The sequence below is a fragment of the Capra hircus genome, chromosome 8 (assembly GCF_001704415.2).
Source record: "Capra hircus breed San Clemente chromosome 8, ASM170441v1, whole genome shotgun sequence".
In the NCBI taxonomy this organism is placed as follows: Eukaryota; Metazoa; Chordata; class Mammalia; order Artiodactyla; family Bovidae; genus Capra; species Capra hircus.
In genome coordinates this window covers 59,913,344-60,158,694 of record NC_030815.1, presented here as the reverse complement: position 1 = coordinate 60,158,694, position 245,351 = coordinate 59,913,344, and the positions used below count along the sequence as shown (strand labels likewise).

At 42.6% G+C, this 245,351-nt stretch overlaps 9 protein-coding genes and 3 pseudogenes across 12 annotated transcripts; 5 read left to right on the top strand and 7 right to left on the bottom strand.

Annotated features, from left to right (window-relative positions):
• Positions 20,361-22,336, bottom strand: CCIN (calicin). The gene has a single exon (XM_018052832.1). It carries the CDS (start codon positions 22,211-22,213, stop codon positions 20,447-20,449), a length of 1,767 nt encoding a protein of 588 aa, XP_017908321.1. The 5' UTR covers positions 22,214-22,336; the 3' UTR covers positions 20,361-20,446.
• Positions 26,822-46,295, bottom strand: GLIPR2 (GLI pathogenesis related 2). Its single transcript, XM_005683864.3, has 5 exons — positions 46,190-46,295; positions 36,534-36,642; positions 36,082-36,185; positions 34,168-34,245; positions 26,822-27,594 (listed from the first exon to the last, which is right to left on the bottom strand). Exons 1-5 carry the CDS (start codon positions 46,200-46,202, stop codon positions 27,434-27,436), a joined length of 465 nt encoding a protein of 154 aa, XP_005683921.1. The 5' UTR covers positions 46,203-46,295; the 3' UTR covers positions 26,822-27,433.
• On the bottom strand, positions 48,789-49,613 carry LOC102184526 (annotated as a pseudogene).
• Positions 60,470-144,109, bottom strand: RECK (reversion inducing cysteine rich protein with kazal motifs). 3 transcript variants are annotated; one of them, XM_018052160.1, is made up of 21 exons: positions 143,579-144,109; positions 128,137-128,195; positions 125,679-125,753; positions 124,745-124,781; positions 121,974-122,059; positions 120,257-120,304; positions 104,065-104,098; positions 101,850-102,047; positions 97,913-98,180; positions 95,155-95,334; positions 87,015-87,227; positions 82,453-82,589; positions 78,709-78,849; positions 77,689-77,877; positions 76,260-76,382; positions 73,762-73,933; positions 66,907-67,099; positions 65,148-65,358; positions 63,886-63,959; positions 62,896-63,051; positions 60,470-62,091 (listed from the first exon to the last, which is right to left on the bottom strand). In XM_018052160.1, exons 1-21 carry the CDS (start codon positions 143,676-143,678, stop codon positions 61,870-61,872), a joined length of 2,916 nt encoding a protein of 971 aa, XP_017907649.1. In that variant the 5' UTR covers positions 143,679-144,109; the 3' UTR covers positions 60,470-61,869. The 3 variants fall into 3 exon arrangements, with proteins under 3 accessions (XP_017907649.1, XP_017907650.1, XP_017907651.1); XM_018052161.1 differs by lacking the exons at positions 125,679-125,753; positions 128,137-128,195; positions 143,579-144,109 and having other exon boundaries at positions 104,065-104,147; positions 124,745-124,774; XM_018052162.1 differs by lacking the exons at positions 120,257-120,304; positions 121,974-122,059; positions 124,745-124,781; ... (1 more) ...; positions 128,137-128,195; positions 143,579-144,109 and adding an exon at positions 118,988-119,069.
• On the bottom strand, positions 93,087-93,439 carry LOC102184248 (annotated as a pseudogene).
• On the bottom strand, positions 146,422-159,393 carry LOC102181682 (annotated as a pseudogene).
• On the bottom strand, positions 165,715-166,674 carry LOC102183964 (olfactory receptor 13C7-like). Its single transcript, XM_005683862.2, has one exon. The coding sequence runs from the start codon at positions 166,672-166,674 to the stop codon at positions 165,715-165,717; it is 960 nt and encodes a 319-aa protein (XP_005683919.1).
• LOC102183691 (olfactory receptor 13C7-like) lies at positions 178,749-179,708 on the top strand. The gene has a single exon (XM_005683861.3). It carries the CDS (start codon positions 178,752-178,754, stop codon positions 179,706-179,708), a length of 957 nt encoding a protein of 318 aa, XP_005683918.2. The 5' UTR covers positions 178,749-178,751.
• Positions 185,979-186,935, top strand: LOC102181391 (olfactory receptor 13C7-like). The gene has a single exon (XM_005683941.2). The coding sequence runs from the start codon at positions 185,979-185,981 to the stop codon at positions 186,933-186,935; it is 957 nt and encodes a 318-aa protein (XP_005683998.2).
• On the top strand, positions 199,322-200,281 carry LOC102181122 (olfactory receptor 13C7). The gene has a single exon (XM_005683940.2). The coding sequence runs from the start codon at positions 199,322-199,324 to the stop codon at positions 200,279-200,281; it is 960 nt and encodes a 319-aa protein (XP_005683997.2).
• Positions 207,297-208,256, top strand: LOC102180852 (olfactory receptor 13C7-like). Its single transcript, XM_005683939.2, has one exon. It carries the CDS (start codon positions 207,297-207,299, stop codon positions 208,254-208,256), a length of 960 nt encoding a protein of 319 aa, XP_005683996.2.
• LOC102183418 (olfactory receptor 2S2) lies at positions 218,101-225,938 on the top strand. 2 transcript variants are annotated; one of them, XM_018052831.1, is made up of 2 exons: positions 218,101-219,170; positions 225,927-225,938. In XM_018052831.1, exons 1-2 carry the CDS (start codon positions 218,238-218,240, stop codon positions 225,936-225,938), a joined length of 945 nt encoding a protein of 314 aa, XP_017908320.1. In that variant the 5' UTR covers positions 218,101-218,237. The 2 variants fall into 2 exon arrangements, with proteins under 2 accessions (XP_017908320.1, XP_005683917.2); XM_005683860.2 differs by lacking the exon at positions 225,927-225,938 and having other exon boundaries at positions 218,101-219,221.

Here is a 245,351-nt window from a genome sequence, read left to right as displayed (position 1 = left end):
CCGCTCCCAATGTAGGAAGGAGTCAGTCCCACAGGAATTCAGTGGCCAAGAGGAAACCTAGGTCTCCTAGGCAATTCCAAATGGTGCTAGCCACAACATCTTGAATATGTACACACGTTTCCTACTTAAGGACAGCAGGAATTTTGTTTAAAAACAGTTCTGTATGTATGTTAACATGGATAGTTAATTTTGTCTATAATATAGAGAGAATGATCCAGTGATTTCCAGTTACTCATATTCATGTTGAGGTGGGTGCTTATGCACTGGTGAAAAGAAGGACCTTTCTCTTTCACCACCATCACGCCAAAAAATAAAAAGTTGAAAACAGAAACAAACCAAAAAACCCTCCAGAGGTCTAAGTTGCCTCCAGAGGTAGTCAGCAAAGGACAACCAAGTGGTTTCTAAAAATATACACTAATACTTATTGACACAAAAGGGTAATTGTTTCTTTAATACGTGTATTACCTTTAAAATCATTTAAAGTATGGAGTGTAGGAAAGTTTTGAAGAAAAACATTTAAGAACATAAAATTGTAGGACCTGAAATTTACTCAATTCCCTACCCCCTTTTTGTTTTAATGCTCATCCCTGAACATGAATTGGCTCCTCTCTAACAAATTTGCAACAATGCATGAAGCAGTTTCATATTCATCTTCTCTTTGAAACAATATATCCTGCCCCTGTTACGGGGATAAGGAAGAGGGACTACCCTGAGGGGGTCCAAGGAAGACAACCTTTGGCTGCTTACAGCAGTAGTAGCTGAGGGACAGACAGCATTCTTTCAGAGGCAAGGGCATAACTCTGGGGAAGCCATCCGGAGAATTACTCGCTAAAGGAGGAACCACTTCTCATCATGCAAAGCCAACAGGTGTTTATACAATCAAAATTGGGGAAATCAGCTGAGGGGTTTAGGGATGACTTCACAGGGGAGGTGGCTTGGAGCTCAGGTATGGAATTTGGTTAAGATTTAGAAGAGATTTAGAAGATTTTTAGAAGAGTTTTCCCAAAGAGAGGCAATGCCAAAGAATGCTCAAGCTACTGCACAGTTGCACTCATCTCAGTTCAGTCGCTCAATCATGTCCGACTCTGCGACCCCATGAATTGCAGCACGCCAGGCCTCCCTGTCCATCACCAACTCCCGGAGTTCACTCAAACTCACGTCCATTGAGTCGGTGAACTATCCAGCCTTCTCATCCTCTGTCGTCCCCTTCTCCTCCTGCCCCCAATCCCTCCCAGCATCAGAGTCTTTTCCAATGAATCAACTCTGCACGAGATGGGCAAAGTACTGGAGTTTCAGCTTTAGCATCGTTCCTTCTAAAGAACACCCAGGACTGATCTTTAGGATGGACTGGTTGGATCTCCTTGCAGTCCAAGGGACTCTCAAGAGTCTTCTCCAACACCACAGTTCAAAAGCATCAATTCTTCAGTGCTCAGCTTTCTTCACAGTCCAACTCTCACATCCATACAAAGGTCTGTCTGGTCAAGGGTATGGTTTTTCCAGTAGTCATGGATGTGAGAGTTGGACTATAAAGAAAGCTGAGCGCCGAAGAATTGATGCTTTTGAACTGTGGTGTTGGAGAAGACTCTTGAGAGTCCCTTGGACTGCAGGGAGGTCCAAGCAGTCCATCCTAAAGGAGATCAGTCCTGGGTGTTCGTTGGAAGGACTGATGTTGAAGCTGAAACTCCAATACTTTGGCCACCTTATGCAAAGAGCTGACTCATTTGAAAAGACCCTGATGCTGGGAACGATTGAGGGCAGGAGGAGAAGGGGACAACAGAGGATGAGATGGTTGTATGGCATCACCGACTCGATGGACATGAGTTTGGGTAAACTCCGGGAGTTGGTGATGGACGGAGAGGCCTGGCATGCTGTGGTCCGTGGGGTAGCAGAGTCAGACACAACTGAGCGACTGATCTGAACTGAACTAGAAGAGTTACTCCTTGGTGGCGTAATACTACACTTGTGTAAGGTTTCATAGCTTGGCATGTTTGGGGAACAGAGAGTAAGTTAATTTTGCTGGGCCTGAAGGGCTTAAGAAGAGGAATAATTGAAGGTAAATTTAGAGACATATGCTGGGGCCCTGAATGCTAATGAAACAAGGAGTCTTTTTAGCAACAGGGAATTCTGGAAGGTTCCAGAAAAAGGAATGCTTTGATCAACGTGCTACTTAGGAGATTAATCTTGTCCCTATGTGCAGGATGGATAGGGGCAGAGGCTGTGGGAAAGAAGTTGAGGAATGACATGGTGAAGGTCCAGGCCGGGCAATAGTACAGAGCTGGATGGGGGGCATTGATGGGAAGTCCCTACTACCACAGGAAGTAGGGACTGGGAGAGGTGCAAGGAGGAAAGAATGGTCATAAAGCATATCTGCAGTCACCAAAGCCACTAGTTTACTGCCTCTGGGGAGTTCCAGTGATTGACAGGAGACAGAGAAGACCTAGGAGACACACAGGAGGTAGCTACAGGTCTACACAAGGAGGGGAGCTCCTGGCCTGGGACGGGAGAGATGGGCAGAGGGAAGTCCTGGGTGACACAGCTGGGAAGAGCTCTTGGTTCTGGGGAGAGGCAGAGATGAGACTGCACAGGTCCTTCATCAGCACTCTGCCAAAGCCTGACCAAGGGCCACATGGTGACATCTGAAGGGTCTCTGTTGAGAGATTAACACTCAGAGCTCACTCTCAAAAGCCAGAAAGGATCTGATCCAGAAGAAGGGTGGTAAGAATTGCATGTGTGCTAAGTCGCTTCAGTTGTGTCTGACTCTTTGGAACCCTGTGGACTGCAGGCCACCATGCTTCTCTGTCTGGAAGCACTGGAGTGGGTTGCCGTTTCCTCCTCCAGGGGATCTTCCCAACTCAGGGATCGAACCTGCGTCTCTTACGTCTCATGCTCTGGCAGGCGGGTTCTTTACCACTAGTGCCACCTGGGAAGCTTTACAAATTACTACACGATCGGTGCAGATGATGGTGCAGGAGTGTGAAGAGATCAATGGTGAGCAAGCAAAGAGCTGAAAAGGCAGAAGGGAGGCAAGTCATATTTGAGAAGTCCTAGAAAAGTTTCATACAGGAGATAAGTTCAGTATCTGTTTCTCCCACTAGACCTTTAGGGGAGGGCAGGGGCCATGTATGCCTTACTTATCTTTGTATTCTCAGGGTCTTGCATTATGCCTGGCACATAGCAAGTGTTCAACAAATATTTGTTGCTGGACTTGAATGGCACTTGAGATGGGTCTCAAAGGAGACAGGTTGTGCAATATATATGATGGAGAGGAAGAAAGGCAGGCTATCCTCTGGGAATGATTCGGCTAGATGATGGAAGAGAAGGAAAGTAAATGGGTACAGCTGAAGAAAGTGTGTGGGAGTCAAATCATGGAGGGCTTGAGTGCCAGGTAAGAGTCACTAAATTTGCAGAAGCTGTGAGGAGCCTTTTAAGGATTTTCCCCAGCCAGGGACTCAGTCAGAACCCTCTTCTGGAAGCTTAGGCAGTTAGCTAGGAGAGGATTCTGAAAGCAGAGAAAACAGGAAAGACTGTTTCTGTGGCTCAGGAGGAGAGGCAGGGGGCCAAGGATGATAGGTAACAGATTCTAGGTAACAGAGCAGTGAGCTTAGGTGGAAGGAAAATAATGCAGATAATATACATAGTATTTGGTAAGTGGGAGGCAGAAGCAGAGATTAATATTTACAATGTATTAGAAATTATGTCCCTTGCAACTAAGTTTTGAAAAAATTTAGATGTCACTTTGAAAATTCATAAGAAGCATGTAGATTTTAAACAGTTCTTTTAGGGAGGGCACTTTTTATCTTGTTTGGATTTCATGGTGATTCTCTTGAATCTGTGGTTTGATTTCCTTTACCAATTTAGGAAATTCTCAGCCATTTTCTCTTCTGCCATTGCTCCATTCTTTCTTTATTCTCCTTGCTAAAATTACATTACATTACATCGTATCCCATTTCTTTTAATGCTCTTTTCTGTTTTTAGGAGGCAGAAAGAGAGAAAGGAGATTCACTGATAACTTTTATAGCTTGGAAAACCGTGAACAGAAATAGCCACAACAGGAAAAGCTGGTTGTGTGGAATGGGGAAGGAGATGAGACAAATGAAGAGGTCAGGTGTGGACGTATCTAGCACACGTGACCTGTGAGATATTCAAGAGACATTCCACAGGATGTTGGAAATCTAAGTCTGAGGTGTGGGAGAGAGGAGGATCTAATTGCAGCAATGGTGGGCAAGTTATTTAATAGTGGTTAGACATAGTTGAAAAGAGAATTAGTGAACCAGAAGATAGAGCAGAAAAATATCCATGCTGAAACAGAACTAAAAGGATGAAAAACACAAAAAAAGAGCATTTAAAAAAAAACGGTATGTGAGGGTAAAGGAAATCAAACCACGGATTCAAGAGAATCACCATGAACTCCAAGCAAGATAGAAAATACCCTCCCTGAAAGAATTGTTTAAAATCTACATGCCTCTTGTGCATTTTTTAATTAACATCTAAATTTTTTCAAAACTTGGTTGCAAGGGATATAATTTCTAATTATTGTAAACATTGATCCTTTCCAATAAAATTGTTGCATTGCTTTTTTAAATGTATCTGGTGGCATCTAAATACCATAGAAATTTTATACTCACCATAATCCATTTTAAAATGATAGCTTTTCATTAAGAAATTTCAGATTCTTACTTTTGCTCCATGAACACTTGCCCCATCTTCCTGATAACAAAAATATATAACATAATTAACTTTTAAAAATATCCCATTACTATAATAAAGCTCTGAATGTTAAAATTTAGTTTTGCATTGGCGTCGTTATTAGCAGTATACATTTAATCAAAGCAACAAAATAAACCAGAAAATTTTATAATTACTAAATATTACTAAATATAAAAAGTAAGACTTTATTAGAACTTCACATCTTAAAAGATCTTGATGGGCTTGTATTATCTATTGCAGTGTAATTAGAAATTAGTACCTTAAAATAACCAACATTATTTCTTACAATTTCAGAGGGTCAGGAATCTACAGGGGATCTCACATGGCTTCACATGGCTGTTGTCAGGAAGCCTCAGTTCCTTGCCACATGGGCCTCTCTAAAGAGTTTCCCATGACACAGAAGTTGACACCCTCCAGAGTGAGTAATCCAAGAAAGAAAGACTGACCAAGATGGAGGCATGGTATCTTAATAACTTTATTGAGATAAAATTCACATACCATATAATTCACCCACTTAAAGTATACAGTTCAGTGGCTTTTAGTAAATTCACAGAATTGTGCGTGTATCACCACTATAAATTTTAGAACATTATTGGTGGTGGTGGTGGTCTAGTTACTAAGTCATGTCCAACTCCTGTGACCACATGGAAAGTAGCCCACCAGGCTCCTCTGTCCATGGGATTTCTCAGGCAAGAATACTGGAATGGGTTGTCATTTTCTTCTCCAGGGGATCTTCCTGACCTAGGGATTGAACCAGGGTCTCCTGCATTGCAGGCGGATTCTTTACCGACCCAAAAAACTTTGAGCTTTTAGTTTCCACTTCTCAGTACTCTTAAATCCTCCAGCTCTAGACAACCACTAATTTTCTGTTTTCTGTCTCCGCAAAGTCGCCTATTATGTACACTTAATAAAAATGAAATTATAGAACGTGTGGTCCTTTGTGACTGACTTCTTTCATTTAGGAAATGTTTTCAAGATTCATTCATGTTGTAGCATGTCCCAGTACTTTATTCTTTTTATGGCTGAATAATATTCCATGGTATGGATATACCACTTTTACTTATGAGTTGATGAACACTTTTAAACTGTTATGTATGATACTGCTATGCACATTCATGTACAAGCTTTTGTGTGCATATATGTTTATTTCCCTTGAGTATGTGCACCTAGGAAAGAAATTAATGGGCATGAACTCAGCATTCAAAAAAGTAAGATCATGGCATCTGGTTCCATCATTTCATGGCAGATACATGGGGAAACAATGGAAACAGTGATAGACTTTATTTTCTTGGGCTCCCAAATCACAGCCATGAAATTAAAAGCACTTGCTCCTTGTAAGAAAAGCTATGACAAACCTAGATAGCATATTAAAAAGCAGAGACATTACTTTACTGACAAATGTCTATATAGTCCAAGCTATGGTTTTTTCAGTAATCATGTGTGGATGTGAGAGTTGGACCACAAAGAAGGCTGAGTGCCAAAGAATTGATGCTTTTGAACTGTGATATTGGAGAAGACTCTTGAGAGTCCCTTGGACTGCAAGGAGATCAAACCAGTCCATTTTAAAGGAAGTCAATTCTGAATATTCATTGGAAGGACTGATGCTGAAGCTGAAGCTCCAATACTTTGGCCACCTGATGTGAAGAGCTGACTCATTAGAAAAGACCCTGATGCTGGGAAAGATTGAAGGCAGGAGCAGAAGGGGATGACAGAGGATGAGATGGTTGGATGGCATCACTGACTCAATGCCAAGAGTTTGAACAAACTCCAGGAGATGGTAAAGGACAGGGAATCCTGGCATGCTGCAGTCCACGGGGTCACAAAGAGTTGGACATGACTGAGTGACTGAACAGCAACAATACCCAGTATATATATATATATAACTGGTCATATGGTAACTCCATGTTTAATCATTTGAGAAATTGCCAGACTTTTCCAAAGTGGTTGTACCATTTTACATTCCCACTAACATTGTTTGAGGGTTCCACATTCTCACTAATACTTATTATCTGTCTTTTTTTAAATGTAGCTGTCCTACTAGGTATGAAGTGGTGTCTCATTATAGTTTTGATTTGCATTTCACTGATGGCTAATGATATTAAACATCTTTTCATTCACATGTTGGCCATGTGTGTATCTTGAGGAAATGTATTCAGATCCTTTGCCCATCTTTAAATTGTTTTTTCTCTCATTATTGAGTTGTAAGACTTCTTTATGTATTCCTTGTCTTGTATGTGCTTTTCAATTATTTTCTCTATTTGTGTCTTTTCACCTTCTTGATGGTGTCCTTTGAGGCACAAAAGTTTTTAATTTTTCTGATGGTTATTTATGGTTTTGGAGTAATATCTATGAAACTATTGACTATCCAAAGTCATAGAAGCACCTATATGAGACTCATAAAGGTTTTTTAAAAATTCAAAATCAGGAATAAAAACAGGATCACTGGAGAGTCTCAAGACATTATAAAGATCATAAAAGGATATACAGACAAATGTATGTTAATAGACTTGAAAATGTAAACGAAATAGGGAAATTTCTAGAAAATACAACTTAAAAATAACATAAGGAGAAATAGAACTGTATATTCCTATAACTAGTAAAAATATTTTAATAAATTAAAACCCTTCAAAGAAAATTCCATTTGGCCTCATTAGTGAAAATTTCAGTCTTCACAAAATTCTTCCAGAGAATTTTGAAAAGGGGAATATACTTCTCAACTCATTTTATGGGAAGCATAATCTTGACACAAAACACAACAAAGACAGTAAGAGAAAGGAAAATTATAGGCAAAGTCATTCATGAATATAGCTGAAAAAACCCTGAGCTGGGAGTAAGATGAAGTCAGCACGTTCCCCCTGGTCTTTCCCACTGAATGCAGATACAAAACCTAGCTGCATGCACAGAGCAGAAGCTATGAGGACTCTGAAAAGTAAACAGTGGCAGGCAAATCAAGGAAGACCAAAATATGAAGCCCTGAACTGGCAATGAGTTCATCATTTTTATCCTCTGGTCTTCTCCCACTTGATCTCAGATGTGTGGATGGCTATGAGAAAGTACATGGACGAGTGGGCTAAATATAGCTCTAGCTTTTATTTTCTCTGGCTGGAGAACCAAAAAGAGTAACCACAGGGAACTGAAGAGTATAAGGGAGATCATGGAGAGTGAGGAGCTTGGGAGAATTTACAAATTCCTGGGCTCAGCCCTTAGCTGTAGTTTGATTGATCTGGTCTTCATCCACACGTAAAAGACTTAGAGAACTGAATTTACCTTCAGTCATGTCCAAGGACAGAGAAGCCCCAGTGAGATGGTAGGCGCTGGAGCCACTTTGAAGAGATACCTCATGTCCAAGGGCAAAGGAGAAGCCCCAGCAAGATGTAGGAGGGGCGAAATCACGTTTAGAATCACACCCCATACCAGCTAGAGGTGCTCAGAGGGCTCAAACATACCTTGTGTGCACCAGCACACAGAGACCCCACAGAGACCCACAGGGACTGAGTCAGAACTGTGTTTGGTGAGCAGTGGACTGCTGCAGGGGCAGGGGCTCTGGGTGCAGCAGACCTGGGTACAGCATAAACCCCCTTGGAGGAGGTCACCATTAATCCACCATAGAGCCGCCAGAACTTATACAGGACTGGGGAAACACTCTTAGAGGGCACAAACAAAACCTTGTGTGCACTAGGACCCAGGAGAAAAGGGCAGTGACCCCACAAGAGACTGACCCAGACTTGCCCATGCATGTCCAGGAGTCTCTGGCGGAGGTGTGGGTCGGTGGTGGCCTGATGCAGAGTTGGGGGCTCTGAGTGTATGGGACCTTTTGAAGGAGGTCACTATTATCTTCATTACCTCCACTATAGCTTGGCCTCAGGTCAAATAACAGGGAGGGAACACAGCTCCACCCATCAACAGAAAACTCTATTAAAGATTTACTGAGCATGGCCCCATCCATCAGAACAAGACCTAGTTTCCCCCTCAGTCAGTCTCTCCCATCAGGAGGCTTCCATAAGCCTCTTATCCTTCTCCATCAGAGGGCAGACAGATTGAAAACCACAATCACAGAAAACTAACCAATCTGATCAAATGGACCACAGCCTTGTCTAACTCAATGAAACTATGAGCCGTGCCGTGTAGGGCCACCCAACACAGATGGGTCATGGTGGAGAGTTCTGACAAAACGTGGTCCACTGGAGAAGGGAATGGCAAACCACTTCAGCATTCTTGCCTGGAGAGCCCTGTGAACAGTATGAAAAGGCAAAAAAATAGGACACTGAAAGATGAACTCCCCAGGTCAGTAGGTGCCCAACATGCTACTAGAGATCAGTGGAGAACTAACTCCAGAAAGAATGAAGAGACAGAGCCAAAGCAAAAACAACATTCAGTCGTGGATGTAACTGGTGATGGAAGTAAAGTCCAATACTGTAAAGAGCAATATTGCATAGGAACCTGGAATGTTAGGTCCATGAATCAAGGCAAATTGGAAGTGGTCAAATAGGAGATGGCAAGAGTGAACACTGACATTTTAGGAATCAGCAAACTAAAATGGACTGGAATGGGTGAATTTAACTCAGATGACGGTTATATCTACTACTGTGGGCAAGAATCCCTTAGAAGAAATGGAGTAGCCTTCATAGTCAACAAGAGTTCAAAATGCAGTACTTGGATGCAATCTCAAAATGGCAGAATAATCTATGTTTGTTTCCAAGGCAAACTATTCAATATCACAGTAATCCAAGCCTAAAGAAAGAAAGTGAAGTTGCTCAGTTGTGTCCAGCTCTTTGAGACCCCATGGACTATAGCCTACCAAAATCTTCTGTCCATGAGATTTTCCAGGCAAGGGTACTGGAGTGGGTTGCCATTTCCTTCTCCAGGGGATCTTCCCAATCCAGGGATCGAACCTGGGTGTCTAGCACTGCAGGCAGACGCTTTACCATCTGAGCCACCAGGGAATGCACCAACCAATAATGCTGAAGAAGCTGAAGTTGAATGATTCTATGAAGACCTACAAGACCTTCTAGAACTAACACACAAAAAAGATGTCCTTTTCATTATAGGGGACTGGAATGCAAAAGTAGGAAGTCAAGAAATACCTGGAGTAACAGGCAAATTTGGCCTTGGAGTACAGAATGAAGCAGGGCAAAGGCTAACAGAGTTTTGCCAAGAGAACGAACTGGTCATAGCAAATTCCCTCTTCCAACAACACAAGAGAAGACTCTACACATGGACATCACCAGATGGCCAATACTGAAGTCAGATTGATTATATTCTTTGCAGCCAAAGATGGAGAAGCTCTATACAGTCAGCAAAAACAAGACCGTGAGCTGACTGTGGCTCAGATCATGAACTCCTTATTGCTGAATTCAGACTGAAATTGAAGAAAGTAGGGAAAATCACTAGACCATTCAGGTATGACCTAAATCAAATCTCTTATGATTATCCAGTGGAAGTGACAAATAGAGTCAAGGAATTAGATCTGATAGAGTGCCTGAAGAACTATGGACAGAGGTTCGTGACGTTGCACAGGAGGCAGGGATCCCAGACCATCCCCAAGAAAAAGAAATGCAAAAAGGCAAAATGGTTGTCTGAGGAGGCCCTACAAACAGCTATGAAAAGAAGAGAAGTGAAAAGCAAAGGAGAAAAGGAAAGATATATCCATTTGAATGCAGAGTTCCAAAGAATAGCAAGGAGAGATAAGAAAGCCTTCCTCAGTGATCAGTGCAAAGAAATAGAGGAAAACAATAGAATGGGAAAGACTAGAAATTTCTCAAGAAAATTAGAGATACCAAGGAAACATTTCATGCAAAGATGGGCTCAATAAAGGACAGAAATGGTATGGACTTAACAGAAGCAGAAGATATTAAGAAGAGGTGGCAAGAATACACAGAACTATAAAAAAAAGATCTTCATGACCCAGATAATCATAATGGTATGATCACCAACCTAGAGCCAGACATCCTGGAATGTGAAGTCAGATGGGCCTTAGGAAGCAGCACTACAAAGAAAGCTAGTGGAGGTGATGGAATTCCAGTTGAGCTATTTCAAATCCTGAAAGATGATGCTGTGAAGGTGCTGCACTCAACATGCCAGCATTTGGAAAACTCAGCAGTGGCCACAGGACTGGAAAAGGTCAGTTTCCATTCCAATTCCAAAGAAAGGCAATGCCAAAGAATGCTCAAACTACCGCATAATTGCACTCATCTCACAAGTTAGTAAAGTAATGCTTAAAGTTGTCCAAGTCAGGCTTCAGCAATACGTGAACCATGAACTTCCAGATGTTCAAGCTGGATTTAGAAAAGGCAAATGAACCAGAGATCAAATTGCCAACATCTGTTAGATCATCAAAAAAGCAAGAGAGTTCCAGAAAAATATCTACTTCTGCTTTATTGACTATGCCAAAACCTTTGATTGCGTGGATCACCACAAACTGTGGAATATTCTTAAAGAGATGGGAATACCAGACCACCTGAGCTGCTTCTTGAGAAATCTGTATTCAGGTCAAGAAGCAACAGTTAGAACTGGACATGGAACAATAGACTGGTTCCAAATTGGGAAAGGAGTACGTCAAGGCTGTACATTGTCACCCTGTTTATCTAACTTATATGCAGAGTACATCATGAGAAATGCTGGACTGGAAGAAGCACAAGCTGGAATCAAGATTGCTGGGAGAAATATCAATAACCTCAGATATGCAGATGACACCACCCTTATGGCAAAAAGTGAAGAAGAACTAAAGAGCCTCTTGAAAGTGAAAGAGGAGAGTGAAAAAGTTGGCTTAAAACTCAACATTCAGAAAACTAAGATCATGGCATCTGGTCCCATCACTTCATGGCAAATAGACGGGGAAACAATGTACACAGTGGCTGACTTTATTTTGGGGGGCTTCAAAATTACTGCAGATGGTGACTGCAGCCATGAAAGTAAAAGACACTTACTCCTTGGAAGAAATGTTAGGACCAACAGACAGCTTATTAAAAAGCAGAGACATTACTTTGCCAACAAAGGTCTGTCTAGTCAAAGCTATGATTTTTCCAGTAGTCATGTATGGATATGAGAGTTGGACTATAAAGAAAACTGAATGCTGAAGAATTGATGCTTTTGAACTGTGGGTTTGGAGAACACACTTGAGAGTCCCTTGGACTACAAGGAGATCCAACCAGTCCATCCTAAAGGAAATCAGTCCTGATATTCATTGGAAGGACAGATGCTGAAGCTGAAACTCCAATACTTTGGCCAGCTGATGCCAAGAACTGACTCATTTGAAAAGACCATGATACAGAGAAAGATTGAAGGTGGAGGAGAAGGGGACGACAGAGGATGAGATGGTTGGATGGCATCACTAACTCAATGGACATGAGTCTGAGTAAACTCTGGGAGTTGGTGATGGACAGAGAGGCCTGGCGTGCTGCAGTCCATGGGGTCGCAAAGAGTCAGACATGACTGAGTGACTGAACTGAACTGATGTTCCAGATTGGTCACTAGGTGGCCCAAACATGGGGCAGATTCAAATACTGGTACAAAATCTTGGAAGATTGGAATCAAATTCTAACCACAGCCCATAGGTCAGTTAGAACTTATATCCTGAAACGAGTTTGGTCAACTATATACTAGTACAAAAATATCCACATTCTTTATAGGATTTTATAAGACCCAAAGTCTCATGTCATAGTATTCAAAATATTTAAGATACAATCTAGAATTACCTAGCATATGAATAACCAGGAAAATCTCAACTCACACACACACACAAAAGACAATCCACACATATCAATACCAAGATGGTTTAGATATTGGAGTTATCTGACAAAGACTTTACATCAGCTATTATAAAAGTGCTCTTACCAATAAGTGTAAACATCCTTGGAACAACTGAAAAATTAGAAAGCTTCAGCAAAGAAATTATAAAGAATAACAAAATGGAAATGTTTGAACTGGAAACTTTTAAAAGCAAAAATTTACAAACTCAGATAGATCCCAAAGCAAAATGGAGATGACAGAGGTAAGAGTTACTGAATATGAAGACTGATCAGTAGATATTAGTCTGAACAGTGAGGAGAAAAGCTGAAAAGAGCCCCAGGGACCTGCGGAACAAGAACAACAAAAAGTGTAACATTTGTTGCATCAGACTTCCAGAAAGAAAATAGTGTACAAAGCTGGAAAAAATATTTGAAATAATAACAGCCAAAAACTTGCCAAATTTGCCAAAGATATAAATCTACAGATTCAAAAACCCAATGAAGATCACGGCAACCGGTCCCAGCACTTCAGGACAAATATATGGGGAAACAATGGAAACAGTGACAGACTTTATTTTCTTGGGCTCCAAAATCACTGCAGATGATTATTGCAGCCATGAAATTAAAAGACGCTTGCTCCTTGGAAGAAAAGCTATGACAAACCTAGACAGCATATTAAAAAGCAGGGACATTACTTTGTTGACAAAGATCCATCCAGTCAAAGCTACGGTTTTTCCAGTCATGTATGGATGTGAGAGTTGGACTACAAAGAAGGCTGAGCACCAAAGAATTGATGCTTTTGAATTGTGATGTTGGAGAAGACTCTTGAGAGTCCCTTGGATTGCAAGGAGATGCAACCAGTCCATTTTAAAGGAAATCAGTCCTGAATATTCCTTGGAAGGACTGATGCTGAAGCTGAAACTACAATACTTTGGCCACCTGATACAAAGAACTGACTCATTTGAAAAGACCCTGATGCTGGGCAAGATTGAAGGCAGGAGGAGAAGGGGATGACAGAAGATGAGATGGTTGGAAGGCATGACTGACTCAATGGACATGAGTTTGAGCAAGCTCCGGGAGTTAGTGATGGACAGGGAATCCTGGAGTGCTGCAGTCCACGGGGTCACAAAGAGTTGGACATGACTGAGCAACTGAACTGAACTGAAATGGATCATGCTTTTTGCATGTCATATCTAAAAAATCTTAGCTTAACCCCCCCGTTACAAAGATTTGGTCCATGTTTCTTTCTAAAAGTTCTGTAGTTTTACATTTAGAGCTATGATTCATATTGAGTGGAGAGAAGATATTTCCCACATGTACAACTGAAAAAGCTCACATCTGGAATATATAAAGATACCCTACAATCTGCTAAGTACAAAATCAATATACAGAAATCAATGTATTTCTATAGACTAAAAAGAGGAAATGAATTTTTCAAAGAATGCTATATATTTTAAAAGAATATTATATCTAATATACATGACTATATATATTTTAATAATATATATTAATTTTAAAATGTCCAGTACTTAGGAATAAATCTAACAAACATTGTGTGAGACCTCTACAAAGTATAAAACATTAAGAAGAATTACAGAAGACTCCCTAAAATGGAAATATACCATGTCCATGAATTTTAAAAACTGATATTGTAAGTATATGAAATTTCCCTAAATTGATCTGTATATTCAGCACAATCACAATCAAAATCTCAACAGTTTTGTGGATCTTGACAAGCAAATTCTAAACCACATTGGATATGACAAAGCTATAGAACTGGAGGTGGTACTATTCGTGTAAGGCCAGATGAATAGACCAGTGGAATAAGAGAGCTCACAAGCACATCCACCCATGTATGGACATGTGATTTACAACAAAGGTGGCGCTGCAGAGAAGTGGGAAAATTGGTTCTGGGACAATTACATATCTATATTGGATATTTGTGACCTCAGGGTAAAGAATGATTTCCTCAAGTATCAAGAGCAGTAACCAAAAATGAAAAGACAAGTCAGACTAATTAAAATTAAAATATACCATTATGAGTGGAAGGGCAAGCCACAGAATGGGAGAAGATATTTACCACATTTGAAACTGGTAGACGACTCATATCTAGTCTATATTAAGAATTCCAGGGACTTCCCTGGTGGTCCAGTGGTTAAGAGTTCACTTTCCAGTGCAGGGGGTGTGGGTTTGATGGTTCCTTGGTTGGGGAGCTAAGATCCCACATGCCTCCCAGCCAGAAAACCAGAACATAAACAACAGAAGCAATATTGTAAACAAATTCAATAAACTCTAAAAACTTAAAAAATGGTCCAAATCAAACTTTAAAACTTTAAAAATGGTCTAACTCAAAAAAATTGAAAAAAAAAAAAAAAAAAAGAATTCCAACAAGTCAAAAAGAGAAAATAGTCAACCAAATAGAAAAAAAGATTTCACAACAGAGGAAATCCCAATGTCCAATAAACATTAAAAGGTGCTTAACTTTTAATTATCAATCAAGAGAATGCAAATTAAAACTGCATTGAGAGAATACTTCATATCTGATTGGCAATAATAAAAGTCTGCCAATACTAAGTATTGGCAAGAATGTAGAAACAACATGAGTCCTCAAGTACTGCTGATGGCAATGTAAAACTGGCACAGTCACTTTGCGAAATAGTTTGGCATTATCTAGAAATGAAGACAGCAATTCTACTTATGTTCTAGATTAAGCTGAGTACACATGTATCAAGATACATTCATAAGAATAGCATTGCCAGTAATTGTCCAAACTGGAAACCACCCAGATATCCATGAACAGGAGACTGGATAAATAAAAGGATACACTCATATGACAGAATACTATACAGATGATGAATGGGAAGAACTATACCTACGTACAACAACATGGATCAATTGTGAAAACAACTTGAGTGAAAGAAGCCAGACACAAAATAATTCATACAGTACAAGTCTCTTATGTAAAGTTCAAAGGCAGGCTGAACTAATCTATGTATTAGAAATGCCTACTTAGATGGTAAAGCTATGTGCTATGCTTAGTCATTCAGTCGTGTCAGACTTTGTGCAACCCCATGAACTGTAGCTGGCCAGGCACCTCTGTCCACAAGGATTCTCCAGGCAGGAATAATGAGCAAGAAACAGGGAATTCCCTGACGGTCGAGTGGTAAGAAGCCTGTGCTTTCATTGCCGAGGGCTTGAGTTAGATCCCTGGTCAGGAAGATGAAAGAAAAGCAAAGAAGGCATTATAAAGCTCAGAGAGCAGAGAAGGGATGTAATCAGGAAGGGGCCACACTGGAGACTTTTGAGGTATTAGCAATAATCTATTGCTTGAACTCAGTAATGGTTACATGGATATTTACAATAGTTATAACTCATTAAGCTATACAATTATGTATTGTTGCTTTTCTATGTGGGTTATATATTCGTAATAAAAAATGTTTTAAATGTTTCTTACAACTCTGAATAAAGCATTCTAATAATAAGCATCCTAACGCGATATATTTACTTTTGTTCAAAGATGTAACATTGTTCTTTTGAACATAAGTGTAGAATGTTTTATGTCATCTTTTAAATGCTACCAAATAGATCCAGGAGAATGGGAGCATTTTTCTCATTACTGAGAATGGTGAAAATGCAGAGAGGATGTGGTTGGTAGTGGATATTTTCTCACATACTTTAAAAAATCTTTAACATTCTAAGACAGATGGCATGGTAGGAAGGAATAGAGACTTGTTATGATTCTGTGGCCTGAATGAAATAATGGCACAAAGACTGTCGTGTTTCTGAGTCCCACTACCTTTGTACCTTGAGAACTCTTCCTCAAGAATAATACTTTCTCTGATAACAACAGTCATCAAAAATAAGCCCCTGAAAAGATATCCAGCATCACTAGGCATCAGGGCAATGCAAATCAAAACCACAATGACATGCTGCTTTCTCACTAGGGTGACTGTTTGTGGAAAGACAGATAATAAGAAGTGCTGATGAGGGGGCAGAAAGTTGGATCCCTCAGACATTGCTGGTGGGAATGCCAAATGATTCAGCTGCTTTGGGAAACAGTCTGGCAGTTCCTCAAGTGGTTAAACAAAGAGTTAAAATTTGATCTAACAATTCTATTCCTAGGTGTATACCCAAGAGAAATGAAAACCTGCATGAACACAAATCCTTGTACACAAATGTTCATTGAGCACTATTCGTAATAGCCAAGAAGTGGAAGCAAACCAAATGTCAGTCTATTAACTGATAAACAGATACATAAAATGTGGTATAAACTCACAATGGAATAGTATCCAGCCATAAAAAGGAGTGAATTACATGCTACAACATGGATGAAACTTGAAAACATTATGCTAAGTGAAAGCCAGAAAAAAAGGTCACATTTTATATGAAATGTCTAGAATAGAGGAATCCATAGAGTCAGAAACTAAATTATTGGCTGCCTGGGGCTGGGGAATTGAGGGGGCTAGAGAGTTACAGCTATGGGGTAGATTTCTTTTTGGAGTGATGAAAATGTCCTAAAATTGATTGTTGCAATGATTGGAGAACTCTGTGAATATATAAAAAACCATTGAATTCTATACTTTAAATGGGTGAATTACCAGTCAGTAATGATTTTTTAAAATATGTCCTCATAGCACTGTGCTACTTAACATTTTTAAAGACCTATCTTGGACCAAAATACCCTAGTTTAAAATACCAGGCTTCACATGTCAACACAGACACTGTCTGGAAAAGTCAAAAAAGTATTAATACCACAAACTCTTCTTTGGATATTGGTGTCTTGATTAAAGGAATCTTCCCCAGACACTTCACTGACGCTACTAGTTTATATCCTCACATGGCATCCGGGGCGGTGCAGCCTGGGAAGATTTGGAGAGGTTAAATGTTGCTCTCTGTGTGTACGTAAAATGTTTGACATATTATTTTGAAAAGGAAGATGGGAAAAGAGAACTGGAATGAAATCTCCACCACAGTTTTATTCTCAGGTCAATTTTGGGAAAAATGTTGAGGGTCTGAAAACTGATTCCCTTCAAACTATGCTTGTCTGAATTTCCCTTGGAAAGATTTCATGGATTCCAGTTTGAAGACTTGGATTATGGTACAAAAGTCATGCCTTTCAAGACCATAATCTCTGCTATGAATTGCTGAAGCTCTTCTAGCAACAGAAGCCAAGAGTTGAGCTCTGATTCCTGCATTCAGCTGTGCCAACCTCCTCAGGGCAATAAACCCTGAAGCTTCAGCTTCATGGTCTAACTTTGAAGGAGCAAGGAAGGACCACATTGGTTAATATATCAAATTATAATCTCACTATTCTAAAAGGAAAGGAAGGAAGGAAATCCCACTGCAAGGAAAAGAAAGAATATTGAGAAAAAGACAACAGTGTCATCAGGAGACAGTTTGGTGGTGTGGTGGGAACAGAAGCCAGACTGAGTAGTTTAGAGTTTGGTCTGGAACCGGAGAGCAGAGGCAACATTCAGGAAGCTCAGCTGAGGAAAGCGATGGGCCGATAGCAAGAGCTGGACCTCAAAACCGAGGAAGGTTTGTCTTCAGGTTAGCAGAACCTTGAGAATATTGCTGGAATGAAGAGAAGACATCAGGAAGGGAATGTGGAGAGGGAGGGAACTGGGGAGCCTGGCAAGTTGTAAGGAAACAGAACAAGACAGGAGATTGCTTTGAATCATGGAAGGACACCTCTTCCTCAAAGGGGCAGAAAAGCAGTGGAAGCTCTGGAGAGATTTTGGGGGGACAACAGATTACTTAAGGTGCTAGATTGTCTGACCTCTATTTCTCTGGAGTTCTGGCAGCAAAATGAGAGGTAAGTGGCTGAGAAGAAACAGAAAGAAGGGCAGGGCCCCAGGACACCAGAGAAGGTTGGAGAATCAGCAGTAGGGAATGGCCATCTGGTGTCATAAGAGGTGACTGGGTTAGCCAAGCCTGGTGGGGTGGGGCGGGGCAGCTGGGCTTAGCTGTGTGGGTCCATTAGGACCCTCTTCTTCCAGCTGGGAGATGCACTGAGGTGAGCAGAGGCGGGGGCTGCCCAGGATTGGAGAAGAGAAATGTGGGGTAAGTTCCCAGGGGAGAGAGACTCAGCTGTGAAGTCCAAGGTCCTGGACTGGAGGGAGCGAAGTTAAGACCTGGGCAGAGGGGTAGGCTTTGAAGAGAGAGGCCACCCTTCAGGGAAGTCAAGAAGCTGCAGCTGAGTGGGTGAAGCAGGATTGAGTGGGGAAATGAAGGGGATGGAGCAGATGTGAACCATAAGGATATGTAAAGTATCCCACATGCATAGTATAGTAGCCATTAGCTTCGTGGGCCTTGAGGTATGTAGTCAGTCCAAAATGAGCCCTGCTGTAAGTGTAATACACGCTGGGTTCTAAAGACTCAATATGCAAAAAGAATGTTAAATACCTCACTAATAAATGTTTCCATTGATTGTTTGTTTAAATGTTAATTTTTAGGTATATTGCATTAAATGAAATATATTATTAATTTTACTCATTTCTTTTTACCTTGTTAATATGGCTACCAGAAAAGTTGAAATTCCATATGTGGCTTGTGTACTACTCCTGCTGCCTGGCACTGGTGGACACTCTCTCCCAGGGACAGGGACTGTCTGTGTCATCGCCCGAGCACCCAGCACAGGGACCTGCGCAGAGAGGCCCCAGTGAGTGTGCGTGTGTCTGTGTGTGAACTGATGAGCAGATGAGTAAGTGAATTCATGAAGGGACAAGTGAATGGATGAATGAGGGTTATATATGGTGTTCAAGGACTTGGGCAGTTTCTTCTAAATTGTTTAGGATTATATGGAAACACACAAATGAAACGGAAACAGGTAGTTAGAATTGAGGAGAGCTCACTAGGCTTTGAGGTAGGGAGTCCCAAAGAACATTTTATGGAACCTAACTCAATATCAGGGTCCAAGAACCTAGACCCTTGCCTCATCCCTCTTCCTTTTTTTTTTCTTTTATAGAAGTGCTCCTGCAGCACTTTAATATGTGCCAGGGATTGTCCTAGGCACTTTGCACATCACATCAGCCAGTGAGGCAGGTGCTCTTATTGTCCCCCCCTTTACACATCAGGGAACTAAGGCACAGAGATGTTAATAACTTTCTCAGGATTACTCAGTAAGTGGTGGAACTGGCATTTGAACCAGGCCATCTGTCCCCAGTAGTCAGGCCCCTAACTACTAAACCGTCCTGACTCTCATCCCATCATCTCCCTTATGTCTCCAATAGAGATGTAGGTTTCTTTTTTCTCCCTTTACTCACCTCTCTTCCACCCCCAGTTCCTCAGACCTTGTATTCCTGGAGAAGGTTCCCAGTGAACCTTGCTTACTGGAAACATGTAAGTAACCCTCCAACTTGCCCACAAATGAGACACACCATAGCTGCATGGTCCAGCCCAATAGCCAAGCAACCCTGCCTCCTCTCCTGTCCCAACCCCACACCCTCTGCCCGCATCCCTGAGCCTGGCTCACCACCTTCTCCCTCCCTAACCCAGAGGCTCCTCTCCCAGACCTGGGATTGGCCCTCCCCTGCCTTCCTGGGCAGACTCAGAAATGAGTGTTGGAGGAGCCTGAGGCTTCACAACTCTAAGCAGGTGCTTTACCTGTCAGTCTAGCATGTGTCTTCAAGGTGACTTCAAGGGTATAGGATAAGGGGCCTCTCCTTGGCCAGGGCCTGGGAGATGCCTTGATCTCACCCACCCAGGATCCCCTTCCAGCCTCTCCTTGGATCCCTTCAATGATGGAGTAGCCCTGAATCTTCACCCACTGGGAGCCAGTGCCCGAGATACGCCTCAATCCCACCCACCAGGGACTCTCTCAGCCTCAGCCTGGATCCCTTCAGTAACAGGGCAGCCCTGAATCTCCCCCCACTGGGAGTAGCCAGAGCCCAGGATCTCCACCTTCAGGGCCAAACAGAGACTAAAAAGGAACCAACGCCTTCCTCTCTATTTCTCTCTCACTAAATTGTGAATAATAATGCATTTACTTATTCTCCCACTTAAAAAGTTGTTTAAATCCTTTGAAGAATCTTGCAAGGTAGCTTGGCTAGACAGCAGGCAGGACAGTCCAGTGCCTCCGGTGGGGGGGCCAGGGTCTTCCACTCGCCTGCCTTTTGGTCCAGCAGGTAGGCGTTTGGATTGATGGTATAGTCCTTTGCCTGGACATCGCTGGTTGTGGTGACACCTCCGCACACAAACACTCTGTTGTCTCCAACAGAGCATATAGCATGGGACACATCCAAGGGGCAGTTGTTGGGCAGAAGAGGCACTGAGGTGGTTGTCTTGTTGGCCTTTACCTTCTGCAGGTTGATCTCCACACTCTGCCGGTGGCTATACACGCAGAGGATGTTGTCCTGATGAAAAGAGAGCAGGGGCCGGTGGTTGAACTCAATAGGAAAGGTGATACACTGGACCACCTCCCCAGTGTTGGTATCGAAGCAGTCCACCACCCCAACCCGGGAGATGTAACCCTTCACCAAGCACCGCCCGGTGACAATATACAGGTTCCGGTCACCCTTGGTGATCACGGCTGTGCCGTCCATAGGAATGCTCATCTTCCCTGCCAGGCACCAGGTCTCCTTGCGCTCATCATAGCGATAGATGTTAGAGACATAGCGCCTTGGGGCAATGCTGCCTCCCACTGAGTATACTGTCCCCCCGCAGGTCACCATGGTGTGGAAGACAAGCCCAATTGGCAGGTCGGGCAACTTGGTCCAGGAGTTGTCATCCATGTCATACCGCCAAGCCGTCTTCAGCCCTGAAATCTGCTCAGTGGTTCCACCAGAGATGTAGATGTAGCGACCAGCAGAGGTGGCACTCAGTGCTGCTGCCCGGTAGGGCATCTCTGAGAGCTTCAACCACAGGTTCTCCTGGATGATATAAGCAAACACTCCATCGTTGAACTTGCCATGGGCCTTCTGGCCACCTAGGATGACCACTGAATCAAGCAGGGCCCCTTTCCGCTGGTAGCTCAGCAGACTGGTTGGCCTCTCCTGTTTGCGGTCCACAAGGACACTCTCAATCAGGGTTGAGTGGGCTGAGCTGTTCTCCATGCCCATCAGCTTGTTGCTGGCATACATTAGCGTCTTGTTGGAGACAGCATTGAGGTTGATGTAATTGAAGAACTTCTTGAAATACTTCTCCCGCTCATCCTTCCGGAAGCATACCCAATTGATGAGTGCATTGAGAGCCTGGTCTTCGTTGAGTACATGCAAGTTTTCATCTCGGAGCAGGCGGCCGAAGATGACAGGTGGACAGCGCATGAAGTGCATGCTGCCCTCAGGACTGGCCCAGTAGTGGAAGTTGTCACGAATGCCAGAGTAGGCCAAGTCTGACACCTCTTTGAGCTCAAACAACTCAGCCAAGAAGAGGTAGCGCAAGCAGTTGGCACGGCGGATGGACTTGATCAGGAAGTCATTGCAGTGAATTCGAAGGCGGGGTGTGTTGAAATACTGGGCCCCGCGAAGGAGCTCTTCCACGTTCTGTTCTGAGATCACCACCTTGCCACTGTAGAAGTAGTCTAGGAGCTGGTCCACTGTGGTCGGACTCAGGTAGTTGGGGTCAATGGTGATAAAGAGCTCATCGGTGGTCTTCATGTCATGGTTGGAGATGAGGTTCTTCACCAGCGGGGAGACTGCAGCCAGCACATTGCGATGTGCAAAGAAGACATGGTGGTCCACAGTCAGGGCTATGTCCCAGTACTCTTTGCGTTTTCTCTGTTTGTTCAGGTTCTGCAGTACGAAGCTGTTGTAGTTTTTCTCGGTGAATTCCAATTTCATAGTGCTTCTTGCTGGGTGAGACAGAAGATCAGCAGTAGGTACTGGAGAACAGACTTTCTCAGGCCTTTGGGATTCAGACTGATGGTTGTTTGCAGAGCAGTTGATCAGGGAGGAGTGGGAATAAGAGAGAGGATGATGTCATAGAATGGATGAGGTCATCACAATGCAGGCCCCCCTCCCTGAGGCCTTTCTCAGAGGCACAGGGCTTTTCTCCCCTCTGATGGCTCTGATCTGCCAAGGCCAGATACCCTGCCAGGACCTAGTCCAGGGCCCAGAACTCAGGAGGAAACTCAGAGATGGGTCACAGCTCCCACCTGGGACCTTCAACCTCACTTCAGGGAGGCTTCTGGAATGTCAGGGCCAGTCTGGGCGGGGCTAGTATGGGGAAGGCTATTAGGAAGGCTGGGGTAAGGATTTTTACATCATCTAGAGGAATGTACATTGCACAGGAGGGAAACCAAGGCCCATAGAAGAGCATGAACTTGCCCAAGATCACGTAGCTAGTTGGAAGCAGAGCAGGGCCTGAAACCCAGTCCTTCTGAAACCCACCCTTCCGGGATGCTCCTAACTACTCCTCTGTCTGTGATTCTCAAGCCCCAAAGCACCTTTCACTACCAAGGCTCCTGGATATTAGAGAAGAAAAAGCTGTGTTCTTTGGCTTCTGACCTTTGCGGCTACAGACATCATTCTTCACATTGGGTCGGCCAAAAAGAAACGACCTTTTTGGCCGACCCAATAAAACGGAGAGGTGGCGGCCCCTCAGGGAGCAAGGACGCAGGAGTTACTCTCGGACCGGGGGATGAGAGGGCCCTCGAAGCCCTGATTATTTCAGTTTCACGGAAAATCGGGCCATTCTGTCCACACTTCCAAGTCTCTAGCTTGTAAAATGTTGGAGGCTGGGATAGGTCAGCTTTCCCCATCAGCTGGGGACTTGGACAAGTTTCTCATTCTCTCTAAAACCTCAGTTTCCTCCGCTGTGAGATAGGAATAATAGCTGCATCCGCTTAAAAGATGATTAAGAGTTTACAAGACAAAAGGGCCGGAAAATGTTAAGCCCAGTGTTTGGTTCGCAACAATCGTTCAACAGATGCTAGCTGCCATTTCACTAGTTCGCCAGGCTTCGGTGTTCCTGGCTGGCTGCTCCTTTCCTAAACACTTGTGGTTCTCTGTGATCGTTGGCAAGTCTGGAAATCCCCATCTCCTAGGGCTGGGCTCCGTGCGCCGCCTCAGCCACGCGGTGGCGCTGAAGAGTCATCTCCCGCCTGGGAACGGCGAACTCATTATCGCCCCCGGTGCCACTCCCTCTTCTCTGACCCGATCGCCGCAAAACACCCTGTGCCCATTTTTCAGACACAGGTAAAGCCCCAGATCGCGGGCGCACGGCCGAGCGGCTAGAAAGGAGACATCCAGAACTCTAGGCGTCCCCCTTGGTGCCCCGCCGGGTGCCACGTCCACGGCCCACCCCGCCTCCGAGCCGGCGTGGGGGCTCCCCAAGTTCCCGTGGCGCTGCTGTGCCCAGGAGGGGATAAGGACCAGCCACAGCCTCCCACGGAAGAGGGCCGGCTCCTGCGGGTCCCACCCGGACCAGCCTTCGGGGCTCCCAGCACCCGGCTCAACAGCGTAGACCCTGGCGGCAACAGCAAGGTCGTACAGAGAAGACTTGGGCTCGGACCGCACCCTTGATCCCTGAGCCCCACTCCTGACCGTCAGGCCGTCTTTAGCGTCCTTACTAGGAAAACTGTCGCTGCAGCCTTGGGAATGTGAGCCTGCCAGCTCTTTCCCTCCCGGTGTAGTCAAGTTCTCATTATTAACTGCTGGTCTTTCCCTCCTCCCTTCATTCCAGATCTGGCTTTTCCTTAATTTGAAAATTATTTTAGAGTACTTACCTTTTAATGCTATATTTGTTCACCTTGACGTCTCCAGGGTGAGAAGCACTCAATCTCTTGAGATACGTGTCTGCACAAGGCTAGAACCTTCTGTTTTCCCCAAGGGAAGAAGGTTTGGCTTTCTGCCCTTCCACGGACTAGCTCTGTGGCTTAGGTGAGTTCCACCTGGTCCCTTCTCTCCCTGTGAAGATAATTAAGCTCTAATTGCTTCTCCAGCTCTGATCTCTGGAGAGGAGAGGCCACTGTGATTCAGGTGAAGGATGAGGCCTCTTGGTGCTGAGGCCAGACACTCATCACTTCCATTGGCTTCTAGGCCTGCCCACCCAGGGGTAGGGGATGAGTGGGTCATCATCACTCCTTTGCCCCCACCCCAACGTGGATGGTGGAGGAGGTGGCCATGCCCCTCTGTTTTTGTTTCAGGTCCCAGAAACCATGGCCAGAAGATCTCTCATCAGATGCTTCCTTCTGGTTTAAGAAAGTTAGGTTTACAGGGTGTCCTGGAGACCTTAGAGGATCCAATAGGCTTATTTCCATGTGTCAGACCTTGTACAGCTAGACAGATTGTGGCCCAGAGAGGGGAAGGGGCTCATTCAACTCAGTTCACAGAGCTAGGACTGGAAGCCAGAGTGCCTGACTCCCTCTACCCTCTGGCTGCAAAGGAGAGGTGGCAATCTGGCTTGTCTTCTGCTCACGTGGAATTTATGGTGGTGGTGATTTAGTTCCTAAGTCATGTCCAACTCTTGTGACCCCATGGACTGTAGTCTACCAGCTCCTCTGTCCATGGGATTTCCCAGGCAAGAATTCTGGAGTGGGGTGCCATTTCCTTCTCCAGAGGATCTGTGTGACCCAGGGATCGAACCCACATCTCCTGCATTGCAGGCAGATTCTTTACTGACTTAGCCATCAGAGAAGCCCTTGAACTTTTAGGAGCTGCCATCTTTACAAAATCCATTGTAAGAAATTAGATTTGTGCCCACTCACTCAGCCAGCTTTGTTATCTGGCTTATCTTCAGCTTTAGAAAGCTCCCCTGGTCAGCTTGTTCCTTACTCCAGCCAACTGAAGAAACAGACTCCAACCTAAAGGGGCAGGCTGCCTGCCAGGGTCCATCAGGTGGTTAGGTATACGTGTGTATTGGGTAGAGTATGTCCTTAGGAGCTACGGGATGTTCAATGACTGGTCGCTGAGTTTGTCTTGTTCGTGGTAGCTGCCCAGGTATGGCCAAGGCCCTCAGCTTCTTGCACAGGTCAGCATTTTCTGTTGCTGGAAACTCCCTGGAGGGTGGGGGTTCGGGGGGCCTCTATCTAATATTCTATCCTTCTGGGGACCATCAATTAATATATCAATTTGTTGGGAAGCCCTGAAGAAAATGAAGGGTATGTTTTAAATATAGATTTGGCCTGGAACTGGAAAGGATAAGAAGAGTCTTCCTGTCTTTCCACCTGTTTTATACCTCTTAACAACAGGCTTTCTCACTTCCATATATTTCCAACTCATAACTGGGCTTACACATAGCTTTGACTTGCCGTAGTCTTAATTCAAACTCATAGCATCCTTATTTTTTCAGCCCCACTGGTCAATTCTCTCTGTATTTCTTAGCTCAAATTCCTGGTCCATGGCCAGGCTAGAGATTGGCTGCCATGAATCACATGTCCACTCTAGTCCTGTCAGCTATGAGACGGTAGGTCACGTAATTCAAAACAAGTCTACAGGGGAGGGGTTGGAGGTATTCAGAATCTTGAGTTACCTAAGATGGAACTCAGAGTTATTGATTACCTTAGTTACTGGTTAAGAATCAGGCACGAGCAACTTCCCTGGTGGTAAGACTTCACCTTCCAATGCAGGGGATGCAGGTTTGATCCCTGGTCAGGGAACTAACATCCCATATGCCTTGGGGACAAAAACATAAAACAAAACAAAAAACCCAGAAGCAATATTGTAACAAACTTGATAAAAGATTTTTTTAAATGGTTCATACCAAAGAAAACCTTAAGAATCAGGCATGAATCACATGGGAGTAAGATATTACACTAAAAAAGATTTCATTACTGTCCCTGGGTGAGATGAAGGGCACAGCAGAAGCCTGTGTTCACAACAGAGACGTTCAGGAAGCACGTCTCAAAGACTGGCCCGCACAGACTCCCGGCCCTGCTATCTCACTACCTGGAGATGCCGTGGTTTCAGGGACACACAGCTTGGCCCTTCTCACCTGGACCATATGGAGTCCTGATTTTAGAGGACTTTGTATAGTTTGAGGCAAAACGCAGAACTAAGTTAGCGCCTCTAAGCCCCCGCATGGGATATCTCTTTGGAACGCTTGGGCCTGTGACACATTCCTGGAGGAGCAGCAGCACAGCTGCAGTCACAGCTGCCAGGAACAGGCTGGGGCTCCCACCCTGTGTTGGGGGAGGGCACAGGCTGGAGGGCTTCCTCTGGGGACTCTGAGTGAGCTCACCCTCACCCCCGCGCTCACTGACTTCATCATCCAAGGCTGCTTGGCCAAGAGCCCAGGCAGAGTGAGGGACTTTCTCCCAGAACAGGCCCCGGGCCACCAGGCAGAGTGGGGGATGGGTGAGTTGCAGGCCTAGCCCTGCTCCCTAGAAACCAAGGTGGTGGTGGAGGGGCGGCATAGTGAGCTCTGAAATGCCAGAGGATCTTTAGAAAAAGAGGGTGGGCCAAGGGTGGTGGAAGATAGAAAAATGCAAGGAAGTCAAGCTTTTTTCTCCATTTGTTCTTTGGCAATCCCACTAGAGAATTCCAGGAGGCGTGCAGATGACATCATGTCTTACAACTGAGAAATCTCAGTAATTCCATGAAATGGAGTCCCTGCCTACCCTGTATTTTGGATGGAAACCGCTTTGTATTTACATGTTTAAAGCTGTATTTTTGTCACATTTAAATGAGGATTTAATATTCTTAAATATCTACCAAAAGTAGATTACAATGCATGAAGGTCCCATAAGATGAACTTCACTTTCTCAGCATCACAAACAGTTGGAATACAGAAAGTCCAGGGATTAGGGATGGATATAAGTAAGAAGGTACAAAAAAAGTTTGCTTTAAAAAATTTTTTTAAAGTTTAAAAATTGAGTTTTTCCCCTCAAAGTCCAAATAATTGCAGCCCAGGGAATCACTGAGATAAAGGCTTTGTATGCTCATTTCTTTGATGAGAATGATTTCATGCACAACTGTCTAACCAAGTGCGTGTGCAAGAGACTCAGCATCACACACACAGCACACACACCCACAGGGACAGACACCCAGCTGAGTTTTGTTGTTCTAGGCACTTCATATCCAAGTTCTTAAGTCTGCCACCTTCCCATTCCACTGGACAAATTACTTCTTTGGAGGCAGGACATTTTCCTCAAAGAAGCCTTGGTTGACGACATTTCCTGCTGGGAAGTATCTGGCCACCACAAAAGAGGACCCGTCACTTGCAGACGCCTTCCCCACTCCCATCTTCTTTGTATTCTTCCATACCATGGCTGTGAAGTGTCCTGTAGGAACAGGCATGGGGAGAGGGAAACAGGCTAGTTAGCAAAGCCTGGAGAATGGTGTTCCAAGGGACTCTTGAACTCCTGTACCATTCTGCCATGCGGGGGGAAGCTTGATCTTCAACTGCCAATCAGAAGAAGGAGATACAAGACACTGACTAATTTTCAAACACATTGGGTCCTCTCAATCAGCCAAATAGACCCTACTCATCTCACTATCCAATGCTCAAAAGTTTCATGGTCTCCTAGAGATTATGGCAAAGCCCAGTGACCTCAACAATTAGAAGGTCACCCTACTTGGCACCTACTTCCACCCCTCACCCCAAACCACACTTTCAAGGTCACCAACGATCTCTGTGTTCCTTCCCAGTGGTCACTGGTTGTCCTCATTTTACTCATCTCAGGAACATTAATAGAATAGATTCCTGCCCCTTTCAAAGGACTCTCCTCTTTTGGTTTTCTCTCTTGGCATTCACCCTGCATCACTCTCTTCCTCCTCCTCTTGCATCTCACTTGTGAATATTGGAGGACCTGCATTTCCCAAGGTTCAATCCTGGGCTCTCTTTTCCTGTTGCCCTCTTCACACAATTTCATCTTTCCTTGGCTCCCAAATATCTTTGTCCAGCCCCAATCTCTCCTCTGTGTTCCAAACACAACTACTTACTTGACATTTCCACTGGGATGACTCACAGGCATCTCAAATTTAACCTACCCAAACCTCACTCTTAATTTTGGTCTCTCCCATTTCCATGACCAGTACCTCTGTGCACACAATCCTCAGGGTTGCTCTGCATTCCTCCTTCACCGTCATTTCCCCAAACACTCATTCAATCCTGAAGAGTCATAACTTCAAAATACATCTCTAGTCCTTTCATTCCCAAAACCATGGTCTCAAGCATGAACTTTTCTCTCTTGGATCACTGCAATAGCCTTCGCCTGACTCTCCAGCATCCACCCTTGCTTCCTCAATTTACTTTCCACTGATGTAGCCAGAGTGATCATTTTGAAACATAGATCATATCTGTTTACTTCTCCACTTAAAAATCCTTCCATTGCTTCTAGTTGTACCTAAAATGAAAATGAATGCTTTGGTCCAGTGGCCTCCTTTCCATCCCTTGAACACATCCAGTTATTTCTTACTATGGAGCCCTTGCACGCACTGGCCACTGTATGCAATGCTCATCTGATGACCAGTGTTTTCTTATCCCTTAGGTCTTGGCCCAGATGTCACTTGTTCAGAGAGGCCTTTCGCAATCACTCTCATTTCCTGAACACCTCCCTCTCAAGACGGCCTTACTGTACTGGTTCCCCCTCACAGCATTCTTACCATTTGCAGTGATATATTTGCTTGATTACTTGCTAAGCACTTGGCCCCTTCACTAGGCTATGAGCCCCATATGGGCAGGAACCAAACTGATTTATTTATCAAGGTATGTGCAGTACCTGGCACAGCCTGACACATGGAATGTGAAATAAAACTTTGTGGAATGAATGAATGAAAGGCATATGGAAGAACCAACTTGGAAAAAGTTCTGCCATCACGGGAAGTGCAGGCCTTGTATGTTTTGAGCTCTTTGAGACCCAGACAAGTTAGAGCCTCCTTCAGTTCCCTCTGCTCTGAGCCACATAGCTAAGTTCCTTCTCAAGCTATTGCTGGCCCCTCCAGATGCTTCTGTGGCTGCTGAAGCCTCCCGGCATCATTCTCCCACTGCTCAGGCTGCCTGCCCCGCACTCACTGGTCTTTTCCAGCTGCTAACATAGCTTAGCTTCTAACCCTGCTCTTGTTTTGGGGTCAAAGAACTGATGCTATAACGCACTCTCTGCTCAATGACCATAAATTCTCGTCTCCTGGGAGCAGAGATCAGGAGTTCATCCTTTTCACCTTTACTGCTGAAGATTCAGAGAGATCATTTGACAGGTCTGTGGGATATTTACTTCCATGTCACAGTATGGCATTCATTTTCTAAAAACAACCCTGAAGAGATTATGTTTCCTCTTTGAGAGCAGGCACCGTATTTGTCTTCTTGACCAGTGGGCTTGGTACACAGTAGATACTTAATTAATATCTGATGAAGAAAGAAGAGACAGAGGGAAGGAAGAAGGAGGAAAATTGTAATCAGAGTAGCTAAGCTTCCCACTGGGTGGTTAAGAAAGAGGGTAACCACTTTATACTCATTAAGATGGATATTATTAAAAAAAAATAACAAATGTTACTTGTTGATGGGGCTGATGGGGAGAAATTAGAACCCTTTTGCTTTGCTGATGAGAATGTAAAATGGTGCAGTGACCGCGGGAGACAATATGGCAGTTCCTAAAATAATTAAATATAGAATTACCATATGATCCAGTAATTCCACTTCTAGGCATACACCCAAAAGAACAAAAAGCAGGGATTCAAATACTTGCACACCAATGTTCATATTATTCGTAATAGCTAAAAGGGGGAAAGAAAACAACTGCCCATGGATAAACAAAATGTTGTTATATGAGTAGAATAGTCCAATTTGTGGAGAAAAGTAGAATAGTCGTTACCACGGCTTGGGCAGGGGGTGGTAGGAAGGGATAGGTGTTATTGTGTAATGGGTTCAGAGTGTCGCTCGGAATGATGGCAGTGTTCAGGAGGTGCACGGTGGTGGCAGCTGCACAACAGTATGCGTGCACTTCATTCCAGTGAACCGTGTGCTCAAAAATGGTTACAACGGGGCTTCCCTGGTGGCTCAGTGGTAAAGAATCCTCCTGCCAACGCAGGAGACGTGGGTTTGATCCCTGGTCAGGAAAGATCCCACATGCCTTGGAGCAACTAAGCCCGTGCACCACAAGCGTTGAGCCTGTGCTCCACAACAAGAGAAGCCACTGTAATGAGAAACCTGTGTATCACAGCTGGAGCGTAGCCCCCGCTCACTGCAACTAGAGAAAGGCCCGTGCAGCAAGGAAGACACACCACAGCCAAAAACAAAATAAATACAATTTTAAAAAATTATAAAACATGGTTAAAATGGTAAATTTATTTTAAGTGTATTTCACCACAAAATGAAATAAAGAAAGGAAGGAAGGAGACAGGGTGGTATCCACACTCTTCCAGTCAGGGAAGAGACAAAGTTTCCCACTGTGTCTTGTATTTGGTAAGGACTAAATAAACATTCATTGATTAAACTGTTTTTCTCCTATAGATGAACTCTATTTTTATAATTTAAAAAGTTTTATTTATTATTTTTATTTGGCTTCACTGGATCTTAGTTGGAACATGTGGGATCCAGTTGCCTGAACAGGGAACCTGGGCCCTTTGCATTGGGAGCTCAGAATCTTAGCCACTGGACCAGCAAGGAAGTCCCCATTTTTATAATTTTAAAATTTAGGCATTATTTCTTTGTCTACATCTCTAAAAGATTTGTGATTACTAAATTCTTTATGAAAACAACCAAACATAAACACTAACCTTCAGGGCTGCTGTGATCTAATCAAAGCAAGAATTAAAAGGAAACAAACATTAACTACAGTTATGCATCCTGACCATTTACCCTTAAGCTCATGTTAACTGTTGCTCAATACACCCTGAGTCTCACCTCAGAAAAGAGGAAGCACTATTTTCCAATTCATCCTTGGTCCTTAAACTTTTAATCACATTTCTTTCATCTCCAGCTCTTCAGCAGCTTTGCCAGGTGTCACTGCTTCTATGGACTGTCTTTTCATTAAGGCCCACACCCTTTTGCCCACAAGCCCTTTCTCCAAGAGACCACATGCTTTGGCCACTGACCTACCCACTGTCTCCATCACCCAGACAAGGAAGAGCTGTCATTTATCCGCTGGTTGCCAAGGAAATGATTACAGACGCCACATGCACACCAGCAGTATGAATGTCCGTGGAAGCCTTTTCCAAACAGATAAAACTCAGTTATCTTTCCTCTGACTTCAGAGGTTTCAGTCTGCACACGGATAATTAAGCCTGGGTATTTAGAGATGAATTAGAGGACACAACTTCCTTAGCAACCATCAGATACACACTGGTTTCTAACCCTAAATTACTAACAGCTTCCTTCTTCTTTTTTTTCCTAAAAGGATCACATCCTCTTTCCTGCTATGAACCCAAACTTTCCAGAATATACATCTGAAAAACACATTAAATAAGTTACAGTATATCCTTGTAAGAGAATAAAACAGAAAGCTCTTTCCCAATTGATATGATACAATCTCTGTCAATCTGCTGTGTGAAGAAAGCAAGTGTGAAAGAGATCATCTACCTGACACCAGAGAATAAAAAAAGGAAAAACCACAAATGTTGGTTTGAATGACTCTATAGGATACACAGAATCTGGTATTACTGGTTGGGAGGTAAAGCACTGGAAGTCAGGGATGGAAGGAAGACTTTCCACCTTATACAGCTTGCAAATCTCATGTCATATATACGTATTACTTATTCAGAATAAGTCAACAAGCCTATGCATTAAAAAAAAAAAAAAAAGGCCCAAAATAAAGGAACTGCAAGAAGCTATTTCTCTCAGTAGAAACAGAATTGTGTCCTTCATCACAAGACTTTGACCTGGGTAGGGGTGGGGTGGGGTCAGGGATATTTTGAAGGCTCTTTCACCTACAACATGGGCCCAGGTCAGGGACTCCCTGAGCCATGATGCAGTGAGAAGCAGCTCTAGGGGTGGCTGACGCAAGGGGGACAGGCCTGCGCATTTTTAAGAGTCTTGCAAAACCCCTGCTTCTATCACCAGCCAAAGCTGTGCTCCTGTCCAAGGGTCAGGCTCTGTGTGACCCCAGGCACTGCCCACTGGTGCCTGGGATGGAGTAGGGGCTGTTGGCTCTAGGCTTTTCCTCTTGAGGGGTGGGAGATGTAGGATAACAGACAAGACAGAGAGTCAGTGATCATGGAAAGTTGAGACCAATCCCCAGCTCTGACACTTGAGAGATTCCTACCTTGCAGCAGGGACCATGGAAAAAGCATCAGATTGAAGATAGAAGGTAAAAAGTCTTTTCCTCTTTCTGGGCCTCAGCTTCCTCCTCTGCAAAATGGGTGGAATAAAGCTCCAGCTCCAAAAGGTATTGCAGGTTACGTGGCCGTGGAGGTGGAGACGCTTTTTACTATCAAGTGGCGTGTACACACGAGCAACACCAGTAACTTGCTCTGACACATGTGTGATTGCTCATGAATCTTGTTCACAGGATGAAATAAAACATCTTCTGGACATTGATCTTTATGAAAAGAAGGCCAGGTTCTGCCTACACATTGTTAATCACTGGTAGGAGGTTGTCATTGTTTCTGCTTCACCTCTCAAATCTAATTACCACAGAACCATCAGTTCTCTCCCAGGGCCTGGCTGCAGCCTCCTGGTCCTGCCCCACAGGACTGATAGGAAATGCCTCGGTTCAGATGCTGCTACCTCTACCCACACGATTGCAAGAACCGCTGCCCCAAAGGGTGAGCACAAACCACAGGAAATGGTGACTGGCTCTGAGAACATGTCACTTCCTGCTTCTGAAGAGTCCTGCAGAGGGTGGGAGGCTGTAAGTGTCTCCACCCATGGGTGGGATGGGGTGGGGTAGAGGAATAGTGGGATGGACAGAGAATCCTCTGTTCAGTTCCTCTGGTGCCTTCTGATCAGAGGAACTCCCAGCTCCTTTGAAACCATCCTGGGCCCTGGGTGGACGTGAGTCAGTTCTGAGGAAAGACGAGCCTGGTGAGGCCTGTGAGGGGTAGGGGGAACCCAGAGCGGCTAACCAGGGCTTTGGTAAGCTAACCATTCGCTGCTCACATGGGAGGTCCATGGGAAAGTCTGGATGGTCCCATGGCTGGCTCCCTGAATCTAAATCCCGGCTCTCAGAATGTCCCATAGAGGCCACCACCTTGTGTCTCTCCCTTGGGGACAGGGAAGGACGGCGCTGACCCAAGTTCATGCAACTCATATTGCCAGAGCTGAGACTAGATCCAAAAATCTCTGCATTCCAAGCTCACCTGAACCACAAACTAGTGTGTAAAGGAGAAGGGAGAATACTTGGGAGGTTGTGAGGAGCGGGTATGGGGCGGGGGGAGGATTTGAGGGCAGGAGGGAGGAGGGTGTTAAGACCAGGGGAAGAGTCAGTGGCTCAGTTTTCCTGATGGCCCCAGGAAGCCACTAAAATCAGAAGAGTAGCATGGACAGAGAAGGTCTTAGAATACTCTGGCTCCTGGAGAGCAGGCCCAGAAGTGGGATGACTGATGACAAGTGCTGAGGCACCACTCCTGAAAAGACACACTCAGCAGCTTTTACAGTCCACAGCCTCTTCATGCCACACCCAGTCACCTGAAGAGCGCCGAGCTGCTGGGGCAGGAACCGGCAGCTTGGGTGCTCTTGGATGGAGGGGTGTGTGTATATGTACGTATGCACGTGTGTGTGTGTGTGTGTGTGTGTGTGTGGGTCTGTTTTCAAAGAGGTGTGGATGGTTTTGCCCTCTGGGCAAAGTCAAACCAGAGAAATATGGAAGAAGTAAAACAGAAGGAAAGTGATTGATTTTTAGGGGGTTAGTTCCTCTGAAGTCAGACCCAGACTGCAACCCTACTCCGGGCCAGGTCACTGATGTGTCCACATCACTCACCTGTCCCAGAGGTGAAGCCTGGCTGCTGAAAGTTGTAGTTCTTGATCTCACTGTACCATCTATCAGCCACCTCCTTTCCTGTAAGGAAAAGACACTGCTGACAACTCAGCAGCATAATTAACCGACTCCCTATTCCTTCCATCTCCCATTAGCTCCAAAGCACTCATCCCTCAGTTAGACATTTCATGAAGCACCAATGGGCTGACATGGGGACTCTTGCCCGTGAGCACATCCAGGCTGAAGGGAGGGCCTTCTTGGGGGTTGGGAACCAGCCCTGACCTGAGGTCAGGGGGCCTGCATCTGTGTCCCTGTCCTGCCACTAATTCGCTGTGCAATCCTGGGCAAGGCCTGCCCAGTTCTGGGCCTCTATACAACAGGGCTGAATGCAACATACTCCAAGGGCTTCTAACAATGCTGTGAGCTTTCGGGAGACTCTGCCCTCATCCCACCGCAACTCTTGCTCCTGAAACATCCACAGGAGGAAGTGTAATTGGGCTGGTGGGTCAGGGTCTCTGCTGCAGGCAGAAGGGCCCTCTCCTGGAGCATCCACTGGTCATAGCATTCCCCTGGGAGCAGTTGAACTCAGGGCCAGAGGGCTAGGAGCCTTGGGCCTCAGGGCAGTAAGTCTTGAACTTTAACAAGTGCATGAATCACTCTTGTTAAAATGCAGCTTCGGACTCTGGCAGATCTAGGTAGAGCCTTGAGTCTGTCTGCACTGCTAACACATTTCCAGGTGCTGTGGCTGATCCATGGACCACACCTGGAGTGGCAGGGCCTCTGAGAGCAGTGGGAAGATTTTCAAAATTACTGATGCCTGATACTGATTGTATCAGTGTCTTTGGAGGAGAGATCAGGCACTATACTTTTTAAAAGCACCACAGAAGATCCCAGGGTGCAGCCAGGATGGGGAACTGCTGCCCTAGAGACCACCCACCTAACCCCTCTCTGTAGGGATGGGGACACTGGGGCCAGGGAGGGTAGCAGACTTGCTCAAGGCTCCACAGGGAGCCATCGTGAGGCTGGGAGGGAGTCTCATCTCCTGCTGGCTCTTTCCCGCCCCCTTCCCTTCTTCCCATCCAGGCCCACAGCCTGAGCCTGGGGAGGGTCTGTGGGCCTCGGGCTCCACCCTCCTCAGGGACAGGCCCACGCTTCGCTTCTCGCTTCTCGCTTCTTGCTTCTCATGGAGAGCTCTGCCTGGAAACATAGAGGCTGTCCAGGGCCTCCCTGGGGAACCCCCAGGAATGTGAGGCCAGGGAGGGAACAGTCATTCTCCTGCAGGGGAGGGAGGCGGTCAGAGCGCGAGGTGGCTCTCTCCAGCATTTTTCCTAAAAAGCCACGCCAGCCCTATCAGAGCCAGGAAGCTCCACAATGTTTGGTCAGTGTGGTGGGATCACCATTCAGGCTGTGACCTTGGGTGAGGAATTGCCTTTCCCATTATTATTACTTTGTCCAACATGGAAAAAAGCTCTATTGCACTTTTCTCATGAAAACAGTTAATACACAAGCACTGAAAAGACTTTTAGAAGAACGTGAGGAAAGTAAAATTCTTCCGTAACTGGGGATGCTGCAGTGCCCACAGGGTCAGGCTGAGGCGCAGCACACAAACGGTCCTTCCCCCGCCCCCACTCTCAGCAGCGAGTTCTTCTGAAGAAGGTGCGGGGGCAGGCAGTCTGACTCATCTCTGTGTCCCTGGCACTCCGCACAAGCCTGGCCCTGAGCTGGCCACTGGAGCCCTTGTGGTGAACTGCAGTCAGCCCCTGGTGGCAGACAGAGAGCTCTGGGGTTCTTTTCCCTTTCTGGGCAGGTAGTGGCATCATGGTGGCACTGTGAGGGCACTGGGGCCAGGAGGAGCCTGAACACTGGATGTCCCAGGCCCATCTCAGGCAGTGGGTGGGGGGCTGAGGAATGACCCACCTGTCTGATCGTAGGATGCCCATGCCAAGTTCTCTCCACACTGGCCACGACTGGACTCTGGGCTGTGCTTGAGGATCCTCGTGCTGGCCAGGGCCTCTGAATACCTGCAGGAGTCCACGGTGCTTCCTTAGAGCGCGTACAGCCTGGGGAAGCCTCAAAAGTAGGAGCCCTAACCTAGTGTGGCTGAGCTTCCGTCCCTGCCCTGGGCTCGTGGAGGCAATCAGGAACATCACACCTGCATCGCTTCTAAGCCCCTGCTCCAGTTCCACTCTACAGAGGAGCAAACTAAGGCTCAGAGGAACAATGGGACCCGCCTAGGTAAATGGCAGAGGGGCTAGTCAAGCATGGCTGTGTTTGCCCCCCAAGCCCACATCTCTCCTGCATCCTAGCGCCCATCCATGACTGCAGCAGCAGCAGCACCATGAAGGGCCTTGGGCACTGGGGACACTCACTGCTGAGCCTCCCGGTTGAGCTTCTTGCAGAGCTTCAGTGGGGGGACACCATGCTGCTTCCGGTAGTCATTGTGGGCCTTCAGGACCTCGTCGTTAAACTGCTTGGAGGCTGCAACGAGTTCAAGATGGAGACCATCTCAGTGAGGAGAAAAGAGCCACGGGAAGTAGGAAAGTACCCTGCAGGCTTCAGAGCACGGCCCAGCTCAGACCTGAGGCCACAGGGCCAGGCTTGCTGCCCCAATCTCTGCACACCAACACCCCCAGGACTATGTAGGGCCCCATGGGGCATGTAAGGAATCTGGGTCTCTATTCATGGCAATGGGAAGTGACTGACTGGGGGAAAGGGGGTGAGCTAAGGAGACCTCTGTTTCTGGAAGACCCTGCTGGCTGCTGAGTGGAGGATGGGCTGGAGGCACAGAGCAGATGGAGAGAGGGGTACTGGACATGGAAGAGCAGGACATCTGAAAGAAAATGTGTGAAGGAGACTGGATATCTCAGATGGGACCTATGGTGCATACTACGGGAGGACTGGGAAGGGCTGGAGATGTGAGCTCAGAGAGAACAGGCCTAGGCCTGGCTGGAGTGCAGGGGTACCTGCACTGCCCCAAGACAGAGGGACAGATGGAGAGAGGCGGACTGACCAGGGCAGGACAGCATCAGGAAGTGGAGAGAGGGGGGAGTGTGGGGAAAGAATGCTGTGGTGTGATCAGCTGGCCTCAGCAGGTGAAGGCAGGTGTGCCCAGCTGGGTCACAGCCTCAGAAGGGGCAAAGCCAAGGGGGCTGGAACTGGGAGAAGAGAAGTGGTGAAGTCAAAGGTAGGCCAGGTCAGTAGTGGACAGAGGTCATATCAATTTGAATCTCAAATGGAACTTTATCTATCCCACATTCTCCATCCATCACTCATCTATCCACCTATGGATTCATGATGTAAGCAGCAGCATCCAATCACCCATCTATCATCCATCCAACCCCAACTCATCTATCTGTTCATCTGCTCTCTGAGTATGTCCTCTGTGCCAAGTCCCATACCATATGCCAGAGGTTTGGACAAGTTAGCTATGTCCTTCCCTCGAAAAGCTCATACCCAGAAGGGAGAGAGTCTTGAAAACAACAGCCAACAGTGTGGCAGAGTCAAGGTGCAGGTGAGCACAGTTCAAGAGGAACTAGGAGAAAAGCAGCCTAACATGGTTAGGGCTGATTTGAGGCCCCACAGATGTCTGAACAGGAGCTGGCCAGGCTAAGACTCTGAAGGTGCTGACCTCCGCCTTAGGAATCTGGGAGGACCCCCTGCCATCACCATAGAAATGGTTGAGTTATGTGTGAGGGCCACAGGGGCTCCACAGAACTGAGCTAGTCCCCTCTGGCAGGAGCCTGTCCCTGAAGCCTGCTGTGGGCAGAGGGTGTAAACCAGAGGATGAGAGAAGCACCTCTCCATCCACTGGCCCGAGTCACCATCACCAGCCACCTTTCTTCCCTGCGGTCTTGTCCCCTACAGGCCGTGGAGATGAACCAGCAGGGGTCCTCTTCCCCTCCCTCAGGTCTCCTGGGCCTTCAGATTGAATCCCATTGGGTCGCTAGGGGACTTGAGGGAAGAAGACCCAGGGCTTGCCCTCCGGAGCTTTGGGCTAGACACTGACCAGAAGAGGGAAGGAAACTGCAGGCCATGCCAGTGGTGGGCAAGTGGTCACAACCTCCACACTCTGGGGACTGGTGGGGCAGTCTGGTGGGGTCCAGTCATAGTAATGGGGAGTGGGACAGGGCGGGAAAAGGGTGCCAAACGCCAGGATCTGGGCGGTCTGGATTGACAGGCAGAGATGGGGAGATGCTGTGACAAAGGCATGGAGGGGAAAACCGTGGCCATGGTAACAGGTCAGAAGGCAGAGGGAGGAGCTACCACCTGAAGTCCTCAGGCCTCTGCGGCCGAGAGACCCGCCGAGAGGGAAGGTGCTGTTGAATGAGTACAGGGTTTCAGATCTGCAAGATGAAAAAGTCCTGGAGATCTGCTTTACAACACTGTGAACACACTTTACTAAAAAGTGGTTAAGACGGTGAATTCTGTGTCATGTGATTTTTACCAGAATTAAAAAAAAAGATTTTGGGGGACTTCCCTAGTGGCTAAGACTCGGCACTCCCAATGTGCAGTGGTCAGGGAACTAGAACCCACATGTCACAACTAAAGATCTCATGTGTCACAACTAAGACTCAGCACAGCCAAATAAATAAATATTTAAAAAAAATTGGGGTTTCACATGTTACTCTGGATAATGGAGTCACAGAGGCTTTTAAAGAATATCTCAGGTGGAAGTGGCAAGAATCATAGCAACTCATGGGGACCACACTGGAGCCTCACTAACAGGACGCTAAGGAGTCAGCAGGGTGGCATGGTGGCCAGAAACCCATGGGCTCCTGGGCGATGTGCTGCTTGCCCTGCACGAGCCAGCGTCCAGCTGCAATTCTTCACCCAGCCCAGCCCCCACCTTCCATTAGGGTCAATGATAGTCTGAAGTGTGTACAGAGGTGGTGATGAGGTGAAGAAGGGGCTGGATATGTGGTCTCATAAGGGATGGTAGCAAGAACTGGAGAAGATCAGACTTTGGAAGATGTAGGACAGGACCCTGCTGAATTTGGGGCCCCACAGGGCAAAGTTGGGAACAGTGGGTGGAAAGTCAGGATGACAGATTTCAGCTCAGCCTAAGAAAGATCTCTGTCTCCAGCAAAGCTTTCTGAAGACTGAAAGTGCTGCCTCACATGGTAGTGAGCTCTCCAGCACTGGGGGCATACAATTCCTCTCAGGGGAATTCAGGCAATGGAGGCCCGGTCAGATGACTTTTAAGTCACTTCCAATCCTGGGGGTGAGGGTGAGGAGGCAAGATGACCGACTGACCCCAGACTTGCAGGAGTTCAGTGTGTGCGTGCATGCAAGGGCGAGTGTGGGTACATACAGAGTGGCAGAGGGGCTCTGAGTGACAGGCCTGGCTAGGCCCATCCTGAAGTCCCTTCCAGCTCCTGTGTACCAGGCAGGCCACGGTGACCACAGATGTATCAGGGAAGGCTCCCTGGAAGAGATGAGGAGGAGGCAAAGGTGCAGAAAGAGCCAGGATTGCAGGGGTCTGGTATAAACTGTGCTGTGAGAAAGAGGTGGAGTTAAGGGGAATGGGTGGGTCACTAAGGCAAAGCCAGTTTAAAGATAGCCCTGTGTGATACAATGGACCCTGGACTGCTCAGGCCCTGAAGTCTCCTTGGCAGAGAGGGACATATAAGGCTGCTAAAAACTAGGTCACAGCATTCCCAGAATGTGGGAAGTACTGAAACAAAAAGTGAAAGTTCCAGCACCAGGGTTTCTAGGAAGGGGTCAGCAGGGTCGCCCTCTCTCCCTGTCACTGACTGGAAAGCCTTGGGGCCCTATAAACATACCCCCGGCTGACACAGGGGTTCCCTCCCACCACAGCAGCCAGTCCCAGCTCAGGTGGCTCCTCTGAGCAGAACCCAGCCCCAGGGAGGCAAGATACCTCCCAGTGACCACACCCAGCAAGAGACTCACCCCCTTCTGTAGAAAGACCTGAGGACAGATAAACACCAGAAAAAAGAGGCGTCAAAGAAAACCCACCCAGCGCCGTATCAGGCAAGGAGAGACCTCAGAGTCACCCCACGATGGGGGAGGGAGGGTTATGGCTTCATTTTGTAGGAGGGCAAAAGAGCATTCTCAAGTGGCTTAGCAGTAAAAAAAAAAAAGCCCATGCACCAATGCAGGAACCGCAGGAGACGTGGGTTCAATCCCTGGGTTGGGAAGATCCCCTGGAGGAGGGCATGGCAACCCACTCCAGTATTCCTGCCTGGAGAATCCCATGGACAGAGGAGCCTGGTGGGCTACAGTCCAGGGAGTCACAAAGAGTCAGATGTGCCTGAGCACACACGCTCGCAAACTGAGGCTCAGAGAGGTCATGCAGCCTCAGGGTACCGGCCTGGAATGAGGGAAGGCCTTCCTTTTGCTTGTTGGCCAACCATTTCTGGGTGCCAGGCCTGGGCATCATCTGATTTACTTTTCACCACCTTTGCTGGAGCTTTCACCATTGTACCCATTTTTTGGATGAGGAAACAGGCTCAAGAACATACTCTGTCCACGTTCCCACAGATGGTCTACGGGTAGGCCCAAGAGGAGGGGAACCCTGCCCTGAACCCCAGCCCACTTCAAGGGTCACCAGACAGAGGAAATCACTGAGAAAAGGGGGCCACCAGACCCAGTGACGTTGACAGCTGCCTTCAAATCTGCCTTCCTCAAAGAGGAGGAAGAGAGAAGAGAAGAAAAGAACTAAGATTTCTCAAGAACCTCCTCTGTGCTAAGCCCTTTGTAGACAGACCTGCCCGAGTCGTCCCAGAGGAAAGCCAAGGGCTCTGGAGAAGAAGCTCCAGGGGGCACAACTGGGGCTTGAGGTCAGCGCTGCTGGAAGGGGCTGCCTGGGCCTGGCTCCTGCGGCCGAGGGGAGGGGGCAGGCCAGGGCGTCTCTGCTAGGTGGAAGACAAAGGCGTCTTGGGTAGGGCTGGACTAGGGGCTCTCAAAGGTCCTTAGGGCAGAGCTTCTAACTATGGAATACACTCTGAGGAGGTCTGTGCCCCTCCTCCCTCACAACTGTTGGCTGAAACAGGCCCCTCCCTCAGCATTCATCCTCTTCTGGCCTCCCAGAGCCCAGCTGACTCATTTCTCAGCCCTCTCCCAACTCTCCATCAAAGAGGCCCAGGACCGGCAGGGGCCAGAGCAGGAATTATGAACAGGCCCCTTCTGTCCCCTGGCAAGAGGCTAGAAAGCTTTTGGGGCAAAGCTGGTTTTGCTAGTTTATCAGGAAGGAAAGAATAAAAAGCTGATTAAAAAAAAATAAAAAGAATGAGTTCCAGATGGGTAGCTTTTTCAGCCTGGGTTCCAGGACATTCAAGAGGCAAATCCCAGCCCTGCCTTTTATTAGCTGTGTGATCTTGGTAAAGTTGCTAAATCATTCTGTACCTCATTTCTTCCATACACAAAATGGGGATAACAGTATCTACCTCACAGGGTTGTGAGAATTAAATAAATCAATCTTTGTAAATGCTTTAGATCAGATCTGGAACAAAGTGAACAAACTATAAGTCAACTAAATGTCACCTATAAATCATTACTGTTGGGCAGAGATCCATTAGCCTCCTGGCTTTGGGGGAAACTCCCCTCCCTGATTTTAATGGGAGCAGGGCTGCTGGTATTTAACTTGGTCTTTGATGACCTTTTTCAGTACCTCTGAGCTCAGGTACTTACTGAGTAAAAAAGTGAGTACAAGAACAGATGAAAAAAAAAAAAAAAGAACAGATGAATGAGATTCTCATACCAGCACTGAGGAAGCCTGAGGACAGATTTCTTCTCATTAAAACAAGGAAATTTTGGTCTTTGGGAGGACATGTGACTTGCCCGAGGTCCCACGGTGAGTCCACACTGGAGTCAGATCCAAGAATGTCCCTCCCTTGCCCTGGATCTCACACACTTTCCACCTTACATACTTCTTTCTGTCCCTAAGCAAGAATGACAGGGTATGCCTTGGGCTGCCCCTGTGTGGGCGGATGATGGTCCCGGAAGAACTGAAGGAGGCAGGGCAGGAACAGTGCTTGTTTTGCCAACAGAGAGGCGGTCTCTCTCCAGTCCTGCCCGCCGCCACCAGGCCTGCCTGCCAGCATGCTGCCCCGTTTCCTCATTTGTGTGAGAAGGAAGCCTGACATCTGTGGTTTTCAAAATAGCTTCAAAGCAGGGAAACCCTTTTTTGAAACTTTCTTTAGAATCAACAGATGAAAACAGAACTGTGGGGACTAACCTGCCCATGCAGCCTTCCCCTGGAGAGGTGTGAAAGCCCTGCTCTGTAGAAAATTCCTGGATAATTTGGTCCCTGGAGGTCTTTCTGCTCTGATGACCTTGGGCTGGGAGATGTGGATCGAGGGACAGTAAGATTCTTAGCGATAAAGAGTGTGTGGCTGTCCTTCAGGGCTGGAGTCCAGGCTGAGGAGCAGGGTGACAAATGATCAGTGTGGCAGACAGGTCAGCACCCAGCTGGGAAGTCAGAGAACCTGGTGCAAATCTGTTTGTTCAGGGTGTGAGCTTGGGCAAAGTACTCAACCTCTGTAAATCCATTCAGCTGATAATAAGGGCCTCACAGGCTGTTACAAAAGTTGATAACACATATGAAACACCCAGCTTCAAGCCTGGCACACAGTAGGAGCTGAATAATTGGCAATCACTGTTATTAGGGACCGTATTAGAGGCTTCCACTGAGCCCCAGGCTGTTGCCTTTCTCTGCTCAGCTGCAAACTGAAGCCCAGCAGGAAGATGTGGGCCAGGGGCTGGACCTAGGAGTCTCTGAACACTGGACTTCCAGAATTTAAGCTGTGTTGGTTATGAGACACTTTTCCAGCAATGCCTACTACCCCAGTAGTTCTGCTGTATATCTGAGGTTAAAGACTAAAAAGAGATGGGCTCCTGTGCAGTGATGAGGAAACTGAGGCCCAGAAGAGGCAAGCTCCTTACGAAGGTCTTTATGGAACCACAAAGAGCCCCTCTGTGGATGCACATCTGTGATGCTGCCTGTCCTTTGGGCACAGACAGTCTCAGGCTGGTGGCCTGGAATGACAAGTTTGGGCCCGTGTAACCCAGAAAAGCAATTTTCTCTTGGGGATCCTTAGGGGAGCAGGATACTATCCAGGGGGCTCAGAGTCTTTGGAAGGAGATGAGTAGAATGCCTGTGGCTAAGGGCCAGTATTCTGGAAGTTCCTCAGGTCTGTGGAGGTTAACGACGGGAAGGAGGCGGAAACTGCCTGAACTGGCTCTAACTTGCTTTCTGCCACCATCCTGGAGACTCTGCATCTCCAGTCCTAGAAGGTGTCATCACCTTCCTGCACCCAGACTCACACCACTGACCTTTCCTTCTTATTCACAAGTTAGTCACCAAGTCTGCTTGAGGCTACCATCTTGAAAATCCATCCCCTGGAGAAGGAAATGGCAACCTTCTCCAGTATTCCTGCCTGGAGAATCCCATGGATGGAGGAGCCTGATAGGCTACAGTCCACGGGGTCGCAAAGAGTCGGACATGACTAAGTGACTTCACTTTCACTTTCACCAAAAAGAAATATAGTCTCCTATTCACTTCCTGCAGGTCCTTCTTTAGGACATCTGCATGTATAGTCACTTTTTATGTAGTCATGTAGGACCTATAGCCTCATTTCCCAATTTTAGAAATAGAATTTTTTTATATGTAGGTTTCCTGTCTAAAATTTTAACATTCTATTCATTTTGTTTTTGCTAATTTGATACCACTACTGCTTCTAGAAATTTCATTTCTTTGTTGCTTATTTGTATAACTTTGAAATAAATCTCTCACTCCTTAGACTAAAAGAGTAGACCTCCGTGAATGTCATCTCCCCTTTCATAAGTGAATTCTAACTTGTCAGTAAAATATTTTATGTTCATTTAATGCTTAAGTGAAGCTGTTGAGTTGATGAAATCTTTACTACATTTGGAAAAAAAAAAAAATCCATCCCCGCTTCTTTTCCAGTCCCTTAGATGTTTCTGTTATCTCTTGCTTGAGTAACTGCAACAGTTTCTCCCTGACCCCTACCTCCACTCCCTCTCCATCTGATCCACCCTCCACCCTGGAACAATTCTGGTCCCGCAGCTTTTAGATCAACACCTTTCAGTGCCCCCCCAGGTCTCACGGAGAAAGTCCAAAGTTCCAAGACACTCGAGAGTCTGACCACCTCTTCCAAGAATCTTCACTGGATGCTTGGGAAAGAGATCCACTCCCCACCCCCACCGCACCACAAGCTCCCACTGCTCTTCACCTGCACCTGTCTTGTGGCGTGGATCACTTTCCACCTCTTGCTAGAGTGTAGTGCCTGTCTATCCCCCAACTAGCTTTCTGATGCATTTCATAATCCACCCAAACACTGCTAAAGGCAGGGGCCATGCCCTCTGCAGCACTAGGTCCACAGGTTGATACAGAGGTGACAAATGATGGAAGGGAAGAACAAGGGAGGGAAGGAAAGATGGAGGGAGGGAGAGACAGATGGATGAACAGAGAAAAATGGGCATTCAGCAGTTCTGGAAAACTGTTTCTTAGGAAAGAAGCCAGAAACAACTGATTAGAATGTAGCTTTAGATAATTTGTGGACTTTCTCCTAATCTGTAGAGAAAGGGACTAATTTCCCAAATAGGGATTTCAAAGGGCCCTCTCACATCTGCCATGCTTTCCCCCACACCCCACTAGCCTGTCCTTTAACTGCATAATAACTATGCTACCTTTCCAGTCTGCAAAAGACCCTGGGGATGATACTGGCCATTTTCTTTGTATAAATGAGGAAACAGGCACAGAGAAGGAAAGGGCTTTGCTCAAGATCACACAGCAAGTGGTTAGCAGGGCCGGGGCTGAAAGCCAGAGCTGCCACTACAGATAAGGCAGGCTAGGCCCAATGCCAGAGAAAGTCACTTACTCCAACATTGGTACCTCAGAAGTAGAGGACAGATTCAGGAAGAGATCCACCATCTGAGGCTGACAACCTCAACTTTCCATGAAGTGGGGCTTTTGAACTCTATTCAAAATCTGTTCGTTCAAAAGCCTCCTGTGAGGCACGAACTATACTGAGATAGACATGGCTCCTGGCTGTCAGAAGTGAGGAGTTGGTGGGAAGCAGGTATTTGGCTGGGTAAAGTCCCAACCTGATAGCTGGGATGGCTGCAAGGAAGAAGACACCAGGTCAGGAACTGGGGTGCAGTACTAGTCTAGGTGTTGAGCATGGAAGGATGCGGAGGATTTTCAATTTCACCGAAGTGGAAGAGCTGAAGTGGTGGTGGTGGTGAACGCTGGGGAGGGGAACTCAGGGGAAGGATCCAGTGCCAAAGCTGAGTGCAGAGGCAAGAAAGGGGTGATGGCAGCTCCCTGAGAGCCCCACGGTGGAGCTGAAGAGTGTGTACTCTTTCACCTGCACACTATGGGATGGAAGTTGTTTGGGAATAACAAGAGGAGATCTGGGTTTTAGAAAGTTCACGGTGGCAGCCACCGTGGTGAGGATGGGCAGCTGACAGGTCAGAGAAGGGGGAAGCCGTTGTGTGTACTCCTGTGTAGCCTGAGTCTGGCACGGGGTGGGAGGGGGTGCTTAGAGGAGAAGGCACAATGTCAGAAGAAAAGGATGCTCAGAGCTGTCTTTTGCAGGGTTGGTCCGGGCAAGCTGCTTTGCATCAAGAGATGCTGTCACAGTTCTGTGGCTTTTTCCAACTCTAACCCTGTCCTGAAACAAAGCAAAAGCCACGCCTTGGCCGGACTCAGCGCTAATCCCATCAGCGCCTGGAAGCCCTCCCTGACGCAATCTCTGGCTCGCAGACAGGAGGACCCTCCCTCTGTCTCGCCTTCGCTCCCTCTCTCCCGGTGGCCCGACGGCCACCTCGGCTTCCTGGCTGCCCCGGAAACTGCCAGCTCTGTGAGCCCCTCCATCCCGCACCCTGCGGTCCCACAGCGCGGCAGGAGCCGCGTCGCCCCGGCGGAGGTGGTCGACCCACTCCCCCTGGGGATCCAGCCAGCTTCGGGAAGAGGGACAGCGAGGACCTCGGAGCCCCAAACCATCACCGCACCCCAGTTCTACTGGCCCGGCGGGCTCACCTGATTTGCCCATGGCAGGCTCGGCGCGCTGCTCCGCTCCCGCTGCGCTGCGCTGCGCTCCCTCCCGGCCCGGCGCCGTTCAGAGCTGAGGAGGAGGAGGCCCGGCGGCTACAGCCCCTCCCCCGGCGCCGCCCGGCCCCCGCCTTATAAGGCAGCGGCAGCTGCAGGAGGAGTTGCCAGGGGCCATCCCGCCGGCTGCCTGGAGGAGGCACCGCCCCCCGGCACCGCGCGGGCCTCTCTCCGACTCCGGAGAAACTTGCCCGGCTGGGGCCGCTCAAAGCTCTCCAAGTGCGGACGGGAGCCCAGGCTACTGGCCCCGAGCTGCCCCTCTCCGGAAACCGAATGGGGGTGAGGAGGGAAGCCCGCGCCTTGTACACAGTTGGTAGATGCTCAGAGACAGATACGCTAAGGGTTCCGCAGGGCTATTGTCGGGGAGTGAGGGACGGTTCCGACCCGCATCACCAGGGGCTTGGTGCTCTCCCTGTAGCGGCCTGATCCCCACAAATCCCCTAAGGCCCCGGGCTCCGATGTACGTCTTGTCCTCTCCGCAGCACACACCCTCTGGTGCGGGTCTGGGTTGGAGCTGGGCACTTCCCAACACTCCCCTTCCCCGCGTGGCAGTCCCAGGGAGGCTTCTGCAGTCTGCTCTGTCCCCTGTCCTCTTGTTCCTCGTTGCCTGTCAGACCAAGTCAAATCCCCCACCCCTGAAGTCTGGCGGCAGACCTGTCTCCTCAGCTTCCTAACTTCATCCCATGCTCCAGTCAAATTAGACTTATGAGGTCGGGGGTTGGGGACCCTCGCCGAGTGGCTTGCAGATTCTTAGTTCCCAGACCAGGGATCAAACCCAGCCCATGGCAGGGTCCAAACCGCAGATTCCCAACTACTGGACTGCGAGGGAATTATTCAAACTAAAAAAAATTAAGATCATGGCATCCGGTCCTATTACTTCATGGCAAATAGATAGGGGAAAAGTGGAAATATTGGCAGATTTTATTTTCTTGGGCTCCAAAATCACTGCGGATGATGACTGCAGCCATGAAATTAAAAGACGCTTGCTCCTTGGAGGAAAAGCTATGACAAACCTGCTGCTGCTGCTGCTGCTAAGTCGCCTCAGTCGTGTCCGACTCTGCGCGACCCCAGAGACAGCAGCCCACCAGGCTCCCCCGTCCTTGGGATTCTCCAGGCAAGAACACTGGAGTGGGGTGCCATTTCCTTCTCCAATGCATGAAAGTGAAAGTGAAGTTGCTCAGTTGTGTCTGACTCTTAGTGACCCCATGGACTGCAGCCCACCAGGCTCCTCTGTCCATGGGATTTTGGAGGCAAGAGTAATGGAGTGGGGTGCCATTGCCTTCTCCATGACAAACCTAGACAGCATATTAAAAAGAAGAGACTTTATCTTACTGACAAAGGTCCGAGTAGCCAAAGCTATGGTTTTTCCAGTAGTCATGTATGGATGTGAGAGTTGGACTGTAAAGAAAGCTGAGCGCCGAAGAATTGATGCTTTTGAACTGTGGTGTTGGAGGAGACTCTTGAGAGTCCCTTGGACTACAAGGAGATCCAACCAGTCCATCCTAAAGGTGATCAGTCCTGAGTGTTCATTGGAAGGACTGATGTTGAAGCTGAAACTCCAATACTTTGGCCACCTGATGCGAAAAGCTGACTCATTTGAAAAGACCCTGATGCTGGGAAAGATTGAAGGCAGGAGAAGAAGGGAATGACAGGATGAGATTGTTGGATGGCATCACAACTCAATGGACATGAGTTTGGGTAAACTCTGGGAGTTGGTGATGAATAGGGAGGCCTGGCATGCTGCAGTCCATAGGGTCGCAAAGAGATGGACACCATTGAGCGACTGAACTGAGCTGAATTGGACAGCAAGGAGATCCAACCAGCCAATCCTAAAGGAAATTAACCCTGAATTTTCATTGGAAGGACTGATGCTGAAGCTGATATTCTAATACTTTGGCCACCTGATGCAAAGAGCTGACTCATTTGAAAAGACCCTGATGCTGGGAAAGATTGAGGGCAAGAAGAGAAGGGGGGACAGAAGATGAGATGGTTGAATGCCATCACCAACTCAACGGACGTGAGTTTGCACAAACTCCAGGAGATGGTGAAGGACAGGAAAGCCTGGTGTGTTGCAGTCCATGGGGTGGCAAAGAATCGGACATAACTTAGTGGCTGAACAACAACAGACTTTCTGATATTCCCCAAACATCTTCAGAGATTCCTCACCTTCTTGCCTTTCTTGGGCTATTTGTTCAGTCTGGTCTGCTGGCCCATCTCTGCCCATTCAAATCCTATTCTTCCCTTAGGGTGTATGGGTCCCTTCAACTGCCACAGGTCCTGACCTCTTCTGGCCTTGGGGCAGTGGTCAGTACACACCTGGCACTAAAGAGACTTGGTTTCACTCATGGCCCCACCCCTGTGTGAGACAAGCAGGGAAATAAAGATGCAGCCTGGGTGAGATTCCCCAGAGTAACTCCTTATGGGGGAAGGGATTCAGTAAACCCTAACTGAAAGAAGCTAATTTTAAGATCTTTTAACTGGGCACTGAAGCAGACTGACTTGTTAATAAGGGTTGATTTTTTGTGTGTGTGTGTCTGGTCTGCTTTATTTGTCACTCTCAGAACACCTCATTTTTGACTGGACTCAGACTTGGAAGTAGAAGCTCTCAGGGAGGACAGCCTCCGTCTCTTGGCGATCTGCTCCTGCCGTTTTTCTTTGGCCTCCTTCATTCTCTTGGCCAAAAGTTTAGCATATTCTGCAGCCTCTTCTTTATTTTTCTTAGTACGCTGTTTCTAAGAGCAATACGCCGGCGTTTGTGTTGCAGAACTCGGGGAGTCACCAGACGCTGAATCTTGGGTGCTTTAGTCCTAGGTTTCTTACCGTCTTTGTTTAGGGGCTTTCGCACAACATATTGGCGGACATCATCTTCTTTAGAGAGATTGAAAAGTTTGCGGATCCTGCTAGCTCTTTTGGGACCCAGGCGACGAGGCACTGTAGTATCAGTGAGTCCAGGAATATTCTTCTCCCCTTTTTTCACGATGACCAAATTGAGAACACTCAGATTGGCATCCACAATGCAACCCCGCACAGATTTGCGCTTTCTCTCTCCAGTCCTCCTTGGTCTGTAATAGGAATGCCCCTTACTCAGAAGCAGGCGAACTCGGCCATGGGTCAAGACACCCTACTTCATGGGGAAACCCTGCTTGTCGTTCCCGCCACTGATTCGGACCACATAACCCTTCCATTCTTCACCCAGAGCGTCAGCAGCAACTTCTGTGGCCATACGCTTCTTATAGAAGGTACAAAGTTTTCGTTCATCGTCCACTTCAATGAGTTTCTGGCAGCCAGTGGCCGGGAAAGAGATGTTCAGCTTCATTCTGAAGCGGCCAACAGCCTCCAAGGCGCCACGAGAGACCCCAAGGGTTGATTTTTAAGGAAGACTGGGCACTGTCCTCTTTACTTCCTCCCCTGTGCCAGGCAAATAAGACCATTTATATTTGATAACATTATTTTCAAATTTCTATGGAACAAATACAAAGGTTGACCAAATATTAGGCCCTAAAGTAAACCACAAGACATTCCCCAAAGTAGAAACTATCCAGTTAAATTTTCTGAACACAATGTAATAAAACTAAAATTTAACTAAAGATTAACTGATAATTTTTGAAATGAAAAAAGTCCCTCCCAGAGGACTGAAAGGCGAAGTCAAAGGAAGTGTTAAGAGATGAATGGCAATTAAGAATACTTGGTTAAGAGCCTGGGGCATGGCCTTGAAGTCACATGGCCCATGTCCATGTTCCAGCTCTGCTGTCCACTGACTGGGATTCTCATCCAGGTGCTTGAAATGACAGTAATACCTAACTCAGAGTTTTTTTTTTTTCTTTTTTTAATTAAATAAGATGATAACTAAAGCATCCTTTAAACATCACTTATTTGTGTGTGGGTAATATTTCACAGTAACAGTTTAGATATATAAAAAGGTCACTGTATAGATCTACCTCAAATTCCGCTGATGGTAGAAAACTTAAACTTGCAAATTGATGGAAACTGTCACATCTACTTTAGTCTCTTGGGGATAAATATTCAAGCAATCCAGAATCTTTCCTGATCCCTTGCTACGCCTCTGGGTCAACTCTTCTAGACTCAGATTCTTGGGCAGGAGCACCTGTTTAGCTGAACTGGGGTCACATGACTTTCCACAAGCTTTCAGAAAGAGAACAGAGGAATGTCTGCCCTCCTTCAGCTTCCATAGTTAGATACAGGATGTTATATACTCAAAGACCTCACCACCTGCTGAGCAGCCAGAACCCAGAAGATATCTACCTTATCCTCTCTTCAACAAAAGGAAATTTTGTTTCTGTCCTAAATGTCTCCCCAGAATGTGCTGCACTCCATGATTTGGTCCTTCTTAGTGTTTAAAGTCTTATATTATTATAAATTCTTCCCTAAACCATAATGTATTAAATACATTATATGTATTTAATATAATTATATGTATATTAAATACATATAATGCTTTAAGCCCTTCAGCCTTTGGGTCTTGATCTGCAGTTCTGGGGAATAAAAAATTCATTGTAATAGTTTGATGAGTAGAGATTATGGCAGCTAGAAAAGTGGAGTAAAGTAAAACCTTGGGAGAAAGTCTCATTTCATTGAGTTATGCTCTCTTTATTACTGTTGGTAGAAACTATATGGTGGGGGGGACTTCCCTGTTGGTCCAGTGGTCAAGACTTTGCCTTCCAATGCAAGGGGTATGGGTTTGAACCTTGGTTGGGGAGCTAGGACCTCCCATGCCTTGGGGTCAAAAAAGAAAACCCCCAAAACATAGGACAAAGCAATATTGTAACAAATTCAATAAAGATTTTAAAAATGGTTCACATAAAAAAAAAAAAGATTAGAAAGAAGGAAATATATGGGATTGCCAGTTGTTTAAAAAGAGAAAATAAATAACGCTGGGCCAAAGCAGTTAGACAAGTTATAAAAAATAAAGAATCATAAAAAAATATTGAATTCGAATTAATGAATAAATGCTGAAGTGTTTAGGGGTGAAATATATTAATGTTTGCAACTTACTTTGAAATGTATAAAGTATAAGATGGATGGTTAGATAGAAGAAGAGATGGTTAAATAGTGATAAAGCAATTAGCAAAATGTTCATTATAGAATCTGAACAGTGGTATATGGATTTTCACTTTTAAATTGTCTGCCAGTTTGAAATTTTCCATAATTAACTGAATAAAGAAATTAATATAGGTAAAACAGAAAAGCAGCAGAAGTGAAAACATATGTCCCAGAGCTGGAAGATATCAAATAGATAAATTTCTACAAAATCAATAAAAAAAAGTCTACAAAGAGAAAATTCAAATATACTACATTACTAATAAAAAGAGGAGGTAACCTCTTTTTTAGAAAAACAGTATAGACTCTCCACTAGTAGATTTTCTGAATTGGGCAATTTTCTAGGGAAAAAAATATGTAAGTATTTAAGAAGAGAAAAAAATCAAAATGAACCAATATGGTCATTAAAAAATTAAAATATGACTGCTTACCCAAATAAGAGCTGGACCCAGATAAGCCTGCAGGTAAATTCTATCAAAGCTTTGAGAGACAGATGATTCTGGTACTAAAACTGGAAAATTCTGAAAGAGATGGGAATACCAGACCACCTAACCTGCCTCTTGAGAAATCTGTATGCAGGTCAGGGAGCAACAGTTAGAACTGGACATGGAACAACAGACTGGTTCCAAATAGGAAAAGGAGTACGTCAAGGCTGTATATTGTCACCCTGCTTATTTAACTTCTATGCAGAGTACATCATGAGAAATGCTGGACTGGAAGAAACACAAGCTGGAATCAAGATTGCCGGGAGAAATATCAATAACCTCAGATATGCAGATGACACCACCCTTATGGCAGAAAGTGAAAAGGAACTAAAAAGCCTCTTGATGAAAGTGAAAGAGGAGAGTGAAAAAGTTGGCTTAAAGCTCAATATTCAGAAAACGAAGATCATGGCATCTGGTCCCATCACTTCATGGGAAATAGATGGGGAAACAGTGTCAGACTTTATTTTCTGGGCTCCAAAATCACTACAGATGGTGATTGCAGCCATGAAATTAAAAGACACTTACTCCTTGGAAGAAAAGTTATGACCAACCTAGATAGTATATTCGAAAGCAGAGACATTACTTTGCCGACTAAGGTCTGTCTAGTCAAGGCTATGGTTTTTTCTGTGATCATGTATGGATGTGAGAGTTGGACTGTGAAGAAGGCTGAGCACCGAAGATTTGATGCTTTTGAACTGTGGTGTTGGAGAAGACTCTTGAGAGTCCCTTGGACTGCAAGGAGATCCAACCAGTCCATTCTGAAGGAGATCAACCCTGGGATTTCTTTGGAAGGAATGACGCTAAAGCTGAAGCTCCAGTACTTTGGCCACCTGATGCGAAGAGTTGACTCATTAGAAAAGACTCTGATGCTGGCAGGAGGAGAAGGCGACGAGCGAGGATGAGATGGTTGGATGGCATCACGGACTCGATGGAAGTGAGTCTGAGTGAATTCCGGGAGATGGTGATGGACAGGGAGGCCTGGCGTGCTGTGATTCATGGGGTCGCAAAGAGTCGCACACAACTGAGCGACTGAACTGAACTGAACTGAAAGCACAGAAAACCTTCCCCTCTCATTTAATGAAGCTAAAATGATCCTGATTCCACAACCTGAAAAATATAGCAAATACAAAAACACATTATGAATATAAATATCAATGTCCTAAATAAAATGTCAGCAAAATGAATCTGGAAGCATATTATTAGAGTAAAATTTATTTCAAGGATATTAAGAAATATTTCATAATTTATAAGTCAAAGGAAAAATGTCATTTAAATGGATGCAGAAAATACCTTTGATACAACTCAATATCCACTAAGGAGATTAAAAAAAAAAAGTTTTCCCTTAGCAGAATCAAGAGAAACCTCCAGGACAAATACTTAAAACATCATGCTTAATAGTAAAACAATGGGACACTGCCATTAAAATAAAGACCATAAGGTTTCTTGCTATCACCACTGTTATTCAATACTGTTTGGGGAATTCTAGCCCATGCTAGGGCAACAAAATGATGTAAGAGGTATAAATATTGGTAAAGGAAGAGTGAAGTTTTAATTATGGCTTCTCCCTAGAAAAAACTAAGAAAATTCATTAAATTAATAAAAAACCTTCAAATGATAGCCAGATCCAAGAATAATATTTTTAAGAATCAGCTTTTTCACATGGCATTAATACCTAGTTAGAATGTTGTTGTTGAGTCACTAAGTTGTGTCCGATTCTTTGCGACCCCATGGACTGAAGCATACCAGGCTTCCTCGTCCTTTATCTTCGGGAGTTGCTCAAATTTATGTCCATTGAGTTGGTGATGTTATCTAACCATCTCATCCTCTGTTGCCCTCTTCTCATTTTGCCTTCAGTCTTTCCCAGCATCAGGGTCTTTTCCAATGAGATGGCTCTTTGCATCAGGTGGCTAAAGTATTGAAGCTTCAGCTTCAGCATCAGTCTTTCCAATGAATATTCAGGGTTGATTTCCTTTGGGATTAACTAGTTTGATCCCCTTGCAGTCCAAAGGACTCTCAAGAGTCTTCTCTAGTACCACAATTTGAAAGCGTCAGTTCTTTGGGGCTCAGCCTTCTTTATGGTCTAAATCTCACATGACTACTAGAAAAGCCATAGCTTTGACTAGATGGACCTTTGTTGGCCATGTGATGTCTCTGCTTTTTAATACACTGTCTAGGTTTTTCATAGTTTTCCTTCCAAGGAGTAAGAGTCTCTTAATTTTATGGCTGTAGTCACCATTCTCAGTGATTTTGGAGCCCAAGAAGAAAGAAAATCTGTCACTGCTTCCACTTTTCCCCCATCTATTTGTCATGAAGTGATGGGACCAGATGCCATGATATTCATTATTTGAATGTTGAATTCAAAAAAGCCAACTTTTTCACTCTCCTCTTTCACCCTTAAGAGGCTTTTTAGCTCCTCTTCACTTTCTGCCATTAGAGTGGTATTGTCTACACATCTGAAGTTGCTGGTATTTTTCCTGGCAATCTTGATTCCAGCTTGTGAATCATCTAGTGCAGTATTTCACATGATGGCATAGAAGTTAAATAAATAGGGTGATACATACAACCTTGTTGTACTCCTTTCCCAATTCTGAACCAGTTGTTCCATGCAAGGTTCTAATTGTTGCTTCTGATCCACATACAGGTTTCAGGAGATAGGCAAGGTGGTCTGGTAGTCTCATCTCTTTAAGAATTTTCCACAGTTTGCTGTGATCCACACAGTCAAAGGCTTTTGCGTAGTCAGTGAAGCAGAAGCAGATATTTTTCTGGAATTCTCGTGCTTTCTCTGTGATCCAACGGATGTTGGCAATTTGATCTCTGGTTTCTCTGCCTTTTCTAAAACCAGCTTATACATCTGGAAATTCTCTGTTCATGTACTGCTGAAGCCTAGCTTGAAGATTAAGAGAATAACCTTACTAGAACATATCATGGGCAAAACCTTGATTAACAGCAGTAATAGCAACTTACTTTTTTTAAAGATTTTTTAAAAAAATTTGGACTAGTTTTTAAAGTCTTTATTGAATTTGTTACCATATTGCTTCTGGTATGTTTTGGTTTTTTGGCCTCGAGGTATGCGGGATCTTAGCTTCCTGATCAGGAACTGAACCTGCACTCCCTGTGCTGGAAGGCGAAGTCTTAACCACTGGACTGTCGAGGAAGTCTTGACATCAACCCATTTTAAAAGTACCCAAGTATGGACTTGTTTCACTAGACACATGATCAAATTCATTTTATTACAAGGATTATGTTGCTTCTTTACTTGTGACAGCCTTGTCTGCTTTAGGAAGAAAATGATACGTTGAAGAGGGTGCTTGCTCTTGGGCAGCTCCATGCTGACAGGGAAGGTGAGCTGGATCCTGAGCCAGATGACCTTTCCAGGTCATTCTTGGGGAGTTGGGCAGAGACTCTGGGAAATGTGGCATGAAGAACGGCCACGAGAGGAGGATGGAGAGGAACTGTGGAGATTGCACTCAGTGGGACCCTTCCAAAAGTTTAAACCAAGAGGCCTTGCCATCTTGGGGTGTGCTGGAAGGAGGGGGCAGATACTGTCACATCTCCCCTCCTCTTGCAAGGTACGGCCCTGATCTGTTGTGCTGGTGTCTTCTTCTTCTCCACTTCCTTCCCTAAATCACTCTGTGCCCTGCGGGGAAGGTTGACTTGCATAGTTGCAACAGGACCCCTTGTCCTCTGGCTTCTGATGGGGTTCAGCAATGGGTGGACACTTGAGGGAGTGGGAGGAAACGCCTGCTCCATGCAGTAGTGCCCTTGGCTTCTGGAAACCACCTCACCACTTTGTGCCAAGGGGTGTTAACAGCCCTGTGTTACAGCTCGTGCTCTGTACTCTTCCTGTGGTTTCTTACATACTGCTTACACCTTTGTAAATAGTTCCTTTATGAAGCCTTCCTCAAATTATCCTGATTTGGGTGGGCCATCTGTTTTCCTGCTGGGTCTTGACCAATATGAATGCCTCCATGACTCCTCCCTAAAACTGCGGCTCACATCTCCAGTCGAAGCCAGCGGGAGATCGTCCAGGGAAGACAGTCCTCAGGAGGGGGACCTGGAGAGGTTCTGGCTGAGCTGAGGCCTCTACCTGTGAACCATCAGGCAGGGAAGTGTCAATCAGCAGGCAACCTCCCCAGTATGAAACCAAGGCCCTGAGGTAACCACCTGTGCCCCCAAGCACAAGGAGAAAGGACCCTGACCCAATTGGATGCAGAGACGGTTCTAGAAAGATTCCACTCTCACCAGTAGGGGCAGGGGGCAGATGGTGCACTGAGGGTTACTTTTTCCTGTGTATATTTCCAGGTTTTGGGGGAACACACTAAGTTATTTTTCACAATAAGAAAACAATAAATTTCATTTAGGAAAAATGAAAGAGTGGGTGGAGCTGGGGGCAGGGGTGTTAGGAAGCTTCCCCATGTGAAGGCTCCTGCCTTACCCTTGCCTTACCCTTACCAGCCTCACTTCCTGAGAACCTAACCTGACCTTGGACTTGGTATATGCCCTCTCTGCCTTTTGCTGTGGGCCAGTGAGAGAAGCAGGTGGAGGGTGCTGTGCAGACTGTCACACAAAGGGCAGGAGGGCTGTGTCCATGACTTTTATGATCCCTGTTGCTCCTTGGACCTGTCAGACCCCACCCAGGTGCCTGCCTTGTCAGTCTGATCTGACACCGAACCTAGTTCACTCGGGCCACACACGGTGTCCACCTTCACAGAGCCCTCCTACATGGCTGGCTCCATCCCTGAGGAGCACAAATCCTGCCCAGCTGCTTGGTGCCAGGGAAAGCCCAGACCTGGCCTCTGGCTTGGCTGTGACCTGACTTGCCGTGTGACCCTGGGCTTATATTGCTTTCCGGGCCCACTGCCCTCTGTGTACAAAATTAAAGTCTGCTGGACTGGGGAAAGGAATTTCCCTAGGAATGATTCTGCAGCTTTCCCTTTCCCTCATCTGGCAAAGCTCACAATGCAGCTGGGAGAAAGGGAGAGAGGACCAGGGCCTCTGGTCCCTTTGAGAAATACAGTGCCCTCTGTGGGAATGTGTGGGTTTGATTCCCACCAGCCAGGGCTAAAGGAAAACCATTCAATCAAATGAAAGAAAATAAAATGTCTTCTATGGATTTTGTGTGAAGGCCATCAGTGTTGCTGGCGGGTTTAACTTTCTTCCCAAGGTGCAGCTGAAACAGACCCAGGCTGAACCCTGAAGGAGGGGGCAAGTTCTAGGGAAAGCTGGCACCCAGCCTGGCTCAATTAATGTTTCCTCAGTAGAGTCCAGGATGTTCACAGGACAGAGGAAGGGAGCATGAGATAACAAGATCAGTGGGTGACCTTGAAGGTCTCTCCAGTCACTGAAGTTGGGTGGCCACGGTTCTATGCCTGGGAACTATGCCAGGCAGTATAGCTGGGAGGGCAAGGCCAACAGCTCTGGGTGCCATTCCAGCCTGGCAGCCTAGGCTCCAAACCTGACCTGCCTTGTGCTTCCCCTCACCACCCGTTTCCAAGTCATTAACGCCACTATACTACCACTGGGACAGACCCAGTGCTAATGAAGCCCTGCACAGCCTTCTGTCTGCTCCTTATTGGATTTTCTCTTCCATTCCTCACACTTCCCACGGCACACTGCCTTGGTCAACTAGGTGACCTACATCTATTTTGTATAGGCTAACCACAGCTGAGGGCAAGACTACTCACCTCTTGGTTGACAAACTTTCTTACTAGAAATGAATGTTCCAGAGTTTGTACTGAAGACACCCTAATGTCTGTGACTAACGCCACTAGTGACATCATGACAAGCTCACAGACTCTGAGATGTGAGCCTTGCATATGTTTGTGGCAAAAAGACCATCCCTTCCAACCACCCTGTTCTTGAGCAAACATTTAATCTAGGCTGGAGGAGGTGAATAGGCCTTTGCATTGGATATGGGATGGAAGTTTTAAAATAACCAGGTCAGAGGCCTGAGGAATGAAGTAGGGCTGTTTACGTAACTGGAAGAAAGCATTAAAGTTATGAAATCAGACAGTTGCTGTTATGGGGTTTCACTACCTTGTTAGTGAACTAGCTGCAGTTCATGGGATCACAACGAGTTGGATATGACTTAGCAACTGAACAATCACCTAGTTAGAAACACCTATCACAGCTGGAGGTAGTTAAACAAAATTTTTCATATCTATACCCTAACAAGTTAAGACTGCCAAAAACTGACTTTATCTTAAGGTGAACGCTGTTGGCGGCCTTGGCCGACTTACTCTTGCCCTCCTGCACCTCAAATTGGTTGGGGCAGCAGTGTGTTTGCCCCTGACTAGCCAACCAACTACGGCCATCCTGCTCCCCTCGGCCAACTGTCTAGTGTTGGCCAATACTACCCAGTCCTGGGCAAGGAGATACATGGGACAACTGTTGAGGGATTTCTGAGAATCATTTTTTTTATTCATAAGATACGATGGCAGCGAAGAAAGTACCATGACTCTAGTGCCCTTTCTTCTTCCTCAGAATGCTGTGCTTGAAGCTGGGCTTGTCGCCACCACCAGGAGACCATGATGGAACTGCGATCTCTTTACCATGGACATCCAACGAGGAATTGGTGGCATGAATGACACACATTTGCTGTCCCTGGTTTACAGTAAATGATGACTTACGAGAGACCAACAATTTAGTGTCACCCTGTGACAATCGAGCCTTAAGCCTGGATCCTCTGTCCTGGAGCCCTTGGGAAGACCCCTGACAGAGCTGGTTGTGGAGTGAGGACTCCAGGAGATAAGAAGAATCTTTCCCAAGTTCGCCTGCTTCTTTTTGCCCTGATTAAAAATGTTTACATTCATCACAGTCTCTCCTCTTCATTGCCATTTTTGCTCTGAAGATGATTTACTTTATTACCAGTCACTTTGGATAATTCCCTTGTTTAATAGGTCTCTCATACAAAGCACCCTGTTGGCTGTCCCACTCTGATGGTTTCACAGTTCCAGGTGCGCACCTGGCCCGAGGGTGAGGCACTGTTGTGTGCTCCCAGACTGAAATGGTCTGGGGACTAACGGCTATTTAGAGAGACACATACTCTCCAGAGGACACATCTAGCAGCAGGCTTCTCCTAGGAACTGAGTCATTTCCTGTGAGAAATCCATTCTGTCTGGTTTAAGTGGGGCTGAAGCTCCCCTGACTTTCCACCTCTGCCAGAGGTGGGCATGTGACCCAGGCCAGGCCTATGACCCTCTTAGGGTCCACTCCTGCCCAATTACTTCCTGTAGGCTGGACAGGAGGTTATTTCCTCTGTTTCCCTAATGTCTTAGTTTAATTACCCATGGCCTTATGGGAGCCTCTGAACCTTTCTCTGGAGTCTACTTTTCATGCAGTTATCTCATCTGCTAAGTTGCCCACCTTCCACAGAACCACTTTCTCCAGACTTCCAGGTCCTCCCTGCCTCTAGCCCCTGGAAGAATTACAGAAGGGCAGGGCCCACATTTCTCTCTTTTGCCTGTGCCCCGTCTCCTGCAGACCCTCTACTAGCCTGATACCCTTGGGCAGAGCCAACCAGCAGGAGCTCTGTCCTGCTCTGAGGCTGGGCAGCCACTGACAGACGGTCCCCAAGGCAGCCTGGCTGTGCTCATCACAGCCACTGGCTAGTGAGGAGTGCCATCTCCTGAACTGACTGGACCTGGGCTTGTTTTGCCTGTGACTACCTATGGTCAGAGTTCTCAAGACTGTGATTCTGTCCTTGGGGCAGGACCAACCTTTAGATCTTTTCCTCCCTTAACATTCCCCCCTCCATCAAACCCAAGCACCTCTCTCATTTCTCATTTCCTTCCCAGACCAAAAACTTCTACTGCTTTTTTAATAAGAAATTTAGTCATTCCTGGCTATTGCCCTATCCTGATGAGAAAGGGCCTCTGCAGTAGACTGTATCATTGTTCAAAATACTCATGGTCTGCCCCAGCTTCTTCCCTTCTTCCCCTCAACACACAGATACACACACATACACAAGAGGACGGTATGTTCCTCGCTACCTTTTGGAGTCAGGGGCGGCCACGTGACTTGCTTGGATGTTAGCCGTAGGCAGAAATGATAGCGTCACTTCTGAGCAGAGACCTAACCACCAGTTGTGGTTTCCTTCATCTCCTTCTTCCCTTTGTGAGGACATTGCGTGGGTCCTGGAGTGAAGCACAATGAGAAGAAGCACAGCAGACATGTGACGGGAGCAAGATGGAGGTTGGGGGCCTTAGCCTCAGCTGACTGGCAGAACCTCTCAGGCCCTGATTAGCTGGCTCTGTCTCCACAGTGCAAAGTTCACTCGGTTCTAGGATATACCATAGGGCTGAAATATCGGGATGAACCAGTGGGGAGAAGAACTGCCTAACCTACTCCTGGTCTTGGAGTGCCTGAAGCTCTCTCAGTCCTGAAGAAGCTGGGGCTGAACCAGTGGGGAAAAGGACTGCCTAATCTACTCCTGGTCTTAGAGTGCCTGAAGCTCTCTGTCCTGAAGAAGCCAGGGTCTTTGTCCTTGACCCTTCTGCCAAGAACATGCCAGGGTCTGTTCTCACCAGCTCTGTCCCAGCTGCTCTGTTTTCCCACTTTTGAAGTAATCACACTCCCATAACTTCTTATTCAGAGCAAAGGACATGGCTCACTGAAGAGTGATCAGTAGTTTCATTGTAAATGTGCACTTTGCTTAGAAATACACATAATCATATAAAATTATTTTATTAAAATAGAAAAGCTTTCCAGTATATTGCATTGAAGAGATTTATAGCAATTGCAACAAACATGCTACATCAGCACTGAGAAATTCTGAAAGCTTTAAGTGCCCACTTTTAAACAACATTTTGGTATAATAAGCATAACCCTATATCTTTCAGAGGGTACATATATATAACACTGAGAAAAACACTTCATGTAAATTCTAAGTTTAGGTGCATATAAACAAGAAGTATTACACTGAATAGCTTATTTAAAACTGTGAAACACATTCAAAGTATTCAATTTCTTAGACAACATGCAAACATTTTAATACTTAGATTGACACTTTTAAATATATAAACCACACTTCTTTATAAATCTGTATCAAAAAAGAAAAACAGAACACTTACCTACATTGTGCATATCACAAAAAACAAATGTATCTTCATGAACGGAAAGTACTGGGTTAACACACATGATTGTCATTTTACAAATATGGCTATTCACCTTCTTCATAATAAAATAGAAAAATCATGTATTATTTACATGAACTACTAATTATTTCACTTTTTGGCAATTACATAAGTAGCAGCAATTGGTTTAAAGGTTAATGTTTAAAAACTCAACATTTAACTTGGATGATACCAAAAGATATACATCTGTTAATATAAAAATGCATAATACAAGATGCTTTGATGCAATATAACTTCTCCCTTTCACAGAAGTCACAGACACACTTTAAGAACCACTGAGACTATCACTTAGGTACAATATATCATGTGAGTGCCATTTACTTAGCCTACTTTTGCTTACTTAACACATTAAATGGATTCTGAATTAGATTTCTATAAATTAAATTTGCCTGATGACTTATATGATAATTCCAAAGATGCCTTATCTTTTTCTCATACTCTAATACAGTGGCTCTTCACTGTGACTCCTCACTTCTAGACAGAGTAGGGAATTATCTGTAAACAAACACACACACACTAGGGGCACCTTAATACCGGAAGAACTCTGAAATGAAGTTTCTGTGATACGAAGTCCATAGTTAAAGTGAGCTGTCTTTCTAAAAAGTGATCATCTCATTTATCAATGATATATAATTTGTTTTGGGTGGGGGACCCATCTAACGAGCAAAATGTAAATTGTAAGGCAGTCAGTGATCCACCAGAAGGAAACATCCTCTTTTCCTTAGTATTTGGAAGAATATATTGTAACACTTGTAGAAACAAGGCAAAATCCTTACTAATACTGGTAATTAAGAAAAATACTGTATGGTGAACAGAGGTTAGAGGTAACAAGTGCTTTGCCTTGGCCACTATTCAACTACAAACCAGCAGTCCTATATGTTTTTTCCAAAGTAAGAAAATTAGATCAAGGACTATTTTGCAGTTTTCATGGGCATCAGTTTTGTCTCCAGACCCTGTGGAAGGTGAGGCCCAGGCTGAGGAGGAAGAGGCGGGAGTGATGGGGAGGCCAGGCCCTTGGGGCGGCTGAGGGCATGCTGCTGGAGATCTGCACCTGGGAGATGACCAGGGCAGACAGAGGGACGTGGGCCGCCAGAGTGGGGCTGTCAGAGTTGATAAGAGATTCGATCTTCTCTGCTTCCTTATTGCAGGCCTCAATCTGGGAGAGGATAATCAGATCCTTTTAATATAAGTCACAGAACCCACGAAAAAGGTCAAGTCAGACAAATTCCACATATATCCCAACACACGGAATACGTCTTCTCTTTATCCTTTTTTTTAGCAAAGTAATATTCTAATAAAGTCTTAATTTATTACACAAATAATAACAGCATCAATGGAAATCAAATTTTAAAAAAAAGCTATGACCCACACAGCCGCTGCCCTTTCTTTCCCCACAATCCTGTTCACCCCTTCTTCACGTTTAGACATTATCTTTTCATGCTTAAACACAGTCACAGGGACTGGCCTCTCCAGGGCCACCTACACATCAGGAGGAGAAGAGAGCGCTGAGACAGAATGAGCTTCCTCACTGTGGCAGCTTAGAAACCGCTGTATTCACTCCCGTCACTGGGACCTTCCTATGTTGATGCTGAAACTTGTGCCTCCTGAGTGAGGTTCACCTCTAGATTATGAGGAAGAAAACTCGGGGCCCATTAGATCAGTTCTGGTGGGCTCCTCCTCCCCAGTAGGAGCACAGCCCTTGGGAGACAGGCCTGGCCTTGTCACTGAGTGGCTGGCATCTGTCCCTGCCCTCCCTGGGCCTCAACCGTCTCATCTGCAAGATGAGCAGATACCTTTCCTGTCTGCACCTTCTGAGTCACAGCACATGCACCTCCCCCCCCCCCCCCCCCCCGCATTCTATTGGAAGCCCCTCCCCTGGAGCAGCTCTGTCCTCAGAGCTGCCAAGCTTTCCTCCCAATTCAATGTGACAGGATGGCTGCACGACGCATGCTGACCTCACCTGTAAAGCCTTTGGATGATGGTCCACAGGAATGATAAGGATCACAATTTCTGACTCAATGCTGAAGTACCCAAACACGTCACACTGTGGGACAGACACGTGCATGCGGATCTTCTGAAGTATTTCCAGAACTGTGATTGGCTTTTTGTTTGTAACCTAGAAAGAGAAAACAATTCTATTACCTGAAAGAAGAATTCCTTACTACTGCCTAAGCTTCCTTGTTACCTTGCCTAAAACAAGAAGGCTCTTTTAATCCTAAGTGTGGGGCAGGGTCTTGCTGGATGAATTCTAAAAATCCACAGAACCCATTCCAGTAGCGTTTTTTCTGACTGCTGAGTTTTCTGGCTGACATAAACACTCTCACCAGGAGCACTTTTTAAGGGACAGTTCTGAGTTGGACGCCATGGGGAAATAATTAAAGCCTTCCTGTAAAAATACAGTTGTTTTCATTGAAACGGGTGTAATTTTTTTAGGTAGTGGCAGGTGTTGGTTGCTACACTTCTGCAATCTCATCTTCACAAGAGTAAGCAGCAAAAGTAACGGTACAAAAAAGGAAAAGGGGCAAAACCATCACGGGAAGATGGTCGATTCTGGACATACCCCCAGAGGAATGGGGACCACCTGAGGGCGGGCAACCTTTAAACTATCTGGGAGTCTACCAGCTGCTGGCTGCCTGGCTCTGGCTCCAGCCCTCACTCTGCTCACTGTGCTGGCGGGAGACCTTTTTTAAGCAAGTGCAGGCTACCTGGTTGTAGAGCAAGGTCATTGCACAGCCAGGCTGTACAGGGAAGGAGCACAGGATGGGGAGGCAGATGCCCTGAGCTTAAAGCCCAGTCCTCCTGATTGGGAGCTACTGTATGGCCTTGGGCAAGATGTTCCTCTGCAAATTAGTTTCTTCATCTATGAAAGGGATGACACATTCTGTCTGTATGATTACTGACAAGTTCATTAATAAGGTTTCAATAGTACATGGCACATAAAGCAACTTACCTTAGCAATAGTATCCAGTTTTTCTTTGTCAAACAAAACTCTTAACATTCCAGCACATAATGGGCAACAAGCACCTGTATAACAGAAACCATTCTGTTTGTGTTCAGAATTAGAAATAAAGAAAATTCAAAATAGTTGGTGAAATTACCAGCCCTTCCTTTTGTGCTGGGAAAGTTACCAAAGTCCTTCCTGATGACTGCGCTTTCAGATATCTTCCCTGATCAACCTGGAGTCTAATGATCTACACATCTACCAAAATCCTTCCTCCACTCCTGCTTTCCTGCGCCACGTCTCAGGCGGGGCAGCTGCGGCTGCAGGCAGCACAGGGAGAGCTGGCCTTTCCAGAGACTCGGGGCCTAGACCCTGCCCTACCCAGAGCTCACTGTGTGGTCCCAGGCAACTGTTTCTTGTCGGCAAAACACAGGAGCAAGTGTTTCAGAGAGCCCATGGGTGTTTGATTCAAACTGAATTTTAAAAGTTATTTAACTGTTAAAAAAACAATAATAACATGCCAGACCATGGTCTCCAGGAGGAAAGAGGCTTTGTTCGCTCACTGCTGTGCCCCTAGCACCTAGACACTTGTCTAGGACATAGCAGATGCTCAAGAAACATTTGCTGAGTTTCTGGACAGAGGAATGAACTTGTTAGACTCCAGGTAGTCTGTTCTGTGCAGACTTGGGATAAAGCCTCTTCTGCTACCTCTGCTTAACCGAAGAGTATGAAACTGAAAGGTAAGCTGTTTGAAAACTGTTACTGCTTATAATAGCCTGTTTGAAACAAGACTTCTTGATTATATGCAACTGAAACAATTCAATTAGACGTTAAGGCCAGTCTAAGACAACAACTATCTTGTTTTTCTCAATTTAAAATGTTTGTGTTCATCAAAAATACTTCAATTGTTCATTAATGTCCAATCATTTATTCATTAAATTTATAACAGGCAAACATTATGCCTTTGAACTAATAACCATAATTCTAGCAGTTAAATATTGCTGTTTATCTATTGGTGCTTGAGGTAAGACTGAAATAAGTTTTCCATATTGTTTTAAAACCACTAGACCAGATGATGTCTAAGATAGATCCACTACTTATTACAGTCGGCCCAGAGAAATGCATCCAATTAGCATTAGGTGGAGTCAAGACTTTCTGAGAAGTTTAAACACACTTAAGTCAGCTTTATTTTTAGTGACTCACTCTCTGAAGACAGATAAGCAAATCCTCCCAATCCCACCCCTGCCCCACCCCCGGCACTGCCAGCCTACCAGGTGGGATGATGGGTTTGCACTCAGTCGCTGAGAGTGAAGGACACTTCACAGCAGCACACTCAGCCACAGAACCGTACTCGGAGAGGACCCCAACAGCCTGGCAGGGCCCATAGTAATCGACGGCCACCCGGTCCGAGTAGGCAGCACACACGCTGCTGTAGGTCTCCCCGTTGTGCCCACAGATGAGCTCCGGGGCCCTGCAAAAAGGCTGAGGGCAAGAAAGCATACTTAGCTGTAAACTTCTATGGGGCACTTTTCCTAACCAAGAATAGGTCTCCCTACTTTCAAGAAGGAGAAAAGACAGTATAAATTCTTGGACATTGAAAAGGCTGCTAAACAGGGCGTGGGGTTAGGGGCAACAGGACCATCCCAAGACTGACTGAAGAGACTACTTTTCTCAGCCTCTCAGGAACCTGGGTGTTCATTCTCTGAGAACTGATATGAGATAAAAAGCCTCCCTTCCTCCTGACTTCCACTATTCCAGAAGAGCCTGTTAGAAGAAAACAAGACCAATCTTGATGCAAATTCAGAGGCCTTATCATTTCACACTGCTTCATGGGGTTGCAGAGTCAGACACGGCTTAGCGACTGAACAATAGGATAGAGAGGGAAGAGAGGAGAGATGAGGAGAGCAGACGGACTCTGCATCCATGCAGAACATGTAAGAGAAAACCTGAAGCCAGGAAGAGGGACCAACAAGAGGGAATTCAGAGTAAAGGTATCAGTGCACTTAGAACATAAGCTCTAAGGGGAAACAAGCCCAGGGAGATGAGCTGAAGGGACTTTTCTTCAGTGAAAACCAGGAAAGGAGAAGCCAGCATGTCAGGTGTCAGCCGGCTGTGGGCAGGGATTGCTGGTCCAAGGCTGGGCTTCCTCCAGGCAGACGGCCCAGCACACAGATCACTGGTGTGTCAGTGGGGTTGTCCTCAGGGTTATTTTTTGACATGAATACCAATTTCATAACCCTCAAAGACTAAAGTAAACTGATGAAGACATAAAGTTTTAAAATAAAATAAATTATATATATTAGGTGGGAAGGGGTGGGAAGTGAGAGGGAAGGTCAAGAGACAGGACATATGTATACCCATGGCTGATTCATGTCGATGTGTGGCAGAAACCAATACAGCGGTGTAAAGCAATTATCCTTCAATTAAAAGTAAATACAGAAAGAATTATATAAGACAAAGCCTAATTTTGTAAATTATACTAAGTAAATATAAAATTCTAAATAAATCTAAAAAATATCTTAAAAAAAGACATTAAATTTTAGAGAAGTTTTCAGTCAGTTTTCAGGACCTTGGGTAGATCTTCAGTGGAAAGAGTGGGGGAAAAGCTCTTTTCTTGGTTGTTTTCCCTCACATTCTTCTTGGGCTGTTTTCTTTCTTTTTTATTAGTTTTGTTTGTGCGGTTTTCTAACGAAACAGCTCTGGGCCCACAGAACTAGGGGAAGTGAAGATGCTGCTGACTCATGCCAGGGGTGCAAGGCTTTAAATTCTTTTCTAGTGGTTGGTGTCAAGAAGCCTCTCTTTTTGCTCTGTACACTAGAGGTGCAAAGGGTCATGAGCAAGGGGGCCCTCCAGTGTTAGGAGGAAAAGCCAGCCTGAGATGGTTCATTTTTGATAGAGGACTGAGTGCTCTCGACTTGATGGGATTCACAGAAGACCCTCAATGGGGGTCTCACTGCTGATCCACATGTAAAAGATCATAAGCTGATTTCATGCTCAGTGTACTTGGGCTTGTCAGGCCAACAGTAGTACCTGGCACGGGCCTTTGTATAAGAGGCTTTTCCCTCTCTGGTACAAAGTGCAGAGATTGCTGTGCTCCATGTGGTTTGTATCACAAACAGGATCTCGGACCTGGTCACAGGTGAGCTGTCTTGGCAAACACTCATATTGGCTACATCCAAATTTATCAAATGTCGTCAGGCAGACTTGTGGTTTGGGTACGCATCTGAAAAACACAAATGCAGCACCATGAGTCAATGTTGTAAGAGACTATAGCGGGGCTGGCAGGCAGTGGTGGGGCACGGGAGGCTGAAGAGAAAGTAAGAAAGCAATCAGAAACAGTCCCTGTGCCTGAGAGCTTATGGAGACTGGGGAGTCGAGCATGCATGTAAAGCAGGCCCTCAGGTAGAAAACCACATGCCAAATGCTCATGAGAATGAGTCATTCTGATTGGGGAGCCTGGAGAAAGCTCATGGAGGAGGTGGAGCCCCGAGGAGGAAGGCCTGCCAGTCAGAGGGAGTAGCAGAGCAAGCATGTGATGCCCCAGACACTGTGGTGCTGGGGGAGAGGGCAGGGGGCCCTGAGGGCAGAAGCAAAGGGTGCTCGGGGTGGAAGAGGCATGATACGAGACCACCAGACAGGTCAGGGTCCAATGCTAGAGGCATTCTTATCAATAATAGATGAAGCATTTTTCAGGGACTTAATTATCAGCTTGGCTAATATGAGTCTATCTTAAGAGAAAACTTCACAGCATATGCTGAAAATTTCAGGCTTCTGTGTTTATAAGGCTGAGGACCTGATGCTGGCTGGTTGTGAATCACTGAGAGAATGCCACCCCATGAAGCTGGGTTTTCCTAGTAATACCCGGATCTGGCTTCATTCTCAATCTCTGAACTTCTTCAGAGGGGGTAGGGAGGATGGTTCTTTTCTTCTTTAGACTTCTTTGCCTGTCTCATTTCTATAAAGGGTATTTATAATTTTCTATAAGAAGACAAGACCTAAGAAAATGTTTAACTTTTACGGGGTATTTAAAATAATAGGATACACAAATATTCATCTATAACATAAAAGGGGAAGAATATATTAGCTAACATCATATAATTTCAAAGGAAATTACTTCTTTTTACACGCAATTACCACCACCACCTCCACTACTACTACCTATGGCTACCTTTTCTGATGAAATTTAAAATTAGTATGTATGTAAAGACAAATTAAGAAAACAATCCAATTTATAAGCACAAATAACTAAGGAAAACTATAATACACTGATAAAATAAACTGAAGACAACACAAACAGGTGGAAGGGTATATTATGCTCATGGATTAGAAGAACTATTGTTAAAAATGACAGTTACCCAAGGTAATCTATAGATCCAATGCACTCCCTATCAAATACAAATAGCATTTTTCATAGAACTAGAACAAATAATTATAAAATTTGTATGGAAAAACAAAAGTTCCTGAATAGCCAAAACAATCTTGAGAAAGAAGAAAAGAGCCCTCCCTGATTTCAAACTATACTACATAGCTATAGCCATCAAACCATATGGTACTAGCACAAAAACAGACACACAGATCAACGAACAAACCAGAGAGTCCAGAAGTAAACCCACATTTTTATGGGCAATTAATCTATGACAAAGGAGGCAAGAATATACAATGGGTAAGAGAGAGTCTGTTCAATAAATTGTGTTGGGAAAACTGGACAATTACATGTAAAAGAATCAAACTGGACCACTTTCTCACACCATACACAAATATAAATTCAAAATGGATTGATGACTTAAATGTAAAACCTGAAACCATAACACTTCTAGGAGAAAACACAGGCAGTATGCTCCCTGACATTAGTCTTAGTAATATTTTTTAGGTATGTCTCCTCAGGCAAGGGAAACAAGAGCAAATATAAACAAACGTTGACTACATCAAACTAAAAAGCTTTTGCACAGCAGAGAAAACCATCAACAAAATGAAAAGGCTGCCTACTGAATGGGAGAATATATTTGCAAAAGATATATGCGGTAAGGGGTTAATATCCTAAATATGCAAAGAACTCAAAGAACTCAACATCAAAACAAGCAAGCAAGCAAACAAACAAACAAAAAAACTCCTAACCCTAAACAACCAATCAAGCCATGGGCAGAGGATGTGAAGAGACATTTTCCCAAAGAAGACATACAGATGGCTAAAAGGCACAGGAAAAGATGTTCAACATCCTTAGTAACCAGGGAAATGCAAATCAGAATCACAATGAGACATCACCTCATACCTGTCAGAATGACTATTATCCAAAAGACAACAAATAAGTCTTGATGAAGATGTGGAGAAAAGGAAACCCTTCTGTGTGCATGTGATGGATGCCACCCATGTGCACACACAGGATGGAATATTATTCAGTTATAGAAAAGAATGAAATCTTGTTACAACATGGATGGACCTAGAGAGTGCTATGCTAAAGTGAAATAAGACAGAGAAAGACAGATTTCAGTTATATGTGGACTATAAAAAATGAAATGAACAAACATAGTAAAGGAATGTATCTATATGTAGATGCAGAGAACAAACAGGTGATTGCCAGAGGGGAGGAGAATGGGGAGAGGAGAGAAATTGGTGTGGAAGACCAAGACGTACAAAATTCCAGTTGCACAATAAATGAATCATAGGTATGAAATGTACAGTATGGAAAACAGAGTTGATAATTATGTAATATCCTTATATGGTGAAAGATAGTAACTAAACTTACTTCAAAATGTATAGAAATACTGAATCACTATGTTTATACCAGGAACTAACACAGAGTTGTAGGTCAATTATACTTTAAAACAGACAAACTCAAAGGAAAAGATCAGATATGTGGTTGTCAGAGACAAAGGGTGAGGGGAGGGAGACTTAGATGAAGGTAGTCAGAACCAGACATGGAACAACAGACTGGCTCCAAATTGGGAAAGGAGTACGTCAGGCTATATATTGTTACCCTGTGTATTTAACTTAAATGCAGAGTACATCATGAGAAATGCCGGACTATATGAAGCACAAGCTGGAATCAAGACTGAGGTTAAAGCATTTGCTTCCAATCCGGGAGACCTGGGTTCGATCCCTGGGTCGGGAAGATCCCCTGGCGAAGGAAATGGCAACCCACTCCAGTATCCTTGCCTGAAGAATCCCATGGACTGAGGAGCCTGGTGGGCTGCAGTCCACGGGGTCGCAAACAGTCGGACACAACTGAGTGACTTTACTTACTCAGATATACAGATGAAATCACCCTTAGGGAAGAAAGTAAAGAGAAACTAAAGAGCCTCCTGATGAAAGTGAAAGAGGAGTGGAAAAAGTTGGCTTAAAACTCAACATTCAGAAAACAAAGATCATGGCAACTGGCCGCATCACTTCATGGCAAATAGATGGGGAAACAATGTAAACAGTGACAGACTTTATTTTTTTGGCTCCAAAATCACTGCAGATGGTGAGTGCAGCCATGAAATTAAAAGACGCTTGCTCCTTAGAAGAAAACCTATGACCAACCACAGAATATTAAGCAGAGACATTACTTTGCCAACAAAAGTCTGTCTAGTCAAAGCTATGGTTTTTCCAGCAGTCATGTATGGATGTGGGATTTGGACCATAAAGAAAGCTAAGTGCTGAAGAATTGATGCTTTTGAACTGTGCTGTTGGAGGAGACTCTTGAAAGTCCCTTGGACTGCAAGGAGATCCAACCAGTCAATCCTAAAGAAAATCAGTCCTTAATATTCATTGAAAGAACTGATGTGATGAAACGACTCATTGGAAAAGACCCTGATTCCGGGGAAGATTGAAGACAGGAGGAGAAGGGGACAACAGAGGATGAGATGGTTGCATGGCATCACCAACTCAATGGACATGAGTTTGAGAAAGCTCCGGGAGTTGGTGACAATTGGACAGGGAAGCCTGGCGTGCTGGCAGTCCATGGGGTGGCAGAGTCGGACATGACTGAATGACTGAACTGAACTGAACTGAGTCGAAAGATAACAAACTTCTAGTTATAACATAGTGATGTAATGTACAACATGATAAATATAATTAACACTGCTGAGAGTTACATATGGAAGTTATTAAGAGACTAAATCCCAAGAGCTCTTAGCACCAAGAAGAAATTTTTTTTCTATTTCTTCAAGATGATAGATGTTCACTAAACTTACTGTGGTAGTTATTTCATGATGCATGTAAATCAAACCATTGTGCTGTACACCTTAAACTTATACAGGGCTACATGTCAAGTCTATCTCAAAAAAACTAGAAGAAAGAAATTGGAATGCATTAAGTTATAATTTTATAGAAATTTAAGGCATTTGAAGAGAAATGAAAAAGAAGATTAGAACTTCACTATCTATTAACATGAAGGAATGAGGACAAAGAATATCACGAGAAATTTGGTAATTTTGGAAGGAAAAACATTACTAATTTGAATACACAGAAATAAGAGGATCAACAGGAAAGGGGTGAGAATCAGGGAGGGGGCAACAAATTACAATAAACACTATCAGGGCAGGGACTTGGTCTTGTTGACTACTGTGTCTTAGTGTTTAGAAAGACCAGTACAACAGGAGATACTTGATGAATGAATATGACTTCATTTATTTTCAAATTTCTATTTTTTAAACAACTATTTTTTGAACAGATAATACAAGCCCATGGAGAAAATGAAAAGACAAAACTGTATATAATGAAAAGTAAGTCTCCTGCCTATTCTTTGTATCTCAGCCACCCTCCCTGGAGGTAATCACTTATTACCAACTTCTTATTCATTCTTCCAGAGATATTTTATATAAGAACAAGCATTTATACATGCTGATTCAAAGAGCATGTGCACTTAAAATTTTGATATGCTTGGCCAAACTGCCCTCCATAGAGGAGGTACCAGTCTTTGCCCCAATCCTCTCTTGTATGGGAGTGCCTATTTCCCTATATTTTGTTATCAAACTTTTTTATCTTTACCAATCTGGTAGATGGAAAATGGTACACAACTGTAGTTTTAATTTATATTTCTCTTAATATGAGAGAGGTTAAGCATTGTGGTAGATCGGCTAGAGCTCATTCATCAAATTCATTTAATTTTCTTCCTGGGCATACATCTGGATTATATTTCCCCAGTCTCCCTGGAAGTGTTGGCCAAATGAATAAGTTCTAGACAATGGAATGTGGCTAGAAGTAGAGATGAATTTTAACTTGGCCTATAAAAGCTTTTCAGGAGCAACCTCCATCATCTCCCTTCTCTTATTTGCCTGACAGAGGAGGACTAGAGGCTATAGGAACTGGCTGAGTTGCTAGATGGAAAGATCCTAAGTTTCTGAATCACATGTGGAAAGGCACCTGCTGACAATCCAAATGGACTGTATTTGAACTTCCACCACGTAGAAGTACTGATATTTGGGGGTTTGTATACAGTAGCTAGAGTTACTCCCCCCAACTAATAAAAGCATCTTTTTAAGTGTTTAAGAAGCATTTGTATTTCTTTTCCTATGTTTATGTCCTTGGTCCATTTTCCACTGGTTATAGATCTTTGTCTATTTTTATTAATATATTAAGTTGTTCATCTTTTTCATATTGATTTGTAGGGGTTCTTTATATTATCAGAGATTGTACTGAAATCCTTTTCTCTTAAGATTTCTCTTAGTTTTTCATTTGTTACCATGCAGAAAAACTTCATTTTCATGTAGTTGTATTTTTCAAACTGTTCTTTTATATTGATTTTGTATTATATCCAGCCAGGCCTTCCCATTTTTGAGATTTGTGGTTTTATTATAAAAGCAAGTCAATCTTATTCAGAAAGGTTACCAAATAGAAGGAAGCAAACAGATAAACAGATACCAAAACAACTTTCAATTCTATATCCCAACACAACTATATTATACTTTTGATTTATTTATCATGTTTTCTTATGCATAACACTCTATCTTCTTTGCAGAACAACTCTTTGGGCTTAGTTTTCATGACGTAAACTTTGCTAGACAGGGACCAATTCTCTTTGGTAAAAGAGAATTTAAATTTGTTAAAATAAATTTAACACAAGAGAAAATTTTTCTTTCTCTCCCTTCATACTGCACCAAGGTTTTCGGGATGGAGAAGCAATTGCTTATTCTCCACAAAACCTTCAAAAGGCAAGGACTGTGGTGCTGGGACGTGTCTTACTCAGCTCTCTGAGGCAGTCAGTGAAAACTTCAATTCCAGAAGCTTGAAACCTAAGAGAATCAGCAGTACCCTTCACCTGCGACCATCACAAGCAGAAATCCATCATTAAGGTGACGTCAACTGCACTCTGAGCTCCTGAGGAAGCAACAGAGAGAGGAGTCCCTAAACAAATAACTTCATAAAATACTGAAAGTGCACTTCCAGAGATTTCTCATGTTCGATCTGTACAGCGGAGGCAGGTTTTAAGTAGACTATTTTCTATTACTACCAGGCATCAGTAGCTAATAATAAGAATGCATCCATTTCTCTTGTCTTAGCTGCCGCTTCTCCTTGCCTCACACTTTGTTTCTGTCTTACAGAACTGGTCTAGCTTCTGGCATACACCATGCTCTCTCATTAGCAGCCAAGAGATTTGCTCTGGTTACTCCCTCTGCCTTCATGAATACCACTTTTCCTCTACCATAAACCTTGCTGGCAGTCTCCTCCTCGTTTTCCCAGCTAACTACCACATGCTCTAGAGGCTTTCTCAGGTTCCTCCAGGCTGTGTCAACTGCTTGACCTCTGGGCCCCCAATCACAGCATATCACCAAGCAGCTTTACCTGGATCTTTCCCTTGAGACTCTAACTTCTCAGGGGAGAGAGTATCTTAATTCATCTTTGTATTTTTACTGTCTGGTATAGAGAAACCTTCAGTTGAAAAAGACAAGGAGGCATTTGACTTACCTTTGGTTTTTTGGGCAGGGATTAGGAGTACATGGATCCTTTGAGATGCATGATCCAAACTCAAACTGATGGTCCTGGAGGCCCACACAGCGAGCAATGCAGGCGCTGGGGTAAGTGCGTCCATTCTGCCCACAAACGGGGACAAACTGATCTGCACAGTTGCAGGGCAGACCTGGAGGGGGAGAGCACCTCAGCGATTGCTCTTGTATGGCCCCTTCCTCTGTTTTCTAATTAAGGTAAACCACTGACAAGCAGCCAGAGGTCTCAGGTTAAAACAGAATTTAACATTAGGTCAGGGGGGTTGGGGGAGGAGCGGGAGCTGTATGCAAGGGGGGATATCCTCTCATCTCTGTTTTTAAAGGTGGGAAGGTTCTGAAAAGCCATTTGTCTGCACAACGACTTTCCTTTGTTCCATTTATTGCCTGCTAACTGAGGGCTTCCAGATCTTGATCCCAGAGGTAGAGATCCTTGCAAACTATACTATGGGTAGGAAAGGTAAAGAACATTTCTCCCAATCTGATATACAGAATCTGGGATTTAGATGTTTGATTCTGGTTTAGGGGATTTCCAGAATGTTCAAGGATAATACCAAAAGACAAGACAAAGAATGAAGGTTGTAAATGCCTCACATAGCTTCTTTCCCCTCCTTAGGGAGGCGGGAAGAACAAGAAGTTAGTAACTTGGGAAGTTATTGTAACTTAAAACTTAAGAATTTTTATGAACATCTCCTTCTGAGTCCTGTGTGGACTGGGGCCCTATCTGAGTCCCCGCAAATGCGTATACTTTGTGGCCAGTAAAATCTCCTTAGAATCTGCTAGCTAAATAGTCTTTTTTTTGTGTGTGTGCTGCATGCCTTATGGGATTTTAGTTCCTCGACCAGGGATAGAACCCAGGCCCTCAACAGTGAAAGTGTGGAGTCCTAACCACTGGACTACCAGGGAAATCCCATTAAATACTCATTAATGTAACTTATTCCAGGACATGAGGGGCTACACACTACAGGGAAAGAGGGTCCTGCTAGTTGTAAACTTCAACTTCTGAAAACATTGTGATGTAAATAAATAAGTAAAAGTCTTCCTTGTAAATCTTTAGTTCATTTCTCATCCCACATCATTTTTCAGTTTCTCTAGGCAGAATGAATTGTCTTCATCAGAGCACAGCAGATAAAGGATACAAACAAACAACAAGACAATAAAGTAGCAAACCCTGGTTCTCATTAGGGTGGATAGAGGATGGGTTGGAGCTGGTCCTGCCTCTACTTCCCCATCAGTGTGCGTTCACTTCTTGTTTCTGATCTCCCTTTTATTTCCAGTGTGCTGGAGATACAAGGTTGGTAAATCCTATTCTGTTCTCTTCCTACCCTATTCCACGTGTAATACCAACTCAAGAGTCAAGCTGCTGCTGCAACAGCAAGAAATGGTTTAAGGGCAACTACCTAACTCCTCTTTGCCCAGAACCAGATTTGGGAAAAAAGCAGATACCAGTGAATACTGGCAACTATGCTTCCCTGAGGGGCTTCCCTGAGGGCTCCCATGGTAAAGCGTTTGCCTGCAGTGCGGGAGACCGGGTTTTGATTCCTGGGTTGGGAAGATCCCCTGGAGAAGGAAATGGCAATCCACTCCAGCACTCTTGCCTGGAAAATCCCATGGACAGAGGAGCCTGATAGGCTACAGTCCATGGGGTCACAAAGAGTCGGACACGACTGAGCGACTTCACTTTCACTTTCAGTGAATACTGGCAACTATGCTCTTGTTGTTGACAACTGGAGTTTCTACTCAAGAAAAGAGCATCTCATCTCACTAACCTTGTCACTTACTGTGGCTGATGTGAGCGTAATACCAGAAGCATAACTGTTCATAAAAATTAAGTTTCAAAATTACAATAATTTCCCAAGTTACTTCCCTGTTTCCCCCCTCCCTAAGGAGATACGAATGGAAGGAATCTATGTAAGGTGTTTACAACCTTTGTCTTTGTCTTGCTATTGTTATCACCCTTCAACATTCCAGAAAACTCCCAGACTTGACATATCTAAATTCTAGATTTTATATCTAGATTGGGAGAAATAGTCTTTACTTTTTCTTCCAGTAGCTTTGTTTATAGAGGTCCCTGCCTATATGAATCCAGTAAGCCACGGTAGGACAAGGAAGAACATGGTTAAAAAAAACAAACACAGAAGCAAATTTACAAAATACATGGACACTTTAGACTATAATGGTAGGGGTAAATGGGTATTTCAGCAGGTGGAAAACTTCCATTTAACTAAAACTATACAATCACTGGCCCCGTTCTTTTTGACTTATGGAATTCCAAAAGGACCTTAAGAAACCACTTACTTTAATGCCTTCACTTTATAGAGGAGGAAGTGATCCAGAGAGCAAAGTACCTTGCTCTCAGGTTATGTATTTACTTTACTGTGCACATTTGCAGTTAATGAGATGCTGCCTTCAAGGGAGAATGGGTACAGAGGATGAGGAAAGCTGCTGGATGACCACGGTTACCTGTGAAGGTACGATGGTCATCTTCTGAGCTGTGCTCACTGAGACACAGGCGGGTAGAACACACCAAATTGCCAGCAAAACAAGAACAGATATTGCAGTCGACATTAAAGGAAGTTCCATGACCTAAGAGAAAGAGAAATAAAATACTGATCTGTGTCATAAATTTATAAATAAATCAAAAATAAAAATTACATAGTTTTAAAATAGAAATTCTTGAAAGATGACTTCTGAATATATAAACTAGGGAATTAAACTTGTAATACTGGTATTTTCATATTGACCTCCCACCATATCCCCTCCAAACCCCTAATATGCTCATCTCACTAGACTGCTCCAAATTCTCTCCCATCTTACCATGTAAAGCATGATTTCAATTCCTCATCCCAGGTTCTTTTGTACAGAAAAGGTATTTAGTCAGTGAAAGTTTATGGGAAGAATGAGTTTATCTTCCGATGTTTTCTGTGATTCAAGGTACCTATGTTACATTTTAGCTAATTAGCATATGGACTAAGCAATGAATACCTGACTTGCTGGTCTAAGCAGAAATTTGCAAGCTCTTTTTAGTCAAAAGTACTCTTCTTAAAGTAAGATCTCACACAGAAGAGTGGAACAAGAGGCATATAAAAGCTGAACTACTCTAGTTGATGGGTAGGAGGATGGATGTAGAGGTAGCAGAATGAGCAGGTGGGGTGGGGAGCACATTCTCAAAAGTGGTATTTTTTTTTCACAGTTTTTGAGGTTATATATTGATATGAAGAGTTATTAAAGGCTATAAGCAAAAGATGGTTTAAGGAAGCAATGAGAAAGCAAGACCCTCAGACTTTTAGAGAAGGTGATCAAACAGGGAAGTACTCTTAATGTGCTCTCTCCTAACCCCTAACCAACAGTGTAGTTCCCATCCCTTTGCTTTCCATGATATCAACCTCTGGGTTTTACTTCTGGGAAAGGGGCAAAGCAGAGAACAACTGTTGCAAAAGGGGTGGGAAGGAGCAGACCTGTGTCCTTGCCTGTGGAGGGCAAGGGCTTTGTTGTCAAATAGGCCTAGGACTGAATTCTGCTTTGGTCATTTACTAGCTGGGTGACCTCTCTAAGCATCAGCTTCCTTACATAGTACCTGTATCAAACAACTGGGAGGATTTAACGAGATAACACAGGCCAAGATTTAGCACAGTATTGGCACACAGTTAAGAGTTCAGTAAGTGTTAGTTACTATCAGCTGTTAGTAGTCCCTTCTTGATGAGGCTTCTAAGAGGGTTCCTTAGAAGTCCTTGTGTTCCATAGAGTTTGAAGTATTCTTCCCTAGAATATCTGATTTGTAGACTTTTACTCTCTGGTGAGAACCCATCCAATGTTCTCCCTACCAAGTTAATACAACTAATCTTGTGTTAAAAACAAAACAAAAAAACCCCCCAAACAGTTCAAGACTCACTTTTTCTTTTTCCTCCAACAATACAAGACTTCTGAAGGTCTATACAGTGCATCTCTATACAGTTTTCTAAGAGTCCACTTTGCCCACATGAGCAAATTTTATAACAACCAACTTCCCCTGCAGATGATGGCACCTGGATCAGTGTCCCTTGACGGACAATAAAATCAGATGCTTCTCCCAATTTGCAGCCTGTAGGGACAAAAATGAGCTGAGAGAGCTGGTACTGTTCCCTGATATTGTTTTGTGATATCAGATACACTTCACATAGTTTTATAGATACTGTGTGGCCACTAAAGATTACATAATAGAACTTTCACTAAACTAGGGAATTGCTTTGGTTCACTGGTCACTAACAAACAAAAATTCCATGTTCGGTCTGTGAAGTAGTGGTGATTAAAGGACACATACCCCAAAGTTAGCAACAGTTCTTACAAAAATGCTGTAAGTTAAGTAGTTCTTAAAAATTTTTAAGGCTTATCAAATATATTTTAAAATCACAGATTTTTTTAAAATGTAACATGGCAACTGAGAGTAATTTTAGAATAATCTGGTCAGAAAACTTTTAGTGATGGAATAAAGACACATCATAAATTCAAAGAAAAGTGAATACTTGATTGGACTTAAGGAAAACCCATTTATTTTTAATTTTAACAAGATTTATTGTGATGCTATAGTGGATGTAGTATTATACAAATATTACAAATGGCCCTTTGAGATATGCTTATTTAATACTTTTTTCCTTTTTACTTCCCATGTTTAAAAACTAGCCCAAGGTTCTTTTTTCCTTTGGTTGTCAAGAACCTTATGACTCATTATGAGAATCTGGTTTTGAAAGTGAAATAAGTTTACAATCTAAATGACTACTGAAAATTATTTTTTGTCTTCCTCTGCTTACATAAATAATACATGTTTATTTGAAAAAGATAATTTAGAAAATAATCTTATTCCAAAGATAACTGCTATAAAGAAACAATAGCAGCACATACCCTTGCCCATCCCACACCCTACCCCACCTCTTACCCTGAACACAAGAGTATGGAAGGCAGGGATCACCAGATGGACACCCTTTCCGGTTTACCTCACAGAGCTCATTAGCAGGGCAAGGGTTTGGGTTACAAGGATGAGTCACCTCTTCTACAATGTTACCTAAAGAACTTGGCCCTGAAAATACAAAAACAGATCAGTTTAAACACCCAAAAGAGTAGAAGAGGTCTGTAAATTGTCTGAATTAATGACATCTGAAACAAATGGACAGCTCATGAGGTCTGTATAGGCAAAGCTATAGTTTTTCTAGTAGTCATGCATTGATGTGAGAGCTGGACCACAAAGAAGGCTGAGCACCAAAGAATTGATGCTTTCAAACTGTGGTGCTGGACGAGACTCTTGAGGGTCCCTTGGTCAACAAGGAAATCCAATCAGTCAATCCTAAAGTAAATCAACCCTGAATATTCATTGGAAGGACTGATGCTGAAGCTGAAGCTCCAATGCTTTGGTCATCTGATGTGAAGAGCTGACTCAACAGAAAAGACCCTGATGCTGGGAAGATAGAGGGCAGGAGCAGAAGTGGGTGGCAGAGGATGAGATGGTTGGTTGGCATCATTGACTCAATAAACATGAGTTTAAGCAAACTCTGAGAGATAGTGAAGGACAGGGAAGCCTGGCATGCTGCAGTCCATGGGGTGGCAAAGAACTGGACACTACTGAGGGACTGAACAACAACATGAAGTATGGTTCAAGTGAGTTATTGAAATAGATTTCCTGATCAACTGTGCATTTAGCATAAACAAACATTCATTCATTTGTTTATTTACTGGGTGCCTAAGATAATGCCTGGCAAGGTTCTAGGTTCTGGAGATACAGAAGTGAACAAAAAAGGCAAGTCTCTATAGAGTTTACGTTTTGGTCAGGAAATAAACAATAAATAAAGACTCTGCGCGTGTGTGTGTATGAATATAAGTAAAAAGTCAGATAACAATAAGCAGTATAAAGGGATGGACTGTAACATGTATTTTGAATAAGGCGGTCAAATAGATGCTTATGTCTAAGAGGGATAATTTAGCACATTCACCATAAAAAATGATAATTTATTATGGTAAGATGGACCCAAAACCATGATCATATTGGTTAACTTATTAAATAACTACCAAGGAAAAATCTTACTTAATATATAGTCATCCCTCAGTATATGTGGGGGGTTGATTCCAACACTCCCATGGATATCAAATTCTGAGAATGCTCAAGTCCTTTATATAAAATGGTGTAGTATTTGCACATAACCTAAGCACACTCTCCTGCGTACTTTAAATTATCTCCAGATTATTTATAATACCTAATACAATGTAAATACTATGTAAATAGTTATAAATAAAATGTAAATGCTATGTAAGTAGTTGCCAGGTATACAACATTCAAATTTTGCTTTTTGGAACTTTCTGGAGTTTTTTTTTCCTGAATATTTTCAATTTGCAAATGCAGAACCTGTGGATATGGAGGGCAAACTCTGTGTGATATTTTAAGAGTATTGAAATGTTAACAAAAGCATTTCTTTAAGTTTCCTCCCACTGAAAACAGTCTCTGTCTACACATATATTTGACTACTCTAATGGCATCCAGGATTATGAATACATTCATTTTGCTTACTTGATTTTAGGCCAGACTTAGACTCTAAGGCTAACAGAGTATAGGGCTTATGGAATTTATCTCATCCAGCCCAATCAGTTTATAAATAGGGAAGCTGAGGCTCACAGAAGTCATCTGCTTAAAATCAGAGAGGCCTATGATTCTAGTCTAATGCTCTCTTTTTTTCTACAATTGTCACTAAGGTTAAGGACACAGTCTGTTTGTCTTGATTAAAATATAGTGGATACTGTGAACTGCAAATGTAGTACCCACTCTTTTCTTTTTACTTACTACCAAGTTGGCAATGGGCCCACAGATAAAAAAATCTTTCCCAGCTTCCCATACAATGAGGGGTGGTTTTCCCTTACACGAGGTAGCTAGAATTAAAATATTCATGTTGTGATGGTAAAGTACAAGAAGTAACCTTGATGATGGAAGCCAAGTACTAAGAATGGTGGAGAAAGAAAAGGGAACCTGGATTCCACTGTAACAGCCCTAGACTATTTATTTCTGGGCTTTCTTTTGCTTCCATCTGTTCTATTATTTGCAGTTGAACTTATTATTTTTTTTTAGTTAATTTAAATTTATTTATTTTAATTGGAGGCTAATTGCTTTACAATATTGTATTGGTTCTGCCATACATCAACATGAATCCGCCACGGGCATACATGTGTTCCCCATCCTGAACCCCCCTCCCACCTCCCTCCCCGTACCATTCCTCTGGGTCATCCCAGTGCACCAGCCCCAAGCATCCTGTATCGAACCTGGACTGGCGATTCGTTTCTTATATGATATTATGCATGTTTCAGTGCCATTCTCCCAAATCATCCCACCCTCGCCCTCTCCCACAGAGTCCAAAAGACTGTTCTATATATCTGTGTCTTTTTTGCTGTCTCACATACAGGGTTACCATTACCATCTTTATAAATTCCATATATATGCATTAGTATACTGTATTGGTGTTTTTCTTTCTGGCTTACTTCACTCTGTATAATAGGCTCCAGTTTCACCCACCTCATTAGAACTGATTCAAATGTATTCTTTTTAATGGCTGAGTAATACTCCACTGTGTATATGTACCACAGCTTTTTTATCCATTCATCTGCTGATGGACATCTAGGTTGCTTCCATGTCCTGGCTATTCTAAACAGTGCTGCGATGAACACTGGGGTACACGTCTCTTTCAATTCTGGTTTCCTCAGTGTGTATGCCCAGCGGTGGGATTGCTGGGTCATAAGGCAGTTTTATTTCACAGCTGAACTTAATTCTATCTTAACACAGGAAAATAAAGCTAGTTTGAGCCAGCTCACAGCACTAATGCCCCTTAGCGGTAGCCTAAACACTTCTCTTAACTACATGTACTTAGTCTCTCAGTTGTGTCTGACTCTCTGCGACCCCATGGACTTATAGCCCACCAGCCCACAGAGATTCTCCAGGCAAGAATACTGGAGTGGGTTGTTAGGCCCTTCTCTAGGAGATCTTCCCAACCCAGGGATCAAACCCTGGTCTCCAGCACTGCAGGCAGACTTTTTACTGAGCCACCAGGGAAGCCCCTTGACTATATAGTGTCTATGAATTTTATTCCCTGGTTTCCACCATACCTCCTGCTGGGAAGCTTAGCTCCAGAATCCATCAAGGAGATACAAATTTATTCTTCTAGCTTTTGGTAGGAGTATTTGGTACAGAGAAAAACTCCATTTTCCTGTGCTAACCCAGACCATCATTCCTTACTCCCTATTTGGTGGATAAGTCCAAGCCAACGCCTGGCTCAGTTTCCACTGATATTTAGATGACAAGAAGCTGAAGACTCCCTAGGGGAAATTCTACTTGATCAAATCATGGCAAGGAGACAGCAATGATAAAGAGCTGGTTATCTGAGAATGCTGACACATGACTCATCACTAAAAATTTCTGATTGACAACAGTTCACTACCCACTCAGACTGATAATGATAGTTGCTTCTGTGTACATATTTTAAGATGACAATTCTTTCCTGGGCTGAAAAGGGCAAGCAAATAAGATGAGAGTCTGCAGATGAGATATTATCATTAAACCACACGTTCTCAACAGATAGATGCTCATGCAAAGCAAACATCAAGGGCAGAGAGAGAAGGGAGAAGCCATTAAATTAAAAAAAGTACTTACTGAGGTATGTATCCAAAGGTATGCAATTCTCCAGGTCATCTGTGGGTGACAGAAGCTCACAAATACTTTCAGCTGTGTGGTCTTCAGGGAATTTGTTCTGGTCCCCACATTTCTTGAGAATCTCTACACAATCCGATCTTGAAAAGGAAAATACACACAAATTTAGGATTTGAGGAACCTCCTCACTCCTCAGGTTGCCTAGCCAATATCAATTCTGTTTCAGAAGCTTTTCAGAAAGTGAGTTTTTACAACTCAACAATGTTTCACACTTTGTTAGGTGCATGATAAAAGAACAAGAGTGACAGCAGACCTTAGGTTGAAGAGTAAGTAATGTATTACACTATCAAAGCATCCCTAACTCTCTCTGACCTGAGATCAAAAGCCTTGCTCAAATTTTACACTCATACCTACTGCCACTACTATCAATGTGGTTTTCTACTGTCATTGAAAGGAAATTAACCTAGGCTAGTCTGATGTGCTCTCTGTGAAATCATATTCCTTTCTTTCAGGGCCCATGCATGCTTGCTTCTTCCTTTCTTCTTCCCTCACTCCCCTTCCTGCCTTTCTCTTTTAAAATATCTGTTTATATCAACATTAAAGTGTTTGGCCTAAAACAGTTGGGAAATCCACTACTTTAAAATTTTCTGTCTTTAATAGAAATTTGACCCCTCTATAAAGTTTCTGTGCTAAGAGTCTATAAATTTCCCACTTGTTGCCTCTTGCCTTTCACACAGTAGTTATTTCTCAACTCTCCTCTACTCAGGCCACCCCCAAGTCATATCAGAGAATGGATCTGGACCCTATTCAAGATTGAAATAATCTGCAATCAGTTATCAAGTGCCCAGAAACTTAGGGGCTAGATAGTAAATTGGTTTTGGGAAAGGTTTTTGGAAAAAAAAAGATGCTTGAAGAGAAGCTGACAGAGGTTAGTATGTAGTTAATGTTTCTGGTTTCACACACCACAGCAACTTTCATCTTTATTTTATCCAGATCCCCCTTTTTTTGTCTTCCTATTTACTTAAAAATTTTTTAATTTTTTAATTGAAGTACAGTTGTTTTATAAATGCTACGTTTGTTTCAGATGTACAACAAACTGGTTTAGTTTTATATATATATATATATATATATATATATATATTCTTTTTCAGATTCTTCTCTCTTATAGGTTATTTCAAAATATTGAGTATAGTTCCCTGTGCTATTCAATAGGTCCTTAAACTTTATCCTATAATAGATCTTAGTAAGTAAATCATTCAGAAATGTTTATTAGGAACAGACCCTATTGACTATATTTACTAAGTCTTTTTCTCATCAAACATTTCTGGAATATCTATTGCACTTTAGGATTAAGCTCATTCCTGGAGAAGAAAAAGAAGAGAGAAAAGATAAGAAAAAAAGAGGTTCAAATAAGAGTGTTTATCTTCAAGGAGACCAAACCTAACAGGATATAAGACAAATACACAAATTAAAATAAATGAATAGAATAGTGCATTGAAGGTACTTACTGTTTCTTGAACTAAGTTCCATGAGAAAAGTACAAGTGAAGGTCTACAGAAATTTGTAGTTTGGATAAACTACTATCAGCTGGAGAAATCTGGGAAGATTCCATAGCAATGACTGGAATTTAAGAGGGGCTAAGAAGGACAGTCAACATTCTAGGAATCAGCGAAATAAAATGGACTGGAAAGGGTGATTTAAATCAGATGACCATTATATCTACTACTGTGGGTAGGAATCCCTTAGAAGAAATGGAGTAGCCATCATGGTCAACAAAACAGTCCGAAATGCAGTACTTGGATGCAATCTCAAAAATGACAGAATGACCTCTGTTCGTTTCCAAGGCAAACTATTCAATATCACGGTGATCCAAGCCTATGCCCCAACCAGTAATGCTGAAGAAGCTGAAGGTGAACCGTTCCATGAAGACCTACAAGACCTTTTAGAACTAACACCCAAAAAAGATGTCCTTTTCATTATAGGGGACTGGAATGCAAAAGTAGGAAGTCAAGAGATACCTGGAGTAACAGGCAAATTTGGCCTTGGAATATGGAATGAAGCAGGGCAAAGGCTAATAGAGTTTTGCCAAGAGAACACACTGGTCAAGGCAACCCCCTCTTCCAACAACACAAGAGAAGACTCTACACATGCACATCACCAGATGGTCAACACCGAAATCAGATTGATTATATTCTTTACAGCCAAAGAAGCTCTATACAGTCAGCAAACACAAGACTGGGAGCTGACTGTGGCTCAGATCATGAACTCCTTATTGCCAAATTCAGACTTAAATTGAAGAAAGTGGGGAATACCACTAGACCATTCAGGTATGACCTAAATCAAATCCCTTATGATTATACAGTAGAAGTGAGAAATAGATTTAAGGGACTAGATCTGATAGACAGAGTATCTGATGAAGTATGGACGGAGGTTCATGACATTGTACAGGAGACAGGGATCAAGACCATCTCCATGGAAAAGAAGTGCAAAAAAGCAAAATGGCTGTCTGGGGAGGTTACAAATAGCTGTGAAAAGAAGAGAAGGGAAAAGGAGAAAAGGAAAGATATAAGCATCTCAATGCAGAGTTCCAAAGAATAGCAAGGAGAGATAAGAAAACCTTCCTCAGCGATCAATGCAAAGAAATAGAGGAAAACAACAGAATGGGAAAGGCTAGAGATCTCTTCAAGAAAATTAGAGATACCAAGGGAACATTTCATGCAAAGATGGGCTCAATAAAGGACAGAAATGGTATGGACCAAACAGAAGCAGAAGATATTAAGAAGAGGTGGCAAGAATATACAGAAGAACTGTACAAAAAAGATCTTCACGACCCAGATAATCACAAGGGTGTGATCACTCACTTAGAGCCAGACATCCTGGAATGCCGAAGTCAAGTGGGCCTTAGGAAGCATCACTACGAACAAAGCTAGTGGAGGTGATGTAATTCCAGTTGAGCTATTCCAAATCCTGGAAGATGATGCTGTGAAAGTGTTGCACTCAATATGCCAGCAAATTTGGAAAACTCAGCAGTGGCCACAGGACTGGAAAAGGTCAGTTTTCATTCCAATCCCAAAGAAAGGCAATGCCAAAGAATGCTCAAACTACTGCACAATTGCACTCATCTCACATGCTAGTAAAGTAATGCTCAAAATTCTCCAAGCCAGGCTTCAGCAATACGTGAACTGTGAACTTCCAGATGTTCAAGCTGGTTTTAGAAAAGGCAGAGGAACCAGAGATCAAATTGCCAACATCTGCTGGATCATCAAAAAAGCAAGAGAGTTCCAGAAAAACATTGATTTCTGCTTTATTGACTATGCCAAAGCCTTTGACTGTGTGGATCACAATAAACTGTGGAAAATTCTGAAAGAGATGGGAATACCAGACCACCTTACCTGCCTCTTGAGAAACCTGTATGTAGGTCAGGAAGCAACAGTTAGAACTGGACATGGAACAACAGACTGATTTCACATAGGAAAAGGAGTACGTCAAGGCTGTACATTGTCACCCTGCTTATTTAATTTATATGCAGAGTACATTATGAGAAACGCTGGGCTGGGAGAAGCACAAACTGGAATCAAGATTGCCGGGAGAAATATCAATAACCTCAGATATGCAGATGACACCACCCTTATGGCAGAAAGTGAAGAGGAACTAAAAAGCCTCTTGATGAAAGTGAAAGAGGAGAGTGAAATAGCTGGCTTAGAGCTCAACATTCAGAAAACGAAGATCATGGCATCTGGTCCCATCACTTCATGGGAAATAGATGGGGAAACAGTGGAAACAGTGTCAGACTTTTTCGGGGCTCCAAAATCACTGCAGATGGTGACTGCAGCCATGAAATTAAAAGACGCTTACTCCTTGGAAGGAAAGTTATGACCAATCTGCACATTAAAGAGCAGAGATAGTACTTTGCCAACAAAGGTCCGTCTAGTCAAGGCTATGGTTTTTCCAGTGGTCATGTATGGATGTAAGAGTTGGACTGTGAAGAAAGCTGAGCGATGAAGAATTGATGCTTTTGAACCGTGGTGTTGGAGATGACTTTTGAGAGTCCCTTGGACTGCAAGGAGATCCAACCAGTCCATCCTAAAGGAGACCAGTTCTGGGTGTTCATTGGAAGGACTGATGCTGAGGCTGAAACTTCAGTACTTTGGCCACCTGATGCGAAGAGTTGACTCATTGGAAAAGACTCTGATGCTCGGAGCGATTGGGGGCAGGAGGAGAAGGGGACGACAGAGGATGAGATGGCTGGATGGCATCACTGACTCGATTGACATGAGTTTGTGTGAATTCCGGGAGTTGGTGATGGACAGGGAGGCCTGGCGTGCTGAGATTCATGGGGTCGCAAAGAGTCGGACATGACTGAGCGACTGAACTGAACTGAGCTGAAGAAGGACAGGCAGTGGGTGAGTAAAGATGCAGGTAGGAGGAAGATTATTTTAGGCAAAGACGGAAAAGTGGGAGAACATTTGACATGTGGGGGTGGTGACTCTACGGATAGGCTGTGGGTAGAGATCATAGAGGGTCCAAACCAAAACTGGAGAGTCATTATGATGAAAGAAACTTACTTGCAAATAATACTGCCCCGTGATTTACTATGACAAGGCTTAATCTGCAGCGAACAAGCTATTGCTTTCCACATTTCTGGTTGGCACTTTTTAATGTCAAGAACAGGTATGTTGATAAATGGCATCTTTATGCTTCCTTTTTCCCACAGCTTCATGTCATTCATGGCTCCTTGATCTGACTGAGCATTGCAACTCCTGAAAAGTTCTGTTGGCCTAAAGAGAAAAAAGGCCAGAAGGAATCAGAGGCAATTATATTCTAGAAAGAAGCAATCTGTAAAATCTTGACATGCCAATGTATCAGGAAAATATATTTTTTAAAAGAAGAAAGTGCATACAACCCATCAAAGAATGTTAACTTTGAATGTATGAAGATTCAAAGTAGACATCAGCACTAAGACTCTGATTGAAATTTTTCTTTATAATACAGATTTTTGTGAGGCACTTAAAAACTTCAAAACACTGTAGACTATCATCTCAGACCATACTATTTTTTTCATCTCATAAAATAAGTTCAAGTTTTAAAAATTGAGTTATAATTTATAAAAATAAAATTTATAGATCTTATGGTTAGTTCAATTTGACAAACATATACATTCACATGGGCATATCCAAATCAATGAGCAGCATTTCTATCCTGTTAAAAAGTTCCCTTGTGTCCCCATCTAGTCAATGCCCTTCCCTGCTACTGCACCCCAGAGGCCACCACCATTCATATTCAGATCACCAGAGATTAATTCTCAAATGGAATCATACTGTATGTAGTCTTCTGGGTCTAGTGTCTTGAGCTAAAGAATCTTGATATTTACTCATGTTGTGCATATAAATTGCTTATTCTTTTTATTGTTCAGTCGTATTTTATTAATAAATGTATCACAATTTGTTTATCCCAGTGGTTCCCAAACTTTTTGATCTCAGGACCCATTTACACTTTTGAAACTACTGAGTTCTCAAAAAGCTTTTGTTTATGTAGACTATATACACCAATACCCCATCATCATATTATAAATCAAAACAGAGATTTTTAAAGTACTTATTAATCCATTTAAAATGATAAACCCATTACACGTTAACAGAAAGAAGAGAAGGGTAGGTCTGTTTCACGGTTTTGAACATCTCTTTTAATGTCTGGCTTTATAGAAGACAGCTGCACTTTCATATGTGCCCCTGCATTCAATCTGTAGCTATATCACACCTTAAAGCAGCTGGAAAGCTTCACTGTTCACTCTTGTGAGTGAAAAAGGCAAATGTCTTGGTCATGTATGGATGTGAGAGTTGGACTGTGAAGAAGGCTGAGTGCTGAAGAATTGATGCTTTTGAACTGTGGTGTTGGAGAAGACTCTTGAGAGTCCCTTGGACTGCAAGGAGATCCAATCAGTCCATTCGGAAGGAGATCAGCCCTGGGATTTCTTTGGAAGGAATGATACTAAAGCTGAAACTCCAGTACTTTGGCCACCTCATGAGAAGAGTTGACTCATTGGAAAAGACTCTGATGCTGGGAGGGATTGGGGGCAGGAGGAGAAGGGGACGAGAGAGAATGAGATGGCTGAATGGCATCACTGACTCGATGGACATGAATCTGAGTGAACTCCGGGAGTTGGTGATGGACAGGGAGGCCTGGCGTGCTGTGGTTCATGGGGTCACAGAGTCAGACACGACTGAGCGAATGAACTGAACTATTATAAAAATAGTTTTAATCTCATGGGGTTTTGGGAAAACAGAACACACTTTGAGAAATGCCAGTTTATTCATTCATTCACTGGTTTAGTGACATTAAGGTTGCTTCTAGTTTTCATGTCTCTTTTCCCTGGCTATGAATGGCACTGTTGGGTTATAACTTTCTAAGAAACTGTCAAACTGTTTTCCGAAGTAGTTATATCATCTTCTGCTCTCACCAGCAAAGTATGAAAATTCTAGCTGATTTACATACTTGTCAGTCTTTGTAGTTAGTCACTCAGTTGTGTGTAGTGGTATATCACTGGTTTTAATTTGCATTTTGCTGATGACTAATTGCAATGAGCACCTTTTCATGCACTTATTGACCATTTTGATATCTTCATTTGTGAAGCATCTTTCCAGCCTTTTGACTTTTTAATTTGTCTTTTTACCATTGAGTTGTAAGAATTCTTTATATATTCTGGACATTAAGTTCTTTGTCAGATATACGTATTACAAATATTTTCTGTCAGCTTGTGGTTTGCCTTTTCATTTTCTCAATGGTGTCTTTCAATGAACAAATTTTTTTAACTTTAAAAATTTATTTGAGATACTATATTATTGGGGTATAATTTACATACAATATAATGTGAATAGCTTAAGAGTTCAGTTCAGTAAGTTTTGAAAATTATATTCATCTATATAATCAAACCCCCAAATAAATTATAGAACATTTCTATCACTCCATAAATTTCCCTTATACATTCTTCCAGGCAATTTCCCTTTCTGCCAGAGGCAAGGACTTTCTGATCTTAACCCTTAATGATACTTTTTTCTATTCTTGAACTCATACATGTGGATGTGCTTTGGGTTGGGCTTCTTTCACTCAATATAAGATTCATCTGTGTTTTGGGGTTTGTCAGTAGTTTGGCTTTTTTTTCTCTCCTGCTAGGTACTAGTTATTCTATTGTTTAAATACCACAATATGTTTTTTCATTCTCTTCTTGATAGATGTTTTATTTATCCGCCTCCACTCCCCATTGGAGAAGGAAATGGTAACCCACTCCAGTGTTCTTGCCTGGAGAATCCCGCAGACTGCGGAGCCTGGTGGGCTGCTGTCTATGGGGTAGCACAGAGTTAGACAAGACTGAAGTGACTTAGCAGCAGCAGCAGCAGCTCCCCATTTTGGAGTTCTTATGAATAAGGCTGCTATGTAAGCCTTTTGGGAGAACATATATTTTCATGTCTCTTGGATAAATGCTTCAGAATGAGATTGCTAGGGTACAGATTTAACTTTCTAAGAAACTGCAAGAAAGCTTTCCAAAGTGCTTGAACACATCTTATACTCCCAGCAGCAAATTATGAAAATTCCATTTCATGCACATGCTTGGCAGTCTTCTGATTTTAGCTATTTAGTGTGAGGGAGCATCTCATTGGGGTTTTAATTTGCATTTTTGCATGACTAATGGTAATGAACTTTTTCTATACTAAGTGTTTGGTTTGATGTCTTTTTTTTTTTAATGTCCTTTTTGATGAAGTGTCCTTGGAAGTTTTTTTGCCCATTTTTCAATTTGACTTTTACTATGCCATTATAGGAATTATCTATATATACTGGATATAATACCTTTGTCAAATGCATCTGTGTGTGATTGTGTGTGTGTGTGTGTGCATGTGTGATGTAGGAAATATTTTTTCTCAGACTGTGGCCTGTCTTTTCAAATTTTAAATGGTGCCTTTTAGTCAACAAAAATGTTTACTGTTGAACTCCAGTTCATTATTTTCTATTATAATTAGTATATTGTGTCCTGTCTACAAAATCTTTGTCATCATGGTTGTTTAGAGATTCTCTTATTTTTTTTTTCTAGAAGCTTTTATTTTTATTTCTATGACCTATCTTGAATTAATGTTTATGGTGCAAGATAGAAGTTAAGGTTCCTTTCTATTTTCATACAGATATTCAATTGTTCTACCATTATTTGTCAAAAAGCTGTTACTTTTGCATTGAGTTGCCTTGCTTTGTTGAAAATCAAGTATCAGCACAGTGTGGGTCTACTCTTGCTTCTCTGTCATTGACCTGTTTGTCTAAACTTATGCCAATATCATACTGATTTAATTTCTATTGCTTTATAATAAGTCTTGAAATCATGTACTATAAGGTCTCCAAATTTAGTCTTTAAAAATACTGTTTTAGTCATTCTAGGTTCTTTGTATTTCCATATGAATTTTAGAATTAGACTGCCACTTTCTATTTTAAAAAGTCATTTGGGATTTTGATTGAGATTGCACTGACTAGAGTTCACATTGGTTTCAGAAGAATTAACATCTTAACAATATTAAGATGTTCTAATCTATGAACATAGCACTTCTCTCCATGTATTTTCTGTCTTTAATTTCTTTTTGCAAAGTTTTCTGGTTTCTAGTATAGAGTTTTTGTACATCTTTTGTTGAATTTATCTCTAAGTATTTCATATTTTTTATGCAGTTGCATAGATTTCTTTATAAATTTCATTTTCTAATTGTTTGTTGCAAATAAACAGAAATACAATTTGCTTTTTTATGTTAACCTTATACCCTATGACTCTGTCAAATTCAAGGATTTAAGGGGAGTTTGTATGCAGATTTTACGTCATCTCCTTTTTCAGTTCCCTCCTTTCTGGGATTTTCTATTTCCACATCCAGCTACTCTGGCAGCCCCAAACTCTGATCTCTTAACTCCTCAGTCCAATACTGCTACTTTTTGCTTGAAATCTATATGCCATGCCAGGGGACTAAGAGTGCCTATGAAGGAAAAACTGGATAAAAGCAGCCCTCACTCAGTGCGGTCTAGATCTTTCATGAGATGTAGTTCTTCCTGCTTTAGGTCACTCTCAAAGGCCTTCAAAACAATTATGTTTTTGTAGTTTGTGTAGGGCTAATAATTGTTTTTTTTAATTTAAATTTATTTATTTTAGTTGGAGGCTAATTACTTTACAATATTGTATTGGTTCTGCTATACATCAACATGAATCCGCCACGGGCATACACGTGTTCCCCATCCTGAACCCCCCTCCCACTTCCCTCCCCATACCATCCCTCTGGGTCATCCCAGTGCACCAGCCCCAAGCATCCTGTATCGAACCTGGACTGGCAATTCATTTCTTATGTGATATTATACATGTTTCAGTGCCATTCTCCCAAATCATCCCACCCTCGCCCTCTCCCAGAGTCCAAAAGACTGTTCTATACATCTGTGTCTCTTTTGCTGTCTTGCATACAGGGTTATTGTTATCATCTTTCTAAATTTCATATATATGCATTAGTATACTGTATTAGTGTTTTTCTTTCTGGCTTACTTCACTCTGTATAATAGGCTCCAGTTTCATCCACCTCACTAGAACTGATTCAAATGTATTCTTTTTAATGGCTGAGTAATACTCCATTGTGTATATGTACCACGACTTTCTTATCCATTCATCTGCTGATGGACATTAGGTTGCTTCCATGTCCTGGCTATTCTAAACAGTGCTGCAATGAACATTGGGGTACATGTATCTCTTTCAATTCTGGTTTCCTCAGTGTGTATGCCTTGCAGTGGGATCACTGGGTCATACGCAGTTCTATTTCCAGTTTTTTAAGGAATCTCCACACTGTTCTCCATAGTGGCTATATTAGTTTGCATTCCCACCAACAGTGTAAGAAGGTTCCCTTTTCTCCACACCCTCTACAGCATTTATTGCTTGTAGACTTTTGGATCACAGCCATTCTGACTGGCGTGAAATGGTACCTCATTGTGGTTTTGAGTTGCATTTTTCTAATAATGAGTGATGTTGAGCATCTTTTCATGTGTTTGGTAGCCATCTGTGAAGCCCAGAGATAAATCCACACACCTACGGACACCTTATCTTCAACAAAGGAGGCAAGAATATACAATGGAGAAAAGACAATCTCTTTAACAAGTGGTGGTGAGAAAACTGGTCAACCACTTGTAAAAGAATGAAACTAGAACACTTTCTAACAGCATACACAAAAATAAACTCAAAACGGATTAAAGATCTAAACGTAAGACCAGAAACTATAAAACTCCTAGAGAAGAACATAGGCAAAACACTCTCTGACATAAATCACAGCAGGATCCTCTATGACCCACCTCCCAGGATACTAGAAATTAAAGCAAAAATAAACAAATGGGACCTAATTAAAATTAAAAGCTTCTGCACAACAAAGGAAACTATAAGCAAGGTGAAAAGACAGCCTTCAGAATGGGAGAAAATAATAGCAAATGAAGCAACTGACAAACAACTAATCTCAAAAATATACAAGCAACTCTGGCAGCTCAATTCCAGAAAAATAAATGACCCAATCAAAAAATGGTATTTTTTTAATATAAAAAATATTTAATTATATCAGTTTCCTATCAACATACAAGTCACTGAAGGCTGTTTATACTGGCCATTTCCATTGGTTGGCAGGAGGCTCTTTCACCAAAGGATCCCATGGTTTTCACTGAACTGTTTTTCTTGTCAGGCTTAGATCCTTTTCAGCTTGAAGAACCAATCACCTCTTCCACTTGGCCACCCTGAAGTTGCTCTCCTAGTTTTTTAACATCTGGTTCCGCTTTAACCATACTCAGCTTCTCATTTGTAATCTGTTCTATATACTTCCTATATGCTGCATTTTTTAGGTATCTGTCCAAGAACATCAAGAATCTTTGTATACAATATTTTTAGCGTCTCATGTGGAGTCTTACATACAGCTAATCCCACAAGGTCAGTGGTCTTCAGCAAGCCCGCCATGAGAGCCATAACTGGTATTGGTATTAGTTCTATACAAACTGCTCCACCATTACCGTAAGTTAGGAATATGTCCAAATTTAACTTTAAACATTTGATAGATTTCAAATTTTCTCAACCTCTAAGCTAGGTCCTTATTGGCTAATATTAGCTATAAAGATATCTCAATTTTCTTTCTTAAAATAATAATCTGAATACTTTAAACAGGATAGAACTAGCTTGAGGTAAACTCCTCAAGGTGTGTTAGCTTGAGGTAAACATCCTATGAACTTCCTTCTGGATCAACTGATTGATTCTCTTCCTTTTTGCCCTCTTGATCTCTGGGCTGTGCCTCAAACATCAACTAGCCCCCTTTTTTCAGAAATTCTCCCTCTCTGGCTTCTCTGATACAGCATTCTCTGTGCTTCTGGATGCCCCTTTCCTGGTTTTCTTCATTCCTTCTTCAGCCATTAATTCAGTTCTTGGCTCTTATTTTTCTTACCATAATGATTATCTCAGGAAAACACCTATTCAATTGCTTCTGTCAAGAAAGCTTTTGTATGTCATAGGGGACTCACTGAGTGTGAACTTCAATCAATCTGAAGGGCCTTCACAGCAAGTTGTCATAAGAGGGTATTTGGATGAGTAAATTGTTCACACTGCTTTATTCTACACTGAATTATTTTTTCACTGGTGATGCAGAGGAAGGGAGAGAGGAAGAATGGGAGATTGAAGGCAGAGGGACTCTGCATTCCAGAAGTTTGAAGCATCTTTAGATCAGAAGTGGCTTTGTTGCAGTGCTTCCTTTCCCAGTGGTGATTTACCAGATAGAATATAGCCTTTAAAGATGAAATGATAAAGATATACTACCTCCTTTTAACTTCAGTTCAGTTCAGTCGCTCAGTCGTGTCCGACTCTTTGCGACCCCATGAATCGCAGCATGCCGGGCCTCCCTGTCCATCACCAACTCCCGGAGTTCACTCAGATTCAAGTCCATCGAGTCAGTGATGCCATCCATCCATCTCATCCTCTGTCGTCCCCTTCTCCTCCTGCCCTCAATCCCTCCCAGCATGAGAGTCTTTTCCAGTGAGTTAACTCTTTGCATGAGGTGGCCAAAGTACTGGAGTTTCAGCTTCAGCATCATTCCTTCCAAAGAAATTCCAGGGCTGATCTCCTTTAGGATGGACTGGTTGGAGCTCCTTGCAGTCCAAGGGACTCTCAAGAGTCTTCTCCAACACCACAGTTCAAAAGCATCAATTCTTCGGTGCTCAGCTTTCTTCACAGTCCAACTCTTACACCCATACATGACCACAGGAAAAACCATAGCCTTGACTAGACGGACCTTTGTTGGCAAAGTAATGTCTCTGCTTTTCAATATGCTATCTAGGTTGGCCATAACTTTCCTTCCAAGGAGTAAGCGTCTTTTCATTTCATGGCTGCAATCACCATCTGCAGTGATTTTGGAGCCCCCCAAAATAAAGTCTGACACTGTTTCCACTGTTTCTCCATCTATTTCCCATGAAGTGATGGGACCAGATGCCATGATCTTCATTTTCTGAATGTTGAGCTTTAAGCCAACTTTTTCACTCTCCGCAGGAACAAAATCAGAGCTCTTAAGGAACTCCTGCTAAGGAACATTTTAGCAGAGTTCCTGCTAAAATGATCTTTTTTCACTTATTTAAAAATAAGACAATTAATGATAAAATACTTCCATTCCATTTATAGTAATTTGTTCTTACCTGTTGTTAAAATTAGTGCAGTAAGTAAGGTTTCTACAGCCCAACTGGCAAGGTTCCCGGACATCTGCTAAACAGGTCAACATGGACACTTCCACTGGATTATATTCACAAAAGCGATCAAACTCTTGCCAACTCTGTGTATTGCCCCAGCTCATGCTATAAAGTTTAGTACACAGTTCTCTGAAACAAAAGCACAAAGACAGAAACATACAGATGAGTCTCATGAATATTTGATTTGCATAAAACTTAAAACTCTATGAACTGTGCTTTAGAACATAAATGAAAAAAATATATACAGAGATCAAAAGACTAAGACCTATCTTCTAGAATTTAGAGCCCCTAAAAGTAACCTTTTACATGAAAAAGTTAGCTTTATCATCGATCTCTTTTCTTTGCCATGGTTGCTAGAAAGCTTGGTGCTCAATTTAATGTTTAATCATAATATTTGTACATCCTTATTCTTGGCACAAGTATTCCCCTCTATATTTCTGATCTCTCTTTTACCTTTAAATAACCTGCCTGCAAATGCAGGAGACATAAGAGATGCAGGTTTGATCCCTGGGTCAGGAAGATCCCCTGGAGGAGGGCATGGCAACCCACTCCAGTATTCTTGCCTGGAGAATCCCGTGGACAGAGGAGCCTGGCAGGCTATCGATCATAGGGTTGCAAAAAGTTGGACATGACTGAAGCTACTTTGCAGCAGCAGCAAATCAGCAAATGTAGAGCACATGGTTCTGCTTCTACCAAAACATAGTCCACTATATTTATGTTCCAGTCACATGAGGCAAAAATGTAACTTGATCCTCAGATTCCTTTTAAGAAGCATTATAGGCTTAGGGTTCACTAGCTTCTCCCTGAAAAAGTATCCCAAGCAGCTTATAGTCCCTAAGATATACCAAGACAGCCTATATATAAAGGCTTTAAGAATTTCAAAGCTGCTATAAACTATTATATGTAGCAATATATACTATATATATATATTATTGTAGTATGTATGTATTCTTATTTTAGTACTCGATTATTACAAAGGAACTTCGGTGCATATACATATATAGCTGAAACAAAATCAGGATCATTTCCAAAGTGATTTCACATGTTATACTCGGTAATTTTTAACATTGACAAATGTAATATGAGTATAAAAAAATTAATACATAATATAAAATTTTAATACTACCAGAATATGCAAAGTCACAAGTAAAAATTCTCTACCTCTGTCACATTTTGACTCTCATAATTCCCTCTATAAGGAGGGTATCTTTGCTTTTATAAGTTTGCTCATTCACTTTACCAACATTTATTGAGTGCCTATTTCATGTGAGGCCCTGTTTAAGGCACTGGCTATGCAGCAGTGAATAAAAGAAACAAAGTCCCTACTCTCAGTGGAGCTTACACATCATGGGGATGAGAAAGTTGAGGTACCTTGAGGTACCAAGATCCAACAGGCACCTTGATCTGGAAAATCAGTCCTTTCTCTAGTCCTAACTTTCTGTATGACCTTGGACCTTGTTTAATATCTCAAGTTAGTTTTCTATATATAAATAAGAATTACACAAATTGACATCAGTCATAAGATGATACCAGTCTTGTCAGATTTCAAGAATATGAACAAGATGAAAGTGAAAGCATCCAGTAAACCATAAAACCTTACATCAAGATAAGAGATGTAGTGTTTCTTACCAAAATTCTTCTTGGATGACACAATCTCCAGTTGACTACAGGGCACAACTCTTTAGTAGACACTCAAAGAATTATTCAGGATCCTTCCCAAATATATACATTTATAATTCCTATCAGTAACCCAATTTCCAATTACAGGACCAACTTAACTTCTCTTTTAGCCCTTCTGTTAATTTTCTTTGAATGTTTTCCAAGTTTTTCATATCTTTGGTAAAGTTTAATGAGCTATTCTAGGCACAATTTTTTGGTAAAGTCTATCCAATTTAGGAAACACAGAGGAATTTCCTGTTGGTCCAGTGTTTAGGACTCCATGCTTCGACTGCAGGGGGCCTGGGTTTGATCTCTGCTCGGCGAACTAAGATCTCGTAAGCTGTGTGGTGCGGCCAAAACAAACAGCCCCCCTTTCCCCCCCACAAAGGACTGCTTCACTCTTTGTATGTCTTATTTATTTCAGGATATTATAGTAACATGTGGTACATTTTCACTCAAAATATCTCTAATAAAGCAAACTTCTGTTTCATCTGTGTTCTACCATTACTTTATCTCCATTTATTCTTGTCTCTAGATTGTGTTTCCTCGAGCCTACACAAATAGTATTGTTAGTTTTTTATCCCTAAGTGTATCACCTAAATAAATGCCAATACACTGCTGTCTAACTCTGGATACAAGTGTCAACTCAGGTTATTCACCAATATACACAAAAAGTTGATTAAGTTCAAAGTTTCATAGTTTAACAAAAAGAAAATCTCTTAGATGTCAGGTCAAAACATCTACATTGTAGGCTTACTTGAGAATAACCTCGAGGGTAGAATTCATATTGCATCATCTTTAAATATTTAATGGCTGCCAATGCTACTCCTCTCATTCTAAAACAGTGCTTTTAGCTCAATGTACAAAAACAATGTTCTATACATACATGATGCTCAATAAACACCTGCTGGATGAAAGAATGAGGGGATTTTATATCTTCTGAACTTGTAACACTACACAGTACAAGAATATAACACATATTTCCTTAAATTCATTAATTAAAGTGCTATTTTCTACTGGTTTTAATAAAGGAAAATGAGATACTGACCTACATGTTGAAGTGTTTGCTTTAGAACAACAATGCAGTTTAGCACCATCAAGGCCTGTAGAGGGAGGAGGATGCAGAGTGACTCCAGGGTGAACAGACTGTGAGCTTTCAAGAAAACACTGCCAAAGTGGATCCTGAGGCAAAGGCTGGGTCTTACAACCCTCGATGAGGCCATCGACAATCTCCATTTCTGTTTTCTTAGACATCAGAATTCTCTTGCAGGCACTTTGGCAAGCATGATCTTCAGCTCTGTCACAGCAATACAAACCTACAGTTTCAGAACAGAAGCGGATTAATTAGCTGGTTTTATAGCAGGCATTGCTCAGGCAGAAGAATCAAGTAGTATACTGGAATCCATTACTACTCTGAGTCATGTCAATATCTCCAGGATATTGAGCCTACCAAATTCTCTTTCCACTGCTTTGCAGTGTAGCAAACAAGTGAAAAGCTAACGGTGGACTAGGTATCTATTATCAGATTCTCCACTGTGCTCATTTATGGGCTCTCCAGCATCATTCCTAGATAAATGAAAGATCCTCTTACACCGAAGAGGTCCTTACATGCAAGGTGTTTTATGTTCCTGGAAAGGATACAGTAGATCAAATTGGAATTATTTCATGCTAGAAACAACTACCCAAAAGGATCATGTTCTTGACATAATGAGAAAGATGACTAATTTTAATAGTAATAATCACAAATACTGTATTTCATCACATTTTGGGATAAAAAGATTTATAAATCTGTACAAATTAATCTAAGTAGCAAATGGGACCCCACTCCAGTACTCTTGCCTGGAAAATCCCATGGGTGGAGGAGCCTGGTAGGCTACAGCCCACGGGGTCGCGAAGATTCGGACACGACTGAGCGACTTCACTTTCACTTTTCATTTTCGTGTACTGGAGAAGGAAATGGCAACCCACTCCAGTGTTCTTGCCTGGAGAGTCCCAGTGACGGTGGAGCCTGGTGGGCTGCCATCTATGGGGTCGCACAGAGTTGGACACAACTGAAGCGACTTAGCAGCAGCAGCAGTAATTTAAATAATACAATAACAAACTCTGACAAGGTATCAGTTTGTTATACTTTTCTATAAAAAACTAGAAAGCAAGTGAACACTTTCAACCAGACTAGAGAATTCAAAGGGCTTCTTTGAAGTAGTTTTCTTAGGAGTTTGACTTCTTAAGCCTATTCAGGCATATCTGTTTGTGGCTTTCTTTTCCAGTTTTCCTATATATTAGCACAGACATATGAGATAGTTGTTCTTTTACCCTTAAAACATTTTCTGCCTTTTTTTTTTTTTTGACCTGCTATCTATCAACTTTGCTTCAGCAGCACCTCTTCATAGCCTAAATGTCAGTGAAGGCAGATCTCTCTTTAAAATAAATGAATTAATTTTCCTCATACAATCACAGAATGTCATAAGCCTTAGCTAGAATCTGGCCAAACAAGGCATAGAACTGCTTTTGAGTTTACAAAAACAAGTCTTTGAATATCCCAGTGTAAGTCAAAACACTGGCATCTGGCTTATAAGCCTTTTGCCAGTTTTGCTTAATTAGTCAGTTGCTTTAAGTCTGATCACCTCTAAATGAAGAAAATGATTTATAGGCTTTACAAAGCTGAGATTCTAAAGATCCCATAAGGTGCAAGTTCATCAGGAGGTCCTGACTTTTAAAAAGTATGAGAATCTCATTTATATTGACATATTTATTATAAAAGTAACAAATGTTCATTGGTAAAATTCAAATATTACACATCCAAACAATGCGGAACAAATAGGTATTAACTAAAAATGAATCTTACTGTATACATTTAGTTCTGCAACTTCCTTTCCTTGCTTAATACATCTTGGACTTCTATAATAAATATACATTTTTTTGGTATTGTAGTAGATTTACAGAATTGTGTTAGGTCCAGGTGTACAGCAGAGTGATTTGGTTATACATATATTTAAAAATTCTCTTCCATGTTAGTAAAAGATAAACAATATAGCTCCCTGTGCTATATAGTAAATCTTTGTTGCTTATCTATTTCATATATGGTAGTGTATATCTGTTAATCTCATACTCCTAATTTATCCTTCCCCACGCAACCTTTTCCTTTGATAACCACAATTTTGTTATCGGTCTGTGAGTCTGTTTTGTAAAATGTTGATTTGTATTATTTCTTATTAGATTCCAGATAAAAGTGATATACTATTTCTCTTTGACTTAGTATGAAAATCTCTAGCTCCATGCATGTTGCTGAAAATGGCATTATTTCATTATTTCATTCTCTTTTATGGCTAATATTACATTCTATGTTATCACATTTTCTTTATCCATTCATCTGTTGATGAACACCTGGGTTTTTTCCATGTCTTGGTTATTCTAAACAATGCTGCTTTGAACACTGGCATGCATGTTTCTTTTCTTTTCTTGTTTTATGTCAACATTAAAACTAACAACTAGATCAATACAGCTAATAATTTAAAACCTTAATATATGAGAGAAAAGTATCAGCACTATAGCCCTGGAAAAAATCTTTATGTTCACCAACAGACATCCATTATATCTGTTTTGTGTATCATGTTCCTTCTAATCTATAAAAATCTCATACAGAACAATGAGTTCTGGGTTGCAAAAGAGGATTTATTTTTGCACCTGTCTATATAAGTCTTTGTCTACAAATGAAACACAAGTGGTAGTATGTTTCTTTTCAAATTAGAGCTTTCATCTTTTCCACATATATATCCAGGAGTGGAATTGCTGTTCATATTTTTAGTTTTTTAAGGAACCTCCATACTATTCTGCATATTGGCTGTACCAATTTAAATTCCCAGCAACAGTGTAGGCGGGTTCCCTTTTTTTCACACCCTCTTCAGCATGTATTATATTATTTGCAGACTTTTTGATGATGGCCATTCTGATTGGTGTGAAGTGATACCTCACTGTAGGTTTTTTTTTTCTCTCGTTGTAGTTCTGATTTGTTTCTCTCTAATAATTAGCAATGCTGAGCATCTTTTCATGTGCCTGTTGGCCATCTGTATGTTTTCTTTAGAAAAATGTCTATTATGCCTTCTGTATATTTTTTGATTAGTTTATATTTTTTGATATTGAGTTGTATGAGCTGTCTATATATTTTAGAAATTAAACCCTTGTTGGTCACATTCTTTTGCAAATATTTTTCTCCCAGTCTGTAACTTGTCTTTTTATTTTGTTTATGGTTTTCTTGCAAAAGCTTATAAGTTTCATTAGGTCCCATTTGTTTATTTTGTTTTTATTTCTTTTGCCTTGGGAAACTTATCTAAGAAAATATTGCTATGATTTATGTCAAAGAATATTTTGCCTATATTCTCTTTTAGTTTTATGTCATCATGTCTTATAATTAAGTCTTTAAGCCATTTTGAGTTTATTTTTGTGTATGGTGGGAGGCAGTATTCTAACTTCATGGATTTACATAACATACATCTCCTTTTTTGCAGGTTGTATAATGTTGTTATTACAGAGATATGTAGTTTATTTAATCAATTTTAATCAACACCCTATCAGTGGACGTTTAGGTTATTTCTAGTTTTTCTCTATTAATAGCAATGTTGTAGTAAACATCCTTTATATGAATAGATGTGTTTTTACAAATTTGTAAGTTTTCTTAAAGGACAAATTCTGAGAAATAGAATTACTAGATTAGACCAAATTCCCCCTCCCACCCCAAAAACACCCATACCAATGAATTCTCCCTTCAGGATAGAGAGGGCCTGTTTCTTCATACCCTCAACAGCTCTGTCTTTCTTGGCATCTTTTAGCTAAGACAAAAATGACCAATCTGCCAAATCTAAAGACCAAAGGAGGTCTAGTGTTTCCCAAATGACCCAGACTATAGATATCTTCATGAATTTATTTCCTTTTTACAAATTATTTTACCAAAGATTGAAATGGGAGGAATACATATGGCTTTTACTTACTATCTGTTGGGTTCCTCATTGGATAAGACTGGGTGTAATTGTTCACACAGTGTATTAATCGTGGACTAATAGAGGCACAATAATTTTCCACTGCTTTGATCTGAGAAGGACCAGGAGAAGAATCTGTTCGGAAAATGGCTTGACAGTATTCTCGGCAGTTTGTGTGATGGCCTGCATAACTGCAACAAACTGATCCCACTAGAGGAAAAAAAAGATGGCAGTGAAATGAAATCAGCCATTCATTAACATTCAATCATCATAATAATGCTGAAACAATTTGTGCCTTTTTGAATTTGAGAAATAAAACCACACCATAGAAGACATGTACTTAAAGTCAGAACTACTGTAAGCATAGCCATGGGGATACTCAGGTGGTCACTGGTCTGAGAAAGTCATTTTTTGTCAATTTATAGCCTACAATGCAGTGGTCCTCAGCAGGAGCAGTACCAGCCCACGGGAGAACTTGAATGCATGTGGAAGTATTTCTGGTTTTCATAATAACTTGAGGATATCTGCTGGCATTTAATACATGGGGGTCTGGGCTGTTAAATGCTCTGCAATGTACAGGACAGTCTCATACAATCAAACTGTCTCCCAATAGCTAATAGCACCCAGGGTGAGAACCACCGGACAGTTTCTTTCCATGTCAGATTAGTAGAAATTCATAAGAAAAGCAAAAAAAAAAAAAGAACATACCAAACAACAAAACTCCAAATAGCTCCTTTATAAAATAGGACTGGTAAAAACTAAGAGATATCAGGACCATTTCATAAATTTGCAAATTATTTATGTCTATCTTGAAATAAAATCCCCAAAGTTCTATGCTGTTAAAACATCTCCAAGACTAGGACTAAATTGGAAGTTCTCAAGTTATAACTGATATGACCTGCTTCAATACTGAAAAGCAAAACCCACATTTGAAATAATTGATTATCGATTTACATATTTTTAAAAATCAAAGTAGACTGTTTATCTGGGAAGAGCACGATAAGTGGCTAGGGGTGAAGATGTGGGATTTATAATGAAGAGGAGCAAGAGGCCCTCACAGGAAAGGCTAAGGGGTCTGTGGGAGGCCAAAGGGAGCCAAAACGGTAGAGGGATGGCCATAAAAGGTTAAGAAAAAGGCAGGTGGGAAATCTCTGATAATTATTAGGGATGGTTATGGAGGAACCAGACTCAGGTTTTGGTGACTTCTATAGAACAGGGAATTCAGGTGGCTTCCAGAAATAATAATGATAAAATTATATACAAATGAACTAAACTAGTACCAAACTAACAGCAAGACAAGCCTGTTTTCATTCACAGCTACATTTATCACTGTCAACCTCAATGAGGCTAAAACTGAGGGTAGAGGTGATGGATGCTGAGGACAGAGAGACAAGAGAGAATGAGGCTGGCTTCCCTGCAGTGTGGGAGGACAGAAAATTATGTGTCAAAGACTATCTGGGAAATCTTGAACTAAATCCCAATAAAAAAAGGTAGCAAATAAAGTACAGACAGATAATGTTTCTGATATTTTAATACACCCACTACCAAGCTCATCTAAACAACTCTTTGTTCCTCGAATGCGTTTCCCCATCTCCAACTGGTCTCATTGTTTCCTTCACCTCATTCCTTCCTCCAGTCTCTACTGTTCATATCATGTCTGTCCTTCTAGGCCCAGCTCAGGTACCAACTCCACAAAGTTACTTTTAAGCACCCTTCAGGAGGTGACCTCTCCTTCCTCTGAACTCCCACAGCATGTTCTCAGTAACTTAAACCCATACCTACCACGTTCCAGGGTTCTTTGTGTACAGATTATGCCCTCCAAGATGTGTATCTGCCCTGCACAAAGCAGGGCAAGCAGTCAGTGAATATCTGGAAGGAACTGAGAGGTAGCCCTTAGCAACTGCTGCGTTATTTTACATAATATTATGTGTGCTCAACTTCTGAAAGTTATCCAAGTGGGGCATGATCTTCCTCTAAAACACCCAGCACTATAATCTGCTTTGTAAATCTCCAACTAAGACGTGGGAATTGTTAGAATTCATGAATGGCTTGAACGCTCTAGAGGAAGCAGCCTATCAGAATCCTGCTGTGCACATTCCTTCAGATGGTTTAGCAACAGTCTGTTATAACAGCAAAGTGTTGGCAATATTTATAATAGCTAAATCATGTTCTGTAAGCTGTGTTGTGCTCTTTGGATTGCTGGTATAACCACTGATAATATACTTACTTTCATTTCTGCTAATGCAACTGAAAAGAGCATTCTGTAAATTAAAGAAAAACAAATAAAAAATTAACAACCACACAGAATTTCTAATTTTATTCCACTTTATAGTTATACAGAAATCAGGATATCAAACTGCTTAATCTTTCTCTAAATCCAAGATTGACAACAAAGAGACTATGATATAGCATCCTGGTGAAAAGAGAAACCATCTTCAAACACATTTTGTGGATCAAGATTATCACCCAAGCCATAAGTTGACCACATTACAGCAAACCAAGTTTATGTAAAACTGTACCAACGAACATATGAGGGGGAAACTACCATGTAGTAATCTCAATTACTTCTTGCAGAATATAAAAAAGCTTTTAGAAAATAATAAAGGATATTTAGGGAAATACATTAATATATTTCATATAACCACAGTATTTTAAGAGTTGAAAGGACCTTACAGATCACTTCTAATTATACTCAAACATGGCCATACACTAGACTCACCTGGGCTTCCTAGACTTTACCCTAGACTACAGAATTGAAATCAGGAACGAAGCACAGAAATCTAAGTTTTAAACAAGCCCTCGAAGATGATTCCTGTATAGCCATACTAAGGACCAGAGTTGGGGGATCTCTCTACTACTTTACAGATAAATAAAACATTTCCTCAGCAAGGAAGAGACAGCCCCAAGTCACAGAGCAAGTCAAAACTAGAACCTGAGATGACAATTAACGTTTCTAGATCTCTTAGATCACTGTTTAGAAAACATCATCCTGGCTTAAAGTAAGGAAAATAAGAAACAAGACAAAAAAATTTCTTGTACAAAGTGAGTCGAATGATCAGGGCTTGTTGGCTAAGATTAATATCACACATTTGGAAGAGGATGAATTCTTAAAAGAATATGTTGTTGTTCAGTCCCTAAGTTGTGTCTTGACTCTTTGTGATCCCATGTACTGTAGCACGCCAGGATTCCCTGTCCTTCTCTATCTCCTGAAGTTTGCTCAGATTCACGTGAACTGAGTTGGTGATGCCATTCAACCATCTCATCCTCTGTTGCCCCTTCTCCTGCCTTCAATCCTTCCTAGAATCAGGGTCTTTTCCAATGATTTGGCTCTTTGCATCAGGTGGCCCAAGTATTGGAGCTTCTGTATCAGTCCTTCCAATGAATATTCAGGGTTGATCTTCTTTAGGATTGACTAGTTTGATCTCTTTGCTGTCCAAGAGTCTTTTCCAGCACCACAGTTTGAAAGCATATGGGTATAAATAGAAGGTAGATAGAAATCAAGGGCACCCTTATTAATGAATACAGATGATTTTGGCTTTTAATTGTAACTAACTTCCAAGCTGGCTATATGATCTGGACTTATTAAAGGATTAGCTTTACTGACATTTAAAACTTAGCTTCAAGGATCCATCTATGCAGTTGTATGAAGCTGTGATGCATTTTCTCTACTAAATAATATTCTACTATAGGAATAAACCACACTTTGACTTATCCAAAGCAAAACAAAATACTAGGACCCATAGATAAGGGTCAATAAATTCACTCAGTATGACTTCTTTCTGCTAGAGGCCTCATCAATAGTGAAAAGTAAGTATTCTTGGTATTCTTTAGTAGTGGTCTTTTTTATATTTCTCTTCATCCATGTTTCTGTGTTTTAGTTTAACTTTTCAGCTACCTATTATAGGTAGCCCTCTATTTTGGTTCAATGGTTTTAGGAACACCTTCAATAAAATGACCTAAATCAATATTAAAAAGTCATCTGTTACAAACTTTCCAGCCCCTCTTGATTGGATCAATAAAATTCTCATTGTCTTTCTCCTTCTAATATGCCAGTTGTTCCTCTAGGTTTTAGCTTTTTTGGTCTTGTTCCTAAGGAAGTATGGTTATTATCTTGGTGGCCACCCTGATTGCACGCAGGTTGCACGGCCTGATTTCCACTTTTGTTCTTCTTCCAGTTATTCTTAAATTCTCTAGAGCTGTAGTTCTGCAGTGGAGGTGACTGTGTTTCCCAGGGAACATCTGACAATGTCTAGAGACATTTTTGGTTGTCATAACTCATGGAGTTGGGGTGCACTACTGAACTGACATCTAGCAGGTAGAGGAGTCTAGAGGTGCTGGGAAACATCTGACAATGTGCAGGACAGCCCCCCTACAACAAAGGACTATCCAGCCCCAGATGTCAACTGTGTGAAGGTTGAGAAATCCTGCTCTAGAAACTTACAAACTTGTTCAAGCTTGATTTTTAAAAACCTCGATCTTAAAAGAAATACCACTCTGGGTCACTCTTGTGGATCATTTAGCTTCAGCAAGAGACACTAATCATCTAATCCAATTCCTTATTTGACAGAAGCCAACGACTGAAGTCTAGAAAGGAGAAATACTTATGAACCCTAGCTTTCACCCACAAACAGGTCAGCAAACTATGGCACATGGGCCAAATCTTGATCACTGCCTGTTTTTGTAAATAATTTTATTAGAACACAGCCACACTCACCATTTACATATTATATATGGCTACCTCACACAATAATGTCAGAGTTGAATGGACAGTAAGCCTACAATGGTCTATAAGCCTAAAATATTTGCTATCTGACTCTTTACAAAAAGTTTGCTAACCCCTGACATAGAAGGACTCAGATGTCTCTTGATGTCACATCCAGAGCTCAGAGATATTCCCTAAGCATTTCTCATTTCTCTTAATGTTCACTGAAAGACCCTTCATGCATACAGTTACTCTAACTTACTGAACTAAAGAAATATGAACTTTCATATTTCTGCAAGGCAGCACCTCTAGTGTTAATAACATATTTACATCTTTCTTTATCAATTTTAAGGTTTCAAAGAATGTTCCTTGCAGAGAATAGACTGGTGGCTGCCAAGAGGGAGAGTGTGGGAGAGGGCTGGATTGGGAGTTTGAGATTAGCAGATGCAAACTGGTATATACAGAACTGATAAACAAGGTCCTACTGTATAGCACAGTAAACTATATTCAATATTCAGTGATGAGCCATAATGGGAAAAAGAATGTATATATATGTATAACTGAGTCACTTTTGCTGTATAGCAGTAACACTGTAATTCAACTATACTTCCATAAAAATATAAAATTAAAAACTTAGAAAATAAAAGAATGGTCCTTCATTCAAGTATACTGGTATTTGATAACTTCATCAAATCTCTGTTGCTTACTTTATATACATCATGATTTTATCATATCCTTCTCTTTCATAAGATTCTTAACCGCATGTAACTACACCTAAAGTATAAACTATAGGTAACTTTTTCTTTGGCGGGGGGCACACAGCATGTGGGATCTTAGTTCCTTGGTCCGGGATCATATCTGTGTTTCCTGCATTGTAAGCATAGAGTCTTAACCACTGGACTGCCAGAGGAGTTCCAGTAACTCTACATTTTTACTGCTTATTGTTGTTCAGTTGCTAAGTCGTGTCTGACTCTTTGCAACCCCATGGACTGTAGCCTGCCAGGCTTCTTTGTCCATGGGATTTCCCAGGCAAGAATACTGAAGTGGGTTACTTTTCCTTCTCCAGGGGATCTACCTGACCCAGGGATTGAATCCCGGTCTCCAGCAGTAGCAGGTGGATTCTTTACCGCTGAGCTACCAGGGAAGCCCTTCACTGCTTAAACTACTGCTGGTTAGTTTGACAGGGCTTAGGACACACATGAGTTGCAGCACTGGCTTACAGTTTCTTAATTTCTTTAAACGGTCAATCTTGGAGGTCTTGGCTAAAGTCAAGTCTTAAGTCTGGTGATCGGATCAAATATCTGATCGCCATCTAGTGGCAAAAGCAGGCAGTAACTGAGGGTTTATACTTGGGTTTATATGGAGTCTCTGTTGACCTCCTGCCAAAAACACTATACCCATATAAACACCTCCCCCACCCCACTCATTTTACGCTAGATCAAAATTAAAGGGTAACTGAGGTGAGAACCTACCACAACCTCAGAGACCCAAAGAACAAGCCAGCATGTGGGAGTTGACAGTGTCCCGAAAGATCTTCAAGTCCCAAAGCCTTCATGGTATAGCTGGAGAGACAGATATATACAGTAAGCAAAGGGCAGAGCTGGGGCTAGCTCCGCTTGTGCTCTCCTATGACACTATCCTGTGAGAAGACTTTGGATTATTATTTTGAAAGTAGCCAATGCAAAGCTGAATTTATGTCCATAGAGTGATCTATTTTAACAGTCTCTGTTTTTAAAATCAACATCTTAAATTGTGAAAAAAATAATCTTCTTGGTTATTATATCCTTTAAAAATTTTTGAACATGAAGTCTTTCTTCAGGCAGCTGCTTTCATTAACTAGTTCCCTGCCCTACCTTCAGTGGTTTTTGAGAACTGCAATAAGCCCTTCCACCTAGTACTGGGAGCAGGTAACCTGTAGGCAAACCTAGCAGAAAAACTAAGATACATAGTGAAATCAACAAGAACCCTATGTAATCTTTCATGTCACATCAACCTTCCTTTTGGGGTCCAAGTGGGAGGCACATTCTGCAGCTTCAGCTTCTTGTTCATAAGTTAGCTCTGTAGATTTATTTTTGACCTGGTCACCTGCTTTTCCACTTCAGTGACCCCTTCTAACATTTCTCTATTTGTCCACTTGTCTCAATCCTGTCTCTGTCCCACTGCCCTTCTACTATAACTGGTCCCCCCAGCTCCCTTCCCCATTCTCACCAATGATGATGATAAAAAAGAAAAAACAACAAGGATCGTATGAATCTTATTAAAAACAAACAAAATCAAGTTTGAATCTTGGATATTTTAGTCACTTCCGGAGAAAGACCCTAAAGAACACATTCTATGAAATGTTAATGTTTCCTATTCCCAAAGCTACTAGTTAAAAGTAAAAGGGGCTGTTTTGTTCCTAAGGCCTCAATAAATAATATCAGTTTGCTTTGCACAGATGGACTGAGATTTCTCCCAGTTTGAAGTTTTGCATGAAAAATCTAGCTTATTAAATGTTAAATCAGAGATTAAATAATTGACCTTTTTTTGGGGTCGCACCACACAGCCTGTGGGATCTTAGTTCCCTGACCAGGGATTGAACCTGGACCACAGCAGTGAAAGCACTGAGTCCTGACCACCAGATAGCAGGGAATTCCCCAACAATGGAACTTTAAAAACATGTTTTTTTAAACCTCTACAAGATGTTTTCTCCTTATTGTGGACACCATGGCTTTTTAGTGAAAAAAAATCTAAGTGACTAGAACATGTAAAGGAGTTTAATATGACATTGTTGCTGTTTAGTCACTAAGTCATGGCTGACGCTTTTGTGACCTTATGGACTGTAACCCATCACGCTCCTCTGTCCATGGGATTTCCCAGGCAAGAATACTGGAGTGGGTTGCCATTTCCCCCGACAGGGGATCTTGCTGACCCAGGGATTGGACCTGTCTCTCCTGCATTGGATTCTTTACTGCTGAGACACCAGGAAAGCCCCTTAATGCAACATGGACATCACTAAACAAGTGATTCTTCAATTTCTTCAGCATTTCAAATAATGTCATTTCAATAGTGGGGAAAAAATGAGACCCTAAACTAAGATTAACGGGTCTAGACTGCTCAGAGAAGTTTGTTCATGATTACCACTGAGTAAGCAAATTCACTGGCAAGTACTATAACACCTGCAGAGTAACACAAGGTCTAGAAGAGAGCTTACACAGAGTATGTGTCTGTGGCAGACCGACTGCAGCAACGCTTTCAATTTGTCACACTTCTCTGTGTCTTTTTCTCTCACATTAACTCTGGACTTAATCATGTGATTTGCTTTAGTTAAGGGGACAGCAGTAAGTGTGAGGAAAGTAGCTGCTAAGTAGCTGAAAGTAGCAGCTGTCCGACTCTGTGCGACCCCATAGACGGCAACCCACCAGGCTCTCCCATCCCTGGGATTCTCCAGGCAAGAACACTGGAGTGGGTTGCCATTTCCTTCTCCAATGCATGAAAGTGAAAAGTGAAAGTGAAGTCACTCAGTCGTGCCGGACTCTTAGCGACCCCATGGACTGCAGCCTACCAGGCTCCTCCATCCATGGGATTTTCCAGGCAAGAGTGCTGGAGTGGGGTGCCATTGCCTTCTCCGAGAGGAAAGTAGAGGCCTGCACATATATCAATACTTGCAGGTTTCACTTCCTCTCTTGGGCTTGGGCCACCACCATGGGAACTTGTCTGAGCCAGGCTGTGAGAGGGCTGGGAGAGACTCGTGGAAGGGAGCTGAGCTGACTTAGCCAAGAGCATCCTAAACCAGCCAGGCCCTGGCTGATTTGCCAGGTGATGGCAGAAGCATAAGTGGGCCCAGCTTGCTCAAATCAGAACTGCCTAATGCATGAGAAATAATAAATTGTTATGGTTCTAGGCTATGGGGTTTAGGGATGGCTTGCTACACAACATTACTGTGATTACAGATACAGTATTCAGTGCTTTCTCTGCTCATTCAAAGAATGACTAATTCACAGACATTTACACAGGGTTTTCACATAAAACTGCTATTTACTCTGAAACAAAGAACCTTGTGTACTGTCCAGAGTGGGAAAATTTTCTATTAAAAATTCTATCTGCAAAAATACTAACTGTAGAACCTATTTACAGGCAACAAATTTCTGTTCATCCTTTAAGCCTTACCTGCTCTGTGAAGACTTCCTCATTACCCTGGGCAAGGTTTTTTTCCTCCAGGCTTCAAGGTGTCTTATACAGACTTTTAGCAATGTACTTGGATTTGTATTATAATGGACTATTTGAATTTCCCTCCTCCCATGGACTAGGCTATGGACTTCTTACTGTTCTCAGAGTACAATGATCCTTCCATCTTTGCACTCTGAGAACAGTGCCTGGTGCATATTAAATGTATCAACTCAATGAACATTGAAGGAATGAATGAATGACAGATGCAAAGAAAAGTGAGACATGGACTCTGCCCATAGGAACTCAAGCAATTAGCATTAAAAAGTGACACCCAAACAAAGAGCTACACTATAAGGTGACAAAATGCTACAATAAAGTATGCAAAGTGTTTATGCTGCTGCTGCTAAGTTGCTTCAGTCGTGTCCGACCCTGCGCGACCCCACAGATGGCAGCTCACCAGGCTCCTCCGTCCCTGGGATTCTCCAGGCAAGAACACTGGAGTGGGTTGCCACTTCCTTCTCCAATGCATGAAAGTGAAAAGTGAAAGTGAAGTCGCTCAGTTGTGTCTGACTCCTAGCGACCCCATGGACTGCAGCCTATGAGGCGCCTCCATCCATGGGATTTGCCAGGCAAGAGTACTGGAGTGGGTTGCCATTGCCTTCTCCGAAAGTGTTTATAAATAGCAACTAATATTTTTGAGTGTGGAGGGAAGAGGGCTGAGTAGATAAGATTTTAAAGAGGTACCATCTAAGCCAGAATTTGGATAGGGGTTTTGGTATTCTGCGGTGGGGTGGGATTTCACAGGTGTGCGGGTAAAAGGGAGTTCTGATTTGTAATCTTTGCTGATATGTGTGGCATAAATACCCCCAACATGGCTGCTTTTCAAATTAAAAACTGGCTTGCCAAATTCCTGAATATATAACAACTGACCAGTTCTCCTTAGCAGGTAGGAGTTGGCTCTAGCCTACTAATGGATGGGAATGATAAGATGGATTCAGGGAGCAGGAATTCCAGGACAATGGGTGGTACAACCACAACTAACTAACAAAACACACAGCCAATCTGGGAAGTATAAGCAGTAACCTGCAGAACTGTCAAGGAGGGAAGAGTTAGGACCAAGAAAAGCTTAAGTACACCAGGTTGAGGAACATGAACTGTATCTTATGGGTGAGCCACTGAAGAATTTCAAGGAAGGGAGTGATATGACCATATCTGGTATTTAAAGAGGTCACCCTAGAAGAAATGGAGATAGTAAAATAAAAAAAAAAGAGGAGAAAGTAGAGACAGGGAAGCTACCTGGGCAGCTATCGTAGTAGTTCCCCAAAGTGGTATAAAGGCCTAAAACAGGCTATAACTGAGGGTCTGGAAAGGAGGCCCATTTAAGACATATTCCACAGGCAAATCTTTAGGGTTTTATGGCTAGTTGTTGTTTTTGTGGGAAATGGTGAGAAAGAAGAAATAGTAGACAATACCTCTTAGGTTTTTAGTTTGTGTATCTGGGAGGACTGTAGTTGAACAAACAAGTGAGGAATATAAGAAAGATGGTAAGTTTTTGTCTGGGGATGAGTGTATGTGTGGTGTTGTGTAGCAGTAGGGTAGAGGGAAGAAGAGGTAGGGAAGATAAATAAGTTTGGCTGATTTATTGGGGCAGTCAAGGTAGATGAGATTCAGTTCAGTTCAGTTGCTCAGTTGTGTCCAACTCTTTGCAACCCCATGGACTGCAGCATGCCAGGCCTCCCTGTCCCATCACCGGAGTTTACTCAAACTCATGTCCACTGAATTGGTGATTCCATCCAACCATCTCATCCTCTGTCGTCCCTTTGCCTCCTGCTTTCAATCTTTCCCAGCATCAGGTTATTTTCCAATAAGTCAGTTCTTCACATCAGGTGGCCAAAATATTGGAGTTTCAGCTTCAACATTAGTGCTTCCAAGGAATATTCAGGACTGATTTCCTTTAGGATGGACTGGTTGGATCTCCTTGCAGTCCAAAGGACTCTCAAGAGTCTTCTCCAATACCACAGTTCAAAAGGATCAATTCTTCAACACTCAGCTTTCTTTATAGTCCAACTCTCAAATCCATATATGATTACTGGAAAAACCATAGCCTTGACTAGACGGACCTTTGTTGGCAAAGTAATGTCTCTGCTTTTTAATATGTTGTGTAGGTTGGTCATAACTTTTCTCCCAAGGAGTGTCTTTTAATTTCATGGCTGCAGTCACCATCTGCAGTGATTTTGAAGCCCAAAAAAATAAAGTTTGCACTGTTCCCACTGTTTCCCCATCTATCTCCCATGAAGTGATGGGACCAGATGCCATGATCTTCGTTTTCTGAATGTTGAGTTTTAAGCCAGTTTTTTCACTTTCCTCTTTCACTTTCAAGAGGCTCTTTAGTTCTTCGCTTTTTGCCATAAGGGTGGTGTCATCTGCGTATCTGAGGTTATTGATATTTCTCCCGGCAGTGCTGATTCCAGCTTGTGCTTCATCCGGCCCAGGGTTTCTCATGATGTACTCTGCATATAAGTTAAATAAGGAGGGTGACAGTATACAGCCTTGACGTACTCCTTACCCGATCTGGAACCAGTCTGTTTTTCCATGTCCAGTTCTAATTTGTTGCTTCCTGACCTGCATATAGATTTCTCAAGAGGCAGGTAAGGTGGTCTGGTATTCCCATCTCTTACAGAATTTTCCAGAGTTTGTGGTGATTCACAAAGTCAAAGGCTTTGGCATAGTCAATAAAGCAGAAATAGATGTTTTTCTGGAACTCTCTTGCTCTTTCGATAATCCAGCAGATGTTGGCAATTTGATCTCTGGTTCCTCTGCCTTTTCTAAATCCAGCTTGAACACCTGGAAGTCCATGGGTCACATACTGTTGAAGCCTGGCTTGGAGAATTTTGAGCATTACTTTACTAGCGTGTGAGATGAGTGCAACTGTGCAGTAGTTTGAGCATTCTTTGGCATTGCCTTTCTTTGGGATAGGAATGAAAACTGACTTTTTTCCAGTCCTGTGGCCATTGCTGAGTTTTCCAAATTTGCTGGGATATTGAGTGCAGCACTTTTACAGCAGTAGATGAGGTTGCCTAGATAGAAAAACCTGGCTATTTGGATTAGATGGGGTCATAATCTAATCAGACTTGAGCAGATTTCCCTTTGGGGATTGTCTCATTCAGTTCACTTCTGAGAAGAATGGACTAAAGAGGAAATATATAAGCTCAACAGACTAAATGGGAGCTATTCCCTTCCACAATACAAAATATGACAAAACCAAAGAGCATACAAATGGAGAATAATCAAGATTTTATACTGTCTTAAGCCAGTACTGCAGGACCTAATAGGTTTCGCTCTTTTTGGAGCTCATCAGCTGCAGGTAACGGCTCAAATCTAGTCCCATACAGCATACCTGTAGAGCATTTTACCATTACAAAGCCTCCCATCCACCATCTTCTATTTATTATATTCTGACAATCCTTGGAGTTTCCTTGGTACTAACTAAAAAAAGCTTTACATTTAGGTGCTGAAGGCTCTGCTGAGGCAAAGTAATCACATGACTCTTATTGTTAAAATTCCCCAAAGTCAACTGTCCACAGCCTAGGCTGTCATCTGCCATTCAAGAAGGCCTACTGTATTCTTGGAACTACTGCAGCACAGATCCAATCACACCGAGGCACAGAAGGCCTCAACCTGTCCAGAGAATACTGCTGGTCCCTGCCCTCCCAGCTCTAAATTTTGGGAGCTATTTTTTCATCCCTTTCCTTTATGCTTCTGGTAGTAAATCTAGAATCAAAGTTAATTTGAGAGAAAAGGAACAAAATAAAATTAAAATAGAAATATGTAAAGCAGAATATTTATTGTGACATTTCCTGATGATACACTATATACCATACAGACACACATAAATATGCACCAAACAGTGGCATCCAGGGGTACCATGAAGTGTGTGGTAAGCTACCATTTGTCTACAGAAGGGTGGAAAAGAACTACGTGTACATATTTACTTTCATGTGCATAAAGTGTCTCTGGTGACTTTAGGAACTGGGTGGCTGTGGTATAAGAGGTAAGAAAGAGACTTTATTGTATACTGTTTTGAATTCTGAATATGTGAATACTAAAACAAATAAAATGAAATTTAACACATGCCCGCACTCTTCTCTTATGCATTTAGCTGTGTGTTCATAGAACATTGTTGACAGAACTGAGCTTGGAACTCACAAGGCTGACCATCTTTGTTCTTGTGGTTCTTAGAGCCTCTTTTTAACATCCTCAGAGTCTTAAATTTACCTCAGTATTCCCACAGAACCAGAGTCCCAGGACATAGCATTATTTTAGTTTTCTTTAGCAAGAATTTAGTTTAAAACTTTAAATGGCTTAACTTAAAAAAAAAATCCTCACAAAAATATCTTCTTCTGGCTTTCCTTCATAGTTTCTTACCTTCCTTAATGAAATAACATCAAATAATGAGTAAAGGAAGCTAGGAAGAAAATAGAGAACTGAAAATTGTATTTCTAAAAAGAATATAAAGAAAAGCATAGAGAAGGATCTGTGAAAGAAGGAATAAACAAGTAAAAACATAAAAGTCTGATGATAAATTTGCAACACTGTATTTCAGTGGTTCATGCAGAAAATGGAAAGTTATATAGATTTATGGCCATTATGTTAAGAGAATGGCAGGCAAGGTCTGACATAAAGGCATGACACAGGTTTAAGAACCTAAAACTAAAATTTGTCTCATCATGTTAGAGACATCGCCAAGTCTCTGGAAATATATCAGCCTCACATCATCTTGATGTTTATTCTGACATTCAAGAAAATAACCACCAACAACCAATTTTTGTTTTTAACCACCATCTTGGTGGCTAGAAGAAAATGTTTTCAGCTAGCCTGTAGACAAAGACTATGCATAAAGTTTCACACCTCCTGGAAAATATGACTACGTTTTTACTTTAGTTCTAATCAGCCAATTTGCCCTAGTGTGGTTAAACTTGTATGGCTCTACTTTATATCCAGCATCTATTCTGATTATTAGTGCTTTCATTCTAGTTGTTGAATATTTTAAATGTCATCCCTGGTCTAACATCACACATGAATAGTTGTGGCCTGATCAATACTTCTAGGTGGGTTAAGACCAAGTTTGTGAAAACATATGGTGAACCTAGAACTGAGCATGCCTGTGACACTTGAACATGTCCATGACAGAGTTATCAAGCTACTGGTTGATCCTGGCAACTCTAACCAAATGGGTGTGATTCTGAAAGAAGTACTCTCAAATACTGAAGGAAGTATTCTTTCTCAGGTATTACTCAAAATAAAAGAACTGCAGAGACAAGTCTCTGCAGACTCTCTAGCCAAGTCTCCTGTCCCATTGCAGAAATCTCCACAATGTGTTTATCCAGGAAATCTTTGCTGAAACACTTACAGTAATAAGAATTTCTCTTTTTCTTGGAAATATCTCAATCCACTATTTTCAATGAACATAGAAAGGATCCTCCTACTGAAATGTCAGATCAGTATAAGGCTCCTCCTCTTTCCATTCTCTAAAAATGCAGTTTTCAAAATCAGCTCTCACTTTTTTCTACACTTCCTCTTTCACAGAGCTTTCCTTCACTCTTGAGATTCAAGAGTTACTTTGTGGTTGACTTTGGGCATGATCTCTCATTTTTAGTCTGGTATTCCTAACTACCTCTGTGTGTGTGAATGCTCAGTCACTAAGCTGTGTCCAACTCTTTGAGACCCTATGGACTGCAGTCTACCAGGCTCCTCTGTCCATGGAATTTCCCAGGCAAGAATACTGGAATAGGTTGCCATTTCTTTCTCCAGGGACTCTTTCTGACTCAGGGATCGAACCCACATCTCTTGCATTGCTGGCAGATTCTTTACCACTGAGCCACCTGGGAAGTCCAACTTAACCTCTGAGATAATGCGATTTTTACATTTAAAAAAGACCTAACACTCCATATACTTCTATTTCTTTAAAATCCCTTCCCATGCTATCTTTGCTGTGTATTTTCTCTCTTTTTTAAAAACTCAATATTACTATTGTTTTCATATAACTTGTGTGTTTTAATTTAGTCCCTTTGTATTTTTATTGTTCTCATTTTCCTTTGCATCTCAAATAATTATAGATATTTTAGAACTTCCTTTAGAGAAGGACTTTTAGAAACGGTCCAGTAACAGCAATTCTCTGTCTTTGTTGTCTAGAAACACCTTAATTTTGCCTTCTTTCTTGAAAAATATTTTTACTGGATATGACAGTTATTTTCTCTCAGAACATTTTAGGTATCATCCTACTGTCCCTGGCTTCCTCTGTTGCTTTGAAAAGTCAGCTGTTGAACTCCTTTGAAGACAATGTCTTTTTTTTTTCTGACTGTTTTTAAGATCTTTGGCTATGAAGTATGTCTGCAATGTATGGATATAAAAAAAAAAAAATCCTGCCAGATCCTTCTTGGGCCTGTGTTTTTTCTCCTTCCTCTAGTATTCCAATTAGAACACTCATATCCTCTATGTCTCTTACGTCTCTTTCAGCCTATCCCACTGTGCTGCTTTTTCATATAGCTTCTTTAGTCCTATCTCCCAGTTCATTAATTGTTTTTTATACTTTCCTGAACATCATCTCCTATACTCAGTTCATCATAACAAATCCTGAATGATGGACTCTTACCTTCAAACCTTTGATTTAGTCCCAAATATTTGACTCTATTGCTATCATCCTAGTTGTGGGCCATATTTGTTTTTAGCTAAGTTAGAGAAATTTGAGGGATCTAAAACTTAGCTTGCACATATCTATGACTTAAAGCTTTTTAAAAATTGGACTTATTTGTTATGCTGATCTCTTATCATAGAATCTTTATTATCTCCTTCTACTTAATAATGACTGAGCCCCCAAAATATAATTTTTCCAGGATCTGGTCCCACTTTACCTATCCAAGCAGATTCTCAGCCCTAAATAGGCCTATCTTCTTTTTAATCCCCTGTACAAGCCATGTGCACGTTTGCTAACATGCTTTTGATACAGTCTCCTAACCTAAACTATATAAATCCTTTCAGGACTCTGTTTTTGCAGTTTCTGCTGATAACTCCCAGCATGCTCAGTTTGCTTTCTCATTTCCTTGAGTCCCTGTGTGTTCAGTACATATTTTAATTATCTTGACTCAATTAGATATAATTCTTTAGTATTTGAAGTTGAGCTATATGTAGCTTAACCATAATTCTAACCTAGATCTGATCCAAAGTTTTTATATACTTTTATTTATTTTTGGCCAAGCCATGTGGCTATGTGGGATCTTAGTTCCCCAACCAGGGATGAAACCCATGCTCCCTGCAGGGGAAGCACAGAGTCCTAATCACTGGATGGCCAGGCAATTCCCAAAAGTTTGCTTTCTAATATAATAAAATTGCCTCTCACTATTCAATAAATATTTGTTGACTTGTGTAAAAAAGAAACCAGATGTTGCAAAATCATATATGAAAATGCTTTACATTTAACTAGTTTATCTTAGCTTAGCTGGAACAAAGTAATCTTAAATGGCATTAAAATTTTTAAACTTTATTCATTTAAATAAATTTCTCAGGAAATCTCCTCAAAGGGGATTCTGCAGCAGTTTATCAGTAAAGATAAACATTAGCTCCTTCAAAAATGACCAGTCATTCTCTGACTCACTAGTCAAATTATGCAACTTCATCCTTTAGAGTAAATGTTAACTCCTAAAATTGTAAACCTAAAGTAATAGCTTACATATTTGGGGAAGTTCACTTCCAGGGGCCACTCCAGTGTTAAGGAAAAGGTACTAAAAACCTAGTTTTATGTTTTATAAACTATTCTCATGTTGATAAACAACTGATCCAGTTAAAATAGGTTTCACTACACCAAAGTTACCCACTTCACTTTATAACAAATAGCCATTATGTCTACACTAGAGTTTATCAATCTAATGAGAGTGACTGTTATTTGGGGTTTATAATGCAGAACCTTCTTTCCATGTTTAAGTGCTCTTGCCTCTCCCTCTCTTTTTATTTCTAAATAACATACAAAATATCAAATTGAATCTCAAATTATCTTGATAATGCGTACAGTCAGTTTTTTACATATGTAAACATAATATTATATATATATAACATATATATACTTTACACATATATATTACATATATATTTTATTTTTATATATATGTGAAAGAATCATCTTGACATGTACATTTTTGGAAGATATTAATAGTTGCTTAATTCTAGGCCAAATAAGGGAGGAGAGACTGAAAAAGAGAAACTACTCTTAGTAGTTCTCTCATAGGACAGTGATTATCTCTCTTACCTTTCCTGTCCCGTCCTTCATCAACACATACTGGCAGACTTCCTAGGTCAATGCAGAAATCCAGACAAGAGAAGGAAGCACACTAAAACAGTGGAGGACAGGCTACAGGAGGTGGACAGTGTCAGTGTCATGGACATCATGTGGGAGAAAAGAAGGAATCGTCGCAGTTAGTCACTTTGTTCAAGAGAAACTAAAGCAGTTACTTCAGTGGTAGAGAGCAAAGAAAAAAAGATCTTTCACTTCTTTGTAGAAAGGCTGTTTTCAATAAGAACAGACAAGAACTGCAGTTAATTTGGAAATTCATCTTCAGAGAAACAGATAAAACTTAGCAATAGTATAAAGGAACAAAAGATAAATAAGACTTTTTTTTGATTAAAAAATATTGAGAGATTATTTATAGGCTTTGAGAAAAAAAAAAAATCAGAACCATAATCTAGAACCAGTGAAGAGGTTGTTCTATTTTTCTTCTCCAAGAGAATACAGACTATTAAAAGCAATAGGAATCCCAATGTTTATATATAAAAATGATGAATGAGCAATGTGGACTTGTATGCTTAATTATACAGCTTTGTACTATGAAAAAACATATTGTTACATTTAATAATGAAGTTCTAGAAACTGACCAAATTTTAGTATCAGTGAGGAGCTTTTATTTCACATCAGGGACAATCTTTTGTACATACTTACATGATGTGAAATACTTCTATACCTCTGCCCCTCCTCAACCTGTGTCCCCATGCCCCACCCAATCTATCAATAAGTACTACAGTGCTTGAAACACCACTGCTAGGAAGAGTCCCTCGAGATTTAATACAGCCTTTGAAATTTAGTATGTACCTCTTCCCTCCAATGTACGATGCTAGGAAAGTATGAAGTTACTCACGCTAGCAATGTGATTGTTTCTTCCAATTAGAAGTAGTTCATAAAGGTGGATACCTGGATGAATCAAGGTATAGGAAAAGGGGCAAAAGAAGATATGGAACCTAAGAAAAACTATTTTACAACCTAGGATACAACCAGTAGCTGTATTATGAAAACATAGGTTAAAGCCTCTGTATGTGTGATTTAGGCATTTCTTTCAAATTAATGCTTAACTGCAACAAGTTAAAGTCATAACATTTCTAAACAAAGTAAATGACATTTTTCTCAAGACTATCTTTTCTATAAAGTAAAAGGTAATTTATTTAACAATGAATTCATTTTTAAAATTTGATTCTATCAATTCTGATAACATCTGATTCATTTATCCAAATTTGTTAAAACGCATACCTCATATTCTTTTCTGCAAACTCTGGAAATATCATTTTTTGACGATGCCTAAAAGATAACAAATTTCTCAATTAATTTATTACACATGCTCTTCAGTATGAAACCAAAAAGAATACAAACATAAGTATATGTAATTGCTGGCACAGCAGTCTTTACTTCATCAGGGAAAACCTCATGCTCAAATATTATCCAAACAAATCTCATAATTTTTTAAACAAGCATTAGCTCCAGATATGCTAGAATTTCATTCTTCTATGGCTTTAATGTCACATAATGACACAGTCCTTTTGTTATTTCAAAAACTAGATAAGTTTGAAGGAAATGTAAATCAGAAGACTTTTTTAAAAAAGTCTAAATTCCATTCTGTAACAAATTTTCTTGGGAAGCTCTGCTGCAGTAACTTTTCTTATGAAGTTCTGCCAGGGCATTTATAGTTTGCTTTTTCTTTAACCCTTCATATTCTAAGTTCCCATATGAACCCATATCCTCAGAAAAAATCCATACCTAACAAAGGAGACAACTAAAGAGGGAAAGGCAATGCCAGGCAATTAATTAATAAAAGTTATTTTTATGTAATTTTCTTAACAAGTTTATGAAGAAGAAATTAACCCTTCTACAGATGAGGAAACGGACACATAGAGAAACAACATGACTTACTAAAGTATATACTTTTCATAAAAAACAAGCCAAAACACATCTGCTGAGGGGTGGCTATTCTTCCACCTGAATACAGTCCCCACTTAGAAATACAGTCCCAGAGCCATGGGCTCTGGTTCCTTTTTCTATTTCCTCCTCTTCTATTACCTAGGCTCACGCAATTCTTGATAGATCAGCTGACGAGGACAGGGAAAGCGAGAAGCAGAATGGACTGACAACTATTCTGTGTCTCACGAGATACACTACAGTTCAAATCCTCTACAACTCAGTTTCACCTCAATGCCTGTAGGAGAACAGCAGATAGTTAGGCTGCGTGCTGCCCAAAGAGTGTGGTTCAGAGGTCTGTATGAAAGTGAAGGTGTCTCATATACTTCTGTTCAAAGACCAGTCACTAGAAGAAGAAAATAAGACAAGGCTTTGCAGCTGCAGTTTCAGGGCCACTTAAGTTTCCCAGTTAAGAGTGCTCCCACCACTTGGAGTAAGAGGAGCCTGGAGACCAGTTTTACCACAGCACTCTGACAAATCACTATGAGCATATAGTGAGGAAGAGTTCAGGGGTCTAACTTGATTCAGACCTGAGATACATCAAATCAGAGAGAAGTCATAATTCACTGTAGGAGTCATGCTCACCTGAGGAGCAGAGAAGGAATAAAAAACACAGTCAGAGTAAATCCATGATGAAAGACAGAGGGAAGATAAAAGCAAAATAAGCCAACTGTGTCAACTGCTTTCATCCAAGCATGCCTGAAATTTATACCACTATTTGGAGTCATTTAGCACTGATTAAGCATGACCATAGGCAGAGTACAAAAGTCCTTGATTTCAATAACATTTTTTCTTTGTGTGGCAGAGAGAAGTTAAAGCACAAGAGAAGGCTAGCATCTTACATGCAGCAGATGTAACTGAAAAAGCAGCATGTCTAAAAGGAAATGGTCTATGCAAGGAACGCTAAATTTGCAGCTGCTATGGGTCACCTCTCCAGAAATAGGCAAGATCCAGGACACAGCTAAAACTCAAACTATACTGCACTCTGCTTAAGAGCCTCATTGCCAAGTGTTACCTGCTTGCATGCCTGTCGACATTCCAAGGTAATAGCCAGTTCACAGCAGCCTAAGCCAACCCAGCCATCAGACTTCTTAAACACACCTTAAAAACAAAATGTTCAAATATTTTGGTCATAAGAAGTGACAAAACAAACTGGTTCAAGGATACCACTCAAGTCAAAGCAAGTTTCCGTAAGAAAACTAGTTTAGATAGCAGGGTCTCAAAAATATGAAGCCTCTCCTCCCACCCTGACTCTCAATGCTATCAGTCTTCTCAGGGTCCCTCACAGCCTAATTACCAGGTCCTTTGTTTTTTCTCTCTTCTCCCTGCTCACCTTCTCTTTAGCTCATTCTCACTCTAAGGTGGACAGAATCTCTAGAGGGCATACAGGTTAAGGAAAGCAATGACTTTTTTCACTTCTGGACTGTGGGTTCACAGAGCCAGGACTCCTATTAATAACTTAATAAGCAAGCAAACAAAATAGGGCATGAGTATTATTGTATTCAAAATACCTAGAATAGCATAAAACCCACGATGCTGTTTAACAACTGATAGTAAACAGACAGGAACATCTCCTGTGAGCCATGAGTGATTTTGATAGGTACACTTTACTGTGGGGCAAAATGACTATACTGATGCAATTTATGCACAGTAGCTATTTCTCCAACCAAATTACAGTGATACCAAAAGGTGGTAAAATTATAAAAAGAGTTCTAAAGCAATTTTAAGATCCCTTTTTGCAATCATAAATGTCAATGAATAACTCCTAGATAAAATTAGGAGATATAAGTAATGATTACGATAAAAGAAAAGATTTACTTGTAGGAATGCTGTAAATTCCTTATCTCTTTTAAGAAATGCTTTATGCTGCTTCCATGTAATACACAGATCTGCAAATTCACATGTACATTAAATTATTTCCATTTGAAAAAAATGTCAGGGATTCAAGGCAATAGGTAACATAGTTCTCTATACGAAACTAAGACCTAATATAAAACACAGAAGCATTCCACTAAAAAAAAAAAAAACAAAAGCAAACAAATGGCCCATGGACAGACAAAGCTCTCAAAATATAATCATAAACCATCCCAACTGTTAAAACTGGCTAAGAATACTGCGTATCATAAGATTCTATATCCCTATATGTTTAAATGGTATTAAAGGGCAGCAGACTCTCATCTAGTCCCACTGCCTAGTATAGTTTCCTCTTGATCTTTGCTGCTTGCTACTCAGAATTGCACATATTCTATAAAGAATTTTGAATGGAATCAATGTAGGTCATAAACTCTGTGAACTTTTATACCATAATTCATTTTCACATATCCAGTACCTTTTGTGTTAGTCGCTTAGTTATGTCTGACTCTTTGCAACTCCATGGGCTGAAACCCTCCAGGCTCCTCTGTCCATAGAATTCTCCAGGCTTGAATACTGGAGTGGGTTGCCATTCCCTTCTCTAGGGGATCTTCCCAATCCAGAGATCAAACCTGGGTCTCCCATATTGCAGGCAGATTCTTTACCATCTGAGCCACAAAAGGAGTTCTTACCTCTTAGAAAATATTAAATTATTCAACAAGCAACTACATTCACTGAACCCTTACTATATACAAAGCCCTTTATCAGGTATTTTGTGGGCTAACGAATAGATAAAAATATATGATTTATCCCTTTATGGAGATTACAGTTTGGGAGGAACAATACACACACATATATAATTATAGACATTAGGTAGAGGGATAATTAGGAGAACAAGCAAGGATGGGAGCAATTCCAAGAGGGGAAATAGTTCAATTTGTTTGAAATGAAAACTTTCAACAGTGTGAAAACCTTTAGAATTGAGAGAAATGTAAGCTATACTCCCTTTTTTCAAGGCACTGGCTTTAACCAGGACTGGAAAACGAGCTCTCATCCTAGGAGATCAGGAATGCCAACAGGGAGTTTGGGCTTTATTCTGATTGAAGTGGATAGCCCCTGAGGGAGTTGTTTTGAAGAGGGTGGGGAAGACAGCTATGGTGTGTTGAAACATGAGTTATGAGGTTACTGCAAAAATCTACCCCAAAAGTGTAATAATAAAGGCTTGAACTAGGAATAGCAAGGATGGATACAAGATTTTACAAGAGGGTGAATGAAGCTAAAAAGAAAAAACATTCAGAGATAATGACTTGAGGGTTTCCAGTCTACTGTCATTCATAACAAAAAGCAATTATAAGATGAGTTTGGTTTTGAGTCATGCTACCTGGATGCAGAGATCCAAGTACAGAAGACCAGAAGTCATGAATAACAACTTGTATTTGAAAATTATCTTCTCAGAGCTGATTAGATAACAGTTCTGGGAAGGAATGTGGTTACCAGGGTGAGTGTGGAGAAAGAAGGGAAGAGGACCACACACAGGAATAGCCACGGTAGTTACAGGGGTGATGGTGTGTGTTGGGGGGGGGGGCGTGGGGATAAGAGAAGACAAAGTCACAAGGCCAAGGTGAAGTCACAAGGAGGTAGTGGTCAATATATCAACTGTCACATGGAAGTCAAAAAGAACAAGTACTGAGAAAAAGCTATAAGATCTAGGAACCAAGAGATCTTGGTGATCTTTCAAAGCCCAGTTTCAACAGAACAGTTGAAGTGGAAACAAGAGTACCAAAAAGGACTGAGTGAATGAGAATAAATTATACATTTGAAAATTTGGATGCCTCCAAGGAGAGGATAGAAATCCAAGGGTATATATTAGGTTACAGGACTATGACACAGATTTTACAATCACAAAATAAATTTTAATGTTACACTATTGCTTACCTGGCAAAGATGAATTCATACAACTCCAAATGTCAACCTAAAATTGTAATCACCAAAAGACTTTTATGTAGAAAACCAGTTTCAAAATACAATTTCTATAGAAATTACGTATAGCTAATTTGATTATGTCTGTCTCTATACAATCAATGATCTAGAAGCATCAACCAGCTATCTGGGGAAGAAAAAATAGAAATGAGATGTAAAAATACTGCTTGCTGTTTTCTTAACTTCCCATCTGGGATACCAAGGACAAGTATGGTTACTCAGGATGTTTATGGGAATAACTGTTTCTAAGCACAGAGATAAAAGTGCCCGTTGAGTGATTAAAGTAAAATATGTCAGTCAGAACTGTTTGATCATCAACTTTCGCATTTAACCCAACCTACCTTATCTAAACAGGCTTTCTAATGCCAGTTCAGACTTTCTTAGCTTGGCCATGAATATCCCAAACATGGGATGGTGCATGCATTAGAGACATTTTAAGTTACATGATTCAGACAGGCATGCAATGTATTTTTAGTACACCAGATACTGAGAAGACAGAAGTAATGAGAAATTACACATTTTCCCTTACCCTAAATCTGACTTTTTAAAACTTAAAATAAATATAAGATTTAGTTATGGTTTTCATAAAATTGTCAAAATAATAATAAGTAAAATTCTCAATTTCAGAGAAACTATTATTATGAAATTTAAAGACTAGAACATATTTTTATAATACTGTTTTTATACTTACATCATAAACAACAAAAGATGAAAGACAATATTCCATCCAGCAATTCATATGAAGATCTTTTTAAAGTATCCAGTTAAATCTAATATTTTACTTTGACCACAAACCCCAATCACACTGAAAAATTTGCTAAATCAAAAGTAACTCAATAGAGTGCTTCATTAGACAAAAACTTCCATAGTTAAGTCAAATAATACCTACCATTGTCTCAGGGCAATAATCTGGGGCTCGCTGCAACAGATGTTTTAGTCGCGATTCACTTTTTGAGGAAAATATCTACTTGACAAAGACAAAAAAGTTTTATGGCATTTTTTCAATAAAAAAATGGAAGAGGTAAATTTTTTTATCCTCTAGGTTTATCAGTTGTCTAGAATATTTCCCAATTTCCCTTCATAAATGTGCTTTATTGTAAAACATCAGTCACGACTTCTTATATAAATTCAAATTCTAAAAGTTTTAATTTCAAATCTCCAACTGCCTTCACACAGTGGTTTTCACTGACAATTCAGCAACTTACCCCACTATCATCTTCCTAACTTTCTACAGCCATCAAGTGCATTAGTATTCACTCCAAATTAAAACCTAAACATCAGTAGAATACCCTTTCTTCACTCCTTACTGGTTGAAGAATTAAAGACTCCTTATTCCTGGCAATTCTCACTGTCAGTGAGCTCTGCCAGCTTTAGCATTCTAGTCTCACTCCTTGGGTGACTGGGGCGACTGACTTACCTGATTGCTGAATCTGACCAGGGAAAGTGAATCCAATTCTTACCTCTCTTCCTCTGCAGGTAAGTCTATCTGGAGTTTAGTGCATACCTGGAGATAAATGCTATCTATGTTCAGCATTTGTGTAACTAGAAATAAAGTAATTTGGTCAGGGAAGAATTTTTTTTATTAGGATGACTATAGTATTCACTTACTTTGCTACATTATAGAATTTCAAACACTTTAGATTTTAAGAAATTAGTCCTTGCCTGCTGCAAGTACCTCATAAAAAATAATTTACCCTATGGAACATTAGTGGAAAAAACAAGAGGAAACAAGGCAAAAAGTCAGGAAAGAAATGCTTCCAAAAGTAGGAGAGTTACTTTAAAAGCTCTCTTATGGTGACACCATCAAGAGGCCATTTTTGCTTTTAAAAAGCTATTGTTCTGGCAGTAAATCTGCAGAAAACTTAATCTGCTATAGTGTTTTGACACGAATTCTCTAGCAGCTATTTAGGTAAGACATCTTGTTATACTTAGAGTATCTTGAAAAATCGTTTTAGTCTCTGTTAGGTAGTGCTCTCATTTTTAGGAAGTAACAAAATCCAGGTTATTACTTGAAAACTCCTCAAAAGATGATTAAGGCCATTAATTCTCAACTGGTAAGGCTACAACTACACAATCAAGATGATGAAAAAAAGGTAAGACATTATGAACAGCTATTGTTTCAGTGGAACTTGCCTTAAAAAGGTTCAAGCAGAACTACAAAAAAGTTTCAAAGGTGGGAAATCAGTCCTGAATATTCATTGGAAGGACTGATGCTGAAGCTGAAACTCCAATACTTTGGCCACCTGATGCAAAGAACTGACTCATCTGAAAAGACCCTGATGCTGGGAAAGACTGATGGCAGGAGGAGAAGGGGACAACAGAGGATGTGATCGTTGGATGGCATCACCGACTCAATGGACACGAGTTTGAGTAAACTCCGGGAGTTGGTGATGGACAGGGAGGCCTGGTGTGCTGCAGTTCATGGGCTCCCAAAGAGTCAGACATGACTGAGCAACTGAACTGAACTGAGTACAATGAACAACCACATAAGCCTTCATCTAAATTCACCCATTATTAACATTTGCTTTAACTTTCTCCTCATATGCACATTATTTTTATTACTTTGATGAAACATTTAGAATTCATTACAGACATGATCATTCATTCCTAAATTCCAGCATGTATCTTCTAAGAATAAGGACACCATCCTAACTAACCATAATACAATCATCAGATTCAGTTCACCGCACTGGTAGGTACAATATTATTATAGCTCATATTTAAATTTCACCAATTTATCTCAATCACATCCTCTATAGCAGTCTTTTTTTTTTTTTTTTTAATTCCAGGACCCAATACAGAATTATACACTGCATTTAGCTGTCATATCTCTTTAGTTTCCTTTAATCTGGAAGTTTCTTGTGTGTTCTTTGAGGCCTCAGGAACTGCAGCCTGCCAGGCTCCTCCGTCCATGGCACTTTCCAGGCAAGAATACTGGAGTGCACTGCCTTTTCCTACTCCAGGGGATCTTCCCAACCCAGGAATCAAACCCGTCTCTCTTGTGTCTCCTGCATTAGCAGGCGGGTTCTTTACCACTAGCACCACCTAGGAATTCCTGGGACATTTCTTGACCTTTGTTTTTGTAACACTGATATCTCTGAAGGGTACAGGCAGTTGTTTTGAGGAATACCCCTCAATCTGGGTTTGCCGTATTGTTTCCTCAGGATTCAGGTTATGTATTTTGGGTAGGAATTCCACTTCAGATACTGTGCCCCACCATGTTCGCAGACTCATGTTAACTTGTTCCATTACTGCTGATGTCAACTGACCATTTAAGTGCTGTCCAACGGATTTCTCTGAAACAATTACACTAAATAATATCCTCAATAATTATCATGCAAGCTTACCTGTTCACAAACATCACGGCACATCTGGTTATCCTTTGAGTGATTACAACACAGTGCACCTAGGGAGAAAAAATGAACACCTAATATTGCCTACTGTTAAAACACAATGATTAAGCTAAGTCAGATGGTTACACAAACCACTTATTCGACAGATTATTACTATTATTATCCATTTTAACTCAACAAACCTTTGTTGTGTACCTATTTCAAGTCAAAGCTGGTGCTATTTGACGACACAGTTTTTGCCTTTAAGAGCTTGTAATTTAACAGGAGAGACTGTCATTTAATAATAATTGCTACTATATACTTTTCATGGGCCAGAATTTTACTACTTGCTTTACGATTATCTCATTCAACCCTCAATAATTATCCTATGGACTATATTCTATTATTATTCCTATAAAGGAAGGTTAAATGATAAAAAGATAGTGAATTTTGTTTTGGACATGTTAAATGTAAGTCTCCATTATCTCAGTGAAATAAATAGAGATTAGGTTTGAAAACAAAAAGAGTTGAGGGCTCGAAGTGAGGTTGTATATGTCTCTGATAGCCACTGTGGAGAACAAAGGAAGCAACTATAAATGTTTCTCAAACTGTTTTCTATGAACACTGTTTCATGATGTGTTAATATCTATTCCTCAAGAGAAAATGTTTCATGTTCAAATAAATTAGGAAACAAAGGATTAAAAAGTTAAAAGAGAAATTTTGAAAATTATTTTATTTTTATCCCCTGGAGAAGGGAATGGCAACCCACTCCAGCATTCTTGTCTGGAGAATCCCATGGACAGAGGAGCCTGGCAGGGCTAGTCTATGGGGTCGCAAAGAATCAGACAGGACTGAGTGACTACACTTTAATGCCATTTTTAATTTATTTTTTAAACACCAAAAAAATTTTGCATTGGGGTATAGCCGATCTTAAATTCTTAAGAATTTGAGAAATTTCTTTCTCAAATCGGAGAATATTCTTAAAGAGATGGGAATACCTGACCTGACTCCTGAGAAATCTGTATGCATGTCAAGAAGCAACAGTTAGAATTGGACATGGAACAACAGACTGGTTCAAAATCAGGAAAGGAGTATGTCAAGGCTGTATACTGTCGCTCTGTTTATTTAACTTATATGCAGAGTACATCATGCGAAATGCTGGGCTGGATGAAGCACAAGCTGGAATCAAGATTGCTGGGAGAAATATCAATAATCTTAAATATGCAGATGATACCACCCTTATGGTGGAAAGCAAAGAAGAACTAAATAGCCTCTTGATGAAAGTGAAAGAGGAGAGTGAAAGTTGGCTTAAAGCTCAACATTCAGAAAACTAAGATCATGGCATCCGGTGTCATCAATTCATGGCAAATAGATGGGGACAATGGAAACAGTGACAGACTTTATTTTGGGGGGCTCCAAAATCACTGCAGATGGTGACTGCAGCCATGAAATTAAAAGACACTTACTCCTTGGAAGAAAAGCTATGACCAACCTAGACAGCACATTAAAAAGCAGAGACGTTACTTTGCCAACAAAGTCCGTCTAGTCAAAGCTATGGTTTTTCCCTTGGTCATGTATGGATTTGAGAGTTGGACTATAAAGAAAGCTGAGCACTGAAGAATTGATGGTTTTGAACTTTGGTGTTGGAGAAGACTGAGAGTCCCTTGGACTGCAAGGAGACCAAACCAGTCAATTCTAAACGAAATCAACCCTGAATATTCATTGGAAGGACTAATGCTGAAGCTGAAACTCCTATACTTTGGCCACTTGATGCAAAGAACTGACTCATTGGAAAAGACCCTGATGCTGGGAAAGACTGAAGGCAGGAGGAGAAGGTGACGACAGAAGATGAGATGGTTGGATGGCACCACCGACTCAATGGACATGAGTCTGAGTAAGCTCTGAGAGTTGGTGATGGACAGGGAAGCCTGGTGTGCTGCAGTCCATGGAGTCACAAAGAGTTGGACATGACTGAGCGACTGAACTGAACTGAATAGCCAATCAATAATGTTGTGACAGTTTCAGGTAAACAGTGAAGGGACTCAGTTATATATATACATGTATCCATTCCCCCCTCCCCCACCCCAACCCTGCTCCCATCCAGGCTGGCACATAACACTGGGTAGAGTTCCATGTGCTATGCAATTGATTTTTGTTGGTTATCCATTTAAAATATAGCAGGGTGTGCATAACTTCCCGAAGTCCTTAACTATCCCTTCACTCAACCCTCAACCATAAGTTTGTTTTCTAAGTCTGTGAGTCTCTGCTTTGTAAGTAAATTCATTTGTATCATTTCTTTTTAGATTCCACATATAAGGGATGTCATATATTTTTCCTTCTCTGACTTACTTCACTCATATAACAGTCTCTAGGTCCACCCATGTTGCTGCAAATGTCCTTATTTCATTCTTTTTAATGGCCGAGTAATATTCCAATGCTTACATATATGCATGTGTGTATACAGATATATATATATACACACACACACACACCACATCTTCTTTATCCAGTCCTCTGTCAATGGACATTTAAGTTCTTTCCATGTCTTGGTTATTGTAAACAATGCTGCCTTGAACACTGGGGTGCATGTATCTTTTCAGGCCATGTTTTTCTCTGGATACATGTCCCTGAGTGGGATTGCAGAGTGATATGATAGTTCTAGCTTTAGTTTTTTAAAGAACCCCCATACTGTTCTCCATAGTGGCTGTACCAACTTATATTTCCACCAACAATAGCAAGAGGGTTCCCTTTAAAGATAATTCTTTACTGGACTTTATGAAACCTTTAATATATTAATATGCATCATTAATCTCCTAAAAAGGATCTAAGTAGACAGATTTCTCAGAGCACAAGATATTTTTCTCATGCCACTTATTTTACATCTCAGCATGCCAATTTCAGAAACATCACAGAAAAGGAAAAATGTTGCCAAGCAGCATTATGAGCCTAGAAAAATTAATAAATTAGTGATATAGATAATCAGCAGGGGCATGTCATTATTCTAGAATGAAGCTAACTGGGAAAAAAGATAAAGCTGAATTGATCAGGGGCTGTTTATAAAGTGCTAAGTCAAAAGTGACAAGGACATGAAAATATCACATTTCAGGCAGCTAGATCCAATACAATGCCTACATATGTGTGCATGTATATATATATACATACACATCTATATCAATCTCTTTAAATGAAATCTATATAATTTCAGTATATAAAATAGATGACAGCAGAGCTTTTTTGATTGAAGGTAACATTGGTATTGGGAAGAAATGAATGAATAAAAAAGGTTCTCTTTAGCTCTTACCAATATCCTTTTAAGCTCAAAACTGATAGTTACTCCATAAAACAATAACAGGGCATATGATATTACTAACATATTGCCACAGTTTAGTTTCATAAAACACTACTGTGGGACAGGCTTTCTAATGCTATATGGAAAAAGGTGTCTTAAAGTTCTAACATTTGACTTAAAAATTCTGAAAAAGTGAAAGTGAAGTCGCTCAGTCCTATCTGACTCTTTGCAACTCTGTAGACTGTAGCCTGTCAGGCTCCTCCATCCATGGGATTTTCCAGGCAAGAATACTGGAGTGAGTTGCCATTTTCAGAATGTAGAAATTCCATTAAGTTTCAGAAATTAAAAAATTCCCTGTTTATAGGCTATAGCTACCTTCTTAGAAGCGCTGTATTCAAGGATGGGCCCAATCACTAATGAGACTTTCTCACAACATCCCTCTCTTCTCTGCCATGCCACACCATGCTGAACCGCACCCCCCCCCCTTTAAGATCCTGTTATGTCCCCAGCCTCATTAGAATGAAGAAGACAGGCAAGAAAAGAAAGGTGGGGCGGGGGATCTTCTGTGTGACATCGATGTGATCTTTTGAAATGCTCAAGTTGTTGCCACTTTCTACTATCTTCCAACACAAAGGTCACATGAGGACAGAAAATCCAGCTAATGGAGAGCAAAGATAACTCAGGATAATACATGATCCCCATTAAGCACAGGCTTAACAAAAAGAAAACAGGCAGGTAAGAGTCTGACTTGGGCCTAGGAATTTTTGGAAAAAAAGTTTCTTGGAGCAAAGGTCTATTTAGAACAGAAACATGAAATGTATCACAATTAAAACTCCAATAACAATGAAAGATTTGTTAAAAATATAAAGGTTTATTTTTTCCTATTTAATGGTGAAGGTCAAATTTATAGTGGGGTGACCCCCAAAGTTAAATTTTTAAAATGATTCACTTTTTCATTAAGAAATCCCAAAATCTGGAAAAGAAGAAAAATGATCTAATATCCCCACTGTCCTGTCAGAACGTGTATTGACATTTTTGACATATTTCTTTCTAGTCTTTCCAAAAGGCTTCTGAAATTTCTGACAAAATGGGATTAGAGAGCAGCCTGAAGTCTTCTAGTAGTAATGCCCTTCCCCCTCCTAACCAAGCATTCCTCTGTAATAATACATTTCCTCTCTTGAGAGGAACTGCCACCCTCCTAGAACAGGCTAGGGGACCTATACTAAATCATGTTCTCCACATTTTATTTTTAACATTAGTCATCATTATATTTGTACACATTTTTCTTTCTTTGAAACAACAAAAACTTACTAGACTCTTAAACACTGCATACTTTATGTCTACAAATAGACATTAAGTCATATGCCTTTATTAAGAATGAGGGCAAAGGATTCAAATGCAATTAATGTGGCAATTAAAGGTCTTTGTCTTTTCAGAGCTTTTAAAATGGATTAATTGGGTCATTCAACTATTAGAGTACAAACAACTCTCCAAGGCCTAATGTTTTATACAAAAGAAGACAGTGAATTCTAGAAATGCTTCATTTTAATAATTTGATTCTAACCTAATTTCTGGTTCTTTAAGAATAGTTTAAAACTCTGGTTATCTTCATAAAATGGAATTGAACAGATAAAGGTAAATTAGTTCAAAATAACACTTGCTATTGACAGGATGAAAATAAATAGCACAGATATCATCCTTATTAAAGACATAAGGATGAGTGTAATATTTTGCATTCTTTATTTCTAAACTCTGAAAATATAGAATTAATAAAAACCCCAAACTGATTACTAAAAGCCACATATATTGGATTTAAGAGAGTATTAGTGCAACCTAGAAATATTTGAGCAGAATTACCCAGTAATTAGAAACATCAAGGGTTGGCTGCTGGTTTGGGCCACGTGCCTACTAAAGACAGGCAAGCAAGCAGGAAGCACATGCTCCAGCCACAAGGGAAAAATGCAACTTCTGAGACCAACTAGCATTTAAAAAAACAATTACACACTCTAATCTAAAACTAAAATATTCATAGAATTATAGGATATTTGAAGTTAAAAGAGAGTTTGCTATAGAAGACTCCCAAAACCTCAATTTGGTTAATGAAAAGACAGTATTGTTTTCTTTTCTAAAGAAAATAAAGATTCTTTCTAATTAATGTATTTTTAGAGAATTACTAAAGCAGAATACATATATGCTGCACTACTGACAGGGAATAAACTAAATCTGAGCTGATACTGCAAAAAGACCATTCCAAATAAAAAAGGTATGTTAATTTTAAAAATCTTATTTTCAAATTTTTATTTTCCAAACAGTCTGGAAATTGACCATCCCTTAAAAACATTTAAATGACAACTGCAACTTTAGCTTATAAATGCATTCTTACAATTGTCACATTTATCCCTTGGAAGGTGGATGTGTGCCTGTGTATATACATAAAATATATCATCAGCCAAGAAAGAGCCAAAGAGTAAAATGATTATTTATATACCTACTACCTGGATTCAACACTGTACCTTTTTCTTGACTCATTTACAAGTTACAGATATCCTCCACTGCTTGCCTCAAACTATAATGCTACAACTGCCAATTAGGTTCATTCTCTTCTGTTATCAATATGACTGCCAGATTAATTTTTTAAATTACTTTTCATGATGTCACTCTTTTAATCAAGGGTCCACAATGGCCTCCTGCTATTTCAGTTCTAAATTTTCTTAAGTCTTCTTCTTACCTTCCCCTCCCTGATCTTCTACTATTTTTTTTAACAAGGAAAGCCTCTATTTATACAATAATACCTTGATCACAGCCTTCTGCCTGTAATGCTTAGTGCCCTCTTTCCAGCTGACAAAATCCCAAACATCTTTCAAGGCTTAAAATTAAGCCCCATCTCAACTCTAAGTAAGCCTTTCTTCTCTAACAACTCCAGGCCATGTTGTTCTTTTGGTTAATGTTCTACTATTCTAGTTAGAACTGAAAACTTTATCACTTAACTCTAATAATTTCATGTGTGTACTAATGGTATTTCCAGACTGAATGGGAACTTCTTGTATACAATTTAGCACAGTGCTCAGCTCAAAAATTTTTCTTATTCACTGGTTAATAAGTAATAATTTCCTACTTATGCAAAGTATTTTTAATCAGAAAAAAATGTACAAAAAGTTTATTTCTCTCACTGTATCACTGTCATACCACATTTCCCATGTGGTAAGGGTCCCATTATGGACCAAGCCATAATTTAGCAAACGTCATAAGAGTTATTGACCCAGGTCAAAAGATAGGCTGGACCCAATCATATGCACAGGCACAGAGGTATGTACCCAGAGGATGGTGGGCTCTACAGATATCAGGTCAAGATGAGCTGCAGCTGAGGAAGTTTTACGGTATAGAGAAACCATGAGTAAGAAAAGGAAGCTAGTGGTGGAGAATGGGGAAGGCAAGAGATGTAGAGAGACAAGCTATGAGAGACAGAGGGAGACTGTCTCTAAAAGTAGTCTTCGCCAGTCAGAATGGCTGCTATCCAAAAGTCTACAAGCAATAAATGCTGGAGAGGGTGTGGAGAAAAGGGAACCCTCTTACATTGTTGGTGGGAATGCAAATTAGTACAGCCACTATGGAGAACAGTGTGGAGATTCCCTAAAAAACTGGAAATAGAACTGCCTTATGACCCAGCAATCCCACTGCTGGGCATACACACCGAGCAAACCAGAATTGAAAGGGACACGTGTACCCCAGCATTCATCGCAGCACTGTTTATAGTAGCCAGGACATGGAAGCAACCTAGATGTCCATCAGCAGACAAATGGATAAGAAAGCTGTAGTACATATACACAATGGAGTATTACGCAGCTATTAAAAAGAATACATTTGAATCAGTTCTAATGAGGTGGATGAAACTGGAGCCAATTATACAGAGTGAAGTAAGCCAGAAAGAAAAACACCAATACAGTATCCTAACACATATATATGGAATTTAGAAAGATGGTACTATAACCCTGTATGAGAGACAGAAAAAAAAACACAGATGTATAGAACAGTCTTTTGGACTCTGTGGGAGAGGGTGACGGTGGGATGATTTGGGAGAATGGCAATGAAACATGTATAATATCATATGTGAAATGAATCGCCAGTCCAGGTTCAATGCATGATGCAGGATGCTTGGGGCTGGTGCACTGGGATGACCCAGAGGGATGGGATGGGGAGAGAGGTGGGAGGGGGGTTCAGGACGGGGAACACGTGTACACCCGTGGTGGATTCACGTTCATGTATGGCAAAATCAATACAATATTGTAAAGTAAGTAAAAAAAATGTAATAAAAAATGTAGTCTTGGTTCCTGGCGGCTTTCTAGTTCCCACAGCAGTCCCTGAGGTTGTGCTCAATTTCCTATCCTTGGATTTCCATGTTCCCGTTAGATGCTATCTAGCTAGCTCCCTACTCCTAAGCCACCTTGGTTTCTGCTCTTTTGGGGGTCAAAAGACCCTAAACACATTATTATACATCATTATGAAACAACTAAGCAAATGACTCCTCAGATCCGCCCCCACCCCACAGACGCTAATAGCCAGTATTCTCGGATAATTCCCTTCTCCATTCTATGCTATCTATTCCCATCTATAAAACAAGGCATCTCAAAGTATTTGTGTCTGGCTCCCAATGATATATTCCATGGTGAAAATGTTTCTCTTAATACTTATTACACTTTTCTTGAAGTCTTCTTCATGTAAGTTATGTGCTCTACATTATGTACTACATATTTGACTAAATCGTATGATTTTTCCTCAAATATATTCAGATTTAGAATATAAATGGATATCTACAAATATAACTACACAATACTAGTAATGCAGATATTACACACTTTTTGGTGATATTTAACTTCTATGCAGAGTACATCATGAGAAACGCTGGGCTGGACGAAGCACAAGCTGGAATCAAGATTGCCAGGAGAAATATCGATAACCTCAGATATGCAGATGACACCACCCTTATGGCAGAAAGTGAAGAGGGACTAAAAAGCCTCTTGACGAAAGTGAAAGAGGAGAGTGAAAAAGTTGGCTTAGAGCTCAACATTCAGAAAATGAAGATCATGGCATCTGGTCCCATCACTTGATGGGAAATAGATGGGGAAACAGTGGAAACAGTGTCAGACTTTATCTCTTTGGGCTCCAAAATCACTACAGATGGTGACTACAGCCATGAAATTAAAAGATGCTTACTCCTTGGAAGAAAAGTTATGACCAACCTAGACAGCATATTAAAAAGCAGAGACATTACTTTGCCAACAAAGGTCCGTTTAGTCAAGGCTATGGTTTTTCCTGTGGTCATGTATGGATGTGAGAGTTGGACTGTGAAGAAAGCTGAGTGCCAAAGAATTGATGCTTTTGAACTGTGGTGTTGGAGAAGACTCTTGAGAGTCCCTTGGACTGCAAGGAGATCCAACCAGTCCATTCTGAAGGAGGTCAGCCCTGGGATTTCTTTGGAAGGAATGATGCCATTAAGCTGAAACTCCAGTACTTTGGCCACCTCATGCGAAGAGCTGACTCACTGGAAAAGACTCTGATGCTGGGAGGGATTGCCGGCAGGAGGAGAAGGGGACGACAGAGGATGAGATGGATGGATGGCATCACTGACTCGATGGAAGTGAGTCTGAGTGAACTCCGGGAGTTGGTGATGGACAGGGAGGCCTGGTGTGCTGCAATTCTTGAGGTCGCAAAGAGTCGGACACAACTGAGCGACTGAACTGAACTGAATGTCTGATATTCTCGCTAAACCATAAACCCCATGAAAGCAGAGACCACGTCTGTTTTTGTTTACCAAATTATGTACCTAATGCTTGTCACAGTGTCTGGCACTATTAACCCCTCAATGAATATTTGCTGAATGGAATACTTACAGGTGTGACATTTAGTTTAGTAAGCAATGGACCAAGGGGAGTTAGTCCTAATATCCACCTTAAACATATATGAAAACAGAAATTTTGATTCTCTTCCTGACTCACCTGCCAAACCTCCAACTTACTTCTCCCCATCATCTTGACCTCAGTAAATAGCAACATTTTCCACAAAGTTGCTAAAGGTGAAAAGCTAGAAACAATCTTTAATTCTTGCTTCCCTCACTTTCCACATCCAATCCATTAGTGATATATTCTGAATTTGTCCTCTTTAATCCCCATCATCACTCTAAGAATTATCTCCTACCTTGACTACTACAGTGGCCTAATAGCTCTGCTTTGATTCGTACCCTCTTACAATAACTTTTTAAAATTCAGCAGTCAGTGTGATCTAAAACAGAAATGAAAGCATACATCTCTTAAAGGTCCACTGGTTTCTATTTGCACATACAATAATAACCACAATCCTTAAGTGGCCTTTTGCACAGCTCAGTACTATCTGCATGCGTGTGTGCTAAATCGCATCAGCTGTGTCTGACTCTCCTGAGTTCAGTTCAGTTCAGTTGCTGCTCAGTTGTGTCAGACTCTTTGCAACCCCATGGACTGCAGCACGCCAGGCCTCCCTGTCCATCACCAACTCCCGGAGCTTGCTCAGACTTATGTCCATCAAGTTGGTGAGGCCATCTAACCATCTCATCTTCTGTCGTCCCCTTCCCCTCCTGCCTTCAATCTTTTCCAGCACCAGTGTCTTTTCCAATGAGTCAGTTTTTCGCATCAAGTGGCCAAAGTATTGGAGTTTCAGCTTCAGCATCAGTCCTTCCAATGAACATTCAGGACTGATTTCCTTTAGGATTGACTGGTTGGATCTCCTTGCTGTCCAAGGACTCTCAAGAGTCTTCACCAACACCACAGTTCAAAAGCATCAATTCTTCAGCGCTCAGCATTCTTTATAGTCCAACTCTCAAATCCATACATGACCAAGGGAAAAACCATAGCTTTGACTAGACAGACCTTTGTCAGCAAAGTAACATCTCTGCTTTTTAATGCGCTGTCTAGGTTGGTCATAGCTTTTCTTCCAAGGAGCAACCATCTTTTAATTTCATGGCTGCAGTCACCATCTGCAGTGATTTTGGAACCCTCTAAAGTCTGTCACTGTTTCCATTGTTTCCCCATCTATATACCATGAATTGATGGGATCAGATGCCATGATCTTAGTTTTCTGAATGTTGAGTTTTAAGCCAACTATTTCACTCTCTTTCGCTTTCAACAAGAGGCTCTTTTGTTCTTATTCACTTTCTGCCATAAGGGTGGTATTGTCTGCGTATCTAAGATTATTGATATTTTTCCCAGCAATCTTGATTTCAGCTTGTACTTCATCCAGCCTTGGTATTTCACATGATGTACTCTGCCTATAAGCTAAATAAACAGGGTGACAGTATACAGCCTTGACGTACTCCTTTCCTGATTTGGAACCAGTCTGTTGTTTTGTGTACAGTTCTAACTGTTGCTTCTTGACCTGCATACAGATTTCTCAGGAGACAGGTCAGTTGGTCTGGTATTCCCATCTCTTTCAGAATTTTCCACAGTTTGTTGTGATCCACACAATCAAAGGCTTTGGCATAGTCAATAAAGCAGAAGTAGATGTTTTTTTGGAACTCTCTCACTTTTTCAATGATCCAATGGATGTTGGCAATTTGATCTCTGGTTCATTTGCCTTTTCTAAAACCAGCTTGAACATCTGGAAGTTCATGGTTCTTGCACTATTGAAGGCTGGCTTGGAGAATTTTGAACATTACATTGCGAGCGTGTGAGATGAGTTCAATTGTATGGTAGTGTGAACATTCTTTGGCATTGCCTTTCTTTGGGATTGGAATGAAAACTGACCTTTTCCAGTCCTGTGGCCACTGCTGAGTTTCCCAAATTTGCTGGCATATTGTAGCACTTTGACAGCATCATCGTTAAGGATTTGAAATAGCTCAACTGGAATCGTGTCACTAGTTTTTTTTGAAGTGATGCTTCCTAAGGCCCCCTTGACTTCACATCTCAGGATGTGGCTCTAGTCTAGTGATCACACCATCGTGGTTATCTGGGTCATGAAGATCTTTCTGTATAGTTCTGTGTATTCTTGCTACCTCTTCTTAATATCTTCTGCTTCTGTTAGGTCCATACCATTTCTGTCCTTTATTGCGCCCATCTTTGCATGAAACGTTCCCTTGGTATCTCTAATTTTCTTGAAGAGATCTCTAGTCTTTCCCATTCTATTGTTTTCTGACTCTCCTGCTGCTGCTGCTAAGTCGCTTTAGTCGTGTCCGACTCTGTGCGACCCCATAGACGGCAGCCCACCAGCCCTGGCTAATTCACCTGCTCACTATGTTGCAACCATACTGACCTTCAGTTTCTTCTTGCTTCAGGGCCTATGCACTTTCTGGTCCCCACCCTGATCTTTCCTAAGGACAGCACCTTTGGTCTTGGAACTTTACCCTCTCAAAGAAGCTTTTCTTGACATCATTATAGAAAGAACCACTCCTCACTACTCACACAATTCTCTATGCTACCCTCTAGTTTCCTTCACAGCATATTTATCACTACTAGAAATCATTTTATTTATCTGTTTATTGTCTATCACCGACTCAATCAACATGAATCTGAGCAATCTCCAGGAGATAGTGAAAGACAGGGAAGCTCCAGTCCATGGGGGCGCAAAGAGTTGGACATGACTTAGTTACTGAACAACAGTCTATTTCCCCTCTACTAGAAATCGAAGCCCCTTGAAAGCAGTAACCCTGAACCTAAAACAGTGCCTGATATATAGTAAGCGTGCAAATTTTTTGCAGTATCTCTTTTGCTCTTAAAAAAAAAAACACATTTATAATATATAAAAACCACCTGTTTGACATCATTCTACTTTCTTCAAAAAATGGCAAAGGATGAAAGGTATGATTAATGAAAGACTGTTTAAATCTAGGACTATAAGACAGGAACCTTTAGTAGCATACCAGAATAAACTGTTATATCTGGTTTCTCACTCCTTTTACAGTGTGGGCCAAGATGGTTCTATTTGAAAGGAAAGAGAATCTGTTTCTTATTACATTCCTCCAGATAGGCGGTCACTTTTTCTAACTTAAAATTCATTACATTCTTTTTCAGGATCCTAGGCTATTACATAATTTCTTAAATATCAACTTATTGAAACCTAGACCTTAATGTTACATCTTTCTCTCTTTAGTACAATTAGAAAATATCTTAGATAGAAACAGAGCTAGTATCAGGTGACATGACACACAGATTCTCAGACTGTAGCACAGGGTTCCAGCCTATCCTTCAAAGGAAACACTAGAGGTGCTGAGGAGGAGAGCTGGGGGTCAAGGAGACCAGAAAGTACACTGTGGAAGTGTGGCGTTACTCCAATGTACAGGGTGTGGCCAAACTGCACAAGAGATAATAACTAACAAGTCAAATCATTCCTTCCCTCTCCTCCAACAGGAATGAAATCTCCAAGTCAGAACAAATAAGACTTGTAAAATGCTTTATACCAGAGGAGACAGGATTACTCAACCTTGGATGGGGTAAGGAGATGAGAACGAAGACTGAGCAGGAATACAAGTCAGGCCTTTATTGAAACACAATTTAATATTGTTTTCTTAATTTTTGTCTAGGATTGAGGAACATTTTCCACACTTTATACAAATCCACAGTGGAATCCTTTGTTTATTATATTACTCAATGTCCTTTATGTAAGGAAGCAGGCAATATATGCCTAAGAATTTAGTACAAGAGACAATTCTCACTTTTACATCAAACTTGGGGGTTTTCCTTTTTTAGCAAACAATGCAAATTCTGTGTTGTCATGGAGGTTTTGAACTGGTAGGGCCTTTAGAAATCTGCTAGCCCAGAATTTCCTAAATTGGGATTGAGGTGCTATGAAGAAAAAAACAGTTCTTTAAGCAAAAAGGTTTCTTTCTTTCTTTGCATAACAATTTTACTGAGATAAAAGTCATGTTAAATTAATAAAACAAGGAGACCACTAGACTGAGTTGGCGTCAGTTCCTTAGCAGCCTACCTAAGTAAACCAAAACTTAAGCCTATAATGCCCCAAGGTTAAGAGATCAAAATCCTAAGGACAATCAATCAGGAACAGCTGGCCTTTCCCAAATAAGACACCTGCTCAAACTATAGCCAATCAAATATTTCCTTGCTTCGTCTCCACCTTTTCTATAAAAGTCCTTCCTGAGCTCCTGTTACTTCCCATTTGACACTGCCCAAATTCAAATCAATTTTTGCTCAAATAAACTTGCAATTTTAATATGACCCCGTCTATCTTTTAACAGTAACACATTATAAAATTCATACTTTTAAAGTGTACCATTCAGTTGTTTTTAGTATATTCACAGAATTGTGCTCACTATTTTTCAATTTCAAACATTTTCATCACCCTGAAAAGAAACCTCATACTCATCAGCAGTCATTTCCCCATTTCTCCATTCTCCCAGCAACAAGTTTCTTAACCACAGGAATCTTTGCAAACTATTGTGAACCTAACCTGTTTGTGAATTTATAAGAGAGGGGTACAGTGTACAGTGTTTCCCAAACGTACTTAATAGCTAATATGCATGTGAAGTGAAGTGAAGTCACTCAGTCGCGTCCGACTCTTTGCTACCCCATGGGCTGTAGCCTACCAGGCTCCTCTGTCCATGGGATTTTCCAGGCAATAGCCCTGGAGTGGATTGCCATTTCCTTCTCCAGGGGATCTTACCAACCCAGGGATGGAACCCGGGTCTCCCACATTGTAGAGAGACGCTTTACTGTCTGAGCCACCAGGGAGGTGTGTGTATTATCTCAATTATTGCGATAAAAATCTATGATAATCTTGAATCTTTATATACAATAAATGTGGATATTAAAGCACAAAGAATAAAGCTAAGTAAATTTGTTCAAATATTCTTAACTATATTCTACTCTACTATTTCCCACAGAACTGACCAGCTATGGGATCATAGGCAACTAGTTTTCTAATGAATCAAAACTTTGAAAGTGCTTTAATTCAATTTCTTTAACTTAAAGAGAAAAAATAGGACCCAGGAAAGTAAGCTGATTTAGCCCCAAATATACAACATTCTTTCTTTCTCCTTTGATTTGTCTAATTGACAGCTTTGTTAGAACTCAATTATAATTAACTATATAACCCCAGGCTCCTGACAATTCTCTCCCTTCTTGAAATACTCTTGGCTTAAACAAAATCCTTTAACTCTTGTAAGCTACCTTGAAACCTGTTGAGGCTGATTTTGCTCTTTCCAGGTGTGTCTCCCTGTGAGCAATGCACTTCTCCACTTTCGCATGTATAAATTCCAGCCATCTTTTAATATCTAGTGAAGCTGGGGCATCATTCAATTATCTTCCCAACCTGAGTGGACATCATCTCTCTCCCTGTGTGCACTCACAGCCCTCATCGCTTCATGTGGATACTTCAGCCTGGAATTGGAGCCGCTCCTGTCTTGTGGCACCCCACCCTCTAGCTAAAGCTGGTGGAGGGCAGGAGTTGGCAACAACTACTAAAACCCAGCACGTGGGAGACACTCAGTAAGCATTGAACAGCTTCCTATCCACTCGTGGTCTAATTCCTCCAGAGCAAGAACAAAACTCTCCTCAAGTCAGCCCCCAAAGAGAGAGTTCCCTGATTTCTAATCTCTCCTGCCAGAGCCCAGCGCTGTCTTGGACACACTGCATACCCACAGAGAAGAGCAGCAGAATCGGCTTTAGGAGACTTGGACCTAGTCTCTGCCTGAGACTTCAGAAGTCAATCAGGCTGTAGAGCACATAAGTGCTCGCTGCCCGAGGTCGGCCTTTCTGAACCGAGGGTCAAGTAACAAGCAACAGTAACTGGCCAGGGTGGAGGTAAGGCGGAGGCCCCTCCAAAATCCCGTCCCACCCTCGCGACGGTCCTGGGCGAAGGCATTTCGCGCTCTTCGGACAGAGACCCGAGCCGGATGAGAGGATACGGGCTGAACTGAGGGCTCCTGCTCGGTGGGTGACAGGGAAAGGCCTCGAACCCAGGTCACGGCTCCCAGTTCAGGGGATCTGGGCGGAAAGAGGGAGGGTGGAGAGGGGTCCTCCTCGTCCCGCCTCAGTCCCTCCTGCCGCCTGCTGGGACCTCCCGACCCTGGGTCACCAGACTTGGACCGGGTCTGGGGGTCGCCGGCACCCCCGCCCCCTGCTCCGCGCCATCTTGGAGGGCTGAGGCGACCGCTCTGGACCTCCTCGAACCGCTGCTCCAGAAGTTACTCACCCGCACTGCCCGGGGCCAGGCCCCCTGCCACCTCCGCGACCCCAGCCACCGTCAGGAGAAGCAGCAGCGCGCCTCGCGGGGAGGGCCGGACGGTCGCCATGTCCAGGCCTGGGGCTCCAGGGCAGCTTGATGCTCGGACCCAGCCTGCCCGCCGCGGCAACTCGCGGAGGCCCCGCCCCGGTGGCCCGGACCCTTGGTGATTGGCTGCGGCGCGAAACCCCGCCCCTCGGCCGCAAGGATTTTCCAAAACCTGCCGGGGGCGGGAACCTGCCCGAGACCCCGCTCTTTGTTAAGGCCCAGCTAGCTGTCCGCTTCTGCTGCTGAATCTGGCAGCCGGCGTTCTCCAAGAGGCGAGTCAGAGGATGTCAGGGTTGGGAGGGTCCTAAGGATGACTCGATCTCCCGAGGTTTGCAGATCCGGTCACTGAGGCACAGCGGAGAGACCATTAGCCCAAGGTCACGCCGCAAGTTCTCCTGAGAACTGGGTCACAGGCCAAGGCCGAACCAAAGGGACTTGTCCCTTTCAAGTACTTCGATGATCTTAACATCGTTTCTGCCGGACGCTCCCTCGCACCCCAAGAGGGCGTGTCATCCGGGACAACTCCGCCTCCCCTGAAATCGGAGGGGCTCTGCCTCTGACAATCTCCTGACAAGAGCCCGAGGCAAGAATTCGCCACCAAACCTCTTCGGCACGTGTAGCCTCACTGTGTCTTTGATGTTCTAAGGACACCTGATGTTGCCATCAGGAGAATGTGGAGAGGAGAATGCTTGTGTATCTAAATATGGAGAGCCTTGAAGGCCAGGCTGGGTTTAGACTTTAAGAGACAATTTAGAGGTGGGTCTGCTTATTATCAAAGCGTTCTCCAACCCCCACCCCGTTCCTGTGTCCCTCCTTCTCTCCCTCTCCTTTCCTTTTGTCAATTATGTAATACATTTTCCCCTTTCCTCTTCCTTAAAAAAACAAAAAGCAAACATAACCACTGTTACATTTTTTAATATGGAATATCATTAAATATCCAGTGTTTACATTTTCCTTATTGTCTCATAATTTCCTTTTACAGTTTTCAAGTTCCAACCAAAGTCCATGTATAGAAGTTAATTTGTATGTCTTTTAGGTCTCTGTCTATTCTCTCCTTTAGGAAAATGTGAATAAGTTACAATAATCTTTCTAAAACATTTGCTCTGGCAACAACCCTCTTGCTTCTCTGAGAGACCACCTCTTTACTTACAAGATGGAATGATGTACAATTATTCAACATGATATCAAAGGCTCTCAGCATTTAGACCCAATCACCTTTATCAGTTTCATCTCACCTTACATCCCACTCCTCCCTAGGAGAGAAGAGTAAAAAAACCTAGATTTGCACTGATATGGTAGCCACTAGCCACATGTGGCTGTTGAGTACTTGAAACATATCAATTCCAAACTGAAATATGCTGGAACCGGATTTGGAAGACTTAGTATGAAAACAAGAACCTTGCTTATTTAACTTATATGCAGAGCACATCATGCGAAATGCCAGACTGTACAAAGCACAAGCTGGAATCAAGATTGCCAGGAGAAATATCAATAACCTCAGATATGCAGATGACACCACCCTTATGGCAGAAAGTGAAGAGGAACTAAAGAGCCTCTTGATGAAAGTGAAAAAGGAGAGTGAAAAAGCTGACTTAAAACTCAACATTCAGAAAACTAAGATCATGGCATCTGGTCCCATCACTTCATGGCAAATAGATGGGGAAACAATGGAAACAGTGACAGACTATTTTCTTGGGTTCCAAAATCACTGCAGATGGTGACTGTAGCAATGAAATTAAAAGATGCTTGCTCCTTGAAAGAAAAGCTATGACAAACCTAGCATATTAAAAAGCAAAGACATTCCTTTACCGACAAAGGTCCATCTACTCAAAGCTATGGTTTTTCCAGTAGCCACGTATGGATACGAGAGTTGGACCGTAAAGAAAGCTGAGCACTGAAGAATTGATGCTTTTGAGCTGTGGTGTTGAGACTCTTGAGAGTCCCTTGGACTGCAAGAAGATCAAACCAGTCAATCCTAAAGGTAATCAGTCCTGAATATTCACTGGAAGGACTGATGCTGATGCTGAAACTCCAACACTTTGGCCACCTGATGCGAAGAACTGGCTTACTAGAAAAGACCCTGATGCTGGAAAAGATTGAAAGCAGGAGGAGAAGGGGATGACAGGAGATGAGATGGTTGGATGGCATCACCGACTCAATGGACATGAGTTTGAGCAAGCTCTGGGAGTTGGTGATGGACAGGGAAGCCTGGCGTGCTGCAGTCCATGGGGTCGCAAAGAGTCGGACTTGACTGAGCGACTAAACTGAAAATGTTATTAAAACTAATTTCACCTTTTTTTTAAAACTTGTTTTTGTTTTAAAATGACTTTATTTTTTAGAGTGGTTTTAGGCTTACAGAAAAACTAAGCACATTACAGAGATTTCTCATATACCCCCTGCTTCAACATACAATATACTCACAGACCCCTCCACTATCAACATCCCACACCTCAGTGGTGCATCTGTTACAATTGATGAAGCTGCACTGCCACATCATTATCACCTGAAGTCCCCAGTTTACCTTAGAGTTCATTCTTGGCTTTACACATTCTGTGGGTTTTGACAAATGTATAATGACATATAGCCACCATTATTATTTTACTTTTTTTAATGTGACTGTTAGAAAACTTAAAATTATGTATATGGTTCACTTTGGGGTTCATATAGTTCTGTTGTACAGTGCTGGTGTAATTACTTTTCATTTTAAACAAAGGTTAATGCTCAGAGATCATCTTTAAAGTGCCACTTTTAAAAAATGTTACCCATCAATGATTTTTTCCTGAGCTCAAAACATATTTCTATATTTCAGATAAATAAAACCCATCTAATCTTTTGATCCATTTTCGTGTATTATGATTTCCCCATCATTTTACTTTCATTTCTTTATAAAGTATTTCCAGTAAGCTTCCTGGAGAAATCATATAGTTGGTTGCTTTTTAAAAAAAAATTTAATATGATAATATTTGCCTTTTAATGCGAGTGTTTGGATTTAATGTAATTATTGATATATGGTTGAGTTTAAATCTGTCTTGCAATTTGTTTTCTATTTACTCCAGTTATTCTTTTTTCCTTTTTCCTACTTTTCCTACCTTCTCTCAGAACAATAAAAGTGTTTGGAGTGTTGTTTTTATTATTTCATTATATCTCTTCTGTTGGCTTATCAGCTCTACTTCTTTGTTTTATTTTTCAGTAGGTGCACTAGAGTTTAGTATACAGTTTAACTTATTACAGTTCACTTTCAAATAATAATTATCACTTCATGTCAAATGTAAGACGTGACACCAGTATACTTCCGTTTTCTCCTCCCATCTTTTGTGCTAACGTTATCATACATTTTGCTTCCATGCACTGTTATTATTTTGCTTTAAATAGTCAATTATTTAAGAGATTATAAAATGAGAAACTGTGTTTTATATTTACCCATATGTCAAGCATTTCTGATGCTCTTCATTCCTTTATGTAACTCCAGATTTCTCTTTGGTATCTAGAGGAAGATAAATATTTTGATTAAGAACATGGCAGGTTTTGCTGATTTTAATTAACTAGGACCCCATACCTTGGTTTTGGGAGTTTATGCATACTATTAATACATTCCTGAAATTAATTTTTAATAGAAATGATTTTTCTCGGTTTATTTAGTTTAAACACATTTTCTTACCAATCAGAGTCAGTCCCTCCACTCCCATCAGTCCCCAGCAACTTGACTCACTGGGATGGGGAAGGAAGCAAGCCCCTGGAAAAGGGAGGCTGTAGTGGGCTGGGACACAGAACCCCAGAGGGGCTTGAGATAAGAGGGGATCTGAGCCTTGTCTCCCATGGAGCTCAGAGAAGTGACATACCTCATAAAGTTCCCCTGCCCTTTGGTTGCAAATGTGTCCTGTTCCTTGCTCCCCATCGAGAATGACACAGAAGAGGAGCTAAGTGTTTTCTGTCTCTGGCTCAGATGGTAAAAAATCTGCCCAACAATGCAGGAGACTCGCGTTCGATACCTGGGTCAGGAAGATCCCCTGGAGAAGAGAACGGCAACCAGTATTCTTGCCTGGAGAATTCCATGGACAGAGGAGCCTGGCGGGCTACAGTCCATAGGGTTGCAAAGAGTTGGACATGACTGAGTGACTAACACAGGAGCTGAGAGAGCTGAGAGCCCAAAGAGGCCTCCAGATCAGAACAAGGAGGCTGTAACTGGATGCCAGATGAGAATGCAGGTATCAATGGGGATTGATTATGACGACTGAGGACCAGATGTCCTGCCTTCTTCCCCAGTCCCAGCTGGTGGGTTTGACTCTATATTTTTCCTCTCAAAACTATGGAGGGGGTTGGGGAGAGGCCTTGACTCAGCTGAGATCCTACTGAATTGACTGAGATTAAGTTTCAGTCGTTCGGCAGGAAGGGGACTTGCAGAGACAAGTAGCTGTTGATCAAAGATTTGTGCAGCCCTGCTACAAACTGTCGCTTAGAAGAAACTGCCCAGCCAGAGCAAACATTTTCTGAGTGCTATCATGTTCTCTGTTCAGTTTACTGCCTGTGACTATAACCTTGGAGAACAAAGGATCCCATGCCTTGGAGCAAAATCGGTATTTGACAGTCCCATTGCCCCTATATTGAGATCTCACAGGACAGAGAGAAGCCCTGACACTAAGTCATTCAATAAGAACACATTATAAAACTTAACATTGTGACCTCAGTCTGTGATGCTGGTACACTATCTTGCCAGCGTCCAGTAAGCCCTCTAAACATATGAGCCTGTGAGTATGAAATTGTCCCCATTCTCTACTTTCCTTGCCTTCTTACTTCAGCAATTTTCAAACTTAAAAAATATTATTTTTATTTTTTAGCAATGGAACCCTTTTCCCAACAAAATCTTACAGAGTCCTACCATATAAAATAGAATAAAAAAAGCTACATTTATTTCCTTAGTTCAAATATATAATTAATAATAATTAATTGGTTCAAAGACAATAAATGAGAATTCAGATAATAAATGAAATTTTGATGAACACAAAAACTTGAAATTGGGAATATGTATGATAACTGTGGGCTTCCCTGGTAGCTCAGCTGGTAAAGAATCTGCCTGCAATGCAGGAGACCCTGGTTCAATTCCTGGGTCAGGAAGATTCCCTGGAGAAGGAATAGGCCACCCATTCCAGTATTCTTTGGCTTCCCTGGTGGCTCAAATTGTAAAGAATCCGCCTGCGATGTGGGACACCTGGGTTCGATCCCTGGGTTGGGAAGATCCCCTGGAGGAGGGCATGGCAACCCACTCCAGTATTGTTGCCTGGAGAATCCCTGTGGACAGAGGAGTCTGGCAGGCTGTATTATAGTCCATGGCGTCCCAAAGAGTTGGACACGAATGAATGACTAAGCACAGCACAGCATAATAATTGTAGTCACACCAGTTTGGCTTCCATTTCTGTACTTTGTTTTGGTTGCCTGTTGTAGAGAAAATCCTGCTTCATACAGATGAGTAGTTTGTAAAGGGTCTTGGTGTTTGAATTAGCCCACCTTGCATTCTCTGACTACTCTTCGTTCAAATTAACATGGTATCTTGAAAAAGAAATATTGACAGATTTTTATTTCAATACTGACTCAGGAACACTTATGTCGATACCAAAATCTGCACGTGGATATTTGTAGCAGCTTTGTTCATAACTGCTAAAACTTGGAAGCAACCAAATGTCTTTTAGTAGGTAAGTGGTTAAATTAACTGTGATACCTCCACACAATGGAAGATTGTTGAGCAATAAAAAGAAATGAGCTAGTCAAGCCACAAAGAGTGTCGTATGGAAGGAGAGAAGGTTAGCACCCACCCTGACAAGGATGGAAGAGGCCCTTGGGCCTGACAACACACAGACGGTTAAGGCATTGATACCTATTTTGTGGCATCTAACCACTATTTTTAAAAGGGGATGGTGGCAGCAGAGGATGAGATGGTTAGACAGCATCATCAACTCAATAGACATGAGTCTGAGCAAACTCCGGGAGACAGTGAAGGACAGTGAAGCTTGGCATGCTGCAGTCCATGGGGTCGCAAAAAGTCAGGCACGACTTAGCAACTGAATAGAACAGAATAATAATCATGATGTTGGAAATTAAAAAAAAAAAAAAGAAAACCAATATCAACAGCAAAAAACCACCCCACAAAAAGACAGGGATGAAACTTAAAAAGGCACATTTTCTGAGTGAAAGAAGCCAATCTGAAAATATTACATACCTTCAGATTCCAACTCAATAACATTCTGGAAAAGGCAAAATTATGGAGACAATAAAAAGATTAGGGATTGCCAGGGGCTAAAGGGGGAGGCTGGAGAAGGCAATGGCACCCCACTCCAGTACTCTTGCATGGAAAATCCCATGGATGGAGGAGCCTGGTAGGCTGCAGTCCATGGGGTCGCTAAGAGTCGGACACGACTGAGCAACTTCACTTTCACTTTTCACTTTCATGCACTGGAGAAGGAAATGGCAACCCACTCAAGTGTTCTTGCCTGGAGACTCCCAGGGATGAGGGAGCCTGGTGGGCTAACATCAACGGGGTTGCACAGAGTCGGAGACAACTGAAGCGACTTAGCAGCAGCAAAGGGGGAGGGAGGGGTGTAGAGGCAGAGCACAGAGGATTTTCAGGTCAGTTAAAGTGTTCTGTTTAGAACTACAATGCTGGATACATGTTATTATACATTTGTCCAAACCTACACACCAGGAGTGAACTCTAAACTATGAATTCTGGGTGATGATGTGTCAATATAGATTCACTGATTGTAACAAAGATACCATTCTGCTGGTGGATGTTGACAGTAGGAGAGGATGTGGGCAGAGGGAGACCTGGCATATGGAAACTCTTAGTACTTCCTGTCCAGTTTTGCTGTGAACCTAAACTTGCTCTAAAAAACAAACTGTACTGATTTTTAAAATGCCAGTTTGACATTAAAAGTAAAAAGATATTGATTCACTAATAAAGTTTGGATAATTGCTCAAATTTCTTATCATAAATGTAGTCAGAGAAGTAACACTCCCAAAGGTCTGGTTAACTCCAATACTATATAAAATGTGATGTTATTACTGTGTGACCACTTACATGTTCCTTTGTCATTGTGCAGTTGGCTATGACACTATGATGAGAATATGCACCAGCAGATGATTCTGAGCTTTGCCCAATGCTTAACTGGAAACAGTGCACATTTGTATTCCTTAGTACTATTATATGTAAGCAGTTGAGCATAGGCTTGGATTTGAGAAATGATCAGTGCAGATTTACACTTTTTCTAATCAAGGACACATTCAAAGAAGATAAAAGAAATATGCAGAGATGGTAGGAAAAGATTTATTCTGAGGTCTATGAACAGCAATCAACTCAACAACACACATACTATTGTGATAGTGGTTTCTTGTGTGTCAAAAATCAAAATGCAAGTTTGTGTGTGTCCATGGTCTTACTTAAAAGTTATTTAGTTATTTAGTTTATACATTAAAGAAGCTCAAATCAAATATTTGTAGAGCCCATTTGGGAGCAGCTTGATTAGACTATATTATTCAAGAGTTTTGTATGTTGGAACATGTCTGTTTTAATTCTGATACCCTCTTTCTCTTCCAAAATAATGAATCATGCTCTCTTCCACAGCTGGAATAAATATGTCATTCTGTTGTCTTTTTTCGCTTTGTATAATCATGATGGTGTTTACGTTTAATTCTAATCCATCCTGTTTCTGGCAGCATGTGGTGTGATGTATGTATCAAAGGCAAACCTTCATTCAGTTGAACGTCACTGTTGTCCCACTGTTTATTAAAAACTGGTTCCTCTTCATGCTATTAATTTTGACCTGATGTGTATATGTATTAAATTCTTGTAGTTGGAATTAATTTTCTGGTATCTCGTAACCACTGATTTTACATACAAAAAAATATCAACACTTAAAAAAAAAAAAAAGCCAATGGTCTGGTGTTCAGTAATTGTTACATTTTAGTAAGTTCAAATCTGGCAGGAAGACTCCAACATCACTACCTTCAAAAGATCCTTGTTCAATTATACTTTACAAGCTCAGTAGAGTCTTCTGGGGAATTAAAAATACCAAACAACTTTGTTTCTAAGCCCAGTTTTCCTATTGGCCTTACCACAGACACAGTTAAATTTGAATTGTTGTAAGGTAGAGACCAGGAGAAGGCAATGGCAACTCACTCCGGTCCTGTTGCCTGGAAGGTCCCATGGGCGGGGGAGCCTGGTGGGCTGCAGTTTGTGGGGTCGCGAAGAGTCAGACACGACCGAGCGACTTCACTTTCACTTTTCACTTTCATGCATTGGAGAAGGAAATGGCAACCCACTCCAGTGTTCTTGCCTGGAGAATCCCAGGGAAGGTGGAGCCTGGTGGGCTGCCGTCTATGGGGTCGCACAGGGTCGGACACGACTGAAGCGACTTAGCAGTAACAGCTTCAGAGACCAGAAATGTGAATATTAAAGAAGTTCTTTCATTTGTTATAATTTGAGAGCTTCCACCTTAAAACATTAAGGTTATTGTCTTATATTTATACTCTCAAGCCCCTGGTCCATCACTCTGCCTTCCTTTATACTCCCAAAACACTCACCATTTTTCCCGACACAGTCTGTCATGTCTAGAATTATGTTTGTTCTCAAATATTTGGTACTTTTACTAGTGTAAATAAGATATTATTTCTGTTTTATTTTTGCTCTATATTGATGGAATGTAGGAATTACAATTGACATTTGAGAAGTTATTTCTATATCCTTAACTTTCCTGAACTCTTAGTACCGATAATATTTTTCTAGTTAATACTTAGAAATACAATCATTATGTTTTCTATAGAAATTGACATCTGTTTCTTCCTCTGCTATGTTAATACCTCTTATTTTGTACTTGACAACATTTTTATATCTATCTGCACTTGACTGCACTTTAGTGCTATTTGAAATGGGAATGGCTGGTTTCTGGTCTAGCATGGAAAAAGCTTGGGAGATGCCATACTGGACTAACAAGCAAAAATCTGAACAGGCTTATTGATAAACCAACAATTCTTCTTAGACCTGGAAGAGAAGTGAGGTCACAGGGCAAACTGCTACCCCCAAATTGGAGAGAGCAGCCTGGGTTGCTGATGCTGGAGGACTTGGTACCTGCAGGAGTTGCTTCCTTGCCTCTCTCCTCAGTCCTTTGTCCCTAGTCCCAAGTCTTGCAGGGCCTACTACTCAGAGGTACAGCATCACCTAGGAACTTGGCAGAGATCCAGAATCTCCAGCCTCACCTCTGACTCAATGAGTCTGGATCGGTATTTTCACAACCTCCCCAGGTGACTCAGGAACCTTTTCAGGTTTCACAAGTACTGACCTCAGGAGCTTGCAGAAATGTCCACCAGATGGCAGGTTTGCAGCAGGCACAGGTATCCAGAGACACCACCGGCCACCCAAGTTCATTGACATAAAGCAGCTATGATGTGATGTCACCGTGGTTATGCACAAAGTCAACCATTTCTAGCCAGCACTTCTAGAAATTTGAAGCTCTTTCCTTCTAGGTTCTTAGATAGAAGCTTCCGTTGCCTATGAAACAAAGGCATGATGGTCAATCTACTTTTTAGTTTTACTCACATGGTCCACAATGTGAACCTTGGGAGACTCCCTTCCGTTTGCTGGGTTCTCACTTCTCTACCAGGACAATGGGGAGTTTGGAGACCATGTGTTCTGGAGTCTGAAAATCTATGACAGTCACTCAGTTAGGTGTTTCTGACTCACCACAGCGGCCTTCACATCCTTGTTCCTCAGGCTGTAGATGACGGGGTTGAGCATGGGGGTCACCACCCCATAGAAGAGGGAGGTGAGCTTGTCTGCAAGGTCCTGTTTGTCTGCCCCAAGGGGGTCCTTGGATTTGGGCTTCCCATACATGAAGAGGATGGTCCCATAGAAGATGACCACAACTGTGAGGTGGGCAGAGCAGGTGGATACCTTTTTCTTCCCTACTGCTGAAGGGATCCTCAGGACAGTAGCAGTGATGAACACATGGCAGAAAAAAGATGAACAGAACCGAGATGCCCATGAAAATAACAGTTGTTATCCCCATGCTGATCACACTGATGGAGATGTTAGCACAGCCCATGGCACTTCAGGACAGCCAGGATCTCACAGGTGAAGTGGTTGATGATGTTGCCCCCACGGAAGGGCAGCCTCACAGCCTGGGTTGTCTGAACTACAGAGTTGGTGATACCAGCTGCTCAGGAGCCAACAGCCATGGGCACATAAGCAGCCTTGCTCACGATGACAGAGTACCTTAAGGAGTTGCAGATGGCTACATAGCGGTGAAGTGCCATCATGCTCAGGAGCACATACTCTGTTCCCACAATGGTGAAGAGAGGAACATCTGCATGGCACAGGCTGAGAAGGAGATGGTTTTCCTGGGGGTCAGGAAGCTGTCAAAGATGAGGGGGACTGAGGAGGTTGTGTAGCAGATGTCCAGGAAGGACAGGTTCCCCAGGAAGAAGTACATGGACGTGCGCAGGCAGGAGTCAAGGATGGTCACCAGGATGAGGACCCCATTGCCCAGCAGGATCACCAGGTACATAAGCAGGATGAGCACAAAGAGCTTTCTCCAGCTTTGGGTGGGCTGACAGGCCTAGGCAAATGAACTCCCCCAGAGGGGAGGTCTGATTGGACCTGTCCACAGCGCGTCTGCTCTGTCACCTGCAGGAACTCAGAAGCTCAACCTCAGCACTCTCTGACTGAAGTGCTGGCTTGCTAGTGAGGAATGCCCTCTCTGCTGAGCAAGAGGAAAACAACTTTAACGATGGTTTCTCTGAGGTTCTCAGTAAGATTCTGGGGACTAGAAAAGAATCTAGTTTGTCATCTTAAGCCACCCTCTATGCAAGAGACATCTGAGATGCCCCAGTGGGGATTTAATTCACCTGATCAGACATACTCATTTCTACTGAAATATCCTAGATGGTGGACTTCTCTTGTTAAATCTTGGTCAGAGAGGTAGCATTGAAACATAAATTGTTGTTCAGTCACCCAGTCGAGTCTAACTGTTTGCGACCCCATGGACTGCAGCATGCTAGGCCTCCCTATCCCTAACCATCTCCTGAAGTTTGCCCAAGTTCATGTTCATTGCACTGGTGATGCCATCCAGCCATCTCATGCTCTGATACCTTCTTCTCCTTCTGCCCTCCATCATTCCCAGAATCAGGGACTTTTGCAATGAGTCATCTGTTCGCATTAGGAGACCAAAATACTGGAGCTTCAGTTTCAGCATCAGTCCTTCCAATGAGTATTCAGGGTTGATTTCCCTAAAAGATTGACTGGCTTGATCTCCTTGCTGTCCAAGGGACTCTCAAGAGTCTTCTCCAGCACCACAGTTCAAAGGGGCATCAATTCTTTGGTGCTCTACCAACTCTCACAACCATACGTGACCACTGGGAAGACCATAGCCTTGACTATATGGACCTTTGTTGGCAGAGTAATGTCTCTGCTTTTCAACACACTGTCTAGGTTTGGCAAAGCTTTCCTGCCAAGAAGCAATCGTCTTCTGACTTCATGGCTGCAGTCATCATTTGAAGTGATTTTAGAGCCCAAGAAGAGGAAATCTGTCACTATTTCCACCTCTTCGCCTTCTATTTGCTATGAAGTAATGGGGCCGGATGCCATGATCTTAGTTTTTTTTAATATTTAGTGTTAAGCTGGCTTTTTCACTCTCCTTGTTCACTCTCATCAAGAGGTTATTTAGTTCCTCTTTGCTTTCTGCCATTAAGGTGGTATCATCCACATATCTGAGGTTGTTGATGTTTTTCCCACCTATCTTGATTCCAGCTTTTAACTCATCCAGGTTGGAATTTCTCATGATATACTCAGCATATAGGTTAAATAAACAGGATGACAACAGACAGCCTTGTCATACCCCTTTCTCAATCCCGAATCAATCAGTTGTTCCATACAGGGTTCTAACTGTTGCTTCTTGACCCACATACAGCTTTCTCAGGAGACAGGTGAGATGGTCTGTATTTCCATCTCTTTAAGAGCTTTCCACAGTTTGCTTCCACATGTTCATTACCACATGTAAAATAGACAGCCAGTGGGAATCTACTGTATGATGCAGGCAGCTCAATCTGGTGCTCTGTGACAACCTAGAGGGGTAGGATGGGGTGGCAGGTGGGAGTTGGAAGGGCGTTTCAAGAGGGAGGGGCTATATGTATACCTATGGCTGATTCATGTTCATGTATGGCAGAAACCAACACAACATTGTAAAGCAATTATTCTCCAGTTAAAAAAAAAAAAAAATCTTCGTCAGAAAAGTGAGACCAGGTTCACTTCATACTTTTCTCCCTTGGTGTCCAGGGATAGTGAAATGATCAGCCCTGAAGCCACAGCTCTTAGCAGGCTTTCTTTGCTTCGTAGTATCCCCATAGAAACATCTTTCGACCTCCCCCTTTCCTCCTGTAATAGACAACCAGGCCCCAGGCCATCCTCTCATCCGTCCCTTCACCCCATCCTGTTTTCCTGTCTCCATTCATCAGCCAACATGACTCACTCACACATGGCTCTGAAACCCCACAGTCTTTCAGGAATGATGCACTGGCTCTAAAAGAGACAACAGTTCCAGAGAGAGGGTACTGATGGGTCACTTTGAAAGGGCAGGCTGGACAGGAAGGTCACCTGGGGAAGGTAAGGAGGGTGAGGGCTGGACTTGGGCAGCTGTGATGCGGAGTATGGTTGCATTCTAAGGTGTTAATCATCCCCCTGGCTGCAGTGCCATCCTGGCCAGTTTGAACTGATGCTCCGGGAAACCAGGCTGCATTTAACAGCCACAATCTCAGCCTCTGGAGAGCCCCACTTCCCTGATTGATATCTCATTCCATTGCCACTGAAGTCAGGCTAATGCCTCATCCCTGACTCTGAAGACCTCAACCTTAGAAAAGGAAATTCCAAACATCTAGTCTCACTGAATTTTTCTTTGTACATCCAAGCTTCATCCAATAATCCAACAGGATCATTAAGCAATATTCCTGTCCACCAATGAAGATCTCATTACCTTTTTAGTAAGCCCATTCTAGCTTTATAAATCTTGTATTACCTGAAAATTTTGTCTCTTGGGTCAAATCTCTTAATATCTTCCTAGTTCTAATTCTAGTTCTGCTCTCTGGCATGTCACCCCTTTCTGCCCCATAATAGCTCATCAGAGATCTAAAGATAAAGATGATTCTCTTAATTCTCCTCTTTTCTTGGGTCACACCCTGTGCCAGGCAAATCCAAATGTCTATGATAGAATCCAGGCATCAGGTCTTGTTAAAGCTCCCCAGATGGCTTCAACGTTCGGCCAAAGTTGAGAACACTATCCTAACTTTGTATCCCAGGTATTCCATTCTGCCCTTAGGACTTTTTAAAAACAAACAGACACCAACAGACAAACAAATCAAAGTCTTTAGAGACTTTCGTGATTTCTTCCTGGACATTTGCTTGATCAAAAGACTTTCCTGGAATAAGCAATATCCAGTGACAGGTTTTGAAGACAAGCCATCTTCACCTTCCTTGGGCTTTTCTGAGACCCTATTACCAGTCACATTATACCCTCTGCCCCTAAATGCAAAGGTCAGAATGACTTAAATGACATAAATGACTGATTGCCTGTCTCCCCTGACTCTTTCCCACATAGGTGGGGTCTGCAGGAACTCTGTCAGGGGCCCCATACCTCCGAGGTCAGAGTCCCTCTCTGACCCAGGGTCTGGATGTTATGAATCCCCTTGAACAGCTCCTCTTCCACTGGAGGAAGGAAGACATATGGCTTATTCATGAGTGGAATCACGGTTCCAACCTCCTCCTTCCTGTCATAAGAATAAAGATGAGGAATGTTTCCCTTTGGCATCGCTTAAGCCCAGTAAATTTGATTTGGAAGTAATTCATGTTTGAAAAGATTTTCCGAAATACTTTCTTTAGTTCAGTTCAGTTCAGTTACTCAGTCGTGTCTGACTCTTTGTGACCCCATGGACTGCAGCACGCCAGGCCTCCCTGTCCGTCACCAACTCCCAGAGTTTACTCAAATTCATGTCCAACCATCTCATCCTCTGTCATCCCCTTCTCCTCCAGCTTTCAATCTTTCCCAGCATCAGCGTCTTTTAAAATGAGTTAGTTTTTCGCATCAGGTGGCCAAAGTATTGAAGTTTCAACTTCAACATCAGTCCTTCCAATGAATATTTAGGACTGATTTCCTTTAGGATGGACTGATTTGATCTCCTTGCACTCCAAGGGACTTACAGGAGTCTTCTCCAACACCACAGTTCAAAAGCATCAATTCTTTGGTTCTCAGCTTTCTTTATAGTCCAACTCTCACATCCATACATGATTACTGGAAAAACCATAGCTTTGACTAGATGGACATTTGTTGGTAAAGTAATGTCTCTGGTTTTTAATATGCTATCTAGGTTGGTCATAACTTTTCTTCCAAGGAGTAAATGTCTTTTAAATAGATGCACAAAAATAGTCATAGAAACAGTTATGGGGTGGAAGCTACCTGCTTATTCAGGGCTTCCTAAAACACACCATACTGGCCATCCTTCAATTCTGGCTTTCATTATTCTAACAGACAACTGTAGACCCAGGTGTGGCAGGGTCCTAAGGGTCTAAATAGACCAACCTCCCCATCCCACTCTCAAAGAATGCAGGTCCACTACTTCTTTGGTTATGGTGCTCTGGCCTCAGCTGGAATACTTGAGTGAAGAAGGCTCTCTGCTTGCTGAGGTTTATTTCATTTTAAAGTAGTTCCCATAGACAGACAGTTCTGCCTCCCTACAAATTCCATCTGGCTCTACCTTTTGCAGCCTCCAAAGAAAGTTGGTTCTTTTCCCATGCCCTCCAAATATTTAGAAATAAGTTGGTTTGGGCAATAAGATGATATAGAATCAACCTGGTTACTCTTACAGCATCCAAAAAAATGTCATATAGTTTAGAGGAATTGTCCACAGCTCCTGAATAATTGTGAGATATCTTTCTGGATATTATGTCCCACCAGGATGGATTGTGCTGGTTTCAGCACTTGCCATACCACTGAAATCATCTCTTTCCTCCCATTTTGAGACCTATTCCACTGAACAATCAAATCTATTCTTAGAGCTTCCCTAGTGGCTCAAGGGTAAAAAATCTGCCTGCCAATGCAGGACACACAGGTTGATCTGGGAAGATCCCACATGACACAAAGCAACTAATCTCATGCTCCACAACTATTGAGCCTGTGATCTAGGGCTTGGGAGCCACAACTACTGAGCCTACTACATGCTGCAGTTACTTAAGCCCACTCTCCCTAGAGCCCATGCTCTGCAACACGAGTAGCCACAACGAGAAGTCTATGCACTGCGACTAGAGAGTAGCCCCTACTTGCTGCAACTAGAGAAAAGCCCATGCAGAGACGAAGACCCAGCAAAGAAAAAAAAATACATAAAATATTTTTTAAAGATACAAGGAGAAAAAACAATCCCAAAAGGTTTTTTAAAAACAATCTATTCTTAGAAATGAGCTTGTGCTAATGAGAATCTCAGAGTCCTTTTATCAAAACCTTCACTTACCTTTATCAGAAACATGGTGTGAAAGGGTGATCACTCTCCTAAGGGTTGGGGACAGGCCAGTTGTCAGAAATTGCCACACTGGATCTCAGGTACCCAGTGCAGGAAGAATGGGAATGTGTCAGGCCCTGCAGCTTGTGAAGGTCCAGGCCTCCCCACTCCTCCTGACTTGGTGCTCCAGGAACAATCTCCAAAGAACTGGCCATCGCCTATAGAAAGGAAATTGAGTCTCAGTTTCCTTTTGGGGACCAGTTTAGTCCCGAAAGTCATTTATAGTTTGGAAAGTGAGTTGTACTCAGTTTAGAAACTTTGTATTCTTCTGGGATAAAACCCCAAAGATCCAGTTATACTGAAGGCCCTGGAGAAGGTTTTTTGCTTGCTGCCTCCCTCCCTCCTTTTCATGTCGTCTTCTGCTTTCTTTTGTCAATATATTCCTATAAAGACATCAGCCTTAGCCTGGAGCCTGATGGCAAATCATCCTGCAGTTCAACTCAGCCCCCAGGTCCTTTTCCCTCAGTTGCAGAAGCAATTCTGTCACCCTCAGCCTGGATTTGCAGCAGTTTTGGAAGGAGAGCTAGAGTTTGATTTTAGGATGACTACTCATCCCCAGAGTGGTTAGGTTCCATGAAGCATCATGCTGTGTTCTTTCTGGATCCTTCAGCTTCCTGTCCTCTGCACATCCTCAGTTCTTCATCTGAGTCACTGATAGCAGTATAGCACAGGCCAGGCATGGATACAGAGCCCTGAAGCTCCATGAGAGACCATCACTATGGACATTGTTATTCAGGGTGGAGTGCGAGGCAGCCACATGTAGAGGAGTAACACACTGGCTCAGTCTTCAGGGCATTCCCCCTCTGTATTGAGAAAAATGAGTTAAAAGTTAATTATGGCTCTTCTTGAGCTGGAACGTCATCTTCTTCCCTCAGACACTGGAGCTCCTGATTCTTGGGTCTTCAGATTCTCATTGAATCATACCTTGGTTTTTCTGGTGGTCTAGCGTGCAGATGGCAGACCATGGGACTTCTTGGTCTCTATATCTTTTATTAATACAATACTTCTACCTAAAAGTAGCAAAATATATGTTTTTGTTTTTTCAGGTATAACTGGAACTTTCTCCAGGATAGATCATATCTTAGGTCACAAAACAAGTCTTAACAAACTTAACAATGAAATTATGCCAAGTATCTTTTCTGATCACAATCAAATGAAACTAAAATCAATAGCAGAAGTAAAACTGGAAAATTTAAATGTGTGGAAATTAAACAACACACTCGTAAGCAACCATTGGGTCAAAAAAGAAATTTAAAAAAAAGGAAATTAGAAAATATCTCAAGACAAACAAAAATAAAACACAATATGCCAAAATTTATAGAGTGCAACAAAAACAGTACCAAGAGATGTGGGAAAATACTGGTTGTATTGGGCAACAACTGATCTCCAATGACACTAGAATCAAGTATTTCAGTTCACTCAAGAATAGCATAAGGAACTTGAATGCTTTTTCCAGCACATACTTCTAGAACTTCATGATATAAGTGATAAATTTAGACAAAGTAGTACAAGAGGAGAACTTCCTGGATGGGAAAGACCAAAGGAAAATATGGATGAACCCATGACTGTGATGTGAACTGTGCAGATTCTTCACTGAATGTAGAACCCAGGTACAGGAATCACATTCATCACTATGAAGTAGAGCCAAAGAAAAGATATCGCTGGGATTGTGAGTGCAAAATGATTACAAATCCATAATGAAGAATGGAGTATGACAGTTGCCCTTTTTATAACAATGTTTATGTAAGTGGAAGGAGGTTGGCATTGGCTGGGTGAGAACAAAGGGTGACCACAATGGCCTCTCATCAGAGACATCTTATTCTGACAGCTAAAACCGATGTGCTCATAATAGTAGCCTTGTTGTAATCTTTGGCAAATCGGAGCTGGATTGAAATGCTCTCAGATTACTTAGCTAAGGGATGTACAAATGTACTTTTTTTTTAAAGGGCAATTTATTGAATTGTAGATTTGCCTCGGGTAGTATTATTTATTTCCTCAGATTTTTTTCATGTCAATCTGTCATGAGTTTACTCCCATAAAGGGAAAAAAATGATCAACACAGATTTTCTTTTAGCAGGATAATATCTGTAGTATGGTTATTTTAACAAAATAAATTCTTCCAATCAAAGAACACAGTATATCTTCCTATCTACTTAATGTCATCTTCAATTTCTTTCAACAGTGTCTTATAGTTTTCTGAATACAGGTCTTTTACCTCCTTAGGCAAGCCTATTCCTAGGTATTTTATTCTTTTTGATGTGATTATAAGTGGACTGTTTCCTTAATTTTTCTTTCTGATAGTTCATTGTTAGTGTGTAGTAATGCAACAGATTTCTGTACAATAATTTTGTATCATGCAACTTTACTGGATTCATTGATAAGCTCTAGTAGTTTTTTGGTAGTGTCTTTATGTTTTTATGTATAATATCATGTCATCTGCAAACAGTGACAGCTGTATTCTTCCCTTCCAATTTGGATTTCTTTTATTTCTTCTTCTTGTCTGGTTGCCATGACTAGGTTTTCCAATACTGTGTTGAATAAAAATGGCAAGAGTGAGAACCCTTGTCTTGTTCCTGATACCAGAGGAAATGTTTTGAATTGAATCTACAGATTTAAAATAATCCTTTAAAAAGATGCACATGGCATTCTTCACAGATCAAAAATAAATAATTTCAAAATTTTTACTGAAGCACAAGAGACCCTGAAGAGCCAAAACAATCTTGTGAAAGAACAGAATTGGAAGTATCACACTCCTTGACTCAGACTATACTACAAAGCTACAGTAATCAAAATCGTATGGTACTGGAACAAAAACAGATACATAGATTAATGGAACAGAATAGAGAGCCTAGAAATAAACCCATGCACTTTGGGTCAATCTATGACAAAGGAGGCAAGAATATCCAACAGAGAAAAGATAGTCTCTTTAATAGTGGTGCTGGGAAAACTGGACAGCTACATATAAAAGAAGGAAATTAGAACATTTTCTCACACTGTATACAAAAATAAACTCAAAATGGATTAAAAACCTAAATGTAATACTGAAACCATAAAAGTCTTAGAAGAAAACACAAGCAGAACAACCTCTGACATAAATCATATCAATATATCCATGAGGCAAGCGTATTATGCTAGAGGCAGAACTAAAAGTCACTGGTGCTCTTGGTTGTATAGGCTGGGATATGGCTTCCTCTACAACAAAAAAGGGCAAGTGAATCAATCTGGTCTATGATGGTCTCTGTGGTCTGATAGACACCAAACCTATCTCATGTCTACCTTCCTGCACAGCCACCTGCCAATTTGAGAGGGGGCAATAGAAGTAGCTGTTGTAGTAATTTACTTGAGGATGGTTAATGGATCTCCCATTCTCTTCATCTCTTCCTTGTAATACTTAGAGTCTCCTCCCCATAATATTCAGGGGCCTCTAAGTTAATTCTCAAGGGAACACTGAACCAGCATTAACTGCAACCAAACAGATCAGCCCGAGTATCCCTATTGGGGGCCAGTATTGGTTGTAAGCAGCTGGTTCTTAATAACTCTCATCCTGACCTAGTTTTGCTTTTTTGGTTATAAGAAACTAAAATCCACTCAGGCTATCTCAGGGAAAGTTCTATTGTTGTAGTGGTTCTAAGTAAAGATGCATTTCGGGGCAATTATGGAACCTTATATAAATCAAAGAACAAGGTTCTTAACAGGCAAAAGTGAAAGGATTGAGAAATGGAGAATGTTCTTTTTAAAAAAATTATGTATTTATTTTTGGCTGCACTGAGACTTCGTTGCTTTTCACAGGCTTTCTCTAGCAGAGACAAGCAGGGGCTACTCTTCAGTATGGTCCAGAGGCTTCTCATCATGGTAGTTTCTCCTGTTGCAGCAAACAGGATCTAGGTCACCTGGGCTTCAGCAGCTGTGGCTTGTGGGCTCAGCAGTTGTGGCTTGGAGGCTCTAGAATGTGGACTCAGTAGTTGTGGTGCACAGGCTTAGTTGTTCCATGTCATGTGGAATCTCCCCAGACCAAGAATCAAATCCATGTCCCCCGCATTGGCAGGCAGATTCTTATCCATTGTGCCACCAGGGAAGTTCAAGAATGTTCTTGATAGCAAGCAGCTCTGGGAAACCCAGAAACAGAATTCATGGGTTCATCTTTTGAATCTCCTCTACTAATGAGACAGACACTTCCCATATTTCTTTCTCTCTCTCTCTCTCTCTCTCTCTCTCTCTCTCTCTTTTTTTTTTAATGTCTTTTTTCTAATGGGCTTCATCTGCTGACTGATAGCTTTTGCTTCCCACCCCACCACCATAACACCAACCTTACCTCATGGAATCTTTGGTGGGTCCTTTCTGATTTAAGTCTCATTAAAGTGATTTTGTCTCCCTGTTTCTCAAGTCCAAGTTCCCCAAAGATCACACTAACTAGCCCAATTCACCCTTTTGCTTCAGTCGGATATGTGAGTGCATGCATGCTTAGTCACTTCAGTCATGTCTGACTCTTTGTGACCCTGTGGACTCAGCCTGCCAGGCTCCTCTGTCCATGGGATTCTCCAGGCAAGAATACTGGAGTGGGTTGCCATACCCTCATCCAGGTGTCTTCCTGACCCAGGGATCAAACCCACTTCTCTTATGTCTCCTGCATTGGCAGGCAGGTTCTTTACCACCAGCACCACCTGGGAAGCCCTCAGTCAGATATATACCCTCAAATCTATAGATTACCTCATCTGGGGTCACAGTTGCTCCAGTCCAGTGAACTATGGCTACAGGACAACTGCAAGTGTCACTGGGTTGAAGCTGGAACAGATCCCTTTGGAAGCAATGTGGACAGAGGAAGCTCTATGGCATCTTTATGATGTGATATGAGTTTGACTCCATCGATCTGTCCATAATTAGCAAATGCTACAGTACCTCGCTTACCAATCTTTCAGTCCCACTATGATTTCAGCCACAGCTGTGTGGACAGTTAGTCCAAGTTAGACTCACCTTGAGCTAACAGTACCCCACTTCAAACACCATCCATCTTTCTACTTCTCTGCCCCAGACCTTCTCCAATGCTATGGAAGTCCACTGCGCACAGCCCAGAAGAACAGGGGTTACAACGGTGGGAGGCAGGATTCTAAGATGTCCCAAAGATTTTTTACCCCCTGGTGTACACACTCTGCATAATCCCCAGGACTGTAAAAAATGATGACATAATTGGCCTTAACATAGAGATTATCCAGGTGGCCCTGATCTAACCATGAATTCTGTAAAGGCAGAGAGTTTTTCTCTGGCTAGTAGCAGAAAGGGAAGCCAAAGATTCAAAGCACTAAAAGAATTTGATGCACCATTACTGACATGAAGATGGAGGGGCCATGCAAAAAGGAAAAGGGGAATTCAATCCTGTGGCTGCACAAAATTGAATTCTGCAACATAAATATGCTTGAAAGTGGATTTTCCCTCAGAGCCTCCAGATGAAAACTTAATGCAGCTGACACTTTGATTTTAGCCATTTGATACCCTGAGAAAAGAACCAAGTCATGTCATGCTGGATTTCTGAACAGTGAGCTAATAAATGAGCATTGATTTAAGCTGCTATATTGTGGTGAGTTGCTACAGAGCAAGAGAAAACTGATACAAGGAAAACAAACAGGACAAAAAATGATAGTTTCATCATTAAAAAAAAGTCAAGGGCCTTTAATTACTCCTCAAGGGCTATAGATAATATTCTGAGCCATATCCTTTGAGCTGTTTTATAGACACTAAAGCCCCTACCAGGTGGAAACAGTTAACTTGATGACTAGATTGTAGCCATGACATAAGCTGCCGCAACTCCGAGAACTGGCCTTAAAGGAACAAGAACGAATGGACCCTGGAGCCGAAGACTAACTGTACTTAAAACAATCAAGGTGATGCTGATTAGACCACCCCATTATCAGTTTCAAGACAATCGTCAAGAGTTGACAGTGCTGTTTTTGCATGTAGTTCCTTTCCCCACCTGTAAACGTTCTTGCCCACTGATTGTCAGCTGGGGGAGTGGGGTGGAAATTGACCTTTGACAGGAGTCTGCCATCCCCTGCCCCAATTGTCAGACTTTAAAATAAAGCAATCTTCCCTTTCTACCCAACTTGCCTCTTTATTGGCTTTTGAGCAGCAAGCAGCCAGACCTCACTTTTGGTTAACAGTTCTACACAGAAAAAAACAAAGTACTTGAAAGTCTTAGTACCACTAAAATTTCCATTTGTCTCTTTTGATTATATTTATAACATTTTAATGGATATTTACCAAATTCTGGTATCAGAGGATTTCAGACTTAGGCAGCAAACTACAGCTGTGATATGATACAGTATACTGGTTCTGGGTGAAGCCAAGAAGCTAACCAGCAGCATCAGAAATGAAAAGGCTCTTTCCGCTGACAACCTAAGGACATCCCTGGGTTACCATTTCCCCATGAAGACAGTGAGGAATTTGGGGGTCTTGCACTCTGGCAGCCTGGGAATCAGTGATGGTCACTCAGTTAGGTGTTTCTGACTCACCAGGTTCCTCACAGCAGCCTTCACATCCTTGTTCCTCAGGCTGTAGATGATGGGGTTGAGCATGGGGGTCACCACCCCATAGAAGAGGGAGGTGAGCTTGTCTGCAAGGTCCTGTTTGTCTGCCCCCAGGGGGTCCTTGGATTTGGGCTTCCCATACATGAAGAGGATGGTCCCGTAGAAGATGACCACAACTGTGAGGTGGGCAGAGCAGGTGGAAAAGGCCTTTTTCCTCCCCTCTCCTGAGGGGATCCTCAGGATGGTAGCAATGATGAACACATAGGAGACAAAAATGAACAGAACTGGGACTCCCAGGAAGATCACATTGGCCACGACCATACTGATCACATTGATGGAGATGTCAGCACAGGCCAACTTCAGAACAGCCAGGATCTCACAGGTGAAGTGGTTGATGACATTGTCCCCACAGAATGGCAGTCTCACAGCCTGCAATGTCTGAATTACAGAGTTGGTGATACCAGCTGTCCAGGAGCCAACAGCCATAGGCCTGCAGGCAACCTTGTTCATGACTACAGGGTACCTCAGGGGGTTGCAGATGGCCACATAGCGATCAAACGCCATCATGCCCAGAAGCACACACTCCGTGGCCCCCATGGCAAAAGAGAGGAACATCTGCCCAAAACAGGCTGAGAAGGAGATGGTTTTCCTGGGGGTCAGGAAGCTGTCAAGGATAAGGGGGACTGAGGAGGTTGTGTAGCAGATGTCCAGGAAGGAGAGGTTCCCCAGGAAGAAGTACATGGGCGTGTGCAGGCGGGAGTCAAGGATGGTCACCAGGATGAGGATCCCATTGCCCAGCAGGATCACCAGGTACATGAGCAAGATGAGCACAAAGAGTGTTTTCTCCAGCTTTGGGTGGGCTGAGAGGCCCAGGAGAATGAAATCCATCAGGAGGGAGGTCTGATTGGACCCGTCCATAGTGCTTCCTCTCTGTCACCTGCAGGAACTCTGCAGTCAACCTCAGCACTCTCTGACTCCAAAAGTGCCTGGGCATAAGGGCAAAAATCTCTGCCCTGTTGAGCAACTGGAGAAGAACTCTGATAATCTGGTCATGTCTAAGGGGCTCTAGAAAAATTATGATAGAGATTGGTATTTTACTTCTGTTTTCAGCAGGAATAAAAAGTTAATTTGGACTAACTCATCTGCAGATGAAAAAATTTAAAAATTGGGCAAATGATTTACAACTTTTGCATAAAGCACTTGGCAAGATAGATAAGACGACAAGGAATCGCAGAGTCAGGATTCAGGGGGAAGAAAGGAATTCGGAGAAATATATCCGGCTTTTGAGACTGTGTCAGCTGGGTCATCTGCACCTTCTGGAGGTGGCCTCTGAGAGACCAAGAAGCGTTACTCACAGCCTCCTGGAGGTAGAAACAGGTCTGAAGTGCAAGGCCCACTGTGAAGGACCCCTAACTAAACCTTCTCCCTTTGGGAAGAAACCAAAGGGCACCACCATAGGAACAAGAGTTAATCAGAAAGAAACAGGTGTTTACAGGTGCTGCAGCTCAGCTTCAAATCTTCTCGAGCTCTGAAATTGGACTGAGGTGGTCCCCAACTTTTGATGCTCCCGAATACCTAACAGAAGCAAACACAAATCTACCTTGAAGGAAGGCAACATCATCACTACCTCTAAATCAGGTCCACAAATAATTCTGCAAATACAATGCCTGGCACACATTGAAAAAGAGTAAGTCACACAGGAGACAAGACAACATAAATGAAAACTGATGGCAGGAAAAAATGGAAAACCAAGCCTCCTTTCTTAGGGGAAGGTAAGAGACTACAGCTGCTCTGGCCTGGTGTTGCCTAGTGAGAGAATTAACCCAGACACAGTGCCAAGGCCTTCACCTCTTGACCCTTTTGTACACCTGGGGCAAAATTGACCCTTTTGTGCACTGTGGCCAAGCTGAGGGGAGTCTGATGGACTGTCTCTTCTTTTCTTCTTTCTCCATCTGCCTCACCAGAGGCACTGGTTTCTCCCTGAGACTCTTTCCACAGTTCTGAATCCTGCTCTGTCAGCCCTTCTTTCTGGGAAGCTTGAATCTCCCCTCAGACTTCTAAGAGCTCCCCAAACTAGGATTTATCCTGGACCAGTGGGAAAAAAAATGGTAGGTAACACTGAGGATGTTGGGCATTTGCCTTTATTTGCTCTGTGTCTAAGATATTCATGAATTCCCATATCTCCACCTCTTCAAGTGTTCTCAGTCATCTAGCCCCTGCCTCGACTATACACGGAACCCTCCTGCCTGGGGAGCTCTGAGACACTTCTCTGGTGGTGCCCAGCACTGTAGCTGTGACCAAGCCAGCACCACAGTAATTCAATTCAGGCTGACATATTTATTGAGCATCTGTGCTGAGGCATCAGGTGCCATTGAGCATCAGGTGCTGGGATCACAGCAAAGAAGGGCACATCTGCCACCTCAAGGGGCTCGAAACCTAACAGAGGAAACAGTCACTCACATAGTCACACACACAAGTAATTATGTCATCCTCGACCAGAGCAATGCCTCTAACACTATTGACACCAGGCTTTGGGACTTATTTCGCAATCTGTGCCCTTTCCAATGTGGAAAGCTCCTTGCTGTGTTCCTCATGGCCCTCTGGCCTGCCTTTGGCTCCCTGAATGATGTGGGGCGCTGTGCTTTCTGGCGAGGCTCATTTCACTTTGAAGTAGTTCCCCTTTGATATTGAGCTGAAATCTGCTTCTTTGCAACATTAATCCCTCTTCCACAGACAGCCCTCCAAATGTCCATAAATAGCTTGGCTTCAGCATGAAGATAAACAAGAGTCCATCTCCCTTTTTCTCCCAGGACCTTAAAACAGACATATTTCTCATGAGTAAATGTACCATCCAGAAACTGACTACATAGGCTGGTCAGTACTGAGAATGGCCCCCAACTTGAGCATGGCTCACCTGCCCAGAACACAGTGCCACCTGGATATCTGTGCTGAGACAGTAAATCAGTGCCAGGCTGGGTTTTCACTCTATGTCAGCCAGCCCTCCAGACTTTTCCCCAAACTTGGATTCTGTGAAGAAAATATTCCCTCCACATCATCATCACTAGATCCAGATTCGTGGCTCATTATTATTGCTGGATGTTGGATTCTTAACTACAAAAGAAGAAAAAGCCTCCCAGTTTTAATCAAGAAGGGACAACTGTGTGAGAAAAAGATTATGAGCTGTGGAGTCCCAGGCAACCCTTTCCTCTCTGCACAAAGTGGGGTGAGGCCGGATGACCTTAGAGACTTTTGCAGTTTGATGGGTCTATTTGCTTCTGTGAGAATAACGCCTTATCCATGAAGGGCTTCCTACCTCACCTTCTCAACCCTATTCCATTAGAGTCAAGTCTGATAGCAGAAATGCCACTGCACTGCTGAAACTTTTGGTGTCACCAAATCCTGCGCTTACCTTTATCAGAGACATGGTGAGCAAGAAGAGTCTGCTTCCTAAGGGTTGGGAGGAGGCCGCATATCAGAAAGAGCAATACCAGGTGGGAAGTATCAGGGTGAGGGTTCAGAATGTGTGACAGGTGAAGGGTCCAGCCAGTTGTCTGCCCTGTGTCTCCAGCACTCAGGGTACAATTTCCAAGGGACTGGCCATCACCCTTAGAAGATAATTTAAATTCCAGTCTGTTCCTTGGGACCATTTTGTCCCTGAAGTCATTTAAAGTTTGGAAAGTGAGTTGGCACATTTAGAAACTTTGTATCCTTCTGGGATAACATCCCCAAGATCCAATTATGTTGAAGACATCAGAGGAAGTTTACTGCCTGCTTCCTTTCTCCCTCCCTCCTTCTCTTCCTCCCTCCCTTCCTTCTCTCTTAATATCATAATCCCATTAACAGAGTGCAACAGCCTGCTGGTCAATGATTACACGGCTCATTCAGATGCCAAATCTTTTCTCCTGTGCTGTAGTCAAGCCTCATGACCCCAAGTCTGTGCCTCTATGTTGTTGTGTTAGCTGCTTGGTCGTGTCTGACTCTTTGCAACCCCGTGGATTGTAGCCCACCGGGCTTCTCTGTTCATGGGATTCTCCAGGTAAGAATACTGGAGTGGGTTGCCATTCCCTTCTCCACAAGTCTATGCTTATGCAGTGGTGTATAGGGGTCTGAGTGAAAGACATATTCTCTTCCGAATTTTCAACTTGTGGCATTAGGGCCCTTGAAGTATTCCGCCATGTTCTTCCTGAATCCTCCCCTGGCATCCATCTCAGTCATTGCCCTTTCAGCATCCTATCATCTGGTTATGTGCTCCCAGACCTTATAGGGATCCCAGATAAGATGTGACCCAGAATAGGGATGGATCCAGAAAAAGGGTATCTTCCTTTATCCAGCAAATGATTATTGAGTGTGTACTGTTACACAGAAGGCAGAAATGTGCCAAGAGCCAGGGTCTAGAGACGGGAAAGTGAAAAGAAAGTTACCAAACAAGGAAGGAAGCACAGGCCAGGGAGAATGCCCATGCTTACGTGATAGCCCAGAGGGAGGCGAGGACCAGACCTCCTGGAGGAGGTAACCCAAGGTCCGCAGTGCGCTGGCACTGGCTCACAATTGTGTACATCTCCTCTGAACTCCCATCCAGTGACTTTGTTGGTAGCTTGAAATGGGCCATCCTAGGAGTGTTTACACCACAGAAATCAGCAAATGTTCCAGATCGGGGCTTTTTCTGACTTGGGGATGTGGTTGTTAAACATTCATCAGGACACCACTGGAGTGGAGAAATGTCTGTCTGCCAGATGAAGGGGAGTGGGGAATCATTCCAGCCAGAAAGGGCTGCATAAATCAAGGCACAGAAATGAGAAGGAGCCCCTGGAATAAGGAGTGACCAGCAGGGCAGTGTTGCTAGAGCACAAAGGGGCTGAATGGGAAAGAAGGCAGGGCTGGACCCATGATGACCTTTTGGGACATCCTGAGGAGCTAGGACTTTCTTCTGTAGCAGATGAGGAGGCAGTTGGGGCTTTTAAGCAAGGGTCTGACACGATGAAATCTGCATCTTAGGTTGGTCCTTCCAGTCACAAAGTGGAGAGAACACTGGGGGTAGGCAGGAGGACAAGGTCTAGAGAGAGAGAGAAACACTTCAGGCAAACGAAGATAAGGATACTGACTGGGGAGTGATTGAGGGGTGAAGATGAGAAGATTCGAGAAATGTTTGGTAGATACAAAATACAGTATTAGATTTTGGTTGGATGTGACAGGAAAGAGGATAGAATCAATGTTTCTAGCTCAGATGGTGGGTAGATGATGGTGACATCCCCAAGGTAGAGGATATTGATCAAGCTGATGGTTTGCGGGGAGAAGATGAATTCACTTTGGAGTATAGAATGTTTGAGGAACTTCCAGAAAGACATGGGGGAAACGTCTGAGCTCGAGACTCATCAACTTACCCATCACTTAGGGAGAGTGGCTGGAACCGCTCTGCTGTCTGTAGATACAAGTCGAACTGTACTCCCATGGGAGATTGTTGGCGGACCCCTGAAGTGCCAGTCATACTGTCTACAGTTTCCTTGACCTCTGGGCCCCTAGGGACCCATCTGCTCTGTTATGAGAACTTTCTGAGGAAGTGGAAAAGTGACTCCCTGTTGGCAGGGGAGAGAGTAAGGCCACAGAGACCAGTGACCCAGAGGAGGTCAGCAGGGGTGTGGACAGTCGAGGGTCAAGATTCACGAGTGAGGGGCAAGCAAGGACTGGAAGAGCAGTTGACTCCAGAGCAGAGGAACTATAGGCAGCTGCTCTGACCATGCATAAAAACACCCTCCTTCCTCTGGGAGGCCTTAAAGGGATAACTGGGACCCCAATCCTGGAAGTCTAGATAGACCAGTGCTCTCAGGCAGTAGCGTGCATCAGAATCACCTAGAGGACCTGTTAAAACACAGATTGGAAACACACAGGTACACACAAGCACACATACTCGTGGGTGCACAAGCAGGTTGCTGGGGACCCCCTCCCCCCAGAGATTGATTAAGTAGGCCCAGGGAAAAGCCCAGGACTCTGCATTATCATCAAGTTTCCAGGTGATGCTGATGCTGCCCTCTGCCGTCACATTGAGTAGTCCGGGGCTAAACTCCTTACCAACTCAGCTTGTGGGGCCTCGAGGCATTGAGATTTGAGGTATTGCTGAAAATGCTTCTCCTCATTACTCCTCATTGTCTAGGGAAGCCTTGGACAGACTAGCCAAGGGGATGTTGTGTTTTAATTGGACAAGAGGGAGCGCTGTGTGTCAGAAATCTCCTTTCTGCAAATGTGTGTGTGTGTAAATGAGTTTGCCAAAGAGAAGTGGACTGAAGGAGTAGTCTGAACTCCAGCAAGCCCAGCATCCCCTGGGGAGACATCTCTGTTTATTGTGGCATTCTGAGGACAAATGTGGACATGACACCCCCAGAAAATTCACAAGGCCTGTAACCAGATCCCTTACTCAAGACATTTGGAGATTGTGTCAGGTGTCGGGAGTAACAGCACGTTCTCTATGAAGGCGGAAAAGCAGCACTGCCATTTTGAGATGATCCCAGGGCTGGAATCAGGTGCTCTAAAGGTCAGAGAAACAGAACTTTCCTGAAGGGAAGGGAAGGGAAGGGGTGGTAGAGGGAGGGGCCAAAGCGCTGCCCCTTCATGGAGGGAGCCCACTCGCGGGACAAGAGCTCAGTGGAGAAGCGAGTGTGTAATCTCTCGTGTCTGAACACTGGGTCATCTAAACAGTACTTGTCTGATTCACCGCTTTGTCCTAGGAAGCCTCATGTTCTCCTTCTGAGGGGGTTCCTTACGTTGTTTCCAGGCTCTGCAGCAGAGTGGCTGAGTCTCCACCACGGCAGTCTCTGGACAGTGACCCCCAGGAGTTGGGGGACAGAGAATTCTGCCATGCAGGGATGAGCAGGAGCCACTCAGACCCTGACTGACAGGCCAGTGCCTGTTTAATCATCTGGCCCAGTGGTCCCACCGTGCCCCCACCCCCATGAACCCTGCAGCATCCCCTAACCCTTGAGGAAATCCACGTGTGAAGGAGGGGGAGGCTCCTGGCACTTAGAGGGCAGAGGTTAAAAATGCTAGACATTCTGAATACAAGTTACTATAGCCCAGAAAAAGAGGGTCCTTCCAGCTGTTCACATCCAAGTATCCCTCATATCTGCCTCAAGGGGTTTGGGGAGCCCTAGATAACCTGCCTCATGGGGTTTGGGGAGCACTAGATAAGATTTTGGAGAAGGACATGGCAACCCACTCCAGTGTTCTTGGCTGGAGAATCCCAGGGACGGGGGAGCCTAGTGGGTGCCGTCTATGGGGTTGTACAGAGTCGGACATGACTGAAGTGACTCAGCAGCAGCAGCAGCAGCAGCAGCAGCAAAGATTTAGAAAACATCTGTAAGTTAATGGCAACCCTTACTAATAGTAATATCTCACCATTATCTCAAATACAACAAATCAACCGGCTGTAAACTGTCTCAGTCACGGAACCTATCTCTTAGTCATGTCTCTATTTCTAGTAACTAGCCTGGAGCTGGGCACAGAGGAGTAGAGAAACTGTTCACGGATATGTCAGAGACAAGTGTGTAGCCACCCTACCCCCACCAGCCCAGACAGCCTCTCCTTCTAACTTCCTCCAGGTCTCAAGATCTGGGATTTTAACCGTTGTTCATTTTTCTCTCTCTTGCATGTCCCACCCCCAATCTATCTCTAACTTCTAGAATTTCTTCCTTCTAAATATCTCCCAGGGCCGCTGGCTCCTCCATCCCTGGTACTGTCATCCTGGGCTGATTCTGCCTGCCCCTCCCAGGCCCAGCCCCATGGACAGCTTTGTGACATTCTCAGACATGTCTCAGTCCCTGGCTGGTCCCACTCTGCTGGACATTCTCTGAAGGCAAAGACCCACTTCTGGCCATCATGTCCCCCACCCACCCCTACCCTCTGGTACCTGGCACAAGGCCTGACACACATGACGTGTTTGTAGTGTAGAGATTGTTCAAAGTGGAGGGCAGGCTGGTAGCAGAGAGAGAGAGAGAAAGAAAGAGAGCCTGCACATGTGAACTCTGCATCACCCAGTGGAGGGGAGGAGAGCATAGGTGGCCAGGAATCTGTCCAAGGAATATTCAAAGCACTGAGGCCCAGCTTTTTCCCTTCTAGGCAATTCTGAGGGTCAATGAGAGAATCAATTGTTAGACCAATTGTTGGTCCAATTCTTGAACCAACTGTTGTGTTCAAAGCCTGAGAGAACTCTGACTACCTGGCCAGAGAAAATTCTAAGCTGAAATATCCTTGTAGTGAGAGAGGAGCTTTGGGTAGACTTTACAACATTGCCTAATTGGGTCTATGAGGTGAAGTCTAAATTCTGAGTCTCTCATCAAACTTTAAATTGCTTCTGGGACAGGGCCTGGCCCCAAAACAACCCAGCTCTAAACTCCTGAGTCATCGTGGGACCCTCTGGAGAGCAGGGTGGAGCACAAGAGAAGAGGGTTCTGGGCCGGGGGCTGGGCATGGCTTGCCCGCTGGCACTGTGGTGCAGTTTCCTCCAGGCTGGAGGTACCTGGGTGAGTCTCAGCCTTGAGAGTCAGCCCTCGTCTCCTTGCCTCATAGAGCCCCAAAGGCAGGCAAGGGCACTGTAAGTAGCTGTGGCTGAACTTTGGAGCCTTCTACACTCAGGGTCGCTTGGAGACACCAGGACGTTAGACAACAGGTAAAGGGTATGTGTCCCTGTTAAGAGCACATGCCCAGCTGTTGCCAGAGCAGCTCGGAAGGCTATGGCCTGTATGGCCTCCTTGGTTATGGCTTGGTAGCACCCAGATGGGCAGCTGACACCAGAGACAATCACTTCTGGCCCCCAGTAAGCTGGCAGCCTGCCCACTCCATGGCCTGCCTTTCTGCCAGCAACAGACCTAGCCTTCATGGGGTCCCATACTGGGTAAGTGCTGGATGACCTTCAGGGCTGGTTCTTCACCAGCTGGGGCTTCCCTGCGTTGGCAGGTAAAGAACCTCACCTGCCAATGCAGGAGACTCGGGTTCGATCTTGGGTCAGGAAAATCCTCTGGAGAAGGAAATGACACCCTGCTCCAGTATTCTTGCCTAGAAAACTCCATGGACAGAGGCAGGGGGTCCTTGGGGTTGAAAAGAGTTGGACATGACTGAGCATGCACACTTCACCAGCTGGGAGGGAAGAAAGGAGTCTCCGGCAAAGAGGGCTGAATGGAGAGGGTGCAGGGAGAAGGACTGGGCTAGGGGGACAAGACAACTGTTTCCAAAAGCTCTGAGGGCTGTTACTCTCGCAAGGGAGCTCGTCAGTTTAGCATGTGCCCAGGAGGCTGGCTTAGGACCAGGGAGGAAGGGAGAAAAGGGTACACGTCAGGTCCCTGGATAACTAACAGCTCAGGATTCCCGACTACAACATCACTGTAGGCCATGAGCGCTGCCATCATTATTCAGAATGTTCAAGCAGAGGCCGAGAAATCACCTCCTGAAGACAGGGCCCCTGTAACAGGTGGGTTAGAGGAAGGGACTGGATTGATTTAATATTCTGCCAAGAAGATTCTGCCAAGCTTCCAATCTGGCACCCCCCACCACCCCCTGCCGACAGTAAAGGAGCCTTTCTCTAAAAAGGATTCTGCAACCCTTAATTCCTGGTATCCTGACATAATCTCTTTTGGACACTGTATCAACACCAAGTAGGAGAAAAGCACCTCTTCTTCAGGTCCAGGTGCAATCCACAAATCTCTCTCTTGGCCTCAGTTTCTCCACCTTTAAATCAAGAGGTCAGTGATTCCTGAGACTAATGTACATCAGAAGTACATGGGGAGCATTTATTTAAAACAGAAAAACAAACACTGATCTCTAAGACCATGTGTAAAGGCAGGACCCAGCAATATGTCCTTTCTTTCACTGTATTTTCAATTTTTTGGTTTGCAATTTCTCCCTCCATTCTTTTTTCCTTTTTTTTTTCAACTGAACTATAGTTGATTTACAATATTGTGTTAGTTTTAGGTGTACAGCAAAGTGATTCAGATATATATATATCCATATGTATATATGGATATGAATATATATGTATATATTGTTTTTCATTCTTTTCCATTATAGTTATTATAAAATATTGAATATTCCCAGTGCCATACAGTAAATCCTTTTGTATATTTATATATAGTAATATTATCTATTAATGCCATATTCCTAATTTATCCCTCCCCTGCTTTTCCCATTTGGTAACCATAAGTTTGTTTTCTATGCCTGTGAGTCTTTTTCCATTTTGTAAATAAGTTCTTTTGTATTATTTGTAGATTTCACATATAAGTGATATCATACATTTTTCTTTCTCTAACATACTTCACTTAGCATGATAATCTCTAGGCCGATCCATGTTGCTCTAAATGGCAATACTTCATTCTTTTTATGGATAAGTAATATTCCATTGTATGTGTGTGTGTGTATAAGAATTTCACATATATATACATATGTTGCAATTTCAAATATGCATACACCCACACACCCACACCCACGCACACACACACACACCACATCTTCTTTGTCCATTTAACTCTTGAACATTTGGGTTGTTTCCATGTCTTGGCTATTGTAAACAGTGCTTCTATGAACACTGGGGTGCATGTATTTTTTTGAATTAGAGTTTTCATCTTTTTCATATTTATGCCCAGGAGTGGGATTACTGGATCATTTAATAACTCTATTTTTAGTTTTTTAAGGAACCTCCATACTATTCTCCATAGTGGCTTTACCAATTTATATTCCCATCAACAGTGTAGGAGGATTCCCTTTTCTCTAAACCCTCTCCAGCATGTATTATTTGTAGACTACTTGATCATGGTCAATCTGAAAGGTATGAGGAGCTACCTCATTGTAGTTTTGGTGTGCATTTCTCTAATAATCAGTGATGTTGAGCATCTTCTTCATGTGCCTGTTGGCCATCTGTATGTCTTTTTGGGAGACATGTCTATTTAGGTTCTGTTCATTTTTTGATTGAATTTTAAAAAAATATATTAAGCTGTATGAGCTATTTGTATATTGTGGAAATTAAGCCCTTGTTGGTTGCATTGTTTGCAAACATTTTCTTTCAGTTTTAAGGTTGCCTTTTCATTTTTTTTTTTCCTTTTCATTTTGTTTATGGTTTCCTTTGTGTGCAAAAGCTAATAAGTTTGATTAGGCCCCATTTCTTTATTTTTACTTTTGTTTCTTTTGCCTTGGGAGACTGAACTAAATATTGCAATGATTTATGTCAGAGACTGTTTTTCCTATGTTCTAGGAGTTTTATGTCATGTCTTATATTCAAGTCTTTAAGCCATTTTGGAATTTACTGTATATATGGTATGAAGGAGTGTTTTAATTTGATTGATTTACACATGACTGTCCAGCTTTCCCAACACCACCTGCTAAAGTGACTGTCTTTTCTCCATGGTATAATCTTTTCTCCTTTGACAAAGATGAATTGACTATAGATGTGGGGGTTTATCTCTGAGCTCTCTATTCTGTTCCATTGATTGATATGTCTGTTTTTGTGCCAATACCATCTGTTTTGATTATTGTACCTGTGCAGTATTGTCTGATGTCTGGGAGGGTTATGCCTCCAGCTTTGTTCTTCTTCCTCATGATTGTTTTGGCAATTCTGGGTCTTTTGTGGTTCTATATAAATTTAAGGGTTATTTATTCTACTTCTGCCATGGGTAATTTGATAGGGATTGCATTAAATCTGTAGAATGCCTTGGTAACATGGCTATTTTAGCAATATTAGTTCTTCCAAGAGCACGGGATACGTTTCCATTTGAATCATGTTCAATCTCTTTTGTCAATATTTTACAGTTCTCAGCACAGATGCCTCTCACCTCCTTGGCAAAGTTTATTCCTATGTTTCTTTTTTATGGGATTTTAAACAGGATTTTTTAAACTTTCTCTTTCTGATATTTCATTTGTAGTGTAAAGATGTGCAACAGATTTCTGTATGTTAATTTTGTATTCCAGCAATCTATATTTGTAACCAGCACTCAGGCAGCTATTAGGCAGCAAGTTCCATGTTGTTTTGGGAACCATGCAGCAGGGTGTGGTGATATGTGTGTTCTAATTTCTTTGGCAGTGAAGTTGTGATGATTTACAGTGTGACTCTGGATATTCTGAGAAGCTGAGTAAAGTTACACGTGATAATATCTGCAAAACATCTAAATGGCACCAGACAGCTTGTGACATAAGGTCCCACTCAGTGTAGGCTGGGAATGTGAATTATGTGTGGGCTCTTACTGCCAGGTAAGGTTTTATTCCCTTAGGCCAAGTCTGAGAGCAGCCAAGGTGTGGCATGGTATGATTACAGGGGCAATGCGCAAGACCTGCTCTGCAGATCAAATTTCTGGAGACTCTGGTGGACACTCCATGTTACAGGCTCCAAAAATTCAATTTCATCAGATTTTTCAAAGAATGTTAAGATCAAATGAACTAATTCATACTTGTTAAACTCACAAAACATTGAAGTGTAAAACAGATACTGTATAAGAAATAAAACTGCTCAAGAGATGAGAAACTTTATGTGTTTAAGCCAGCATATCTCTCCCTGTAAGACTATCTGGGAAGTCAAATTAAAATAGAAACTTGGTATGTAAAGAAGAACTAGATCTGGAGGAATGGACCATGTGGCCTTAATGGCCAAAATCACTGAGCTATGACAGCCTGAGGACCCCAACTACATGGCAAAGTCAGAGTTATTCAGAAGCCTCTGATTTGCTGGTAAGTTCTGGATATACACAACATCTATAGACATAGGACATTGCTTTAGGAATCATTGACTGCACAAAAATGTCCTTCATTTTATTAAGTTTCATGAGATTTTTAGTCTGTTCTACATGCTTTTGACTGATACACAACCTGGCTTTTAGATAAGTGGTTTTTTAGTTGAACCCCACAGTGTAGGCTTAAAATTAGAGACATGATACATATTATGATCTGCCTGTATTGACATAAGCAAGCCATCGGAAATCAAACGTGTTTTCTGCCTTCAGTATTCCTAGAGATAAAAAAGAGAGATTGAAATGGAAGCATCCAACCAATCCAGTGTGACAGAGTTTGTCTTGCTGGGCCTCTCTGCCCACCCCAAACTAGAGAAAACGTTCTTTGTGCTCATCCTGTCCATGTACCTGGTGATTCTGCTGGGCAATGGGGTCCTCATCCTGGTGACTGTGTCTGACTCTCACCTGCACACGCCCATGTACTTCTTCCTGGGGAACCTCTCCTTCCTGGACATCTGCTACACAACCTCCTCAGTCCCCCTGGTCCTGGATGGCTTCCTGACCCCCAGGAAAACTATCCCCTTCTCAGCCTGTGCCATACAGATGTTCCTCTCTTTTGCCATGGGAGCCACAGAGTGTGTGCTTCTGGGCATGATGGCATTTGATCGCTACATGGCCATCTGCAACCCCCTGAGATACTCCATGGTCATGAGAAAGACTGTCTACGTGTCCATGGCTGCCAGCTCCTGGCTGGCTGGTGGAGCTAACTCCTTGGTACAGATCTCTCTTGCAGTACAATTACCCTTCTGTGGGGACAACGTCATCAACCACTTCATCTGTGAGATCCTGGCTGTCCTGAAGTTGGCCTGTGCGGACATCTCCATCAATGTGGTCAGTATGGGGGTGGCCAATGTGATCTTCCTGGGGGTCCCAGTTCTGTTCATCTTTGTCTCCTACATCTTCATCCTCACCACCATCCTGAGGATCCCCTCAGTTGAGGGGAGGAAAAAGGCCTTCTCTACCTGCTCTGCCCACCTCACTGTGGTGGTCGTCTTCTATGGGACTATTCTTTTCATGTATGGGAAGCCCAAATCCAAGGACCCCCTGGGGGCAGACAAACAGGAACTTGCAGACAAGCTCATCTCCCTCTTCTATGGACTTCTGACCCCCATGCTCAACCCCATCATTTACAGCCTCAGGAACAAGGATGTTAAGGCTGCTGTGAAGAATCTCGTGGTTCAGAAACACTCCACTCAGTGATCATGGGATGTGTCCCATGATATGATCTGCACACTCTGATGACTGTCACTTGAAAATCTCAATGTGAAGTAATGCCAGGTGAAGGGCAAACTCAGTTTAGAGCCATGCTACCCATAATGTGGTCCATGGAGCAGCAGCATGAGCAACACCTGGGAGCTTTTTGGGCATGTAGAATCTTGAGGCCCATTCCAGACCTACTGAGTTAGAATCTACACTTTAACAAGATTCCCCAGGTAATTCATATGCATAGTACACATTGGGAAGTATTAGTTAGGAGTGTACAGTGGGGGGCTACCCTAGTGGTCTAGTGGTTAAAAATCCACCTGCCAGTACAGGGGACACTGATTCAATCCCTGATCCGGGAACTAGAATCCCACATGCGGCAGAGCAACTAAGCCTGCTCACTGCAACTAGACAGCTCTCACACCACACTGAAAGATCCCGCACGATGCAACAATGATCTCACATGCTGCAACTAAGGCCTGACATGGCCCAATAAACAAATCATATATCTCTCTATATATAGAGTATACAGTGGACGTGCGGTGTTCCTTCAGACCCGACTCTCACCTACCTCGGGCTGAAGCTCTCATAGCCTCAGCTGCTCAGAGTGTTGACAGTGCGTCCCTCTGCTGGCCTGCCCTTGGTCCAAGACAGTTGCCTCACCCAAAGTCACATTCCCTTCCCAGAGGCAGCACACATCTACTGATGAGTCATTGTCAATATAGAGTCCTGATCTTCCTTGCTTCCGATGGGGATGACTCTAAAGAGCCATCCCAGCCTGAGAGCTTCCTCACGACGGAGTTCTTCCTCTGCTCAGCCCTGCTTCCTTCCCCACCCCCTACTCCACAGGCTTTGATCTTAGCAGCACTCCCCAGTCAGCATCCTGCATGAAAATCTCCCCACCAGAGCCCACTTCCTGGGAGACCCAACCTGGGACAGAGAATGATGGTCAGTCTCGGCACTGACACATGAACCTCGTGTGGGGTTCCCAGAGCACGTTCTTCTCAAGTGTTTCCTGCAGCCTGACTCCCAAGGAAAGTAACTCAACAAATTCCTTTTGTTCAGACAAAAAAAATTATCCCCTAAAAACAGCTTGCTAAATTCAATTCTCTTACTTTTCAGTTCTATAAATGGAACTTCATTTATATTTATCGTATGAGTATCTTTACTCCAACTCAGAGAACTGGCAGGGCTGTGTCACACCCTGGGCATATGAGTGCGGTATCAGGTCTACGAGGTTTTATCTGAGGACAAAGATGTTTGATGTCTGGAAAATATGTTGGCTCTTAACTACAAACAAGATAAATTAAATTAAAAACTCTTAAAAATCTCTTGATAATTGTATATTTACATGCCTACAAAGGGGAACATATGTCAACCACAGTAATGGGTAAATTTCTGTATTCATGTGCCACATGTTAAAACAATTGGTACTTAGGTACTTCTACAGGAACTCCTGGGCTTTCATGATTATTGTTGAGAAGACATAGAATTACAAATTAAATAAGTCACTTGTAAGTCAAATAGTTTTAATAACAGAAGTAGAAAAATTATTTCAGATTTACCACAAGATCATACTTAAAATGACATGTAGGTACATTTTGACAGGATGTGGGGTGGGAACTCTAAGAGTCCCCAGGTCTGTGACAGCCTTCAGATGGACCTGATAGTTACAGATATATTGGGTTGTAGTGCCTAAAACTTAATTAGCACACAGGTGCTCAATAAGACACACAGACTTCGCTTGCCAATTAACTTTCAACTTTCCTTTGCCCACCTTCACCTCTTGTGCTCAGAGAGATGTGGGGCATGTGGCTGGTAGACTTCTTTGTGAGGTCCAAGATGGGGACACTTTTCCCTAAGAGATAACCCTAACCATGCCAGCCTGTGCCCGTGGGTGGTAGAGATCCCCAAGCAGGGGCTCTAGGGCTCCTTTTCTCAGCCCTTATGGAAATGAAAGCATGGATGGAGTGGGCTGAATCCACACTCTAAGATGAGACCTCTGCATTTCCCGTGTACTAACAGGGACTATGATGCCTGCAGGGTGACAAGGATATAGAAAGAACTCGGACTGCAACTTCCTTCATCTTACCAATAAGTATTAGTACTTAGGATCTTTTTATTAGCAAATTATCCTGCTGCTGCTGCTGCTAAGTCGCTTCAGTCGTGTCCGACTCTGTGTGACCCCATAGACGGCAGCCCACCAGGCTCCCCCGTTCCTGGGATTCTCCAGGCAAGAACACTGGAGTGGGTTGCCATTTCCTTCTCCAATGTATGAAAGTGAAAAGTGAAAAGTGAAAGTGAAATCGCTCAGTCGTGTCCAACTCTTCGCGACCCCATGGACTGCAGCCTACCAGGCTCCTCTGTCCATGGGATTTTCCAGGCAAGAGTGTTGGAGTGGGGTGCCATTGCCTTCTCCAAGCAAATTATCCTACTTCTCTTTAAAACAAATCTTTTTTTTTCTTCTTCTTCTCTTGTTCCCCAAGTGTGCTTACATCTGACTTTCGGTTAAACAAATCAGCAGTTAGTTTTTATATTTTCAGAACTGTGCTCACCACTAATCAAGGTCAGGTATTCCCCAAGAACACGGCTCTCACGAGGCTACCCTTGCAGGTGCCTGTGACTCAGCACCCCCTTTTCAGATTCTTTTTTTTTCAATTGAAGTATAGTTGGTATTCAAGGTTGTGTTAGTTTCTGATATTCAGCAGAATGACCAGTTATATACACACACACACACTAAGACCAGTCTTCACCAGTTGCTTTTGATAGAGATTAGGCTTCAATCCAGAGAAGGCAATGGCACCCCACTCCAGTACTCTTGCCTGGAAAATCCTATGGATGGAGGAGCCTGGTGGGCTGTGGTCCATGGGGTTGCTAAGAGTCGGATATGACTGAGCGACTTCACTTTCACTTTTCACTTTCATGCATTGGAGAAGGAAATGGCAACCCACTCCAGTGTTCTTGCCTGGAGAATCCCAGGGACGGGGGAGCCTGGTGGGCTTCCGTCTATGGGGTCACACAGAGTCAGACACTACTGAAGCGACTTAGCAGCAGCAGGCTTCAATCCAAAGCTCCTCACCTCCTCCCAGCCTTCCCCCTCATCCACTTCTAAGGGAAACACACCATCCTCAGGCCTACTGAGCAAGCTCGGTTATGTCCCATACCACCTGACTCAGCTCACTGTCCCCCCGTGAGACTACCTGAAAGATTCCATGTTCCTAACCACCAGAGATCTCCAACTATCCAGAAGCCAGTTACCTGCCTGGCCTGTGACTCCGGAGCAATTTCCACCTACGGCATGACCCTGTTGCTCTTTCTCCAACCCCAGAGCTCTCTTTGCCCCTCATGTCCTCTGCTTAAGCCTGTAATCCTCAGCTCAGTATGCCCTCTGCTTTAGCCTGTAATCCTCAGTATGATGCTGAGGAACTGCAGGGAGGGCCAGCACCTCTGGAGCAGAGGGATGACCACCTTTAGCCTTGCAGAGACAAGGGCGGAGCCCCTTTAACAGATATCATTGTGGACAAAGCACAATCAGACCTTAGTTCTCTCCTCTCCTCCCAGGCGGAGAAGGCAATGACAACCTACTCCAGTACTCTTGCCTGGAAAATCCCATGGACAGAAGAGCCTGGTAGGCTGCAGTCCATGGGGTTACGAAGAGTCGGATACGACTGAGCGACTTCCCTTTCACTTTTTACTTTCATGCATAGGAGAAGGAAATAGCAACCCACTCCAGTGTTCTTGCCTGGAGAATCCCAGGAATGGGGGAGCCTGGTGGGCTGCCGTCTATGGGGTCGCACAGAGTCGGACATGACTGAAGTGACTTAGCAGCTCCTCCCAGGAAAGTCAGCAAGGCAAGGATGGAAACTTCCTAATCTAAGGAACATTAGTGAGTTAAGATTTACACAGAGCTGTCTGCAGCTTATCTAATTGGGTTTATGGAACACGGGCCCTACACTCCTGTGAGGCCTCCACCAAACTTTAAATTGCTTCTGGGATTAAAACTGGCCCCAAACAACCAGAGCTCTAGATTGCTCCATGGCTCCTTGACAGAACCTCTGGAGAGAGGGCCAGGGGCAAAGAGCATGACTGCCAGGACCTTGGGAAGCAGTTCCTTGAGCTGTTCTCGCTCCTGCCAGCTCACTGCGGGTGGGCAAGACCAGGGAAGGGAGCAATCAGAGCCCCTGCAGCTATGGCCAACGCCCAATTCTCACTCACTGGCTGTGAACTCTGAAGGGACTGCTCGGCTCCAAGACAGCTACACAGAGCTTCCTGCATGCTTCCAGGCACAGCCTCACCAGCAGGGGATGGTCAGGGCAGGCAGTTCAAGCTGTCACCTCCCTGCCCAAGACCTGCCCAGGTGAGCTCCTGTCCCCACCATGGCCTCCTCCCCACATGGGGCACAGACCTGTTTCTCTCTGTGGCCAAACCTTCTTCAGATTGGTGGGGAGCAGAGGATAGGTGGCACGAGTAGGGACCTAGTCACAGCTTCCATCTCTCTGAAGGGTTTTAAGGGGAAGGGAGCAGGCACGGCCTGGAAGTCTAGACCCACTTTGGGGCAGAGCAGGTTGAGGAGTGGGGATGATACTAGGAAAAGGAAGTTTTTGTTCAGTTTAAAGGAAAACTTTCCAACAATAGAGGATCTCTAATCAAGGAATGGGAGCCATGTACTCACATAACTCAAGGTATTCAAAGGAGCAATTGGAAAAATTGGGTCTCATAGAAAGCATTTACACAACGGAGGCGAAAGAGGCAAGACCAGTTATTTTACAACATTCCTGCCTAGTCTGACACTCTCTGGTCAACAGTATTAATATCTTGAATAACAGATCTCTTTTTCTCGAATGTTCCTGATACCTACAGTTAATCTCCTCTAATAATTGCATGAGGGTAGCTTGAGACTCTGCCTGGTTTCTCCCACCCAATTTCCCCCAGCCAGCACCAGCGTAATAGTCACAGATGCAGTGAATGAAGCCCAGGGACACACTGCTATGAGGCAAATGTCTTCGAGAAAGGTGTGACACCTCTATTTCACATGAGTGTCCTGGGGAAGTGAGGATGACCAGGACTTCATAATCAGTCCTTTGCTCCTCAGTAGACCTGCTCTGGTATGAATGGAGCAAAACTACATTCAGAGAGATGAAGGGAGAAGCTGAGGAGCCAGGCTCCATCCTAGCCCTATCTTCACTGAGCTTTAGTTTCATCTGTAATGTGAGAACTCTAGGCTTGAGTTTTTCTCTAATGTACTAGACCTACTTCTCTATGGTGACTGAAGTGCATCCTATAGGCATGTCTCCTTTGAGCCACTCCTCTGCAAAGCTGGGTAGAATTGTCTGTTTTCCTGTGGGGGAGAAAGCATTGTCATAGCACTGCAGTGGCTTTAATCAGCTCAGGAATAGAAGGGCCTGAGCTAGGAGCTGCGACTTACAAAACCGCTCCAAAAGCATAGAGCTTGGTCCAAAAGTCACTGATGCTCATACTTGGAGGCATGATGGACACTTGTCCTTGGACCCTGTCCCTGCTTCCCAGCCCCAGGGGCTGGTGAAGTCTGAGGAAGCTGCAGTTCTGGGGGCAAAGGCCATGGGTAGAGAGAGGGGATATGGACTGGCAGTGGTCTTCTGACCAGAAACTCCTTACTGACAGTGCAACAAAGGGAGGTCGCCAACCAGACTCACAAGAAATGAAGGATAAACCAGGCACCAAGTAACTAATGTTGCTGCTACGCAGACCCTAATACTCCTGGCCTCTGCTCACCACATTCTGTGTAGGACTCCATGTGGAGCCAAATTATCATCAGAAGAGTATCACACAAGCACAGAATTAGAGCCAGGAAAGTGAGTGAGGTGATGGCAATTGTCAGCATCACTGTGACAGCCTGAAGCCCCCAAGGACCTGCAGGGACAATGTGGGGACAGGCAGGCCGGGATCAGGCAGCACACCCTCAGAGTTCCTCTCTTACAGTCCTCACGGGGATCCATGCTTATACATCCCTCCCTTCAAGTGAATTAACATTACTGATTAGGCTAAAATTCTATCATATATCATGGTTTGATTAGATTTCCAGGGTCTGCTTTTCCTGCTCTAAATTTGATATATCCTGACTTTTAAGGTAACTTTAGTGAATAGTGAATTTCATCCTTTAGATGCAAATACTATAAGTTAGCACGTCAAAGGTTAAATTTAATTGTAAATTCTGGAAGTACATATTGATCCCCATAAACATGTGTTTCCTGTCCTCAGTTTTCCTGAGGGTAGAAGAGACAATTTAAAATGAAACTGGCCAACCAATCCACTGTGGCAGGATTCATCTTGCTGGGGCTGTCAGATCAGCCGAAGCTGGAGAAAATGTTCTTTGTGCTCATCCTGCTCACATACCTGGTGATCCTGCTGGGCAATGGGGTCCTCATCCTGGTGACCATCCTTGACTCCCGCCTGCACACGCCCATGTACTTCTTCCTGGGGAACCTCTCCTTCCTGGACATCTGCTACACAACCTCTTCCATCCCTCTAGTCCTAGATGGCTTCCTTACTCCCAGGAAAACCATCTCTTTCTCAGCCTGTGCCATACAGATGTTCCTCTCTTTTGCCATGGGAGCCACAGAGTGTGTGCTTCTGGGCATGATGGCATTTGATCGCTACATGGCCATCTGCAATCCCCTGAGATACCCTGTGGTCATGAGAAAGGCTGTCTGTGTGTCCATGGCTGCCAGCTCCTGGCTGGCTGGTGGAGCTAACTCCTTGGTACAGATCTCTCTTGCAGTACAGTTACCCTTCTGTGGGGACAATGTCATCAACCACTTCACCTGTGAGATCCTGGCTGTCCTGAAGTTGGCCTGTGCGGACATCTCCATCAATGTGGTCAGTATGGGGGTGGCCAATGTGATCTTCCTGGGGGTCCCAGTTCTGTTCATCTTTGTCTCCTACATCTTCATCCTCACCACCATCCTGAGGATCCCCTCAGTTGAGGGGAGGAAAAAGGCCTTCTCTACCTGCTCTGCCCACCTCACTGTGGTGGTCATCTTCTATGGGACTATTCTTTTCATGTATGGGAAGCCCAAATCCAAGGACCCCCTGGGGGCAGATAACCAGGATGTTTCAGACAAGCTCATCTCCCTCTTCTATGGGGTGCTGATTCCCATGCTCAACCCCATCATTTACAGCCTCAGAAACAAGGATGTGAAGGTCACTGTGAAGAATCTTGTGAGTCAGAAATGCTTCCCTAAGTGACGGTGGGAGAAAGCAATGAGTGTATCTTGCAGTTCTCTAGGGGATTCCCTAGGGAATGGCCACTTGGTAAGCATAGACCGGCTCCATGATCCTCCACATCAGTATCATCAGAAGACAGATACCCAAAATGCACGTATAGATAGGGCTTTTCTGAATAACTTAAAATAGAACATCAAGTCTTTAGAATGAAGAGGGGGCTATGCTTAATCACCTAGAAGCAAGGATAAGTGACTATTAGAATATATTTTTATTCTGAAAAAAAAATTAAAATTAAAATTTTATACAAAATTGCTTCTTTCTTTGTTCATGTGCAGACTAGCTCCAACTTGTACGTGTAATCATGTTGTTTTCTGCTCACTGTATAATGGGGAGCACGGCAGTGAGGAAAAGTCACTTCTTTTTAAAATTTATTTCTTTTTAATTGGAGGATAACTGCTTTATAATATTGTTTGTTTCTGCCCATACATCAACATGAATCAGCCATAGGTATACATAAGTCCTCTCCCCCTTGAACTTCCTTTCTGAAAAGTCATTGCTTAATTGGTGTCCAAACCAAAAACCAATCTGCCATTTTGGAAAATTACCAAAACCAAAACATCCCAAATGACAATATTTAGCCCCCTTTTCACTGCAGGGGCTCAGAGTGTTTCTCAGAGCCAATTTTATATCCCAAATATAAAATCCCAGAGCCAATTTTGGGAAACTCCTTCTTCTCCTCTGTGCATAGAGCACGTCTATGCCTATCCAGATTTGCAGAAGAGTTGTTTCAACACCAACTGAAATTAGATATTGCAGGCCAAGGGCAAAATTTATAGAAGTCTCTATTTAATCACTGTTGTTCTGTCGCTCAGTCACGTCTGACTCTTTGTGGCCCCGTGGACTGCAGTGCACCAGGCTTCCCTGTCCTTCACTACCTCCTGGAGTTTGCTCAAACTCATGTCCATTGGGTCGATGATACTCTGAGTCCTTTCCTTTCCCTGGAATTAATGTTTGCAACCATCCAAACCTCCGTGGTCACACTTGATCATATCTAAGATTTGGATCGAACATGGGCACCAGCTGCTAAAATATCTTTCTGTAATGACCCTTGTGGTTAAAAGCATAGACTGTGAAGCTAAACTCATGTCGAGCGCCTCTGACTATGTAACTTCATTACAAACATTACTTAATATCATAGACTCTTGTTTTCTAATGTGTGAAACAGTGATGATTAAACCAACCCCAAGGAGTTGTGGTGGGGATTAAGTTAAAACGGGGCATCATATATATTAAAAATGCACACTGGTCAGCAAAGAATAGCCTCTCAATTAATAAATGAACAGTGTTTATTATTAATGAAATATGTCAAATAATTTCTTTGAGGGAGCTTCATGACACAGATAGAGTTCAAAATCACACTTAATTGGATCAATTTGTGTTTTTTTTGCAGCACACTTTTGGCCAGATTTGTAGCTTATGAACCAACAATCTCATTTCTCTGGGCATTTTCCCATCACCCCTCATCCTCATCTACAGAGATGAGGGACTCAGGTTTGTGCTGTCTGATGCTAACTCTATCTAGAACAAGCAGGTTCTTTCTGCCAGGTTTTGGGGATTGTCATTAATGCCCAAAGACTTGCTGGATCTATAACATGCAAACATGGGAGCTACAAGGAAATCATGTTTGAACATGTGTCTTGGGGAACTAACTGTACATAATAAACCAACATGTATTATATAGTATAATATACAGCTAATGTATATATTAAGTCTAGATAGGAAATAAAGTTTATTTTGACAGAGAGTGTTAAACAGAAAACAAGTCTGCAAAAATAAAAGAACAGCCAAAGAGCAAAGACAGGAGATGAAGGCATCTTCCTATGTTCTCAGTTCTTGGTTTCCTTTTTTCCCTAGATCTGGCCACATTACTGCACTTTTAGCTCCAAAGGACACCCCTACATCCTGGTACTAGATTCTGTTTCTCACTAATCTAGATTGTTACTTGCTTTGGTGGGGGGTAATAAAAGTCACATCTAATATGATTACTAACTTGTGTGAAATAGATACGCTCTTTCCTGTGCATGTGCAGAATGCCAGGCCTTGTGCACTGCAAAAGTCTCTTAGAAATCAGTTTTGAAATAATCATTCTGAAGTCAACATGTAGTACTTCTTGCGATCAATTATCCATTCCTGCTACAGTGGATTTGCTCTCTGTGGATTCTATCACCGGTAAATTTGGAACATGTCTAGGGGTTGATGTATTACAGGAGGTCTAGGTTCAAATCTTTGCCCTCCCACATAGAGCTGGGTGGCCATGAGTGTGTCCTCTGTGCTTGAGAAATATTCATCTGCACAATGAAGGGGGCGTACAGAGTATCTCAGGTGACCCCCACCTGTGAATTTCCCTGAACCTATGGTTCCTTTCTCTAGTTGGACGGTCCCTTGAAGAGAACACAGCAATGTCTTATAGTAGTATTTCATTATTTGAAGCTGAGTGTGGTATTTCTCACCTCCTTAACATTCTGTGTTCCAAGAGATTCTTCAGAGCCTCCATCTTCCCCTCTAGGCTTAACAAACAATAAAATGATTCAGGGAGCTGATGTTATCCAACCTCTGCTATTGGTACAACTGAGTAGCCATGATAGCAGAAGGCTATCTGTGGGCTAACCGTCAGGGCCTCGCATTCACAGAGGCTGATGTAGCTACTTCAGCAGCTGAATATTCGAACTGGCAGCAAGAGACCAACATTCATTTGAAAAGACTCATCAGCCACCTGGTCGTGAGCTGATTGCATTAGACCATTTTCCTTCTGGAAGGGACAGAGACTCACCTTGACTAAAATCAACACCTTTTCTGACTATAGGTCATCTTTCCTCTCTATAGGGTATTAGCAAATATCACTCTCTGAAAGCTCATGGAAGGTTTGATTTAACAGCATGGAATCCTGCACAAAATCTCATCAGACCAAGGGGCTCATTTACCAAAGTAGATGCTGCTGTGGAATCAATATTATGGGTTCCACTGACCCTTCCACATCATGCACCATCCAGAAGTAGCTGGCCAAACACAGTTGACATAATGGCCTTTTGAAAGCTAAGGCACTGGCAGTTGCAGATGAAAACAACAATGAGATACCACTACACATCATCAGAATGGCTAAAATTTTAGACTGACAACACCAAATGTTGGCAAGAATGTGATATGAGACATCTTGTGCTTTTAGGATGAGAATGTAAAATAGTACACATGCTTTGGCATAAGACCTATCCATTTCTTAGAAAACTAAGTGTAAACCTGTGTGATGATCCAGAATCTCATTCAGATATTTAGCCAAGAAGAGTTGAAATATACATCTACAAAAGGATTTGTATGAAAGTGTTAATAATGGTTTATTCATAACAGCCAAAACTAGAAACAGCTCAGATGCCCATCAAGAAGAAGATGGATAAACAAAGATGTTCATTTAATGAAATACTACTCAGTAATAGAAAGGGACAAGCTAAAAAACCATGTAAAAACGTGACAGATTTTAAGAACCTTATTCTGTATATAAAGACTTGCACATGATTCCGTTTATTTGATGTTTCTGAAAAGGTAATACTTTAAAAAGAGTGAAAAATATTAGGAGACTGCTAATAATAATAGTTTATATTCTTGCCTTGAGAACCACATGAACAATATGAAAAGGCAAAAAGATAGGACACTGAAAGAGGAACTCCCCAGGTCAGTAGGTGCCCAATATGCTACTGGAGATCAGTGGAGAAATAACTCCAGAAAGAATGAAGGGATGGAACCAAAGCAAAAACAATAACCAGTTGTGGATGTGACTGGTGATAGAAGCAAAGGTCTGATGCTGTAAAGAGCAATATTGCATAGGAACCTGGAATATTAGGTCCATAAATCAAGGCAAATTGGAAGTGGTCAAACAAGAGATGGCAAGAGTGAATGTCGACATTCTAGGAATCAGCAAACTAAGATAGACTGGAATGGGTGAATTTAACTCAGATGACCATTATATCTACTATGTGGGCAGGAATCCCTTAGAAGAAATGGGTAGCCATCATGGTCAACAAAAGAGTCCGAAATGCAGTACTTGGATGCAGTCTCAAAAATGACAGAATGATCTCTGTTCGTTTTCAAGGCAAACCATTAAATATCACGGTAATCCAAGCTTATGTCCCAATCAGTAGTAATGCTGAAGAAGCTGAAGTTGAACGGTTCATGAAGACCTACAATACCTTTAAGAACTAACACCCCCAAAAGATGTCCTTTTCATTATAGGGGACTGGAATGCAAAAGTAGGAAGTCAAGAAAACACCTGGAGTAACAGACAAATTTGGCCATGGAATACAGAATGAAGCAGGGCAAAGGCTAATAGAGTTCTGCCAAGAGAACCCACTGTTCATAGCAAACACCCTATTCCAACAACACAAGAGAAGACTCTACACAAGGACATTACCAGATAGTCAACACTGAAATCAGATTGATTACAGTCTTTGCAGCCGGAGACGGAGAAGCTCTATACAGTCAGCAAAAACAAGAGTGGGAGCTGACTGTGGCTCAGATCATGAACTCCTTATTGCCAAATTCACACTTAAATTAAAGAAAGTAGGGAAAACCACTAGACCATTCAGGTATGACCTAAATCAAATCCCTTATGATTATACAGTGGAAGTGAGAAATAGATTTAAGGGACTAGATCAGGACTAGAGTACCTGATGAACTATGGACAGAGGTTTGTTACATTGTATAGGAAACAGGGATCAAGACCATCCCCATGGAGAAGAAATGCAAAGAAGCAAAATGGCTGTCTGAGGAGGCCTTACAAATAGCTGTGAAAAGAAAAGGGAAAAGGAGAAAAGGAAAGATATTCCCATTTAAATGCAGAGTTCCAAAGAAGAGCAAGGAGAGATAAGAAAACCTTCTTCAGTGATCAATGCAAAGAAATAGAGGAAAACAACAGAATGGGAAAGACTAGAGATCTCTTCAAGAAAATTAGAGATACCAAGGGAACATTTCATGCAAAGATGGGCTTGATAAAGGACAGAAATGATATGGATTTAACAGAAGCAGAAGATATTAAGAAGAGGTGGCAAGAATACACAGGAGAACTGTACAAAAAAGATCTTCACGACCCAGATAATCATGATGGTGTGATCACTCACCTAGAGCCAGACATCCTGGAATGTGAAGTCAAGTGGACCTTAGGAAGCATCACTGCGAACAAAGCTAATGGAGGTGATGAAATTCCAGTTAAGCTATTTCAAATCCTGAAAGATGATGCTGTGAAAGTGCTGCACTCAACATGCCAGCAAATTTGGAAAACTCAGCAGTGGCCACAGGACTGGAAAAGTCCAGTTTTCATTCCAATCCCAAAGAAAGGCAATGCCAAAGAATGCTCAAACTACTGCACAATTGTACTCATCTCACATGCTAGTAAAGTCATGCTGAAAATTCTCCAAGCCAGGCTTCAGCAATACATGAACCGTGAACTTCCAGATGTTCAAGCTGGTTTTAGAAAAGGCAGAGGAACCAGAGATCAAATTGCCAACATCCTCTGGATCATGGAAAAAGCAAGAGAGTTCCAGAAAAACATCTATTTCTGCTTTCTTGACTATGCCAAAGCCTTTGACTGTGTGGATCACAATAAACTGTGGAAAATTCTGAAAGAGATGGGAATACCAGACCACCTTACCTGTCTCTTGAGAAACCTGTACGTAGGGCAGGAAGCAATAGTTAGAACTGGACATGGAACAACAGACTGGTTCCAAATAGGAAAAGGAGTACATCAAGACTGTACATTATCACCCTGCTTGTTTAACTTATATGCAGTGTACATCACGAGAAATGCTGGGCTGGAAGAAGCACAAGCTGGAATCAAGATTGCTGGGAGAAATATCAATCACCTCAGATATGCAGATGACACCACCCTTATGGCAGAAAGTGAAGTAAGCCAGAAAGAAAAACACCAATACAGTATACTAACGCATATATATGGAATTTCGAAAGATGGTAATGATAACCCTGTATGCAAGACAGGAAAAGAGACACAAATGTATAGAATAGTCTTTTGGACTCTGTGGGAGAGGGCAAGGGTGGGATGATTTGGGAGAATGGCATTGAAACATGTATAATATGTATGTGAAATGAATCACCAGACCAGGTTTGATGCATGATACAGGATGCTCGGGGCTGATGCACTGGGATGACCCAGAGGGATAGTATGGGGAGGGAGGTGGGAGGGGGTTCAGGATGGGGAACATGTGTACACCCATGGCAGATTCATGGTGATGTATGGCAAAACCAATACAATATTGTAATGTAATTAGCCTCCAATTAAAATAAATAAATTTATATTAAAAAATTTTTTTAAGAAAGTGAAGAGGAATTAAAAAGCCTCTTGATGAAAGTGAAAGAGGAGAGTGAAAAAGTTGGCTTAAAAGTCAACATTCAGAGAGCTAAGATCATGGCATCTGGTCCCATCACTTCATGGGAAATAGATGGGAAACAGTGGAAACAGTGTCAGACTTTATTTTGGGGGGTTCCAAAATCACTGCAGGTGGTGACTGCAGCCATGAAATTAAAAGACGCTTACTCCTTGAAGGCAAAGTTATGACCAACCTAGAAAGCATATTGAAAAGCAGAGACATTACTTTGCCAACAAAGGTCCGTCTAGTCAAGGCTATGGTTTTTCCAGTAGTCATGTATGGATGTGAGAGTTGGACTGTGAAGAAAGCTGAGTGCTGAAGAATTGATGCCTTTGAACTGTGGTGTTGGAGAAGACTCTTGAGAGTCCCTTGGACTGCAAGAAGATGCAACTAGTCCATCCTTTAGGAGATCAGTCCTGGGTGTTCATTGGAAGGACTGATGTTGAAGCTGAAACTCCAATACTTTGGCCACCTCATGCGAAGAGGTGACTCATTGATAAAGACCCTAATTCTGGGAAGGATTGGGGGCAGGAGAAGGGGACGACAGAGGATGAGATGGCTGGATGGCGTCACTGACTCGATGGACATGGGTTTGGGTAGACTCTGGGAGTTGGTGATGGATAGGGAGGCCTGGCGTGCTGTGATTCATGGGGTCGCAAAGAGTCAGGCATGACTAAGAGACTGAACTGAACTGAACTGACTAATAGTAATAATGAGGACTGACTGGCAAGGGGCATGAGAAAATCTTGGTTGTGCTGTAAACATTCTGTAATGATAAGATTTGCTTACATGGGTGTGAACATTTGTCAAACCTCATTGGATGATATACTTAAGATTTATTTTATTATGGCTAAGAACACAACATGAAATATACTCTTTTAGCAATATTTTAAGTGTATATTACACTACTATTGACTATGGGTACAATGCTGTACATGGATCTCTAGAGTTTAATCATCTTGCTAAACTGGAACTTTATACCCATTTATTAAGTAACTCACATTTGCCCCTCCTCCTGGTCACTGGCCACTACATTCCATTCTTTGATTCTATGGATTGATTTTATTGGGTGAGCAATGAACTTAAGATTTATGTATTTCACTGTGAGTAGATTTTACCCCAAAAATAGACTACTATCTGTCTGTCTGTCTAAATATACAGACTTTTTAGTGACTGCTATTGGCAAGCCACAAATTTGTCTAGTAAACTTTCTAGCAGCTTCATTATAGAAGGAAGGTGTATCCTATCAGGTGCTTGTTCTTTTATTTGTTACTATTTCTTTCCCATAAATAACAGTGAGAAACTCCTTTTATAAGTAGGTCATCTGAGGGCCTGAGATTCTCTGGGCTACTTGGACTGATGGCAGAGTCTGATTTGCCAGGATAGCTTTTGGTCATGATTTTATTATATACTTATTGAGTTACTGTTTAACTTCTACTATTTGTTGAGTCATTGTAGCTGGTTGTGCTCAGTTCAGGCTCACATTGTCAGTGTAACTGAGCACATCTATAATGACTTATTGTCTTCCTATCTTTGAAGGGCTAATTTGTAAAAGAAGTAACCATGTCCTGCCGTTGATGTTCAGTTGCTCAGTTGTGTGTGACTCATTCTTTACATTAGCAGCAGCTACTAAAGGTGAGAGGGTTATGTAAGGCCATGATATCCAGTAGGAAAGAATTACTGTGGTCATCTTAAAAGCTGCTATCACATCCCAGATTCCACTATACTTCCTGTCCCATAATGTTTTTCACACACATGACATACTGAGGCTGCGGAAGAAATACTCAAGCCCAAGACCCATGCCAACCTCCATCACCAGGACGGTAAATCCCTTTTCTCCATCCTTTGCTTGTCTCTTCATGTGTAAATTTGCCCTTACTGTCCCTGGCCAGAAAATATCTCCTCCTTGAAGTTTCCCCATGGCTCTGGGTGGAAGTTCCCCCAAGCGTATAAATCGTGACTTTGAGCACTTGGTTTTGAAGCAGTGTGTCCGTAGCAGCTGATTCCACAATGCTGTGAACACAGAGTATTCCTAAATAACACTTATCTCCCCAGCTGCTGATTTCAAGAAGTTAAAACATTTTGAAGTGTGTACAAATTCAAGCAGCACCTGGAAATGCTTCCCCTGATGCCCTTCAGTGGCCTCAGAGTGGAAAGTTCCAGCAGGAACAAAGGAATGAGAAAAAGAAGCTTTTCCTGGAGTGCTTTCAGCATAATTGGATCTTGGGGACATTGTCCCAAAAGTATAAAAAGTTCCCTGACTTTGTATGCTTCCATTTCCAAACTTTTAATCACTTTAGGGAACACAATAGTCCCAACTGCAGTTCTGATTTCAAATTGCCTTCTACATGGACTGGTTGTTCCTTTAGAAAGTTTGCCTAAAACACAGAAATAAGACAGAGTGGGAGGAATTGGCTTCCACCCCTTCTTCTCATCAGAGCTGGACATCTCAGCCTGGACCTTTCAAACTAGTGATGATATTTCTGGCCCAAGTACTGTTCCCAGACCATAGGGACCCTTTCTCAGTAGGTTCCTAAAAAAGGTAAGTGAGGGTTCTTATAAGAGTAATCCTCAACCTTTTATCAGCACAGGGATATTTCCAGCTTCTTGATTTTTTGAAGGGACTGGGGCTTGGGAAGGGAGGAAATGAAACAATTTCAGTGATATCACAAAGACCGAGGGCCATTCAAAACTCCTTGGCTAGAAAAACCTAGATGGCAAGAAGCCTCTGAAACTTTTGTCTCATTTCATGGATTCCTCTAACTTCAGAGACACCCCTAGGATGAGACGGTCCCACAGTTTCAGAGCCTCTTCTGTACAACTCCAGGGAGCACCATTCACACTATAGCCACAGAAATGGCTGAAGCTGTCCTGCTGTTATGCTCCAGAGGTGCCATTTATATTGCCTATAATGAAAACAGTTTCTGGAAGCTGCTCATCAATGGCCTGGTCTCTGGTGGGCCTCATGGGCTGAACAACCCAGCCTTTCTGAGCCCTCCTGGCCCACTTCAACAAGCACAGCTCTACTTTATACTTGGTGTGATGTGTGCTGTGCTAAATCACGTTAGTTGTGTCTGACTCTGTGACCCCATGGACAGTAGCCTGCCATGCTCCTCTGTCCATGGGATTCTCCAGGCAAGAATATTGGAGTGGGTTTCCATGCCCTCCTCCAGGGGATCTTTCCAACCCAGGGATGGAACCTATGTCTTCGATGTCTCCTGCATTGGCAGGCAGGTCCTTTACCAATAGCGCCACCTGGGAAGCCCACTATATACTTGGAGCGGGGGTTCTGAATTTAAGGAAACAAAAGTTCTTTCTCTTAAAGAGTTTGAACATCATTGATCTGTTCCAATTCCAAAGCAGAAGAGAGTAACCTGAGAGTCTAAGAGAGGGAAGGATCACTGAAGTGTACCCCGCAGGTTAGAATGCAGCCCAAATCTCCGTGCTTATAGACCTGATGTATTTGCACAAATACAATGCAATTTTTAAAGGAAGCTGACCACTATCATATGGACAAGAAAAACTTAGAAAACTACCTGCTTGGTTCAATATGAAAAAGAATTTTCTAATACTCTAGAGCTCTGAAAATATGGAGTAGATTGTTTAGGAATGTAGTGGACTCTTCATCACTAGAGGAAATCAAGCTGAAACCGAAAACCATGCATCAGTGTGGTGCAGAGAAAGATCTACAATGGGAGACAGAGTTGGACTAGATTACTTGGGGGGCATAATCAGTGACAGGATATAAGTCTGGATAATATACCTAGAAGCTTAGCCAAAAGGTTCATGGACTATCAGTGTCCACTGATTCCTGAGTGGACGTTTATCAAGAGGGAATGATAACAACAACAAAAAGAAAATAGCAACATAACAAAGATGTTGTTTAAGGGTACAAACTTGCCATTCCCTTCTCCAGCGGACGTTCCCAACCCAGGGACTGACCTTGGGTCTCCTGCATTGCAGGCAGATTCTTTACCATCTGAGTCACCAGGGAAGACTTTTTTTTTTTTTTTGCTTCAGTCATGTCTGACTCTTTTCGACCCTATAGACTGTAGCTCACCAGGCTCCTCTGTCCGTGGGATTTTCTAGGCAAGAATACTGGAGTGGATTGCCGTGCCCTCCTCCAAGGGATCTTCCTGACTCAGAGATGGAACCCACATTTCTTACATCTCCTGTGTGGCAGGAAGTGGTTCTTTACCACCAGTGCCACCTGGGAAGCCCACGAACTTGCAACAAGTAGTAAATAACCCAGTGATCTAATGCATGGTGTAATGAATATAGACAGCAATACTGTACTATAATCATGTGATGTGATAAATATCATGACAGCAATCATATTACAATATATAAATGTATCAAAGTAACACATTATACACCTTAAATTTACATGTTATATGTCAAACATATTCAAGACTGGAAAAAACCACTGTTTTAGTTATCTAACAGAACTAGATTTTCAGAAACTGTGACCCACTGTGGATTTCTGGAGAAAGTCCTCTGTCTATCTTCATAGAACATCGGATTCAAACTATTAGGAACATAACAGCATTTCCAGATCACAAAGTTACTGTGGAGACCTGCCCAAGTTATCTCTCCATGTTCAGTGTCCTTTGTCCTTAAAAGCCAAGCTAGATTCTACACCACTTAAGGACTGTTTCATGATCCCTGTTCTACGCATACACTACATGCCCATTTGGATGTCCTGGCCTCTCCAAAATCCTTCTGCTTACCTCTCTGACAGGCTGTGAAGCCATTTATGCCTGGGCCATGGGTCACCCCTGTTTCTCACAGGAATTCTCACACCCATATACCAGGTGATCAACAGGAGTTTTGATAAGTGGATTGATGTTCAAACATGGATAGATGGATGGATGGATGGATGGATGGATGGATGGACAAGACAGGTGGCTGGACAGACAGATGAATGGGTAGCCCTGGAGTTTGCATTGCTCATGAGGAAAAGAGGTCTTGGGAACAATAGGAATATGTTTTCTGTGAAAATGATCTGGAGAAACAGAGTGAGCATTCACTAATGATTTCCCTAGTCCCTAGCACAAATTGGAAGAACATGGAGCAAACTTAAAGTCATTTTTCTGGCCAAAGTTTAATGAGATCAATTGTCATATAGCACATCAGTTCAGTTCAGTTCAGTTCAGTTGCTCAGTCGTGTCCGACTCTTTGCGACCTCATGAATCGCAGCACGCCAGGCCTCACTGTCCATCATCATCTCCCGGAGTTCACTCAAACTCACATCCATTGAGTTGGTGATGCCATCCAGCAATCTCATTCTCTGTCATCCCCTTCTCCTGCCCCCAATCCCTCCCAGCATCAGAGTCTTTTCCAATGAGTCAGCTCTTCGCATGAGGTGGCCAAAGTACTGGAGTTTCAGCTTTAGCATCATTCCTTCCAAAGAGCAGCCAGGGCTGATCTCGTTTAGAATGTACTGGTTGGATCTCCTTGCAGTCCAAGGGACTCTCAAGAGTCTTCTCCAACACCACAGTTCAAAAGCATCAATTCTTCGGCGCTCAGCTTTCTTCACAGTCCAACTCTCACATCCATACATTACCACTGGAAAAACCATAGCCTTGACTAGACAGAACTTTGCTGGCAAAGTAATGTCTCTGCTTTTCAATATGCTATCTAGATTGGTCATAACTTTTCTTCCAAAGAGTAAGCGTCTTCTAATTTCACACAGAACCACTTAAATGAATGTGTTGTATATACTGTCTCTGATCAAATGCATTAAATAATCAGAATTGTCATTTTAAACAGTGTAAATTTGATATTCTATGACCCCAAGGTAGTTTCTAATTTTATTGCTCCTTTTTCTTGGAAACGAATAGAGACTGCCTTCAGAACTGTTTTCTAATCACTCAGCCAGACTGGAACTCCTGACCAGATGCCCTGGAACTGCGTGAGACAACAGATGCGGAGTCTGGATCACTGAGTATTTTATTCAGTTGAAAGAGGAGACATACCATGGAAAGTGCCAACCAGACAGCCTCTGTGACAGAGTTCATTCTCCTGGGCCTCTCAGCCCACCCAAAGCTAGAGAAAACGTTCTTTGTGCTCATCCTGCTCACATACCTGGTGATCCTGCTGGGCAATGGGGTCCTCATCCTGGTGACCATCCTTGACTCCCGCCTGCACACGCCCATGTACTTCTTCCTGGGGAACCTCTCCTTCCTGGACATCTGCTACACAACCTCCTCGGTCCCCCTCATCCTTGACAGCTTCCTGACCCCCAGGAAAACCATCTCCTTCTCAGCCTGTGCCGTGCAGATGTTCCTCTCTTTTGCCATGGGGGCCACGGAATGTGTGCTTCTGGGCATGATGGCGTTTGATCGCTACGTGGCCATCTGCAACCCCCTGAGGTACCCCATAGTCATGAGCAAGGCTGTCTATGTGCCCATGGCTGCTGGCTCCTGGGCAGCTGGATGTGCTGCCTCTATGGTTCAAACGTCCCTTGCGATGAGGCTGCCCTTCTGTGGGGACAATGTCATCAACCACTTCACCTGTGAGATCCTGGCTGTTCTGAAGTTGGCCTGTGCTGACATCTCCATCAATGTGATCAGTATGGGGGTGACTAATGTGATCTTCCTGGTGGTCCCAGTTCTGCTCATCTTTGTCTCCTACATTTTCATCCTCACCACCATCCTGAGGATCCCTTCTGCTGAGGGGAGGAAAAAGGCCTTCTCCACCTGCTCTGCCCACCTCACAGTTGTGGTCATCTTCTATGGGACCATCCTCTTCATGTATGGGAAGCCCAAATCCAAGGACCCCCTGGGGGCAGACAAACAGGACCTTGCAGACAAGCTCACCTCCCTCTTCTATGGGGTGGTGACCCCCATGCTCAACCCCATCATCTACAGCCTGAGGAACAAGGATGTGAAGGCTGCTGTGAGGAACCTGGTGAGTCAGAAATGCTTCATCTGGTGATGTTTGGAGGACAGATGTCCCTGTAGTTCTGCGTCTCTTGGCTGCTTTCACTCGTGAATCTCAGAAGAACGTGCCTCTCAAAGCAGATATGTGTAAAGAGTCATCACCAGAAAATTGAATTACACATACAAGGGAGAATTTTAGCTGTTACTGGACTTAATTTTTAGAAACAATGAAACCTAAAACCTGATGGGAGTGTGACTTGAGGGGATAGAAGTGGAATGCCGCTGAAAGAACAATTTGTGATGTTCCTGCTTCTCTACTGGGCAAGTTGTGAGCAAGTTGCTCCTTTGCTTTGAGAAAAACTCATTTACTTTTCTGTTACATAAAGATTCAAAATCCTGCTCTAAAAGGAGGCACTGAAGACAGTGTGGGGTGAAACTTCATGACATGGCAGTACAAAAAATACAAAAAATAGTCTTCACTGTAGGTGAAATGGCACATCTTCACATTTTATATTTCTTGGAGGCAAGGTGGTGACTGGATATGAGAAAGAACCTCTCTCTGAGACTGAGAAGTTGGGACCTTGTAGATTCACACAGGGCGCTTCTTCCGAGGGCAAGTAAGGTGAATCCTGCAACACGTGTGTGGAGGGTCTTAGCCTTGCATCTGGATGCAAGCTTTGTTTTCCTGCCCTCAGTAAATCCTGAGGGCACAGTCTGGCCCTATAGTCTGGAGAGTTAAAGGATGGTTCTATGGGAAGAGCAGGGTGGGGGCAGCACCGTGATTTGAAAGATGCTGGAGTCAAGATGCTCAGACGTGACCAGCAAAAGATGGAGCAAGGCGGCTGGGCTGAGGACAACCGGGTGACAAAACTAAAAGGTGGGGCCCATTCACATGTACCGACAAGAGGTCCGGAGGTAAAATGCGTGAGATCTCAGTCAGTAGTGACACAAAAGGGGACAAAAACACGTAAGGGAAGGAAATTGCCTCATTTTCCTTAGGGCGATCAGATGCCCATTTTTCCCTGAGAATCAAAACTTTGCAATGAAAACACATGCTCTCAGCCCGCCTTGCTTGGATGTCCTGGGCTCTTCCTGCCTGAGAAGTGGCCAGCCATACTCTTGTGGGCCACACAGCGCTTTCCTGCACATTGTGGGCAGAAACCTGGACACAGTCACCACCCTTGGTCCCTTCAACAGTCTCTGGGCTGTAGGAGCGCAGGGCATGTTCCCGTTTCACCCTTTCATACCCAGTATTATCTGTCCCACCCTAGGGGGATGTGCCTTCCCCTACTGAGCACAGAGTCCACCCATGCCCTTCTCAGCTCACTAAAGGGAGGAGGACATCAACTTGAGATTAGTTCTGACCTTTATAATCAAGAGTTTACTTAAAAATGAAAGGTACTTGCAGAGCAATCTTCCTTTTCAACATACTTCATTTCACTGGTTTCCGGCTTGGAGATCTATGCCGAGTTCCCACCCACATCTTTCTAAAGGACCCAAGGAGGTGTTCCTCCAGTTACTGAAAGAGCTGCTGGCAGACAGCCTTCAACTGTCAGTCATCTTTGGAAATTTGATAAGAGGGCTCTTCTCTGAAGAGACCTGACTTACCCAAGGTCATACTCCCTTCCCCAAGGCAGCCCATATCTAATGACTGATTGGTGAAGGGATATAAATTCCTCCTCCTACTAGAGACATCTCTGAACAGCCATCCCACTACCAGGGTCCCCTATGGGGTTGACTGAGGCCTTTGTTGAGACTGTACCATAGCCCATCATCCCCCTCTGCCCAATCTTCCATCCTCATCCTCCCTTCTACCAATATTGAACCCAAGAGCTCTCCCTAATAAACCTCTTGCACTCCAATCTCTGTCTCAGAGTTTGCTTCTGGGCAAAACCTAACTGTGACATCATGCAAAGTCCAATGCTCAAGTAATATGTGTTATCTTTTTAGAATCCTAGACACTGGTGATACTTAGCAAAATTATGGAGAATAGTAGGTGGATGAGGTGGTACCATGTTGTGTTATCATTAGAAGCTTTGGGACCAGACCTTGGTTAGATTACAGCTCCTCCCTTCTTCATGGTTATAAACTTGAAGTTTGTTTTATACTGTATGTAACTTCTCTGAAATCTTCCCATAAGCCCCGCTCCCCTGTCCATCTCTCTAGTTTAATGTTTCGCAATCTTTTTCTTGCCATGATACACATGGAAAATAATAGAGTTTGTATACCAAAAAAAGTCTGGGTTTTTAATAGCATGATTGATTAAATCACCAGCCACTTGTGATCAATGTGACCTCCAGCTGCTCTCCCCTCCCTGGAAATCAGGGGTTAAGACTGAGCGTTCCAACCCTCTACTCAGAGTTGGTTCCCCTGGCAATCAACTTCAACCTTAGGTGATTTTCAAAAGTCACCTTGTTAACATAAACCCAGTTGTGGCTGAACTGGGCTTGTTAAGAATAACAAGATACCCCCTTTACTTTATGGCTCGAAAGTGTTTTTCAGAACCTGAGCATTGAAGACTAAACACTATGATGGAAGTTGCTCCCATTGCTCTTATCACTAAAGAAATTCCAAGGATTTTAAGAGCTGTGAAGGACTTGGCAGCTGTAAGCCAGAAGCTGTGGACAAAGTCCAAATATATGTGATAAAAATATCTTAGTCATCTGAATGAACAAATATATATTTTGTATAAATCACAATGTCACAGAATCTTAGTTTATATTTTGCTGATTATAGTCCTGTCCCTGTGTTTCCTATTCATTGATGATCAGATCTACATACTTGAGAGGTTTTTGTTTCAGTGTAGTGATGAGCCCATGGCTCCTGAGATCTTTTGACGGGGCCCAAGTATCTTTGATGGTTTCTTGCTTTCTGATTATGTCAAGCTTTTCCAGGCTCAACGTGTACAGTTCCTCTCCAGGCCTGGAAACCACCATTTTTTCTAAGAAGCTCTTGTTTCCTTTGGTATTCAAAAACCGCAACCTGGGTGCTAGGGGTGCTATCGAGATGTCATAGTTTCTAGGCTTTTTCAGTGGAATACATATGTACAATTCAAATTAAGATCTACAGAATTTTTATTTAACCTCATTGACTTCTTTCCCTAAGTATATATCCTCATTCCAGAAAAAGCATGGAGAGAGCTTAAAGTTACATCAACATAGTAAGATATCACGAGCCACCACGGACGACTTCTATAAAGAGCAGAAATGAGTCAAGCTGTCCCTTTGATATATATTTTGATTCCCATGTGTGTGGCAGTACCTGGGCCAACTGTAACAACTGAGGCACTGGCGTGTGCCCTTCTCTTCCTCTTGCTCCTGAGCTTTCCTGAGGAGACCCAAGCTCAAACGTAGAGTACTGGAGGACAAAGGGCTGGGGAAGAGTTCAGGGAGAAACCCAAAGAGGGAGGAGAGGGAAAGAATGACTCCAAGGCATCTTACAGCTCAGGGCTGACTTCTGAAAATCTCGGTGAGCACAGTCACCAGTCCCTATTCACCCATGGGTGGTCTCTGATCAAAACAGGCATATGGTGCAGACAAGAAGGAAGCTGGCAGGTCTCCTCTGAATGAGGCGGAAAGTCCTGAATTCTGCAGTGCTGCTCTGCTCAAGATGGAGGTTTCCAAACTTTAAGAGAGGTTTGCTGAATATTTGAAAGGGCGAAAATGTTGTAGCCGCACATTCTGGGAAAAACTCACTCAGAAGGACAATGCAGATAGTGGAGTGCTGTTTATTACACCGGCAGGCCCAAGGTAGAGTCTCCTCTTAGCCAAAGACCCTGACAAGTTTTTGTGAAAACCTTATATACCCTAAGTGTACGTGCCCAAACCCTCCTCCCCAAATTCCTTGAAACTAGTCTGGACAAGGTAAAAGAGAGATACAAAGTTAACCCATGATTTAGGAGTCAAAAGACTAGATAAACAGTGGATATTTATCAATAGGCCTGTGGTCATATCCCGATAAACATAATGAAATTTACCACTTTGTTCTGTTAGAGAGATAATTAGCATATTCTTTTAGGCAACTTCCCTGGTGGCTCAGAGGTTAAAGCGTCTGCCTGCAATGAAGGAGACCTGGGTTCGATCCCTGGGTTGGGAAGATCCCCTGGAGAAGGAAATGGCAACCCACTCCAGTATTCTTGCCTGGAAAATCCCATGGATGGAGGAGCCTGGTGGGCTACAGTCTACGGGGTCACAGAGAGTCAGACACGACTGAGTGACTTCACTTTAGGCAACGGAGAGTCCAAGTACAAGTCCTGAGGCTTTTTTATCTGGGGGGTCTGGTTTTCCGTTGGTATGCCATTTCTATAGACACTGGGCACAAATTTCAGAGTCCACTGGGAGGGTGATCATGTGTGCAGCCTAATGTTCACAGCCTGGCCTAAGACGGAGTCCAGCTCTGTCTGTTTCCTCCTTCAAACCCACAGCCAGAAGCTTGGTATCTACGGTCAATAGTCTCCAGGGTATTAAAATCATGCTTTCTAACAATTTACACTGCATGTTTGTTTATTCATTTATAAATGTATAGATGTTCTATATCAATATGTATAAAATATTTACAAAAATAGAAATTAAAAAGATGGATAGAGATAAATAAAATATAAAAAATAAGAGTTAACACTGGACAAAAAAGAAAACAAAAGTAGGTCACAAATTCACTTAATAATTCATTTAACAACTGCTCATTGAATGCCTACTGTGAGTCTGGTACACTTTTCACACATCTAGGATACATCTGTGAACAATGCAGGAAAAAAACCTCTGCTTCTGTGAAACTCACATTCTAGCAGGAGAGAAACAGACAAGAAACAATGACTAACATATACAAAAAAAATAGCTGAGGGTGTTAGAAACTGCATGGAATCAGGACTGAGGCATAAAGGAGAACTGAACACAGGCATCTAATTTTGCTCCATTGTAAAACCCACAAAAACTACCATAATATGTCTTTGTTTTGCTTAATTTTGTTTCTAATGACAAAATCAATAAGGTTAAGGAGAAGAAGGGCGATATCAGAGTGAAGACATTTTGAACACTGGAAAGTGAATGGGCTAGTGGCCATTTCCATAGCTGATCTGATAGAGTCCAATCCTAAGCCAGAAACTAGGAGAGCTGAGCCCCAACCAGCTCTACAGCACAGAGGACCCGCTGTACCAAGTCTCTCTGGGACCAAGGATAAAGAGGGATGCTACTGAAATAAGGAGGATTGGGCAAAAAACCTCTAAGAAACACAGGTCCTACACCCCCTTCCTCATTCTGCGACATTGGTTGACTGTCCCTTACCTTTCTTAACAAAAATTTATTCTCTCGAGAGGATAAGACACATGCACCAATGAAAGATTTCAAACAAAAGGACATCATTTCTGCAATTAGCTGACCATTTTTGTGTCCAGAGCTGCACTACCTGTGAAACCAGATTCATTTATGACACCCTGCCCCCCTCCGAATACTCTGTGAAGGCCTGGCCTATTGTAGGCACTCTGAATTTATTTGGTGGGACACAGACAGAGGGAACCTTCTAGGTCACTTGCTTTTTTCCAGTCCTGAGATCCTAAATTTGGAAATGGCAGGGGTGCTAAAGGGTTTGTCCTGTGGGTTTCACATTCTCCCAGCTCTATTGTAGGCTCTGCTGAGAGTTCTCACTGACTGGGGGACAGGTTAACTCTGGCAGGACCAGAATGACCCTTTTCCTCTAATGCTTTCTAATAGCTCAGCAGGATGGTTACAAAGAGAGGGAGAGGGAAAGAAAGTGCTTGTGGCAGGACTTCAGAGTAATTGGATCTTGGGGACATAATCTCAGATGTATACAGTTTCCAAATTTTGTCACTTCAACTTCTAAACTTTAAATCACCTCAGGGACTAGAGTAATCCCAGTAGCAGAGTGGGATTTAAATGGCTTCATGTATGCAACAGACAGTCCTTTGTGTATTTTTTCCGAAACAGAACAAAGCCAAGAAAACTTAGCTTTCATCCATCTCAGGTGCTAACTCCTCTGGCTGCTACTTTCAGACTCAATTGGCTATTTTAGGCTTCTTCCTCAGACAGAAGAAAAGTGATTTTCTGTATCGACCTATTTACAAAAAGGTAAGAGAACACTACATATATATATATATATATATATATACATACATACATACACACACACAAACACACCTGGAGAAGGAAATGGCAACCCTCTCCAGTACTCTTGCCTGGAGAATCCCTTGGACAGAGGAGCCTGGTGGTCTACAGTCCATGGGGTCACAAGAGTCAGATACGACTGAGCGACTGACACACACACACATACACACACACACACACATACACACAATACTATATACATTAACTGTTGTGGACCCAGCATCATAAAGGACATCTTAGTGTGTGACAGAAAGTTCAAGAACAAGAAATTCAGGAGGTCCTTTAGCCCTTGGGATGGAATACCTTTCAAAACAATCCATTCCAGAGTGAGTATGAGGGAGCCGATGGCCAGAGAGGAAAAGGGACTTTATGATTGCCAGGCCATGAGTGATTGGCAAAGGCCAGCTCTTTGGGGAAATGCTTCTGAGGAGCTTTGGAAGGTGAGTGAAGGAATAAATGAATGAATATCCCAGGGGCTTGGGGGCTGTAAGAGAGGAAACTGTGAAAGAGGAGAAAGGTAACATCCAAAAATGCTTGGAGGGGAATGGTCAGGAATTAAGCACAAAGGAGATCAGTTATTTCCACCAGTCCTATACCCCAAAGCAGGTGAAATCATACAAAGGGAATGTAATACTTCTCAAAAAATTGATGAAAATAAATTGGCCATACATGATATAACTTGAAGTAAATGTGTGACATCAACTTTGAATGTGATTAGAAAAATTCAATCCAATCTGGTAACACTTTCATGGGCAGCCAAATATCATAAAGTAGATTTTGAAAAATTTCTCTCCATTTTACTTAGAACAACACAAAGAACTGCCCAGGTTGCTAGAAGAGTTCTCTAAGTGCTCAGTAGGACGAGTTTCCTCACTGGTTTTCTGGCCTCTTTGGGTATCAGAGAATCATGATGTTGGCTTTTTGAGTTCAAACAGGTGACAGAGCAGAGGCACTATGGACAGATCCAATCGGACCTCCCCCCCGGTGGGGTTCATTCTCCTGGGCCTCTCAGCCCACCCAAAGCTGGAGAAAACACTCTTTGTGCTCATCTTGCTCATGTACCTGGTGATCCTGCTGGGCAACGGGGTCCTCATCCTGGTGACCATCCTTGACTCCCGCCTGGACACACCCATGTACTTCTTCCTGGGGAACCTCTCCTTCCTGGACATCTGCTACACAACCTCCTCAGTCCCCCTCATCCTTGACAGCTTCCTGACCCCCAGGAAAACCATCTCCTTCTCAGCCTGTGCTGTACAGATGTTCCTCTCTTTTGCCATGGGGGCCACGGAGTGTGTGCTTCTGGGCACGATGGCGTTTGACCGCTATGTGGCCATCTGCAACCCTCTGAGGTACCCCATAGTCATGAGCAAGGCTGTCTATGTGCCCATGGCAGCTGGCTCCTGGGCAGCTGGAAGCACCAGTGCCATGGTGCAGACATCCCTAGCAATGCAGCTGCCCTTCTGTGGGGACAACGTCATTAACCACTTTACCTGTGAGATCCTGGCTGTTCTGAAGTTGACCTGTGCTGACATCTCCATCAACATAATCAGTATGGCGATGGCCAATGTGATCTTCCTGGGCATCCCAGTTCTGTTCATCTTTTTCTCCTATGTGTTCATTATTGCTACCATTTTGAAGATCCCCTCAGGAGAGGGGAGAAAAAAGGCCTTCTCCACCTGCTCTGCCCACCTCACAGTTGTGGTCATCTTCTACGGGACCATCCTCTTCATGTATGGGAAGCCCAAATCCAAGGACCCCCTGGGGGCAGACAAACAGGACCTTGCAGACAAACTCACCTCCCTCTTCTACGGGGTAGTAACCCCCATGCTCAACCCCATCATCTACAGCCTGAGGAACAAGGATGTGAAGGCTGCTATGAGGAACCTGGTGACTCAGAAACGCTTCACCTGGTGATGGTGGAGGGGTCCTGATAGTTCCTGCTCCCTAGTTTCTCTCACCTGAGGGTCTCAAGAGCATAACATGAAGGGGTAAGTTCATGCAAGTTTCCATAGGTACGTTTAATTACACAGAACCTCATTATACCCAAGAACTCTGTGTGAATAGAAAAGCAGTCAGTGTGAATTTTCCCATCAATCTCTAGGCAATTATACAAAAGTATATTCTTGCTGATCTAGCCTTTTACTTCTCTGTATCTTCCATGCATACTAAACAAATTGATGTCAAAGAAAAGTAACTCTTCGAGTTTTATTTTCTAATTCATAAGAGCTCTAGTCTATAGAGCTTTTCATAGTCTATAATTCAGTCACTCCTTGGCTCACTCACTGACCATATTTGAATGGGTCCATACTTTTATGGTCACCTGTCTGGAATTCTTCCTACTCCATATCAAATAACAGTAATATTTTTATCTTTATCCTCATTGTATTTTATTTTTATTGTCATTTTAATTCTTAAAACTGTTTCCTGAATCATTCTCTTCCTGTGTCTCCATAATTGGCCTCTTTCCCTTGCCCTTAACCAAGGGCCCAATCAGAAAATCATTTACATCCTTGGAGCAGTGAGAAAAACAAGGTGTGGCAGACTGATGCAAAGGTCAAAGGTTCAGGCCTTTTTCTTTTCCTTTTCTGAAAATGTCATTCATCCTTGGGTTTTTTCTCTAGATAACACTGGCTTCCCATGGGTCATCAGAGGATTGTAGAAACTGAGAGATGTGGAGGGTAATCAAATAAATTCTATTAAATACCTGACCTGGCTTGACCAAGTATGCAGCCAAGAGGTGACCATCACTTGCCTTTGTACCTAAGAATCCCCAGAGCCACGCGGTCAGTATTTAGAGGGAGAGGTGGCAGTGCTCAGAGAAGAAGGAGGAGACACAAAAGAATCAGCTTCATGATTGGTGAGGAATTCCCTAGAGTTATCCATCTAGAAGCTCAGCTAAAAGAATGGGCAAAATAGAAAACCTCTGACAGTTGATATGAATTTTTAATCCAACAGAGGAAACAAACTAACACTCAAAGCAACCAGCCTTTGCTGAAAAAGAGCTATTTCAGGAAGATGGTCCAAAAATTAAAGAAAATTCTCAGTAGTTTTTTTCAGTGGAATTTAAGAGGGTATTGAATCAACAAGAGCAGTCTGAAAAAGGAGGCTAGGAGAAAAGATAACTGAGAAATAAGAACATTTGCTCAGGGGAAACAATCCCACTTACTTGGATTCAGTATGGAATTCATGAGGACACAGAGCAGATTAAAGACAAATAATAACTAAAAATTTTTTCGCTGAATAGAAGTTTTAGATATTTTGTTTATAAAAAGTTCATCAAACACCCAGTAAGAAATTATAGCAAAAGACCCACCTATCTAGATTCAAAGATAAGTTTTAATTCCTATACACGCCAAAATAATTCTGCAGACTTTTCCACAGAAGAAAAGCATATTTCCTAATAAGGAATGAGAGCCTGTCAATGGCCCACTGTCCCCCAACCCTAAATGTAGATGTTGGCAGAATAAGGTTTTTGAAGTTCTGAGGGAAAGGAAATGGGCTATGAGTCCTGAATTCTACACATCCCTTATCTCTGCACAGATACAAGGGTTTAAAAGACACTTGCTGTCATGTGTAAACATAGAAAGCACATACAATCTCTTCATGAAAATAATTTACTTAGAATGTTGTCCCAACAAACAGTTAAAAATAAAAAATTGAAAGGAAGTGATAGAAGAAACAGTGGGGAATGACGAAATACATAGGACCGATCAAGTATAGTCAATTCTTATACCGATTTTGCAAAGATGAATACATGAAGGAATTATCAGCAATCATGTCGAGGTAAATAGTGCTAATGAAGCAATGATAGAGCTCCAGTTATAATCCTAGATGAATTCATCTAGCTGGGAAATGGAGAGAGAGAAAGTTACACCCCACTAAAGGCTTCATCGGATATGGTGGGAAGGGGTTCCTATAACTACAGCCCATTGCACTGATACTGAAAGGCAGCAAAAGTTTTAATATGCTTGTTGAAAATTTAAGAATAAATACCAATAAGTATTAGGGTGAAGTTTTTGAAAGAATTAGAGGGTTATGAAAGAACAAAGAAAGTTGATCAAATGAAAAAACTCATTTATTGAACCTGAGGAAATTTAAATCACTATATACTAAACAGATAATACATATTACCCAGTGGTCGCTTTTTTTTTTTTTTTTTTAGGATTTGCAAGGTTTTGAACATCAGATCAATTACTGTAACCATTTTATTAACAGATGAAAAAAGAAAAAGTAATCTCAGCCACAAATGTTGAGAAATAATTTGGTAAAATTTAGCATCCATTTCTGACTCTCTTAAAGTAGTGGATTTGAATAGAGGAATCCATCCTTGACATGAATGAAATGATCAGAACAACAACAAAGGGTGGACTTGATGGCAAAACATTTGTAACATGCTTACAACCTGGATTAGGACATCTCTCAATATCTGCATCATTCTGCAGAGTCTAGCTAATTAAACCAGATCAGAAAAATAAATGAGGAATGAAATACAGAAAAGAAGAAAACTATTCAGTAAGTAAACTATTGTTGTTTACTGAGAAAAAATTTTAATCAAGTGCAAAACTAAAGTGGTTGTATATAATTTAAAGTAAGTTGTATATAATTTAAAGAAAGTAAAGTGGTTGTATATAATTTATACAGCAACTTTAAAAGACCTAGGAAAAATACATAAAGAATTTGAGTATATCAGATATTTACAATGGTCATACATTAACAGAAGAAATTTTTAAAATATGTTTTCATTTTGGAGGGAGGAAAAGACCTGAATGTAAGCTTCAGGACAGTCTGGAGTATCCTCCAAGTGCCCTCATTCAAAGCCAAAACTGTTTCTAATAGGTTGGGATGATCCATGCTACATCCAGTTTCCCATCCTGAGGGCAGGTCCATTCTATTTGTTGGGGAAAGGTCCAAGCCCAGGGCTTAGAAGCAAACAGAAAGGCTCACTCATCAAAGGTTCTCAGAAAAATGAATAGCCAGCGGGGTGAAGGAAATGGTAGGGCGAATTGAAAGAGTAATATTGACATGTGTACAGTACCATGTGCAAACAGATAGCTACTGGGAAACTGCTGAGCAGCACGGGGAGCTCAGCTCAGTGCTCGGTGATGACCTAGAGGGGTGGGATGTGGGTGGGTGGGAGGGAGGCTCAAGACGGAGGGGACATATATATATTTATGACAGATTCTCATTGTATGGCAGAAACCAACACAACGCTGCAAAGCAATTATCCTCCAATTTAAAACAAATAGAAGAAAAAAAAAAAAAGAAGAAACAAAAACCAGCTTTTACTCCATCCCTGGTTTTGGAGATAACCAAATAGTTTAGACCAGACCACTAGATGTGCAGATTAATTTCTACCTGATTACTTTGTTGTTGTTTTTGTTCGGTCATTAAGTTATGTCTGACTTTGCAATCTCATGGACTTTAGCACACTAGGCTCCTCTGTCCTCCGCTATTTCTTGCAGTTTGCTCAAATTCATGTCATTGAGTCAGTGTTGCTATCTAACCATCTCATTCTCTGCCACCCCTTCTCCTTTTGCCTTCAATCTTTCCCAGCATCAGGGGCTTTTCCAATGTGTCAGCTCTTTACATCTCATGGCCAAACTATTGGAATATCAGCTTCAGCATCAGTCCTTCCAATGAATTTCCTTTAGGATTGACTGGTTTGATCTCCTTGCAGACCAAGAGACTCTCCAGAGTCTTCTCCAGCACTACAATTCAAAAGCATCAATTCTTCGGCGCTCAGCCTTCTTTATGGCCCAGCTCTCAAATCTGTGCATGATACTGGAAAAACCCTAGCTTTGACCATAGAACCTTTGTCAGCAAAGTGATGTCTCCGCTTTTTAATATGTTATCTAGGTTTGTCATAGCTTTCCTTCCAAAGAGAAATCATCCTTTAATTTCATGGCTGATTACACACCTGATTACTACAAGTAACCATTTCTCTCAACTTAGGACAGTCCCTAAAATCTTCAAGACAATTGAGTACCCAATGAAGGTTATCACAAAATGTGACCAAGGAAAGGAAAGTGAAGTCGCTCAGTCGTGTCTGACTCTTTGCGACCCCATGGACTGTAGCCTGCCAGGCTCCTCTGTCCATGGGATTTTCCAGGCAATAGTACTGGAGTGGATTGTCATTTCCTTCTCCAGGAGATCTTCCCAACCCAGGGACTGAACCCAGGTCTCCCGCATTGTAGACAGACACTTTACCGTCTGAGCCACCAGGGAAGTCCTCAACAAGAGAAGCCACCGCAATGAGAAACCCAATATGACCAAATCAAACATCCAAGTTGATCACAGGCAACATGTCAATAACATAATCACTCAAACAGTTTCAATCAGAGCATTCCAGATGCCAGACAGGGACTTTAACTAAGGGGAAGGACCAGGTGGGGAAGCAGGAGCGGACTGCCTATTCCTCCTAAGCTCCAGCCAACCTCTGCAAGGCAGGAATGCAGGAGGGGGGAAGGGGGGGAGATGCAAACAGCTGCTCCCCTGCTGTAGTCTCCACGTTCCCCTCTGGTGCTTGCAGAGCTGAGTGTTTCCCAGAATTCTACAACAGTGTAAGAATTCTAAGATCAAACAAAATTTGTTCCTGAGCCACTTTTGCTATGGGTTGCAATTTACGACCTCTACTAAAAGCACACATCAGTCACAGCATTGCTGGAGTTTCTAAGGATGCCCTCAACAGAGGTCACTTACATCTGTACTGTGCATCTATTGTTTCAGGAGGAAACTGCTCCCTCTCACTCTCATCATGTGATTCCAGGGGACTGCCAACTGTAGTACACCCACCCTTGGCCACAGCAATCAGTCTGAGGGAAAGCATGTGACCTTGGTCAAACTAATCAAAACCATTCCGCAGCATATTTCAATTGGAGCAAGAAGAAAAGGGGTCCTTATTGGCTTTCTATGCTGCATTGCAGATCACTACTTGGTGGCTTTAGACAATACCCATTTATAATCTTGCTGTTTCTATGAGTTAGGAGTTCAAGCAAGTCCTCTGCAAAGCTGCAGTCTAACGTGTTGGCCAGGGCTCTGTTCTCATCTGGAGACTAAAACAGAAGAATGTGGATTAGGCTGCTGACAGCTCTCTTCTCTAGCATGTGAGTATGTCTGTTTAAAACGAAGCCAGGAAAACACAAGTAGAGATAAGAACCAGATGAAAGGGCAGAGAGTCCTAAAGACATGTGGAGTCCCTAATTCCAACTGTGCCTGAGACTGAATCCACCTTTGAACTTCTCAGTTTTATGAGCATTAAAGTTTGTATTGGGGTTATGTTGGTTGGAATAAGTTTTCTATCTAGAAACTTACAAAGTCTTGACAATTACAAAGCCCAAAGGAAAAGTATCTTTATATAGTTACCTTCTCTTGCTCACCACTGTACACTCCCACTGCAATGCTATCTTTATATTACATAGGAGATCACTTCCAACTGAGATACAAGAAACTGCAAACCAGTCTTGATTAAGTCTATGGCTGTACCACCCAATCTCATCTGATCTCAGAAGCTAAACAGGGTTGGGCCTGGTTACTACTCGAATGGGAGTCTTAGTCAAATCCCAGGCTCTTTTTCAAATAAGACAAAAGGACTAAATTCTTTTCAGGCCTGTACTCTCCATGAACATTGATGCCAAAAAGCCAAATTATGAAAATCAGTGAAACAAACATAGTAATGCATTTGCAAGGAGATCCAACCAGTCCATTCTAAAGGAGATCAATCCTGGGTGTTCTTTGGAAGGACTGATGCTAAAGCTGAAGCTCCAATACTTTGGCCACCTCATGCGAAGAGTTGACTCATTGGAAAAGACCCTGATGCTGGGAGGGATTGGGGGCAACAGGAGAAGGGGACGATGGAGGATGAGATGGCTGGATGGCATCACCGACTCAATGGACATGGGTTTGGGTGAACTCCAGAAGTTGGTGATGGACAGGCAGGCTTGGCGTGCTGCAATTCATGGGGTTGCAAAGAGTCGGACACGACTGAGCGACTGAACTGAACTGAACTCTGTGAGCAAGTTGCATTAATCCTCCCCAAAAAGCATGGATAGGGTGAACATTAAAAATTTATGACATCATAAAAAAAATTTATGACATCAACAAACTAAAGAAGAAAACCCAAATGATCGCATCTCAACAGATATAGGAAAATACTTGATAAAATTTAATTTCTGACAATAACCACTCTACTCTAGCCAAACACCTCGGGAAAAAAAAAAAAAACAATGGCCTCACCTTCACCCTGCCAGCAAAGGCTGAGCAGATTATAGCCTAGACTTCTACTCTCACCAAGCTATGATAAGGCAGCCCAACCACTCCCTTGCCAACATGGTATCAGAGTAAGATCAATAGGAAGATGGGATGCTGGGCAGTAACAGGTCCTCCCCACCCTCACAGAGTCAGTAGAGACCATGTGGGAAGCTCCTTCTTCTTCCCGCTTGGGTGGTATCAGAAGGGGCCTATGGGAGAGTCAGGGCTTATGCCTGTGCTACTGAGGGCACCCCTTCCCATGGAGTCAGTGGAGGGCATGGTAACAACACTAGGCACTCCTGTCACTCACTGCCAGCCAGAAAGGGATCAGCAGAGCCTTAGTGGGGAGCTGAAATTCCCACTCCTTGCCCAGCAGTAAGGAGGATCCCCTCCTCCCAGCAATGCAAGGCTGGTTCAATATTCAGAGATCAGTCAATGCAATCTAACTACCAAATTAACAGGCTAATTAGGAAAAATCACATGGTTATATAAGATGAAACCAAAGAAGCTTTTGAAAAAGACAACATTAATTCATGGCTTAAAAAAATACAACAAACTTTCAGGGACTTCCCTGCTGGTCTAGTGGCTAAGACTCCACTCTCCCAATGCAGAGGGCCCAGGTCAGGGAACTAGATCCCACATACTGTAATTAAAAGATCCTGCATGCGACTGTGGGGACTGAAGATCCTGCAGGTTGCAGCTAAGACCTGGCATAGCTAAACAAATAAATAAATCGATAAGTAGTTAAAAAAGAAAACTTTCAGCCTTAGCCAGTGAGTCAGGACACTGGCTTCTCTGAGATCCCAGGGAAGGCTCAGAAGGAAGCTGGCATTTCTGTCCCTACCTCTCCATTTCCAGGTGGCCATGTCCCAGTCACTGCCTCTAATTGCAACTGATGGCAGGGATGTGGTCCCTGGAGCCCCCAGTATGCTGAGCCCCAGTGCCCAATGAACACTCAACATTCCAAACTTTAAATTGCTTCTGGGACTAGCAGGGTCCCTGTAGGAGTCTACAGCTGCAGCTTGAGGACTCCCTTCACTGCTGGGGAAAACGAGCCCATGGGATTCCTCAGGCTCAGACCAGGATGACAGGTCCTGTACATGAAGATTCTGTCACTGAGATACCCAGGACACAGCCGGGAGGAAGAATGGGAGAGAAACACCCACCAGAAGCTTAAGTTCCCCCAAAGATTCAGGAGGACAAGAAGAAAGAGAGTCTCAGAGGTAAAGGAAGTCAGGCAGGGGAGTCTGGGTTTTCTCTGGCACCCAGGGTCTGGTCCAGCTGTGCAGTGAGGAGTTGAGAATCTGAGATCAGGAGACTCAGAGAAGCGCCGCAAACAGGACACAGGTGGGGACAGTTGAGCCGGGATGGGACAGAGGCAGTAGCCATGCCTGCCTTCTGCAGAGCACTTCTCAAAGACGCACTTTCCTCTTCTCTGCCTCTGCTCCCAGAAATCTTCCCACAGCTGCTGCTGGAGCAGGGAGGAACAGCTGAGAGTAAGCTCCAGGCCAGGCAGTCCTTCCTTCACGCTCTCCCAGCCCCTGTCTGCCCTTGCTGCTCCTCCTCACAGGAACCCAGGGAGTGTGTGGGATTCCCATCATCCCCCTCCTGCAGAGGCTTCTGGGAAGAAGGGGCCTTCCTCAGCGTCAGAGGGTGAGTGGACCCAAGCTTGGTCCCTCTGGTTTCCCAATCTTTCAACAGCTAGTTATTTCTGTTTTTCTCACTTTCCTTTCATGATTACTAAGACTTTTCCCCCACCCTGAATACCAAGTCATCTGTACCCATTGTATTAATAGAAAATGTGGTAATACTGAAGATGGACAAAGAGGAGTCCCTCGAGAAATATTATCAGTGAGGAATCTGCATTTAGAATCTGAGCAATGGCAGCTAAGAGATTCAAAATCCTCTACACAAAGGCATACGGGTCTCCCCATAAGCTAGTTGCTTGTATGGAACCCAAGGGTGGGTTCCACACAAGAATATAATATAAGCATAAAAGGACAAAGAAAAAAATATTTCTGAGTTATCTCTGGCTAAGAAGTTCACCAATATTCTAGTGAAATGGGATTGGAGGTTAATGCTGTATAGCCTACCATCTGATAAGTGTAGTTCACATAGCTATTAATCATTGAGTTCACTGGTCAGTAAGCTGCAGAGCTGTCAGCTCCTAGTGTGGGTTTAATCATTCCAATTTTAATCATTCCCATCAGTCTTTGTGTTGACTTCATAAAGTTCTTCCCCATATAGGTACCTCCCCACATACTGTTATCAGTTTGTATTAAAACAGGGTGATCCCAATGCTGATGATGGTCAAGTCTGTGTCACTGATGGTGGGCGGACTGGAGAAGTCATCCTCAATATCATTGAGTTTTTACCCGGGCTCGTTTCTGTGTGGAGGTGAATTGACATTTTATACAAGTTTCTTCCAAATGTAGTCAAAATTTAAAGAAGTTTTAAAATTTGCTGGTTCTAAGCACTGGACCAGCCTGGGAATCTCAGAAAACTCAGGTTAAATGCAAAGACTATACATTTCCATTAAAGAGAAATCATCCATAGGATTTTCTCGCTGTTAATTATTTGTTGTTGCTTTTGTTTAGTTGCTAAATCGTGTCCGACTCTTTTGCGACTGCATGGACTGTAGCCTGCCAGGCTCCTCTGTCCGTGGGATTTCCCAGGCAAGAATACTGGAATGTGTTGCCACTTCCTTCTCCAGGGGATCTTCCTGACCCAGGGAATGAACCCAAGTCTTCTGCACTGATCTGTAGAAAAGATCTGTAGACAGATTCTTTTCCGCTGAGCCACCTGGGAAACCCAGTCATTAATCACAGTGCTGAGGAAAGGCTCTCCTTAACTGGGGAATCCGCACCACTGGGCTCAAGTCCTGTCTCTGTCACCAACTTCGAAGTCTCGGACAGGTCACTTCCCTTTTGAGACTTCAGTTGCTTTTATGGGCCATGAGAGGATGCAGCGACTTGGGAAAAATCCCTCACACAGCTAGGCTGTTTGAGGCCCTCGCCCAGGACTGGCCCATTGTAAGCTCTGCTCCAGCTCTGACCTCCTCTCATCTTAGAGCTGAGGACACCCTGCTGCCTCTTTTTAAAGTGTATATAAATATATTTAATTCTATTTGTTTATTTATTTTTGGCTGTGCTAGGTCTTCATTGTTGCAAAGAACAACAACGAAGACCTAGCACAGCCAAAAATAAAGACCTGGCTTTTCTCTAGTTGCGGCAAGCAGGGGCTACTCTCTAGCTGCGAAGTCCAGGCTTCTCAATGGGGTGGCTTCTCTTGCTACAGATCATGGGTTCTGGGGGTGCTGGCTTCAGTAGCTGTGGCACATGGGCTCAGCAGTTATGGCTATAGAGCACAGGCTCAGTAGCTGTAGCACACATAGCATTAGTTGCCCTGAGGCATGTGGGATCTTCCTGGATCAGGGATAGAACCCGTGTCTTCTGCATTGGCAGGTGAATTCCTATCCACTGGACCACCAGGGAAGCCCAACCCTGCTGTCTCTTTCAGCTGTTTTCTCTAACACGTATACTTTCCTATTACGCAGCAGGAGTGGCCTCATACCAGATAGCTGGGGTTCTTTTCAAGAAAGCCTGATGTGATACTTTTGTAATGTGCTGATGACAGAAGGAATATCACATGGAAAAACCTAATCAGACCTCCCCCCTGGTGGGGTTCATTCTCCTGGGCCTGTCAGCCCACCCAAAGCTGGAGAAAACGTTCTTCGTGCTCATCCTGCTCACATACGTGGTGATCCTGCTGGGCAATGGGGTCCTCATCCTGGTGACCATCCTTGACTCCCGCCTGCACACACCCATGTACTTCTTCCTGGGGAACCTCTCCTTCCTGGACATCTGCTACACAACCTCCTCAGTCCCTCTGGTCCTGGACAGCTTCCTGACCCCCCAGAAAACCATCTCCTTCTCACCCTGTGCCGTGCAGATGTGCCTCTCCTTCTCCATGGCGGGAACAGAGTGTGTGCTCCTGGGCATGATGGCGTTTGATCGCTATGTGGCCATCTGCAACCCCTTGAGGTACTCTGTGGTCATGAGCAAGGCTGTCTCTGTGCCCATGGCTGCTGGCTCCTGGGCCGTTGGTGGTGTTGCTTCTCTGGTTCACACATCCTTGGTAATTCAGCTGCCTTTCTGTGGGGCCAATGTCATCAACCACTTCACCTGTGAGATCCTGGCTGTCCTGAAGTTGGCTTGTGCTGACATCTCCATCAATGTGATCAGTATGGAGGTGACCAATGTGATCTTCCTGGGGGTCCCAGTTCTGTTCATCTCTGTCTCTTATGTCTTCATCATTGCTACCATCCTGAGGATCCCCTCAGCTGAGGGGAAGAAAAAGGCTTTCTCCACCTGCTCTGCCCACCTCACTGTGGTAATAATATTCTATGGGACCTTGTTTTTCATGTATGGAAAGCCCAAGTCTAAGGATTCTCAGGGCGCAGACAAAGAGGACCTTTCAGACAAGCTCATCCCCCTCTTCTATGGGGTGGTGACCCCCATGCTCAACCCCATCATCTACAGCCTGAGGAACAAAGACGTGAAGGCTGCTGTGAGGAACCTGGTGAGTCAGAAATACCTCAGGAGATGACGTAGGAGAACTCTTCTGTGGTTCTCACCCCCATGGAGGAAAGGACTTCACTTATTACAGCTGCCATCCAAAAGCCAACAAGTCAACTTAACAGGAATGGTCTCTTGCCCTAAGGCCTATTTTCAGGGAATGTTTACCTTTTCAGAGTTTATCTGCAGGGTTTTGGCCACATGTCTGACATTCAACAGATGCCAGACAACAAATCCTCTAACTGAATGATGAGGACATTCTGAACACATGGAGACAGATGGAGACACATGGAGCTGAAACCAAGGAGACAGGGACCATTACAGCAAGCCTAATGGGCATGCTGTGTCTAAACTGCAGATTAGTGCAGAGAGGTGAGACGGCTCTCACAGCAGCTTTGTCAGCCCTGTTGGAATCACCAGGAGAGTCAGAGGAACAAGGAGGAAATGGACATTTCATCTTGGGCTCCTGTATATCAGATTCAGTTTGCCAGAAGTGCTCAGAAGAGACAAACATTTACCACATATAAAGCCTCTGGGCAGAAATAATCTATTTTGATTAAATGAATTTCTTTTTAGCTATGAGAAAATTGAGACCTTTTTTTTTCTTGATGCACTGCAGAGTTTGAAACACTGATAGTAAATTAAATTGAAGGAGTATAGGGTTTGAATTTGATCTTCATCACTTACAGCAATTCCGAATAGAAAAGATACTATTCTATTACATAATGAATAAGACATTCTTAAAAAAAAAAAATGACAGGCAGATAGACAGATAGATAGATAAAGAAAGAGTGGCTAAATATGTTTGAAGACTTTGGGATGGTAGGTTAAAGTCTGACAGGTTTCTTTGCTCCAGGAATTCTCAGAGATTTTAATATACTAATGTACACTGTGAATGTCTAAGGATATAAAGTCTACAGCCTACAGCACTTCCTGAGTCTCCAGAGTTTAACACAATAAAACCAGGAAGCACTTTCTTACTTATGACCTTGGGCAGGTTGCTTAACACCTTTCAGCTTATTTCTTCATAAAAAATCACCACTTTATTTTACATGGAATACATAAGATACCGTAAGTAAATTCTTTGTAAATAGTAAGCATCATAGAAATGTAAGATATTGTTAGAAGTATTATGAATGCAATGTAATGTGCCATGTGGAAGAGAGCGAAATATAGTTCCTATCCAGAACAACAGACACAGAAGATGGATGAGACATTCAAGATGGCAGTAAGTGAATAGAAGCAGTTTTATGACAAGTTATATTAAGTTCTGAGAATATTGGAAAACTTCAAAAGAGAATTTAGAAAGAGAACCCAACTTTGCATATACAGTAGATCTTGGAAATGTTGACTTCAAATGATATTTAAGTTTTTTATATTTGTTAAAAATGAATTGTATAAAATAGGGACCCACATTTTGTGAATAAAATTTCACTATCTTGTTTGTCATGTTCCTGATTTCTACTACATCCCAGCAAAAACAAAACAAAACAAAACAAAAAAACACCTTGCTATTGCGAACGTACAAGAGCTACATCTAGCGGCCATACAAGCAAACTTCAGATACTTGGGGAGTCACATAATAGGTCTTCTTGTTCAACCCCACGCTTCACAACCAAATCCTTGTGCATCTGCTCTACTTTCTGAGAACAAGCAGCTGCTGAGGCTCAAAAGCTGTGGGAAATTCTAAGGCTATGTTAGGATCCTAAAAGTTGGAAGTAGTGCAGGAATTTTACTTCTCTGTATAAGGAGACCCTGGAGACAAGCATCAGGGTGTTGGGGCAGGAAAGAGAGGGAACTCCGTGGTTGTCTACAAGAGTCAGGCTGGGTGATTCCTGGACCACTGAGGGGCAGGACTGTGGCTTCCATGTCAGGGTCTCTGCAAGAGCCCAAGGGAGCCCAGGGGTCTTTCTGGCCCAGAGCAGAGAATGCCCCAGGTTTTACTCACCTCGGCAGCTTGGGGCCTGTTAAAGTACTCACAGTGGCCAGTGTCTCACACTCTAATACACACATGAGGACTGCAGTGTCTGCCCTACTCCCAGGATGTGGCTGCCTAAAGAGGGCCAGCAGCAGGGCACCCAGCAGGCAGACAGGGGTGCACGGAGAACCTAGAGAAACAAGTCTCCTGATGCAAGTGAACTGCCAAAGGAACAAAAACATTCCAAGAGCACTCTAGGAGGTCAACTCCAGCACAAAAAGTCTTTCTGATAAGATGGCAGATTGAACACTTGTAAAAGTGAAGTGAGAGAAGGAAAAACACGATATGATGCAATTTGAGGAGAATGCAAGGTCAGAGGAAGGTTTGGAGGGGAAGGAAGAGGGAGGTGCTGAATAAGAAAGACTTAAAAGTGTTCAGAGTAGGAAATGCCAGGATTTGAATCCAACTTTGTCTAACTCCAAAGTCCATGCCTTTTGGCTCCAGCAGCACTTACTGAGGCCAGCGTAGACCCTGCCAGCGTTCAAGAGGTTTCAGGGAAACGGAGAGGTTAGCAAGCGGGGACAGATGAATTATCCTGGTCTTTCTCCCAGAAGGGGGAACATATACCTCATATCTCTCAAGTCTGGCTGAAAGAAAACAGGAGAGATTTTAGGCCCAGGACCCTGGCAAAAAGACTAGGTGTGGCAGTTTTGGGTCTATACCACACTTCATAAAGACTTAGCTCACTGTTACCAAGTATGAGACCCCTGTGAAGAGATTTGAGTTGCTGCCACTCCCTGCTCTCTCCCTCCTCAGCCACACACATAGCCCACACAAAGGTCAGTAATAACTTGCTGCCATTATAGCTTTGAAGGTTGTACCACTTTACAGACAGTGACTCCTTTACTTTAAAAAAAAATTTTTTTTTCAGAATAACCATGTTTTTACCAAGAGATGTATACTATAGGAAGTAATATTTTGAGGTTTTGGTTTCAGGCAAAGACACTTGCCGTCAAGTGTCATCAACTTATTATCACTGTGATGAGTAATTTATAACTCAGCACAGCGGTATCTAGCTAGAGAGTATCAGATGGAACAGCTAGGAACTGCCTGACACATAGGGGTGAACCTGAATGGTATCACCAAGTGAGACCGATGAAGAGGCAGTACCTCCTGCGACTCCAGTGGGCTGGGCACACGCACTGTTCTTTTTGTTTTGAAGTGCTGGTGTATTTATTTTTATTTTGCCCTAGATATATTTTCTGAGGTATGACTTTATAGTGCAGTTTGAATGCACAATTACCATGAACCCCCAAAATGTTGAAATATTGTTGACTAGGGCAGGAAGAAGACTGCACTTTTCAAAGAATCCCTTCTCATCCCAGCCCCACCACCACCAAGTCTTTCTTCCTCCCTTGGAAAGTACTGTAAACTTCATTATACTACCTTTTACATATAAACTCTATTTATTTGCTTTCTGACTGCTGTTTGTTGCATAAAACTGCTTTCACTGTTAAACTAATATATTCTTCTATCTGTGAATATTGTTAGGGTATTCTGGGTCACGATGAAACGTATCCTAATTTTTCGTATTAAAATGAGTAGACGGAGAAGAAAATGGCAACCCACTCCAGTATTCTTGCCTAGGAAATCCCATGGACAAAGGAGCCTGGTGGACTGCAGTCCATGGGGCCACAAAAGAGTTGGGCATGACTTAGTGGCTAAACAAGTCAAAGTAACAACAACAACAAAGTAATATCAATAGAAAAAATTTTCTATCTATTGACCTTTTTCCCTTAGCAGTGTTTTTAAGAAACAAATTGACATCTTTAACCAAAGGATAGATATATAATTTACATCAGCAATGCTCTCTGAAGAATAAAATTATAGTCATATTATCTCATAGAGCCCATGACTACTATTTTCAGAACCAACTGAAGCAGCTGGAAAATTTAAGTTCTTGAGACATTCACTGGACCTGTCCCTGTTCTTAACCTGTTGGGTTTGTTATCCTAAGGACCAAGGTTTGGCCTCTAACCCCTGAAAGGAAATGGCTAGAGACCAGCGGACTAAGGCCCGCAAAGAATCAAGTGAACGTCAAGATAAGGTTTTGTATCAGTGAGGATTAGGTTTAATCAAATATAGCAGAGCATCACATTCGTAATGCTTACACAAGACAGCAGTTTATTTCTGTCATGTGAAAAGATCCGCAGGGTAGTTAACCCAGGGATATTGTGGGATCTCTATTCCTCAAAGATTCCAGGGACTTGAACTTGACCTCCTTCTAGTTTACTGTTTTCCTGTCCCAATGGTGGTGTCCTCATAGTGCAAGAAGGCAGCTAGAGCTCCAGCTCTCATACCACACCACACAGTGGTGGGACGGAAAGAATGACAGAAGAAGGGAGGGTGATGGTTAATTTTTTGTGTCAGCTTGACTGGCCCTGGAATGCTCAGATTAAACATTGTTTCTGTATGTGTCTGTGAGAGTGTTTCCCAATGAGATTAGCATTTCGGTTTGTGAACTTGATAAAGCAGACCACCCTTCCCAATGAGCGTCAGCATCATTGACTATGTTGCGGGCCTGAACAGAACAGAGGGTGGAGGAAGGAGGAATTCACTGAGATGTCTCATCTCATCTCCTGCCTCAAACTGGGATTTTCGGTAGTTGCCCTGGATCTCAGGTCTTTGGACACAGACCGAGTCTCCAAGATCTGCATACAGCACACTGTGGGACGTCCTAGACTCCATACTTGAGTAAGCCAATTCCTCATAATAAATTCTGCTTCTCTGGAGAATTCTGAATAATACAGGGCGCAAGGGCATATGCCAGCTGTCCTATAAGAAACGTTTCTAGTCCGCCTGCCAATGTGGGAGACATGGGTTCAATCCCTGGTCTGGGAAGATCCCACATGCCTTGGAGCAACTAAGCCCGTGCACCACAACGATTAAGCCTGTGCTCTAGAGCCCAGGAGCCACAACGACTGAAGCCCGCGCACCCCAGAATCCACGCTCCACAACAAGAGACACCGCCGCAGAGAAGCCTGCACACCACAACTAAAGACTAGCTCCCCCGCTCTCTGAAACTAGAGAAAAGACCACACAGCAACCTAGACCCAGCACAGCCAAACATAAATAAAATTATATTTAAAAAAGAAAGGTCTTTAGAGACTGTCATGCTTCAATTCTATTTGCAACCCATTAACCATAACTTAGTCATGTGGCTGTAGTTAACAGCAGGAGATGCTGAGAAATACAGCCTCAATTCTGGGCAAACATCTGACCTAGTTAAAAATGGGGGATTCTTTGATTTTTGAAAGAAGGAATGTCATTGTTTTTGTTCGGCCATTGAGTCATATCTGACTCTTTGTGACCCCATGGGCTACAGCACACCAGGTTCCTCTGTCCTCCACTATCTCCCAGAGTTTGTTCAAATTCACATCACTAAGTTGATGATATTCATCATCTCATCCTCTGCTGCCCCCTTCTCCTCCTGCCTTCAATCTTTTCCAGCATCACGGTCTTTTCCAATTAGTCAGCTCTCCACATCAGGTGGCCAAAGTACTGGAGCTTTAGCATCAGTCTTTCCAATGAATATTCAAGGTTGATTTACTTTAGGATTGACTGGTTTGATCTCTGTGTAGTCCAAAGGACTCTGAAAAGTCTTCTCTAGCACCGCAATTCAAAAGTATCAGTTCTTCAGCACTCAGCCTTCTTTATGGCCCAACTCTCACATCCATACATGAGTACTGGAGAAGTCATAGCTTTAACTGCATGGACTTTTGTTTGCAAAGTGATGTCTCTGATTTTTATTAATTATATGCTATCTAGGTTTATCATAGCTTTCCTTCCAAGAAGCAAGCATCTTTTGCTTTTCATGGCAGTAGTTACCATCCACAGTGATTTTGGAGCCCCCTCAGAAATAAATATGTTACTGCTTCCACTTTTTTCCTTCTAATTGGAGAACAATAAACAGTTTTGACCACAGAGTCCTCATAATTTTAATTCTGCACTGTATTGCTTTAAATGTAAAAGCTGCCATTTACTCCCAGAAAGCCCTTTGTTAATCGAAACTTAGTTACATTGGGAAAAAAAAATAAGAGTTAACAAAATAGTTTCTTAAAAATTAAATCTCCATATGTATCTGTTTCCCAGCCTGTCTCACAATCATCAGGACAATGCCAGATCATGATAAATTAGCTATTATAAGTCTTTGAACTATGGGCAATACACATCAAGTTTTGCTAATATGGCATGACAAATTTCTTCATCAAGTGATCAACACATTCTTCACATTTAATTCTCACTCAGTTTCATCTGAGATGGACCTGGGTGGCATAATTATGATTCGGATTATGTGTACATCTAAAATAATAAATAATACGTTTGGATGTGGAGTCAGGTCCTTTGAGTGGATCCAGATAATTAAAATGTCTTTTACCTTTTGGGACATGCTCCCAACAAGTATGATAATAAAGCTTCACTTTGTGTTTCTTGGAGAATATGAAATATATTTATAATATTATCACAATTCTCTCTCCCAGCATCTAGGCTGCCTAAGAGCTTATCATGTGTTGCACCACATCAAGCATACAGCCAGATGATCTACAGTCTTATAACAAAGGCAGCATGCTTGCTTCATACCCTTTTTTGTAAACTAGAGATCAACAACCATGACAGAGATATATACGTTTATGTTTCAATTTGGGTCCAAAAGGACCATCATGGGAATTCCCATATTGTTAATCCCCCAAAGAAATTCCAATGAGAAAAATCATGCAGGTACCAATGCAAGGACACTGGCTGCTATGATACAGACAGGGACACAGAGTGAACTCACTATAGCTGAAACCATAAGGATTCTCAGAAAAACCCACATGCAACTAAGAATTGCCTTTCCTCATAACTCTGTCAGCCCTTTTCAAGGACAAATTTCCTTCCTTGGAGCCATTCAGTTTACCCTCAAACAAAGATCATCTGGAGGTTTTGTTTTTACAAACCTCACCTTCATCTCTGTCCAAGGGAGACAATCTATGCAAAGTTTCCCTTCTCCCTTTATTGCACTCGGACTAAATGTCTCTGCATACGCTCTGATTCTCTAATAATATTCCTAGTGTAAGAGCATAAAGACCACTTTAGGAAAGAATTGATTCTCCCACTAACGAAACACTTCACTGTTCTACTTCACCAGCTCTTGCGAACAGTCCTCAGAGTGCACAACTGAATGTTCTGGCAGAAAATCCCCAGTTGCAAGAGGTAGCTGGGCCTAATGATATAATCAAACCAATTTCACCAAACTCAAGGGCATCCAAGGAGGCTGCAGGGGCCACAAAGAGGGGTCTGAGGCTGGCTCACCATCCATTTGAAAATACTGAGAACTGATTACATTTTAACCCATCCACAGGTGGTAAATGCCTATAGGTACGGCCCATAGATCTTGCTATAGGCTCCTACTCTACCCAGGTTTACAGTCCAGATTTAGTTTAGCCTATAACTCTAAAGCATCTCACTAGTTTCTCAAAAATGCTCACCTCCAAGGGAACACAAAGTTCGCACAGAAGTCTTAGGTGACTTCATCTTCCTAGACTACAAGGGGGGAGTCCTTGGGGACCAACTTCTAATCCTGCTGATTAATCACAGGCTTCAGCATCTGAGCAACATGGACTTGGAAAGTACGAAGCCCTTTAAAAGCCGTCTGAGGTTGCCCACACATTTTGGGATCTGACCTGTCAGACAGGAAGATGCTGTAGTACGACTGTAGGTGTAAAGAAACGGCCCTTGGCCTACATGCATCTGGAATGGATGCCCACGAGACTTCACTGGTATTTCTGTCACATTGCTTCACCAGGTGATCCAGGAACCCACTTCCTTCTTTTTGCTCCACTCTCCCCTATGTTGTTATCCTCACCCAACTGCTCAAAGCTGGTTTACCTCTTAATTCAAACGTTCCAGCCAAAAGAAAGGGGGACAGAGAGGGCATGGACAGTTTCTTTCTCAAGGACTTGACCTAGAACTTGAAAACATTTCTACTCAATCCCATGTGGCCACCCAGATAGAAAGGATGGTAGGAAATAGTGTCCAGCCAGGAAATCAGAGCTTAGTTAAAATTTAGGAGTTTCTATCTATTGAAAGGGGAAATGAAAAACGTATATTAAAAGGTTCTTGGTCTCTGCTGCGATGACATTTATTTAATGACTGACTGTGAGAACATGACTAGTGGTTGACTAGATGACTGGGAAGGCTGCTGCTAAGCTGCTAAGTCACTTCAGTCGTGTCTGACTCTGTGCGACCCCATAGACGGAAGCCCACCAGGCTCCCCTGTCCTTGGGATTCTCCAGGCAAGAACACTGGAGTGGGTTGCCATTTCCTTCTCCAATGCATGAAAGTGAAAAGTGAAAGTGAAGTCGCTCAGTCATGTCCAACTCTTCGTGACCCCACGGACTACAGCCTATCAGGCTCCTCTGTCCATGGGATTTTCCAGGCAAGAGTACTGGAGTGGGGTGCCATCACCTTCTCTGGACTGGGAATGCTAGGGGAAGGAATTTGATCACTTTGAGGGGAATTGGTTACTTTAGGGGGAGTTATTAGCTTTAGGCCTAATTAGGCTTCAGGAAAAGAAGACTATTGAGTATGTCTGGATTGACAGTGACTGTATTTGGTGAGACTGAATTAGCTGATTAGATAAGAATTTTGATAAGATATAAAACTCCCAGTTTAATGCCAAAATGCAAAGTTATATTTGGTCATTGTGAGAAGTAATCTTTTTGGTTTGCCAAATTTTAAAACTCTAAAGTGAAAATTGGTTATACTTATTCAAAAAAATAAAAGTATTCAATTCTTTCTCCTGCTTTTCCTTGTGCATTGTACATTAGTGTCAACATTCATTCCATCTGAGGTCCATTTGGTCTCTTAAAAGCTAGCCGCAAATAGCTCTCAATAGCTCCTCTGGGCAGACACCAAAGAAGTAAATCTGATTCTAAGTAAAAATCTAGTAGCTTGCGAATATTTTCACCAGTTAGGAATTATAGGAATTTAGCCATAGAATTTGAAAATAAATTGAAGTCTCTTTTTAGCCATTTTTTGTTTTTAGTAGAGACCAAGATCCCATTCATTGCAAAATGTTTTCCTAGACATGAATGCCTGTGTTTGATCCAGGAATAATAAATGATTTACTGTTACCCAGCAGCAAGGTGGGGTGGGATTCCTGGCACTTTTTTTTTTTTTTTAAGCAAAGGAAAAAACAACTGAGCAGAAATTTGTTCTTTCAACAGCTTTTCGTGGAAATGTAGAGAGACTAGGGGACTTTTTAAATCCCTTATTGCAACATTTACAAATATGGTTGCACAAAGCCAGCAGGAATGCTGTTTTAAGTCACTACAACTTATCTGACCCTGACTTTGCCATTAGGGGCATTAACTCACCAGACATCTTCAGCTTTTTAACTTAATCTTAACGAGTTCTGAGTACAAAAGTTTCCTTTTTAAATATAAATGTTTGCTTTTGTGAAAACTAATTTGAAATTCCTGAGCGTTGCCTTGAGTATGCACAGAAAATATCAGTTTTGGAGGAAGTTGCTGGGAAATCCAGTGTTGGAATTTAAACCAGCTAATGTGTTGTAATTCATTACTTCTCATTGTAAAATTTTTCACAGTATATAGAAGAAAACTTAAACTTCTTTTTCACCAAAATCTTGATGCTAGGCATCACAAAAGAAAAGTTCATCTCATTTAAGAAGTGCTCTAAACCAGCAGTTCTCCAACATTTTGTCTGGAAGGTTAGCAGAAATTAAAAGACTAATAACAGCTTTAGATATTGATGTGCATAGAGGGAAATAAATACTCATATTCTGTTGGTGCTAATATAAATTAGATCAATTTTTTATGTAAAGCTATAGTATTAGGTAGACAGGAGAACAAGAAGAAAGAATAAAGAAATGAAAACTCAACCATCCTCCAAGGAAGAAAACCTTGAGAGGCCTAAAGGTCAAACCCCCTGTTTCACTGGTGGAGTGCTTACCCATCGATGCGAGTTACCAGATTTAGCAAATAAAGGTACAGAATGAAAGTCAAAGTTACTCAGTCGTGTCAGACTCTTTGTGACCCCATGGACTGTACAGTCCGTGGAATTCGCGAGGCCAGAATGCTGGAGTAGGTAGTCTTTCCCTGCTCCAGGGGATCTTCCCAACCCAAGGATCAAACCCAGGTCTCCTGCACTGCAGGTGGGATTCCTTACCAGCTAAGCCACAAGGGAAACCCAAGAGCGCTGGAGTGGGTAGCCTATCCCTTCTCCAGAGGGTCTTACAGACCCAGGAATCCAACCCGGGTCTCCTGCATTGTAGGCAGATTCTTTACCAACTGAGCTATCAGGGAAGCCCAAAGGTCATTTCAGTTTGAATTTCAGATAAACAACAAATACATTTTTTAGTGTAAAGTCTGGTATGTCCACTAGAATCACCTTTGCCACAAGCATTACCCCCACCTCCCGCATTGGCTGTAAGACAGTTTGGTGGTAAAAGATAAAATAATGAAAAATAAAAGGGGAATGAACACAATGAAACATGAGGAATGAATAGCAAAATTAAAAGGACTTTATTACAAAATATTTGAATAAATTTTAAATGTGTGTAGATTTTATGGCAATAATGCCCAAATAACTGGTTTTATTTGTGCATCATACCTAAGCACTTGTCCTCGGAATCTTTCGTTCATAGTATTTTATGGCACCCCCTGCCCCGTCTCCTTTTGTTTTGCTTGTTGATTCCTCTTCTTGTTCAACATCACGCTTTTAATTTTTTGCTAAGATTTCTTCTTTTGTTAGGAGAAGGTCAGTTCCCAGAAACAGACTCACGGATAGAAAACAGACTTGTGGTTGTCAAGGGTATAGCGAGGGTTGGACTGGAAATTTGGGATTAGCAGATGCAAACTAATATGTACAATAGATGAACAATAAGGTCCTATGTATAGCCCAGAGAACTATATTTCAATATCCCATAATAAACCATAGTGGAAAAGATTAGGAATATCTGTCTATACACGTATCTGAATCACTTCGCTGTACACTGGAAGCTAACATAACATTGTAAATCAACTATACTTCAATAAAAATAAATTTAAAAGAGAGGTATCAGTTTGCAAATACTATGAGGCAAGGCATATTTGTAAACAAGCTTTGTATTGCATTATGAAAGCCTCTCCATTATTGTTTGTTCTGGGCACATTGTCACATCTGTTGATAGATCTTCCAAAGTTCTTTGGGAAATGTGGGTTCAACTCTATGCCTTTAAGGCTGTCCCAGGACCTTTTCCTTGCCATCCTAGTATGTTTCAAAACAGGAAGCCGACTACGGGCGCAGATCATCCTTATCTGTCAGCTCCACAAAGCCATCAGTAATGTCACTGACTGCAATGCTAACACATTTCAACCAGTTAAACCAAAAACTGTCAACCCATTATTTCCTCTTTCCCGCAAAGTTGCTTTATAGCCCATTAGTTATATGGCAAAAATATCGCAGTGAAAATGCTTGCAGCAAAGATATCTACAGCAGAAATGCTTAATGAAAAAGGATCTTTGGGACATACTTAAACTTTGGAAAGTATTCACTGTTTATCTGAAATTGCAATTTTACTGGCAACCTATGTTTTATCTAGCAGCCCCAATTTAATATAAAACACTGAGAAGAAAGGAAAGATTTACCTTGGATTGTGGTTAAAAACCCTGCCTTAAGTCTCCTCTTTTATGTTGTCCCTTCCTCCAGGGACTATTACCGCCAACCGTTTATCACAGGAGTTGCTCAGCTAGTCCCTTTATTTCACCCTTACTTATCCTTGAGTCTGTCTTACAAATAGCCTCCAACAGCATCCATTCTTTTCTCTTTTTTTCTTTTTAGTTCATAAGCCTTTTCAGTTTCAAGTTGCAGTTGACAGAACCAGGTACATTCCAGAGTCCATCCTCTTACCTGCTTCAAAACTAGAAACTACTAAATTGTCCTAGGGAAGGGTGTAAGAGGCCAAATGCAAATCGGAGAGCACAAATAAATAAAAGGTTAAATTTTGGGGGGAGGGGTGCTCAACTGCAAAGACACAATTGTTTCACTACTCTCCATGCTATTAGAAGAAAGCAAACATCCTGGAACAACCAGGCCAGGAAAAGATTCTTTCAAGTACCTGTACATGAGGTTTACCTGGAGCCTGAGTAGTTCAAATCCCACTTGTTTTGATTTAGAACTAAATCCCCTCTACTACCATCCAGATCTTTAGAGGCCTAAAATGACCAGTCACAAACATAAGAAAATATAATTAACTGAAACATTTTCATTTACACAGAAATTTGGATACTGACTTGATATTTGATGATTTAAGGAATCATTGTTCAGTGTTTCAGGATATGATAATAGTGTTGTGGTTACCTTTTTAGTAAACGTTCTTATCCTTTATATACATCCTCAAATGTTTGCAGATTAAGTGATATTTCTGAAATTAGCTCCCAAAGGTAGGATGTGGACTGGAAATATAAATGGAATAAACAAGCTTATTGAAGCTGGATAATGGGTACCTGGGAGCACAATATATTATTCTCTGTGCTTTTACGTATGTTTGAAATTTACCATAGTAGAATTTTTAAAATAAAAGTTATCCATCCAAAAGAATATTATTCTTAAAAAGGAAAAAAATCCTGACACATGCTGCAACACTGATGACCCCTGAAGAGATTCTAAGTGAAATAAGCCAGTCACCAAAAGACAAATAGTGTATGATTCCATTTATATGAGGTACTTAGAGTATTGAAATTCATAGAGACAGCAAGTAGAGTGGTGGTTGCCAGGGACTGGGGGATGGGGATGGGAACATAGTGGTTAATTGGTACAGAGTTACAGTTTGGGGAAATGCAAACAGTTCTAGGAGTGGATAGTAATCATGGTTGCAGGTCAATGGGAAGGTACTTAATGCTACTGAACTGTACACTTTAAAATCATAAAAACTATGTTGTGTATATTTTACCATTGTAAAAAATATCAGTGTAGTTTCATAAGTGAAAATTGAGACTTTCATAATAGGTAGTACAAATAAAAATGGAAAATAACATTAAAATATAAATAAGGGAATTAGAAACTAACTTTTATTCTTGAAGAATAAACACACATTCTTTTCAAGATGGAAGAAAAAAGTCTATCTTTTTAGTCTCCTCAGATAGCAAATTTAGATTTCCTTTTATCACTGGATTTACAAAATAAAAATAAATAAAAATAACAAATCAATAAAAATTATCATAGAAAACAAGCCTTGCCATGAAATAGCTTTTACCCAAATAGTTAAGTAGGACAATTTCCATAAGCCCCTATGTCATCACCTTCCCTAAGAACCAGACCATGAACGTCAGGTGAGAGCCATTCCATATGGCTGAAATCCCTGTGCTGGGCACCCTCCACCCACACTCAAATTGCTCTTCCACAGTCATCTTCCATCCTAGTGCTCATTACCTATAATTCCAATCCCTTTGGCCAAATCTCAGGAGCTTTTCAATGTTGAAAAAAACAAGCAGATAAAATGACAAAGCAGCAATTCATTAGCAATTCTAAGAATATCCCATTATGATCTGGGATGGAGGTTACAATTTTGTTCATAAGATTAAACATCTCCTCGTTGCCTTCACTGGTTTTCATATTCTATTGCCTTTAAAGATAACTGCCAATACTCAATTACCTCTAAAATGTCAGCCCCCATGGAAATAATCTAATTCTTGCAGTGTTCCCTAGGTACCAGTCCCACCACATGTGTCTCTAATCCAAAGCAAGCACCACGGGCTTAGAGCTGAGGACGTTATGGGTCCTCTGACTGGGGTCTTCCAGGATGCCAGCCCTCCAGGGAACTCATCCTTATATAGTGACCTGGCCACCTCCTCCACATCAAGCAAATAGCCTGAGTGACAAGCAACACTGCAGTGAGTGTAGCAAGGAAGACCCTGCCTCCGTGGAGCTAGAGCCAAGGGGAGAAGATGAACATTGAAGGAGCCAGTGTAAGCATGGTGAGGGCCCTGAAGGATGGTAATCCAGAACAGGCTGCCTAACCTAGCCTGGGGTGATAGTGGACAGGGAAGACTCCTCTGGCAAGAGACAGGATGAAGGAATCGGTTAAAGCTCCTCCTGGAAAAGAACCTTCCAATGGGATGCCCTGACTTAGGAGGTATGTAGACAGTAGAGCTTGAGTGGAAGATGCTGTGGAGAACGGCCCCCACCCTGGATGGGCTGGAAACAGGTGAAGTAACATTGTCATAAAGAGCACAGGCTATAGAGACAAACAGCCCTGGGTTCCGTCTTCAGCTCCATCACTAATCCTGCAGAAATGAATGCAAGTTGCTTCACTACCATGTAGCTGATATTCCCTTAGTATATCATGCATGTATTATTATGCCACAAAGTCTCTGTCTCTTTCTGGGCTTCAAATTGTGTTGCAAAAGGAGAACTCCTGTTATCCCAGCTTGGTGTGGTGAGTCTGCTGCTGCTAAGCCACTTTAGTCGTATCTGAATCCTTGCGACCCCATAGATGGCAGCCCACCAGGCTCCCCCATCCCTGGGATTTTTCAGGCATGAACCCTGGAGTGGGTTGCCATTTCCTCCTCCAATGTGGTGAGTCTAACTCATGCCCAAAGGGAGACTTGGTGTGTGATGAGCCCTACTAAAGGAGTAAGGAGGGGGGAGATCCTGCCACAGAAAAATGGAGTTAATGCCAACTGCACATGTGGGACACATAGAAGGTGCACAATAAGTATCTGTTGGGTGGAACTGATGAACAAAATTAGTGAGAAGGCACCAAGCTCAGTGCCTGAGGAACGTGAATTTTCAACAACTACAACTATACAATAAGTAGTAGTATCAGATATGTGCTGAGATCTCTCCCATCTAACTACCAAAGCTCTAAGGCATGAATGAGTCAGGATCGGGCCCACACCCAGTGGACGACTCAGCCCACTTCCTTGGGGCACAAAACAGGGTACCCAGAGGAGATGCTGTGCTCATGAAACCTGTCCCTCTTCAGTTACCTTCTCCCACTAACTGCACTCGTGGGAAGGCAGGACATCTTCCCCAGAGCCTTGGGGTTCCCATCTCACATTCCAGACTTTGAATTGCCTCTGGAATCAGCCCCTTTGCTGGCATAATAGTTATATGTTCACATTCACTCCAAGAGGGAGACAGGCTGAATTCTTACCCACATTCTGAAGGTAAGAAACCTGAGGCTCAGAGAAAGAAGACTCCCTGCTCAAAAGGAGAGCTCAGAGGTGACCCAAATCCTAAGCTCTGATCCTCAGGCCAAAGTTAGTTCTTTCCATTTATCCTATTTCTTTTTCATTATTTTCAATCCAAATGATGATTTTTTTTTTTCAGAGCACAAAATGACACGTGGCCTTTGCAGCAAGTTTAGATGAAATCAAAGCAGTATAAGAAAGAATTTGATCTCCTTATAGTTAACTATTCTAAAACATTTGAAATAATTTCCTTCTGTTCAGTCATTCTTACACATATTTTTATGATTGAGATTATATTGTATGTACACATTTATATCTTACAATTCACTGAATTTTATATCAAAACCATCTCTACTATGTTACCGCAAATGCTTTGTTGACATGTTTAAATATGTGAGTAATTATCCATATTCTGTTTCCATGAATATACCACAGTTATTGAAGATGCCCTTTATTGGTAGATAATTACTTTGCTAACAATGTTTCTCTTGTAAATAACTCTAAGATGAAAATCTTTGTTGAGGAAACTTGATCCACTTTTTTTTAAAGAATTTTTTTGGCTGCACTGCAGGGCATGTGGGATCTAGCTCCTGACCAGAGAGTGAATCCATATCCCCTCTATTGGCAGCACAGAGTCTTAACCACTGGACCACCTGTAAAGTCCCCTGATCCACTTTTTTTTAATGATTTCCTTAGGACTGAGTTCTAGAAGGGGACTGCTGGTTCAACAGCTATCATCTGATATCTGATGCTGTCACCAGCAGGAGATGCTGGAGGAAAGCCCTCTCCAATTGATACAACTGTCATTCAGAAGCAAAGTAACTTCTAAATAAGTAAAATTCAGCAGAAAAGCGTAATCTTTAACTTTTCAAAATATGCTTCATATGTCTTGAAACATGTTGGTTTTATATCTGACAGCTTCACAGGATCTTTTTAGGAATGTCTGTAATCTTTGTAACAACCAGACTCCTGGAAGACATAGAATGTGTTTTATTGCTCCCACAGATGAGAGTGTTTATTACTAACACAGGGCACAGTAGAGCACTTAATACATGCCACTGCTAAGTCGCTTCAGTCGTGTCTGACTCTGTGGGACCCCAGAGAGGGCAGCCCACCAGGCTCCCCCGTCCCTGGGATTCTCCAGACAAGAACATGAGTGGGTTGCCATTTCCTTCTCCAATGCATGAAAGTGAAAAGTGAAAGTGAAGTCGCTCAGTCGTGTCCGACTCCTAGCAACCCCATGGACTGTAGCCTACCAGGCTCCTCCGTCCATGGGATTCTCCAGGCAAGAGTACTGGAGTGGGGTGCCATTGCCTTCTCCAACAGTAGGGCTTAATAAATGTTTGTTGAATTCATGAATGAATGAGTTAGAAAGCTTTCAGTGTGAAGAACATGTTTTAGATTCACTTTGACTTATTACAGAGGACAAAGGAAAGGTCATTCTCTGCCACTTGAACTACCATTGAGAGGGAATGAACTATAAGGACCTCAAAGAAGTGTAAACCACAAAACAAATGGAGATTATGATCACCAATGTGACATCACTCTAGATGCCGTGTGCTCTGTAAAATGGGCAGGACATAGTCGCTGCTCATGCGAATAGTCATCAGCCAGTTGAGATGCTCACAGAAAGCTCTTGACCAAGAGGAACAGTTTATTGCAGGTACACTAAACTTATGAGGATACTGGAGACCTTTATTTAGAGAAAGCATTTAAGGTAGTAATCATTTCCATTTTTAGAACTTTGAAAGTTAATTTTGTTTTCAAACAATAATGAAAATTAGTGTTTATGAAAACGCTTTACATGGGAAAAATGAGTACTTTGTCAATAGAGTTGCTCAGTTGTGTCTGACCCTTTGTGACCCCACGGACTGTAGTCTGCCAGGCTTCTCCATCCATGGAATTCTCCAGGCAAGAATACTGGGGTGGGTAACCATTCTCTTTTCCAGGGGCAACCCAGGGATTGAACATGGGTTTCCTGCATTGCAGGCAGATTCTTCACCGTTTGAGCCAACAGGGAAGCCCCAGTAAAGTTTAATTTACTGACTCAGCAGTGGCCACAGGGCTGGAAAAGGTCAGTTTTCATTCCAATCCCAAAGAAAGGCAATACCAAAGAATGCTCAAACTACCGCACAATTGCACTCATCTCACACGCTAGTAAAGTAATGCTCAAAATTCTCCAAGCCAGGCTTCAACAGTACATGAACCACGAACTTCCAGGTGTTCAAGCTGGATTTAGAAAAGGCAGAGAAACCAGAGATCAAATTGCCAAAGTCCGCTGGATCATTGAAAAAGCAAGAGAGTTCCAGAAAAACATCTACTTCTGCTTTATTGACTATACCAAAGCCTTTGACTGTGTGGATCACAACAAACTCTGGAAAATTCTGAAAGAGATAGGAATAACAGACCACCTGACCTTCCTCTTGAGAAATCTGTATGCAGGTCAGGAAGCAACAGTTAGAACTGGACATGGAAGAGACTGGTTCCAAATAGGAAAAGGAGTAAGTCAAGGCTGTATAGTGTCACCCTGCTTATTTAACTTGTATGCAGAGTACATCATGAGAAATGCTGGGCTGGGAGAAATATCAATAACCTCAGATATGCAGATGACACCACCCTTATGGCAGAAAGTGAAGAAGAACTAAAGAGCCTCTTGATGAAAGTGAAAGAGGAAAGTGAAAAAGCGGACTTAAAGCTCAACATTCAGAAAACTAAGATCATGGCATCTGGTCCCATCACTTCATGGCAAATGGAGAAACACTGGAAACAGTGAAGAGACTTTATTTTGGGGGGGCTCCAAAATCACTGCAGATGGTGACTGCAACCATGAAATTAAAAGATGCTTGCTCCTTGGAAGAAAAGTTAAAAAAAGAAAAAATCTAGACCTTATATTAAAAAGCAGAGACATTACTTTGCCAACAAAGCTAGGTAAAGCTATGGTTTTTCTAGTAGTCATGTATGGATGCGAGAGTTGGCCTATAAAAAAAGCTTAGCACCAAAGAATTTATGCTTTTGAACTGTGGTGTTGAAGAAGACTCTTGAGAGTCCCTTGGACTGCAAGGAGATCCACCTAGTGCTTTCTAAAGGAGATCAGTCCTGGATGTTCTTTGGAGGGACTGATGCTGAAGCTGAAATTGCAATACTTTGGCCACCTGATGCAAAGAACTAACTCATTTGAAAAGACCCTGATGCTGGGAAAGATTGAAGGCAGGAGAAGGGGACGACAGAGGATGAGATGGTTGGATGGCATTACCGACTCAGTGCATATGAGTTTGAATAAACTCCAGGAGTTGGCGATGAACAAGGAGGCCTGGCGTGCTGCAGTCCACGGGGTCGCAAAAGAGTCAGACACGACTGAGCGACTGAACTGAAGTGAAAGAAAGTAGATCCCGTTTCTGGATTCTCTGTTTGCACGGAAATTATTTCGCTGCTGTAAGTACCGGAGAGGGCAATGGCAACTCACTCCAGTACTCTTGCCTGGTGGGCTGCAGTCCGTGGGGTCGCTAAGAGTCGGACACGACTGAGCGACTTCACTTTCACTTTCATGCATTGGAGAAGGAAATGGCAACCCACTCCAGTGTTCTTCCCTGGGGAATCCCATGGACGGGGGATCCTGGTGGGCTGCAGTCTATGGGGTCGCACAGAGTCGGACACGACTGAAGCGACTTAGCTAGCAGCAGCGGCAGCAGCTGCTGTAAGTACACAAGAGTGGCATCTAGTGGCCACTAGGATGAACTACAGCTCCTTGAAAGGTCAAGTCAGAGAAAGCTTCAGAGTCATTTCATCCATCTTGCAGGTTACCAGATTTCCAGATTTCACAGAAATTTTATTTATTTTTAATGGCGACTTCCATGGAGCTGTTGAGATTTTCTATTTTTTGTTGAGTTATGATGTTAAACGACAACAATAACAAATATTACCTGCTATTTAACAACAAGAAGATAGATAAAACATAGTCTCAGAATAAATGAAATATACTTCAAACTGCAAATTTAAAATGTACCACATTGTCTTTTCTTTCTTACTAGGAAAATGAGACCTGGAAAACTTTGTGGACAGGCAGCAATGTACAGCTTGGTAACTGGGAACTGCTGCTCAGTTGAAAAATTCTTTCTTTACCATCCTTTGCTTCAGTATTCCCAGTGCTGGAGACGTGCCCCCGTCCACTACCTCCTTCCAACCCTAGTAGGTAGGAGATTTCTCTTTAGGTAAGAGTTAAATTGGCAGCCTTAACCCATAGGTCCTGATTTTGGTCCCGGGAAGTCTCCATGAAAAAGCCTAAACCGTTTTTCATTTTGATGTGTGAAAGTGGCTTTCTGATCCCCAGTGCTCACCTCCCATGATCTCGTTCCTAGGCTGAATCCCCTTGTTCCCTCAGCCAGTATTTACACCCTCAGCTGGCAGAGCAATAAAGTACATTCTAAGCCTTCCAGGAGTCTGGTTCCTACAAAGTGAAGATTACAGACATTCCTGAAAAGATCCCGGAAAAGATTAGAAATCAGAAGGCTTACCAATCCAGAGCTGTAAAGAAGTCTACTTATTCACCAACCTTCTTGGCAGACAGGGAGTAGGCACCTGGGGCTACAATATCTTATATTACAAAGCGTATCATTTGTAGGTGGAGGTCAACTCTCCTCCCCCACGCCTTCCTTATCACTGAATAATGCTGAGTTCTTTCATGGATCACACTCCATTACTGACCTTCCTAAGCTTCTTGCCAGTGGTCTGTGCTTTCAATAGGAACAGATGGGTTAGTCTGCCGTTTAATTTGTTCTAGCTGTGAGTGATTAAAAGAGAAGACTAGTATGCCCTGCCTATTTAAGGACACTTTCCAGACATTGCACCCCACTTCTGTTGGCCATTTCTAGCTCCAAGGGAGGCTGCGTTGTTGTTGTTGTTCTAATAATAAGAATGAAAGGGAAAACAGAGGTTGGAGACAACCAGCTATGTTGACAGCTAGCTTGTGCCACATGTGCAAGACCAGACAGCGGTCAAATGATCACTAATCAATCCTAGTGGTCAGCCTCTCTGTAAAATCACTATACTGGGGACGGAGGAGCCCGGAAGGCTGCAGTCCATGGGGTCGCTGAGGGTCGGACACGACTGAGCGACTTCACTTTCACTTTTCACTTTCATGCGTTGGAGAAGGAACTGGCAACCCACTCCAGTGTTCTTGCCTGGAGAATCCCAGGGACGGGGGAGCCTGGTGGGCTGCCGTCTATGGGGTCGCACAGAGTCGGACATGACTGAAGTGACTTAGCAGCAGCAGCAGCAGCAGCAGCAGCAGCAACACCACACTGTATAGGACTCCACACCTAAAATCCCCTAAAACAAGATGGATGACAGTGACCAGTGGGCAAAATTGGGACCAATGAAAATATATACAGGAGAATCATGATCATTCAAGCAAATGGACTGTTTTAACTCAGACCTACTGGTTTAGTTCCTCTCTGCAGGAATTCCTTCCCAGCATTTCTCAGACATGTGATGTGTTTCCAGAGCTTGAAAACCCTAATAAAAATAAGTTAAGGAATGTAGAAGCCTGGAAAACTATTCCCCTGTGAGAATTAAAACTTAATGATCAACATAGACCTGTCACCAGTTCAAAGGAATCCACTGATAACATATGAAAAGCAAGAGTAGAAAACACTGAGACATGGATTGGAAAATTAAGGCTGGCAGCTCCTGAACAGAAGGGGAGCAGAAGGAGAGAAGCGGTCACAGTTTAATCTGTCTTGTCTGCAGCTGTTGCCACCTTAGAAGCAGTGATGTTGTGGAGCAGGTACACAAAGGAAAGAGAAAGAGTGCCAGCCGGTTAAGAGCATCTTTTTCTGACTCCTAGGAACGTCACATCAATAGCTCAAAATTGACCCTGGTGGGACTATTTATACCTCCCCTCCTCAGAAACTGGCAAAAGCTACACATATCAGGACGTCCCTCCCTGCCCTGCAGAGAGTCGACTTACCAGCACACACTAGTTATAAGTGTATGTTTGTGACCTGGTCTGTTTCTAACAGTAAGTCATTTCTATAAATAAAATAAATATTGGTAAGTTCATACACATGGAATACTTATACAAATCCTATGAGTGGTGTCAGAAAAAACAACAAACTTTGGAAGCAGTCTGTTGGCATTTGCCTCATATTGGCAGTTTCAACAAGTGATTCTGTGTGGTTCTATTAAAGTTGCTAGCAGTTCTGAACACTCATGCCATTTGAAACCTTTCCAGTAACGACTGCTGTCTTTTCCAAATATTGCAGTATTCACCATAGGCTACAGTTCTTTGTACATACTTAACAGATGAGCTGCAAAAAGATGTGATTGTTGCTATAGAACACACAAACACAAAATCAGAAACTGCTCCAAAATCTGAATTGGCAAGAGCGATATTTTTTTTGGAAAACTAAGGACTGGATTTATTTGCTCAGTATTCATTTTACTTTCAGTAAAGTAAGGACAACCAGACAGGGGAACTCAAATCAGGCCGAGAGAGCAGCCACCAGCAAGAGCAATGTTGAATTCAATGGCAAAATCAAGACTAGGGCAAGCAAACCTGTATATATAATTAAAAGGAAATGAACTTCTGTGGAGCAACATGTACCCTATAGGACACCCACCTTGAAGATGTTTGCATGCTCAGTGAGTGTTAGTTGCTCAGTCGTGTCTGACCCTTCGCAACTCTATGGACTGTAGCCCATCAGGCTCCTCTGTCCCTGGGATTCTCCAGGCCAGAATACTGGAGTGGGTTGCCATTTCCTTCTCCAGGGAATCTTCCTGACCCAGGTCTTCTGCATTGCAGGCAGATGTTTTACTGTCTGAGCTACGGTCACTAGTGTAGAAGTAAAGAGGTTTGGGACATTCTTAATTCAACCAACATCAATGCAAAATGAAAGTTTCCTACATCCAGAATATTTGTCACAAAGCAATGATCGAGACTGTCTTTAACTCTTATTTTTTTTAAAGTTGAAACAATTGAGTCTTCATTTTTTTTACTTTCTATTTTCTTCCTTTTTAAAATATTTTTTTATTTGGCTGTGCCAGATCTTAGTTACAGCATGCAGGATCTTTTAATTGTGCCATGGGAATCCTTACTTCCCCAACTAGAGATGGAACCCAGTAGCCAACCCTGCATTGGAAATTTGGAGTCTTACCCAGTGGACCACCAGGAAAGACCCTATATTTCATTTTTTAAATGATAACTTTTAAATATCAAATATTTGCAGTATTCTATTTCAATTTTAAGTGATTTTATTTGGCCTTTATTAGGGGTTAACACTCTCTTCCTCTTAATGTTTTCTATATCCAGTGTCTGTATTAGAGAGAGAACATTTTCCCATGTTATTGAAATAATCTTGTCATAATATATTGATTCATAATCTTAAGAAACTATAAAACCATGTTATTTACTGAAAACTTCTACAACTTTCAGCATCCTTCTATCACAGAAAATTATTCACTATTTATTATCATGGTCACTCATTATTTAAAAGCAGGTGAGTAATTGTTATGAATAGTACATAATAACTCATGATTTCAGAAATTCTCAAGGATTCCTGAAAATTCCAGTTTGTCACTCCTGACCGTTGAGCATTAGTGTCAGCTGGGAATTTGGAAACACTATTCTGGATCACTGACTTTCAAACTTTTTGAAGCAGCAGAACTTTGGTTTTTTTTAATCAAGAAAAATTTATCTTGGAAACCAAAGATACAAGAGATAAAAGTGAAACTGGCTGAAAGAGACGGAAGAATGAGGAGATCTGATTCTGTCCTGAACGCTGCAACCAAATGGCTGAAAGACTTGGGATTCATCACTTAAGTGTCTCGAGGTCTTTGTTTCCTCATCTGTAAACTACAGTTGATGCTGCTCCACTAGGTCCCCGGGCATGTTGTTGGAGACAGTCGCGACAGTGCTGCAGAAGAGCCCTCCGATCCAGGGACGCCTTGCAGAGCGTCAGATGCTGGGCAGATAGAGGACTTGCACACCCCTGATCCAGTCCTTGTGCTGAGAGCCCGAGGGGAGAGCAAGGACCCCAGCCTCCATGCAACCTCCTCGGCTGCTTTCCTAGGACTGTCCCTGCTGGTGTCCCTCCCGTTTAAGGAGTGCGGCTTCAAGATGTAAACCAGGCCTTAGTGTGGGATCAAGCAGAAAAACACAGAAATGCTTATTCCTCACATAAACACTATGAATTATAAAAAGGGGAGTTTGAATTTTGAAGAATTTCTAAGTTCACAAAAATGGGGGCCAGAAAATTGTATTGGGTTGGCCAAAAAATCTGTCCAGGTTTTTCCATAACATGGGATGGAAACCTGAATGGACTTTTTGGCCAACTCAGTATTTCAGTCTGGAATTGCCATGCAATGTAGAGAAATGTCAGCTCCCTCGCAGAACCTCAGATCACAAGTCTGTAAAAGGCCAGGAGGGCTAGGGTGACTTCACTTTTCCACTCACACGATTCATGCTGCCTTGTTCCCCAGCTATGCTCACATAGAAAAAGAAATCAATTTTGTTCATGCATGTCCAGAGTGTTCCTGCTAAGTGGAGCCCCACCATTCCTCTGCCCAGAGAGCTCTTTTTGCAAATAATAAGAATCAAAGTAAAGTTTGTTTTTCTTAACCTTTGTACTATCTTTTAAAAAAAATAATGTTACATGGAATGAAAAACAAGACAGTCTTGTTAAAACAAGTTCAAACAACCCAGAATATTATAAAGTAAACATTGTTTCCTGCTCCCTCCAAGCCTATCCCCGGTGGTAATCATATCCTTCCAGACTTTTCTCTTTGTTTATACAAACATACAAACATATGTGTAATTTAGGAGTTTTTTTGGTGTGTTTTTTTTCCCTTAGGAAGAAAGGATATTTGTTTCTTTGCTCCCCTTTTTTCTTATAAGATCCTTCTATAACTTACTTTTATTTCTCTATTTATAATAGGCAGTTTCCAAGTCAGTACATTTGGTAAGGACTATTATCCCATTTTGTGGCTTTGTGTATATTAATATAGGCTTACCTGGTGGCTCAGGTGGTAAAGAATCTGCCTGCGATGCAGGAGACCCGGGTTCAATCCCTGGGTTGGGAAGATCCCCTGGAGAAGGGAATAGCAACCCACTCCAGCATTCTTGTCTAGAGAATTCCTTGGACAGAGGAATCTGGTGGGCTACAATCCATGGAGTTGCAAAGGGACAGACATGACTGACTGACTTTCAATCACTCACTTATATTAATACGTTTCTCTGTTGATTGTACTTGTTTGCATGCTTTGCTATTTCCACAGGATAGGAGTGGGATGCCTGGAGATGCACATCACATAATACCTAACACAACCTGGCAGTCACCACGTTGTTCCTCTCACCCCACTGATTTGAGAAGTATGATTTCTGTCTTCTCATCCTTTTCTCTAAAGTAGTCCATCCCAACTATGCCTGGAGCCCAACAGCCTTCTTCAGCTCTAATACTTGTGATGCAGGAAGGCAGCAGGGCAAAAGAATGACCTCAACTAGCTCCAAGATGGTGGATCTGACCTTGAGCCTCAGTACGCTGGCAGTAACATATTGGCACACCCCAGACACCATGATGGTTCCAACGATGACTGCAAAAGGTCAGAAAGTAGGCACTGACCCAATTCCTGGAAATCCCCACCCCTTCCCCAAAATAGCTGGAATACTCCTCCCACTCATTAGCCTATATAATTGCCTGCATACTCAGTTGCTTCTGCTGCTGCTGCTGCTGCTAAGTCGCTTCAGTCGTGTCCAACTCTGTGTGACCCCATAGACAGCAGCCCACCAGGCTCCTCTGTCCCTGGGATTCTCAAGGCAAGACTACTGGAGTGGGTTGCCATTTCCTTCTCCAATGTATGCATGCATGCTAAGTCGCTTCGGTCGTGTCTGACTCTTGTGTGACCCTATGGACAGCAGCCCACCAGGCTCCTCTGTCCACAGAATTCTCCAGGCAAGAATACTGGAGCGGGTTGCCATGCCCTCCTCCAGGGGATCTTCCCAACCCAGGGATCAAACCTGAGTCTCTTATGTCTCCTGCCTTGGCCAGCGTGTTCTTTACCACTAGTGCCACCTGGGAAGCCCAGCCTATGTAATTACCCACCCCTATGAAAAATGACAGCCCAATACCCTGGTGCCTCTCTTGCCTTCCCAGGTGGCCCACACTCTGTCTATGGAGTGTGTTTCTTCCCTCAGTAAATCTTCTTCCTCATTACTATGGCTTGCTCTTGAATGCTTTCCTGTGTGAAACCAAGAACCCACATTTGACAGCCAGGGACTTGGTCGGACGTGACCTGGGATGTGACCATCGCCTCTCGCCCCACTCTCATTCCTGCAACACTTGGGACTCTAGGAGGTAGTCTGTTTCCTTCTCTTTTCCTTTCCAACTTCTAGAGGCTGTCCTCACTCCTTAGCTGGTGGCCCCCTTCCATCTTGGGGTCTTTTTCATATCACATCACTCTGACCTGATTCTCAGACTTCCCTCTTCCACAGTGAAGGACCATTTTGATTTCACTGGGCCCATGTGGATAACCCAGAATAATCTTATTTTAAGGGCAACTAATTAGCAACTATAATTCCACCAGCAACTCTAATTCCCTTTTCCAGGTATATGAGCAAGAAGATCAAACCAGTCAATCCTAACGGAAATCAACCCTGAATATTCATTGGAAGGACTGATGCTGAAGCTGAAGCTCCAATACTTTGGCCACCTGATGCAAAGAGCCAACTCTATGGAAAAGACTCTGATGCTGGGAAAGATTGAGGGCAGGAGGAGAAGGGAGCAACAGAGGACGAGATGGCTGGATGGCATCATCAACTCAGTGGACATGAGTTTGAGCAAACTCCAGGAGATGGTGAAGGACAGGAAGGCCTGGAGTGCTACAGTCCACAAGGTCACAAACAGTCAGACTCAACTGAGCAATTGAACAACAGGGGCAGCCGCTCCCAGCACTGGGCCCTCTTATCTCCCTATACAGCAAGGCGGGGAAGAGCCAGGAGGAGGCAGGGGTGGGGAGCTGCCTTGGCAAGTTCTCAGCCTTG

Excerpts from the sequence above, each read along its gene's own strand:
- LOC102183691 (XM_005683861.3), top strand. The coding sequence starts at position 178,752 with ATGGAAGCATCCAACCAATCCAGTGTGACAGAGTTTGTCTTGCTGGGC.
- LOC102181391 (XM_005683941.2), top strand. The coding sequence starts at position 185,979 with ATGAAACTGGCCAACCAATCCACTGTGGCAGGATTCATCTTGCTGGGG.
- LOC102183964 (XM_005683862.2), bottom strand. The coding sequence starts at position 166,674 with ATGGACGGGTCCAATCAGACCTCCCTCCTGATGGATTTCATTCTCCTG.
- LOC102180852 (XM_005683939.2), top strand. The coding sequence starts at position 207,297 with ATGGACAGATCCAATCGGACCTCCCCCCCGGTGGGGTTCATTCTCCTG.
- LOC102183418 (XM_005683860.2), top strand. The coding sequence starts at position 218,238 with ATGGAAAAACCTAATCAGACCTCCCCCCTGGTGGGGTTCATTCTCCTG.
- GLIPR2 (XM_005683864.3), bottom strand. Across the intron at positions 34,246-36,081 it reads GGCATCCTACGATCAGACAG|GAAAGGAGGTGGCTGATAGA; the intron begins GTGGGTCATTCC and ends TTTTCCTTACAG. Across the intron at positions 27,595-34,167 it reads AGGCTTCACCTCTGGGACAG|GACACTTCACAGCCATGGTA; the intron begins GTGAGTGATGTG and ends CTGTTCCTACAG.
- LOC102181122 (XM_005683940.2), top strand. The coding sequence starts at position 199,322 with ATGGAAAGTGCCAACCAGACAGCCTCTGTGACAGAGTTCATTCTCCTG.
- RECK (XM_018052160.1), bottom strand. The coding sequence starts at position 143,678 with ATGGCGACCGTCCGGCCCTCCCCGCGAGGCGCGCTGCTGCTTCTCCTG. Across the intron at positions 78,850-82,452 it reads ACCTTTGGATACATACCTCA|GGCCAAGTTCTTTAGGTAAC; the intron begins GTAAGTACTTTT and ends TTGTATTTTCAG. Across the intron at positions 77,878-78,708 it reads TCCATACTCTTGTGTTCAGG|GCTGCAAATTGGGAGAAGCA; the intron begins GTAAGAGGTGGG and ends TTGTCCCTACAG.
- CCIN (XM_018052832.1), bottom strand. The coding sequence starts at position 22,213 with ATGAAATTGGAATTCACCGAGAAAAACTACAACAGCTTCGTACTGCAG.